General features: G+C 53.8%; 6 protein-coding genes and 2 long non-coding RNA genes across 21 annotated transcripts; 1 reads left to right on the top strand and 7 right to left on the bottom strand.

Moving 5' to 3' along the window:
• Positions 1 to 41,444: 41,444 nt before the first annotated feature.
• Positions 41,445 to 136,251, bottom strand: LOC127475287 (uncharacterized). The gene is made up of 3 exons (XR_007906162.1): positions 136,110 to 136,251; positions 52,476 to 52,636; positions 41,445 to 41,513 (listed from the first exon to the last, which is right to left on the bottom strand). It is a non-coding gene; the product is annotated as an uncharacterized LOC127475287 (long non-coding RNA).
• On the bottom strand, positions 108,221 to 124,944 carry KIF23 (kinesin family member 23). 2 transcript variants are annotated; one of them, XM_051796869.1, is made up of 24 exons: positions 124,844 to 124,933; positions 124,471 to 124,531; positions 124,216 to 124,344; positions 123,027 to 123,132; positions 122,140 to 122,276; positions 121,355 to 121,464; positions 120,493 to 120,663; positions 119,555 to 119,596; positions 119,031 to 119,143; positions 118,442 to 118,563; positions 117,833 to 117,935; positions 117,424 to 117,503; positions 117,215 to 117,334; positions 116,598 to 116,757; positions 115,520 to 115,687; positions 115,135 to 115,292; positions 114,695 to 114,868; positions 113,721 to 113,897; positions 113,112 to 113,405; positions 111,173 to 111,403; positions 110,676 to 110,758; positions 110,318 to 110,399; positions 109,980 to 110,050; positions 108,221 to 108,952 (listed from the first exon to the last, which is right to left on the bottom strand). In XM_051796869.1, exons 1-24 carry the CDS (start codon positions 124,852 to 124,854, stop codon positions 108,937 to 108,939), a joined length of 2,919 nt encoding a protein of 972 aa, XP_051652829.1. In that variant the 5' UTR covers positions 124,855 to 124,933; the 3' UTR covers positions 108,221 to 108,936. The 2 variants fall into 2 exon arrangements, with proteins under 2 accessions (XP_051652829.1, XP_051652828.1); XM_051796868.1 differs by lacking the exon at positions 119,555 to 119,596 and having other exon boundaries at positions 124,471 to 124,534; positions 124,844 to 124,944.
• PAQR5 (progestin and adipoQ receptor family member 5) lies at positions 126,338 to 137,136 on the bottom strand. Of its 5 annotated transcripts, none has more exons than XM_051796893.1 (9): positions 136,974 to 137,135; positions 135,126 to 135,178; positions 134,524 to 134,721; positions 134,185 to 134,312; positions 133,480 to 133,679; positions 132,718 to 132,844; positions 130,373 to 130,469; positions 129,567 to 129,708; positions 126,338 to 128,396 (listed from the first exon to the last, which is right to left on the bottom strand). In XM_051796893.1, the coding sequence occupies exons 3-9, from the start codon at positions 134,572 to 134,574 to the stop codon at positions 128,167 to 128,169; spliced, it is 975 nt and encodes a 324-aa protein (XP_051652853.1). In that variant the 5' UTR covers positions 134,575 to 134,721; positions 135,126 to 135,178; positions 136,974 to 137,135; the 3' UTR covers positions 126,338 to 128,166. The 5 variants fall into 5 exon arrangements, with proteins under 5 accessions (XP_051652853.1, XP_051652854.1, XP_051652852.1 ...); XM_051796894.1 differs by lacking the exon at positions 136,974 to 137,135 and adding an exon at positions 136,719 to 136,866; XM_051796890.1 differs by lacking the exon at positions 136,974 to 137,135 and adding an exon at positions 135,583 to 135,907 and having other exon boundaries at positions 126,371 to 128,396.
• Positions 137,137 to 141,456: 4,320 nt separating this feature from the next.
• On the bottom strand, positions 141,457 to 175,266 carry GLCE (glucuronic acid epimerase). Of its 4 annotated transcripts, XM_051796887.1 has the most exons (6): positions 175,115 to 175,266; positions 163,713 to 163,813; positions 163,449 to 163,555; positions 152,598 to 153,139; positions 148,148 to 148,390; positions 141,457 to 145,184 (listed from the first exon to the last, which is right to left on the bottom strand). In XM_051796887.1, exons 4-6 carry the CDS (start codon positions 153,124 to 153,126, stop codon positions 144,160 to 144,162), a joined length of 1,797 nt encoding a protein of 598 aa, XP_051652847.1. In that variant the 5' UTR covers positions 153,127 to 153,139; positions 163,449 to 163,555; positions 163,713 to 163,813; positions 175,115 to 175,266; the 3' UTR covers positions 141,457 to 144,159. The 4 variants fall into 4 exon arrangements, with proteins under 4 accessions (XP_051652847.1, XP_051652845.1, XP_051652846.1 ...); XM_051796885.1 differs by lacking the exon at positions 163,449 to 163,555; XM_051796886.1 differs by lacking the exons at positions 163,449 to 163,555; positions 175,115 to 175,266 and adding an exon at positions 174,028 to 174,917.
• Positions 175,267 to 176,844: 1,578 nt separating this feature from the next.
• NOX5 (NADPH oxidase 5) lies at positions 176,845 to 188,757 on the bottom strand. The gene is made up of 17 exons (XM_051797065.1): positions 188,740 to 188,757; positions 186,487 to 186,616; positions 185,816 to 185,966; positions 185,088 to 185,298; positions 184,214 to 184,445; positions 183,426 to 183,579; positions 182,238 to 182,413; positions 181,499 to 181,681; positions 180,900 to 181,032; positions 180,531 to 180,655; positions 180,212 to 180,298; positions 179,339 to 179,383; positions 178,793 to 178,917; positions 178,202 to 178,286; positions 177,909 to 178,008; positions 177,641 to 177,807; positions 176,845 to 177,079 (listed from the first exon to the last, which is right to left on the bottom strand). The coding sequence occupies exons 2-17, from the start codon at positions 186,604 to 186,606 to the stop codon at positions 176,948 to 176,950; spliced, it is 2,226 nt and encodes a 741-aa protein (XP_051653025.1). The 5' UTR covers positions 186,607 to 186,616; positions 188,740 to 188,757; the 3' UTR covers positions 176,845 to 176,947.
• Positions 188,758 to 199,407: 10,650 nt separating this feature from the next.
• Positions 199,408 to 207,197, bottom strand: LOC127475284 (uncharacterized). 3 transcript variants are annotated; one of them, XR_007906157.1, is made up of 5 exons: positions 205,179 to 205,359; positions 204,265 to 204,407; positions 203,943 to 204,064; positions 201,816 to 203,667; positions 199,408 to 199,422 (listed from the first exon to the last, which is right to left on the bottom strand). It is a non-coding gene; the product is annotated as an uncharacterized LOC127475284 (long non-coding RNA). The 3 variants fall into 3 exon arrangements; XR_007906158.1 differs by lacking the exons at positions 199,408 to 199,422; positions 205,179 to 205,359 and adding exons at positions 205,901 to 206,262; positions 206,918 to 207,197 and having other exon boundaries at positions 203,251 to 203,667; XR_007906159.1 differs by lacking the exon at positions 199,408 to 199,422 and having other exon boundaries at positions 203,251 to 203,667; positions 203,943 to 204,059; positions 205,179 to 205,345.
• Positions 205,530 to 224,544, top strand: ANP32A (acidic nuclear phosphoprotein 32 family member A). 3 transcript variants are annotated; one of them, XM_051796921.1, is made up of 8 exons: positions 205,530 to 205,713; positions 218,947 to 219,096; positions 219,233 to 219,355; positions 220,979 to 221,177; positions 221,392 to 221,478; positions 223,010 to 223,107; positions 224,058 to 224,118; positions 224,268 to 224,544. In XM_051796921.1, the coding sequence occupies exons 1-8, from the start codon at positions 205,660 to 205,662 to the stop codon at positions 224,327 to 224,329; spliced, it is 834 nt and encodes a 277-aa protein (XP_051652881.1). In that variant the 5' UTR covers positions 205,530 to 205,659; the 3' UTR covers positions 224,330 to 224,544. The 3 variants fall into 3 exon arrangements, with proteins under 3 accessions (XP_051652881.1, XP_051652880.1, XP_051652882.1); XM_051796920.1 differs by having other exon boundaries at positions 205,545 to 205,713; positions 221,380 to 221,478; XM_051796922.1 differs by lacking the exon at positions 221,392 to 221,478 and having other exon boundaries at positions 205,545 to 205,713.
• Positions 224,545 to 228,148: 3,604 nt separating this feature from the next.
• CORO2B (coronin 2B) lies at positions 228,149 to 267,632 on the bottom strand. Of its 2 annotated transcripts, XM_051796897.1 has the most exons (14): positions 267,409 to 267,632; positions 260,710 to 260,798; positions 256,026 to 256,093; positions 248,630 to 248,830; positions 238,035 to 238,151; positions 234,835 to 234,984; positions 234,135 to 234,299; positions 233,503 to 233,619; positions 233,095 to 233,199; positions 232,620 to 232,716; positions 231,979 to 232,091; positions 231,349 to 231,439; positions 231,113 to 231,252; positions 228,149 to 230,409 (listed from the first exon to the last, which is right to left on the bottom strand). In XM_051796897.1, exons 3-14 carry the CDS (start codon positions 256,074 to 256,076, stop codon positions 230,278 to 230,280), a joined length of 1,479 nt encoding a protein of 492 aa, XP_051652857.1. In that variant the 5' UTR covers positions 256,077 to 256,093; positions 260,710 to 260,798; positions 267,409 to 267,632; the 3' UTR covers positions 228,149 to 230,277. The 2 variants fall into 2 exon arrangements, with proteins under 2 accessions (XP_051652857.1, XP_051652856.1); XM_051796896.1 differs by lacking the exons at positions 256,026 to 256,093; positions 260,710 to 260,798; positions 267,409 to 267,632 and adding an exon at positions 252,239 to 252,260.
• Between the last annotated feature and the right edge of the window lie 12,447 nt (positions 267,633 to 280,079).

Below are 280,079 nucleotides of genomic sequence, written 5' to 3'. Positions count from 1 at the left end.
TGAGGGTGCTGCCAGGGAGGGAAGGTGCTGGAAAGGTGGGAGCAGGCAAGAGGATGATGGCATGGCAAGAGGATGCTGCCACGGTGGGAGGAGGCTCCTGGGGTGGGAGGGTGTTGTGGTTGGTGCTGGGGGGTGTTGCCATGGCAGGAGGATGTGGTGGTGGCGGGAGGGTGATGTCACAGCAGCAGGATGATGTCACGGTGGGAGGACGTTGCCATGGCAGGAGGATGCTGCCGTGGTGGGGAGGGGGTTGTGACAGGAGCATCCTCTCGAGGTGGGAGGATGCTGCTTCCACCATGGAAGGATCCTGCCGTGGCAGGAGGATGCTGCTGAGGCAGGAGGATGGAAGGCTGTTGTGGCTGGAGGATGTTTTTATGGCAAGAGGATGTTGCCGTGGTAGGAGGATGATGTCACAGTGGGAGGATGCCGTGGCAGGAGGATGCTGCAGCCTCCAGGAAGCCTCGTGTCTCTCTGTAATTTACCCCACCAGGCCGGGAAGATGATGCCATAACGTTTGCTTTTAACAGGGAGCAGAAGTGCCCCCGAGTGATTACCCAGAAGAGTTAATTAGCCTGTCGTTAAGAGGAGAGGTGCTAAAGGGCCTCGGCAATGGGCTCTTGGAGGGGAGGGCACTGGGTACTTCTCAGGGGAGGGCACCGGGTGCTTCCCGGCGGGATGGTGACTCAAACCTCCATCCTGGAGGGGTGGAGGATGCCAAGACGCTCCTCTGCCTGTGCAGGGAAGAGCTGGCAGAGCCTGTGTGGGAAGCTCCATCCCCAGGATTCAAACCAGAGAAGGATCAATAGATTTATCTGAGCGGAGGAACTCGGTCTGTCAGAGCAGCTGAATTATTTATGGACCTGGAGGGGCCTTTCCCGGGAGGCTGCAGAGCATCCACCTTCACAGCCACAATTACAGCTCTCTTTACAAAACCAACACCTCTTCCCTGTCTCTTTTTTTTTTTTTTTTAATATAAAACCCCAACTGTTTCATCCCTGGGTTACAAAAGGAGCAACAAACCCTGAGCCTGCCACCCTCTGAGATGAAGGAGATGAATGGGCAGTGCTCTGCAGCCCTGTGTTCCTGCAATCCCACTGAGCACAGGGAAGCTCCCGGGCTGGAGGGGGGTTCCCACACTCGGGGTGCACGTTCAACACAGGCTTGGGCCTGTCCCCAAACCCCGTGTGGTCACCTGTCCCCTCACACCTCCCAAAACCTCCCCCTCCCTCACTGTTCTCTGCAGCCCGAGGGGGGTGAAACGTGTGCCCCTTCTTTCCAATTTGAGACCACCCTCTCACGCTGGGGGATCTCAGCCCTGCTGGAGTGGGATGGTGTGTCAGTCTGGATGTGATCCCGGTGCCTGCCATCAGTGCCACCACAGTGCCATCAGTGCCACCACAGTGCCACCAGTGCCACCAAAGTGCTGCCGCAGTGCCCTGCCCGCAGCAGGCAGCCTTGCCAAGGAGTTTAGGGGAGGTTTTTGGGGATTAGAGGGCCCAGCCATAGGGCAAATCAGCCACAGACCCAAACCCTCTGCCAGGGACCCAAACCCAGCCCCTTCCTGGCACAGCCCGGCCCGGGGGTGCCACCCAGGGACACCCCTCTGAGGGGCAGAATGAGGCCATGCCTGGGAAAGAAGAGGTTAATCAGCCTGCACAGGGCCTTGCCTGGGTTTCCTTCAATGACTGGAGCCTAAAATCCAGCGGCAGCAGTGCACAAAGGGGCTCTGCAACCCATTGTGCCCTGGAGACCACCCAGGGGAGGGCGGCAGTGAATGATGCAGCACCGCCCCAGACAGCCCCTACTCCTTCCCTCCCTGTGCCCTCCCAGCCTCCCTCCTTCCCTCCCTGTGCCCTGCCAGCCTCCCTCCTTCCCTCCAAACACCAAACTCTCTTGCAAAACTGAAGCCAAGGTCCTGCCCCACTCCCTGGGGCAGAGAAGGGCCAGGGGGTGATGCTCTTGTGACCCCCCACCCCACCAGTGGGGTTCCACAGCCTCTGGGCCTCTCAGCCGTGGCTCAGGTTGTCCTTTCGCTCTGAAAGGCACCTGTGACCATCCCAAATACCATCTGACTCCTGTGACCATCCCAAATACCATCTGACTCCAGCAGTGGGACCTCTGGGACCTGCCAAGCCTTGCTGGAGCAGCCCAGGGATGCTTCCCAAAGCACCAGAGGCAGGTGGGTGCCTGATCTACCTCCCAGAGCATCCCACGTGCATCCTGGATCCAGATCTGCATCCCAGAGCATCCCACGTGCATCCTAGATCCAGATCTGCATCCCAGAGCATCCCACATGCATCCTGGATCCAGATCTGCCTCCCAGAGCATCCCATGTGCATCCTGGATCCAGCAGCGATGCCTGGATGCCGTCTGTGACGTGTCCATGGCCACACTGCTTCCAGCCCCGTGCCTGGTGGGAGGAAGCCAAGAGCTGCATCCCTCCTTGAGGACATCCCTGCAGGTCCTGCTGACACCCCCTGCCTTTGGAGAGAGATAGGGAATGGCTGGGCCTGTATCCCCACCATGGAGTCCTGGAATCTGCAATGGTTTGGGTTGGAAAGGACATTAAAGGCCATCTTGTTCCAACCCCCTGCCATGGGCAGGGACACCGTCCAGCCCCCAGCCAGAGCATCCACCAGAGATCCTGGAGCACCTGGTCCAAACACCCCCTGGAATTCCTGGTCAAAACATCCCCCAGAGATCCTGGAGCACCTGGTCAAAACACCCCCTGGAATTCCTGGTCAAAACATCCCCTGGATACCTGACCAGATCATCCCCTGGAGCTACTGGATTCCCTGGCCAAAGCATCCCCTGTATTTCCTGGAGACCCTGGCCAGGGCATCATCTGGAGTTCCTGGAGCTCCTGGATCACCTCCCCAGAGGATCCCCTGGAGCTTCTGGAGCCTCTGCACAGAGGATCCCCTGGAATTCCTGGAGCCCCACCCAGAACATCCCCTGGAGTTCCTGGAGCCCCATCCAGAGCATCCCCTGGAGCTGCCCAGCCCCTGGTCACCCGCAGCTGGACGAGCAGGGCAGGAGCCCTGTCTGGAGCTCTCCAGGCAAAGGCAAAGGGGAAGAAGCAGCGGCAGAGGAACCCAGCCCCTCTCCCACAATCCCCGGGCTCCCTTCGGCAGATGGCGAGCCGAGGGACGGCCCCGCCCGGGGCTGGGTTTGATGAGCTGTGCACATGTGAAACCCGAACATCTGCAGCGCCATGTGGTGCCAGGAGCGCCCCCCGCACCCCGACCCAGCTAAACACCATCAATTATTCATGACCGAGTTATTTGTGGTGCAAAGGGTCCATCAGCGACTTTGATTAAAAACCCGATGAGTAATGAATATGCAAAAGGCAGCGACTGCTCCGAGGAACAGATTTGTCAAATTGTCCATACTTCATCCACGGCGAGGAGAACCTCCAGAGGTCCCGGGATTGAAAAACCTCCCCCCAGGTCCCGGCACTGTGGGAAGGATGAAGTCCCTCTGCCACACCAACGCGTCCCCTGCATCCGAACGGGAAAATGTTTGCGTGTGGAAGCCGAAGTGAGGGCAGTGAGGAGAGGGGCACGCACACGAGAGGAAATGTGATTTTAATTCACATTGTGACTCCGCAGCCATTTAATTATTTTAATTAGGCTTAATTAGTGGTAAATTTACAATGATATGCTTGATACCTGGCATTAAATCTTTCATGCATAAATGTTTTGTTAAAATGAGAAAATAGGCACGTGGCATCCTGCCAGCAATTAGTGCTGAATGCGCTAATGAAAGATTACGGCTCTGCCGTGATTCCTGGTGACAGGAGCCGGGGGGGGCCCACCGGGAACAATCACCCGGCACCTGCAGCTCTGCCACTGCCTCCAGCCCGGCAAAAAGGCATCCCCGGGGAACTGCTGGTGGCCCCACAGGTGGCCCAGGAGGGTGTGGCCACCGGCTCCCACCCCAGGGCAGGAGAGAGATCACCCAGCACATCCCCCTTCTTCCCGACCCCTGCAGACTGGTCCCTCTCTGCACCTCCATCTCCATCCCAGAGTCTCTGCTGTCCCCCTCTCCCAGCCTCTCCAGGGTCTTGGGAAGGAATTCCTGGCTGGGAGGGTGGGCAGGCCCTGGCACAGGTTGCCCAGAGAAGCTGTGGCTGCCCCTGGATCCCTGGAAGTGTCCAAGGCCAGGTTGGACGGGGCTTGGACAATCTGGGCCAGTGGAAGGTGTCCCTGCCCATGGCAGGGGGTGGAACAAGATGTTCATTAAGGTCCCTTCCCACCCAAACCATTCCAGGATTTTCTGATGGTTCTATGACTGCTCAAAATTCCTCAGGGGTGGGTGTGTGCATCCGAATTTCCTAGGAAAGCCTTACATTTGGACTGTACTCCACAAACACCCCAACCCCACAGTGTGGAACAAAGGAGCTGCTCAGGCCCTTCAGGAGAAGAGTTTATTGGCATCTCCCCCCCCAGATCAGGGTCTCCTGAATTTCCAAAGCTCCAGGGAAGGGCAGCTGGGCAACCAGGAGGCTGCTCTGAGCCCCAGGACCAGGTGAGGAGAGGGATTAGGAAGGGAATTAAGTCTCTGCACAGAATCAGCTCACAGAGCAGTCCCAGATACGGTTGCCCAATGTTTCAGTTACAAATGTGCTAAAAATCCCAGGAAGATGAATTCCAGTGTTTCCCAACTACAGTTAAGTGCACCGGGAGGGTATTAACTCCCTCCCATCCCTATTGATCTTCCTGTCTCCCGCTACTACTGGAAACAATTAGAGGTCAATAAGCAACATGAGCTGAAATCCACAGCTGCCAGATAAACCATTTGGAAATATTTCCTTGCCCTTCTCCACCGGTGGGTCTGTCAATACCGCCATCAAACATTTTTTATGGGAAAGGACGGCTCTTAGAAAATCTATCTGTGCTGTCTCAGGGCCCGGGAGCAGAGCAGACGAATCCAGAGGCTGCTCCCAGCCCTCGGAGCGAAACCCGGAGTACAAATGGCAGCGAGACTCTGCTCCAACAGCCCCATCCGTCCTGGAGCCGCGCTAACGCAGTTACCCTCGCCGTGACCCCGCTGCAACGGGAGAAATCCTTCTCCCGGGGCAGCCAAGGAGGAAATCAGGGCACGGGAAGGTGGGAGGCAGGTTGGGAATGGCAGATGGGCAGCGAGCCCCTGCCTGCGGACGGGGAGGGGGGAACGCGGAACCGCAGCGCCACAGCAGGGGCTGGGGGGATGTGGGTTTGGGGGCTGGGATGTCCCTGTGTGCTGCTGGGGGCATGGGGGGGCTCCAGGTGGGGTGCAGGTGTTGGACTCCGTGCTGGAAGCTGTGTGGGATGCAGGTGTTGGACACACAGGTTGGATGCGTGCGTTGGATCCATGTATTGGGTACATGCATGGGATGCACATGTTGGATCCATGCACAGGGAACATGCACTGGATGCACACGGATAAACATTGGACATGTGTTGGATGTATCCATTGGGAACCTGCATTGATGCACATATTGCACACATGAATTGAGTGCACGTATGGGAGACGCAGTGGGAACATGGATTGGATCCGTGTGTGGGATGCACATGTTGGATACATGCACTGGGAACATGCACTGGATTACATGGATGCACATGTTGGACATGTTGGATGCATCCACTGGGTTCATGCACTGAACACACATGTTGGATGCCAACCCCAGATCCGTGTTGGGTGCACAGGGACACCCCAGGAGCGGGGGTGCAGGAACACCACAGACCCAGCACAACGCTCCGGGATCTAATTCGTCTCCTGCAGAGCTATCCAACCCGAGGAGATGCAGTTCCTGCATTAAAGCCCCGGGAAGGCTCCCAGACGTGACGGATTTACTGACGCAGGAGTCACCGCGGAGCCATCGAGCACGTTCGGCTCAATCCCGTCAGGAATCATTCATGGTACATTTAGTGGCTCTGGGATGAATGGGCTGGAGCATCCAGCTGCCATTTATCTCCTGCTTTCCCTGCTTGTTAACTCCTCCTCCCTGAGCTCGGCTGTCACCACATTCCCACCCCGATCCCCCCGGCAGCCGTGTGGGATGGGAGAGCCGTGCCGATGGAGCTGGGGCTGCAGGGGAGGGCAGGGCTGGGGACAGGCAGCCCCCCACCATTCCCACTGCCAGAGGGACATCTCCGGACACGCAGGACCCTCCGGCTGCCAGCTGAGCCTGCACGTGGGCAGGTCCTGGGAGGGGTGTCCCAGTGATCCCTCCTCCACTCCCACACCTCCATCTGCATCCTTGGAGCCACCCCGGAGCCATCCCTGACCTCCCACCCCAGCGCTTCTCCTTCCCAAGGGCTTTGGGGCTGGTTCCTCAGGGTGCTGGCTGGTGGGACACCACCCCCTCCTGCCATCTCTCCAGGGCTCAGGAATGGCTGGTGGTCCATTTGGAATCACAGGATCATGGGATGGTTTGGGCTGGGAGGGACCTTACAGACCATCTTGTTCCATGCCCTGCCACGGGCAGGGACACCTTCCCCTATCCCAGCTTGCTCCAAGCCCCGTCCAACCTGGCCTTGGACACTTCCAGGGAAGGAGCAAGTTTGTCCCCATTTCCCTGCAGAGGGCTGAGCCAGACCTTTAAACACTGACTCCAGGAGCCTCTGTTGAATCAGCCCCTTGAGCCTTTTCCCGGCCAGATTCCCTTCTGAATATCCCCCAAATCCCCTCTGCACTCCATCCCCCTGCACTCCATCCCCTCTGCTCCTGCCTGACCCCCAGGCCCACTGGCTCCACACACTGTGGGATCTCTGACACTTCCCACCCCAGCCCTGCAGTGCTGTGGGGTAGCCCACAGGTGAGCAGCATTCCAGAGTGACAGAATCAAAGGAAACCTCTTCCTAAATCGCCCTTTTCCCCCCAGAGCTGGGTTTGGTGCTTCCATAACTGCAGCCACATCCTCCCCATCCCGTGCCTTGCTGCTGCTGGTGCATCTCCACAGTCTGAGCACGTCCCCCACAGCCCCTCTGTGCAGGCAGTGGCTCATTATGGGTTTTCTGTTCCCAGTCAACCCCTGGGCTCGGCTCCATCGATCCCTCACCCTCCCAATACCTGGAATTTGGGCAGGGAGGGAGCTGTGCATCTGCGCCCGCGTGCCACTGGGAGCAATTTTGTCAACAGCACTTTAACATCCAAGTGATTCTCATCACAGCTGGTGCCAGGGGCGCTGGGAGCGGCAATAAAAAGGGGTTTATAAAATAAATTACCTCGAATTTGCATACAGTGTGGATAACAGCACACACTGACACGGACACCGGAGACTCCTCCATCCAGGGCTGCTCTGACAGCAACAAGGACAACAGTAAACACTGGAAAAGCTCTTCCCCTGCTTATACCCAATGGCAAACAAGGGCTGGAGCAGAAAACTGAGCAGTTCTTCATTAAACACTGATTTCAGAGTCCAGCCAGGTCCAGGTCAGGGAGCAGAACAGCATCTGCCTCTTGGAGGTGAGGACACGGGGAGGGAGGACATGGCAGCCCCCTTGCTCCATGTCTGCTCCATGTTTTCTCCATGATTTCTCCATGTCTGCTCCCTGTCTGCTCCATGCTCACTCCACACACTCCACCAGTGGTCCCCAAACCCCCGTCAGCACCTCACCCCACCTCCATTATTCACCAGTGAACCCACAGGCACCTTCTGGAGAACAGAAGGCTCCAGGGAGACCTGAGAGCCCCTTCCAGTGCCTAAACAGTGACCTGGCAAGGTTGGAAAAGCTTCCTGGCAGGTTTCTTTGCCAAACAAGCACCCTCAAACCTCAGGGCCAGAGCATCCCTCGTGCCCCAGACTGCAGAGCTCCAAGGGAACCTGCTCTTCCAGACCACCAAAATAATTTTCTTTCCCAAACTCCCGATCTATTGGAGTAGGACCAGCCTGCCGGAGGCTCATCCATCAGCTGCTGTTTCATTATTAAAGCCTGGGTGGGTATTTTGGAGGATTGGCTATGGAAAAACCATGGCACGTGTTCTGCCTCCAGCCTTTGGGATGCTTGGAGTGACTTTGCCACGTGAGGTGAAAACAAACACAAAATATTCCTACCTGGATGCTTTGGTTTGACACACTCCAATTGTCCTACTTCTGTTCCTCCTAAAGAAATCCTTGGCAAAGAGAAAAGTACACCTTGGAATTGTCCACATCCACAGCTTTCCTGGATTTAAACAGGAAGGAGAAAAGACAATTCAGGGACTGGTTATTCTGGGGAACAACAGCCCCAGGAAGGGCTGGGGACATCACCAGCCTGGAGATAAACCTGGGAAAACCCCACCTAACCCACCCCACAGCCCAAGGCTGGGACACCTCAAACGGTGCAGGAGCCCCTGGAGTGTTTCTGTGGGAAAAAAAGGAGGATGTTTTTGGACACACACACTCAGACCCAAAGCTGGACATCTTAAAATGCCAGAGCTCCCAGTGGCAGCCTGGAGCAGGATCCCATGGAGCTGAGCTGGGCCCTGTGGGACACAGAGAGTCCTTCAGAGCTCCCAGAGCAAATGTCACCGTTCGGGGGGAAGAGTCTGTTTGCCCAACAGCACAGCCGGAGCTCACAGCAGCTCTGCAATCCCAAAAACAAACTCACAGCCAGGGTTCACTGTTTGACTAAGGGAGGGCTCCCAGGGAGGGGATGGCCCTGCAGAATCCTGGGAATTTGCAGAGTGACCAGGGCAGAGGGATGGTGAGTGCAGGCCGGGAGTGTTGGCAGCGGCTGGGGGGGCTCGATGGCAAAGACTCGGAATTGGGAGAAATTCCCTCTCCCCAGAGCAGCCCCTCTGCAAACACCAGGATGGTGCTTCGAGGAATGGGATGAGGAAGCTCTGCCAAATTCAGACACAATTTTGAAAGCATGGAATTGTAGAGCCATGGAATCCCAGAAAGGTTTGGGTTGGAAGGGACCTTAAAGCTCATCCCATTCCACTCCCTGCCATGGGCAGGGACACCTTCCATTAGCCCAGGTTGCTCCAAGCCCTGTCCAACCTGGCCTTGGACACTTCCAGGGATGTGTTCTTCCTGGGAAGGGTGTTCAGGAGCCCCTGGCCTCACTGAGGGGAGGACCTCAGCCCTGAGTATCCCCCCAGCTCTATGTATCCCTCCCAGCCTCCTCCATCCCCTCCTCCCCGTGCATCCCCCATCCCTGTGCATCCCTCCAACCCCTTGCACCTCCTGGCTCCCTGTATCCCCTCATCCCTGTGTATCCCCCCAATCCCTGTGAATCCCCCCAATCCAGTCCATACCCCAACTCCACCTCCAATCCAGCAGGCAAGCTGGGAGTGTTGATCTGCCCCCATGCCCCCAAACCCCCCAGTCCTGCCTCCCAGCTGAGAGCAACCAGCCCCTCTCAGGAACAGCCCCTCTGGAAAGCTCGGGGTTAAACCCATCCCATTCAAAAGGCTCCTTATGGAAAAAACAACATTATTTACAGCTTCTCCCTCCTCCAGGGGGAATTTGCATCCACATCATTAAGCACAGAGAAAAGCCTTTAACCAGGCTGGGCTGGGGCATTCACAGCTGGGGGGGACATGAGGCTGGGGGTCCCCATCAATGGGTTTTGGTTAAAAAGGGGAGAATCCCAGAGAGGCCCCATCCTCGGGAGCCACACGGGGCTGAGTGACCCCGACAGCGCCGGGACACGGAGCCGATTTCCCGCCTGGCTGGAGGACACCCGGGAGCTCAAAGGGAGGCACACCCAGAAAAACCAACAGACCTCCCCCCGGGCCCTCCAGCCCCACATCCTTCTGCTCTCCCTGCTGTCCATCCTCAACACCAGGAAGACGTGGAGCTGCTGGAGAGAGTCCAGGAGGCCACGGAGATGGTCCCAGCACGGGAGCCAGGCTGGGACAGCTGGGGGGGTTCACCTGGAGAAGAGAAGGATCCAGGGAGACCTGAGAGCCCCTTCCAGGGCCAAAGGGGGCTCCAGGAGAGCTGGAGAGGGACTGGGGACAAGGGATGGAGGGACAGGACACAGGGAATGGCTTCCCCCATTAATAAATGGGAGACTGGGAAGGAATTCCTGGCTGTGAGGGTGGGCAGGCCCTGGCACAGGTTGCCCAGAGAAGCTGTGGCTGCCCCTGGATCAATGGAAGTGTCCAAGGCCAAGATGGTCCCAGCTTCTTCTGAGGGGAGTTTCTCCTTCCTGCCAGCATTAGTTGAGGACAACATCCCAGGTGGAATAAACTGGTGGTTTCTTTAGAGGTGACAAAAACAGGCTCTCCTTCCAGCGGCAGGGCTGGAGCACCGTGGGCTCCTTTTGGATGGAAGGGTGGTGGAAGGAGAGATTAAATCCATCCTCCCAGGGCACTCCTGAGAGCTGGTGGTTTACATCACACAGCCAAGAGCTGCTGCAACCCCCTGCAAAACGCTGTGCTGCTGGACCCCATTAATTCCCGTGCTCCCCCTCCGGAGCTGATGTGGTTGGGATCCGTCCCCACACGGATCCAAGAACCGCCCCAGGATCCGATCCTCGGAGCTGGGGGTGTCATGGAGCCCATGAAACGAGATTAATGGGGGCTGAGGAAGGAAAGTGGGAGATCAGAGCCCGGCTGGGGAGGGCGAGGGGGCGGAGGAGGTGCCGTGGAACGCCGGCAGCTCTCATCGGAACGGCTCCAAACACGGAGAGATCCACCACTCCCACCCCGAGGGCAGCATGAGAGCCTGGACAGGGCCCCAGGGACAGCCCACAGGTCAGGCACTTCTCCTGAAAATGGTTGGAATGGTTCCATTCTGTGCCAGCCCGGGGTGCAGAGCTGCTCTGCCGGGGGGAGCGATGCGGCTCCTGCCCCGTCAATGGGCCACAGAGCCTTGATTAACTGTGTTAATTAGGGCAGCAGGGGAAGCTCAGGAGTGAGAAACGCTATAAATCTCCTCCTGCAGAGGAGAAAATAATTCTTGATTGATTTTTGGTGGCTGGGGAGCAATCTGGGGGCCAAAGGGCTCTGGGAGCAGGAGTTCTTCCTTCCAGGTAACCAAACAGCACCGACCGGTCCGTGCCTGGGGGAGAGGAGCAGGTGATGCCCCACATGTGCTTCTCCAGCTCCATCACCACTGGCTAAAGCAATCACACAGCTGTTTTCCACATCTCTTTCTCCAAGCTTTGGTGATTCCCTGGAGATCAGAAGGATCCTGCTCCGGGTCACAAAGTGCAGACAACAGAAAGGTGTGTTGCTGTGGGTAAAATGAGGATACTGGGATTCAAACGAGCTGCCCTGAGCTGGGACCCAGCCAGCCCTTCTCCCGGGGATTCCCCCCAGCACTGACACATGTCACTACTCCCAAAATAATTTCCAGGGCACCTGAGCACTCCTGAGCTGCACCAAGACACGCTCTGGAATGTGCCCTGATCCCGGAGGCAGCACTAAATCACCCTGTCACTCGTGTTGTGTATCAGAGGTGGAACAGAGCCACAGCACTTGGATGTGGATTTGGACAGTCCCTGATTTAGGAGAGGGTTGGGTTTCGTTCAAATCCCATCAGACACACGGGCACTGGGGGGTTGGTTTTCCAGGAGCTGGGAAAAAATAGAAAGCAGCTCAAAAGGAAGGAGAAGAACTTTCTTCTCAGGCCTCCTTAACGTGGCTCTGAAGGCAGAAATCACTCCAGAGATCCTTTAGACATGCTTAGCTGATAATTTAAGCTTATAATTAAAAAATGATTTATTGACATAAGCTTTAGTGGAAAATGATGTTAGAGTTTCATGTTAAATCCATAAAACTCCTCATTCAGATCCTTTAGACTCAAGGATTATTTATAACGAGCCCTTTATACCTCCGAGGGGTGGGGTGGGAGGGAAAGCTCTGTACCTGCTCCATTTCCCCCAGGGGGATAAATCCTTCTCCATTAATCCTCGGGCGGGATGGGACTGAAGGAACCACTTGAGCTTCACACTCCATCCCACGTGCCCTTCTTCCCTGCACCAGGATTCCCACTGCTCCTCAGAGGAGGCAAATCCGAGAGCCTGAGCTCCCTGCAGGGTGCTGGCTGTGGCATCCCAGCTCGGGGCAGGATGAGAGCAGCCCCTGCAATCAGGACAAACAGGGGAGGCACAAATAATTAAGTGTTAAAGGTGACAAACAGGCCAAGGGAAGTGATTTTCCCCCTCTGCCCTGCTCTGGTGGGACCCCCCTGCAGAGCTGCCTCCAGCCCTGGGGAACAACATCCAAAGGACGTGGAGCTGCTGGAGAGAGTCCAGAGGAGGCCACGGAGATGCTGCCAGGGCTGGAGCCCCTCTGCTCTGGAGCCAGGCTGGGAGGGCTGGGGGGGTTCACCTGGAGAAGAGAAGGATCCAGGGAGACCTGAGAGCCCCTTGCAGGGCCTAAAGGGGCTCCAGGAGAGCTGGAGAGGGACTGGGGACAAGGGATGGAGGGACAGGACACAGGGAATGGCTTCCCACTGCCAGAGGGCAGGGTTAAGTGGGAGACTGGGAAGGAATTCTTGGCTGTGAGGGTGGGGAGGCCCTGGCCCAGGTTGCCCAGAGAAGCTGTGGCTGCCCCTGGATCCCTGGAAGTGCCCAAAGCCAGGTTGGACGGGGCTTGGAGCAACCTCGGCTAGTGGGAGGTGTCCCTGCCCATGGCAGGGTGTTGGATGGAGATGGGCTTTAAGGCACTTCCAGTCCAAACCATTCCAGGTTTCCAGCTCTCCATGATTCTCCAACAGGTGCCAGCAGGAGGACTCCCCATCCTTCCGAGGACACAGCTCACAGCCCACTGAGCTTACAGCACCTCCAAGAACAGAGTTTCCCTCCCCAGTGACACCCCCTGGGCCTCAGGAAGGTGACAATTAGAGCCAACATCCCTCACAAGGTAAGGAAAACGTTTTCCTGCAGAGCTCACACCTCTCGGCGAGGCGGGAAGAAACCCCGGGAGAGGCGGCGATGGCAGCGGAGTTACTCCTGTTTCCTTTCTATCAGTTGTTTTAGGTCAAAGTCTTCCCTCTCCACGCTCTGTCAACAGAGGGATGCAGGGGGGAGGCTCACACGTGACTCTTTGCCGAGCAGCTGCGTGTGACTCGACTTTCCTCGGCGTTTACTCTGCGTGGTGCCCACAAATCCACCTGAAGGGAGAAGGTAAATATTTCCCGAGCTGCCGCTCTCCCCGAGGAATGCTTGCACATCACTCAGCTCGGCTGGAAATGAATCACCTCTCAAATATTTGCTTTATCTCACCTTACCGTGTAATTACCACCTCCACTCCCCCAGCAGCTGGAGCATTAAATAGTTGGCTCGAAACCCACGCGGAGCCAGAGGAGCCTGAAAGTGCTGGAGCAGGATTGTGTGGGAAGGAAGAGCCCGGACTACAACTTCCATCATGCACTTTTTCCCCCCCCCCCCCGGGACCTGCAGCCTATCCCTGATCCCAGCCTTGCTCCGAGCCCCAAACCTGCCCGAAATCAAGATAAACCCCCCAAATTCCCAATCCGGGGGATTCCCTGCTCAACCCCCTGCAGCAACACCAACCTTCCTCATCCTCATTGTTGGAAAAGTTGTCTCCCAGCAGCCTCTAAAGCGAATTATGTAGCTTTAATTAGTATTTAATTTAGATCAGAGAAGATAACGATTACATGTTTACTAAATATCAATTAGTTATTGAAGATCTGTTTGTCGCAGCTCCCGACGACGCCAGAGATGTGTATCAGGCCTCCCTTAAACCTCCATAAATCTGTGGATTCTTAACAAACAATCAGCTGTTAAAAGACAACGGCTCTTCCAAGAGATGAAGTGAGATTACCCGGGGCCAGGGCGGGATTGGGATGCTGGATGAGGGAGAGGAGCGGCGGAGGGGCCGGGAAGTGCCATCCCACCTCCTGCTTCTCCAGCAGGACCCGCGCCCAGCGCCGGGTGGTCCGGGCTGTCCTGAGCATCCTCCTCCTCCAGGAGCTCTCCTGGGCCTTAAAGGCACTCGAGTGTGAGGCTGGGGATGAAACCGATGCTCCATCAGCAGGACGGGGACGAGAGGGGACTGTCACAAACAATGACTTTCTTTATCCCTCTGCGTTTTGTTCCCATGGCACGAAGGTCAGGAGGAAAGCAGATTTATTAAAGCATAAACAAACTGCATAAATGCTTATGGTAATTCCACTTCCGTTAAAAATAGCGGTTATTTTTAAAGCTACTTTAAATTATCTCCTTTCTAATGAAAACTCACATGTAATCTGTTAGTGAGGGATGTCTGTTGAACCATGAATTATTCAAAGAAGTCTCTGTTCTGTTATCTGGAGCCTCTGGAGATTATTCCCACCATTGTCCGTTGTGATGGGTCATTATGCACTCTGTGAATTTAATCTTTTAGGCTATCCAGCAGCACAGAAAAAATGTATGAATAACAATTTTCCTGTAATAACCTTCAACTAACCTTTCAACCAGAGTGAGTAATTCCAATCCTATTTTCACATCAATAGAAGAGTCAAAGCCAGGCAATTATCTCTTATCTGTTCCATAACCCTCCCCCTTTAATTTTTAAAAAGGATGTTAAAGCACTTACTGGAGGCAAGAAGAAGAAAGGAGGTTGGGATGAAGTGCGGGCAAATTTTGATGAGCAGTGATAGGGGTGCGGTTCAGATAATTATTAATTTCTCTCCTCCCCCCCCTCCCATTTTGCCGCATTCCTCCGTTCCCAGTGACACACCAGTTGCCTCACCCTCATCCCTGCCGGGACAGGCAAAGGAACATCCCCCCAACTCCGTGGCTCCCCACTTTTTGTCCTTGAGCTGCCTGGGAGACGCCTCCGAGTGTCACCGACAGCTCAGGGGGCTCTGATGTGCTCCTGGGTGACAAGTGGCCCTTCCGAGGGGCGACACCGCCAAAACCCGCTCAGCAGCATCCCCAGAACCCCAACCCTGCTCCCTGGGATCGCAACACAGAGGAGAATCACCCCTCTCACCCCCCGAGGGGCGGCCCGTGGGCTGCGGCCACCGCGGGACCAGCGCCCAGCAAGTGTCACCCGGGGACTCTGGTGTCCCCAAGGGGGGGACAGGAACCTGCAGGGAGTTTTGGGGCAGGAATCGGGCTGTGCTGCCGATTCCCAGCTGTTTGGATGGCGGGGTGCTCGGCCGGGCAGCGCACCGGCCGTGTCTGAAGGTCAGAGGTTTGGGATGATAAGCCAGGAATGAGTAAACATCGCCCGGCGCTCCGGTGGGAATTTATATCGCCTGAACGCAGGGAAAACACTCTCCGAGCTCAGGAAGGGACTTTTTATCAGCGAGGGAGGCTCAGCTGGGGGTAGGAGCCGTGTTTGGGGAGCAGGACTTCCCCGTTCCGTCCCTGACCCCCGAGCAGCGCCCGCATCTCCCTGTTCCCGACCCGCTCCAAGCACCTTTCTCACCTGGTGGGACGTGGGCAGGAAGGGGAGGAAGGGATAACCCCCGGCAGCATTCCTGGAGTTGCAGAGCCCAGAGGTGCTGCTGTCCTGCCGTGTCTGCGTTATCCACCCCAGAAGGTCTCTCAGGATGAAGCCCCTCCCTCAGCTCTGGCAGGAGCTGGTCCCACCACCCCCGGCTCACACCGGGCCCCCTCCTCCCGGAAAACCAGCCCTGCAAGATCCCACGGACACAGAACTGCAGAACCATGGAATGCTTTAGGTTGGAAAAGGCCTCTGAGATCATCGAGTCCAACCAATAACCCAGCACTGCCCAGGCCACCCCTGACCCACGTCCCCAAGTGCCACATCCACAGGGCTTTTAAATCTCCCCAGGGATGGGGATTCCACCGCTGCCCTGGGCAGCTGTTCCAGGGCTGGACAATGCTTTCAGTGATAAATTTCCCCTGAAATTCAATTTAAACCTCCCCCGGTGCAACTTGAGGCCCTTTCCTCTTGTCCCATCCCTCACCTGGCTCCACCCTCCCGTCAGGGAGTTGAGCAGAGTAAAGAAGTCTCTCCTCAAGTTGTACCGGGGGAGATTTAGGTTGGATATTGGGAAAATTTCTTCCCCAAAAGGGTTGTGCAGCCCTGGCACAGCTGCCCAGGGCAGGGGTGGAGTCCCCATCCCTGGGGGGATTTAAAAGCCCCGTGGATGTGGCACCTGGGGACGTGGGTCAGTGGTGGCCTGGGCAGTGCTGGGGGAAGGGATGAACTCGATGATCTCGGAGGGGTTTTCCAATCCGAGTGATTCAGTGATTCCATGACTCTGTTTTCGGGCACAACGATCCTTTCTCCATCTCCAGCTGCCCAGTTTGGAGTGAAAGCCCCGCTGGAAGAACCATCCCATAATTCTATGATTATATATAAATATAATGTAAAGAGGGCAGGAGTTGCCGCCGCCTTTGCCGTGTGATCCGTGTGTGCCCTGGCCCAGCTGCCGCCGCCGCGACACAACAACCCCCATGAATGCAAATCCCCTCCCCTGGAAGTGTATAAATTGCCCTATTTGCACTCGCTATTGCCTTCAGGAGCAGGAATATCGCCGGAGCGATCTGGGCCGGGCTGCACAACGCTCGCATTTGAAAGTCTAATGACGGGCAGATTCCTCCTAATCAGAGCAGTAATTTCATGGGCAAAACAGCCCATTGTGTGGCGGAGAATGGCAACCAGGAAACAAGAATGCCGCGCTAAACATTAATTGTATCAGTGCCCAGGCATTTAAGAGAGCAGGGACTTGTCGGAGCAACCCACCCCCCGGTTTTGGGGCCGGGTGTCTTTAAGGGCCCTGGAAGGGGATGAGAAGCTGAGCTGCCGCCAGCTGGCAGGATGGGAGCTCCGGATAAATCCCGGCTATTGTTCGGGGCTTCGCAGCACCAGCGGGATCAGAGGGAAGGGGGAAATAAAAGAAATTAAAATAAAAAATCGGTTGGCACCTCAGAGGTGAGGGAAGGAGAAGGGATGGGCAGGGCAGGGACAGGGATGCTCACGGGGACACAGGTGCTCAAGGCAGGATCAGGAATGGGCAGGGCAGGGACAGGGATACTCAGGGCAGACCAGGGATGCTCAGGACAGGAGGACAGGGATGCTCAGGGCAGGATCAGGGATGTTCAGGGCAGGAGGACAGGGATGCTCGGGGCAGGATCAGGGTTGCTCAGTGCACAGGACTGGCCAGCACCTCTGCCCAGCACGGGGGTGCCCAGGGTGTCCCCCACCACCCAGGGAGGTGCTGGGTGCCAACTCACCCCTCGCATCCCTCAGTGGGGATGTTGTTGGGGTTGTCCTGTGTAAGGCCAGGATTTGTACTCAATGGTCCTTGTATATCCTTTCCAACTCAGGATCTTCTACATTCCTGTGCTCCCACAATCCCACTGGCCGTGCTTCCAAGGCCTCATCCTGCCCGGCTCGGAGCTGTGTCCAGCACCTCTCGCCAGCAGGGACCCCAGCAGGGAGCTGGCTCTGCTCCAGACCCAGAGCACACCATCTACCCTGGCTGTAAATCAGGATGGGCAATCACTGCCTGGCTCACCCCTCGACTGGAAAGGTTCACAACCAGACCTTGTTATGGGGGAAATTCCTGTCCCATGACCCTCCCCAGCAGCTCATCCGTGCCCAGCCATGCCCCTGGCCCTGCTGGGATGGCAGGGAGCATCCCTGGGCCCAGCACTGCCCAGTTCCCACCAGCTGGAGCCCGTGGGGGATCGGGAGGTGCTGCTCCAATGCCCTCTCCACGCGTGTCCCGGCGCGTCTGTCTGGGCAGCAGAACTGGGGGAGCAGCGCTGGCCAAGTGTCTATAAATTACTTCTTACTCACCCAGACTGAGATCTGCGTCCCACAGCTCCCAAATAGCTGTAGGCTGAGAACAGTCTCTAAAAGCAATTAAAAAGACCCAGAAAATAAACAGAGCTGGGGGAAAACTGAGAAGCCGCCGAAGCCGGAGCTCGGCTGGGTCTGCTCAGAAATACTGGGGGATTTTCTGTGGAGGGGGTTGGAAGTAAATCAGGCACTTGGGAAGAGCTCAGCCAGGTGCATTGTTATTGCCTGTGTTGGCTGTTCCTGGGCTATCCAGAGGAGAGGCAGGAATGCCTCCATCCCTGCCAGGGCAGGTGTGGGCAGTGCCAGCCCTTGCAGTGGCGATACCTGGAGAAGGAGATTTCGTTCAGCCCTTTGCTCCTTTCATTTGTTTAGTCCTCAATCAAAAGTTTCAGGAGGGAAAGCAGTGTGGGGGCCTGAGGATGATTCCAGGGGCTTGGGGACACTTCTGTCCCCAGGGTGTCCCCAGCTCTGCAAACCCACCAGCCTCAACAGAGACCTCACCAGCAGTTACCCCCCACTCTCACAGGACCCACCAGCTGATGATCCAAAGGAGGAAGCATCACTTCCCGAACACCCAAGGAGCATCTGGGCTCCCAGGGATGTTGGGAGCAAGCCCACACACCAACAGCTGTGCCACATCTCTGTTGTCCCCACAGGTGGGCACTGAGCTGTCCCCACAGCCCCCAGCTCCTTCCAAGGCTTCCTCTGCAAATTCAGTGAGTCAGGGAGCCCTTACTCGTGGAATTGTCCCTCAGGATCCTTTGCTTTTGTTTGATGACTCTCATAAGGGGAAATCAAGCCCTGGCACAGCTGCCCAGGGCAGTGGTGGAGTCCCCATTCCTGGAGGGGTTTAAAAGCCGTGTGGGTGTGGCACTTGGGGACATGGATGAGTGGCCTTGGCAGTGCTGGGGGACATTTGGACTCAATGATCTTAGAGGGCTTTTCCAACTTGAATTATTCCAGAATTCCATGCAAAGTCTCTCACCAGTTGCTATTTCAGGACTCCACAAACTCACACAAACCTGAGGTTGGATCACGACCCAACACTGGAGCTGTAAAACTCTGCCCTCCCAAGGGCCCGGCTCTCTCCAGAGGAGGATTTAATGACTCCACTTGGCTTCAAAGCCTGAAACACAATTGTGCTGCCCGTGGCCAAATTTCCACTCAGACAAGTCTTAAAAGTGCAGCTGCACGTCTGGGTGTCTGGATGCTCGTCCTCCAAGTCCCCTTGGGAGCCAACAGCCTCGAGAGCTCCACACGTCTGTGCTGCCCTGCTCAGCCCCAGGAGGTGGGGAAAAATGGGAATTGGGGGGTGGGAATCAGGAGGTGGGGATCAGGGGTCAGACCCTTCCGTTGGGACAGGGCAGTGGGTTTGGGGGATCACTTGAGAGGTCCCAGCCCTCCTCACAAGTAATAAGTGACAGGACATGAGCAACAGGCCTTAACTTGCAGCAGGGAAGGTTTAAGCTGGTTATTAGGGAAAATTCCTTCCTGTAAAGGGCTGTCCAGCCCTGGCACAGCTGCCCAGGGGGACGTGGGTTAGTGCCGGCCTTGGCAGTGCCTGGTTAATGCTTGGACTCAGTCTCAGAGAGCTTTTCCAGCCTCGGTGATTCCATGATTCTATCCCATGATTCTGTGGACTGGTGCCCACCACGGAGCCCCCCTGCCAGTGTCCCCATCGTGCCCAGCCCTGCTCTGCCCTGGTTTGCAGTTGTGGCAATCAGAGGCAGAGCCAACACCCCCTTCCCCATTCCCCAACACCCCCTTCCCCATTCCCCCCTCCAGTGAACTGCAGAGCAAAACGCCCCAAACTTCATTCCCGAGTGGAGCAGAGGAGAGCAGGAGCTCATTTGCCACCTTCACTCCTCAGCACAGCTCCATCCCAGTTCCATCCCTGCTCCATCCCAGCTCCATCCCTGCTCCATCCGTGCTCCATCCCAGCTCCATCCCAGTTCCATCCCAGTTCCATCCCTGCTCCATCCCAGCTCCATCCCTGCTCCATCCCTGCTCCATCCGTGCTCCATCCCAGCTCCATCCCAGTTCCATCCCAGCTCCATCCCAGTTCCATCCCAGTTCCATCCCAGCTCCATCCCAGTTCCATCCCAGCTCCATCCCTGCTCCATCCCAGCTCCATCCCAGTTCCATCCCAGCTCCATCCCAGCTCCATCCCAGTTCCATCCCAGTTCCATCCCAGCTCCATCCCAGCTCCATCCCAGTTCCATCCCAGTTTCATCCCAGCTCCATCCCAGTTCCATCCCAGTTCCATCCCAGCTCCATCCCCTCCGCTCCGGCACAGCAAACGCTAACGAGGCAGCAAAGACAAACATTTTGTCAGCGCTGACAAAGGTGAACTTTTATTAAAGGGAGAGGAAAGAAAAAAAACAAAGAGAAAATAGAAAAAACCCCATTAATTGGGCCATCTTGCAGAGGAGCCCCGGCGCTGGCAGCAGCAGCCAGCGGGGAGCCAGGTGTACTCCCACCAACGAGAGCCATCCAGGGCTGGCTGCGAGCAGGTAATTGGAGAGACAATGATTTAGAGCGAAGCACAGAGAGGATTTCGGAAACCATGGTACCAGGTCCCCACGGTGCTCATTAAGGTTGTACAGATTGCATTTCCCATCTCCCCGCCAGCCCTCCAAAGTGCCTGTTATTAATTCATAAAAACATTGCAAGAGTGATTGAATCCAATGATTACTGGAGCAGGCAAACACAAGAGATGGTAAAATATTCTGTCTCTCTCTATCAAGGCTCTCTGAGCAGCAAAAAAAAAAAAAAAAAAAAAAAAAAAAAAAGAAGAGGGGAAAAAAAAAAAGGAAAAGTGTTGTGAAATATTAATCAGAGCTGTTTGCCCCCGGGCAGCGAGAGGGGCCCTGCAATCAATGCAGCACAAACCTCGCCGGTGACATCTATTTGAGAAGCTGATTACTGTGGGTAAACATCACTAAATATTCGGGATCCTTGGATTTCACCTCGAGTGTCGCCGGGAAAATCCGATTCCCTTATCGGCCCTCTGCAGGCGCGGCCCCGGGGGGATCCGGCAGCGCGGGGCCGGGGCTGATCCCCCGCTCCAATGGCATTAGGGACGGGATGAGCCCTGGATGATGCCGCAGGAGCCCTCGGCAGAGCAGAGGGTTTATTGCCTGCCCCGATCCCTGCAAGTGTAACTAATGGATTGAAGACACACGGGGAGTGCAAACAATTAATGGGAAACGAGGGAAAGAGGAGCAGCAGCGCCATGACAGGCGGGTCTGGAAGTGCCATCCCGAGGGGCCACAGGGATGCTCCGATGTCCCCCGGCCATCCCGACACCTCCACCAGCCCGGCCCCTCCCGGAGCTCTCACCACTCGGGTTGTTAATTAGCACGGAGTCTAATCTAATTGTTTCAGCTGTAATTGAATGTAACAGACCCGTCCGTGCCGTTGTTCCTCCGTGGCTGCTGGACATGGAGGAGCTCCCAGCACTGATGGACACTGAGGGTGATGCCACAGGGTGGCACCTGAGTGCAGGCAGAGCAGGAGGGCACTGCCCACGGCCCACGCTGTGACATCTTGCCTTGCCCTTGTGCCAACAGTCCCTTTCCATTTATGTTCTATTTTCCCCTGGGCTTGTCCATCATTTACAGAATCCCAGGATCACTGAGGTTGGAAAAGCCCTCCCAGCCCATGGATCCCCCCTGTGCCCAATCCCCACTTTGTCCCCCAGCCCAGAGCACTGAGTGCCACGGCCAGGCCTTCCTGGGACACCTCCAGGGCTGGGCACTCCAAACCTCCCTGGGCAGCCCCTGCCAAGGCCTCACCACCCTTTTCAGGAAGAAATTCCTCCTGATTGATGTCCAACCTGACCCTCCCCTGGGGCAGCTTGAGGCTGTGTCCTCTCATCCTGTCACCAGTTACCCATGTCCTTCTCCCAAAAATCAGAAAGCTCTGGGCTGAGAAGGGATTTTTCCAACAACTGAAAAGATCATAACATCAATTTTTAAGAAAACCTCCCAAACTCTCAACAGAAGACAGAACTGAAGAGAAATCATTTTCTCAGAAAGCCATTTTTCTTTGGAAATAAAACCTTCCAAATGGTTCTAGCTCTCAGGAAGCCATTAATTACCTGTCGTGCACTTCTGAAACAACTCTCCCTCCCGCAGCCTCCGCAGATCCCTGGCCCAGCCCGGCTCCGCTGGAAAAGGCTCGGCACAGCCAAAGCAAATGGCTCTGGGAGCACAACACGCATCTCTCCCAGATGTTCAGCACTAAAACAAGCATTAGGAAACGTGTGTGAGAGTGGTGAGAGGCTCCCCTCATTGTCAGCCCTTCCTGGCTTGGCAGCGGCTCCGGGGCTGGCGCGGCTCCGAGGCCGCGGAGCCGGAGGACGTTGATGGAGCCGCGCGGGAGCTCCGGCCCCTTCCAGGAACGCTCCTGCTCCACGTGCTGCTGGGCTGCCTTCAGCCAAGGAGGGCTTTCCCAGGGCTGGGAGGTGCTGCAAGAGCAGCAGGCAGGGCTGCAGCCCCACATCCCTGTGCTGGCAGTGCCTCCGGGGAATCTTCTCCAGGCTCATGTCATGGTGACCTTCCTCTGATCGTGGAATCGTGGAATCCTGGAACGTCTGGGGTTGGAAGGGACCTTAAAGCCCATCCTGTTCCACTCCCCTGCCATGGGCAGGGAGGCCTTCCACTAGACTAGGTTGCTCCAAGCCCCATCCAACCTGGCCTGGAACGTTCCAGGGATGGAAGAGTTTTCCTGACCCTCCTACTTTCCCTGTACATACAGGTAAACTTTTCCTGTGGGGTAGAAAATCCCTCCATCCCCAAAAGATGCAGTGGAGGGACCAAGCCGAGGCCTGCAGAGCCCGTTTAGTCATCCATGGTAGGTTGAAAACAAGCCTGGACATCTTTATCAGAATATATATAAATACATCTACATAAAATATATATAAAAAAATAAAAATTTCTACTGCTTAAGTCCCATGAGAAAACAACTCCAAAATGTGAAAAGCAGCACTATCCTTTCCTAACAGTGAAATTAAAAATTTGGAGCAGGAACTGGAGATGGGCTGGAGATTAAGCCCAGTTCAACTGAGCTCCTGGATGATCTAAACCACTTGTGTGTACAAACCAGGGCAGGGAATCCCAGGGGAACCCCTGTGAAAACTTTCGCCTGTCCTGAATTTCAGTGGACTTTTCCTGTGGTGGTTCAGTGTCTTTCCTGCCAGGTCCCTGAAGAAAACAGGAAATGAGGAGTCAGATGAGAAGTCAGATGAGAAGAAGTCAGGAACATTTCTGACCTAATAAAAAGGTCCTATTCAAGGGCCAAGCAAAGTGATCTGGAGTTTGTATTATGCTGCCTGTTCCTGGTTGTACAGATCCTGGAATGGTTTGGGTTGGAAGGGACCTTGAAGCCCATCCAGTTCCACCCCCTGCCATGGGCAGGGACACCATCCACCAGCCCAGGTTGCTCCAAGCCCTGTCCAACCTGGCCTTGGACACTTCCAGGGATCCAGGGGCAGCCACAGCTCCTCGGGGCTCTCTGGAGTCGGTGCATCCCCACTCAGTGCATGGCCTGGGAGGTCTGTGAAGCTCCATCCAAGCCCCTGCCCTCTCATACACCTCCCATACACCTGGATTTCCTCCCAGTCTGGAAAACCTGTCCCCAGGCAGTGATGCCAGGCTGGCAGCAGCCTCACCCCTGCTCAGAAGGGGGTGCCCGGGCAGCTCCTCTGCCCCGCTGCTGAGGACTTGCAGGCCCTGGAGTTGGGAGGATGCTGTGATCCCACGGGATGCCAAACTGGGAGAGCAGAGAGGAGCCTCTGGAGCGATGGATGTGGTCTGTAAGCTCCAGGACACCCCCAGCAGGCGTGGGGGGTGTCCCAACCACGGCAGCTCCAGTGCTCCCTCCCTCTGCCCAGCTCCTCGGGACCCTCCCAGCAAGGCTCCCTCTCCAAAGAACAACGGGGAGAAATACCTTCCTAAACAAACCAGGCCCACTGTGGGGTGTTCCCCAGAGCAGCTTCCCGGAGAGGCTCCGGTGTGTGCAGGAACAGGGACTGCAGAGGCAGCAGCTGGTGGAGGCCACGCACAGGGACAGGGATGGATTTAACATCCCGCCGGATGATCCGGGACGGGCGAGACCAAACCCCCTCCATCGCTTGATGCCTGCTTGTGAGTGCTGAAAAGTCACTGTTGGTGCTGCTCAGGGGAGAACAGCCCCGCTCTCGGTGACCCGGCCGGGCTGCACGAGACGGGACCCGCAGGAACCACGGAGCTGGGATGCGGCAGGAGAGCTAAAATTAACCCAGTGCTCATTAGCGAGGCGAAGGAACATCCAATAAAATGACATTTCCCTCTTAACACATTGCACTTGGAGGGCTTTCTGTCCCTGGCAATGGATTTGCTGCTTGTAGGTACTTTCCCTTCTGCTCAGTCACCAAGGCCAGTCTCATTATTGAATTTTTAATTAGGGTTTTTTTTTTTCTCCCCTCTTGCAGTGAGACTGGAACTGAAGTTTCCATGTAAGCCGTGATTTGTAGCTATTCCCATTAACAAACACATTTTAGCCACAGGGCCACTGCCTCAGCTTGTCTCCAGCAAGGGCTGTTGGCTGATCCGTTCAAACCCGGTGAATCCCAAAAGGTCTGTGAAATTCGGCCCGTCTGGATCCTCTCTTAAGGAGACAGGTTAGTCATTATTTAGCCCTCCCCCTGAAAAGGGCCCAGCCGGCCAACCCATGAGTAAAACCAGCACAAGGCTGCACCAAAGCCCAGCCAAGTGAATTCCCAGACTACAGTAAAACTCATTCATCCCGAAGGATGACGGCAGGGAGAGGAATCCTGGTGGCTTCACCAGTGACTTTCAGAGTAAACAAGGGACTAAAGCCATTAGATAACAGATTGGCAATTAATGCTCTGACCTGCCCCAGGCCCAGTGGAAAGGAGGAGAAAGGGGAGCTGGGAAAAGCTCCCTCCTTTTCACTGGGGTCCCAACACAGGTTTTAATTGACAAATTAACTCCTGGTATTGTCACCAACCCAGGAAGGAAAACCACCTGCAGCTCTGATGATCCAGAAGTGGTGGAAGGGGAGAGGGATGACACAATGAAGGGAAGAAAGGACATGATGAAGAAGGGAGGAATGTCATGAGGGAGGACAGAAAAGTGTCACAGCAGAGAGAAGAGGGATGAGATAATGAAGAGGAAAAGAATGTGATGATGAAGGGGAGAGGAATGTCATGATGAAGGGAAGAGGGAAGAGATGATGAAGAGGAAAGGAATGTCATGATGAAGGGAAGAGAGATGACATGACTTCACAGCCATGCCAGTCCCAGCCAGGGTTCACTCATTATTCTCCTTTTTTTCCCCAAAAGACGGCAAAGTTGAAGCAACTGGAGCACAGTCCCCCCAAAGTAAAGCACTAAATGGTCAATTGAATTTTGCCAGAACAGTCAACATAAGCAGGTGCTCACCTTGCAAGTGTGGTCCCTCCTGGGGGAACCAGCTCTCCTGGGAATCAGGAGAGGGGCAGAGCCAAGCCAGGCTGCAAATTCAGCAAGAAATGGGCAAAAGCCCTGCCAAGGCTTTGGTCCAACCCTATTCCAGCACCATCCCGAACATCTGGGGCTTGCTCAGATAAATGGTTCCACTTTTGGGTTGCGATAAATAAATAAATATGTTTTGAAGCTGATAAAGTCTTTTAAAAATTCATTAAAGAGAAAGAGCCTGGCAGAGATTGCAGCCTGAAAGCCTTTTCCATCACGAGTTCCTGCTCTGATTTCCCTGGAAGAGAATGCTGAGCTCTCTCCCTGCAAACCCCGTTGGGCAGCACCAATCCCTGCCACGCAGGCCAGAGAAAATTTCAAGGGCTGTAATTAATAAGAATTAATTAACCTCATGAAACAGGGCTTGTTGCTGGTGGCCCAACGTGTTTATTGACCGATTCCCATCCGAGGCAGTTCCCTCCATCTCCCTCCTTCCCTCACGCCCGGTTGCGGATCAGGGAGCGGAGGCAGCTCCAGCACTTTAAGGAGACGTGGGGACACAGAGGGGATAAACCAGACAAGGCACTTCACATGGTCCACTACACCTTTAATGTACAGAAAGTAATTAAAATGGGAGACAAATTCATCAGCAGTCAGTTCAGTTCACGGTGCAGCCGGGCTGGATCTTCCTTATGCATGGGTGGCGTGATGTGCAGATCCGTCATAAAACCTGCATTAAAAATTAGTCAAAGCTGTTAGTACATCACAGCAGACCAGATGGTTTATGCTCTGAAGTGTTTCAGGAACCTCATTTTATTATACATGAATGCCTCGTGTCGGGGGCCCGGGCTGATATTTTCATTAAACACACTCCACGAAGCATTACAGCTCTGTTGTCATCTCACTCAGCACGGATGAGTTCCTGCGGCCCGGCCCCGCGCCCGGGGCTACGGCTGCTCCAGAGGCACGGCATGGAATGGGCTGGGGAGGGCACGGAATGGGCTGGGGAGGGCACGGAATGGGCTGGGGGGGCATGGAATGGACTGGGGAGGGCATGGAATGGGCTGGGGAGGGCATGGAATGGGCTGGGGAGGGCATGGAACGGGCTGGGGAGGGCATGGAACGGGCTGGGGAGGGCATGGAATGGCTTAGGGAGGGCAAGGAATGGAATGAGGGGACATGGAACAGGCTGGGGAGGGCACGGAATGGGCTGGGGGGGCATGGAATGGCTTAGGGAGGGCATGGAATGGGCTGGGGAGGGCACGGAATGGGCTGGGGGGGCATGGAATGGGCTGGGGAGGGCATGGAACAGGCTGGGGAGGGCATGGAATGGGCTGGGGAGGGCACAGAATGGGCTGAGGGGGCATGGAATGGGCTGGGGAGGGCACGGAATGGGCTGGGGAGGGCATGGAATGGGCTGGGGGGGCATGGAATGGGCTGGGGAGGGCATGGAACAGGCTGGGGAGGGCACGGAATGGGCTGGGGAGGGCACAGAATGGGCGGGGGGGGCATGGAATGGGCTGGGGAGGGCATGGAACGGGCTGGGGGGGCATGGAACGGGCTGGGGAGGGCATGGAAAGGACTGGGGAGGGCACGGAATGGGTTGGGGGGGCATGGAATGGACTGGGGAGGGCACAACATGGAATGGCTTGAGGCAGGCACAGCATGGAGGATTTCTTCCCAATATTCCATCCACCCCTGCCCTCTGGCAGTGGGAAGCCATTCCCCCTTGTCCTGTCCCTCCATCCCTTGTCCCCAGTCCCTCTCCAGCTCTCCTGGAGCCCCTTTAGGCCCTGCAAGGGGCTCTCAGGTCTCCCAGAGCATTCTCCTCTCCAGGCTGAACAATCCCAGTAGGTTTAGGTGGGATATTGGGAAGGAATTCTTGGCTGTGAGGGTGGTTTTCCAGAGAAGCTGTGGCTGCCCCATCCCTGGAAGTGCCCAAGGCCAGGTTGGACAGGGCTTGGAGCAATAAATGTGCTTTCAGTCACTAGGCCCCAGGGATGCATTTGGTGAAGTTTTCAGCTTCCTCTTGGGTTGAGGGTCTCGTTCACTTCACTGCAACCACTTTCTCTACCAACTCTCCCTGCTTGTGTCCTCGCAGCCATTTGGGGTAAAGGCAATTCAACATTTTAGATTAAGTTGAAATTGGCTCAGGTCATGTGTGTTATAATTTAAAATTTGTTATCTGAGCTCAATAGTCCATTAAAGAAAATACCTCACTGCTGAGAACAATTCTGAGTGATCACATTGGCTAAAACGAGCCCTGGGATGGAGAAAGAGGGAAGGAAATAACATTTTAGACTCATGGCACAGTGATCCCTCCAGGACAGAGCTGGTGCAGTGTCGGAGCTGGGATAACACAATAGAGAGTCCTAATGATTTGGGGGTTATTTTTTCCCCCTTAATTTCCTCTCTGCAGCAAAGATAAACTACTTGAATTAGATGGGGGTCACCGAGAGGAGCATTTGTGCTGCCCCAAGGCTGCTGGCAGAGAGGCCCCGTGGGGAGGGCTTGGGGGGATCCCCTTGGTGATGCCCCCCGACCCCACAGCCAGCAAACAAGGACATTTCTGTCTGTCCCCCAAAAAAGGAACTCTGCAGCCTCCCTGCCATCCCCACAACCATGGGGGGACAGCTCTGCTCTGGACAGGCTTCCCTTGGGCATCAAAGCCATGGCCACACCGTGCAGCCTTCTCCTGGTGTCTTGGGCCACTCATTTCACCCCATCCCAACTGGGAAGGCCTTTCCTCGGGCTGAGTCACACCCACGGATGGACAGGAGGAAGGAAGGGTGGGATCCAATGCCAGTGACCACCAGAGAGCCCAGGCAGAAGGTGAGGGGCTCATTTGGTGCTGGGCTGCAGCACCCAAACCTCTGCTGGGGGGCTCAGCCATGGGCTCTGGGAAGGAGGAGCTTCCATAAGCTGCTCTTCCCTTTTCCACCTGGAGGAAAAGAACGTGTGGTGAAGCAGTGGGGAGAGGGAAAACTCAGGGCAGGAGCAGCAGGAGACAAGGAAACAGCCCATCTGCTCCTTTTCACATTCCCACACCGTGATGTCAGGAGATCAATCCCTCCGAGGAAACAAGCCAGACCCCTTCCCCCATCCATGGCCACCTGGAGACATTTGTTATTGGCCAAGCTTCCAAAATCTGAGATAAACATCTGCACAGTCCCACAGCTGCCAGGTCACACGTCCCGCCCCGTGTGCCCACATGGAAAGATGTGCAGGGCAGACACTCCCACCTTCCCATAGCCAGGGGTGGCATCAGCCTGCTGGGGGGATTCCCAGGAGGAGCCAAGAACTCCAGCGGCTCCTGCTCTCCAGGCTGACCAACAGAGGACTCTTTCCTAAGAGGAGGCATATTCACATCATCAATCAGCCCATCAAAATGTATCCTTTTAACGCCATACCCACCCTGTTTGCTTGGCCTGCACTGGAGCCACGTTTTCCCCAGGGAACAGGCCCCTGGATAACCATGGGCAGAGACTGTTACCTGCTCACCCCACCATCACCACGTGTGCTGGATCCCCTGCCCTGCTCAGCATCCCAGCTCCTGCCTCCTCCCCCTCCCAGGGACATCCTCCAGCTGCTTCCCGGGAGTCACCAGCTCCTCTGGAGCCAGAGCAGTTGTGAAACCTCCCGTGCAAGGGCAGAGCAGGGCGGTCTGTCAGCGCTCCCCCCGTCCCTGTGCACAGCTGTGTCAGGGCCCGGCAGGGATTGAAATGGCTCCTGGCAATTTCCAAGGCCATCTCCATCCATCAGGAGCCTAACGAGTCCATTACTGTCAGCTGACAGCTCTCAACACGCTTCCCTGCTCCCCCAACACCCGCGCCGATGGAGCTGGAATGGTTTGTGACATCCCCCCCTCCGGCAGCTCCGGCCTCGCCTCCAACACCCACCCTGGAGGGTCCCAACGAGGGGCAGCACTGACCCCCAGCCCTGGGGGTGCCCAGCTGGGCTGTGGGTACATCCCCTCCCTCACCCAGCCCCTCTGCGGGGGACAGGAATAGGAACAGGGATGGAAATGTCGGGGAAAATGAGTAATTGGGAAAATTCAAAGAAATTAGCCCAGAGAAGCTGTGGCTGCCCCATCCCTGGAAGTGTCCAAGGCCAGGCTGGACGGGGCTTGGAGCAACCTGGGCTAGGGGAAGGTGTCCCTGCCCAGGGCAGATGAGTGTACCTGGATGGGTTTTAAGATCCCTTCCAACCCAAACCATTCATGGATTCTGCGATTCCATGAGAAGAGGTGACATGAAACCCTGCTGGGGGTCACCTCCTCCTTATCAGATTTGATATGTACGTAATAATGGGGAAAAAAAATAGATCTCCATAGCAATTCCATGCCCATATCCCTCCATATCCCAACAGTGCCATGATTCATGGCTGGCCACGAGTCCCTGGGAGTGGAGCAGACACACTGACACAACAGCACCAGCTTTGTTTCCTCATTTTCCTACAGCTTCTTGTGACCTTTCAAAGAAACCTCACACGAGTTCTGTGCCATTTCCCCTCTCCCTTTCATCCTGCTGCACGGCTACGGATCAGCCCCTGGACAAAGCCAGGTCTCAGCACCACCAGCCCCTATTTATCATTTATCATCAGCTAAAGTGTGTTTGCGACGGAGAATAAATTTGATTTTTTTTTTTTTATTATTATTTCAAGGAGGATCTTCAACTTCTGCCAACAGCATTAACAATCTGTAAAGTAATGAGGTGCTGTTGATGGTCTCAGGCAGGTCTAGACACAAACATAATTGCCTTCTGTGCTGTTGGAGTTCATTAAGGCAGACGTGTCGCAGACCAAACCCCCACGTCACAAAGCACAGCTCAGTCCCAAATATTGACAGCCCAGGAAAGGACAGACCCCTGACCCCTCCTGATGTCCCCCCAAACAGAGCCGGGGGGGTTCATGGGGCAGTTCCACGGCTCTGTCCCACAGGCAGCCCTGGTACCAGAGGGCATTGGTAGTGCCAATTAACACCAATTATTCCTCCGGGAGCCCTCATGGAGTAGCAGGATGGGCCAGGTACACAGAGCCACGCGGGCTCCTCTCTCTGAGCTGCTCCTCCCAAGCACAGAAGGGCTGGGCTGGGTTTCAGGGATCCTCTCTCAGCCCTTTTGACCCCAGGAACTGCCCCTTTTTAACATGCCACAAACCATAATGTCACCCCAACATACTCACTCATATTCCCAGCTGGATCTGCAGCTCCTGGTGTTGTCAACACTGGGAAGTGGAGCACTGGGAATCACAGAATCAAAGAATCATGGAATGGTTTGGGTGGGAAGGGACCTTAAAGCTCATCTCCTTCCACCCCTGCCCTGGGCAGGACACGTCCCACTAGACCAGGTTGGTCCAAGCCCCATCCAAGCTGGCCTGGAACATTCCAGGGGTGAGGCATCTGAAGAGGATTTAAACTGGACACCTGCTCTCCTCAGGAAGCCCCACTCCCTATCCCAGCCCCCTGTTCCCCACTCTGCTGGATCAGAGCAGAGCCCCCCACCAAGGGTGCACCCCCCAACCCCAGGCTGCTCCTCTCTGCCCCAAAACCACACTGGGGGCTCACCTGAGACCCTCCAGAGACCTTCCAAACCACCCCAAGGCACACACTGGGATAAAGCAGCTTTTGGGGCCGGGGAGGGGATTTGGGGTGTGAGCCCCCCGAGCTGCAGGTGTCGGGGTGGGAGCTCCGAGGGGTTTAACCAGGCTCTGTCTGTGGTGACAAAAGCTCCCCCTAATCAGCACAATAAGTTACCGCGGTGCCCTCTCTGGGCTGCAGCCCCATGCAAATTGAGCCGAGCACTCCATCGTTATCCCGGCGCTCTAATTAGGCTTCCCAGCACTGAGAGCGGGGTGGAGCCCGTGCGGGGCCATTCCTTACTCCTTAATGATGTTCTCCCTTCCCGGGAACAGCTCCGGGGGACGCTGTGTGCGCAGACAGAAAGGGCAGCTCGTTTTGTTAAACGCATCCCTTGATCCTTTGGGGAAAAAAAAAAAAAAAGGAAAAGCCTGGGATCAGCATCACATGGGGGAATTGCTGTCATCACGCTGCATCTCCTCCAGGAGTGGTTTAATCCCTCCTGGAGCTGGAACCCTCCCAGGCTCTTGCAGCAAAGGAGCTTTTAAGCCATCCAAGGGAAGCAGGGAGTGATGGACTTCCCCGGGACCAGAGTGGAGGAAAAACAGCCCATTTTTCAGGAGACAAACGCAAACACTTTGCTTCCTGCTAGTGCTGCACGACCTGGAGCTGAAAGGTTTCTGTGATAGAGCTTTGGCTGTAATGAAAAACCCACAACCACTCACCTAATGGTTTGAATCCCTGGATCTCTCCCCACATCCATCGGCGTGGTTCTGGCAGCCGCTTTGCATTGCAGATCCCAGGCCCTGCTGTGGCTTCTTCCCAGGTCCAGCCCCCCCAATTTGGATTCATCACGAGTCTCAGAAGGGTTTGGGTTGGAATGGACCTTAAATGATATCCAGTCCCACCCCCTGCCATGGGCAGGGACACCTTCCCCTATCCCAGGCTGCTCCAAGCCCCGTCCAGCCTGGCCTTGGACACTTCCAGGAATGGGGCAGCCACACATATTTGTATCTCAGGAGAGCCTGGCTGCTTTTCCCTCTCACAGCTTCCCATCCAAGCTCCAAAAGTCAATCAGCAAAAGAAAAGGTTATAAAACCTTAACTGCATCACCGGCCACAGACACAATTCCTGCAGAGCCTGGCAGGACCAGCAGCAGGGACACGGCTGTGTGTGCAGCGAGGAATTTGGGTGCAAACAGGAGAAGAGATGGAGCAGTGGCCATACCCCCACCCCACCCCACAGGTACCCACTACCCACAGCAGTGCCAGCCCTCCCCCGGCAGAACCCCACTAGGAAACAGGACACGAGGGAAAAAACCAGGCATAAATGATGCATGTGCCAAGCCTTTGGGTAATTAACGTCCCCCTGAGCTGGCTGGGGAAGCTGCACCTCAGCCCTGCCCGGTGTTGTGCTAATTAAAGGCCGATTTTGTTACGGGGAGCCCTTTGTGTGAGAGGTTCACACAATCCAGCCTGAATTTTATGACCTGTGGGCTCCGTGCAGTGGGTAAACTGATGATCCTGGATTGTGCAATGCTCATTAAACCTTAATGCCGAGTGTGCTTCCTGCAAGGCCACTAATCATCTCCAGAATAATGGGACAAAACTCTGCTCCCCCCAGTCCTTCCCTGGAATCAGGAGCCACCACGGCACTGCCCATCCCGCCTGAGGAGAGGCTGGAAACTTCCTTCACTTCTTCAGTATCCTGCCAGTGAGGAGTTCCAGGGATTAGGAGATGGTTCCTGCACTGAGCAGGCCTGCAGGAACCAGGATTACAGGAATAATCATGGAATCATCGAATAGTTTGGGCTGGAAGGGACATTAAAACTCATCCAGTGCCACCCCCTGCCATGGGCAGGGACACCTTCCACCGTCCCAGGTTGCTCCAAGCCCTGTCCAACCCAGCCTTGGACACTTCCAGGGATCCAGGGGCAGCCACATCTTCTCTGTGCAACCTGTGCCAGGGCCTGCCCACCCTCCCAGGGAACGATTCCTTCCCCACATCCCACCTAACCCTGCCCTCTGGCAGTTTGAAGTTATAAATTCCATCACGAGGTGATGCCAGTGAGGACCATCCCAACACCTTTCCAAGGACTGTCCCCTGTCCCTGTGTCCATCCCAGCCTCCGGTGCTTCGGCTCCGCGTCTGCCGCCGCTTTTTCCGAGAGCACTCTGCGCCTCTGTGGGATTTTATTAAAGTGTGCCAAACAATTCTAATTTATTCCTGCCAGCTCAAACGATAATTTCTCTCCACTCCTGTTTTCCTAAATTGCTACCTTTATTTTTGCAATGTGTATATAATTACCAAATGTTACTCGATTCCACCCAAAATTCCTCTCCTTGGAATAGCGGCGATGTCTACTCACTGCTGTCAATTTTTTTTTAAATGTTATGATTGATAAAATTAAACTGTGAAGCAAGGCATGAAATCTGTCTCATAGACACCATTTTTTTTTTTTTTTTTTTTTTGCTTGGCAAGAGGAGAAAACAATGCCAGGCAGAGAGGAATCCACAAAATGATTCACTGGAGAATGGGGGGAAACTTGTGGTTTTTTGCTTGAAGAACTTAATAAGACATCCAGAGCCACTCTGAGCTGGATTGTTATATTCAATTACTTATGAGGCCCCAAGTTTCTCCACTTTAATTGCTCGAAGCAGGGAAGCTTTAGTCACAGTGTAATGTACCCAGGCATGTACGGGGTTTAATGAATCATCCTAACTCTGCACTCCAAGCAATTAGGTAAATCTGGCTGTTAGTTAGTGAGGCATAAAATAAATTTAATCTCTCTTCTAAAAAATCAATTATAGTGCTGTAATGTATAATTCAATTTGGGTCATGCTACATAAATTTTCTGGTTTTAGTATGTTTTTCAGGCGGTTGTTATTAGGTTTGCAGGCTGCATGTGTGTGAGTGTGGGGAGGGGATGCTTTGGGAAACATCCCCAAAGTTCCATCAGGAAATGGAGGGATAAGACAAGGAGTTAGGGGTTTAAACTGAGAGAGGGGAAATTGAGCTCAGATACAGGGAAGCGATTCTTCCTTGGGAGGGTGGTGAGGCCCTGGCACAGGCTGTCCAGCCTGGAGAAGAGAAGACTCCAGGGAGACCTTGGAGCCCTTTCCAGTGCCTAAAAGGCTCCAAGAAGGCTGGAGAGGGACTTGGGATAAGGTCTGTAGTGACAGGATGAAAGGGAATGGCTTCCCACTGCCAGAGGGCAGGGTTGGATGGGATGTTGGGAAGGAATTCCTGGCTGGGAGGTTTTAGAGTCATGGGATCCTGGGATGGTTTGGGCTGGAAGGGACCTTAAAGCCATCCCACCCCCTGCCATGGGCAGGGACACCTTCCACCAGCCCAGGTTGCTCCAAGCCCGTCCAACCTGGCCTTGGACACTTCCAGGGATCCAGGGGCAGCCACAGCTTCTCTGGGCAACCTGTGCCAGGGCCTGCCCACCCTCCCAGGGAACAATTCCTTCTGACCATCAAAACTAAATTATTGAGATCCCTGAATTCATCAAGTCCAACCAAAGCCAAGGATCAGCAGAGAGTCCCTGAGGACACTGGAACATGGAAACCCAGCGGGGAGCCCAAGCACAGGCTCTGCTTCCAGAGGGTTTCCCCTTTCCCGGCCCGATTCCCGCTCCCCCGGGCACGTGGCAGTGCCAGCCCTGCGCTCTGGCAGGACACGGGGGCCGCTGGAGGGGCTGGGGCCAGGCTTTGGTGGGCACAGCCGTGTTCTGCATCCCGGGGAAGCCAAGGGAGCGCATTCCCAGCGCCTCCAGCGCCGCTCCCGGCACACGGAGCCTGCGCACAGCGCCCGGAGCGGCTTAATCTCCTAATTAAGCTTTGCTTCTCAGTGGGTGATCAGGGCTTCGCAGTTTATTAAAGCCTTTCCTCTTTTGATAATCTTTTCCTCTGCTTCCATTTCTTTTGGAGGAGGATTCTATCTAAAGCTCCCTCCAGCTGCCCAGTCTCTGACAAAACAAATTACCCCGACCAGTTTTATACTGATTGGGAATTTTTCCACCCCCACATCTCCTTTCTGAAGTAAAAACCCAATAGATATTTATATTTATTCACATCGAATGTACTTCCCGATCCCTGAAAACCCTAATGAGTTTTCACGCTGCTTCCAAGGCTCTGGCTCGTATTTATTTAATTCCTTTATTGATTGGGAACACTCTAAAAACCTTTGTTTGCAATCTGCATCTGCTTTGGGGCTTCAGGGCTGACTAACAAACACCCAAAATAGGAGGTGGGAATAATGACAGGGAAGCCATTCCACACACGGCCGCGTTACGTCCCGTCTGGCTCCATCCATGAGATAAGTGTTATTTAAAATCCACCAGCCAAGTGCAGATTTTATTGCAGCACAACCTCCCAACTGCAAAAAAAAAAAAAAACAACCCTCCTCAACCCTCTGTCAAAATAAGCTCTCGCTATTGTTAGGCCAGCCCAACGTGTTGCTGAGCATTCCTTCCTCCTCACCAGCTCAGTGGAGTTTATTCCCTGGATTTTGAGCTCCAGGCATGGGGAGCTGGGGGCTCCCCCCAGGGTGAAGTCACAGGGAAGTGATGCTGGGTCCAGGCTCCTTATGGACCAGGCTGGACTCCGACCCCACAAGTGCAAACAAGGCATATTTCCAGGATTTTATGCAAGTCAAAGGATGCTCCTGCTCCAGGGCTCACCTCCAGAGAGGTGGGAATAACCCCAGTTCCAGCACAGCCTGGCCTGAAATGGCTCTGGGCAGTGGGATGTGTTCCTGTGGCATTGTCCCTCCCAGAGATGTCCCCTCAGGCTGCTCAGAGCCCAGACACACCCCAATTTTGGGAGGCAGGGCACATCCATCCGCTCTCCATCCCAGAGTGGGATCTGCAGGAAGCGCTTCCCTGACACCCTCAGTTTGGTACCACAGAGGGGATTTCAAATTAAAGCTCCCAAATTAAAATGCTTGGCCTTAATCACACCATGGCTGGAGGTGTCCTGGGGCAGACAGGAACTCATCACTCCAGGAGCTGGGCTTGGCCTCTTTCATCCCTGTCACTGCAACCTAATAATGATCCCAGATGGAACCATCGCTCCCAGTCCCACACGTCGGTCTGGAAGTTGTGTCAGCATTTCATACAATCCTGGAATGGTTTGGGATGGAAGGGACATTAAAGCTCATCCAGTTCCTCCCCCTGCCATGGGCAGGGACACCTTCCACTAGCCCAGGTTGCTCCAAGCCCCGTCCAACCTGGCCTTGGACACTTCCAGGGATGGAGCAGCCACAGTTTCTCTGGGCAACCTGTGCCAGGGCCTCATTCCCCTCACAGGGGAGAATTTATTCCAGATCTAATCACTAATTCCATGATCAATGTGCTCAGTGGGCTTTCAGGAATGGCCCCATCCCCATGCTCCTGCCATGCTGAAATTCCCCCAAACCAGGTTTTAAGGGAACCTGTTCCCTCCACCCCAGCTCCCAGCCAGGGGGGTTAATCAGGCCAATAACCAACGCTAAATTAGGGGTGAATTAGTGCAAAATAATCGTTAAGCCCTCCGAGTTCCTAAACTCCAGCAGACCTTTCCCATCCTTTGATGTGCCTGGGTTTTAATAAGCCCTGGAGAGGTTCCAGGACCACAGGGGACGTGGGAGAAATCGTCCATATAAATATATCCCCGCCATGTGTCCGAGCGCCCGCGGGGACGGACACACACGGGGGCCCTGTGGCACATCCCGATGGACACAGAGCCCTCCTGCTCCCGGGATCCTATTTTCACACTCGTAGCAGAGCTGACCTTTGGCTGGGGCTGCCAGCTGCTTATAATTTTGACAGATGCAAGCACATTTCTGGGAAGCCGTATCCCGTCGGTGGCTAAAGATCAACAGGCTCTGCTCAGGCGTTAGGAAGATTGATTGGCTCAGGAGAATCCCATTTGCAGCCCCAACTGAGAATAGGTTTACCACGGAGAGGCGTTAATGACTTTGATATCAACGATCTAAATATGTCAACCTGCGACTCGTGTTGGTATTAAGGCACACTATATTTATACAAAACAGCCATTAGCAGAATGCTAATTAATGTGATTCACTTTCCAAGTAAATCCCAGCCCTTCCAAGTGGTGTAATGCAAGACTTTAATCTGCCTGGAACTGCTGCTGCGCCCGGTCATTCCTCGGGATTAGCCAGATTTATTTTTGCTGATGTTTCACATGGCACCCCCAGGCTGGGTTGTTGTACCAGGGCTGGTGCCCCTGGGTGCTTCCCAAAGGCTCCTGAGAGACAACTCAATCTGGACAGTCCCAGTCCCACGACCTGCCTGAGCAGGTACAGGAACCAGCTCAGGTCCACAGAGCCCAGATCACAGGGTTTGGGTGGGAGGGACCTTAAAGACATTAAAGACCTTAAAGACATTCCTGTTCCACCCCCTGCCATGGGCAGGGACACCTTCCACTATCTCAGGTGGTTCCAAGCCCCGTCCAACCTGGCCTTGGACACTTCCAGGGATCCAGGGGCAGCCACAGCTTCTCTGGGAAACTTGTGCCAGGGCCTCCCCACCCTCTCAGCCAGGAATTCCTTCCCAATCTCCCATCTATCCCTGCCCTCTGGCAGTGGGAAGCCATTTCCCCTTGTCCAGTCCCTCCAGTCCTTGTCCCAAGTCCCTCCCCAGCCCTCTTGGAGCCCTTTAGGTACCAGAAGGTGCTCTGAGGTCTCTCTGGACACCTACCCTGAAATGGGATGAGCTGGGAATGCCAGCACTGTTCTCCATCTGCAGGAGATCATTAATGCTCTGGGATTTTCTCCTGCACACGTATGGGCTGATCCTGGGACAGATGGAACCCTGGAGAAGGTGAGGTGTGGACTGGTTGCTCCACAGAGCCCCTGCTCCATCACCCTGCAGGGTGGGAACAGCAGCTCCATCAGCCTGGAGAAAGCCTTGGAGCTCCCCCAGGCTCTCCAAGCCAGCCCTGGCTGCCCAGTGAGCCCTGGGAGGGTGTGCCAGTCTCTCCTGGAGGACGTGTCACCCCCTCTGGCCTCTGTGCCAGGCCCAGGTTGGGAACAGCCTCGCTGGCGATGGAAGCTGCGCCTCGGCAGGTGCTGCTCCATATAGGGGGTAATTAAATGAGGGAGCTAAGGAGTTTTATCCCAACTGCCCAGGCTCCAGGAGCATCTGGATCAGTCTGGACCAATCCCTGCCACGCTCCCGGGCCAGCAGAGCACAGCACTCCCATCACCCCGGCCATGAGCTGCATTCAGGCACCAAAGCCTGAATCTATGGATTACATCCAGTTTTGCTGCCTAAAGCTTGCAAGGGGGAAGAGGCTGGCAATCCTGGCCTGAAAGGTGCCACGAGAGGAGCCAAATCAAGCCAATCTTAATTGCCACCGACTCCCTCTTGGCTGTGCCCTGGAGCAGGCAGAGCTGCAGAGCCAAGGCACGGCGGTTCCACAGCCAGGCACCGGGAAGCTGCTGCCACCGGGAAGATTAATGGAGCAGAGGCACAAAAATAGGAAAGAAAATGAAAAGCGAGTAAACACAGAGCTGCTAAAACGCTCTGCTGCTCCCCAAACACCCCGGTCACTGGAGGGTCCCCTCCCCCCCACTGACAGGCCGTGACACCAATCCCATTAACAGCCCATTAGCAGACATGCAAGATATTTTTTTCTCCTTAAAAAATGTGAACAAGTGCCTTGGGAGAGGCGGGAAGGGTTTATCCAGGAGCAAAACAAAGCTGCCTCTCTCCACAAGCTGCTCTGACTGGTGAAACTGGGTGAATTTACTCCCAAAGCCTTTGCCATGTGGCTCCTTTGCCCTGAATTTGGTGATGGTTTTAAACATTGTGCTCATGGAAGATGCTGTGGGATGGCAAGAACCCCCCTTGCCAGATCAGTGCATCACTTGTTCTGCTGAAATCTCGATGGGCAGGGACACCTTCCACTATCCCAGGTTGCTCCAAGCCTCATCTAACTTGGCCTTGGACACTTCCAGGGATCGAGGGGCAGCCACAGCTTCTCTGGGCAACCTGGGCCAGGGCCTGCCCAACCTCACAGCCAAAAATTCCTTCCCAATATCCCATCTAACCCTGCCCTCAGGCAGTGGGAAGCCGTTCCCTGTGTCTTGTCTCTCCAGGCCCTTGTCCCAAGTCCCTCTCCAGAGACATCCCTTCTGGAAATGATCAGCAAAATAAAAACCTGCTTTTTTTCCTACTGAGCCAGAAAAACCCCAGAAAGTGCTGAGGCCCTTTAACAACAAGGAGCATTGGGGCAGCTCCAGGGCTTCTCCTCGCAGCCAAAAAGTCTTTTTCTAAAAAATAATAATAAAAAAAAGCGTGCTGTGTGTCCAAGGCCACAGGCGAGGGGCCGGGCAGCTGCTCCCGGGCTCTGCTGCGCCGGGACACGGCGAGATTCCAGGGATGCAGCCGGCAGGGATGAAAGGCGGTGGCTGTGGCTGCTGCCTGCGGGGGTGAGCGGGGTCTGACGGCTCCGTGTGGGCAGCCGGGAGGTCCCTCCTTGGGTGACACGCCGAGGGCAGATCCCGGCTGCTGCCGGAGCCGGGGCCAGAGCCTTGGCTGACGCCCAGCGCGCCCCGGCCAGCGCCAGCAGCGCACATTTTGGCTCATTACGCCGCATTTTCACCCAAGGCGGTGCCAAGTAACACCTCTGAGACGGGAAACTCGGAGCCCGTGCGGGCTGGGGGGGCCCGGCCCGGCCCGGGGGGTCACTGGGGCCAGGGTGACACCAGCTAGGTCGGTGACATTTGTCGTCGCTGCCACCGCCCACGGGGGTGCTGCCGGTGCGGGCGCTTCCCACCGGAGCTGGGACAGGGGAAGAGCCCAACTATCCCCCTCCTGCCTCTGCTGAGAGCGTGACCCGGACCAAAACCCTCTGGGACGGGCGCTCGGGGTAAGTGGAAAATCCCCTGGGGGGAACTAATGGTGCAGGACCCTCGTGGGATCCCGGGATGGGATGCTGGGAGGGAGGCAGGCTGTGCACCTGGAGGAGGGGAGCCTCCTGCTCCAGCCTGGATGCCATGGGCAGTGGGAATCACAGAATCGATTAGGTTGGAAAATACCTCTGAGGTCATCGAGTCCAACCTTTGACTGACAGAAGGAAAAGGCTCTGGCAGAGCAGCATCAAGCAGCATCAAGCACCCAGCTTCCTGGGAAAAGGACCCCTTTATTCTCCTCTCCAGGGGAATTTCTCCAGCATTTTCCCATTCTGCAGCTCCTCTGATTCTTGGGATCCCCCCCCCTCAGTCCCTCCCACAGCCCAGGGCTAAGCCCAGGCTTAAGGCAGCACCCTCAGGGACCCACACATCCCTGTTATCACCTCCTTCCCAGCAGCACATCCCGGCAGCACATCCCAGCCTCCGACACATTCCAGCTGGAAGGCTCGGCCATAAATCTTGTGGGGGCTGCAGGATCTCCCCCTGACCGATGTGTGTCGGCTCCCTCCTACCCCGGCACGGCCGCGGCCGCTCCCGAGCCGCTGACAGGCCAGGCGGGGGAACATCTGGCTCTGCTCAGAGCCCCGCCACGGCCAGGGGAGGGAGGGATACAGTGTGCAGATCCCATATACAGTGTGCACTTCCCATATACAGTGTGCACTTCCCATATACAGTGTGCAATTCCCATATACAGTGTGCAGTTCCCACATACAGTGTGCAATTCCCCTATACAACATGCAATTCCCATACACAGTATGCAATTCCCATACACAGTGTGCAATTCCCATATACAACATGCAATTCCCATATACAACATGCAATTCCCATATACAATGTGCAATTCCCATATACAACATGCAATTCCCATATACAACATGCAATTCCCATATACAACGTGCAATTCCCATATACAATGTACAATTTCCATATACAATATGCAATTCCCATATACAGTATGCAATTCCCATATACAGTGTGCACTTCCCATATGCAGTGTGCAATTCCCATATACAACATGCAATTCCCATATACAGTGTGCAATTCCCATGTACAATATGCAATTCCCATATACAGTGTGCAGTTCCCATATACAGTGTGCAATTCCCATATACAGTGTGCAGTTCCCATATACAGTGTGCAATTCCCATATACAACATGCAATTCCCATATACAATGTGCAATTCCCATATACAGTGTGCAATTCCCATATACAGTGTGCAATTCCCACCCCAGCCGTGCTCTAACACTCCTGTGCCCGGTGCCCTCTGGAAAATCAAAGGAATGAGGTGTTCCAATGACAGCCCAGCCCGGGAAGTGCAGCCAGAGCAGCGTGCGGGGCACAGGGGGAGCAGGACCTGCAGGAACAGGGATTAGGAGCATAATCCCGCTCTCCCAGCGGGTTTGTGCCTGGGGTTGTATCAGTTTTCCACAGCTCAGGGAAGGTTCTCCCCAGCCCTGGGCTGCTGAGGAGGTCGGTGGGTTCATCGTGATGTGCCCGAGGCAAAGCATCAGCAAAGACTCCCCCCTTCAGGAGAGGGACCCCCAGGGCAGCTCCATGGCTTTGCCTGGCTCGGCCCTTCCCGGGATTCTCCGCCGAGCTTCACACCCAGGGAAAATGGGTTCCAGAAAGTTGACATCTGGGATACGTCTCTGGGATAAAAATAGTTTAAAATGGGGCAACGTGGAGGGGTGGATGGATCACAGGCCACAAGGAACTCACCAGAAAAGACCTTTTTCAAGGGAAACCATCCTAAAATTCAGCAAATTAGGAGAAACATGGACCTGTTGGAGCAATTCCAGAGGAGGCCACAGAGCTGCTCCCAGGGCTGGAGCCCCTCTGCTCTGGAGCCAGGCTGGGAGAGCTGGGGGGGTTCACCTGGAGAAGAGAAGGCTCCAGGGAGAGCTGAGAGCCCCTTCCAGGGCCTAAAGGGGCTCCAGGAGAGCTGGAGAGGGACTGGGGACAGGGGATGGAGGGACAGGACACAGGGAATGGCTTCCCACTGCCAGAGGGCAGGGATAGATGGATACTGGGAAGGAATTCCTGTCTGTGAGGATGGTGAGGCCCTGGCACAGGTTTCCCAGAGAAGCTGTGGCTGCCCCTGGATCCCTGAAGCGTCCAAGGCCAGGCTGGACAGGGCTTGGAGCCACCACAAACCACTGAGTGATGCCCATGGGGCACCTCCCCCTTTCCATGCCAGGGATCACCCACATCCTGCCCTGAAACCCCCCTGAGCTCGCACTGAATCCAGGAGCAAAGGAAACCACACATGAACACTCATCCCATCCATCCATCCACCTGAATGTTCCTGGCTCTGAGTTCTCCTGGCGCCGGGGCTGCCCCTTCCCACATCCCCAACCACGCGCCGGGGGATGATCGGGCGGATTTGCAGCATGTTTGTTTCCTTAATTGTCTCCCTGCTCTGTTTTCTAATTGGAGATGTCTTAACACAAATAATTATAGCCAAGTAACTGATTAATCATTCAAATGAAATTAAAACCGAGCGAGTGATTTAATATATTTAGATAACGCACATGTGCGGGGGGGAAAAAGCGACACTTATCTCCAATTGTCACTCCAAAAGGATGAGCTCCAATTAGGGATGTGGGGAGAAAACAGAGGTGTAAAGTTCAGAATCCAAATTATTGTGTAAACTGTTGACACATTCTGAACACTGTTATTTAAATGCCATTAAATAGATATTTAAATGAGAATGAGTAATTGCATCAATAATTCATTTGCAGCTTAAATAGAAACTTCCATGCAATGTTTTCTGTAGGAACAGGACAGCTTGGCTTTGATGCTTTGAAATGTTGGAATGGAGGAAGAGCCTCTGAAACACGTTTAAAAGCAGCCCCAAGGCTGAGGTCTGATCCCAAACCAGCTGGGAGGTAAAGAAAAACACAAGAATTCCCATTTCTTGTCTTCCCATCGAGGATGGGAGGCTGCAGAGGTGGCCAGCTGTGTTGAGACCTGCAGGTCTCCATGTCTGGGAATCCATTACTCAACGGAGACGTGGGATTGGAACCGGCAGACAATGTTTTCCCAATTATTTCATAATAATGGGAGCCCCTCCCCTGCCCCCGGACAGCAAACACCACGTGGGGACTCTGGAACTGGGGGTGAGTTGGGTTTGCTGCCTGTGCAGGCAGGGCCGGGATTTGGGCCCTTCAGAGTGAGCCCTCTTGCTCCCCACTGTGAGACTGGTGTCTCACAGGGCTGTGCTGGCACAGAATGATGGAGTCATGGAATTGGGTGGGAAGGGACCTTGGAGTCACCCAGTTCCACCCCCTGCCATGGGCAGGGACACCTTCCACTAGCCCAGCCTGGCCTTGGACACTTCCAGGGATCCAGGGGCAGCCACAGCTTCTCTGGGCAACCTGTGCCAGGGCCTCCCCACCCTCAGAGGGAAAAATTTATCCCCACTATCCCATCCATCCCTGCCCTCTGGCAGTGGGAAGCCATTCCCTGTGTCCTGTCCCTCCCTGCCTTGTCCCCAGTCCCTCTCCAGCTCTCCTGGAGCCCCTTTAGGCCCTGCAAGGGGCTCTCAGGTCTCCCTGGAGCCTTCTCTTCTCCAGGTGAACCCCCCCAGCTCTCCCAGCCTGGCTCCAGAGCAGAGGGGCTCCAGCCCTGGGAGCAGCTCCGGGGCCTCCTCTGGACTCTCTCCAGCAGCTCCACATCCTTTGGATGTTGTTCCCAGGGCTGGAGGCAGCTCTGCAGGGGGGTCTCACCTGAGTGGGGCAGAGGGGCAGAATCCAGATCCATGCTGGGAATGAGCCCAGGATGTGATTGCTCAAGGAGACCTTCCTGTCCATGAGGAGCTGGGATCTGGGAGGTGCAGGGATGTGGTGGGGATGGCTCAGCTTTATCCCAGATCCTGGGGAGGCTCCAAGAACACTGACCCCCCTCTTGTCCCCGCTCCCAGCACAAGGTGTATATATATATATATATATAAATATATATTACTTAGCGCTGCTGCGTTAAAAATATGATTGTCAGCCTCTGTAATTTTCCAGTGACAGCTCGAAAAGAAACAGCTGAGCCACAGAGCTCCAGCTCCACATGCCATCTATTTCTCCTGTCAGCTCCAGAGAGATCTTAATTATAATGGCTTTTGGTGCTCATTCCTTCCTAATGCTGTAACAGGGAGATGATTGCAGCCGTAAATGAGCGATCAGTCTATTCCCTGCTGGGAAGTAAAACTGGTTGTCAGGCTGGGGAGGGCCAGCTCTGCCAGAAACGGCTCCCCAGCTCCAGCTCCCGTTGCAGGCTGGAGATAAAATTGAATTTGGCTTAGTCAGAGCTGCGAGTTACAGGGCACAAGGTGGTAATTGGGCCAGGAATGGAGAGGAGAGAGAGGTTTCAGTGGCTGCAGAGCCAGTGAGGGTCGAGTCTGTGTTGGCTGCAATAGGGATCCCAGAACCACAGGACCACAGGATCTGCTGAGCTGGGAGGGATCCACAAGCATCATCCAGTCCAACTCTCAGCCCTGCACAGGCCCATCCCCAAGATGTGCCCCAGAGGATCATCCAAACCCTCCTGGAGCTCTGGCAGCCTTGGGGCCGTGCCCACTGCCCTGGGAGCCTGGTCAGTGCCCAACCAGCCTCTGGGGGAAGAACCTTGTCCTGAGATCCAACCAGACCCTGCCCTGGCACAACTCCAGCCATTCCCTGGGTGCTGTCCCTGGTCATACAGAGCAGAGCTCAGGATGAGCCTGGCCCTGGTCTCTGGCTTGGCTGGCACTGGCTCAGGGCTGCTGTGTCCCTGTCACCCCTCCTGCACCTCAGGAGCTGCTGCACCCACTCAGCTTTGCCCAAGTGAAGGCAAATTCCAGCCAGGGAAAGGTTGGGATTTCTCTGACCCAAGGCAGAAGCAAAGCCCAGGGGACTCATGGGATCATGTCCCCTTGCTCCAGCAGGTAAAGGAGCCTCACATGGGAAAACACAGGGAAAACCCCACTGAAAGGCATTCCTGAATACATTCAGCCTCTTTTCCCATGGAACAAGGGACAGGAGGAGAGGGAATGGCCTCAAGCTGCACCAGAGGAGGCTCAGGTTTGACATGAGGAGGAATTTCTCCCTGGAAAGGGTGGTCAGGCCTTGGCAGGGGCTGCCCAGGGAGGTTTGGAGTGCCCATCCCTGGAGGTGTCCCAGGAAGGCCTGGCCGTGGCACTCAGTGCTCTGGGCTGGGGGACAAGGTGGGGATGGGGCACAGGGGGGATCCATGGGCTGGGAGGGCTTTTCCAGCCTCAGGGATTTTGGCATTCTGTAAATGATTGGATGTTCCTGGAAAATATGCCCAGAGGCAGGGATAGCTCACGTGTGTTTTATACACTCACAGGGAAAGCCAGTGGTTATTAAGGACACTTTCAAACCAGAAGGTCATTTCCCAGAGATCTTCCATTTTCCCTGAGCTGCTCTCTCCCATCTCCCTGGACAACTTGGCATCACCCCCAACGCCACCATGAGGCATCCAGCACCCATTTTTCAGCCCACCCCAGGCTCCCAATTTGCCTCGTTTTCCTAATTTTAATTAGCAGGGAGTAAAGCCCCTTAAACCAGCACAGATATATTTTATCTATAGTTTCACAAGAGGAATCAGCTTGGAGAACTGGGAAACAAAATACAATGTATGTATATATATAAATATATGTGTGTGTGTATATATATATATATATAAAACAAAAAACAATATATATTAAAATGTATCCAATCAGCCAAACCTGGTTTTGTCTAAATAATTCTGAAGGTTTATAAGTCTCTTAACCTGCTGGTCAGCTCCAAATTAACCCCCTCACCCATCCCCATCAGATAAATTCATGTTTTTCCTTCTCTCTTCAGCAGTGTCTTCTGGGAGACCAGTATTTACCGAGTCTTGCCCAGGCCTCCCAGAAAACCCAAACACTCTGGATTTAAAGAGGAAAATAGGTGCAGGGAGTGGGGCTTTGCTCCATTTCCCCTGGGTTTGGAACAACTCCTCACCCCACACTCATCCCCTCCCCTGACACAGTGCCAGGGCTGCTCCCTGCACGGCCAGGCTGCCACCTAAGCAATAAAATGATTTGCAAAGTCTTCAGAAGCTTATAAAAGTGATTGATAAGCTCATCTGCCGGGCCCTTCCTGCCTCGGAAAGTCTGGCTGGTAATTGCAGCATCTCAAAAAAAAAAAAACAAACCAGAAAAAATGGAAGTGTTGAAGCATTTTCAGGGCTCTGTTTGCAGCGGGCAAAGCCTGAACAGCCTCCCAAGGCAGGCAGAGCCCCCCAGATTAACCAAAATTAGCCCTCCCCTTCATCCCCAGCCCCACCACCCCCCCCAGCCCCAGCTGGGCGTGTCCCCTCCCGCTCTCCCGGCCCCAAGGAATTGGGCTTGGAAGCCTTCCCTGTTCCCCTTGCTCCGATCCCACATTGCCCAGGTGCCCCCCCGAGGGCCAGGGCGCTGCTTTAGCTCCTTTCCCAGCCGGTCACAGCTGACTGAAGCAATTTTCCAGCTGAAAAGGAAGCTGTGAAGGCCTCTCACGGGTCATGGGCCGCTGCTATTTCTGCTTCGGGGCTGCCACAGATTTATATATTGTTTAAAAAGGGAGAAATAAAAAAAAAACCGAGCGAGGCAGAGCTCTGTGTCCCCTCCCAAGTTCCAAAGTCAGGAGATCGCTGACTCAAGCGCTCCTTGAGTCCCCAAACAGCAGAGTTGGCCTCACCCCCAGCCAACCAGCAGGCCCCCTTATTGCCCTGCTCCGCTGGGCTATTTAAAGTGCAAAGACAGGGAATTATGCAGGGAAGAGTTATGCTCACCCTCAGCAAGGTAACGGCCACCAGAGAGAAATAAAGTGGATGCACAGAGCTCCTGTGCCCGACCCCGGTGACTTTGTTGGGTTTGCATGGAAAATGTATAGAAAATAGACAGAAAATACAGAGAAAATATAGAGAAAATGTAGAGAAAATATAGAGAAAGTATATGGAAAATAGAGGGAAAATATAGAGAAAATATGGAGAGAATATATAGAAAATATACAGAAAATATATAGAAAATATATGGAAAATATGCAGAAAATATATAGAAAATATATAGAAAATATATGGAAAATATATAGAAAATATATGGAAAATATATAGAAAATATATGGAAAATATAGAGGAAGTATATAGAAAATATAGGGAAAATATAGAGAAAATATGGAGAGAATATATAGAAAATATACAGAGAATATGTAGAAAATATACAGAAAATATAGAGAAAATATAGAGAAAATATAGAGAAAATACAGAGAAAATATGTAGAAAATATAGAGAAAATATGCAGAAAATATTTAGAAAAGATTTAGAAAATACGTAGAAAATATATAGAAAAATACATATAAAATATGTAGAAAATACAGAGAAAATATAGAGCAAACATTTAGAAAATCTGTAGCAAATGTGGCCTGGAGGGGCCCTGCCAAGGTGCCCTGGCCAGGGTGCCGCAGGCTCCGCAGGGAATGCGACAGGCCCGGAGGGCTCTGGCCGGGACATCAGGACACACCGAGCAGGAATCTTGTCCCCTGAGGGCTCTGCCACCAGAAATCGCCCTGTCCCTGTGAGCAATCCTGTCCCTGCAGCCCAGAGTCCAAAGGGAAGGGACGGGGATGGCAGGTGCCACCCACGATGTGTCACCTCCGTGGCTCCATTGTCACCCTGGAATATGTTTCTCTCCAAAATCCCTTCATCCAGCCCCAGGCAGATTTTGTCCAAACCCCCAGCAGGCACCGGGCATGGAGGGCACAGCTCCTGGGCAGCACAAAGGTGAGAAAGTATCCCATTTTTCAATGGGATGGGATCTCAGAGGCTCACAGGATGGTTTGGGTGGGAAGGGACCTTAAAGATGATCCCATCCCACCCCCTGCCATGGGCAGGGACACCTTCCACTAGCCCAGGTTGCTCCAAGCCCCATCCAAGCTGGCCTTGGACACTTCCAGGGATCCAGGGGCATCAAAACTGCTGCACTGCCACATTTCCAGCAGCTCTGAGATGCTCCCAGCCAGGGCTGGGGCTTTGCTGCACAAAAAGACCATTCACATCCCCGCTTTTCCTTTTTTTATTGGCCCTCCAGTATTTTCTGGTTCCTCATTGGTTTCCTCATCTTCCCATAATTCACCCAAACGGCCGAGGCTGTGCTTGGCTTCACCTCAAGGTCAGTAAATCAAGGTCATTAATTAAAGGCAGCAATTTACCAGCTCGCAGCCCAATTCCTGAGGAACTCACGCATCATTTGAGCGGGATTTTCATATCCTTCACTTGGAAGAAGAACAGACACGACTTTAGCAGAACAAAATGCACTTTTTTGGCAGCTCACAAAACCACTTCTGCTCTGTGGCAGGCACGTTCCTGCCTCTCATCTCCTGCCTGGGGGTATCCAATACATCCTGGGGAAAGATGTGGAAATGCTTCCCTGAGGGCGTGGGCAGGCCCTGGCACAGGTTGCCCAGAGAAGCTGTGGCTGCCCCTGGATCCCTGGAAGTGTCCAAGGCCGGGTTGGACGGGGCTTGGAGCAACCTGGGCTGGTGGAAGGTGTCCCTGCCCATGGCAGGGGGTGGCACCGGATGATTTGAAGGTCCTTCCAACCCAAACCATCCTGGAATTCTATGAACCCGCCCAGCACCTCACCTTCCAGCAGGAAGCTCCTGGATTTGCAGATGGCAAATCTTGGTCGGCTTCACCGGCCACGACCACAAAACGTCCTAAAAAATTAAAAAAGTTCCAAATAAAATTTACAACTCGCTTAAAAAACCCGACTCGGATACTTAGGAAAAAAACCAAACAAACTTTTTTTCTTTAAAAAGGTGGTTTTAATATATATTATTATTATCATTATCATCATTATTATTTTCCTGAGGGAGCTGTGGCAGCGTGTCCTGCGCTCGCGTCCCAACCCCCGGAGCTGGATCGGCCCCCCCTTCAACCAGCCCCCAAATTTCCCTCTCCAGCAGCATTTCAAAGCAGAGATCTGAGCAGCAACCCAAACACAACACATGCAACCACTTAGAGGGCAATTAATAGCGGCGGAAGGGCCCTTGTTGGAGGCAGCAGAAGGAACGAGGTTACATTTCCGGAATAATGGCTGAAATTTGCCATTGTGTGTCATCGGGAATCACTTAGAGCAGTTTTGATCTCGGTTCTTGCTGTCAGGGCTCTAATGAATTAACAGATGACAGGCTGGCGTAACGAGGCTCTGCTTTAAAGACGAGGCGACGTTGTTTTCTTGCTGTACTACTCGGATAATTTGGGATGTTTAAAAATAATTATGGCAGATGATTAATACCTTACACGTTCTCAGACGTCTCTCACGCGCAGCACAGGGCCCAGCCTGCCTTTGGAGGCGGTTTAGGGACCTGTAGAGCCCCAAATCCATCATTATACACCCCCAAAAAAACTTCATTGCGTGCAGAACCGCCTTCATTGCACCCCAAAATGACACCATTAAACACACAAGGAATCATTACACCCCTAAAAGGTCATTGTACCCCCAAAAAATCATTACAGCCCCAAAAAAATCATTATAGTCTAAAAAACCAACATTACACCCTAAAACACATCGATACACTCAAAAAAATCATTAGACTCCAAAAAAATCAGCATTACACCCCAAAACATCATTATTACACCCTAAAAAGCATCATTACATGCAAACCCCATAATTACAACCCAAAATAACATCATTACACCCTAAACCCCCTCATTATACCCTAAACCTCATCCTTACACCCTCAGAAACATCATTACACCCTAAAAATCATCGTTATACCCTAAAACCCCAACATTACACCCCAGAAAACAGTCTTATACCTCGAAAACATCATTGCACTCAAAAATCCACATTAGATCCAAAAAAATCATCAATACACTCCCAAAAAATCATCAATGCACTCCCAAAAGTCATCATTACAGTCAAAACAACACCATTAGACCCCCCAAAAAATCATCATTAAAGGCCCCGAAAAAAATCATCATTGTGCCCCAGAAAAACATCATTCCACCCCAAAAGACATCATTCCATCCCAAAAAACATCATTCCACCCCAAAAAACATCATTCCACCCCAAAAGACATCATTCCACCCCAAAAGACATCATTCCACCCCAAAAGACATCATTGCACCCCAAAAACATCATTCCACCCTGAACACTGCAATCCGGGCTTGTGAAGAGATAAAACCCCACAATCTCTGTCCAGCGCTCCCAGGGGGGAATGTTTTCACCCCAAACCTCTCAGGGCCTTTGGGATGAGCTCCGTGGGCCTGGTGTGGGGCCGTGGGGTTCAGGGCACTCAATCCAGGGGGCTGGCCAGGGCAAAATCCAAGGAAAAAGGCCCTTCGTGGCCGGGCAGGTTCCCCGCCCTCGTTAAGGGGGCTGCGGGATCCCGTTCCTCTGCCGTGCAGAGGGACCACAAAGGCATATTCTCCCCAATGTTAAGTAAACAAACTTTTGCAAACTGCCTTTTATTGATTCCATACGGCCATCTGGTTCGAGGGAAAACGGCTCCCCTCCCCTCTCCCCCCCCCCTTCCCTGTGAAAATATCCCAAGGTTAGGGGCTGGCAGAGGCTCAGCGTGGCTGAAAACCACCTCGTTTCCTCTGCGGTTCCCAACACAGGAAAGCGTTGAACTCGCCGAGAAATGTTGGAGGCTTAGTTGGTTTCCCCATCTGGTAGCCAGGCTGTGCCGCGAAAATTAAAGATATACATATGCAAATATCCCCCAGCCCGCTTCCAAGATCTAAAGAATTTTTATGATGTAACCACAAAAAGAGGTTATTTAATGTTGACAATATGTAGCGGAGCAAAAGCGCTCTCATGCTGCATATGGTAATGGAACTTATGGAAATGAAGCCGCGCTGCCCTGGCGGAGTAATGAAAAGCAGATTTCACCTTGAAGATTGTTTGAGCTGTTTAGCTTGTAATGACTTGGGGGGGGGGAAAAAAACCACCAAAGAAACCCGAAAAACATCGGTGTGAAAGTACAACCGGCGGCACCGTCCAAGGGCCTCGGCCCCAAGCCAGGGGTGTGGCACCGACCCACCAGGGCCGTGCCCCTGTCCCACTGGGAATGTCACAGTGCAGGCAGGGCATGGAGAAACCCCCCCAGGGGTGCTGGTGCAGCTTCCAGCATCTCCAGCAGCCACAGGGACAATGTGTCCCTCTGCCACGGGGGCACAAGAGCAGCTGAGGGATTCTGGATCAAGGGCACCCCACAGACCCTGGGGTGGGCAGGGCACCCACAGCAGTCCCCTTCCATCCACGTGCATCCATCCTGCTGGTGGCTGCCCACAGGATGGTGCCAGGCTTTCCAGTGGTGCCCAGTGCCAGGATGAGGAGAGATGGCCATAAAGCAAACACAAGTTCCACCTCAACACGAGGGAGAGCTTTCCATGGAGGTGGCAGAGCCCTGGAACGGCTGCCCAGGGAGGGTGTGGAGTCTCCCCCTCTGGAGACATCCCAAACCCACCTGTTCCTGTGTCACCTGCTCCAGGTGACCCTGCCTGGGCAGGGGGTTGGCCTGGGTGATCTCCAGAGGGCCCTCCCAATCCCAGCTATTCCGGGATTCTGGGACTCCTCGTGTCTCTGTGCCCTCCCCAGAACCAGGTACCACTCAGCTGAGAGGCTCCAACCCGGGGGACACTCCATGACCCCAAAGCCTCTGCATGGTGGGCACACAGCAGTCAGACACTGGTGCCCCCTGAACTGGGAGGGATGGCAGTGCCACATCCCCAGAGCACTGTCCCACCTTCATCCAGGGACGTGGTGGGGGTGTGTGGAGCGACCTCCACCACCCCAACACCCCGATCCCACAGCATCAGCTGCACCCAACCCATGAGCTCCCCAAAACCCATGAGCTCCCCAGTCAGTCAGAAACAGCACCCAAGCCACAGAGACGACTCCAAGCCCTGCATTCCCAAAGCCACGTTTCACGGAGCGGTGACTTATTGCTGCTGCTCAAATTAATGATGTTCTGCCCCTGTAACGAGCACCTTTGTATATTATGTGAGTGCTTTGCCTGTCATCGACAGCCTCAGAGAAGGATGTTTGAATTAACAAAATATTACTGTGATCTTCTCCCTGACAGGATGGAAGCAATAATATTTAGTGAGTAACTGAGCTCCCATCAATAATTCAGGAGACTGCAAAAATCTTGATCATCCAGCTGACTCTGAGAACAAAATAGTCGAGCTTTGTGCATCCTGAGCTGAGATAACCACCAGCAGAAGGAAGAAGGTTAAAATTACATGGAAAAAAAGCTAATTAAAAAGGCAGCCCGCATGTAAGAAGGAGGGCAGGGAAAATGCTCTTTAAAGCAAGAGAAGCCACAGGTTCCCCAGTCTCCCTGTTCCTTCTGTGGGATCAGAGCCGAGGGGTGTCAGGGAGCTGCTCCCCCCCTCCCAGTTCTCCGTGGTACAATGGAAGGAGAAGGTGGAGGCACCTTGATGCAGGACCCCAGACTGTCTGTGCCCAGGAGATGTGTCTGAGGCAGCACCCTGGGGCATTTGGTGGCATCTGAGGGGACACCAGAGCTGCACTGAGCTCGGTCCTGCTCCTCTGTCCCTGCCTGGCTTCCTGAAGGCCCCTGAGGGGCCTCCAACAGCACTGACCCCAAAGTGTTTCCTGGGCTGATCCCAGAGTGTGGGTAGAGTGAGGGGGAGTTGTCCCCTTGTGCCCCCTCAGGTGAGACCCCCCTGCAGAGCTGCCTCCAGCCCTGGGGAACTGCAGCACAAGGATGTGGAGCTGCTGGAGAGAGTCCAGAGGAGGCCACGGAGATGCTCCAGGGCTGGAGCCCCTCTGCTCTGGAGCCAGGCTGGGAGAGCTGGGGGGTTCAAATGGAGAAGAGAAGGCTCCAGGGAGACCTGAGAGCCCCTTGCAGGGCCTAAAGGGGCTCCAGGAGAGCTGGAGAGGGACTGGGGACAAGGGATGGAGGGACAGGACACAGGGAATGGCTTCCCACTGCCAGAGGGCAGGGATAGATGGGATAGTGGGAAGGAATTCCTGGCTGGGAGGGTGGGGAGGCCTTGGCACAGGTTTCCCAGAGAAGCTGTGGCTGCCCCTGGATCCCTGGAAGTGTCCAAGGCCAGGTTGGATGGGGCTTGGAGCAGCCTGAGCTAGTGGAAGGTGTCCCTGCCCATGGCAGGGGGTGGGATGGGATGGGATGAGCTGTAAGGCCCCTTCCAAGGCAAACCATTCCAGGATTCTGTGACTCCACAAGCACCACCAGACAGGTTCATTTTTGTTGTTGCTGTTGTCATTAACAGCCTGGGCTTCTCCTGGGAGCCTCCACTCATTGAGGCAAATAATTTGACAGGATGCCTTTTTGAGCATCACTGTTGGAAGCTACAGATATTCCCAGCTCAGGGCTGGGGATGTGCAGGGGCTCCTGATCTCCACCACGGAGAAGGAACTGTCAGGAAGCCTGGTGGAGGGAAGTTGGGAAGAAACAGGAAAACAAAGAAACCTCAGCTTCCCTGACAGGGCCAGAACTATTAAAGGAGCGTTTTAGGCCTCTGTAACACAGAAATGCATCAAAGGGGGAAAGCAGATGAGAACAGATTCATCTGCCTTGGAGAAATCCCGGCTCTGATCCGCAGGAAAGTTTCCATGAGGATTGAGATGCCCTCGGGCAGCAGAGCTGTTTTGTCTAAGACTTGTGTTTGCAGAGGGTGTTTTAGGGAGCAGCTTTTCCAGAGGAGATCCACCTCCCCCTGCTCCCTCCCCGCTCACTGGAATGCAGAGACAACCCCCCCGAATCCACGGTGATGGAAATGTGAGTCCTTTTTAGATTAAACCGTTGTATCCACGACAAAAAGATGAACCAAGGCTGCATCAATGAGAGCATCAAAGGCCTCAGGATCAGGCTTTAAACCTGCTGATGGTCCCTGACGGGCTGGGCAACTGCTGGGCACCTTCCAGGGCCTGAAGGGGCTCCAGGAGAGCTGGAGAGGGACTTGGGACAAGGCATGGAGGGACAGGACACAGGGAATGGCTTCCCAGTGCCAGAGGGCAGGGTTAGATGGGATATTGGGAAGGAATTCCTGGCTGGGAGGGTGGTAAGACCCTGGCACAGGTTTCCCAGAGAAGCTGTGGCTGCCCCTGGATCCCTGGAAGTGTCCAAGGCCAGGCTGGACGGGGCTTGGAGCCGCCTGGGCTGGTGGAAGGTGTCCCTGCCCAAACCATTCCAGGATTTTCTGATTCCACGAGTCTGGGCTCGTACCGGGATGCGCCGGCAGGGGGCGCCCGAGAGCGCCGAGCCGAACCCGGCCGAGCGGAGCCGAACTGAGCCGAGCCCAGCAGAGCCCGGCCTAGCCCTAACCCTAACCCTAACCCTAACCCGGCCTAGCCCGGCCTAGCCCCAACCCTAACCCTAACCCTAACCCGGCCTAGCCCGGCCTAGCCCCAACCCTAACCCGGCCTAGCCCGGCCTAGCCCCAACCCTAACCCGGCCTAACCCGGCCTAGCCCGGCCTAACCCAGCCTAACTCAGCCTGACATACCTCACAAAGCCGAACTCAGCTGAGCAGGGCTGGACATCCCCGCTCCATCCCTCATCCCCCTGCAGTCCGTGACCCCCTGCAGAGGAGATGCTGCATCATTCCAGCACCTCATTCCCACTGGGATGGCTTTGTTTTTCCGTGGCCAGTCCCCCGTTGGGGCCCAAAATGCCCAATAAGCCCATGTGATGGGGTGCAGGGATGAGACGTGTGAGAGGAGGTGGGAATGTGGGATGCAGCATCATGTGGGGCTCATGTGTGTGTCCTGGTGTGCAGGCAGGAGACACATGGAGGGATAGAGGGATGGAGGGATAGAGGGATGGAGGGATGAGGGATGGAGAGATAGAGAGTTGGAGGGTTGGGGGGATGTAAGGCTGGAGGTTTGGAGGACCAGAGGGATGGAAGGGTGGAGGCATGGAGGGATGAAGGGATGGAGGACTGGAGGGATGAAAGGTTGGAGGGATGAAGGGTTGGAAGGATGGAAGGTTGGGGGGATGGAGGAATGGAGTGGTGCCAGGGGAAATCTGGCTGCACTTCCCACCCCTGGCATTTATTCCCACACTGTGTGACCTTGGTGGGTGTGGTTGGTGCCAGACCTCAGGGCTGCCCATTCCGGACCATGGCAATGCCAAAATCCCATGGAGAGCACGGAGCAACGCCAGTGTGCCCCACAACATCCCCACGGACCAAATCAGGGTGAGCAGAGGGTTCCTGGGGCGCCCACAGCCCATCCCTGTGCCGGGAGCTCCCGCGGCCCCGGAGCCGCCGCGGCAGCTTCATTTTTAATATTTAATGAGATAAAAGGTTGGAATTGCTTTTAAGCCTTAAATTGCCTTCGCCCTTTTCATCTTTAAAGAAACACAATGAGTAGTTTTTGGAGGCTGGGTGGGTTTCTTTAAGGGTTGTTCTAACGATCCCTGGTTGCCATTACGGTGCAAATCAGGCGCTTTCAAAGGCGGTGGGGACACATTAAATGTTTCATTCCTCACTCCCCGTTCCTTTGTTTTTGATCTCCATTCCTATTGATTAAAGACACTGACTGCTCAATTTTGATTAAATCCTAAATCATAACTGGCTCACAAAACAACTGTGAGAGCTGACGTTTATGGAGTTCAGTAAACTAGTTGTAGGAACAGGAGTGCGAGATGGAAAAAAATAATAAAATCCCTCTCCAAACAAACATCAGTTGACAGCAAACAGATGGTTTAGAGGCTCTTACTTGCAAACTGGAAAAATTAAGATTTGGCAGGTTCTGTGAAAGAAAAAAAAATAGTTACAAAACATCTTAAAGTTTTCCCCTTCATATCCTGGTGTTGCTCTGGGCATCGGTTCAATATTTTCATAGGCTACTGCACGGAAAAGGCTCTGGATACATGAAAGCAGCTGGCATAAAAGGGCTTAGAAATACTGGTTAAGATTTATGGGAAGCAAGGCTGCCAGCATCCCAAAGATGCCGGATTTAAACCCGGCTCCTCAGCCCACCAATAAATCACCGCGACTTAGCGGCACAGCTGGAGCTTCGTCTCCAAAGGTGCAAGAAAAGTGGGGAAAATGGGCAGATTTTTGCAGATTTGTTGACTTACCCTGTGATAATGTTCAGGCAATGTTTTTGGGCAAAGTGCAGCAGAGTAAAACTAAACCTCTCGCTCACACAGGTGCCCCCGGGGGGGAACACAGCCCAGGCCAGCTCTGTGCAGACAGAACCCCTCCTGCTCGGGGCTGCGGGGGAAAGGGTGAGGAAAACAGGGGGGGAATGTCCTGAATCCCACAGGGATGCAGCGTGGGGAGTGGTCGTGCCAAGACTGTTCAGCAGCATGGCCCAAGCCTGCTTGGGACTTTGGCCATCACCATGTCCTGTGGCAGTGTGTGACCCTTGGAATGTCCTGTGGCAGTGTGTGGCCATCACATATCCCATGGCAGTGTGTGGCCACTGGAATGTCCTGTGGCAGTGTGTGGCCACTGTGATGTCACATGGCACCACATGGCCATCCCCATGTTCCATGGAAGTGTGTGGCCCTCACAGTGCCCCAGGACAGTGTGTGGCCCTTGCAGTGTCCTGTGGCAGAGCGTGGTCCTGGTGATGTCCCATGGCAGCGCTGTTGGTGATGGCCCTGGGCACAAACCTGGGGCTTTGCTGGGGGCCAGACCCCCCCTTAGACCAGCCCCCACGGCCACGCTCAGCCCACACCCAGGGAAATGTACTCAGGGGCTGGGAGCAATTGGAATTCTGAGATCAAAGGGAGTCGCAGGAAGGAGGGAGAGACACATCCAGGAGAGAGCCTGGAATGTCCCGGAATGTCCAACCTTGTCCAGCAGCTGCAGCCCCGCAGCAGCTGAGCAGCCCTTGGAGTGCTGGCAATGCCATCCAGGGAATCACAGAGTCATGGGATCCTCTAGGCTGGAAAAGTCCTCTAAGACCACCAAGTCCAACCATTCCCCAGCACTGCCAAGGCCACCCATGTCCCCAAGTGCCACATCCACATGGCTTTTAAATCCCTCCAGGGGTGGGGACTCCACCACCTCCCTGGACAGCCTGTTCCATGCCTGACCACCCTTCCCATGAAGACACTTTCCCTCATAAACAACCTAAACGTCCCCTGGCACAGCTCGAGGCTGATTCCTCTTGTCACAGGATCACAGGAGCTGCAGGTGATGCTGGACCCTCCAGACCCTGCTGAGGAGGCTGAGGCTGTTAATCCAGGATGTCTTTGAAATATCCTGTGGGTGTGAGAGCCCAGAGCTGCCCTGGACCTGGGGCAGCAGCTTGGCAGCTCTGGGGCTGGTTCTCCAGGCTGCCTGCAGAGCACAGGGAGCACAGTCACCCCAAATCCATGCCAGAAATCACCCTCTGGCACAACTTACCTCTGCTTGCTGAGCCTGGGGACAGGTGCCAGTCATCCAAGGGTGTATGACATCTCCTGGGAAGTGGGATGCCCGTGTGAAGCTTCTTCCAGAGCAATTGTCACATTTCTTCTTCTCTGTAAGAACAAAGATCCCTGGAGAGCTGAGGCTCCGTTGCCTCCTTCCTTCCCAGGCAGGGCTCGCTGTGGAGAGACACAGAAACGTGTTAGAGAGAGAGAAAAACACACCAGCAAACATTTCTGAACTGACAGCACCGCTCTGATCCTCGTTTCATCTCTGGGTCAAGCCTTCTTTCTGCAGAACCTGATTTATCATTCCTGCCTCTAAATCCCTGGAAAAGAAACCTCCATGTCATGAGACGCTGAAAACTCTGCTCGACAGAGTGCTAAAAATAACCCCCTCAGGGAGAAGCCCTGCTCTGCCCTGGAGGGAACAGACAGATGAGTTAATGGGTCTCTTCCATCTCTGGTTCCTGCAGTTCTGCAAACAAACCCCCAAGGATGAGTCTGCTGTTTGTTTTTTGGAATGTGCAGAACTCCTCAGGTCTCCAGCCCACCCTTCCCCACAGAAGCCCCGAATCCTTGTTGTCGTCCAGCCCTGGAAGTGCCTCTGATTGCTCGGATTTTTCAAGCTCTCCCTGCTGTATTTTTTTCCCTTTCTCCCTCTGCTCTGAGGAATGAAAGCACAGACAAACACTTGGCTGTTTCCAAGGGACTGTCTCCAGCTTTTCTTCCCGGGAAGAACGCTGGTCTGTGTGTGGGAGCAGGGATAATAAATCAGGTGAGCGGGAACACGCCGTCCCCGGGGCCAGCCCCGCCACCAGCCCTGATGGCTCCGAGGGGAAGGAGTCTGGGAGGTTTTTTAGGGTTTTTTGCAGCTGTCTGGCTGTGCTGGAGATGCATCTCCAGTGGGAGATGGGAGGGACATGAGTTACTATTCCTTAAAAAAACCCCAACAGCAAACTCAACAAGCCTCCAGGGTGTTTATAGGAGTGTTTCTGTCACCGCTGGCTCAGGGAGATGAAGGGTTTTCCTTGGAGCCAAGGCCACCAGCTTGGCCAGGGCTGCCCTGCTGGGAGTTTTGGGGTGTCCTGTGCAGGGCCTGGAGTTGGACTTGATGATCCTTGTGGGTCCCTTCCAATCAGGAAATTCTGTGGTTCTGTGATGTGGTTCTGGCATCAGATCCATCCAACTTGGCTTTGGACACTTCCAGGGATGCAGGGGCAGCCACAGCTTCTCTGAGCAACCTGTGCCAGGGCCTGCCCACCCTCACAGCCAAGAATTCCTTCCCCATATCCCATCTAACCCTGCCCTCTGGCACTGGGAAGCCATTCCCTGTGTCCCATCCCTCCATCCCTTGTCCCCAGTCCCTCTCCAGCTCTCCTGGAGCCCCTTTAGGCCCTGGAAGGGGCTCTCAGGTCTCCCTGGAGCCTTCTCTTCTCCAGGCTGAACAATCCCCTGGTTTTCCCCTGCTGCAGGTAATCCAAAATGCCACCATTATCCAATGTTTACTCAATCATTGGGAAAGCAAAGCAAACTGAGTTGCCCTGAGGGATCAAATCATGGATATTAAAAGGGCACCAAAGAAGCCCTACATCTCTTTAAGGGATGCTTTAAATATGGGATCAAGTCCAGAGTAGGAAAAATGAGGTTCCTGCCTGGTGAGTGACACCACAAGAGTGTCTGTGAGATTCTGGTGGGGCAGCTGGGGGGTAACTGGGGCTGCTGGTGGCAGAGTGCTCACTTCCCATCAGGAATGGGCACGGGGGGGCTCTGCTCCTGCCTGAGAGCCTTTGGAGCCCGGCTGTGAGCACCTCTGAGTTCTCAGGCAGGGAACCAAAGCCAAGCCCTGAACCCACCCTGCAGAGAATCCCGTGATCCATCCGGGAGCAGCCAACGCCGGCTGGTTTCGCAGGGATTTCCTGCAGGAGCACCACTCCAAACGCCCTTATCTGGGGAGCCGTAACCCAACACCGGCCCCCGGAGCTGCAGCAGCTGGAAGGGAGGGATAAAAACCTCCTCGTGTGCGAGGGCTCAACAGCCGGGAGCTGAGTGCTCCTGCAATCCATCCTGGAGAGGGAAGGGAGGGAAGGGAGGCAGCTCCGGCCGAGCCCGGGAGCCGCTGGGAGTCAGCCTTATCCACCACATCCCGCCGCTGCCGAGCGCCCGGGCAAAAATCCCTCCGGCTCTGCGCGAATTGCAGCTCCGTGCGCGTCCCTGGCGCTGGAATGATTTGCAGCTCCGCGACTGGGATGCTGGAGGGGAGACTGGGAACAGCTGTAGAGCAGCGGAGAGGATGTAATGACAGAGGATGCTGCGGGGAGGAGGGAGGCAGAAAGGAAGCGAGGCACGGGGAGGGAGCTTTGTACTCTGGATTCCTCTGATGGAACAGGGACCGGGCTGAAGGGAAGCAGAACAAAGGAGCCGAGCCGTGTAAGGGCTGAGCAGGAAGGAGGGACTCCAGTATTGAAGGGGTTCTAAAGGAGGCGGTTGAGAAGGGAGCTGCCTGTCCTTCAGATCCCCACATCACACGGGGAGGATCGGCACAGGCAGAGGGAACAAAGGGAATTTTGAATAAGGAAGCAGGAGCGTGGTGTGAGGGAGAGGCACGGGACTGGTGTGATGGCTCTGCCACAGCCCCTGTGTCACACCCCGGAGTCACAACTCCCTGCACAGCTTCCAGGGGATAAACAGGCAGGCTGTGCCAGGACCCAGGGAATGGCTTCCCACTGCCAGAGGGCAGGGACAGGTGGGACAGTGGGAAGGAATTCCTGGCTGGGAGGGTGGGCAGGCCCTGGCACAGGTTGCCCAGAGAAGCTGTGGCTGCCCCATCCCTGGAACATTCCAGGCCAGGTTGGATGAACTCGGAGCAACCTGGGCTGGTGGAAGGTGTCCCTGCAGGGTGTGGAACAGGACGGTCCCTTCCAATCCAAACCAAACCATCCCAGGATTCTGGGATTCTATGAAAACTGCAGCAGTGTGCTGGGAAAAAATTCCCACGGAACAGCCCTGGCTGAGAGCTGAGGAGAACATCCTGTGCCTCGTTACCTGCCGACAGACAGCTGAGGGGTGCTGGGGAATATTTACAAAGCCAAACTATTTAGAGCTCTCTGCCTTTTCCTTGCCAGCGGGAAGCCAGGGAGGCCTTTAGAAAGCAGCCTGGATGATGTGAATGATTTATGGAGCAGCAATTCTGTGAATAGGGTTCAAACTCTTCATGATTTATTTGTTTTCCAGCGCTGAGTTGTCCTGGTGGGACACAATGTATAGACTGTGTAGGTTAACGATGCCAGTTATAGCTGAGATAAATTGGGCAGTGGGCACTGCCCCAGCTTAGTGTGATACCAATGTTCTCTAGGAGATTTTTATAGAATCCTAAAATGGTTTGGGTTGGAAGGGACTATAAAGACCTCACCATGCTCTCAGGGAGGAATTCCTTCCCAATATCCCATCTATCCCTGCCCTCTGGCAGTGGGAGGCCATTCCCTGTGTCCTGTCCCTCCATCCCTTGTCCCCAGTCCCTCTCCAGCTCTCCTGGAACCCCTTTAGGCCCTGGAAGGGGCTTTCAGGTCTCCCTGGAGCCTTCTCTTCTCCAGGTGAACCCCCCCAGCTCTCCCAGCCTGGCTCCAGAGCAGAGGGGCTCCAGCCCTGGGGCATCTCTGTGGCCTCCTCTGGACTCGCTCCAGCAGCTCCACATCCTTGTGCTGTTGTTCCCAGGGCTGGAGCTCTGCAGGGGGGGTCTCATTTGAGGGGGCAGAGGGGCAGAATCCCCCCCTCACTCTGCCCACGCTGGGGGATGAGCCCAGAGGTGCCACCCATCACCTCTGGAGGGCTCGGGAAGGCTTCCCATCATCTGGGATGGGAGCCCTCCCCCTGGCAGGGCAGGAGGGACCTGGAGCATCCAGCAGGATGCTCTGGAGCTGCCCCTGATGTGCCTCTCTCTGCTCAGGCAGCACCGAGCTCCTTGCTGGCCCCTCTCCCCCAGCACAGGGTTATTTGTCAGGTTTTAGTTTCTCTCAGCTTTCCTTTTAAAATAATGGAAGTGTCAACTCCGGTTCACGGGCTGGTCAACGATTTAATTCCACCCCGACTTTCTAAGGCAATTTCATGAATTATACAGTGTGGAAACAGAAGGAGCTAAATAAAGATGCAGCCCTGGCTGTGTTTGATAAATACACCCTCGCTCTCCCTGCGAGTTATTTGCAAGTCAGAAATGTGGCACACGACCACGGCGCTGGCCATGGCGGAGCCCTGAGATTCCTGCCGGGTCAGCACTATTGGAGGTTAAATCCCAGCCACTAAAAATAAAAGGAGGAGGAGTGGAAGGCAGGGGCAGCCTCACCGTGCTGAGGACCTCCCGAGGTGACACCACCGTGAGCAGAGGAACTCCTGCTCCTTCCCTGACAGGCACCGAGTCATCCCCGGGGGATTCGACCAGCCTGGAGGTGACAGCAGCAGGAATTAATAATACAGGTGACCCTCAGCTAGGGGCTGCTCCTGGGAGGAGCTGAGCAGCTGCTGGAGCAGGAGCAGGAGGAGCAGGAGCAGGAGCAGGAGCAGGAGCAGGAGAAGGAGAAGGAGAAGGAGAAGGAGAAGGAGAAGGAGAAGGAGAAGGAGAAGGAGAAGGAGAAGGAGAAGGAGAAGGAGAAGGAGAAGGAGAAGGAGAAGGAGAAGGAGAAGGAGAAGGAGAAGGAGGAGGAGGAGGAGGAAGAGGAGGAAAAGGAAAAGGAGGAGGAGAAGGAAAAGGAGGAGAAGGAGAAGGAGAAAGAAGGAGAAGATGGTCTGGGATCTGCTGCTGACACCCCAGCAGGGGGAACACCCTGGCAGAGGTGGGGGCTGCTCTCCCCACTTCCAGCTGCTCTTGATGGAGCAGGAGAGGTTTTGGAGGAGCAGATCCAGTGGCGTGGGAGAGCAGGGAGCTGAGTGCCAGTGGCTGCATCGCTGAGCCTCTGCAGGATAAGGAGCAGCTGCTGCTTTGCCCTGCCTGCCCTGCACACCTCTGATGGACTGGGAAGGGGAAGGCACAGGTGAGGATTGCCCCCTGGATGTTTGCAAGTAGCTTGGAAAACAGGGAATTGTGCACTAGGAGCAACCTGGTCTGGTGGAAGGTGTCCCTGCCCGTGGCAGGGGTTGGAACAAAGTGAACTTTAAGGTCCCTTCCAACCCAAACCATTCCAAGGCTCTGTGGTCCCTCCCAAGCCCAGGGGATCCTGAGGGTGAGGAAACCTCAGCAGGGAGGATATTTTGGAGAGCAAATGCTGTTCACCTCCATCAGCTGCGTTTCAGAGCACACTCCCATCCTTAGGAGGCACCATCCCATGGCAGCAGCATCCAGCTGGGATGGAAACACTCGGCTTTCCCACTGGGAAAGGAAACACTCGGCTTTCCCGCTTTGCTCCTCGGGAGGGAATCCCAGTGTCCTCCTGGGAATGCCATGTTTGACAGCACTGTGCCCTCTGAGCCAGTGTTCCCCTCCAGCTCCTGCTCAGGATAAAACCAGTTTCCTCCCTCACACCAGAGGCTGTGTCTGCCTTGGCTCATGAATATTTCATGGGCACCTGGAGAGCTCCCCGCAGGAAATGATGGGATCTGGGGCTGTGTTTTCCTGGGACATGGGCTGGGAACAGCCTGGAAGCTCCCTGTCAGGGCTTGGGGTGCATGGCTTGTAGTGGGATGCCCATCCCAGCCATCCTTGTCACACAGGATCCCTAAAACCTGGAGCAAGCCCCTCCATCTCCCCCCTTGCCTCACCCTGTCCTGGAAGAGAAGGAAAAATCCCTGTCAGAAAGCAGAGGCTTGTGTCCATGAATAACCTCAGCATGAGGAGAGGGTTTCCTACCCAAAAAAATAAGGGAAGAAAGACAAAATTCTGATCTTTTTATGAAAAAAAAATCAATTTTTTTTCTCTCATTGGTGTCCAGAAGAGAAAAGCCTTGACCTCAACACCAGCTCCATGGGGCAGCCTGGAGCATCCAGATCCAGCTCTCAGATCCAGGCTTTTGGAGTGAACCTGCCTCTCCTCCAACCCCAAAGCCTTTCCCTGTGGAAATGTCATCCCAGAAGAGGCATTTCCCTGCTCAGACCCTCCACATGCAGACAAAAACCAGATTTCCCTGGCAGTGCGTGCTCTGCGGCTTCAAAAATTAAATAAATAAACATCAAACCCAAATTAAATCCTCGCACTGGCACACAACTCGACACGAAAGCCTAAATTCAAAACATGCCCATCTCTGGAAAAAATTTGGGAGACCTCAGGCAATGGGTCCTCCAGGGCCTGTCCCGGGGTCTGCCCGTGGGTCCTTTCCCTGCTGAGACCTGGCAGAGAGCAAAGGGCTCCCCACTTCAAAGGGGTTCTTTTCAAGATGGAAAATAGCAGGAATTAGGCAGGGAATGGTAAATCCTGGGTTTAGGAGTGGCAGGGTGCTGGGCAGAAGTGCTCAGCCCCAGCTTAAAATTTATAATTATTTCCCGAGCCGGTTTGCCAGCAGCAAAATCATGGAATCACAGAACCCTTTAGGCTGGAAAAGCCCTGTGAGGTCATCCAGTCCAGCCATCCCCCAGCTCTGCCAAGGCCACCACTGACCCACGTCCCCAAGTGCCACATCCCCAGGGCTTTTAAATCCCTGCAGGGATGGGGACTCCACCCCTGCCCCGGGCAGCTGTGCCAGGGCTGGACAACCCTTTCCATGAAGAAATTTTCCCCATGTCCAATGTAAACTTCCCCTGGCATGACCTGAGGATTCAAGGTGCAGGAGGACTCTGGGTGTGGCCTCAGCACAGGGAGACAGTCCCTGCCCTGCTCCTGCTCCAAGCCAGGATGCCCACGGCTCTCCTTCCCCCCTGGACACCCCTCTAGCTCACGTTTCACCCTTCTCAGGAGTCAGTGCTGCAGGCAAAGCAGCGAGTCCTGCATTGATTTCCACTCGGCCTCCTAGAATCAGAGAATCACAGAATCAACTGGGTTGGAAGGGACCTTTGAGATCATCAAGTCCAACCCTTGATCCAACCCCGCCGTGGTTCCCAGCCCATGGCACTGATGCCACATCCAGTCTCATCTTAAAAACCTCCAGGGACGGAGAATCCACCCCTTCCCTGGGCAGCCCATTCCAATGGCTGAGCACCCTCTCTGCAAAGAAGTTCTTTTTGATGTCCAATCTAAACCTCCCCTGGCACAGCTTAAGACCCAGCCCTCTTGTCTCACTGATCGTCGCCTCCAGGTCTTTCCTGAGGGAATGTGCGTCCACAGCTTCTCAGAGAGGGCTCACCTGGAAACCCGGCGTTACAAACTCATTTCTGTGTTAACGCCTCTGTCTGGGGAGAGGGCAGAGCTCTGCCACTCACTCACAGCCCGTCCAGGAGCCGCTCCAGCCCTGGCTGTAAATCCCGGCTGCCGGGCTGCCCTGGCCAAGGCAGGGTGTTAACATCCCGTCCCCGCTGCCCTCCGCTCCTCTCCGCCCCGCCGCTCCTGGCACTCCCGGCCCGCGGTAAGTGGTGTTTTGGCAGCTGACGCCGCGTAACCGAAGCGGGGCTGTCAGGGAAATTTGTAGCTCTTTGCTTGCCGGGGTGTCTCGGCTCACTCAGCAGCTGTCAGCCCGCGCTGCCGTTATTGATGAGAGGCGCTAATCATGCACCAGATTCCCCACATAAATCAAGAGGCAGGAGAAAATAAAGTTTCTTCACACTGAGGTCATTTGCCCCCCTCCCAAGTGCCACGGAGAAGAAAAATACAAACTCTGCCTCGTGCTATTAATAACCTGCCTCCCGCCGGCCCCGGCCGAGGGGGTCGGTGTCAGATGGGAAATTACAGCTTTTCTTACATCCACCGAGCTGGGTGTTTATAAAGCTAATTACTGGCTTAGTTCTGCGTGTTCTGGGCTTGATTTGTGGACTGTCACGTGTTCCCATCCCTAGAAAGTGCCTTTTGCTTCCCTTTCCATCCCCCCTCCCTGGGCACCCGGCGGAGGTCGAGCGGTGGATGTGGCACGTTGTCAGTGACAGCTCCAAGTGCCTCAAGGGTGCTAATCCAACGGGAAACTTTTTTTCCATCGTATCTTTATTGCGCCGGGAATGGAAGGCACTTCTCTCTCCTCGTGGCTGTCACTGAGCCCGGGTGTAAACGGGACAAATTTAGCCCTGGTTCAATGTCAGATGGAACGAACCCAACCTCGGCTCCGGGCCAGCGTCACCCCCGGGACTGATGTGGTGACAAGGGGCGGCTCCTGGTCCTCCAGCAAGGAGGGATTGGGATCCATGTGGGGCTGGGCTCATTTTGGGTCTGAAGGTTTAGACTTTACGTCCCTCCTCCCACAGCAGGGAGGAAGATTTTTACAAAGAGGGTGGGCAGGCCCTGGCACAGGTTGCCCAGAGAAGCTGTGGCTGCCCCTGGAAGTGTCCAAGGCCAGGTTGGACGGGGCTTGGAGCAACCTGGGCTGGTGGGAGGTGTCCCTGCCCATGGTGGGGGTGGGAATGGGTGATCTTCAAGGTCTCTTCCATCCCAAACCATTGCAGGATTCTGGGATATCTTCAAGGTCCCTTGCATCCCAAACCATTCCAGGATTCTGGGATTCTGGGATATCTTCAAGGTCCCTTCCATCCCAAGTCATTCCAGGATTCTGGGATTCTGTGACCTCTTCCCACTCATTATCTCTGCTGGCCTGGAGCAAATGAAGGCAGGATGGTGTTACTGGATGTCAAGGAGACAGCCAACCCCGTTATTGATGTCAAGAAAACACCTACTCCTATTATTATTGTTATCACCACCATCATCATCATCATTATTACAACTCAATCCCTCGTACCCCAGCCCCAGCCTCCACAGATCCCAGTGAGCCCCCAGAACGAGCCTTTGTTACCAAAAGGGTTCATTCTCCTCGGGTGTCTGGTACAAAAGAGGAGCCAGGCTTTGAAGGGGAAGCTTTTATCCTTTTCAAACACGTCCTCAAGTTATCAACTTCAACACAACATCAAGGCCTGCTTTTGTTGGAATAATTTAACACTAATAGTTCTCGAGTGCTGCCACCGCTCCGTCGTGGAGCTGTCACCAGACAGTTGGTTCAGAGGCAGTGCCAGCACCCGGCTCACTGGGGCTGAGCTTTGGAAAAAAAACCATTTTCCCACTTTTTTGAAAGGCAGTTTGGAGCTCTGGCTGCCTGGTTTGGGGGTGAGGCCATGGCCGGTGGGAGACGCTGGAGCTGAGGGACGGTCACTGCTTTGGGTGGAAAAGTGGCAATTCCGTGGATGTGGTTAATGCAGTGCTGGACATTCCATCCCTGGAAGTGTCCAAGGCCGGGTTGGACGGGGCTTGGAGCAACCTGGAACAGTGGAAGGTGTCCCTGCCCATGGCAGGGGGTGGCACTGGATCGTCTTGAACATCCCTTCCAACCCCAACCAGTGCAGGATTCCAGAATTCTATGATCCACCTGCCAAAAATCCCAGCACTTCCCTGGGTTCCCCTCCCCATCTCTCTAACCTTGTGGGTCCCCAAGGCTGCCCCACACCAGCCACTCCCAGCTGGCCCAGTTCCAGGAAGGGAGCTGGACTGACGGGCTCCCCCCAGGCACAGGGATATTCAAGGAGGAAGGTCAGTGTTGGTGCCCTGAGCCTGCCTGGATTCCCTGCATATTCTGCATTTTACCATGTCCCCAAGAGCAGCAGCTCCCTGACCTCCTGGGAACTCTCCAGCTTGGCAGGACCCCCTAATCCAGCTCCCAGACTCAGTTTCCCTGAGGTGGGACACAGCCCGGATTTCCCAACCCCGAGGGACTGTTCCCCCCATCTCACCCCCCCCCCACGTGGCTGTTGGGTTTGGCACTCGCCTGGCTGAGCCCCAGCTATTCCCTGGTGAGCACTTCAATAATTCACAGACGTTCGATTTCAGAATTTAATTATTTTATCATTTATTTATTGGACTGAAGGAGCTCTCGGGCACTCAGGTTATAAATCCCTGTTTCCTCCGGCCTCCCCTGCCTTTCCTCACTTGGCTCTCCCGTTTCCTGCTCCTGTGCATTATCAAGGGTGACATAAAGCCATGTGATTTTTTCCCCTTTGTTTCCTCCTTTCCTTTTCCCTCAGGGATTGGGGAATAAAAAGGCAGGAAAGACCCAGCACCCCAAAGCCTAGAGATGCTGACACCAAGGGCACCGTTGGCAACGCTGAGCATCCTTGTTGTGCAGTTTTGCCCCTGTGTGTGTGTGTGTGTGTCAGCAGGAGCAAAGTTGCACAGATAAATTCCTTTGCTTTGTGTCTCCTCAAAAAAAAAAAAAAAAAAAAGAGAAACTAATAATAAAAAAAAGAGCAAAACTTTAATTAAAAAAAAAAGAGCAAAACTTTAATTAAAAAAAAAAAGAGCAAAACTTTAATTAAAAAAAAAAAAAAAGAGCAAAACTTCAATGCTCCTCATCCAGCCCTCAACGATGTCACCCGGTTATGGCCTCAGGGTGTCACCACGTTGTCCTCAGAGAAGAAATGGTCACACCCACACCATCCCTTTCAGGTCAAACCAGTGATTTAGCTTTTGGAAAGGAAAAAACAAAACAAAACAAAACAAAACAAAAAAAACCAACGCACCACACCACCAAATGTGGAGAGAGGGAAGAATCACGTCGAGCAAGAAACCGCCGAAAAAATGTGCAACCCCGAACGAAAACGACACTTGAGCTCGAACATCACATCATTAGCGAGCCGTTTTATCATGCAACTCATCTGCCTCCCTACCTGCCTCCCGAACCGCCGCGCTCCCCTCCGCGCTCCGCTCCTCTCTCTCTCTCTCCCTCTCTCTCTCTCTCGCCCGAACCATAAATTACACGCTGACAGCTCTAATTTGTGCAAAGTATGCCTGGTTGCTTCTGGCACGAGCAGCCGGCTGCTATAATAAGGTCAATATATATTCATTGTCGCAGCGCTTGATGTGCCAGGGAACACAGGGCGGGGGCGGCCGGGGGGGCGGCGGGAGGAGGGGATGGGGAGAGGGGCCGCGGCGGCTCGGGGAGGGGAGGGGGGGACAGCGCGGGCGGGGTTGGCTCATCACTTATGCATGGCATGAGCAATGTTATGATTTAACTAATCATCATCAGTTATTCATCCCATTGCTGTCAGGGGACCGCGCAACACTTTCGTTCCTTGCCAGTTGTGGGTAATTTATGTTCCCCCGCTCGCCCCGTTGGTTGGTTGGTTGGTTTTTTGCTTCCTTGGGGTTTGTGTGGTTTGTTGGTTTTTGGTTTTTTTTTTTTTTTTATTGATTGTTTTTGGGGCTTGTGGTCGACTGTTAGCAGGTGAATTGCTGCTCAGAGGAGGCTCTGGGGAGGTCTTGGGGCACCTTCCAGAGCTCAGAGGGGTTCCAGGAAAGATGGAGAGGGACTGGGGACAAGGGATGGAGGGACAGCACACAGGGAATGGCTTCCCACTGCCAGAGGGCGGGGACAAATGGGGTATTGGGAAGGAATTCCTGGCTGTGAGGATGGGGAGGCCCTGGCACAGGTTGCCCAGAGAAGCTGTGGCTGCCCCTGGAAGTGTCCAAGGCCAGGTTGGACAGGGCTTGGAGCAACCTGGGCTGGTGGAAGGTGTCCCTGGGAGTGGAACTGGATGGGCTTTGAGGTCCCTTCCCACCCAAACCATTCCATGATCCTGCAATCTCTGCCACGAATATTTACAGAGCTCAGTAACCCCCAACACCCCCAACCCATGGGAAGCATGAGGGAAACCAGTGCCAGGGCAGGGAATGAGCAGCAGTGCCAGGGCAGGGAATGAGCACCAGTGCCAGGGCAGGGAATGAGCACCACTGCCCCTGGACCTCGAGAGCAGGGAGGAAAACCCCAGGATGCACATGGGGAGAAACCCAAGGGTTGCTCCTGTGGCAACACAAGCAAGTTCCAGGTTCCCAATACAGGGAATGGAGCTGGAGCAGCACCTCCTGTGGGGAGGGAAGAGAGGCAGGGATTGGGTGGAATTCTCAGGAATTTCCCAGCCTTTAAATCAGGAAACAATTACTGGATGACCTGCTCCAGCAGCAGCAACACCTTCCCCTTGGTCTGAGGGCACATCTTGCTTTTCTGGGCTCGGAAGAGCTGGAGTTTAGAAATTCAGTTCCCAGCCCAGGAGGGAGTGGATTTGAACCCTCCTCCCTGGTGGGACAGCAAAAGGCACCGGGGAGGTTTGGCCTCAGAGGTGGCACCAGCCCAGCAGTGCTGGGGGTGAGGAGGGGCCACCACGGGGCCCCGGGGTGGGGTTGGGCACCCCAGAACCTCCTCAACACCCTGGGGCTCCACACCTGTAACTCCACACACAAACACAGGGGCTGCTTCACGTCCCCAGACATTTCCCTGGAATATGTGTTGAAGGAGGCCCATCAGTCGGCTTTACCCCAAAATCACAAGTGTTTAAGAAGCAATAAGACTTTAATGCCTGTTTTTCTTACTCCGGAAGGTGCTTGGGGATGATAAACGATAGGCAATTTCATGGCTGGAATTTCAATTTCCCAAAATATTAGTGCTGTTCTCCACTTCCAAGGGCTCCCTCTTGGCAGTCTCCTGCACTGCTTCCTTCTTCTCTGTTTCTGACATTATTTTTGGGTCAGATATCCATTTTTTTGGGGTCTGGCAAGGTCTGGGGGAGCTGGTCAGCGACGCTCAGCCCCATCCACATCCCGTCAGCAGAGAGTTTGGAAGGCTGGAAGTTTTTATTTTGGCATTTTTTTAACTGGAACAACTCTTCTCTTGGTTTGAAATACGTTTTGATGCAGCCAAAGTAATTTGAAAAGGAAAAAGAAATAAAAAAGCTCCAATATTGTGAAATGTTGCTGTTTCAGAGAGATTAAATGTGCCCTTTGCAGCAAAGGAGTTTCAGCCGAGATTTGTTTTTTATGAGCATTTTCACAGGAAAAAAAAATCACATTTTGTTGAAGTGAAGAGGAGGAAAAAATGAGGCATGATTTTAGGTTGGGACAAATGATTCCTTGAGCCCTAAATCAAGAAAAATCAATGACTAATAAGCCTAAAATGAGAAAATATTGAAAATATTTAGTGTGATCAGGTGTCCCACTGACGAGCAGTTCTGTGACACCTCGGCTGAAATTTCCAGAATTCCTTGTTATTTTTCCTACTCACCTGTGCTGCCTCATTTCCTCCTTCCACCCAGGGAGCTGCAGAGGGGTTACAGGATGTTCCAGCCACAGAGAGACACAAATTAAGCGATTTTTTATCTGCCAGCAGACTCGCTGCCAACACCCTCTGCCAGCTCCAGCGTGTCCTCGAGAGGCCCCTTTGGAAACACCCCCTGTTTCCTGGAGCAGAGGATGAATCCTGAAGTTCAGTGCTGTGCTGGGAAGGTGGGGTCAGGGCCACTGGGCCACCACATGGCCTGGCCCAAAGCCACTGCTGGGGAGCCCCCGAGTGCTGGATGCTCCAAAAGCAAAGGAAAGAGAATTTTGGCACCTGGAAAAGCTGGTCCCTGGAAATCTGGCAGCCAGGAAACCCAGTATCCTGGAAATCTGGCATGCAGGGAAAAAAAAATCCTGAAACCTTGAAAATCTGGGACCCTGAAAAATCTGGCACCCAAGAGAATCAGGTGCCTTGAAAACCTGGCACCCTGGAAATCTGGCACCGAGAAAATTCGACACCAAGGAAATCTTGTGTGCGGGGAAATTTGGCACTTAGAAAACCTGGTGCCCTGAAAATCAGGTGCCCTGAAAGCTTAGCAGCCAGAAAGGCTGATATCCTGAAAACCTGGCGCCCAGGAAATCCGGTACCTTGAAAAATCTGGCACCCAAAAAAAAAAAATCTGGCGTCCAGAAAATGTGGTACCCAGGAGATCTGGAAGATCTGGTGCCCAAAAAAATCTGGAACCCAAGAAATACGTTGCCCTGAAAATTTGGTGCCCAGAAAATTTGGTGCCCTGAGAATCCGGTATCCAGAAAACCTGGCACCCCAAAAAATCTGGCATCTTGAAAATCTGCTACCCTGACAACCTGGCATGCAGAAAAATTGGTTTCTTCTCATTACCTTTTTCCTGAACCTTTAGGCTCCTGTATTTGGGGGCTCAGGTGAAGTTTTCCCCCTTCTCCAGGTTATGGGCTCTTCCTGCACCCCCCAGAATCACAGTGATTTTTTTCCTCCCCTATCCCTCACCCCCTGCACATCCCTGCCATTCCAGCTTGCCCAGTCTGACCAGTCCCCTGTGCCCACACTGGGGCTGCTCTGACCCCACAGAGAAGCTCCAGCCCTCCCCAATCCCCTCCACAGGCACCAAACACCCACCAGAGCTCAGGGAGGTGACAAACCCAGCCAGGAGAGATCCTGACCCCCCATCCCAGCAGGTCATGCCAGGATTTATTTTTCCTGGGATTCTGCAGCTGAGAAAATGGCATTAAAAGGGAAAAGCAGCATTTCCCCCTCCTCAAACATGGGGATGCTGAGCCCCAGGACTGAGGACTCAGCCCGAGGACCCTTGTTGTGGGTGCAGAGCTGCCCTGGGAATGGTCCAGCCCAGTGTGGAGAAACTGGTGGAAGTGACACCAAGGGAGGTGTGACCCCCCTGCACCTCCAGCAGCCCTGGGGAGGGGCTGAAATGGGGAAAGAGCATCTCTTATCCCTAAAATTTCTTAGGTCAGGAGCTGGTGAGGGAAAAGGCAGAGGAAGCCTTTCCTTTTCCACCTGAGAAGTGGAGTGCCCTCAGCTGCAAGGTAGGTGGGGTGGAGAGAAGAGGGGGGAGCCACCCACGGTGCCTGTGGGAACCAGGAGCTTTTCCAATCTGCCCAAACCTGCAGTGAGGAGCCCACAGGAATGCTGGACACCTGCCATCCCACTTCACACCTCTGGAAACCACAGCAGGCAGCAGCTGGCACCGAGGGGGGACTTCTGGGAGCCTGAGCCTTCAACTGAGCCACATGGACCTGCAGGGACATCCCACTCAGCTTGTCCAGCATCCCTGCTCCCTTCCCAGGGGGGAGCCTCTGCCTTTGGTCTTCCAGCAGCCATGGAAAGCCTGTGCCTTGCTGAGGGCCTTTCCTCAAGAGCAGCAGGTCCCTGGTGGTGCTGGGACAGAAAATAACAAATAAATCAGGATAAACTGCACAGGTTTTAACCTGCCCGTGGCAGCAGAGTTCAAGTGATGTGATAGCCCAGAGTTACTCAAGAGTGAGTTCAAAGGTTGGTGGTGAATGAAAAGGAAAGCCTTTGGTGCTGGTGCCTCACTCGCAGGAGGTCCCTGTGCCCGCTGGGGGGGTGGTGCCCATCCCTGTGCCTGTGCCAGGGAAAGCAGCAGGATCCCACCTGTGCCATCACACCAAGGGCTCCTCATCTGGATCAGCTGCACCCAGACGGGTCACCCCAGGGCTGGGAGCTGCTGGAATGCCTGTGGGATGTGCTGTGCTGCTCCAAGAGGGAGTGAGTTCCCCTAAGGGATGAGGCCTTTCCCAGAGGACACCTGTGACACATCCCAGGTGCTCTCAGGGCTCCTGGTGTCCATGAAATGCTGCTCCAGCCCTGGTGCTGCCAGTGCCAGGGGTGTTTGTCCTTCCAGGGGCTCAGGGGACAGATGGACTTGTCTCCTCTGGCTCTGTGGCATCACTCCATCCCTGCCTGTGTCCATCCTGGGCAGGGAGAGGGACAAGCCAAGCCCTTGGGATCCACCAGGAGCATCCCCACAGTGCCAGCTCCGTGTCCCCTCCATGGTAACCCCCCACCACCCCCGAGCAGAGGCAACACCTCCAGCCTGGTTCCTTGGCTCAGGATAATGCTGATTGTGAACCCAGCTCTTTGTGCTCTGCGTGGGCAGAGCAGCCCCAGCTCCCTCCCCCAGCCCCTGGCTGTTTATTTTAGTGTATCTTTGGGAAAAGGGCCATCGGTGGCAGGCGGGGATGTTTAATCAGGCCCGTGTTTACTTTCGGAGCCACTGTACAAACAACGCAGTGTGGGGAAATTAAACAAACACCGGCTCTGAAGTCGACATAATCAGCTTAAACTCCAAGGATAATTACACGAGTCCAAATCTCCAGTATCCCAAAGCCAGGCAGCCGAGGGCTGGCTCCAGCACCTGACAGAAATATGAGTTACTTTGAAAGATAACCTTGTGAGCTGCAATTAACTCCAGGCTTTGACAGTTACCGAGCCCGGGCTGAAAATAGCCCAAGGAAAACAAAGCCGAGCTTTGGCTCTGCCCCCGCAGCAATCCCAACCTAAACACGGCAATTAAAAGCACCTCGAGAGCAGGGGGGGATTTCATCACACAGCGTCTCCCGCTCGCTGGAAAGGAACTGATGCCCAATAAAGCCCTTTTCTGTCCGCGCAGGCTGTGGGAAAACCCGCGGAGTGGCTCTGGAAATGCAGCCTTTCCATGGAGAGGGGGGGTGTTTGGGGTGTTCTCTGCAAAAAGTCTGCAGGGAAACGGTTCATTGGAGAGACTGGTGACAAAAATGGAGAGGAGGTGTGTGTGTGTGGGGGGGTAGCCTGGCCTTGGCAACCCCTTACGGCCCAATAACGACCTTAATGAGCAGGGAGAAATCCAGGGATATTCGTAGTCCCGAGGAGAGCCGGGTATTGCGGGAGGATGGTCAGGGAGGGGACACACAGACCCCCCCGGTGCCCCTGGCCCGGGGACCGGGCACAGAGGGGGAGAAGAGAGGTGATGCCACTCACAGGCAGGCGATGCCGCACCCGGGTGGGTGATGCCGGCGGTGCCACACCCGGACAGGTGACGCTGTGCCCGGACAGGGGATGCCCCCCCAGCACGGCACGGCCCTGCTGTCCTGCAGCAGCGCCTTCTCAGCCGTTCCTTTCCATCCTCGCAGCTCTCAGACACCTCCCCGGGAGAAACATTTTGGCCCAAACATTTTGGCAGCGCTTTCGCCGCTTCCTCTCTTCCCCCATTCCCAGATGGTTGCGGCTCAAAATACAAACACATCCACAACGCGGGAGGGGGGAAACTTCCCCGTCCTGGCTCCGCCTGCCCCCCTTGGCTGCCCGCCCGGCCGGCCCGGTGTGTTGTCACCGTCTGTCACCCCCCTGATGGCCGGGATGGAGCGAACCCTCTCCCGCTCCTCCCGCCCATCCGCGGCCAACCGGGATGCTGGCTGGGATCGGCCCCAGCCGGGAGAGGGAAGGAAACAACCTGCCACATTCCCGCTTCCACCGAATCCTCGGGGAGCGGCCGCCTGCCCTCGGAGCGGGGCAAACAAATGCCTTTTAAGAGCAAAACCGCCCCCGGCGCTGCCTCTCCCGTAAATCCCCGCGGATCCCGCGCTGGGAGCCCAAAGGCGAGAGGGAACCTCGGGATAAACTCAGTTGGGGTCCCTGCCGGCTTGCAAAGCTGCTCCCAGGGGGGTCACGGCCGTGCTCGGGCCTGACGCCGTTTTCTCTCCCCACAACTATTCTGGGGCGGATTTTCTTGCCCTTCGCTTCCCCAGGACCCTTCCAGGCGCGGCTGGTGACATCCTGATTAGCATAATGAGGGCAGGCGGATCCATCCCGCATCCTCCTGCCTTCCCTGGCTCAGCTCGTGAGCGAGGAAAGGTGTCAAGAGCTGCCGGCAAGTTTTGCAAATATTAAGGTAATGAAACAACTCGGCGCTGTTGAATTATTAAAGGCTTTTTTTTCCCTCCCTGCGTTTCTGATATTTTATTCCTTTTATTAAATGTGTAAGTGAGGTATCAGGGAGATGGGCTGCTTTCCTTCTTCCTGCCTTCCCAAAAGTGGCAGAAAGGAGGGAAAGGCAGATCCAGGCTGGAGCAGCTGCTGCAGGTGGGATTGGATGGATGAGCCTGAGCATCCCATGGCAAAGCAGGGGCATTTCCCAGTGTTTGGAGGTGATGGAGGGACACTCAGCTGCCTTTTCCTACGGTAAAAACATAAATATTCTGCATTAAGCACCCCAAAAGAGGAGTAATATTCCAATCACGGAATCCTGGAATGGTTTGGGTGGGAAAGGGCTTAAAGCCCATCCACTTCCACGGGCAGGAACACCTTCCACCAGAGCAGGTTGCTCCAACCTGGCCTGGAACACTTCCAGGGATGGGCCATATGATATTCCAAGCTTAATTATCATTTGAACATAATAGGCATGTGATATTTGCAGCCCGTGAGCGGTGCCAATCAGGCAGCCCTGAGCACGGCGCTCCCAAACAAATCCTTATTAACTCCAAGAGATTGGAGGCAGGGAGCGAGCTGGAGCCAATCTTAAGTGAAAATTAATGGCAAATTCTTGTAACCACATTAAGAACCATCTCAGTTCATTTGAAAGCAGTTAAACATGAAAACAATATGAAAGCCATCTTGTGTGCCTGGAATATAAATATTTGTCCTTCTCCTTGCCAGAGCAGCAAGAAAAATGAGGAGCCGTTGGCATGTGAGCTTTGTATAAACACCCTCACAAAAGGCCGACGGTTGATGGATTAAACTATTTGTCAATTTTTCCATTTCCTTCGTCAAAAAGTAATTAAACATTAAGCAGATGTCAGGGTCTAATTGGTTCTGGGGACTAGTGTACAATGGGATTTATGGCAATTGGGAAGTTGTAGGAACACGCCTGCAAACAGGCAGGGTTTGTGCCAGGAAGGGTGAGGGCACAGCTCAGCCTCTTCTGGGGTTAAAACAGCCTGGCTTTGGAATCAGGGCTGCCCTGGGAATCTGGGGGGTGGCTCCCTGCCAGTTGGGATGCTCTCAGCATCCCAGGAGCACTGAGGGGGACTGGAGTGGGCGGGGATGGGGATTGTGATCCTGCTGTTCCTCCCAGGCACCTTACACAGAAATTCAAGTATTTCCTTTCCTTTGAACCCTTTTTCTCCCTTTTCCTCCGTGGCCGAATGGGAGAGGGGAAAACAAATACCCTCCAGGCTGCCTTTGTTTCGATTTTTTTATTTTCCTTCTTTTTAAACTGAAGGGAAACCCCAGCACAAAAGAAGGAAAGACCCATATTGGAATATATTTTGTGAAATTTATGGTCAAAACTGCATTTTCCTTTGTGTTTTGTGCCTCAATTCCCTGGCTGCTCAAAGCAGAGGGTCCAGCATCCCTGTGGTTCCCATTATCCAGGGGAGCACTGGTGCCAGGGGATGGAATCCAGGGGCACGAGGGGGAGGCACTGGCTCTTAAACAAGAATTCCCATTACATTGGTTATCTCTACTGGAAACCTTACAGCTGAAAACTGGGAATATGGGCCCATTTAGGCATCAGGAGCATGGAGCCTCTGGCTCCAGGGACCAGTCCCCAAAACACCCTCAACTGTGGGATCGGGACACACGGGACTTGGGAGAAGGACCTGGAGGGACAGGACACAGGGAATGGCTTCCCAGTGCCAGAGGGCAGGGATAGATGGGATATTGGGAAGGAATTCTTCCCTGTGAGGGTGGGGAGGCCCTGGAACAGGTTGCCCAGAGAAGCTGTGGCTGCCCCTGGATCCCTGGAAGTGTCCAAGGCCAGGTTGGACAGGGCTTGGAGCAACCTGGGCTGGTGGAAGGTGTCCCTGCCCATGCAGGGGGTGGGACTGGATAATATTTAAGGTCCCTTCCCACCCAAACCATTCCAGATTCCCTCATCCCATGCTGCTGCTGCTGCTGCTGAGTCCAGCAGTCCCCAGGCACATTTCCCTGGGAGCAGGGAAGCTCAGCCCAGAGCTGTTATTCCCTGGCCATTCCCCTCCCTTATTTAAGCAGAGAAATCAAACAGTTGCCTCAATGTCTGTGCAAAGAAACCCCCCCAGGCCCTCAGAGCCCCGGGCAGTGTTTGTGGCCCAGCCTGATGTCACACACACTGTGTGCTCCTGTCCCTCTCCCACTCCTGCCCCTTTTCCACACCAAACTGTTCATCCAGCAGGGAAGAAATACAGGATCAATAGGGCAGGGCCTGTGCTGAGCTCGGAGCAGGAGAGGAGCAGGTTGGGCTTCCCTGCTCATCCCTGCTCATCCCAGCTCATCCCAGCTCATCCCAGCCCCTCCAGCCCCTTCCCCAGGGGCTGCTGGAGGCAGAGTTTGCTAAAAATTCCCGTTCTAATTTACAATAAAGACATGGGAACAGTGACATTTACTGCAGCCCTTGTGCTCATTAAAACAGTCTCATTGCCTCATTAATTCCATTTTTCAGAAATTATGTTCATTTTTATGCACTGCATTGGCTCCTCATGCATTTCACATGCTGCTATTCCACATTTAAGGAATATGTCTCGGAGAGGTTTCCAAATCAGCAATCCCAGCGCCCTAGAAGTGAAATAATTACTTTTTCCATTGCTAGTTCCTGTTAACCCACTCAAGATAAATAAAATTAATGCGACTACATTTGTCATGTGAATTTAATTATTGCAAACAGCATTAGCCTGGGCTGTAATTGCAGAGCAAATGTGCTCCATGATATCCAGACCCAGCCAGTGGAATTTAGTAGCGGATGTTTTCATGTGTCCCAAACCCCCAGGAAGCAAAGCCAGGATGGTGCAGAGGGAAGGGCTGTCCCTGAGCACAGCCATGGCCAAAGGGGTTCCAGGAGAGCTGGAGAGGGACTGGGGACAAGGGATGCAGGGACAGGACACAGGGAATGGCTTCCCAGTGCCAGAGGGATATTGGGAAGGAATTCTCCCCTGTGAGGGTGGGGAGGCCCTGGCACAGGCTGCCCAGAGAAGCTGTGGATGGATCCCTGGAAGTGTCCAAGGCCAGGTTGGAGCAACCTGGGCTAGTGGAAGGTGTCCCTGCCCGTGGCAGGGGTGGAATGGGATGAGCTTTAAGATCCCTCCCCACCCAAACCATTCCAGGGTTCTCTCATTCCAGTTCACCAGGAATGCTCCTCTTCCCCCTCCTTCCCTCTCCACTCCCTAAGGCTCCCAAGTTCTCAGCCATTGGTACCTGCAGGAACATCTTGCACTGCCCCAATGCCCCCTTTATGTCTTCCAGTGTTTTCCACCCTTCCCAGCACCAAACTCTTCTTCCCTGCACTTCCCTGCAAGAGGCAGCTCTTCCCCACCCAACTGTCCACCTTGTTCCAGCTCAGCCAAACCACTGAGATATATATATATAAATATATATATGTTTATATATATTTATTCCCCTGCCTGTGCCTCACAGCTCCTCTCCTTCTCCAGAATCAATTATTTAACCCCCACTGTATTATTTAGGTCTCTGCAGCATCCTGGGCTGGAGATTTCGTGGAAAATGCTCCACAGACTAAACCAGGAATGCAGCACATCCATTCCCAGCTGGGAAAGGGGCCCTGGAAAAGAGGGACTGGCTGCCCCTCACCTGACCTGGCTTGGCATGGATATTTTTAACCATGTTTTCCATGAGGAAAGGGGGCTGGGATGATGCTGGGCTCTGGCCTGACCTCGTTAGGATGCACGTTGGGTGTGTACATTGGGATATCCAATATTCCTGAGGGAATGGGTTGTTGGATTTCCTTCCCAGGGTTTCTCAAAGTGGCACCAGGCCACAGGTTATAAACAGGGGCACGTGTCGCTGAGAAGGTCACACAGTGAACCTTGAGAAGAGCCAGGAACTTAATGAGAACCAGGGAAATGCAGATGAAACCCTGTGGGAAAAGGTGCTCCTACACACAGCCCCTGTCCCAGGGCAGAGGAGCAGCCACAGGCTTGGGGTTGATCATGGAATCCTGGAATGGTTTGGGTTCCAAAGGACCTTAAAGATGATCTAATTCCACCCCCTGCCATGGGCAGGGACACCTCCCACTAGCCCAGGTTGCTCCAAGCTCTGTCCAGCTTGGCCTTGGACACTTCCAGGGATCCATCCACAGCTTCTCTGGCCAAACAACACTCAGGAGGCAGTGGCTTCTCCAGCAGAAGAGCTGCTTTTTCACGGAAAACTTCATGCCATCTCCTGCTTCAGCACTTGGTGGCCCCGCTGGGTCCCCACACCTGCTGGGTTCCCACACTTTTCCTTGTGGATTAAACCTCAGGGCTCCCCCCCTCACCCCACGAGGGCCAGCCCTACCTGTGCCACTCCCGGAGCCACCCGGGCTCCTGAGGAGGCCAAGGTGAGCCTCGAGAACAGCCACTGCTCTCCCCTAAAGAAAAAACCATTTCCTGCCTGGGAGAAAAAACGTCTTTTTTTTTTTTCTTTTTCTTTTTTTTTTTTCCTTTTTTTTTTTTTCTTTGCTTATTATTCTTTCCAAGTGCCCTGTCGAGCAGCAGAGCTCACAAACACCGGGAGCTGCGCAAACAGCAACTCTTTATTCGCCGTGTTTGCTCAGCCAATATTGACTTTGCCGCCCGACACTGCTGCTATTGAGCTCGGCTCCCCCTCCCCGCGTGTGAGCAGCGTTTCAGCAGCGCCCCAGGACAGCGTGTGCCACCCCCGGCCCCGCCGGGGACAGCGCCGGGATGCCGGGAGGGAAGGGGAGGGCAATCCCGGCTGCTCGTTCCGCAGGGTCCCGGCGCTGTCGGAACATCCCAAGGTTGCCGCGGGGTTGTTTGCGGAGCAAACACTCCGGGACGGCGCCGCTGCCCGGAGTCACCTTGGGGGGCACTCCGGGGGGGTGTCCGTGAGTTCTGCCCCGGGGCTTCCCAGGGCCACGCCGGACACGGGAGAGCAGCACCGCGCCAGGGACGGACCCCTCCGCGGTGGGACGAGGGGCAAGGATGGCTGTCAAGGGGATTTTGGCTTATAGGAACACCGGTATGGAATCCTGGGAGGGAAATGGGGGTGCCAGTTCCCCCCTCTGCTGCCCACCCAGCCGTGGCTCGGGTGCTGTGGGTGCCGCTGCCCTTCCCGGGTGGGCACATCACCCTTGGCTTTGCAGATGTGTTTGGTCTGCCCTCCAGCTCCAGAGCCAGCCTGGTGCCCTGGTTACCTCCGGGGGGGCACAGAGAGCAGCTCCCACCCAGCAGGAGCTCCCCGGTCCTCTCCCATCCCAGTAAAGCCCAGACTGGTGCAGCTGGGTGGGCAGAGACGACCCTCGGCGTCCTGTGCCGGGGCTGCACTGCTGGGGGGACACAGAGGGGACAGACCCTCACCTTCCTCATCCTCTGGCCATGAAGGCACAGAGAGTGAGCCCTGGAGAAGCGGCCATGTGAGTAAACAGGAGGAGGGGAATGTTTTGTGCCACAAAGAATTCCGAAAGGAGGAAACAAAGAGGGAATTGTAAACAAAGAGGGAATTATCCTCGCTCCGGTGCTGCCAGGCAGGGCAGGGCAGGGCAGGGCAGGGCCAGGCCGGTTTGCTTTGGCTGCACCAGCCCTGGCAAGAGGCACCTGCACCCAGGGGTTTGAGCACAGAGAGGTCACCCCTCACAGAGAGCAGAGCAGGGGCTCAGGGATCACAGAACCCTGCAATGGTCTGGGCTGGAAGGGACCTTGAAGGTCATCTTGTTCCAGGGGCAGGGACACCTCCCACCAGCCCAGGTTGCTCCAACCTGGCCTCGGACACTTCCAGGGATCCAGGGGCAGCCACAGCTTCTCTGGGCAACCTGTGCCAGGGCCTGCCCACCCTCCCAGCCAGGAATTCCTTCCCAGTCCCTAATTTTCTATACTGTAGAGGCACTGCCTGCTCGGCCACGACAGACCTTGTGGTCCCTCTGCCCCAGGAGCCTGACACAGTGGTCCCTTTGGATTTTGGATAAAATCAGCACTTTTTTTGAGGAACCACCAGGGTTCCAGTGGGGAATCACTAACCAGGAGGGTGACATGTGCCTCCAGCACGTGATGGAGCTGGACATTAAAAGGACCTTCTGCTCCAGATGTCCTCATGTGTCAGGGAAGACAGATGCCTTTTTTGGGGGTAGAAAAGAAAGGAGAAAAAACCAGTTGGGCAGTAAATGACTCACAAACCCCCTCACTGATCAACAAAAGCAGGAGCAGAGCAGGGATCTGGTTTCATGTTTGCAGCTGTCACTGTCCCAGGGAACTTCTGCAGCCACAAGCCCTGAGCAGGACGATGGCAGGGCTTGGAGAGCAATTGGGGGATGATTAGATGATGTTGTTCAAACCCAGTGCCCAGACTGGAGCCCTCTGCTCTCTCTGAGCCTACTCTGGGCATGCCTGGGCCTCGGGGCTGCTCGGTGACAAATAACAGACTGTTATTAATGTCATTATTAGCATTGTCCAGGCCTTGCTGCAGAGCCCATGGCACAGGCTCTCAATTATGCCTTGTGCTTGTGGAGCACCTTCCATTGCAGGTCTCACCCCGCTCCACAAACACTCCACCAGGGCTGGAATTTTTGCCAAAGGCAAAAAAAATAAAACCCAAACCAACAACTCAGGGGGGTTGGGAGGGGAAGAGGAAATCCTGGCCTTGATGCCTCCAGTCCCTGCTGGTCACAAAGGCAGTGATTGTGTGCAGGGAAATGCCCCAATTTGGGGCTTCTCTTGTGGTTTTAATAAACACCTTGGCTGGGGAGAGGGGAAGGTGGGACAGGGGAGGGTTTGGTCCTCGTGGAGTGGCTGGCTGGGAGGAACGATGGGTTTGGGGGCTGGAAACATTTTTGCCCCCATTACATTCCCATTGTAGGTGGTGTTTAAGGTCCCCTCCAACCCAAACCATTCTGTGATGTTATGATTTTATGATTCCATGATTTTATGATTCCATGATTTTATGATTCCATGATTTTATCATCCCACGATTCCCATCATCTCTTGCACCATCACATTTAACAAGAGCCAATTAAACTCTTCCCCTCCCAGCCCTGAGTGTTTTCTCTCTGCACCATCACGGGGGAAACTTCCAGTGTTTTTAATCTCTGTAACTCTGGAATTGCTCCGTGTTCCTTCGGGCTCCATTCCCAACCACCCCTGTCCCCAGGGATCAGCAGGAGCTCTCGCTGCTCCCAGGACCTGTCCCCTGCCCGGAGCGTGGGGACATGGCAGGGACACCGTGTCCCTCCTGGTTATCCAGGTCACAGCCCCGTGCCGTGCTCAGACAATTACAGTTCCTAATTAGCCACAATCCCCCTGCTGTGGTTTGGAACCTCAGCGAGGGTTGGATGCAGGAGAGAGGGTTGGATGCAGGAGAGCCTTGGCAGAGCTCCACGGGAGGCACAGTGTGGCCTCACCTTGGTGGGTTTGCCCTGCCCCACAGGTCCCCCCATCCCTCCCCTCTCCCAGGGAGTGGCTCCAGCACAGCCTGGGTTTGATCTTCCCCTCCTGCTCTGCCCTTTCTACCCCCTCAGTGTTGGCTGGTGGGTGCCAGCCTTGGCCTCCAGCCAGTGCCCAGCACAGCCCCTGGATTGGGGTACATTCCCTGTTTCCAAGGCCAGTCACCCAGAGAAGAGCAATCAGCTCCTGTCATGAACTTCCAGGGGGTTTTCCAGCACCACATCCCCCAGCACATCCTCACCCCCCAGCTCAGCTGCCTTTGCCCTTGGGCCGGGCAAGGACCGGCTCCTGTGGAAAACCCCTGGGATCTGGGTGGGCACTGCCCCCTGGGCAAACAGCAGTGGCTCAGATGGCCCTGCAGGGGCATGGACAGGCTTGGAACCCTCCTGGATGCCTGTGCAGACTTGTAATCCAGGGACACGGGCACGTGCCAGCCCCTGACCTGTGTTCTGGGCACCCTGTGCCACCATCGGCACGGCACAGCCTCAGGAGCTGCTCTGGGCCCTTCCCTCAGCCAGCAGGTTCAGGGGGCAGGAGCTGGGCAGCTGCAGCTGATGATGGTGCATCGTGGCCCTTCCTCCCCTCCTGCCCCCCGTCCTGCCCACGTGGTGCTCTCTGAGCTGACAGTGCTGCTCCCCCTGTTCCCCAGGCCTCCCAGTGAGCTTGGTTACCCAAAATCTGAGCAGAGAGTGAGTGCACAGTCCAGGGATTTGGGGCAGGAGCCGTTCCCAAACCCAGACTGGGCTGGAGGAGCTGCCAGCACCACTCACCCCCATGTACACCATCCTTTCCCCACAGCAGGGACCTCCATCCCCACCACCCACGGTGGGAGCCCCTCTCCTCTGACCTCCCTTTCTACTTCAGCTGCTTTCCCCTCCCGGAGTGTTCCCTGAGTGCCCTTATCCAATATTTAACATCCCTGCACTGAACAAAGCGCCGGGGATGTGATTACACGGCACACCCATTGTTCCTCCCCGCATTCCAAATGCAGAGCCTGTTAGTTGGGGAAAACACCGTTCTCTGCATCTTTGAGGTGTTGTTTGCTCTTGATCAGAGCCCAATTAGGTTCCTTTTCTGCTCTGAGGCAGCGGAGCTGGAGCGTCTCACCTGCAAAGAGAGGCTTTTGGAATAATTGTCACTTATCACAAGGACAGACTTGGTTACCCAAAAGGAAAATGTGCAGAACATTCTCTGTCCCACTTATTCTCCCTCCACAAGTCCATGAATTAAAGATGATCAGGGCTGTCACAACCAGCCTCCCGACCAGAAACAGCCAGAGGAGCCACCTGGGCAGGGGCGTGGTGGCACTTTTTGGGGAAGGATCAGGAACCAACATGGAAATAAAGTCCCTCTCCCTCCTTTTTGTAAGACCCCAGTGCTTAAAGGGGGGTTACAAAAACGGAGGGACAGGGAATTTCGACACAGGCAGACAGTGATGGGACAAGGGGTTTTAAAAGAAAAGAAAAAGGAGATATTTAGGTGGGATATTGGGGAGAAATTCCTCCCTGTGAGGGTGGAGAGGCCCTGGCACAGGTTGCCCAGAGAAGCTGTGGCTGCTCCTGGATCCCTGGAAGTGTCCAAGGCCAGGTTGGACAGGGCTTGGAGCAACCTAGGCTGGTGGGAGGTGTCCCTGCCTATGGCAGGGAGTGGAATCAGATGATCCTTAAGGTCCCTTCCAACCCAACCCATTCCAGGGCTCTCTGAAGGTGTTTCCATCCCCAAACTCGGCAGGGTTCCTCCTTGGATCCCCACCCAGACTGGATCCAGGGCTGGCCCCTGGCCCTGCTCACGTTCAGGGTGTCAGTCCTGGCCTGGCTCCCATTCCTTTGGGCTGCAGATGAAAAGCAGCTCCTGGTTTTCTGGCCCAGCCTGGGTTTCTGGCTGGCCAGCCCTGCCTGGCAGGCTCTGCACAAACACATTTGGCCTCTATTGTTCCTCTCTGTGTTAAGCACCAATCCAGCTTTGCCTGGAGCCCTCCCAGCACGCATTTTTTTTTTCCCCTTTTTTTTGTTTTGCCTCAGGTGTTTTCCACCCCGATAACATCTCCCTGCTCGCTCCAGTCACCTGCCCAAACACAATCCCAGCCCAAGGGGCAAAGTTCAAGAGTTGAACCCTGTGAGGCTCAGCCAAACCCCTCCTTGGTCCCTCCTAATTACCCCCGGCCGTATTACCAGATAATAGCTGTACATTTAAGCAAATTATCTCAAATAAAAAGAGGACAATAATTACACTGTTTGTTTTTGCTCCTTTCATTGCTGGACTCGTGCTCTGTTTGCCCACAGTTACACATTAGCCGGGACCTTTGGGCACCAACGTCTGCTCGGCCGCTTTTTTTACTGTTTAAAACCAGCAAGAGTCAGTAAAAGTTTGGGCAAATATTAGATTTGGCAGAGCTCGCTGTTTGTATCAGGAAACCGATTGGTGTTATTGATTGACAGATGTGACCAAATGTTTAGAGAGTCTGTCCTCGATTGGATTCTGGAAGGTGTTTCAGCAAACAGCCCTAATACAAGGCAAACACGGCGATTGGGAGAAGTACCGGGCTGTGTTAGCACAGCAAACTGAGGGCTCTGCAAACAGCTTAAAAGAATCTGGCCACCTTCATCTAACCTTTGATGGAGGTATTGATCCCCGGGAAGGTGGCCCGGAGTTTGCACAGGGAGCAGATTGAGTGGGATCAGCTGGATATAAACACCGGCAGAATGTAAATGTTAGCGTTAAGCTACACTGTCGGCTCCGGAATGGATGGCTCCTTGGAATTTATCTTCTGCCAAAGCCCTAAAGCCAGGAGGCAATAAAAATGAATAATAACTTTGGGATAGACTGGCTCCGAAGGCAACGGCCCCTCCCGGGAAGGAGGGCACAGGGAGCAGGAGCTGCTGTGGGATGGCACAGGGATGCACTGAGAGGGTGGAACGTGGATGTGCTCATGAATCCCAGGATCACTGAGCTTGGAAAAGCCCTCCCAGCCCATGGAGTTCACCCTATGCTCGATGCCCCACCTTGTCCCCAGCCCAGAGCACTGAGTGCCACAGCCAGGCCTTCCTGGGACACCTCCAGGGCTGGGCACTCCAAACCTCCCTGGGCAGCCCCTGCCAAGGCCTGACCACCCTTTCCATGGAGAAATTCCTCCTCATGTCAAACCTGAGCCTCCCCTGGCACAGCTTGAGGCTGTGTCCTCTCCTCCTGTCCCTTGTTCCCTGGGAGCAGAGCCCGACCCCCCCGGCTCCCCCCTCCTGTCAGGGAGTTGTTGAGGTGAAAACATGGATGAGGTGGCACATGGATGCACTAATGGGATGGCACAGGGATGCACTAACGAGGGAACACACTAATGGAGTGCCACGTGGGTGTGTTCAGGAGGTGGCACATGGATGCACTGATGGGATAACACATGGCTGCACTGACAGGGTGGCACAGGGATGCCCTGGGAGGGTGGTGTGTGGCTGCACTAGTGGGGTGGCACATGGGTACACCCATGGGATGGCACATGGATACACTCACCTTCCAAGGGACAGCCTTGGAAAAGGGGTTTGAGGGTGGATTTGTCATATGGAAAAGGGCAGACAGGGTGACCCCTCCATCACCAGGGAGGGCACAGTTGGCAGCACCACCCCAGCACCCACCTGCTCCTGGCTGACTGTGGCATTCCCAGGACACCCTGCAGCCTCCCCCCTCTCTCCAAGGCATTTCCCAAAATTCCTGGGGTGTCCTGTGCAGTGCCAGGAGCTGGATTCCCATGATCCTCACGGGTCCCTTCCAACTCAGGACATCCTGTAATTCCGTGAAAACACCCAAAACCCCCGCCCTGCCCACGGCATTCCCTGCTCCATTCCCTGCTCCGGGGCTGAGCCCGCTCTGCACAGCTCGGGATCCTCGGGAAGCACGGGATGCACGGGATACACCTTCATTTGCATGTGCAGTCCCCCGGTGTGGGCCAGCAGAGGTTCTGCATGCACAAGTGACCGTTCATGCATCCAAACACCATCTGTGGTGCCAATTACCACGAGCACACACACGGAATCAAGGTAATTACCACGCAAATTGGCCGTGTGATTGCATGGGCATCTCTAGGATATTCCAGGCTTGGGGTTTGCTTTGGTTGGGGTTTTTTTTGTTGGTTTTTTTTTTTTTTTTTTTTTTTAAAGTCAGGCTTCTAGAAACTCAAATAGATTCGAAGTTCTGGTTTGAATTATCTGCCCATCTGGCCGGGCTCGCAAATAACGACTGTTTATGGTGAGAGAGATTAACCAGGCGCTGTTGATCGATGGGTTAATCATTGCAGGGAGGGGAAGGGGGTGGCTCCTGCCCCTGTGCTGACCCACGGGACACAGGGACTGAGGATGGCTTTGAGAGGAGCAGGGAACCAGCAGCTTTCTGCTGCAGAAGCATCTCCTCATCAAACCCACCCCGTGCACAGGGCGGGATGGAGCCGGTGGATCATCCCTGCAGAGCCCTGGAGCTCGGCTTAAATAAAGCCTGGCTTAATGATTAAACCCTGGGAGCCTGTGCTTCCAATGGCACAGAACCTGGGAAGAGCTGCTGGAGTTCACAGCGTGCCAAGGCCTCGTGTTTTCAGGGGGTTTCCATGCCCAGGGTCAGATGGGATGTTGGGAAGGAATTCCTGGTTGGGAGGGTGGGCAGGCCCTGGCACAGGTTGCCCAGAGAAGCTGTGGCTGCCCCTGGATCCCTGGAAGTGTCCAAGGCCAGGTTGGATGGGGCTTGGAGCCACCTGGGCTGGTGGAAGGTGTCCCTGCCCATGGCAGGGGTGGAACTGGATGGGCTTTAAGCTCCCTTCCCACCCAAACCATTGCAGGGTTCTAAGATCTGATGGCTGTATGAATTTAAGGAGTGGTCCCAGGTGCTGCCATCCCACATTCCCTCTGCTCCTGCCCCAGCCCAGCCTGACTCCAGGCTCTCAGCAGAAACCCTCACTTTTGGAGGCACCAAAAGGGCAGAAAGAAGAGAAAAAACTTATCCAGGTGTTGAAGATGGTGTTGGACACAACACCTGGAGCTGCTGACCACTGTCTTTCCCCCAGGGAATGGCACATTCCCATCCCACACAGCATCTGGGAGTCCCCAGACAAGATGCTCAATCCTGAAGTTTCCTTTTTGTAACAAAGCCCAGAATGAATAAAAATGGGAGGGGCTGTAGGAACCAATTTACCTTGGAAGAGCCTGGAAAATAAAGCAAACTGGCAGAAAAGTCATTTAATCCTTTCTATATATATTCTGCACTTGCTGCTCGTGGCTGCCTTCCCAAAGGGGGCTGGTAATTATCCTGTTTTATCATATAACAACAACTTATTACTGGAATAATGAGGGACAAGGAGCAGCAGGAACGTGCTGTGGATCCACGTCACGTTGTGCCACCTCGGCAGGTTGAACCTCCGGCTCCGACTCGGAATAGGAGGAGAATTTATTCCTGCGGGTGCTTTATGTTCCTGAAACATCAGCCCTGCACTGATTCCCTCCCCTCTCGTCTGGGAGGGAAATAAATCTTCTCAACCTTCATTTTGCAGGAAAAGTGGAGAGAGAGAGGGAGGGAAACGACGTTCTGGGGCAGCAAAAGGCACGGAAAGGCCCATCCTCAGGAATTTCTGAGGGATGGAGGGACAGGACACAGGGAATGGCTTCCCACTGCCAGAGGGCAGGGACAGATGGGATATTGGGAAAGAATTCTTCCCTGGGAGGGTGGGGAGGCCCTGGAATAGAATTCCCAGAGAAGCTGTGGCTGCCCCTGGATCCCTGGAAGTGTCCAAGGCCAGGTTGGACGGGGTTTGGAGCAACCTGGGCTGGTGGGAGGTGTCCCTGCCCATGGCAGGGGGTGGGATGGGTGAGTTTTAGGATCCCTTCCAACCCAAAGTTGGGAGCAAACAATGGGGTCATCAGACTCATCACTGGGATGGGATGGGATGGGATGGGATGGGATGGGATGGGATGGGATGGGATGGGATGGGATGGGATGGGATGGGATGGGATGGGATGGGGACAGGGACAGGTGAAACCCCCCAGTGATGCCCCAGAGCCGACGTTCCCGGTGCTGCCGACAGAAACCAGAGCCCAGCAACCCCTGCTGTCAATCCACAGGTGATTCCCAGAGCGGATCCATCCAGCACAGCTCAGGAGGGCCCCTGGAGCGGTGCAGGTTCCACCCCTTCCAGCACCATCCCCTCAGGGTCTCAGCTCCGGGACTCCCCACTTCCAGCCCCTGGGATGCTCAGACACACCATGGACAGGGAAGTGCCAGGCTGGGCTTTTTAAGGCAAATCTCTTCACTTTTGTTCCTTCCCTTGTTTGATTTCTTGTCAGAAATTCAAACACTTCACGCCCTTTTTGTGCCTCGTTAGTGGCAGAGTGTTTTTTTCAGGATTATCCAATAATGCATATTTATGAGCCGAGCTGGGGCTCCAGAACAAGGATATTTAAAAGATGCAATTATCTCTAAAAAGTTTGGCTTTATTTTCAGCCTAATGAATACAGTGTTTTAAAGCCAACTAATTGGCTTGCCCGTCTTTGGTGCCGTGTCCTCCTCGTTACAGCTCCTGGATTCCCTGATTTGAAATTTAAAAGCCCTCTGTTCCTCTAGCTTGAAGTATTGGGTCTCCAAGGAATTCAGGAGGGTTTTTTATGTGGTTTTTTTTTTTATTTATTCCATACAATAAAAATAATGCTTCCTAAACATTAGTGGCATCCTCGCTGGATGAAGCATCCTTTTGTTTGGATGGGAAAATCCGGAATGTGAGATTAGGACTAAAAAGGGGAGGAAAGCAGGGAAAGGCTTTGATGGAAGCTGCTGCCACAGGAGATAACAGGGGCTGAAACACAGGCTGGGTAATTAATATTGGGAATTCAGGCACGAACTGGACTATTCCTGAGATAAATCCCACTGGACTGGGGGCAGCAGCTCCCTGCTGGGACCCTGCACACCCCCAGCCCCACCCCATGGGCAAGGGGGGCTCTGAAGCCCCTGCTTGGCTGCCACATTTGGGAGCAGGGTTGGACTGAGTTTTGTCAGTGCAGAGTGGATTCTTTGAGAGATTCCCTTCCCGTGGAGTAATTATGTTCTGCAAAATTAGTTTTCATTAAGCGATGGAGCCTCGATGACAGGAACAAATACATTTGTAATTTTAAACCCCGCTGGTTCTTTAATTCCATCTGCAGTATCAGGAAAGGGGGTTGTGCTGGGAAAGCAAGCAGGGCTGGGTGGAGGTTTGGCTCAGAGGCCCCCATGGGGTGATGGGAGCTGGAGCTCCCATGGGTGGGTGACATCAAGACCCCCAAGTGTCCCCATCATGGGATGCATTGAGGGACCCAAGTCTGGCGTTTGCTGACACTGGAGCTGGGTCAGCGGATCTTTCCTGTCCCAAACTGGGATATTGGGGAGGAATCCTTCCCTGGGAGGGTGGGCAGGCCCTGGCACAGGTTGCCCAGAGAAGCTGTGGCTGCCCCTGGATCCCTGGAAGTGTCCAAGGCCAGGCTGGATGAGGCTTGGAGCAACCTGGGCTGGTGGGAGGTGTCCCTGCCCAGGGCAGGGGGTGGCACTGGATAATGTTTAAGGTCCCTTCCCACCCAAACCATTCTCTCTGGAAGCAGAGAAGCCCAAACCATCGCTGATCTTTGCTTGGGAATATGATTTTCCCATCCCTTGAAGCCTTTCCACCCCCTCTGGCTGCCTCCAGCCGTGGTCCCCTCCCGAGCCTGGAGGGAGGAAGGTGCAGGTACCCAGAGGGACCCTGAGAGCACCTCAGTGGTCAGGTTGGAATCATTATCCCTCAGGATTCCCATCAGCTGAGCCCTCAAAGCCTCTCCCACTCCCTGCTCCCTCCCTGGGAGGGTTCCAGAACCCTCCATGCCCAGATCCCTCAATCCCACGGAGCCAGGAGGATGCTCCCTGAGGTGTTGATGCCCTTGGACGGGGTCAACGCTGCCCTGAACAATCAATGAGCCCTCAGGACAATAAAAGGAGGCCCTCAGATCAGGAGGTTTCCTGCTGGCAAGGGTTGAGCTGGGAAGGATCAGGATTTCCCAAGGGTGCAGCTGTTTTTCCTGTATATTTAAATCCAGGCAAATTCTGCCCATCCATGGACATCCACCACCCGTGGGGTACCCCAAACCCACCCTCTGGCCATCACATCCCTGGTAAAACCCCCTTTCAAACACCCCCCCCCTCCAAATCAAGACCCTCCAGTTACACATTAATTTGATTTTCCAGGAGGTTACTGGGAAATGTTTTCAATCAGGAATAAATTCAGATCGTAATAAAACATTACACAAATATTTACATCAGCCCTGGCTCTGCTTTAAAAGGAGGGAGATTTTTTCCCCTCCTGCACACAGGCTGCCAAAGTACTTAATGGCAAGGCCATGAAAAAACAAGGGCTGGGAGTCACTTTTTCCCCGGGCAGATCCATCCCCGAGCCATCAGGAGGTTGATTTTCCCCCCCCAAGATTCCATCATTTCCCTTCCTAAAGCATTCCATGTGTCTCCTGCCCAGGTAAGGCAGCGACATGAGCTCTTTATACAAATGAGCCGAGCAGAGGGGGGAGGAGGGAAGGGGAGGGAAAAAAACGTCTTCAAAGCTGCAGCACATTAAAAGGAATTTATGAGATGTGTTGTGTGGGCAGGACGCCAAGTAAATTTAATATGGATCTATATACAAAGAAACTGTCTGGTTACACAGAATGAATATTTAATCATGCGTGGATCAAGCAATTTCACAGAAGTAATTAAAAGCAGGCTTTGTTTATTGCTCAAAATTATAGCTCCCCTATTGACCTGGTGCTGGGGCTCTTTTGCCATATTGAACATGTTACCTGCTGATATTCTCTTATTAAATGGGGATTAAGCTGATTTTTTTTCCCCTTTGCAGATAAGAGCTCCTAAGCTGTCTTGTCTGTTTGTGCACAGGGAGAGTGGGGGGAAAAAACCCCCCCGGTGGAAAAAAACGAGTCTGGATGAATGGGAAGGGTTAGGAAAACACTCCTACCTGGAGCGGGAGGAGGGAAAGGAGGAATCAATTAAATCCTGCCTGGATTAACGGGGGCCTGGGGGAGCAGCATCCCCGGGGGTGAGCAGGGTCATGGGCAGGCACGGGGGGCTCACCTGGGAATCCATGGCAGAGGAATGGTGGGAAAACTGGCACAGGGTGCCCAGGGAAGCTGTGGCTGCCCCTGGATCCCTGGAATGTTCCAGGCCAGGCTGGACAGGGCTTGGAGCAACCTGGGCTGGTGGGAGGTGTCCCTGCCCATGGGGTGGAACAAGATGACCTTTAAGGTCCCTTCCAGCCCAAATCATTCCAGGACTGTCTGAAATATCCTGAATTTTGGAATGAGGGGTTGTATCCCAGCCCCAAGGAGGGGGTGTGGGTGTTGCTGGGGCTCCTCATGGCTGGTGGGATGTTCAATCCCTCTTCCAGGCACTGGTGGCTCTGCAGGTCAGGGACACACCATGGGCTGGCTGGGAAGCAAAGTGACATCTGGGAATTCACTGTGTGGCCTGAGAGGCTCTGGAGTGTCAGGAATGGACATTCCCAGGGCTCGCTGCCCTCGGAATCCGGGTCACTCCAGCCTTGGGATCAACCAGAGGAGCCCAAATCCTCCTCTGACTCTGCTGAACGCCCGTGGGAGCAGGGCAGGACCCAAATTTAGGAATAAAAATCAGGATCCCAGGGTTTATAAGTAAAAATTTAGAAGTCTGGGGGTCAGGAGCAAAAATTTATGAGGCCGGGTCTTGGGAGCAGAAATTATGAGTCCAGTGTTTAGGAGTGAAAATTAGGAGCCCAAGATTTAGGAAGAAAAATTAGGAAGTCAAGATTTAGGGGAAAAAAAAATTAGGAGGAAAAATTATGAGCTCAGATTTAGGAACAAGAATTAGGAGGCCAAGATTTAGGAGCAAAAAAATAGAAGGAAAAATTAGGAGCCCAGGGTTTGGGAGTAAAAATTAGGAAGCCAAGATACAGGAGAAAAAAAATTAGGAGTAAAAATGAGGAGCCCAAGATTTAGGAAGAAAAATTAGGAGGCCAAGATTTAGGAGCAAAAATTAGGAGCCCAAGATTTAGGGGAAAAAAATAGGAGTAAAAATTAGAAGCCCAGAGTTTAGGAGTAAAAATTAGGAGCCCATGATTTAGGAGCAAAAAATAGGAGTCCAAGATTTAGGAAGAAAAATTAGGAGTCCAAAATTTAGGAGTAAAAATCAGGAGCCCATGATTTAGGAAGAAAAATTAGAAATACAAAATTTAGGAGCAAAAATTAGGAGGCCAAGATTTGGGAACAAAAAAATAGGAGCCCAGGTTTAGGAGCAAAAATTAGGAGCCCGTGATTTAGGAACAAAAAAATAGGGGTCCAATATTTAGGAGCAAAAATCAGGAGCCCAAGATTTAGGGGGAAAAAAAATAGGAGTAAAAATTAGGAGGCCAAGATTTAGGAAGAAAATTTAGGAGGCCAAGATTTAGGAAGAAAAATTAGGAGGCCAAGATTTAGGAGCAAAAAGTAGAAGCAAAAATTAGGTGCCCAGGGTTTAGGAGGAAAAATTAGTAGTCCAAGATTTAGGAAGAAAAATTAGAAGTCCAAAATTTAGGAGCAGAAGTTAGGACTCCAAGATTTAGGAGCAAAAATTAGGAGGTCAAGATTTAGGAGCAAAAAAAATAGAAGCAAAAATTAGGAGCCCAGGGTTTAGGAACAAAAAATAGGAGCCCAAGATTTAGGGGAAAAAAATAGGAGTAAAAATTAGAAGCCCAGAGTTTAGGAGAAAAAATGAGGAGTCCAAGATTTAGGAGCAAAAAATAGGAGTCCAAGATTTAGGAAGAAAAATGAGGAGTCCAAAATTTAGGAGAAAAAATGAGGAGTCCAAGATTTAGGAGCAAAAATTAGGAGGCCAAGATTTAGGAGCAAAAAATAGAAGCAAAAAATTAGAAGCCCATGATTTAGGAAGAAAAATTCGGAGTCCAAGATTTAGGAGCAAAAATTAGGAGCCCGTGATTTAGCAGGAAAAAAAATAGGAGTAAAAATCAGGAGCCCATGATTTAGGAAGAAAAATTAGAAATACAAAATTTAGGAGCAAAAATTAGGAGGCCAAGATTTGGGAACAAAAAAATAGGAGCCCAGGTTTAGGAGCAAAAATTAGGAGCCCGTGATTTAGGAACAAAAAAATAGGAGTCCAATATTTAGGAGCAAAAATCAGGAGCCCAAGATTTAGGGGAAAAAAAATAGGAGTAAAAATTAGGACCCCATGATTAGGAAGAAAAATGAGGAGGCCAAGATTTAGGAAGAAAAATTAGGAGGCCAAGATTTAGGAACAAAAAGTAGAAGTCCAAGATTTAGGAGCAGAAATCAGGAGCCCAAGATTTAGCAGAAAAAAAATAGGAGTAAAAATTAGGAGCCCGGGGTTTAGGAAGAAAAATTAGGAGTCCAAGATTTAGGAAGAAAAATTAGGAATACAAAATTTAGGAGCAAAAATTAGGAGCCCTTGGTTTAGGAACAAAAAATAGGAGCCCAGATTTAGGAAACGAAAATAGGAATCCAAGATTTAGGAGCAAAACTGAGGAGCCCGAGGTTTAGGAGTTAAAATTGGGATTCCAGAGAGCAAAGGGCCGGGAAAACAAGCGGAAGAGGCTGTGGAACACCAGGAGCAAGCGGAGAAAGGTTTGACAGCAGCGAGCTGCCCGAGCCCCCGGTGCCATCCCGCGGGAATTTCCAGGCTCCGCATCCCGCGGGAACTTCCAGGCTCCGCATCCCGCGGGAATTCCCAGGCTCCGCATCCCGGGCTCCGCTCCCGCCCCACCAGCGGCTGGTGAGCGATTCCCGGCGCAGGGTGCTCCTGCTCTCCCTGCCTTCGCTTAACTCCCAGCGACAGAGCAAACGGGCCCGTGTGAGCGCGGGGGGCTGACGGATGGGAGCCGACAGCGTCTCTTCCCATCAGGATTATTCACGGGGCATTAGCACCGGGAAGGCTCCGGCAGCAGCTTCCCGGGCCCCGCAGCTCCCGACCCGCCCGGCGGCTCCTTGGAACGATCCCCCGCCGCCTGCCGAGCCTGCCAGAGTTCGTGGAACGGAATAAAAGCCAGGGGTGATGACATTTATGAGCACTAAGATCTTAAAGGCAGAAAAAACACTGCCGTGGATGGAGGCTTTGGGGCGGATTTTAATAAAAAGGTGGAATTCTGGCCAAGGGCTGCTTGGTTGGAATATTAAAAAAATTCCCGCTCTTGACTTGCTCCGTGCTGGCTCTGGGACACTGAGGGACCTCCAGTGGCACCTCTGCACGTGCACGGGTACGGAGTTGGGAATGGCATGGGATGGGGGGGTGGGAGGGACCTTCAAGTCATCCCATCCCACCCCTGCCATGGGCAGGGACACCTCCCACTAGCCCAGGTTGCTCCAACCTGGCCTTGGACACTTCCAGGGATCCAGGGGCAACCACAGCTTCTCTGGGCAACCTGGGCCAGGGCCTGCCCACCCTCCCAGCCAGGAATTCCTTCCCAATATCCCATCTCTCCCTGCCCTCTGGCAGTGGGAAGCCATTCCCTGTGTCCTGTCCCTCCATCCCTTGTCCCCAGTCCCTCTCCAGCTCTCCTGGAGCCCCTTTAGGCCCTGCAAGGGGCTCTCAAATCTCTTCTCTTCTCCATTTGAACCCCCCCCGCTCTCCCAGCCTGGCTCCAAAGCAGAGGGGCTCCAGCCCTGGGAGCATCTCCGTGGCCTCCTCTGGACTCTCTCCAGCAGCTCCACATCCCTCTGATGTTGGAGCTCAGAGCTGGACACTGGAATCCTCTCCCAAGGTCCCTTCCAGCCCACCCCACTCCCGGATTCCCTGTTTCCCTGGGAGCAGCAGCACTGCCCAGCTCCAGGCTCCCTCCTGGGCTGCCCCCCAGGTTGTTCCCTTGTCTGTCCCCCGTGTTTAACATCCCTTCTCTTCCTCTGCTCCTGCCACAGGGAGCTCAAATCACAGGGAATAATTAAGATGTGAATTCTGCTGTGTAGGAAGAGGTGTGGGGGGGAGGAGAACGTGGCCTCTGAAGGTCACAAAGCAAACCCAGCCAGGAGCGTTCCCACAGCTGATTGCACCCTCTGCATGTGGGGTGGGATGGGATCTCATCCATTTTTGTCATGCACAGGCTGGTGTGAGCCCCCTGCCCCCCTCACTGATCCCCCTGTCACATCCCCAAAGCTGCCTGTGGGAACAGAGCCCCCAGACACCCCTGTGAGGGTCAGAGCTGCAGAGAAACCTCCTCAGGAGCCTGGGGGGCACAAAGGGGGGGTCCCCTGGGGGGCACAAAGGGGGGCACAAAGAGGGACATCCCCGGGAGGCAGCGACCTCATCTGCACCAATTTGCCTAATTAGGAGCAAACAATATTTTTCTCTAGATCAGGTGGCTGCTGGGGCTCACTCCCAGCTGCCAAGGAAGGGGCTTTGCCCTTCTCCCCGTGCCAAGAAGGCAGAGGAATGTTGTATTTACCCAGGAAGGATCCCCGAGCCCCCAGTTAAGGAGGATGAGAGACAAATTATCCCTTCATCTGAATGGTTGATGAGCCTCTCCCGGGCCTCTCAGGTCTTCCTTCCCGAAGACATAAAGCCGTGATTTGTCCCAGGTAGATTTTTCATCAGGCCCATAAAAACTTCCAGCTGATGTTAATGGGGGAGAGTTTATCTCCAATGGGTCCCAGACAGGCTCCTTCCCAGGATGTGCCAAGTACCCATTAAACAATAAGACATAACAGGGCGTGTGTTGGAGCACGGGAAAGGCAGGGAAAGGCAGGGAGTCAGTCAGGGGGAGGATGGTGCTGCTGGGAACAGCTCCTACCAGGCAGCTCTGCCCTGAGGGTGGATTTGGGGAGGGGGTCGGTTGGGTAAATCCTGGGAGGAGCAGCTGAGGGAGTGGGGGGGCTCCTGGCATGGGCAGGGACACCTTCCACTGACCCAGGGTGCTCCCACCTGGCCTTGGACACTTCCAGGGATCCAGGGGCAGCCACAGCTGCTCTGGGCAACATGAGCCTGTGCTGTGCAATTCCCACTGGACACGGACAACGTGGATCTCATGGACAACAACATGGATCCCCTGGACAACATGGATCCCCTGGACAACATGGATCACGGGCACTTCAGGGACCGGCTGCTCCGACAGCCACGATCTCGGAGGTCATCACGTCCAGCCGTTAGTCCAACACTGCCAGGTCCAACTCTGAACCACGTCCCAGGGGCCACAGCCACGGGTGTTGGGAACGTTTCCAGGGGTGGTGACTCCGACAGTGCCAACAGGGGCAGCCTGTGCCAACAGCACAGGGAGGAGATCATCCAAAGGACCATCAGGGAGAACACCGGGGTGACCATCGGGGTGACCCTCACGGGCACCACCGGGGAGGCCACCAGAGAGGTCATGGAAAAATCCCGGAGAAGACCATGGAGAGCATCACAGCAGCTCTGCAGGAGGGCCAGGGCCGGGATGAGCAGGAGGAGCTCACGCTGGGCTCTACTTACCAGCTCATTCCCACACCAGGAACCAAACCTTGATCCCAAAAAACTTCCTGTGCCAACCAGCACAAGGCATCCCCGAGCTGAACAACCCCCTACTGTTCTGGAGCCGTGGTCTTGTGGGGTTGTTCCTCATGTTCCATGGCCTGTTCCGTGTTCCTGACCGGTTTTCCCATTTTCTGTCCCCCTGGTTTCTCCCTAAAAACTCCCATTCCTTCCTCTGGGCCCACCCACAGCTCAGGTCAGGGAGCACCTGGGGTCACCTCCAGCTCTCCCCACACCCTGGCTCTGCAGGGAGAATGTCCCATCAGGGATATCCAGGGAAAACACTGCCCAGATATCCACATTTCCCCACATTAATGGAGTCCTGCCTTACCCCCTCGTGGATCACTAAATCAGGGGGTGACCAGAAGCACCACGACAGGGGGTGGCCTTTTCCTGCTCCCCATTTTGGTGACTTCTGGTGCATTAAAATTACCCCAAAATATTGATACAGCACCACCTTTTCCTGCTTATTGTTTCTGACAGAACGAAGGAAAGAGCATTCCAAGTGGGATATTTGGGGATGTGAGAGAAGCCCAGTGGGGTCAGGAGGATGAGAGTGTGGAACACAGAGGCTGGAGGAGCCACATGGGCTGGTCAGACCCCCCTCACCCCAACTGCAACTGCAGAGCCTTCCCGTGGCACGGGATCGGCACATCCAGCCCTCCCTCCATCCCTGAGGAAGGAATGCTGCGAGCTGGGAACCAGCTGGAGTTGGGGGTGGGCCGGAGGGTGGCTCTCGGTGGGTTCCTCGCCCGGTGACAAACGCGGCTCGAACTCCTGTGTCACACTGACATCTCCTGGAAAAAGCTTTCCTTGCAACTGCGGGGCTGGAAAGGCACTTCAGGGGCAGCTTTTGGGTTTTGATGCCCACCTCGTCCTGATAGAAGTGGGTTTGTACCAAATCGATATTTCTCTGCAATTAAAGGATATATAAGGTGAGACCATGGGATGTTTGGCCCAACCTGGAGGGGATTTGTAGCTGCAGATTTGACACTTCACGTCCAACCTCACTTGTTTCTGATGGTTTTACGTAAAAATAAAAAGAATCTCAGTGCACTGAGCTCTCCAGCCACATACAGGTTAATTTGATGGAAATTAATGAAGGAAACGAGGGAATTTGGGGTGACTGGGCACAAGGACAACGTGCAGATGGACCTGGCACTGGGGCACTTCATCCTCCACTCCCTGAAAAGCAGGATGTGTGGGAACAGCATCACAGGCACAGGGGGAGCTGAACTCCAGCGTGCCTGTCCCAGTTCATAGCCAGGATTTTGCAGGGGTGCAGGAATAACCTCCCTGGAAGTTGTTGGGAAGCTCATCTGAACCTCTTTGGTGGAGTTCAAACATCACCACTGACAGAAAACGGGGATAATTCACAAAATTGCTTAAAATGACCATCACAGAGAGCAGGCACCCAGCTCCCAGGGGAACCAAGGATGTGTCACCCTCCAGGGAAACCTTCCTGGCCAATTCCAGCCTGGCATTCCCAAGTTTTAATGCCTTTTGCCTCGAGGGCTTGGCACCCAGGAGCCCTCCCTTGGCACACCCTCCTCCCAACAACACCTTCCTGAGCCATAAGAGGTTTTGTTTCCAATGGGGGTGGTAAAACACTGGCCCAGGTTTCCCAGAGAAGCTGTGGCTGCCCCTGGATCCCTGGAAGTGTCCAAGGCCAGGTTGGAACAACCTGGGATAGTGGGAGGTGTCCCTGGTCGGGGCAGGGGGTGGAATGGGATGGGCTTTAAGGCACTTCCAGTCCAAACCATTCAGTGACTCTGTGATTCTACAACAAAAGCTTTGCTAAAATCCTTGAGCAGCTCCAGCACGAAACATTAAATAATATTATTTATTATTATCCACAATAAATACATGAGTATTATGGTGTAACTACTCGAGGCAACGCAGCCCCAAAGAGCACTGAGTTCCCTCCTTGGGGAGGGGATTTTAGGTGCTGATCCCACCCCAGAGGGTCCCTCCGAGCTCCCTACGGGGTTTTTTTGGGATGTGGCCACACTTCCCAGCTCACAGTTCATAGGAGCTGGTGCTCCTTCAACGTCCTCCAAAGCACTTGCCTCTGATTAGGAAAGGGAGACTTGAAATCAAAATTAAAAGTCAAACAAAACCAGTGTCTCCACTTAAAAGCCCTTTAAAGGCTGGGAGATGATTAATGTGTTTAAACTATAAACTGTAGCTGTTTTAAGAGGAGATAAATACAAGCTCGAGACTTGTGGCTACACAAACAGTGTGAAGGGGTGAGTAAACAGCCGGGACAAGCTCGGCCTCTCCTGGAGCCGGCTCCGGGAGCTGCGGGGATTTAAAGGGGAAGCGTCGGCACACCCCAAACCCAGACACCTTAAATGGGGGGTTCTTCCCCTTCTGCCCCTGCAGGGTCAGGGCAGCTCATCCAGGAGGGCAGAGCTGCTGGAGAGGGTGTCAGAGAACCAAGGGATGGTTTGGGTGGGGAGGGACCTTGAACATCATCCCATCCCACCCCCTGCCATGGGCAGGGACACCTTCCACCAGCCCAGGTTGCTCCAAGTTCATCCAGCCTGGCCTTGGACACTTCCAGGGATCCAGGGGCAGCCACAGCTTCTCTGGGAATTCTATTCCAGGGCCTGCCCACCCTCCCAGCCAGGAATTCCTTCCCAACATCCCATCTAAATCTCTCTTCTTTTAATTTAAAATCATCTCCCCGTGTCCTGTCCCTCCATCCCTTGTCCCCAGTCCCTCTCCAGCTCTCCTGGAGCCCCTTCAGGCCCTGCAAGGGGCTCTCAGCTCTCCCTGGATCCTTCTCTTCTCCAGGTGAACCCCCCCAGCTCTCTCTTCCGTACAACCCAACACCCCCCAGCAGGAAGGTTTTTGGAAAGCAGAGGACTTGCCCCCACACACACCTGGCTGCAGAACTGATGCCATTCCCTGTTCAGGGATAATCCCAGGAGCAGGACGTGGCCCTTCCTCAGTGGGTGTGAAGGAGAAGGAAGCAAACCCTCGGACACTCCTGCTGAAAGATTCCTGGTGGGATCACTGGGCCATTTAGCAGGTAACTGTCCCTTCAAACAGCCCGGGATTATCGGGATGGGAGCCGGGAACGCCGCTCGTAATCCTGCCCGTGTTCAAACACTCCGAGCCTGGATAAATAGACTGTTTAATTAAACCAACAAGTCATCGTTTATTTTCACATCACAATAGGTTAAATGACTTTTTATTCCCATTTTCCATATCAACAGAGCAGACTTTTTGGTAATAAAAGCTCAACTCTAATTAGCAGCTGGTGTGGTTGTACTTGGCAGCGTCGTGGGTAATTCAGCACAAAGCAAACACATTTACCAGAAATGGCTTCTGATTGCAGGGCCGAGGAAATGGAGGGGGGGGGAGTGGGGCCAGGCACCTCCCGGGGTTGGTACAGAGGAGGTGAGAGCAGGAATTGTCCTGCCCAGGAAGGTGGAAGTGGGAAAACATCTAAATAGTTGATAATTCATGAATAATTCCTTCTAGTGGAAGGAGTTACCTGCTCTGGAGCCAGGCTGGGAGAGCTGGGGGTGTTCACCTGGAGAAGGGAAGGTGTGTTTGGGGGTGTTCTGGCAGGGCTTTGACCCCCTGTCTGAGGTGTGGAGGAGGGATGGATGTTCCCCAGGGAACCACAGGGGAGCTGTGACAGGGTTTGGGTCCCCTCTGGAGCGATCCTGCCCCACTCGGGCTGGGAATTCTGGGGATGGAATTCCTGCAGTGCCAGGGAGGCAGTGCTGGGGTTTGGAGAAGCAGCTGCCTCGTGTGCAGGGAGCTCTGGGGTGGGATTGGGAACCTTTCCATGGAAAAAGGCAAAGGAGGCAAAACAAGCAAGTCTGAAACCATCACTGTACATCCAATTCCTGCCTTGGGAAGAGCAGGAACTGTGGCAGCCTGGTCCTGCTGCTCCATTGGGATAAACCCACACAGCTTTCTTGGGGTTAGTTTGGGCTGTGGCTGATATTTGAGGGGAGAACTGGGACCATTTCCCTGCCCAGGATAATTTGGGATGTTGGGAGCCCTGGGACCAACTGGTGGGTGCAGGAGGAACAACCTCCCTTTGCCATCCCCCAAAATCCGGGATACAGGAGCACAGCCTGATCCGAGAAAATGAGGAACAAATTTTCCCAAAGCCTTGTGAGCTGTAAAAGCAGACCAAATGTTACTGGATCCCAACATCCCAGGTCCCAGGGCCGAGGCGGGAGCAGCTGGAGCAGCACAGCCCACACGGATCCGGGAGCCTGGCTGGGGGAGAAGGGCTGGGAGGGTGCAGGGAGAGCCAGCCCTGCTCCAGCTGCACCTGCCAGGGCTGGGAGAGCCAGGAATGCCGTGGGATGGGCCACACTCGGCAGCGGGGTGGGAGCAACGCGTGGGAGAGACGTCGCTTTGGGAAACACCTCCCCAGCCCGGGAATGTCCAAGGCCAGGTTGGACAGGGCTTGGAGCAGCCTGGGATAGTGGAGGGTGTCCCTGCCCATGGAATAGGATGAGCTTTAAGCTCCCTTCCAAGCCAAAGCAGTCTGGGATTCCCAGAAGAGTCGGGGATGTGGGAAGGGCAGCAGGAAAAGCAACGCCCGGGGATGGGGAAGGGACAAGAGCCCACTCGGCTTCTCCTGCTTCCCCTTCCAGCCTCCCAGACAACTGATCCCAGTCCTGCCAAGCCTGGACTCTGTGCAAAGCAGGAACATCACTTTGTGTGCATTCCCTGCTTCCTGCTGAAGGAGCTCCTGCCTCCCTTGTCACCTCAGCCGCTTCCAGGCGCTGATCCCAAACCCCGGGAGCCCTCGGGACACGGCAGGTTTGTTTTCCCGGGACACGGCAGGTTTGTTTGTTTTCCCAGCCCTCGGGAGCCGTCCTGGGAAGGAGGAGAACAAAGTGTAGGTGTTCTAAAGTCAATATTGGCACAAGGAGGCTCGTGACAAAGGGCCACTGAGCTGCAGCTCCCTGGGATTGCTTATCCGGGTTTATCCAGCCCGGAGAAGTTTCTGGGATTCCCCCTGGATTCCTTCTCCAGGTGTGTGAGGAAAGGTTAGACTCACAGACCCAGGGGTAATTTCCACTGATGACATTGATGGTTTGGGATTGGGGGGGTTTCCCCCCAGTCTTCATTAAAAGATGGATTTTGGGTTGAATTAAAAGTGTGTTTTCAGGTGGTTTCACAACCCCCAGAGCTCTCTCTCCTCCTCCCATCCCATTTTTTCCCCATCAAAATCATCCTTTAAATTGAAATTTATCTGGTTTGTGGTTGCCACAAATGCCATTGGCACCTTCTTGAATGGCAGGGGGTGGAATAAATGATCCCTGGGATCCCTTCCAACCCCAGCCACTGTGGGATTCGATGAGAAATCGAAACCCCCAGAAAAATTTAAAAGATCCATTTTTATTTCACCTGAATCATCAGACCTAAAGCTTGTAACTGCCCTGCTGGCCAGCCCTGGGCAGCCACCATGCCAAGAAAATGGGGATTTTCCAGTAGGAAAACAATTCCTGACGAAATCATGATCCACTGCCATGGAAAAGGGATTTTCTTTCCATGCAGGACATTAAACACTTGTGTTTTTCCCATTTTCTTTTTTTAAAGGAACTTCCCAGTTTGCAAATTTTCCTGGTTTTGGGGGGCTTGGCCTCCACTCAGAGCCACGTTTTCTAATCCATCATTTCTTTTTTCTCTTTCTAAAACTGGAGGTGTCAATCCCAGAGCTTGGGAAGAAGGTGGAAATCTAGGCTGGAATCCTCTTCTCCCGTGTTTTCCACCTCTGGAAACACCCTCAGCTAAACCTGCTTTAATATTTAAGCACCATTTAAAGCTGGAATTATCTCAAAGCTTCACCTGGAATAGCACAGAGGGGTTTGTGGATATCTGGGGGCAGGTGGAGTTATCCCAGCCCAGAATCCTTTGGCTGTTCCCCTTGGAACAGCAACAAACAACAAACCACAGGCCCCCCAAAATGGATAATTTGTCCTTGTTTAGGTTTTCCTGCGTTTTCCAACCCACTGGATCCCCCCCAGCTCTGCAAAGAGCAGCTCTGCCTTGTTTGGAGAGGCACTGTTGACATTTGGTTGGAAAGGGGAATGTCAATTCGATAAAGTTAATTACTTATTATTTGGAATCTCATTTGCATGGAAGGGTGGGCTCATTAACCAGCAGGATTTGTGCTCAGGGAGGAGGTGGGAGCAGGGAGGGGGAGCAGGGAGCAGCTCCAGCCCCCCTGTCAGAGGGTTTATTAACACCACAGCTGAAAGTGTGAATGTTCCAGAGCAAAGAATTCCCACTGCAATAACGCCTTGGATTGTCCAAGCTCCAGTAAATATTTACTTTGTCTTATTTTCCGACCGAATTTCTCCAAGCAGCTGAGAAATTGCATTTTGCAGCTCTGCCCTGGGTCTAAACCCACAGCAAACCACCCTCCCTGCTCAGCCTTGTTTTAATCTCGGGATTAGGTTCAAAATATTCCTCTTATTGCAATTTTGGGGGCTTTGGGTCATTCCAAGAGCACTTGTAAACCTTGGGAAGCCAAACCCCTGCAGGGGGCACATCCTCGATTTTCAGCCACCTCCCATCCCATCCATCCATCCAATATTCCAACCACTCCGGTTTTGGGATATCAATGGCGAAAGGAAAACCCCAGGAAGAACCAGAAATGGATGGAAAGACCCAGAGCCAAAGTCCCTCACATTCCCCTTCCTCCATCCAAACCCAAACCCAGGGAATTTTCCACCACCCAAACAATTTTCCAGCAACACATTTTCCTCCCAGCCCCTCTGTTCTCACTCCAGTACCATTCCTGGAGTCCTCAGTGCATCCATCTCTCCTTACTGACCATCTGGGAATAATTTGGGGAATCCCACCTGGAAGACACAACCAAAGCAGAGCAGCCAAGCCCCAATCCCCACGGAACAGACCCCCCCAGACCTCTCCAGGCATCCTGCAGGACCCATTCCCTGAATTCCAGCCCCTCCCAGATCCAAGGGAGAGCTGGAAGCTGCTCCCCCCGAGCACAGAGACCCTTCCCCTGGCAGGTTTAGGCTGGGCTTTGCTGGACCTGCCCCTGAGCTGGGCCTGGGGAGGTGCAGCTGAGCCAGGGGGATGTTCCACAGCCTTTGGAGCCTGGCCAGGGCTCCAGGGGGGAGGATGTTCAGCCAGGGAGCCTCCAACTGCTTTTCCCTTCCCTGTCCCTCTCCCTGTTCCCAAGGAAGGTCAGACTCGGTGGGTGCTCTCCCCCACCTGCATCCCAGGGAATTCCCATGTGGAGGGGAAGGAAGCACAGCCTGGAATGTCCCTGTGTGCCAGGAGGAGGCAGGTGCTCCCTGCAGGCATCTGCCAAGGTTTTCCCAGCTGTCCCCCAGAGGCTGAGCCCCCTGGATGCAGGGCTGGAGCCGTCCCAGGGAGCAGGTGGGAAATGTTTCCCAGCCTTTGGAGCCTGGGCAGGGCCCGAGGGAGGGGGATGCTCAGAGCTGGTGGCAACATGCCCAGGGACCATCTGTCCTCATGGGTGGGGACAATCCCAGAATTATGGAATACTGTGAGTTGGAAGGGACCTGTAAGGATCAAAGTCCAGCTCCTGGCCCTGAGGACACCCCAAAATCCCACCCTGTCCCTCAGAGCGTTGTCCAAACTCTCCCTGTGCTGTGACTAAACCCTGGGTAGCCTGTTCCGTGCCCAAACCCCCTCTGGATAAGGAGCCTTTCCCTGCTGTCCATCCCAGCCCCCCTGACCCAGCTCCAGCTGTTCCCTCAGCTCCCAGAACCCAAGTCCAGACACCACAAACGCTCCCAACCCGTTCCCAGCCCAGCAGGAGGAGGATTTCCCTTGGAAGCGCCGTCGGATCCGAAACTTCCTGGGCCAAGCTGCAGTTCCTGCCCTCTGGAAAGGTTAAAGCTCCACAAGCCAACAGGATTTGTGCCTTTGCTGGGACCTCCTGCTCCACACACTCCCTGCATGGAATTGCTCTGGGTTTTGTCTCCAAAACACCTTCTGCCCCTTTCAACAGCCCCGAGCTGGAGCCCAAGGCCAATATTTATGCCTCAGATCTCCTTGATGATGCAATCCAGCAACAAATCACTCCTTAAATAATCCAGCCATTTAATCATCCAGAAATGTGTAGAAATAAGAGGATTAGCCTCTATCCTGGGGAATTGTGTTTTACAGGCTCCAGGGGTTTACTCCTAATAAAACAAGAGCAGCTCGTGGTATTTTCAGAATAAATCCAAGTGTCCCAAGCTCCAGGAGGAGAAGGGAGCTGGTGGGGCAGGAGGAGGAATCACCACCCAAAAGGCCCAGCTCAGTGATTGGGTCTTGCCTAAATCACAGGTTAAAAGGTGAATAAATAACGATGAATAAATGATTGATCAAATGATGAATTGAAGTCTCTCCTGTCCACTCTCATGCATAGAATATGGCAGGGGGAAACTGAGGACCAGCTCCTGCCTTTCCCTGGGGGATCCACCTGTGCCAGGGCTATCCCTGCCTCTGGAAGTGTCCCTGGCAAGGGCAAAGGACAAACTCCTTTCCCTCAGAGCACAACTGTTGTTCCCCAACACCCTTTTACTCCTCTTTTTATAGCCCCCTGGTTCCCAACGAGACAATATAATTTTAGCAGGGCTGGATTATTTTTAACAGTGGCTGAGCTGCACATAAATCAAGGCAGACACAGAGACAAACGATTTCTGGGAATTAGGGAGCAGCTCCTTGGAAAGGCTCGTTGGTTATGTGTCACTGCCCCAAGGAGGACAGACAGCAGCACTGCCAGGGGTGGCTGAGCTCGGGATCTGTCCTGGTTTTTAGGGATAAAGCCCAGCCTTTGGACATGGATGTTGCTGGGCTGCCACACACCAGCTGTTTTCGTGGAATCCTGGAATGCTTTGGGTTGGAAGGACCTTAAAACCATCTCCTTCCAGTGTAAAGGTTATTGCTGAAAACTCCTTCAGCTCACGCCCAGCCCAGAGGTCCCACTTGCAGGGAGTCCCCTGGATGGGGCTGGGAGGGGTTGGAGGTTATTCCAGCTTGGAGAACCCCAGGGCAGGAGGTGCTGCCACACCCTGGAGCCAGAGCTCAGGCTCTGGAATAACCAGGATTGGGCATAAAGGAGGAGACCACAAAAATGACTGGAAAACAAAAAAGGTTCACTGGGAGAAAGTGTAAAGGGGGAAATACTGATGAAAAGGTGGGTGTATAGCACACATCCAGCAGTGGCTGTTCTCTCATTCCAGTCCATGTCTTAGGGGGCTCAATTCCTGCAAGGTGGAGTCACTGAGGATGGAAAAGCCCTCCAAGGTCACTGAGTCCCCCCTGTGCCCCATCCCCACCCTGTCCCCCAGCCCAGAGCACTGAGTGCCACGGCCAGTGGCTCCCAGGGAGCACAGAGGTTCCCAATCCCGAGGCCAGGCTGGAACAGCCGGAGCTGTGGGGTCGGAGCACAAGGGAGTGAAGCCCCCCCAGGGCCCAGAGCAAACAGGCTCCTGGGAATCAGCATTTTCCTGCCCCCCTGGAGCTCTCCTGGGGTCAGCAGCTCTCCCAGCCCCTTTTTATCCACACAGCACTTGGCAGGACGAGCTCAGCTAACCCAGCAGGCTGCTGGGCTTCCATCCTCAGAATGTGGAAGACCTGGGAGAAGATTGGGATGCCCTGGACTCTCATGCCTTGTCTCCCCCCTTTTCCACAGCAGGCCCTGGAGCAGCCCCAGTTGAGCTCCAGCTCTGCCCCAGCTCACCCTGTCTGTCATTCCAGGGCCATTCCTGCTCCTTATTCTCCTGCTGTTTGTTGCTCAGCAGAGCTGCAGCCCATTAATGCCAAGAACATCCAAGCAGCCCAGGGAACACAATCCAGAGCCATCCCCTCGTGCCAGCAGGAAACTCTGACGGAGCAGAGCTGGCAGGAGGATCCCACTGCACATCCAGCCTGGGGGGAGGAATTTGTTACCTCAAAAGGTAAACGTGGAGTCAGCTCTGGGCTCCTGCCTTGCCAAGGAGCCGAAGGATGAGGAAGAACAGCGAGATCCTTCCCTGGCTCCAGGCATCCACTGCCCCTCTGCTCTTCCAGTGGGGGATCCCCAGCCCTGGAGGTGCCCAGGGAAGGACAGGACGTGGCACTCAGTGCTCTGGGCTGGGGGACAAGGTGGGCATTGGTTTTAATGTCCCTCCCAGCCCAACCCATTCCAGGATTCCATGAAGAAGGGACAGACTCCAGCCCAGCCCTGACCACACTGCCACCTCCTCCCAGGGCTGGCAAGGATGAATCCTCCTCTCCAAGGTCTGTTTGCACTTGGGATTAACCTTTCTGAGGGGACAAAGTGGCTGCAGGAGGTGTTTGCTTTGGGCTCAAATCCTTTCGCCTCCACAAGCAGAAATTCCAGAGCAAAGCTCTTGGAAACACAGAGTGTGAAACCAAAACATGGAGCTGGGAAAGGGCTGGGAAAGAAACGCTTTGGCCTCCCAGCAGGGATAGAAAAAGGAGCATTTTGAGGGCAAATTCAGCAGCTCACCTTGCTACATTCTGAGGGTAAATCTTTTCCATGCAAAGTTCTGAGCATCAGTTCCTTGTGTCTCCCAGGTTTCCTCTGGAACACTTCCAATATGACTGACAGGATGATGGAATCCAAATCAAAGAGATAATGTTTGCTTGTCATTAATGGATCCATTATTTAATCAATTTGAATGCCAGAAATAAGAGCCTTGTTTAAGTTCATTATTTCTATTGGTTATCCCTATCTCTGTCCCTGTCCTCCCAGCAGGGAGGCAGCAGCAAAAGGCAGGAAGGTGGGTGGCAGCAGGAAAACACTGCCCAGGTTCGGGGGATCCCAAGGAAAGGAGTCATTCCCTGGCCCAGCCCCGGGGCAAAGCCTCTCCCTGCGGGCAGAGAGGGATCCAGTCCAGCCGGGATGGTTATCCCACACCATCTAGTGGCACTCGGCAGAGCTGCTTCCCTGCCATCCAGAGCCTGTGGAGCTCATGGAATCACTTAGACCTTGGATAAGACTCTACCTGCAGAGCTGCCTCCAGCCCTGGGAACAACAGCACAAGGACATGGAGCTGCTGGAGAGAGTCCAGAGGAGGCCACGGAGCTGCTCCCAGGGCTGAAGCCCCTCTGCTCTGGAGCCAGGCTGGGAGAGCTGGGGGGGTTCACCTGGAGAAGAGAAGGATCCAGGGAGACCTGAGAGCCCCTGGCAGGGCCTAAAGGGGCTCCAGGAGAGCTGGAGAGGGACTGGGGACAAGGGATGGAGGGCCAGGACACAGGGAATGGCTTCCCACTGCCAGAGGGCAGGGACAGATGGGATATTGGGAAGGAATTCCTGGCTGGGAGGGTGGGCAGGCCCTGGAATAGAATTCCCAGAGAAACTGTGACTGCCCCTGGATCCCTGGAAGTGTCCAAGGCCAGGCTGGACGGGGCTTGGAGCCACCTGGGCTGGTGGAAGGTGTCCCTGCCCATGGCAGGGGGTGGGACTGGATGGGCTTTAAGGTCCCTTTCCATCCCAAACCATTCTGGGACTCTAAAATTACCTTATAACAAGGCAACCACTCCAGTTGGACCCAACTGCCCCAAAAGCAGTTTGCAGAGCTGCAAACAAAGTTGGCCAAACAACACCTGGGGATCCAAGCACATTCCACCATTTCAGCTCCAGAATCATCCCCCAGAGTGCATCCCTTTGCACAGGACACAGGCAGGGGCTGTGGGGCTCCCTCAGCCACTGCCCTCAACAACCACAACAGGGTCTGGGAGAGCATTTGGAATAAAAGGATTTATTTGAACACGTTTGCAGGGACACACAGAGAAAGGTCTGAGCACAGATGTGAGGAAACCCCCCTGTCCCTCCCCTCCAGGGAGTTCCTCACTGGCACAATGGGGGGGCTGATGCCAAGTCCCCACTGCTCACCTCAGGATTCCTGTTCCTGTCAACACTGACACGTTTCAAGGGGCTGGTTTACACATTAAATACTCAGAGGTCATTCTTTCAAGGAGAAATTCATATTCCCAAGCTGTTGCTGGTTAGGATAAAACAGGGAATGGCCTAAAAACACCCTTAAAGTGCAGCACTGCAGCTAAATCCATAGCAGCCTTTGGGCCTCCTCAGAAGAGAGGCCCTGAAGGGAGGGAGAGTGACCAGGAGAGATGGATCTGGGAGTGTGGAATGGAAAAGCTGGGAAAATCTGCAAGGCAGAAGCCTTGTGGCACAAGGCTGTAAAGATACAGCTCCATACATGAGGCAGAAGGTGTTTGGAATTCCAGAGGCACGTTGGCAGAGCGGCCCTAAATCTATGGAAAATACACACATCCCTCTGGAGTTTCTTTGGGATCACAGGTATCACCCATGGAACCATTTCCCAGCACAGGCCACCCTAAAAACACCAGCCTGGAGTGAGGACAAAGCAGGGTCTGTGACATGGGACACTGGTAGCAGAGAATTCATCGGCCTGGGAAAATCCAGGAAAACTTCCAGCAGAAATTCAGGGCTTTCTTCGCCTAAAACGGGAAAGGAAAGAGCCACAAACAACTCTGAGAGTCCCCCCACAGCAGCTTTAGGAGCAGCCACCACCCAATTTCCCTGTTTTCGACACCTTTGGGCCTCACATCCCTCCTGTGCTACCAAATGCAACGTTTAACCGGAGAAAGCTCCAGAAACACCTGTATTTTACTTTTTTGGGGAACGTAAAGCAAAGCCTTGTTTCAATTATTTACAAGTTACAAGCCCAAGCTCCAAGCCCAATGCCCAGGAGAACTGGAGGGGTTACTACACCGTGCCAAGGCTGCAGCAAAGGCTCCCAGCAGCACGTCCTGCACAGTGGGGTGGCCCTGAGTTGGGCAGGGCACTCCCAGGGCACTGCCAGCACCACCTGCAAGAGGCCACAGCCCTTGTTGAGCCCATGCTGAGCCCATGCAAGCCCTGGGTTAACTAAACTGCCTTCACTTTAGGCAGGGAAGGGTTGGGTTACATGTGGGGCTCAAATGTTGGCCCCAGCCTTGGGGACTGGGGGATTATTTGGATTTGTGCAGGAAATGTGGTAACCCTGCAGTGACATGTGTGACTGCCACTGATGCCACCACGCCCCAGAACAGCCTGAGCTCTCCAGGGCTGTTCCATTCTCTAACAATTTGGAAAAGAGGGAAGTTCCCCCCAGCATGATTAGAGCCCGTGGTTCCTTAGCTGGGGGCCTCAGGAATCACACAGCTGGAATTTTTTTAGCCATGGTCAGGAACACCACTGGGAATGGTCCCCTCAGTTCCCTGCTCTCCAGGCCACACTGAACTGGAAACTTGGTAAATTGAAATGTCTCTAAAGATAAAACGAGTATTCTTTGCTGTATCAGTTTCTGCTAAAGGCTGCAGGGACAGGAGAGGGAATGCAGGGAGTTCTCCCTGCCATCCCTAACCCTATTCCAGTTGGGAATCCAAGCCTGAAGTGGGAAGGGCAGCGAGGTCAGGGAGAAAGAAAAGTTCCCTAATTTTAGGAGCTATCAGGAAAGGGAATGAGCCTCCCAGGAGCACTTACTTGGGCTGAGCATGGTGCTGATATCCAGGTCCAAGTGCTGATCCCGCCCTCATCTCCACTGCCACGGAACACTGGGAACACACACCAGTCAGGCTCTGCTGCTCCCACCACCCCCAGCTCAGCATCAGCCCAAATTCTCATCCAGGCTGTGGACTCCCCATCCCTGGAATGTTCCAGGCCAGGCTGGATAGGGCTTGTAGCAACCTGGGCTAGTGGAAGGTGTCCCAGCCCATGGACACCATCCCAGGGGGAACAGGATGAGCTTTAAGGTCCCTTCCAACCCAACCCATTCCAAATCCCATGACCACGAGATGTTCCCCTTTTCCCTTTTGTCTTACTCTGGTTTCCACATCAGTCCATTCCGAGTCTGCAGCCTCTCCAAGGGGGTCAGGCTGGGAAGGGGACGAGCGTCGCTTCCGCCTGGAACAGGAACGTGTGGGAAGAGCACAAAGACCTGTGACTGGGCAGATCCTGGTGCACAGGAGAGCACATTTCATACTGCCAAAATAAATCCTTGCCCTCAGCAGCAAACCAGCCTTAAAAGCACCTTCAGCATCCAGAGCCTCTAAGTTACATTCGTATGATTTCAGGCTGGAAGCAACGACTTCCCATTGGATGGCTGGGACCAGAAGTGGTTCCATGTGCAACTCCTGGAGTTCCACACCCCCAGAACCCAAAATGAAAGGCCCAACTCACCCCGTGGGAGATTCCTGCTTCAGGGTCTCGATGTCAGTGAACTGCACAGCCTGGCCACCACCCCTGGTTTTGAAAACATCCCCCTGGAACCCAGAGCAGAGACAAGGAACTGTCAGGTCAGCAGGGCAAGATTCACCTCATCCCCCAGCCCAGAGCCCTGAGTGCCATGGTCAGGCCTTCCTTGGACACCTCCAGGGATGGGGACTCCTCCACCTCCAACGCCTGACAGGAAGAAATCCTTCCTGAAATGCCCTTTCCAGGAAGGAAATCCTTCCTGAACTTCTGAAGGAAAATGGTGAGATCAACAAGCCTATCGTGGTTTATAGGAAGCAACAACAAAGCTCAAGGAGAGGACTTTCAGCCCCCTCAAATCCCAGTGTAAAGGAGTTCCAAACCAACTCTTAGTGGGTGGAGTCCAACATTCCCTTCCCCAGGCCTGCAGGACAAGCTGCCAGGAGGAGGTTTGGGCCGAGCTGCCGAGGAAGGAGCCGCCTCACCTTGATGAGTTTGGTCTCGATCTCGCCGTCGGAGGCCAGCTCCTGGTGTGTCAGCATGTACTTGTCGCACTTGGCCAGGGCCTTCTCGCTGGCCGTGGCCACGGTGATGGCGTGGGGCACGTGGGGCTGCAGCACCGTCTCCGTGGGCACGTTGGAGGGGGGTTTGTGGTCCACCCAGCGCTCCCCGGCCGAGCGCGAGCGGCGGTGCCGGAGCCGCACGGGAGGCGCGTTCTGGAGAGAGGCAGGAAAAGTCATCACAGGGGGAACCCGCAGCTCTGTGCCCAAAGTGCCCTCGGGTTGTACCCTGGAAGGCTCCAAGAGCCTGGCAGGAAGTTATAATGGAATGTTCTGTGCAATTCCTATTTCTTAGGAATTTTAGCGTTGTCGCATCCCACATTTATTAAAGTTTCCTCGAGGAGGAAATCTATGTTTGGCAATCTCCTCCCAAATTTCCATCACCAGCTGGTCAAAGGAGGGCCTTGTCCCACTCTGTCCACACTGGGACAGCTCCCCAGGGAAGTGGGCACAGCTCCAAACCTGCCAGAGCTCCAGGAGCGTTTGGATTACACTCCCAGGCACAGGGTGGGATTGTTGGGATCCTATGCCGGGCCTGGAGTTGGACTGGATGATCCTGATGGATCCCCTCCAACTCAGGATATTCTAGGATTTATGAATATCTTAACCAACCAGAAAAGAGGAATTTGTGTCTCCATGGATTCATTCATGATCTCAAATGTAATTTGGAGGTAGCAAAGCAAGCAAATCCATCCTCACTATGGATTCCCAACACCTCTGAAGGATGCAAGGGGATGGATTTCCAACACCTCTGAAGGATGCAAGGGGATGGATTTCCAACACCTCTGAAGGATGCAAGGGGATGGATTCCCAACACCTCTGAAGGATGCAAGAGGATGGATTCCCAACACCTCTGAAGGATGCAAGGCCTCCCAGCACTTCTGGGTACACGGAGCACAGGAAACATTCCCTGTGCTACTGCTCTGAACTGAGCTGTTGGAAATCCATGGGAATGGCAGAAGCTCATCTACTGCATTTCAGGAACATGAGAATTGTTGGCAGATGCTCGGGAAAATCAGAACAAGATCTTGGAATGGCCTTTTGAAAGAGGATTTGCAGAGTCTGTTCCATTTACACGGTAATTTTGGAGGCCTCCCAATCCTTACACAACCATGGATGCAAATCCCACCTGCTGTATTTTCAGATGAGCAACCACCACACAGTCTTTGACTGTGCCCCACACAGATAAACCTCTTACAGGTCTAAAGCACCTCTTAAAACTTAAACATATACAGGGAAATGTGGCTTTCAGCAAAAATCTTCCATTAAAACAAATACAAATAAATGAAGAATTGGAATAATTTGGGAGAAGTTTGGGAACGCTCTCAGAAATGAATGATGCCATGATAAACTTGTACAGCTCTCTCAGATTTACCTGAGCCACAGTGACAGTGCCATGAGCTGCCACCACTGATAAGCATTGCCAGGCAGCAGTTTGGGGGAAATCCCTGTAATCAGAGCCCCCCCATGGAAATGAGGGAAGAGTCTTGTAAGAGAGTCCAACTGGAGTCACAGGTGGGATGTTTATCCAAGCACTATTTCCAGACCACCTTAAACTGCCCAGACAGGCCTTGGCAAATGCAGGAGGATGGACTGGAGGAGACAGACACAAGGGAAAGCACAGGGACACTCAGAGCTCGAGGCAGGGCCTGGCCAGGCCAGACTAAACACACCTTCAAGTTCTGAGGAGGATCTAAACCCCAAGAGGTCCGAGTGAGCAGCCAGGCTCAGTCTGGGAACAGCCCATCCCGGGAGAAACACAGCCAGGGCAAAGCTCTACTCTACGTTAGGAATGCTCAAGGGAGGAGAACTTTAAGCCAGACTAAGCCACTCTAGGTTGAGCTTTGGAAGGAGCAGCACTAACCCTGCAGCAGTGATCCTCTTCTATCTCTAGCTCCTCTCTATGCCTGGGCACCTCAAGGACTCCAGTCCAGCACATCCCTCGCCTTCTGTGGGAGCTGTTACAGCCTCTACTCGGCTCTGGCTCTTGTTTAGTCCTGGCATAAGAAGTGCTCTGCTTGTGTGAAGGGGTTTTCTGCTCCCACTCCAGGACACAGGAGGCCACAGAAATGCTGCTACAGGAGTTAGAACGTCTGGGCCCCTGCGGGGGGCTGGCGAGGCGCTGGCTGTGCCCCCCCTGAGCAAAGGGACTAGAGCTCTGCAGAGAAGGGGAGAGGAGTTAGTGAACACAAACACACACAGTGGAACTCATACAGCAATGAACAGGGAATCCTGACAATGTGCAGAGGGAAAACTCAGCTGGATGAGTGCAGTGTTGCAGTGACAGCAGACTCAGGTGTTCTCTCAGTGGAGCAGCAGTAGGAGGTGGGAGCACAAGTGAACAAGGGACACAAGGAATGCAAAGGCAGTTTCAGCTACTCACAATTCTGTGCCTGGGAACTACTTTTTAACCTGCACTTCATCCTTAAAATATGCTTTTCCCTACATCAGTCAGTGTCTGGAGGTGACTTACAGGCACTGGGGGAGGAGACAGTGACCTCTGCACAGCCTTCTCTCGGTCCCTCTCCCTCGAGGGCCTCTCTGGCTTCTCCTTGGGCTCAGTGACAATGGCCTTCAGCTGCTTCAGCTTCTCATCCTTCACCCAGAGCTTGTTCTGCATCTCCAGCTGCTTTGCTGCCACACGACGCTCCTGCAAGGACAAGGCAGGGAAAGCATCAAGTACCTCACAGGAAAACATGGAATCACTGGGGTTGGAAAAGACCTCCAAGGCCATCGAGTCCAACCTGTGACTGATCCCCACCAGTCCAGTTGTTCCTTGGACACCTCCAGGGGTGGGGACTCCACCACCTCCCTGGGCAGCCCCTTCCAGTGCCTGACAGCCCTTTCCAGGAAGAAATTCCTCCTGATGTCCAACCTGAGCCTCCCCTGGCACAGCTTGAGGCCTCTTGTCCTCTCCTCCTGTCCCTTGTTCCCTGGGAGCAGAGCCTGACTCCCCCTGGCTCCCCCCTCCTGTCAGGAGGTTGCAGAGCCAGAAGGTCCCCCCTTAAAAGTTCCCCCAGGTTAAACTGTGCTGGGATTTTGCAGGGAATTCTCTATGGAATGAATATCTTCCCCACTGAGACACAAGCTATTGGAAATAACGCCTTGTCAGTGTAAAGACAGACTTTCCAGATTATAAAGCAACACCACATTTAACACCATAATTATCTGCTTTCCTAAATTACAGCAGATGGGAACACGCCCAATTAGAGTTCCATCAATGATCCTCAAGTAGCAAAAGTTAATTCCTCAGCTTTCCTTTCCTTATTGCTTGTCCAGAGCAGAGCTGAGCAAGAGAACTTCCACAAGGAAAAAGGGGAAATTCTGACACTTCTACAAGAGAACCACTCCCTAAGAGTGGCCCAAGCCCAAAGGAAGAGGTTCCAGCTACTGGAATGTGCACACACTACATCTCTAGAAGTGAAGTGGATGCAGCAGAGCACTTACACACTCCTTCTCCCATTTCATGGTGGTCTCTGCCACCATCCCCTGCAGCCTGGCCTCCAACCTCCTCTTGTCCGACGCCTGACGCTGCAGCTTCTGGCTCTTGCTTTCCAGTTCCTGCTGAAGATTCCTCTTGTCCTCCTCATAAATTGTGGCAGTTTTCTCCAAAATGTCAATCTGCAGGAAGACAGGAAGGATTTCAATACACTTCTTAGGAACACAACCATCTAAGCCCTGAATTGCCAGTTATATGACCGTAAATATACATTTTAAATTACACATTGCCCATCTTCACATACTAAAAAGGGCAAAAAAGTGTTCAGTGAAGTTCCCCACAAAATCCTTTTTATCTTGTTTCCAATATCCAGCAACTTCTGATGTCACAGGACTTGCCAAGGGGTACATAAAAAATGTGGTTTGTGCTTGAAAATGCCCAACCTGACCTTGTATTCCAAGGTTTTAATCTTCTTCTCCAGACGTTCCAGCTCCGTTCTCTGCCCTGCTATTATTTTCTCCTTCTCAGACAGTTTTCCTTGGATATAGTGTTCCTTGGATACGACACTGGAGTCAAACTCCTGCAGCATTGTTTTAAAGGCAAGCACTGGAAGAGAATGGAGACATTTCCCCTTCTCACCTGATCTCCACAACACCCAAAGCACTTCTGCTTTTCTCCTGCCAACTTAAAGCCACCAGCTCTTTAATGACCTCAAAAAAAGGGGGAAATGATCAATCCAGACAAGATAATTATTTTCTGTTGGTGTAGAAGGGAGCCTGGAGGAGTAACAAGGGCACCAAAAATCAAGCTCTGCCTGATGTTCAAACTCTTACCATTTTTGGCAAACTCCTCTGACAGCATCTGCCTCATTTTCTGGCGCTGCTCCAGGGCCTCGATGAGCTTGGGAAGGGTTTGATCATCGTTGATGTCCAAGAGCTCACACGAGGGCAACGGGGGGAAGCTCTGCAAAAGCATTTCTGCCACGGATTGCTCTTCTGTTTCTGCAGCATTTAAAGGCAAGAAAGAAAGTCTGTCAGCAAGTTACAGGACAGGAAGATTCCAATGGATAACACACGCACAGAGCATTCACTCCACAGGATCATGGGAACAATTAAGGAGAGCTATAGGTTTTCAGAAGAGCTGACAGTGCTGAGTGAAGATTTAATGTGTCATTCTCAATTCATTGCTTTACAAAACCTCCAGGCAACTCTGGATTTCTAAAGCAGGCCCTAAACATGTAGAAACATCAAAGTATCATCCTCAGCACAATTTGCTTCCAGGAGCTTCAATACTGGGACCATGGAGTCATCCCCAATAACAAAGGATTCGTTCAGACTCACACAGGGACTGTGTTTGGACTGCAGGCAGTGAGGAAGGAGCAGCTCCCACTGCACAGAGAGCTCCCAGCCAACAGGTCACTGAAGCTCCTTTTGCACTTTCCAGGCTCAAATAATTTGTTTTAAAACAGCTTGTAACTCCTAACACAAAACTGTGCTGTAACCATGGAATCATGGAATGGTTTGGGTTGGAAGGGATCTTAAAGATGACCCAGTCCCACCCCCTGTCATGGGCAGGGACACCTTCCACTAGCCCAGGTTGCTCCAAGCCCCGTCCAGCCTGGCCTTGGACACTTCCAGGGATCCAGGGGCAGCCACAGCTTCTCTGGGTAACCTGTGCCAGGGCCTCAACCACCCTCACAGGGAAGGATTTCTCCCCAATATCCCATCTAACCCTGTCCTGTGTCTGTGGGAAGCCATTCCCTGTTGTCCTGCCTCTCCATCCCTTGTTCCCAGTCCCTCTCCAGCTCTCCTGGAGCCCCTTTAGGCCCTGGAAGGGGCTCTCAGCTCTCCCTGGAGCCTTCTCTCCTCCAGGTGAACCCCTCCCAGCCTGCCCCCTCTCTGCAGTACTCACCCCCCCCGAGGGGGCCGCCCCTCATCTCCAGTTTCCTGGCCAGCTCCTCGCGGAAGGCCTGGTTGCGGAAGCGCCGGCCGGGGGTGAGCCCGCACAGGGGTCTGTCCACGGGCCTGGCCACCTCCACCTCCTGGGTCATCTCTGCAAAGCGCATCACCTGCTGCAGGGACGGGAGAGAGCCACACAACACCTCAGAGGGGCACTCAAAGGGGGGTCAGGCAATGAAATACGAGAGGACACGACCCAGCTCTAATCTCGAGTGGTTCCCCACTTGGGATTCTGATGTGGAGCACCCCAAAGCCTTCCCAGGAACACCCCCAGAGCTCCAGTCCCGAGGAACCATGAACCCTTGGGCAGACAGCTCAGATTCCTCTAAGTGCTGCCATAGCAGGGATTAAGCACCTAAATATGGCTCTCTGGAATTCTCTAAATAAGTAAAACCTTTCCTTCTTCACAAGCATGTAGCAGTTGTAATTTTAAGAGGAAAAATAAGATTTTACCCTACAAAACTATAACAAAAAAATATAATTCCTTTTATCTATTCAAGCACAAGAATTGAGTGGGAAATGTGAAGAAAGGAGCAGGAGGGACTGCAGTAAGTTGTGCAGGGGGGTTACCAGGCTCTCCTCATAGTCCTCAGCTTTGGGGTTGACACACACGATCATCCGGACCTTCCCTTCTCCATCAAAATAGTTCTTGAAGAGATGAGTCAGTTTGGAATCTCTGTATGGAACCATCTGAAAATCAAGCACAGGAAGGATTTAGCAAGTTTTCAGCACTCCAGGTCTTCCTCAAAGGACAGGATGATGGGATGAGGGTTCCACACCTTGTTTGTCCCGTACAACTGGTTTTCCCGCAGAACTTCGATGCAGGTTCTCAACGTCATCAGTGACTGGTTGATGTTACCTTAAAAAAAACCCAAAGGCAGAGCAAAAAACTCCATAAGCAGCCACTTGGATCAGGTTCCCAAATTATTTAACAGTTTCTTGAAGGATAAATTGCCTGCCTTCCGTTCTGTTTGTTCCAGATAACTGCTCCAATTAACTGAAGGAGCAGAAGAAGTGCTACTGAAAACCTGTGGTTTCCAAACCAGAGGGTTTCAGGTCATCAAATCAGATAATTGATCATCATAACAGAGCACTTCAGTTCTCCCTGGGATGTCTCTACCAGGAGACAAGACTAATGGCAGCATAATTAGCAGAGTAATCACCAGGGTGCCTAAAGGTGGTTCCCACCTGCTTCTCGCAGCCTGTTCCCCTCGGCTTTTGTCCTGTTGGTTCTCTCACTTCCAGCCAGATCCACCAAGGACAGCTGGCTCAGAGTGATCTGTTCCTTCTCCTGCCACAGGAAACAAAGGATAATCACCTCCATATTCCTTCTGAAGGGGTGGGGGGAACACCCCACCCCCCAAAACAGCATGAACACTTCAAAATAATACACGTTGAGCCCTTAAATAAGGTCAGGGGGTGTTTTTACAGCCCAAGGCCTGGGCACCACCAGCTTTGCTTGGGAAGTTTAGCAGCTCCCTTGTGTCCTGGCCCACAGGATGGGTATAACAACTGCCCTCATCCAAATCCTCCACATTTTACATTCCTAACAAAGGAAAAGGTGAAACCCAAAGGAATCAGCAGCTCCACCCTCCATGTGCGAGTTGGACTCACTGATCCTCGTGGGTCCTTCCCAACTCAGCAGAGCCTGTGATTTTAAGGCCTTATTTTCAGCACAAAAAGGAGATTAATTCTGTCCCCTGGAAATTCAAGACACAGGAACCATTTCCAAGGTTCAGCACCTTTCCCAAGCTCCCCCCCCCCGAGTTCTCCTGGGCTCAGCTGCTCCGAGCTCACCTGCAGGACGTTGTCTCCGTCGGCATCCAGCGGGGCCTGAGCCAGTTTGATGATGAAGACGCTGTGGGAGCGGCTGGACTCGCGGTTCAGCTGCGTGTTGGCAATGCGCCGCTTCTTCTGACCTGCAGGGCAGCACACAGCCCACAGAACAGGGGGTTGGGAAACACAGTTCCCACCTGGCAAAGCCAGCTCTGCTCTCAGCACCACAGCGGGAAGGACTTCTCAGCTGCCAAAGGAACGGCCTTAGGGGGAAGGAGGGAAGGGTTCCGTGGGATATTGGGAAGGAATTCTTTACTGGAAGGGTGGTGGGGTACAGGTGCCCAGGTGAGGCACAGGTGCCCAGGGAGCTTGTGGGTTCCACATTCTTGGGAGTGCTCAAAGCCAGGGTGGACAGGGCTTGGAGCAACCCGGTCTAGTTGGGAGGTTGTGGACTCCACATTCCCAGAAGTGTCCAAGGCCAGGCTGGATGGGACTTAGAGCAGCCTGGTCTAGTGGAAGGTGTCCAGCTGGAACTGGACAATATTTAAGCTCCTTCCAACCCAAACCATTCCAGGATTCTGTGACCTGCACCCAATTCTGGAAGATTTACCTCTCCAAAACACCTCAAAAGCTTCCTCTGTGGACTTCACCTCCACCTCCGTGCAGCCCGTGACGTACATGTTGTGGTTCTGGTCCTCCCGAAGCATTTTGGACTGGGGAGGTCTTTGGGACAAGGAGGAAATAAAACAAACAGACAAAAAAAAAAAAAAATTAGAACAGTTTTCTGTACATCATTGGCATGCAAGTTGTGTTCAAGTGCAAAATTCAGAGTGACTACGTGGATTATCTGCACAGAGGATGGAAGAGGAAACACAAGGACACACACCCAGCCCAGATTAGTGACACTTCAGCTACTGCTTTAATTGAGCAGCTACATTTAATTGCAATTTCTGCTGGGAATCATTGCTTTGGTGGCAGCTACTGCTTTTCTACATGCACACAGAAGCAAGGGGGCTTTGACAGCACTCAGTATTTGCTAGTAAAGCAAGAAGAGACAGGGAATCAGTCTATTTTCTGCTTCTACTGAAGGAAAGTGGCACTTTTTGAGATGGCAATAATAGGCTGTGCACATACATAAAGTCTCCATTTCGCACAGGGGTGTTGCAATTGTTCCACCTACCGAAAAAACAGGGGTAAAAACATTAAGTCATTCAAGTTTGTGCCTAAAATCTCTCCACATATAACACACTGCAGCTTCCAGAAAGAGAAACAAGCCAAGAGTCTTCCTAGGCTGGTTTTTGGGCAGAAGCACAACACTAAACCAATGTCATTGTTTCCAAAGCCTTCACAGACATTCAAATCCTTTTCAGCCCAGTGCCCTGGAGACAGCTCTTGATGTCTGAGAGACACAGCCTGCTTTGCTCGAGCTGGTCTTTGTAAATCAGCCAACTCTTTAATTAACACATGTGCTGATGGGCTACTTGAATGGCTTTAGAATTTAAATAAATGTATTCAAAGGCCAATTTGCAGATATTTTTTTCCTGCTGGTGTCAAGATTTACCAATTTTAGACGTCAGCCAAGTCTGCACACCTTTGCAGAAATATCCATCATTTCAATTAGGAGACAATTCACTGCTGGTTTTTGGGAATTACTGCCATCAGGTGAAATCTTATGCAAATGTGAATTAACTACGGAGCAACAAAGCAGCATTTCTCACCCAAGACACTGTTTCCAGGGGAAAAAAGGTCAGCTGTGGAATGCCTTGCTCCAAGCTGCAGTCACCTGCTAGAATTGTGCTCAGAAGACAGGACTAGATTTGGGATCTCAGTGGGACACCAAATTAAATATTTAAATATCCATCTCCCACTGTAACAGGGAAGGGAGCACCAAGTCACAACAAGCATCAGTACTTGGCACACTGAAATATTCCTGTCTGGACTCCTTTGCCATCACCTTTCCACGGGATTTTCTAAGGATTCTTGTGACTTGAGCCAGACTCACCAAGACTAAAACCACAAAGAGCTGGTGGAGCTCCTGCAAAAGCCAGGAATAGCAGGATTCCCAAACTCACTTGGGTTTGATGGGCTCGAAGGGAGCCTCCTCCAGGAGGTCGTAGATGTAGTTGTTGTAGATCTCGATGTAGGACACAAAGACACTGTAGACATTGTCCTCATCCACCTCCTCCACCTTGCAGTGCTCCTGCACGTTGATCATGTCGGCAAACTCGGGGTCCAGGTGGCGCCTGTGGACACAGGGAGTGAGGTGGGAGCCCCTGGAGCTGGGCAGGCACATCTGAGCACTGGGGCATGGAAATGCTCCAGAGCTGCCAAAATACTGGGATTCCTGGGCTGGCCTGGGCAGGCCCAGCAGCTGGACTGTGGTGAGCCTTGGGAGGGCCCCTTCCAGCTCAGGATATTGGGTGATTCTAGGAAAACATCTCCAAGTTGAACTTCACAGTGTTCCTGCTCAAAGTCACAGCATTGAGCTCATGAAAATAAACTTCTCTTGCCTGATTCTGTCTTCTAATCTAAATAATTATGTAATTGCTTCAATGAAATACACTCACTTCCCATTAATATTTTATTAATCAATAGGAATATTATTAGGAATATATTATTTAATATATTAAATTAATACTTAGGAATACATTAATAATATCATTAACATTATTACTGTTATGAATCAATAAATAATTACTAATTAAATAATGATATTAATAATTAATATTATTAATTAATAGGAATATTAAGCAATAGGAGTTGGAACATGATGATCTTTAAGATCCCTTCCAACCCAAACCATCCCAGGGTTCTAGGATTTTTCTTTCCTTTCTCCAAGGGAAGGATAAAAACCTCCAGACAAGTTAAAACCAGACTAAAGGAATAACATTTATAGTAACTAAATTCCCTCTGAGTGTTCCAACAGTCACTTACTTCCCAGATGGAGTTTTTGGGACAGGCAGGGCATCTCTCCTCTGCCGCTCTAACAGAGCATCAACCTCACTCTGAACATCCACCCCGTTCTTGTCATCCAGCTTAAAAACCTGCCAGGAAGGTTGGACAATTAAAAAAAAAATAATTAAGGTGTTGACCAACAAAACTAATTATTTGATCAAGCTGGCAACTGATGAGTTTGAATTAATTCCATGCCCCTCACTAGCACTCAGCCTGCCAAGTGGATCTGGCAGAAAACAGGTATTTCCAAAATAACAAGATTGCATAAATGCTCCCAAGGAAGAGGCTTCCAGGAGTCTTTAAGTACATTTAGATACTAAAAATCCACAGAAGTTTGCCCACGAGAAAAGCCTCACATCTCTGTGAATTGGTCTGTGCTCTGGTCTAGCTGACAAAGGTGTTCAGTCCAAGGCTGGACTCCTGATCTTGGAGGTCTTTTCCATCCTCAATGATTCTGTGATTATGGATAAGGTTTCCTGAGGCTTTTGGATCTCGTGGCTAAATCTCACTCCATAACTCAGAAAGCTTCCTCTTTTTTCTTGTTTTTAAATCAAGGAATGAAGAGCAGTTGAAGGACAGGCAGACCACACATCTTCACCAGATGTCCATCCCAGCCCCCTCCCTGGCCCTGCTGCTCAAACCTCGAGGGGGTGGGTTGGTTTGGGTTGGTTTCTCAGTCACAGACCTATTCTGCAGACAGCCCTTTTCTGGGGCTTTGGGGCTGTCACACAGCAGGGGGGAGGATTCAGGGTGAAGCCACTCACGAATCTCTTGGCCTGGAAGGGCCCGATGCTGTTGAAGATCATGTCCAGGCAGCGAGGGAGGAGCCCTCCATCCCCAGGAGATCCCGTCATGGTGTGGGTCTTCCCACTGCCTGTCACTCCATAGGTGAAGAGGAGACCTGGGAAAGGTGTGGAATCAAATGGATTTGGGGAAAAAAAAAACAATGTCTCTCTTTGGAGAGTCAGGGATTCCAGCCCCCCAGCAGTGTTTGCAGCTCTCCCTGATCAGCACAGCTGGAATTATCCACTGTCCTCTCTGGGACAGGGCACTTGGAAGCCAAAAATGGGGCATTACTGAGGAGTCTGACACACAGCAGGCACTGTGGTATCTCTGTGAGGGTGGGCAGGCCCTGGCACAGGTTGCCCAGAGAAGCTGTGGCTGCCCCTGGATCCCTGGAAGTGTCCAAGGCCAGGTTGGATGGGGCTTGGAGCCACCTGGGCTAGTGGGAGGTGTCCCTGCCCGTGGCAGGGGTGGGACTGGATGGGTTTTGAGGTCCCTTCCAACCCAAATCATTCCAGGATTCTGTGCCCACACCAAACCCAGGAGATCAAACCCCACAAACCCCACAAACTGATTTCTGCAGTCACTCCTTAGGTGGACAATCCATCCCTTCCCACAGAGAAAAAAAGCTTCTCCTGTTCATCTTGCACTAAAATCTTAGACCTTGACACACCTAACATGCAAATCATCACAAAAATAAATAGGTTTAGACATGAGAGCTTCCAAGGATGTTGTGTGAGGAGCTGAGCCACAATTCCAAAGCAGACAAGATGTACCTTTTTACCTTGAGAAGACAAGAAACCTCGAGAGCCACGAAACCATGGCCAGGAGGGTGGCAGAGGAGTGGCACAGGCCAGCAGTTGCTCACCATTTTTGCCCCGGATCAGATCTTCCACCAGAGGTTTGGCCACCACGTCAAAGAGCTCCTTCTGAACCCCAAGGGTGCCAAACACTTCCTTAAAGGAATACTGGGTCTGCCAAGAGAGGAGACACGGCCTGAACCTTCAGCTTCCGTGGCCAGGAGTCCATTGCTTCCCAACATCCAGGGGTTACACCTTAGGACATCCCCACAGCTCAGCAGAACGATTAAACTCGGCTTTAGGACCAAGCCAGGGTTTGAACATGGGTCGCTCATTTTTCCATCAAAACACTTTCTCAGGTAAATATCTGAATTTTAAGTTTTTGAGCAAAGGTTTATCAAACTTTTAATTAACCTTTGCCTCCTTCATTTAAGCCTTAAGAGATCACTTTATACCTTTCTTATAAGAACTTGCCAGGCTACTCTACATCCCACCCAACATTCCTGCCCAGAGAAGCTGTGTATTCTCCATCCCTGGAAGTGTCCAAGGCCAGGTTGGATGGGATTTGGAACAACCTGGGCTAGTGGAAGGTGTCCCTGCCCATGGCAGGGGGTGGCACTGGCTGAGCTTTAAGATCCCTTCCCACCCAAACCATTCCAGAATGCCACAAAAATTCTATTATTTTTTCTTTTCTTAAAAACTCCATGGCTTTGTCTCATTTGGTATTCCAGCACTGTTTTGGGATACTCCAGTTAATCCTTTCACTACCACAACACCTTCAGTCCTACAGTGCTCTGGCTCCTCATTCTGTACCATCTGTACAGAGCACAGACTATATATAAGTATATATAATATCTATTATATGCTTATAAATATAATTGTGTGTGGTTGAGTTTAGAGCTGCTTTCTTTCAATTAGTCCTGCATGAAAAAAAATCCTTTAAGCAGCACAAGCATTCCTCAGGTTGGCTTTAGTTCCTTGCACCCTGCAGAAGCCTCTTCCTCGGTGGAGAATATATTTTATGGCTAAGGAAGTGGTGCAGTTTTGCTCTGGATGGGTTTGAAAAAGGGGGAAAAAAAAAATTCCGATTTTGCCCTCTGCAAGAGCCCCACAAGCCAGGGGGAAATCCTGGGTGGGACACCTTCCACTGTGGCAGGTTGCTCCCAGCCCAGCCCGGCCTTGGACACTCGCAGGGGTGGGGCCGGCAGTTTGTCCGGGCACATTCCCGGCTGGAATGCGGTCCCCCCGCGTGGTTACCTCTCGGTACTCGCCGTTGCGGAACACCCGGTACCCCTCGGGCGGGTGGATCTGCACCGTGGTCTCGTTGATCACCTCGATACAACACTCCTGGTCCGCGCGGCTCAGCGGCCGCACCCGGCAGTAAACCTGGGCAGAGGGAGGGAGGGAGGGGAGAGGGAGGAGGAGAGGGAGGGAGGGAGGAGGGAGGGATGGTCAGCGGGGCCAAGCCGAGTCCCGTCCCACAGCCCTACACCCCCACCGCCACACACTCACCCCCACCGGGTCCTTCAGCGTCGGGTTCGTGGGCTTCTTCGGCCGCCGAGGCGTCTTGGCCCTACTGAGGGAGAGGGAGGGGACGGGAACGGTGAGGGGGGAGAACCGGGACAGGGGGGAGAGAACCGGGAACGGGGGGGAAACCGGGAGAATGGAGGAGAACGGGGTGCAGGGAAACCGGGACGAGGGGAAAGAACCGGGAGGGAGGGAGAGAACCGGGGGTGGGGAAGGACCCGGGACGGGAACGGGGGGGACCCTGAGGGGAATGGAGGGATCCCGAGTGGCGGCCACACCCCGAGGGGACCCATCCCGTGGCAGCCCCACCCCGCCCCGCGCCCCCGGCGCGCCGGCAAGGGGCTGTGGAGGGCCTTACGCCGCCTTCATGTTGCGGTGTCTCCGCCGATGTCGCGACAGGGCCCGGGGGTCGCGATCGGGGCCGCGCCGGGTCCGAGCCGCGGCCGCGCGCCCGCCGCGTTCAAATCCAGCCAATCAGCGCGCACGGCCGCGTCCTACGTCATCGCGCACCGCGTTGCCATGGCGGCGCCGAGGGGCGCGGCCCTGAGCGCGGGCGCCCCCTGCTGGTCACGAAGAGAGGGAGGGGAGGGCCGCGGGTTCGAGTCCCGGCCCCGCCGGATCGCGGGGCTGTGTCCGGCCTTGGATTTATTTGTCTCCTTTTTTATCTCCTTAGTTCTCAGGAAAAGGGGTGTCATCCAGTCAGTTCGTAGTGCCAGGGCTCCCCTGTGGCCACGCCTGGAGGTGAATCAGTCAATCAGTGAATTCCTGAGTGAAACCAATGAGTGAATTCCCAAATTAAATCAGTCAATCAGTTCATTCCCGAATTAAATCAGTAAATCAGTTCATTCCCGAATTAAATCAGTAAATCGGTTCATTCCTGAATTAAATCAGTAAATCAGTTAATTCCTGAATTAAATCAGTCAATCAATTAATTCCCGAATTAAATCAGTCACTCAGTTAATTCCCAAATTAAATCAGTCACTCAGTTAATTCCCCACCTGAAATGATCCACAGGGGGGAAATGAAGGTTCCAATGTGCTGTTGTGACGTGTAAAAAACACGGTGGAACAAGCTTATGAAAGCCCAAACTTCCTGACGGGGAACTGTGGAAATTGGGGTGGAGGATGAAGTAACTCGGGGTTAAACCCTCAGCAAAGGCTTCCAGGGGGTTGAACTCGATTTTTTATAAACCACAGACTCACAGCTTTAGTGCAAATTAAATATAACAAGTGAGTTTATCCTCATGAGCGAAAAAGCCCAAAGAAATTCCAACCCTCTGCCTTCTGTGACCATTCTCAGTGTCCAGGGCCAACCTTCCCTTCTTAAGCTGGTTTAAAACACAAGGAAACAGGCAAATTTCGTCATGTTTTTATAATACAAATCGAGGATATTTTAAAAAGGACAAAATTGCCCTGATTTCCCCAGGAGCAGAATCAGAGCCCCCATCCCAGGGGTGCAGTCCCACCTTCACCAGCCGAAACAGGCCCTGCCCTACAGCCTAAAACTTGTAGGACAGGGCCTAAAAACACCCTAAAAACCAACTGGAATTCCCAACTCCTGGGAACACGTGGATAACAGCACCTGGAACTGCATTTACCCCTTTTTCTGTCCCTCTACCCCTTGTCCCCAGTCCCTCTCCAGCTCCCCTGGAGCCCCTTTAGGCACCAGAAGGAGCTCTCAGCTCTCCCTGGATCCTTCTCTTCTCCAGGGGAACATTTCCAGCTCTCCCAGCCTGTCCAAACCCACGTGGCTGAGGAGCAGCTGAGGGATATTCCCTGGATTTGGTCCTGCAGTTCAGATCCTTGCTGGGATTTGCTGTGGGTCGGGAACACACACACAACAAAACACACTCCAACAAATAAATATCCTCGTTTATTGACTCATAACAATTTGCTACAGAGTTTTTAATTCTTCTGTGAGGAGAATTTCACACATTAAATCGATTTTCCGAGGCCTCTGTCCAGCTGAGGAGGAAATTTGGCTGCTCTGTGCTGCTTCAGGATCAAACATCACCCCCTCCCCGTACACAGACACAGGATCCAGTGGGATCATGGCATTCCATAACCCAGGGTTAGATTTTTAGTGCAGTTTTCCTACAACTTTCCTTCCAGCTGAAGAGGAGCAGAACCCCTCAGTTCAAAAGTTAAATGACCCGAAAAAGCCGTGCAATGATTCCCGTGGGTTTTCCAGGCTCTTCAGTCGTGTCCTGCAGGCAGAGCTGGATTCCTCCCCACTCCCACCACGGTAAATAAACTCTGCAATTATCAGCCATTATCTCCAAAGTGATTCATTCCCCCAGCCATATTCTTATCAAACAGTAAAAACCAGATTATGATCAGTGATTTATATTAGTTTTCTCTTTCAATGCAATAAAACTTCTGAATAAACAATTACATTCCAGTGCTTATAAATATTCCCACAAATCTTGGTCAGCTTTCAAAGGATTTAGTTATTCCATGTTTAACCACATGACCCCATATTTAATGAGCTGTTGGGTTGTCACTCCAAAGTGCATCAGTTCTACCTTGGCAGAGGCAATTAAAACATTAATTAAACACCCGTATGATTGATAATATTCCCTAGAAGTGTCGCTCATTCCTGTAGGAAAATCCAATGGGATTTTCCCTGGATTCCTGGAGCCACCAGCTGAGCTCTCCCTCTCCTGGATCAGGCTGAGACCTCCAGGCTCTGAGCCTGGAAAATCCAGGAGCAGCAGGAAAGGGAAGCAAGGAGCAACAGCAGGAGCAGAGGGATAACTCTGGGAAAGCTTTAAAATCCCAGGGTTTGATCCCTCGGGTATCTAATCCCAAATCCTGCCTTTCTCCCAACTCCACACTGCCCAGATCCCACTCCCTGCTCTGCTGGTGGTTCATCCTCCTGGACACCCCCATCCCAACCCCTCATCCAACAGAACATTCCAAGCATTGTCCCACGTGAGTGACCCCAAAACCCAGAGGGGTTCGGGGGTTTGGCTCTCCCGTGTCAGCCCCTCCATCCAAGGGCCCATCCAGCCTCCAGAAACACCCAGGAAAGGATGGACTTGCTCTGCCAACATGAGAGCTCAGCTTTCCCACAGGAATTACTTCCCTTTGTGCCAGAATTAGACCCCAAACCAGCTATTCTGGAGGAACACCCCATGGAAGCTCTTCCTGGATCACTTTTTCCAGGTGTTGATCAAAACCAGCTGATTTTAAACCAGTCCCTCAATCCCACATCTGTCAGGCACTGGGGTTGGGTTTAAGGCTGTGAAAGGTGGACATTTAAGGCTTCAGATTCCAAAATGATGCCCCCTGGAAGGTGAGAACAGGGGTCAGGGAGCCCTCGTGCCTCCCCAGGGGTCGTGGCCATCGCTCCAAACCGGTGCCCTCGGTGTCACCACGTTCCCTGTGACCCCTCCCTAAGGCACACCTGGTGAATCCCCATTGCTTTGGGAAGTGGCAGCACTTCTGTCCCTTTTTCCGGATAAAATTCAGGATATTTTACATCTTTCCTGGGATAACAACTGGATTTAAAGCGTCTCCGAACCCGTTTGCAGCGTTAAAGCTCAGTGGATAAACCAGTGCAGCTCCTCGAGCCCTTGAGAAGATCATCAATAAATACTGGGAGCAAACAAACTCCTCGTCCACACCAACACTCTGCTGGGTGCTGGTGGAGCAGCAGGAATGCCACCAGTCCCCAATCCTAGTGGGATTTGTCCCTGTGCGGAGGCTCCGGGATGAGGGGCAGGGCCACGGAGCTGATCCCGATGACGAGCAGGCTCCCGGTGACACAGACCCCCATGGAGCACAGGGTCTGCAGGGAGGAGGGCAGCAGGACCTGGCTGTGCCTCTCAGCCATGTCCCTCAGGATGGCCTCCATCTGGAAGTGCGTCCCGAGGATCCCACACACGTGGAACACTTGGTGGCTGTGCCCTGCAAGGGACGGCGGGATGGGGTGACGGGAGCCCACGGGCCAAGGGGCAGCCGCAGGCCAGAGACACCCCAACGTGCAGGGGCAACCCAAAACACAGAGAAACCCAAAATGTGAAGACCCAAAAACACAGAGAAACCCGAAAATGCAAAGAACCCAAAATACAAAAAGAAACCAAAATACAAAAGGAACCCAAAATACAAAGACAACTCAAAACACGAAGATACAAAGAACACAAAATGCAGAGAAACCCAAAAATACGAGAAACCCAAAATACAAAGACAACCCAAAAGAGAAAGAAACCTCAAAAAACAAAGGCCCCAAAGTACAGAGATGTCCTAAAACAGAAGGAAGGGATAAAACACTCAGGGAACTCCTTGGGAGTTCAGCTTCTCCAGAGAAGCTGTGGCTGCCACAGCTCTGGAATGTTCCAGGCCAGGTTGGACGGGGTTTGGAGCAACCTGGGCTAGTGGGAGGTGTCCCTGCCCAGGGCAGGGGTGGGATGGGATGAGCTTTAAGGTCCCTTCCCACCCAGACCATTCCAGGATTCCGTGATTCACTCAGACACTCTCCACACGCTCTGCCCTCCCTCCATCTCCTTTAAATATTTACTCTACTAATTCCTGTGGCTTTTATCATCCTGCACAGAGCTCTTCCTTCCCAGATGGAATGGGAATGAGGGATGTGTTTGTGCTGCAGTCCTGGCACAGGGATGTGCCCAGAGCTCTGTTTGTCCATGGTGTGGCCAAACAGGGGAAACCCCAAGGTGTCCATCCCATCCCATTCCATCCCATCCCATCCCATCCCATCCCATCCCATCCCATCCCATCCCATCCCATCCCATCCCATCCTAGCTCCTTGGTGGCTGCTCCTGCCACGGCACCACTGTGCCCCAGGTGAGGAGTTTTCCACGAGAAATGAGCGTTTTGTGGGCGTGAAACCCCCCATGGAAGATTTTGGAAGCAAAACATTCCACGCGAAATTTTCCGCGCGAAATATTCCCCCCAAAACATTCCACAAAAATATCCCACAAAACATCCCAAATACATGTAAGATACTGCTGTGCCTTGTCTGTAAAACCCCCTCCCGCATTTCCAGCAGGGAACACGTGACCTCCTCCGGGAGCCCCTCCTGCTCCAGGTGCTTTATTCCCGGGATTGCCGGGGACTCACCGATGTAGTCGAAGGTGCCCGGTGCCAGGCGCTCGGGCAGGTGGGTGGCGAAGATGAAGCAGGTGAGGAGGGCACAGCCCGTGTGTTTGTAGTGCAGCAGGATGGAGCCCTCGGAGCAGCCCTCCAGGGCACACAGGTACAGCTGCAGCCGGGGAAAAGCGGGAGAAATCATTCCCAGAGCGGGCACGGCCGTTCCCGAACCCACAGCTCCCCTGGCTGCCCACCGGGCTGCAGGACCCCACACTCAATCCCACACTCAGTCCCACACCCATCACCTGCATCCACACAAATCCCAGCCCTGCATCCCTGGCCCTGCACCCCTCCGCAGCCAAATTCCCACCCTGCTCCAGCTGAGCCTGGAAAAGGCACTCCGTGCTTCCAAAGGCAGTGATTTCCCATGAAAATCCCAGCCCTGCATCCCTCTCCTTGTAGCCCACTGCAGCCAGATTCCCACCCTTCCAGTTCAGCTACTGGAAAAGGCCCTTTTTTTGCTTCCAAAGGCAGGAATTTTCCATGCAAATCCCTGTCCTTACACCCCACCACAGTCAAATTCCCACCCTGCTCCAGCTTAGCCACTTTGCTTCCAAAGGCAGGAATTTTCCAGCCTGGGGCCCTTTGAAGTCAAGGAATCTGCCTGTCAGTGGGGGCAGGAAAAAATACCCGAGTCCCTTTTCCTGCCAGAGTTTGTTTGCCTTTAGAAAAGAAAAGCTTGGCCTGTTTTCCCAAATATTTTCGGAGTAAGATGAGGCAGCTGATATTCCCAAGGCTGCAGCAGGCCGGGCTAGGGGATCCCGTGGGATACACACCCTGTAGAAGAGGGGGATGCTGTCAAACAGGTAGGGGTACACGAAGGCCAGGGTGCGCCAGGCCTTGCTGAGCCGGGGACTTTCCACCTCCAGGAACCTGTGGAACAGACAGGGAATTCCATAGGGAACAGCAGGATGCACTGCAGGATACACAGGGGGGGTGTTGGTGCCCACAGATCTGCCCATGGATGTGGACATCTAGAATCCTGGAATGGTTTGGGTGGGAAGGGACATTAAATATTATCCAGTGCCACCCCCTGGATGGGCAGGGACACCTCCCACCATCCCAGGCTGCTCCAAGCCCCGTCCAGCCTGGCCTTGGACACTTTCAGGGATCCATCCACAGCTTCTCTGGGCAACCTGTGCCAGGGGCTCCCCACCCTCACAGTCAGGAATTCCTTCCCAGTGTCCCATCTAAATTTCCCCTCTTCTTTCCCCTCTATTTGTTCCCCATGGAGTCACCAGCTGATCATTGAGGTCCCTCCCAACCCCAACCATTCCATGATTCCCGCTGTGTTTCCCTCCCATGGCACCCCCTTCCCAGAGCTCCCTGTCCCACTCACCTTTCCCACACATCTCCCCACCCCACATTCTCACCCAACCCGACCTCCTGTTGCCAAAACAGAGCCACCAGCTCGCCCTGGGCACAGGGTCAGGTCACCTGGGGGCAGGGACTCCTCCTGGGCAGCCTGTTCCAATGCCAGACAACCTTTTCCAGGAAGGAATTTTCCCTAATACCCAACTAAAGCTCCCCTGAGGCCGTTTCCTCTTGTCCTGTTGCTGGTTCTGTGAAGGACAAACACATTCCAGTCCATCTCCACCTTTCCCTGTTTGGCAACTCAATGTTCCTGGGCCATAGGAGGCAAAAAAACCCAACCAACCAACCCCTTCCTGTTGCCTCACCAACCAGCCACGGAGGATTGGAACATTTTCCTGAGAAGTTGCTAAATTTGGTGCAGCAGTTCAGCAAATGCCTTTCTTGAGATGTCCCACAGCAGTTCCAGCCCTTCCTCACATCCCACACCTTCCTCTGCACAAACCCAAACTCCTGTTGGCCTGTGGCCTGCTCAGAGAGCCTCAGGATGGTCATGGAATCCTGGAATGGTTTGGGTGGAAGGGACCTTAAAGCCCATCCCACCCCCTGCCATGGGCAGGGACACCTCCCACCATCCCAGGGTGCTCCAAGCACCTTGGCTGGTCACAGCAGCTTCTCCAAGGTGGGCTTGGGTGGGAGTGGAGCCAAAACTGAGCTGTGCAATGGGAGGTGGTGCCATGGAGACAGGAGGGGTCTGCCTGGGCACTGCTGCTCCTGCTCCAACTCCTGCTCCCGCTCCAATTCCTGCTCCTGCTCCTGTTCCTGTTCCTGTTCCTGCTCCAACTCCTGCTCCTGTTCTTGCTCCTGCTCCACCTCCTGCTCCAATTCCCGCTCCAATCCCTGCTCCAATTCCTGCTGCTGTTCCTGCTCCAATTCCTGCTCCTGCTCCAACTCCTGCTCCTGTTCCTGCTCCTGTTCTTGCTCCTGCTCCACCTCCTGCTCCAATTCCTGCTCCAATCCCTGCTCCAATTCCTGCTGCTGTTCCTGTTCCAATTCCTGTTCCTGCTCCAATTCCTACTCCTGCTCAAACTCCTGCTCCAATTCCTGTTTCTGCTCCTGTTCCTGCTCCAATTCCTACTCCTGCTCCAATTCCTACTCCTGCTCCCACTCAAACTCCTGCTCCAATTCCTGTTCCTGCCCCTGCCCAGCCCAGCAATGCTGTCAGAGCAGCTCCAAACCCACACCCTGGGCAGGGCTTGGGTTGAGCTTCTGCACCCAGAAAATAAAGCAGAACAGAGCAGAGGCACCTTCACCATCCTCAGGGGCTTTGAACTGCCAGAGGGCTGGGTTAGATGGGATATTGGGAAGGAATTCCTGGCTGGGAGAGTGGGGAGGCCCTGGCACAGGTTGCCCAGAGAAGCTGTGGCTGCCCCTGGATCCCTGGAAGTGTCCAAGGCCAGGTTGGAGCCACCTGGGCTGGTGGGAGGTGTCCCTGCCCATGGCAGGGGGTGGCACTGGATGGCCTGTAAGTTCTCTCCCAATCCAAACCGGTCTGTGATTCCATTAACTACCTTTTGAACTTCCAAAAATTAAAGCTCCTTCACTTATCCTGCATTTTGGATCATCCAACACTCCTGGTGCCAACACACACCACGTCTCCCCAGCCCAAAAATCCCCTCCTTCCTCTTCCTGAACTTCAGGCTCCTACAACCTCTCATTGATCCCCTTTATTAGTAATAGTAATGATTAATGATGATGATTAGTAATGATTAATACTGATGTACCACTAACCCCAGCCTCAGGAGCTCACCTGGAGTAGCAGGAGAGGCTGGTGCTGACCACGGTGTTGAACACGGCCACGGGCACGTAGCAGTGGTGGAAGGTGGAGCCCACCCATTCAAGGGGGAACACGTAGGCTGAGTAGGCCAGAGCAGACCCTGGGATGGAGCACGGGAGGAGCAGGGTTAGTTCCAGCCCTGCTGGACCCTCCCTGTCCTCCTGGGCACAGCTGGAACCTCCCAGCTGGCACTGGGCACTGGGAACTCTGCAAGCAGGAGAAGGGGTGGAGGAGGGAGAGGGGAGCAGAGGCAGACACGGCTCCTGCAGGCAGTATTCCAGAGGGATGGAGGTGTGTGGAGCCACGGGAAGCCCCTGGATGGTGCTGCTGCTCCCCCAGCGAGGCACCACCGGCCTCACTGACACCATTTGTCTTAAATGTGGGGTTTTTCCTTATCCTATCTCCCCCGGAGCCCCCCGGGTGTCACACGGCCAGGTCCGTGTCCCCAGACCATTCCCTGGGGTGGGGAAGCACCAGGGATGCTCCATGGTCCCTCTGGAGCAGAGGAGGAGGAGGAGGAGGAGGAGGAGCCCCTCTCCAGCCCGGCTGTGCCCTCGGGGTGTGCTTTGGGCTCAGTTCGGTGCTGCTGGGGGGGTTTGGGCTCCATGACCTGGCAGGGCTGTTCCAGCCTTGCTCCCTGCCTATGCCCAGGGCTAGGGGTTCCCCTGGGTGCCCGAGGTGCCCCGGCTGTGCCCCTCCCCTGGGTGCCCGAGGTGCCCTGGCTGTGCCCCTCACCCAGGCTGTAGGTGCTGAGGGCGGCGTAGTCGCAGAAGTAGCAGAGGTGGCGGGCACGGCAGGACATGGTGCTGAAGGTGTGGGCACAGCTGGAGGCCAGTGGGTAGATGCAGCAGGTCACCAGGTAGGCCAGGAGGGGCCAGGTCTGGGGGTCCTCCCAGCCCCCCTGCAGCCGCCCCAGCAGCGTCCACACGAAGTACCTGTGGGGTGGAGGGAGGTGGGATCACCCTGGGGGACACCCTTACCACCCTGGGGGACACCCTCACCACCCTGTGGGACACCCTCACCACCCTGGGGGACACCCCCACTACCCTGGGGGACACCCTCACCACCCTGGGGGATACCTCCACTACCCTTTGGGACACCCACCACTCTGTGGGACACCCACGACCCTGTGGGACAGCCACCACCCCCTTTTGGGACACTCTCCACCCTTTGGGACACCCCCCCCAATGCTGTGGGACACCCTCACCACCCTGTGGGACACCCATCACCCTTTGGGACACCCACCACCCTGTGGGACAGCCACCATCCTATGGGACACCCCCACTACCCTTTGGAACACCCACCACCCTGTGGGACACCCCCACCACCCTTTGGGACACTCTCCACCCTTTGGGACACTCTCCACCCTGTGGGACACCCATCACCCCCTCTGGGACCCCCACCCCACCCCTGGGCGCTGCAGCCCCCGGCAGGACCCACCAGGCAGGCAGGAAGTGTGTCCAGATGTTGAGGGTCTCGTTGGTCATCTGGAAGACGCTGAGCAGGCAGTCGGTGGCCGAGCTGCGGGGGGGGCGGTACCCGAACAGGATTCCCTGCTCCCGGTATCCCTGGGGGAAGGATCGGCCCCGGGAGCGGTGAGAGGGACGAGCCGGAGGGGCAGGAAGGACACAAGGCTGTCCCGCAGCCAGGAGGGTGCCCGTCATGCGGGATCCAGCACCCAGCCGTGACCCCCCCGTCCCCGGGGTGACCACCCTGGAATGCTGCCCCTCCCGAGCCCCTCCGAGCCTCAGTTTTCGGGAAGAGGCAGCCCGGGCTGACCTTTGGCACCTGGTGGATGCTGAGCAGCCGCGGCAGTTTGAGGCTCAGCATGGCTCGGCTCGGCTCGCTCCGGCTCCAGGGGGACCTCTCGGATCCGCCTCCCCGGGGATGAGCCTTCACATCCCTCCTGGGCACAGCTCCCAGCCCGCGGGCACCGGGGATGGCCAAAGGGATGCTCCCGGCGTCAGGATGGGCGGCCTGGGGGGGGGACAAGCATTCCTGGAGAGGTGCACGGTGTTCCCAGCAGGAAACAGGACTCCCATGGGATGGGGAGGGAAGGGGAGGGGGCATCCATCCCTTCAGGGGGTGCTGGGATCCCTCCTACCCTCTGTGCCCAAAAGGAGTGCAGGGACAAGGTCGGCACATCCCAGAGCCCACTTCCCACCGGGACAGAAACTCCCTGTTATCCCGACAGAGCCAGGGGGTGGGAACAGCACCCACATCCCACAGGGAGCTCTGGGCAGGGGCTGGGGGAGCAGGCAGGGAAGGGGCTGGGGGTGCAGGAGGGGAGGGGGCAGAGGGTCCCAGGCAGCTCCAGGGCGGGGTCACCTTTCCCACTCCCCAGGGAACATCCCGGCACATGGAGCAGCTCCAGCTCTTACCCGCTGCTGGCTTTGGCAGTGCCACCTCTCCTGCCTCTGCCTCCACCTCCAGTCTGTGAAATAAAGGTCAAACCCAGAAATTTGTCCTTGTTCCTCCTGCCAGGGAGTGCCTGGAGCGAGGGAAGGGGGTGGGAAGGGAGCCCACGGGTCAGGTTGGTCCCACAGGGATTCCAGGGATCTCAGATAATCCAACTCTCTGCTCCCCCAGGATTCTGAGACGTGTCAGAGCCCTCCAGCCCACGGAGCCACAAGGAAGAATCTCCCAAAATCTGCTCCTGGGCTGGAATTCCAGCCACCTCAGCCATCCAGAACTCCACAGTGGGACACGCTGGGATCCAGCCTTTGGCACATGGCGTGTGCTGCAGAGCCAGCCCCAAACAACCCCCTTTGCTGTCCTTTCCCAGCCCCTGGCACTTCCCTTTGCTCCCCCTGCCCTCCCTCCCCTCCCATACTCTACCTCTCCCCTGGGCTGAGCAGCTCCAGTGAGAACCAGCACCAGGAAAAGGCCGGGGGGCCCCCAGGAAGGGCCAGGAGAGGGAAGGGGCAGGAGGTGGTGAAGGGAGGGAAAAAATTAACGAGGCAAGAGAGCGATAAACAGACATAAAATAAAACTGGCAATGCCTCTGGTTAAAGATTAGACTTAAATCAGGAGCTTTGTCGGGGTTGTTGAACTCCAAACGTGCTGCCTCAAAGCTCCACAGAATCTGAATCCCCCTGGGATCCCACTGGGAACAGGACCTGCATCCTGCAGCAGCTCCAGAGCCCATCACAGGCCAAGGGAGCTCAGTCTGGAGAAGAGAAGGCTCCAGGGAGACCTTGGAGTTCCTTCCAGGGCCTAAAGAGGCTCCAGGAGAGCTGGAGAGGGACTGGGGACAAGGGATGGAGGGACAGGACACAGGGAATGGCTTCTCACTGCCAGAGGGCAGGGAGAGATGGGATAGTGGGAAGGAATTCCTGGCTGGGAGGGTGGGGAGGCCCTGGCACAGGTTGCCCAGAGAAGCTGTGGCTGCCCCTGGATCCCTGGAAGTGTCCAAGGCCAGGTTGGAGCAACCTGGGCTAGTGGAAGGTGTCCCTGCCCATGGCAGGGGGTGGAATGGGATGAGCTTTAAGGTCCCTTCCAACCCAAACTGTTCTGGAATTCTGGGACTCCGTGACCCAGCTGGAACCAGGGGGGAGGGCTGCCCTTGGATACTTTGGATATTTGCATCTCCAGCCCCCCAGGGCAGCCCAGCCCAGGCTCTGGCCGTGCCCACCAGGTCTGACACCCACACAATCGAGGGCGACGATGGGACGGAACGACAATAATGCCAATAATGCCCCTTATCTCGGGGAAGCCACACAGAGCCCTTCCCAGGGCCACGAGCTCTCCCAGAAACATGAGCTCTCCCAGAGGCACGAGTTCTCCCAGAGGCACATCCCGGGGTGCAGGAGCCCGGTCTGCAAACAGCCCTTGGATGGGAGCCCTGAGCTGGGAGCCCCCGGTTTCCCCCCAGCCAAACCCCCTCCCCAGCAGGGATCCAGCTCCGTGCCCATCCCGCTCCGGCTGCTCCGGGAAGCCCCGGGAAGCCGCGGGAGGCTCCGGCCCAGCCTTACCGAAGAATTCGTGTTTTTAAAGCAAAATGAGTCACCGGAGCCGCGGGCGCAGCAGCACCGGGCACACCCTGCAGGGCCGCCTTTCCCTCCTCCTTCGGCTCGTTTTTCCTCCTCCTCCTCTGACTCCCTGTTCCCACCGGGAGCCGGGACTGGGATGAGGGACGGGGACACGGCGGGGCCGGGCCCTCCACGAGTCACCTCCTTGCCAAGGGCGGGGGACAAACGCTGCGGGCTCGCCCAGCTGGTGCCACACACCTCTTCTTCCTCCTTCTCCTTCTCTTCCTCCTCCTCCCTGTTGTTCCCCCACAGCCCCACACGAAGCCCCGAGGGGATGTCCCGGCGCTGCAGCTGCAGGTCCAGCCCAGGAGCCTTTGGTTGTTCCAGGTTCACCTGGGGAATGTTCCCACCTGGCACCGCTTCCACCCTCTCCGCTGAGAGGAGCCCTGGCATGTCCCTGTGTCCCTGTCACCGTCCCTTTGCCTGGTGCCCAGAGTCTGGAGCGTGGGTGGGGCAGCTCTGCTTCCAATGGCACAGCTTTCCATGGCACATCCCTCCCTATGGCACAGCTCTCCCCATGGCACATCCCATCCCATGGCACATCCCCGACGGCACAATTCTCCTGGCAAATCCCTCCTCACGGCACATCCCTGCCCACGGAACACCCCTGCCCATGGCACACCCCTGCCCGCCGGCCCCGGCCGGTGCCTGCGGACGGAGGGAATATTTGAGCAGTTAATAATTAGCAGCTCCCACTTTCCGCCGGCCCCGAAGGAGGGCGAGAGGAGCTGAACTGGAACCGCCCGGCCGCGCTCTGGGCCCCGGCGTCAGCAGCGCGGGACATGCCAAGACCTTTCCTAGCAGCACAACAGAGGCTTTGTAGGAGGTTGTTTTCGCCGGGATCCGCCGGGACGAGCCGCAGCTCCAGCCTTTCCAAAGCCCGCACGCGCTCCAGCCTTTCCAAAGCCCTCGCACGCTCCCGCACTTTGCCAGGGCAAAAATTCCCCCCGTCCTCCTGGGGAGGGGGGGGGGATGGACGTGTCCCAGCGCCCCATCCCGCTCCTAAAGCGCTGCCGAGCGAAACTTCCCTGGATTCCGCTGGAGCCGCGGGAGGGCAGGGAAAGCTCGGCGCGTTCCGGCCCCACCGCCCCGCCAGCTCCTGCCCGCACCTTTCCACGGGGCCGGGACACATTCCCGGCCTCCCAACACGGAGCCGGGGGCCAGTTCCTGCCGTGCAAAGCCTGGGCATCCAGCGGGCAAAGCGGGCAGCGGGAATGCGGCAGGGGAAGCGGCGCGGCCGGTACTTACGGCCGGTACTTACGGCCGGTCCCGGCGGCGCGGGGCGGGCGGCGCTGGCTCCGCACCCGCGGGCGCTCATGTGAGTGCAAAGCCGGCACACATGGCCCGGCCGGGGCGGCACCGCCGCTCCACGGGCTCTGCCACGGGCGGGATCCAGCGGGAAGCGCGGGGAGGCGGCGGCACCCGCCGGGATGATCCCGCGCCCCGACCCGGCTCGGGCAGACCCCGCTCCCGGCTTAGGGAGCGAATTAATTCTGGCTCGTCTTGGAGTGGAACAGGAAAAAGGCAACAAAATAAAACCGGAAATAACTGTGGCCAAACGCTCCCGATGGCTCGGGATTAGTTCGGCCGAGCTGCGAGGAAGTGGAATAAGGGCAGGAAAAAATATTAACTCCCAGCCCTCCCGGTGCATCCCAAGCTCCCAGGGCCGCCGGAAAATCCCAAAACTCGCTGAACTGTCCCCAAGGAGACGGGCGAGTTCCAACCCTCCCAGGGATGAAGAGGGAGATGCTCATTCCCAGATTATTCCCAGCTGGATGGAGGACCCCAGCCAGCCAGAGCAGGAGCCTCCAGCTCTCCCCACACCGGTAGAAAACCTGGGACGTTTCTCCCTTTCTGCTCCCAAAATCCACTGTTTCTGCTGCAGCCTTTGGAAACGTTTCAGAATGTTTGAGGAGCAGGAGGCTGTGGAGGATGGAGAGGGATCCTGGGCATGGATCCTCAATTATTAAGGAGCTGGAAGAAGAGGAATAATGAACTGCTGGAGGGTCATTCCAGCAGGGCTGGTGGATGCCCAGCACTATCCTGTGCTTTAATCCCACTCTTCCATTCATTTCTGAGGTTATCCCTCCCCTGCCGGCACTGGGGCACAGATTCCCCTCGGACACACCTTCCCAGGGCTCTGGGATTCCCATTCCCACCATGGGGGATGCTCCAGAGCCAAGTTCCTGCCCAATTCCCAATGCCAGAGCTCACCCACCATCATCGGGAGGCAGCTACGGGGTGGAGACAGGGATTGGACCAATGGATCAGGAATGGATTTGGATCCCACCAGCAAACCCCAAATCCCATGGACTCAAACTCCCACAAAACTCACCCCTGGCAGCAAACACGGGGTGCTCTGACCACAGCAGGGATGAGCCAGGGATACAGGGATGAGCCAGGGATGCAGGATGGGTGGAGGATGCAGGGATGGGCCAGGGATGCAGGGATGGGTTGGGGATGCAGGGATGGGCCGGGGATGCAGGGATGGGTGGAGGATGCAGAGATGGACCAGGGATGCAGGGATGGGCCGGGGATGCAGGGATGGGCCAGGGATGCAGGGATGAGCTGGGGATGCAGGATGGGCCGGGGATGCAGGGATGGGTGGAGGATGTAGGGATGAGCCAGGGATGCAGGATGGGCCAGGGATGAGCCAGGGATGCAGGGATAGGTGGAGGATGCAGGGATGGGCTGGGGATGAGCCAGGGATGCAGGGATGGGTGGATGGTGCGGGAGAAGCAGATGTTTCCTGCTGGGATGAGGAAAGCCAGGCTGTCCCAGGCACCACAAGGAGCACAATTCCATCACGGTTCCTCCTTGGAGCTGCATCCTGGATAACCAGGTGCCTCTGGATCACCCCCAGCTCCCGCAGTGTTGGCAGCCTGGCACAAAAGGAGGATTTGCTGTGCTGTGCTGTCCATTCCCATTCCCAGGGGGATTGTCACTGACTGATCCCCCCACGGTCCCCAACCCACAGGATTTCAGGAAGAGCAGGGAGAAAACACTCCCTCTGTGCCCACCCCACACTTTTGGCACCAAGTGTGTGTTTTGAACCCTCTCCAGGCTCTTCTCCCTCCAAAGCAGAGCCCGGGATGTGGATTGACTCCAGGAGCCCCCTCACCTGCCTGGGTTTCTGGGATGCATCAGAGCTGGAAAGGCTGGAATTCTGCTGCTGGGATGGCAGAGAGCCAGGAAAAGCTTTGAAATTACTCTGGATTGTTTGATATGATCACGGACACAATCCCAGCAATAATCCCTGTGCCCAGGAGCAGCTCTGCCAGAGCCACGGGGAGAGGGACTATCCCGAGTCCTTCGACCTCCTGCCTGAGGCAGGACCTTCCTCCCAGCCCTGGGAAACCTCCTGATTCCCAAACCAGCGCTTGGAAAGGCTGTGCCAGCCCCTGGTGCCTCCCAGGGAATCACAAAATCACTGAAGTGGGAAAAGCCCTTAAAGATCATCAAATCCAACCATCTCCCAGCACTGCCAAGGCCACCCCTGGACCGTGTCCCCAAGTGCCACATCCACACATCCTTTAAAACACTTTGTGCAATGAGTGACAGCCCAGTTTCAAACCAGTGGAAACTTCCCAGTACCAAGGGGTTGAAGCCCAGTGGAAAATCCTCTTTTTTGCAGGAAAACGGGACTGGAGTTGCAGCCCAGCCCCGGGAGCAGGATGTCCTGGGGGCTGGACACAACAGACCGGCCAAGAACTCCTGCTGGGATTTGTCCCCGGGGCCAAAGCCCTTGGATGGGGAAGCTCTGCCAGCCTGGGAGAGCCTGAGGAAGAGATTAAGGAGAGAAGCAGCTATTTAACATTCCAGAAGCACAAGGCATCCATGGGATGATCAGTCACTCCAGGTAGATGGGAAATGTGGCTCCTTCCACCACAAACTGAGCAGCAAACACCCAAATCCATCACCAGGCAACAGAGTTAAATCCACTTCTATTTTCAATCCCTGCGTTTTAACGAACTGCTAAGGAATGGAAATCAATATTCTCACCGAGGAGTGGGAGAATCCTGGAGTGGTTTCTTTTGGATCTTAAAGTTGATCTTGATCCCATCTCACCCCCTGCCATGGGCAGGGACACCTTCCACCAGCCCAGGTTGCTCCAAGCCCTGTCGAACCTGGCCTTGGACACTTCCAGGGATCCAGGGGCAGCCACAGCTTCTCTGGGCAACCTGTGCCAGGGCCTCCCCACCCTCCCAGCCAGGAATTCCTTCCCAATATCCCATTTGTCCCTGCCCTCTGGCAGTGGGAAGCCATTCCCTGTGTCCTGTCCCTCCATCCCTTGTCCCCAGTCCCTCTCCAGCTCTCCTGGAGCCCCTTCAGGCCCTGGAAGGGGCTCTCAGGTCTCCCTAGAGATTTAAGAGCCCTGAATTTCTTACTTTACCAACCATTTTTGTTCAGGTGTTTTTAGTGACCAGTCAATTAAAATTATGATTTAACAAACCCCATGAAACTCAAACCAAAGCAGATTCAGCAGAAATCACTCCCACCAGGAACCCACCTCGTGACCTTCACCCCAGCAGACAGAGAACATCGATTTGTGCTTCTTACCTCAAACCAGCAAATCGGTGAAAAAATGAGTTATTTTCCACCTTCCTCAGAATCCAAACCTCCCCAAAGCCACCACAGGGCAGGGGGGGGGCTGAGAAGAAGAAGACACCCCATGCTTGCCTTAAGATAAAAAAATTTATTTTACAGTCTTATAAAGCAGCTTTTACACGAAGCACAAACGCTGACCCATTTTCACGTCGTATAGAAACATAGAGGAACCTCTTCCTGCTGCAAAAAACTCAGGTTTGGCTGAATAGAAAACTAACTGTGCACATTGTGCTTGAACTGCAAAGGCTGTACAGCTTTACAAAGGACCACCCTGCCCAGAGCATCCTGTAAACAAGTTATTGCATATTTACCACACGGGGAGAGCCCGCCCGGCCACGGCGGCGCAGCGAGAACCCGGCAAACCAAAGCCCCACGAGGAGGGGGGTGGGAAGAGCAGCTTCCAGGGAATGGCAGCTTCCAGGGAATGGCACCTGCCCGCTGGGAGGGTTGTGCTTGTGTCACTGGTCGGGGGGATCCGCGAGCGCGACGCCTCCGACGGCGCCCGGGGACGGCAAATCCCGCGGGAGGATTCGCTGGATCCGGGGCTCCGAGAGCTCGGATCGGAGCCTGGAGTCTGAGGGCTCAGTGCCAAAGATCTGTGTGTCGGTTTGGAGAGTGAAAATCAACAAAAAAACCCAAAAAAAGTCAAAATGGACTTGGTGGAGGTTTGGGCACCGCTGGCGTTGGCGCCGTGTCCGATGATCCCCTGCCACCACACAACTCAACTGAGGGAATGCCAGGAGAAACTCCACATGGATTCTCCACGGTTCTACCACCTCTGCTGGGGCATCCTTGGAGTTCCACCTGTGCTAAGGCCAAGAAAATGCAATGGGATGTTAAGGATCAGGTGGTGGGACAAGACCGATGGTGTTGGCACGGCCAGCTTGCGCTTCCGAGCCGGATCAGCCACACTCCAATCCTGGAATTGGATGTAATTAGGGAAAAAAAAACAACAAAAATTGGAAATTGTGGCCTCCATAAGGCACCAAAACCATCTCTCGAGCAGCACCCAAAGGGTGTCTCCAGACTCCCCAACTCCCAAACGGGGACAGGGTGGAGGGAAGAAGCAGGAGGGAGATGTCGCAGGAAGGACCAGTTTTTTGGGGGGGAAGCACATTTTTAGGGTGGTTTTGTGTGCGCACAGATATGTAACAAAAATCACCTCTGCTACCTTTGGTATTGAAATTCCTCCTCCACCCCCACGTCCCACACGGATCTGTGTGGTGGGAGCGTGGGCTGGAACATCAAGTAATTCAAAAGTTGCTTCAAATCTCTGCCAGAAACCCCAAAAAGCATCAAAAAAATCAAAGCAATGCTCAAATGCAGATGGATGTTGTCCTTGTGCCCGGCCTCCCTGGGGTTTGGGTGAACACCTGAAGCCCCGCCTCCATGGACAGCATGGAATGGGAGCAGTGGGAGCCCCACAGTCAATCCGTGTCCTCTGTGGGAGTTTGGGGTCAGAGCAAACCTCAGCCATGGGCTGGTTTGACTCCTCTGGATCACCCCAGACACCTCAGAGTAATGTGAGTGTAAAGAACTAGGAAACAGGGGAAGAATCCACCTGGTTTCTTCTCCATCCCAGTGTGTGGGTTGGGATGTGTGGGTTGGGATGTGCACAGGGACCACTGGCAGAGCCATGAAGGCAAATCACACCCAAGAACTGCTGGAGGTGTAATGACCCCTTACACTGTAAGACAGTGAATCATGGAATCCTGGAATGGTTTGGGATGGAAAGACCTTAAAGCTCATCCAGTTCCAACCCAGCGACACCTTCCACTAGCCCAGGTTGCTCCAAGCCCTGTCCAACCTGGCCTTGGACACTTCCAGGAGGATGGGGCAGCCACAACCTCTCAGGAATTAAAGCCCAGGCAGAGCTGCAGAGCCCTCTGAGGTAACTTCAATTTCTAAAATGCTTGATGGATCGAGCAGGTTAAAAATTAAAATCACCTCAGGAAAACCTTAATGAACCCCGACTGAATTTCCTGAGCGACTCGGGACGAGCTCCACGTCCCGCTCAGCAACTCGCCACGAGTGTCCCCAAAAAGAAGCGGCCAAAGCTCGGAGAAACCTCTCAGAGGGAATCACAAAACCCAAGACAGGACATCAGGCTCCAGAGGAGGGATCCAAGCTCCGAGGTGACACCAGTGAGGGGTGATGGTGAACCTGGGGGTGATGAGGCTCAGGCTCCGGGGGCCCCGCGAGCCCCACCGAGTTGTGCTTACGTGGCGCCGGCCGCGCGTCCTCCGCCCACACGTCTGGGGAGAAACCCTCCAGCTAAAGGGTCTCCAGCCAGAGGACTGGGGAAAAACTTAAAAAGGTGTATTTGTCACCCCGAGAAAAGAATTCCTATTAAAAAACACCCCCGCCTTTAAAAGATACGCTGTGCACTACCCAGGCTACGAGTGAAGTCACATCGACGGCGTCACACCACAGGAGCTGTTCCCACAGAGACACATAAGACTCAGTTTAAGAGGCCACGGATTAACTCTCCAGGCGAGGCCTGCGGGACTTTCCAGACCTCTATGGCTTCTGCAAACATTTTCCTGCAAAAAGGAAAACTAAAACCCGACAAAACCCAGCCTCAGACTCAGGAGCACGGGGGGGTTTCGCTTCGCGGAGTGCAGGGGACGGGTGACGCTCCCCGGCCCCACCCCTCGGACCCAAAGGTTCCCACCCTGGAATGCAGTGATTTCAGGAGAGCAGTTCTAAGGATCACTTCTTTGAACGGGCCGTAGAGAAGCGGGGCCGTCACCCGGCCGGCGGCTTTGGTGGCAGCTCAGTTGTGCTTGGCCCGCCCGCCCCGCAGGTAACTCTTCCACCTCTTGACGAACTCCTTGAAGATGGGCGAGTCGTCGATGGTGCTGAGGAGCTGCAGCTGGTTGATGTGGGTGGTGTGGTAGTCCCAGCGGGCCAGGTTGGGCGCCGTGCCCAGCATGAAGTGGCGCAGGTCGTAGATGGTGCCCGAGCCGGTGTCGTAGAGCGGCAGCATGGCCTTGAGGGACTCCATGCCGCGCTCGTAGAGCAGCCGCGCCTCCCGGCCCAGCTTCTCGCCCGCCGTCTCCTTCAGGTCGTAGAGCCCGATGAGGGAGTACATGAAGCCGTTGAGCACGAAGGAGCTGGGGGACGTGGGGTACTCCTCGTACCAGTCGTGCCGGTTCATGAAGACGGCCTTGACCCCGCGCTGCTCCGCCGGCAGCTTGTAGGGCGCGGTGGCCCTGAGGGCCGCGCCCAGGAAGGCCGCGTCCCGCGTCAGCAGGTAGGCCCGCACCAGCGTGGACATGGCCTGGCCCTGCGCCATGGCCGAGTACCACCCCGGCTCCAGGGATTTGAAGCCCTCCCCCAGCTTCCTGGTCACCATGATGGGCCACCCGCCCCGCTCGTCCTGGTTCCTCACCAGCCAGTCGCTGGCGGCGAAGAAGGCGGCCATGTGCGCCGTGGCCGAGATGGTGACGTTGTCCAGGAAGCCCCTGCCCTTGGCCACCAGCCGGACCACCCGCTTGGGCATGATCTTGGTCTGCTTCACGGCCTTGGTGTTGGAGAGCCCCACGCCCTTGCGCAGGTCGGTGAGCAGGTCCCTGGTCAGGGTGCTCCAGCTGGTGCGCGCCCCGATGCCGTAGTAGATGTCCCTGTCGCGGAAGGCGATGAGCTGCGTGTTGGACACGTAGTGCACCGTGAACAGCTGGTTCTTCTCCGTCGTCTCCAGCACCACCGAAATGCTGCCGTTGGTCACGAACTTGAGGTCGAAGGAGATGATGAAGTCCCGGGTGTTCCCCAGCTGCAGGGACACCCCCTCGCTGGTGTCTGCGAACAAACCCGACAGCTCAGCGCCCCGCAGCCCGGCAGCTGGGCAGGGCAGCTCCCCCGGGGAACCCCCCTCCCCAGGCAGGAGCCCAAAGCTTTCAGGGCAGCCCATCAATAATTCAGTCGTTTCTGGGCTGTTGCACATTATTTAATTAAGCATAAAAGTAAATCTGGGAGCGAAGGGGAGAACCTGTTTGTGCCTCCCATTAAAGGGCTGCGGCAGTGCCAGGGGCTCCATCCAGCGTTTTATGGGATGTATCTGGCACCTCATGGATGGAGGGGAGCCATGACCCAGCAGCACCCAGGGTTGGGGACAGGCCACCAGCCTGGCAGGGCACAGGGCCCCTCCTGGAATGGGGTGGGCTGGAAGGGACCCTAAAGCTCGTCTCATCCCACCCTGCCACGGGCCGGAACACCTTCCCCTAGAGTAGCACCTTTCCTCCAGGATGGGGCACAGCAAGAACTGAGATGCTCCCTGATTTTCCTCTGCTGTAACTCAATAATAAACCAACAACCACCCTTTTGTTCCCAAATTAAAACCTCCCTTGGCACGACCGCTGCTGCAGCTTCACATTCCTGAATAAAGCTCTGCTTTCAGCAAAGGGAAAAAAACCCAGGAATGCCAGAAGCAGGTATTTAGGATCCTCCTGGGACTGTTTCTGGGATTTTTTTCTTTCTCAACCTGACAGACCCAAAACCCGATTAGTTTAATGGGGGGAAAAACCAAGGAATAAAGACGAGTGCGTTAAAATATTTCTTAACCTCTGCATTGGCAAAACTCAGCTTAATTTTAAGCTATAAATTAAATAAAGCTCCCAGGCACTGCCACAGAATAAAATCCAGCGTTCTCTGGATTTGAAAATATCAACTTCTCCCACAAAACCTACAGCGGGAGATCAAAAGGATAATTAATTTGGAAGGCTGAGAGCAAATCCTGGAGGTTTGAATGCACAGAGGGATGATGAACACTTAAAGAGTGTCACATCAAATTAAGGGCTTTCCATGGGATAAAACTCTCCTGGAAAAGGCCATTGTTTCCTTATTTCTGCTCTGGGATGTGGGAAATACCCCGGACACGTTTCTCCGTGCAACCAGCACATCATAGGCAGCTTTTCCTGCCTCCCAAACTAATCCCTGGAATTTTAAAACACCTTCTGTACAGGCTCTGTTGTCCAGTCCCAATTTTTCTGACTGAATGTCACGTTTTCCAAGCTTTTCAAGGAAAAGCTGGGAGTTTTAAGCTCAGCATCTGCTCTGAGAGAAGGAACCGAGCGCTTTGGGCCACCACGTTTTGCTCCTGTGGAAAAAAACCTAATTAACCTCCCTCCTCTCACAGTGCCTGTCAAGTGAGTTTTATGGTTCCTTGTAAATAAATTATAACAAAGAGAATTAGAAAAGAGGGAGGAAAAAGAGTTTGGAGAAGCAAGGAACTAAAGGCTGCTCGTGGCTGCTGTGCCTTAAGCATCCATAAATCCATTACTTAGGGCCTGCTCAGAGGAGTGGATGCATATCCATATCCATGGATTACTCAGCCATCAATAAAGGATGAGGAGAGAACACAGTCCAGACCTTTTATCCTCCCCTCTCCCTGTATTTATCCACTACAAAGACACAAAAGTGTTGGACAACCTTTTCCCGGGAGCCCCAGGGCCGAGGTGCCAACGGAAAATTACTTCATTGTCCTTGGAAGTAATGGACTCATTAATTCCAGTGGGTATTGATTGAGGGAAAATACATTAGGGCCTTATTAATGAGCCTGCCTGGCACAAGGGGAACTCTTGGATTAAATAATGGGTTTCCCTCCTAAATACCAAACAGAACAGGGGGAATCAGGGAGGTGGCAGCAAAACGTGGTGAAGGGAACAACTGGGAGACCCCAAAACACTCTTGTTCTTTCTCTAAGGCAACTTTAGGGTCTGTCAGGGAGGTTTGGGATGGATACTGGGAGCAGGTTCTTCCCCCTGAGGGTGTCTGGGCACTCCACAGGCTCCCCAGGGTGGTGGACACAGCCCCAGGGAGGGTTTGGACAACGCTCTCGGGCACAGGGAGGGATTTGGGGGTGTCCTCAGGGACTTAATTCTTGAGGTGCAATATATTCTGTAATTCTATCCGGGTTTAGGCAGAATTAAGACCCTAAATTTTACAAGCACAGCTGTATCCCAGTGAAGGGAGAGAGCTCCCGGTCCTGCCCGTGCTCCGGGCTGGAAACAGCCCTTCTGTGCCACCTGTCCCATCCCCTGGCACACCCCACACGGCTCCCACCTCCTCCTGCAGCTGCTATTTTGGGACAGGAGCTGGAAGGCTTGGGAAATGTGACTCCTCATCCCCCTCCATGAGCACATCCAGCCTTTGGGTTGGAGTAGAACAGTGCTGGAAGCCAGTGGGGGGGAGAAAAGAGGGAAAACTCCAGAGGGACAGGAATCAGGGCCTTGGATGAGGCCCTGAGGGGTTGAGGGAAGGGGGGTGAGCTCTCAGGTGAGGTGGATGGGGAATGGAGGATGGGGGATGAAGGATGGGGGATGAAAAGGATGGGGGATGAAAAGGATGGGGGATGAAAAGGATGGGGGATGAAGGATAAGGAATGAAGGACAGGAAAAGAAGGATGGGGAATGAAGGATAGGGGATGAAGGATAGGGGATGAAGGATAGGGAATGAAAGATAGGGGATGAAGGATGGGGAATCAAGGATGGGGAATCAAGGATGGGGAATCAAGGATAGGGGATGAAGGACAGGGAATGAAAAGGATGGGGAATGAAAAGGATGGGGAATGAAAAGGATGGGGAATTAAAAGGATGGGGAATCAAAAGGATGGGGAATGAAGGACAGAGAATCAAGGATGGGGAATGAAGGATGGGAATGAAGGGTAAATGAAAACAAACACATGAATCCCAAGAAGTTAAGGTTCCTCTGGTACAGCATGTTCAAATGAACAGGTTACCTGTGACACCTTCAGGACAACCCACCTGGAGCAGAGAACTGTTTGACCCCGGTGAGCTTGGCTTTGTCCCACACTGTGGTCAGGGAGCAGCCCTTGGGCACGGCCCAGTCCCCGGCCCTGCCCCTGTCCTTGTCCTCAGCAGTCTCATAAACCTCCACGTGCGGCGGCTTCTCCGTCAGGTTCTTGCTGTAGTGGCTCAGCCCGTACTGGGCGATCTGGATGGGGTAGAAGTAGCCCTGGGGCCCCCACTGGGTGGAGAGGGGAACTCCTGGGGGAGGAAGGAGAGGGAGCAGTGGTCAACACCTTGCCAAAACCCCAGTGCTGGAGCTCTGCTGAGTCCTCCTGCAGAGCCAGCACCGCTTCCCCTGCACACACGGGGTGTGGAGGGGTCACCATCTCAGTCCTGGTCAGGGACTGAACTGTTCCCTTTGCCACCAAGATCCATAACTAGTTCAAACTCAGCACTTTGGAGTGGCAGAGGAATCCTTATCACGGGCTTCCCTACATTCACAGACTCATGGAATGGTTTGGGCTGGAAGGGACCTTAAAGCTCATCCCATTCCATCCCCTGCCATGGGCAGGGACACCTTCCACCAGCCCAGGTTGCTCCAACCTGGCCTTGGACACTTCCAGGGATCCAGGGGCAGCCACAGCTTCTCTGGGCAACCTGTGCCAGGGCCTCCCCACCCTCCCAGCCAGGAATCCCTTTCCAATATCCCATCTGTCCCTGCCCTCTGGCAGTGGGAAGCCATTCCCTGTGTCCTGTCCCTCCTTCCCTTGTCCCCAGTCCCTCTCCAGCTCTCCTGGAGCCCCTTTAGGCCCTGCAAGGGGCTCTCAGGTCTCCCTGGAGCCTTCTCTTCTCCAGGTGAACCCCCCCAGCTCTCCCAGCCTGGCTCCATCCTCCTTCCATTGTCACTGGAGCCTCCTACTTATCTCAAAACACATTTTCCAAGCCTGAACAGATTTTTCCCCCCTGCTCCCGAGAGCAGTTAATCCCCAAACGCTTTTCCATCCCCGCAATCCCTTTAACGTCAGTAAATCTTTGCAAATTAAGTGCATCTGTTATTGGGAGATTTTTCTAAGAGTTATTTGCTGCTCAGAGAGTGATTTACCCTCAGCCACAAATCCCTCCCATTACCCAGCTCTCCTGGGAGCGTTCCTGCCTGGAGTGGTGCCTGCAGGAGCCAGCAGGCTCTCCAAGAAGGATTTGCCCTAATTCCACCCCGCAAAGCTGTCCCTTGTCTTCATCCCAGCCTTCCCTGGGATTGTCCCAAAAGCCTGTGGCTTCACAAAGGTCTCTCCCTTAGTTTGGGCTTTGGGTGATTTTAGATCTAAAACAACCCCCTGGAGGCACCTCAGAGGAATCAGGCAGGAAAATCACAGAGTTCATAATTTGCATCCTGATTTATGGGGTTTTAATGGGATTTTATGGGTTTTCACAGGGTAGGAGCTCAGTGTCACATAAAACTGCCACCCTCCATCAGGATCCTTGGGATGCACCTGCAGAAATCCCTGCAGAGCTCTACCTGCCCTTCCCAGCTCCCAGGATTTGGGGGGAAAACCCAGGAAGTGGGAACAAGCTGTGTGGGGGAGCCTCATTTGCACATGTTCCTCCCGAAGCAAACACAGGATATTTAAAGTATGGTTAAATCCTGAAGTCCTGAATTTTCTGTGGAACAAATTCCCGACCTCTAAATACAAATCCAAAGAGGGAACAGATCACCAGGTCCTTCCTGCAGCAAACCAAGGACGTTTGGCACTGAAAGGGGAAAATCAAGTTGGCACTTGCACCATTTCCCCCTTGGCAACGTCAGGCTGAGGAACCAATTTGTTCTTCAGGGTGGAACAGTGAAAAGATGACTTAAATTAAATATAAAAAGATGTATTTTCATTGTTTTCATACATTTGTTGGTGCTAATGATTATCACTGATGGGATAAACCATCCCAGGAAGGTTTGAATATTCCATCTTATGTGAGCCCCTGGAGGCTCATTAATGCTGAGCATTTCCAGTTAAAGGGACATTCACTGGGAGTGAAAGATGGAAAAAAAGAAGGAAATTTGCTATAAAAGCTTCACTTGATATTCATCCAACCTGACAGGGTGAAATTCTGCAGGACACAGGATGGAACAACCCCTTGGGACAGAGAGGAGGGAACACAGAACATGAGGGAATGGTTTGAGTTGGAAGGGAATTAAAACCCATCCCATCCCACCCCCTGCCACGGGCAGGGACACCTTCCCCTATCCCAGGCTGCTCCAAGCCCCATCCAGCCTGGCCTGGGACACTTCCAGGGATGGGGCAGCCACAGCCTCTGGAATGCGGATGAAAGTTAAAGGAATAATCTCACAGGACTGTGAGAACTTCCAGGGCTGGGATGGTGCAAAGTAAGAGCCTAAAGGTGTCTGAGAACCTGGTTTAATATTAAAATCCCTTCCCTACAAAGCTGGTAAGAGAATTGGGATTGTTCACCTGGAGAAGGATCCAGGGAGAGCTGAGAGCCCCTTGCAGGGCCTTAAGGGGCTCCAGGAGAGCTGGAGAGGGACTGGGGACAAGGGATGGAGGGACAGGACACAGGGAATGGCTTCCCACTGCCAGAGGGCAGGGAGAGATGGGATGTTGGGAAGGAATTCTTCCCTGGGAAGGTGGGCAGGCCCTGGCACAGGTTGCCCAGAGAAGCTGTGGCTGCCCCTGGATCCCTGGAAGTGTCCAAGGCCAGGTTGGACGGGGCTTGGAGCAACCTGGGCTGGTGGAAGGTGTCCCTGCCCATGGCAGGGGTGGCACTGGATGGGCTTTAAGGTCCCTTCCAACCCAAACCATTCTGGGATTCTGGAATCCTTTCCCACCCTCTTTGCTGCACTCCCAGAGCTCTGTTCCCTTCCCCACCCAGGCTCTGGCACCACATTTAAATCACAGGCTGCAACCCCCCAATATTCCTGGACAACCAACCCCATTATCCAGTGTTAAACTCCCTGGAGCCTCAAGGGCTGAGCAGGGAGCAGCTCCACAGGCCCCTGGTGTTCCCGAGGCTGCTGTTCCCAACCCACCTCTCCATCCCTTCCTTCCCAGGTGTAACGAGGACGAGAGTTAAAAAATAACAATAAAAATGTGAGAATAACCTCAAATTCCCTCCCCAAACTTCCATATCCTACACATCTCCTCATGTGAACCTTCCCAGCCAAGTAACTCCCAGGCCCAGCAGCTCCTGCCGTGCCCGTGTGCCGGGAAGAGCTGGAATCCACACCCTGGGAGCAGCACCAGAGGCAGGAGAATTAATGGGTTTTATTCCTTAAGTGAAAGTTGGTCATTAATTTATGAGGGGTCACGGTGGCACACTCTGTAAGTGCTTCACAAAGTCATTAATTTTTTAATGGGAAGCCAAGAAGAATTTTCTGCCATCAAATCTCCGCCGAGCCGTGGGAGGACCCCGAGGGTTAATTAGTGATGGCTCAAATTGGGAAGGTTTGACTGCATCTCCCTGTTATCCAGGGATAATCCAAGGGCTGGAGAGCTGCTTGACCCTTGGGCTGTTCTCCAAAACCTCCTCCCACGGATTTAACCCCCAAAATTAAGGTGCCTGAGAGCAGCTGGGCTGTTCCAGAGGTGCCAGCAGCGCTCAGCCCATGGATTTATCCGTGTCCACAGGGAAGCAGGAGCCTCCTCAGAAACCAAGGCCAGGCTTGCTGGCCTTCTAAAATGATTTTAAAATTTAATTTTGAATTTAAATTTTAAAATAATTTTTTTACTCTGTAGTTTTATTTTTTCTTTTTTTTTTTTTTAATGTAATATTTTAACGCTTTGTATCATAAAATAATTGTGGCTCCCTGAGAGACTCAAGTGTCAACAGTGATGCCAAACCCTGGCAGTAGCATTACCAGAGCAGTGTCCCAGCACCTCTGGAGCTCACTGCAACTGGGAAAACTAGGAATCATCATGGAATCACTGAATGGGTTGGGCTGGAAGGGGCCTTAAAGCCCATCCAGTGCTACCCCCTGCCATGGGCACGGACACCTTCCCCTAGCCCAGGCTGCTCCAGGTTCATCCAACCTGGCCTTGGACACTTCCAGGGATGGGCTGACACTTCCCTATGGAGCTGGGAAGACTTGGTATGAGGTTGCCCAGAGAAGCTGTGGTTGCCCCTGGATCCCTGGAAGTGTCCAAGGCCAGGCTGGACGGGGCTTGGAGTGACCTGGGATAGGGGAAGGTGTCCCTGCCCATGGCAGGGGGTGGAATGGGATGAGCTTTAAAGCCCCTTCCACCCGAGTCTAGGATTGATTCTCTGATCCTCTCCAACCTTTTTACTGGACATCAATGTTTCCCTCACAGTTTTCCCTTCTCCACCCTCACATTCCCCCCTCACACTTTGCACCAAATCACCCCAGGCTGTTCTCCCCCAACCCAAACCCTGGATGGCCTCGCAGAGCAAATCCCAAGCAGTGTTTCCACACCAGAGGAGAAGAAAACACTCCACCCACCTTCAACCCCGCTGATGCACTTGACCCTGTCCCGGACCTCGACGTTGTAGCCCTCGAAGGACATGAAGACCCCGTCGGGGTGGTAGGGAGCCCGCTGTGTGTATACTTTGGAGTAGCTATGAGAGAATTCAAACCTGTCATAACCATCGTACTGAGCAATTTTCCCATAAACCTCAAAGTATTTCTCTACCCAGCTGAAGGGCAGGAACACCTCGTTGCCCTCCCTCCTGCCCTTCACGGTGTGCTCCTCGTTGATCACACAGTCAATCTCCTCGTACTTGGGCGCGGGGGCCCTGCCTGCCCCGGCCACGGGGGGGGCTTTCTGCTGCTCCTGGGGGGAGGTCTCCTCACTGTGCTGCCTGGGCTCGTCCTCGGCCATCCCGCGGCGCTCCAGCCCCGCCGGGATCCGCGGGAAGGGGCCGGAGGTGTCCGAGGAGCAGCGGTTCCACAGCAGCACCATCACCAGCGTGAACAGGGCACAGATGACGATCAGAGTCTTGTAGTTGACCCGAGCTGCCAAGCAACGCATATTCACACCATACCTGCAACACAGCGGGCACAGCGTGAGGGGGGCACAGGGCAGCTCCTGGGGGAGCCTTTCCAACAGGAACATCACCCCTCGTGCTCCTGGGGGAGCCTTTCCAACAGCAACATCACCCCTCGTGCTCCTGGGGGAGCCTTTCCAACAGGAACATCACCCCTCGTGCTCCTGGGGGAGCCTTTCCAACAGGATCATCACCCCTCGTGCTCCTGGGGGAGCATTTCCACAGGAACATCACCCCTCGTGCTCCTGGGGGAGCCTTTCCAACAGGATCATCACCCCTCGTGCTCCTGGGAGAGCATTTCCACAGGAACATCACCCCTCGTGCTCCTGGTGGAGCCTTTCCAACAGGAACATCACCCCTCGTGCTCCTGGGGGAGCATCTCCAGTGGGAAAAGCACCCCTGGTGCTCCTAGTGGAATATCTCCAGCAGGAACATCACCCCTCATTCTCCTAGTGGAGCATCTCCAGCAGGAAAAGCACCCTTGTGCTCCTGGTGGAACATCTCCAACAGGAACATCACCCCTTGCGCTCCTGGTGGAACATCTCCAACAGGAACATCACCCCTTGTGCTCCTGGTGGAACATCTCCAGCAGGAGCATCACCCCACACACTCCTGGTGGAGCCTTTCCAACAGGAACATCACCCCTTGTGCTCCTGGTGGAGTCTCTCTAATGGGAAAAGCACCCCAGGTGCTCCTGGTGGAGCCTTTCCAATGGGAACATCACCTCCAACACCCTCCTGACAGCAATTCCATGTAATTCCCACAGTTAATTCCCGCATTAATCACGATTTACCTCCCAGGAAGTGCTGGACACACATTCCCTGCAAACCACAGCGTCCACCAGGAGATCCATCAGCAATTCCCTCATTCTCTGCTCCCCTGGAAGCTCCAATCTCTGGGAAGCCCCAACCCCTCCAGTTTTGCCTCACTGATGTTCCCAGTTTATTATTGGCACATCCCATTCCCAACCCTATTCCCAAGGGATGCTTTCATCACCTTTTGCCTTCCCTGTGCAAAGAGCAGAGTTTAAGGGAGTAACAGAGCAGAGAAAGAAATAAAATCCCAATTAAATTTGAAGAACTGGCTAAAAATGCCTCATTTTTCCTGCTTAGAAATCCCTGGCACTTATTTCCCAGGAAGGAACAACCAAAGGCAGTTTCTCCATCACAGAATTTGTATTTTCAGTGGAATTCTGCAGCTTCATCAAGTGATTGTTTCTAAAGAGAATGTCCTGGACGAAGGATTTTGCCAGGGAATCTTGAACCTTGGATGAAATTGCTTCCACAGGGATTTTCACTGAGGAAAAACCACCGAAAATACCACATTTAAATAATATATTTCTATATATTACCAATAAACCAGTAGAGCCTGAACCTCAATGTTGGGAAATGTGAGGGAACAATGGAAAGTTTTCCATATTTTCCATAAATCCTGAAGAGCACAGGGAGGGTGGAGGCCACGGAATGGGCACCTCTGGGAACCTGGGTGTGATCCCACTTTGGGAATATCGCTTTCTAAGGATCGGGATGTTCAATATTCCCACCAGGGGAGGGTGTCCAAGCTGCAGGAATGGGAACAGAGCAGATCCAGGAGCAGCACTGGGGAGACCAAAGGAACCCACAAATCCTGGGTTTATTCAAGTCCAGCCCAAAGGCTGAGCTGGATTTTACACCAGGAACTTAAAACTGGTTTTTAGAACATGGCCAGGAATACACAGAGGCCTGGAATAAAGTCTTTTACCTTTTTTATCCCAATTATTTTACCTTTTACCTTTTTAAACCCAAATTTTTTACCTTTTTTTCTCTCCCAACTTCCAGAGCTGATGCCCAGGAGGAGCAGAACAGAACGAGAAGTGACAGAAAAGCTCCTTGAGGACAAACTGTGAATTATATTTGAATCCCTGACAGTGAATTATTGAAGTCCAGGAGGTGATTAATATTAAATATCGAATAAACAACAGAAAATCACCAGTCCAAGGGCAGAGCAACTGCTGAGCAGGGAAAATGCTGCCAGGGAATTCTCCCCTGGGGTCAGCGAAGAGCAAAGAGGATTCCTGGAAAAAGGTGGAATAATTCTGTGTTCTTACCTCCCAGAGCCTTTGGTTCCCTGCTCCCAACAAACCTGGGATGATTATACACAATAACAACAGACTGGAATGCCCAACACAGAACCTACAAAATCCTCATTGATAAAACAGAATTCGGGGTTGATCCCTCAAAGCAGCTTTTCTTTGGGAGGAACAGAATTCCTGAATATTTCAGTTTCTTCTTCAGGTTCAGGTTAAAAGGCAGGGACGTGGCTGGAGGATCCAGGTGTTCCTTTGGGAAGGCCACGTCCAAGTGGAAGTGTTTTGGAAGTTCTGGAAGTTAAATCCCACAAACTTCATCCCCAAAGCCAGCGGGAAAGCCAGGCAGTGAAATCCTCCTGCGGTGCCAAATTCCTCCTTTTGGTGACATTTTTTACAGTAATCCCTGCTTGAAAAATAAATTCCCGTTTTCCAAGCGTTCTACCCCAAGTTTTTAAGGATCAGGGACCACTCCAGGACTTGGAGGATCCAGAGAGCAGCAGCAGGGACAGATCCACACCATTCCCTGTGTCCCCTCGCAGGTCATTCCACATCCCTACGGACACACTCTCTGCTCCAGGGCTTGGGGATCAAACCCAGTTGGTAAAATCTGACAAATCTGGGGGGTTGTTGATTTTTTGGGTTGTTTTTTTTTCCTTTTTTAAGGGGTATTTCTGTCATTTCCTGGAGCACTTGATCTAATTCCAGCCCTGTCTAACGGAGGTTGAAGTGGTTCATCCTTACTAAGAGTATCCAGGAATCCCCTCCAGGAATTCCTTTTTTTCAAGAGGTAGTAATTGTGTTGAAATAAGCAAAAAAAAAAGTTATTTCTTTGTGCTGCACAATGTTTCAAAACAGTTAATGGAGGGTGGAGGGCACAGTAATGGCTCTTTTCAGTTTGTCCAACAGCTGAAATTTGAAGCTTGAAAGTTCCTTTTACTGTGGCCAAAAAAAAAGTCTGGATCCATCCTGTGACTCTGGGCTTGAAAATTTAGGTTAAATCACAATTATCTTAAAAAAAATAAAAAAAGTCTCCAACTCTCTTCCACAGCAAGTTTCCCTTCTGCAGCTCAACCTCAAGACACGGGAATCCAACCCCGAGGAAGGAAAGAGCCTCAGAAACAAGGGGGGAAAGGTTTTCCTCCACCTGGATATCCTGGAACGTAGGAAATGGAAGTCAGGAGGCGGTTCCCAAAGCTCCACATTTTTCCCACTGGTCCATCTCTGGCCTTCAAACCTCTTCTGCCTCGGCCTTCCGGGCTGGAGATGCCACCAACCTGTTCCTCGGGGATTTTTGGGAGCGTAGGAGTCGGGTCCGGCTGCCTCCTTGGAACTGGGAGAGGGACCACTGCGGTTCTGTGGGATGAGGGGGGTCTGGATGTTGGGCTGCACTCGGGGGGTGATGCTTTCCTGGCAGGAGTGGGTTCCCAGGGCAGGATTCCACACTCCAGCCCACACTCCAGCCCCGATCCCTCGCAGGGATCCGCAGGCACAGCTGCTCCCGGGCTGCAAAGGGAGATGAACCGACTCCAAACCACCTGGAATCACTACAGAGTCAGAAGAAGAGGGTTGTGTAACTTCCATTTGGACAGAGGAGGCCTTGGATAATGTTCCTGTGCAGGAGGGAGCTCTGCCAATGTGCCAAATCCTCAGTTTTTTATGGAAGCTGAGCAGCTTCCCGAGGTTTGCCCAGTCCCTCCCTCCCACCTCCCTGTGGGCAGGAACTCAGCTCCAGCTGAGTCCCAGCAGGAAAACCAGCCCTTAAACCCCACAAACTGCCCCAAACACCCCTGTTCTTCCTATGGCAGAATCCTGGGATGGGTTGGGTTGGAAGGACCTTCCAGCTCATCCCATTCCATGGGCAGGACCTGCCCCTGCTCACTCCAGGCCCCATCCAACACGCTGGCAAGGAATTCCCCAGGATAATCCTCCTCCCTAAAAGCCTGGCACCCCCAGGACTGGGAACCTGGTGCTGAACCTCCTCCTCTGCTTTTTGAAAATCCCATTTCACAGAAAGGTGGATAACGGGGGATACAAACCCCTGGCTCTGCAGCCCCAGCCATTCCCCAGGGAGCAGCTCTCGGGGATGCTCTGCCCTTTTTCCCAGGCATGCAGCAGTTTATTTTAGGCAAATCCATCCAGCAGCACAAACCCTCCAGGAAATCAGCAGAGATTGTTTAATCCTTGACTCTTCAGCTCCATTTGCTGCAGACTTTTCCTTGGCTCCCGACGTACCACGACGGAGCCGTGGCCGTGGAACGGAGCAGCTTCATCCAACTGCAGCTGAAGCATCTTTGCTTCCTGACTTTCCTCTGCTCCATCTCCCAAACCCCCAGTTTTTTTCTCCTTGTCTCTTCTTGCATCTTATTTTCCAGGAATCAACCTGCAGGAATTTCCCTGTGACTTCAGGACACTCTGAGTGCCCCCTTTTAACTCAGCAAAGCGTCCTTGGAAAACAGGGACATTTTCCCAGAAGCTGCACAACATAAATCCACAGAATCCCGAGATTCACCTACTAATTCTCCTGGAATTCCATTGATGAAATGTTAATAGGAACAAGCAGGAGAGAAGTTCCAACATTCAGCTGTTTTCCTGCAAAAAGAGGCCACGATTCCCTCTGTCTTTCCTGGTTTCAGGTAACAGGGAATGATTTGTGGGGGATGTGGGGTCTTTGATCACTGCTGGGAGCCTGAATTTAATGGATTATAAACTGCCAAGCTCTCCCATGTCACTAAATAATGGATAAATATGGAGATGTATTCACACAAACACAGGGATAATGCACTGGGAGAGCGAGGTAGAACCAGCAGGAAAATATCCTTTTCTTTTCCCAAACAAATTGAATTGTTACTAATTTCTCCATCAATTCCTGCTGCCAAAACCCCTCGGGTTTGTGGTTTCCCTGTTTTTCCTCTGCAGGAGCAGGAGTGGATTTTTATACCGAGATAAACATCCCAATTCCAGCGTTGCCTCCTCCTCTCCCCCACAAAGGTGGGAGCAAGGAACGCTTCAAAGGGAGAAGGGATAAACAGGAAGGATGAAATAAGGCAGCTATTTTGGGGAGAAGCAAAGCAAACTTCCAGAAGCATTGTGAATAGCATGAACTTTAAGTAAATCCAATGGAACTCAGAATTCCCTCATTAGGAAGTATCTCCAAATCCTACCTTGCAACCAAAACCAACCCAAGGCAACCCCAAATCCTCTCAGGAGCATTCTGAAAGATGAACCCAATTCCAAGGATCACAGAATCCTGGAATGGCTTGGATTGGAAGGGAACTTAAAGCTGATCCTGCCTCACCCCCTGCCCTGGGCAGGGACACCTTCCACTGTCCCAGGTTGCTCCAAGTTCATCCAGCCTGGTCTTCCTTCCAGAACCTTCCTGGTTCTCCTGCTTCCAGCCCTGCCTGGCTCGTGTTCCCCATGGATCCCCCGGGGCTGTGTGGGCTGACATTCCCTAGGCTCAGTCTCCTCAGACACTGGAGTTTCCCTCTCTGTGCTCAGTGGAGAGGGAAATCAGTCCTGCTGCTTCCAAATCCTCCCTCCTGACCCTCCTGCCTGTGGGAGCAGCTGAGTCAAGAGGCTCCTCAGGGAGCTCCAACAGGGAACCCATCCAGGGAACCTGCATCCAGTTCCTTCAGCCTGTGGACTGCTGGAGGCTTCAATTGGAACATTTAAAGAGTTCATTGCATTTTTGGTAAAAACATCTTCATTTTGGTGAAAGCTCTTCCTCCAGAGAGCCAAAACCACTCAAATCTTACACTGCTTCCAATTTAACCTCTCCAGTGATCTGCAGAATAATGAGGTGGTGATGGGCAAATCCCAGCCCTGGATGAACCTGGAGCAACCTGGGCTAGTGGAAGGAGTTCCTGGGGGTGAAACAAGACCATCCTTAAGCTCCCAACCCAACCCATTCCATGATTCCATGATCTCCCAGCACGTTATTTAACACATATTTAATATCTCCCGTGCCTTTTTTTGCTGCCTCTTACTCATTTTATCCCAATTTATACCCTCAAAGCACTGATAGATGTGGCTCCACGAGCAGAATTCCCTCCCAGGTGGGTTCTTAGGGGGGGATTTTTTTCCTTTCAGCGACTGGCACCGGCCCTGCCAAAAAACCCTTTCCGAGCCCCAGCTGGGAATGAAACCCCGACAATGGATTTGCTGATGATCCCGTTTCCCTGCCCACATTCAGCAGGATCCATTGCCTCGTGCAGGATAAAGCCATTCCTGGCAGTTCTGGGCTGCAGAGCTGCTGAAAAGTGAAAGGAAAGAGGCTTTTCCCAGTCAACATTTTCAGCACAACCATCAGCAGCGTTGGGGGTGGAGTGCCCAGCTCAGCAATTCCAGGCTCTGCATTCCAAGCTCCCACAGATGCAAAGGGGGGGGGGGGGGGTTGACTTCCCGTGGTTTCCAGGGAAAGTGGTACCTGGAAACTTCCTGGAGAATCCCAGAATCCTGGGATGGTTCGGGTGGGAAGGGACCGTAAAGGGCACCTGGTTCCACAGGGGGGGTGAGCTCTTCCCTCCTTGTTTTCAGGGAAGATGGTGCTGGAGCCAAAGACTCACAGAATCCAGGGATGGGTGGGGTGGGAAGGGACCTTAAAGCTCCTCCAGTCCCACCCCCTGGGACACCTCCCACTATCCCAGGTTGCTCCAACTTGACCTTCTTCCAGGGTCCCAACTTCCAGGGATCCAGGGGCAGCCACAGCTTCTCTGGGCATCCTAAGCCAGGGCCTCCCCACCCTCCCAGCCAGGAATTCCTTCCAACATCCCACCTATCCTTGTCCTCTGGCAGTGGGAAGCCATTCCCCCTTTCCCTGTCCCTCCAGGCCCTTGTCCCCAGTCCCTCTTTCCTTACCCAAGTCCTTCCTCACTCCTGCAGCCACCTCTGTGTCAGCAGGCATGGAACACTCTGGAATTCCAGCTTTCCAGGATGCTGTGCATGGAACACCTGCAGAAATCCTGCTTTTGCCACCCAGGAGCTCCAAACCCAGCCAGAGGGAAAGCATCACCTTGGGGAAACTGCTCCCACAGCTCCCACATTCCTCAGGGAGGACATGGAAGCACTTCCAGCCTCCAGCTGGTTCCTGGGCCTCTTCCACAGGGATTTATCCTCAGAGAGGCTCTGCCAAAGTGGGAATGGCGGGAAGAGAAAGGAGGATCTGAAGTGCAGGACACCTGGAGCATGGGGGCAGGAATTCCCAACATCCCTGGCAGCTCCTGAAGCAGGAGGGGGGCACGGAGCAGCCCCTGGGTCACTGCGGGTTTCCCAGAGGGATTTGTTAGTTCAGTTAATTATTAACTGATCCCAAAGCCTTCCTGCCAAGTCCTTTGGGAAAAAAAAATAATAAAAAAATTCAGGAATGTCACCTTCTGGGAAGGACACGGGCAGCAAACCAGGTTTTGGCTGCAGGGGCAGGGCTTTGGTGGTGGCAGGGCAGGGCCAGGGGGCTGGGCCAGCCCATAATATCCCCCCGGGGCAGGAAAAGCCCTGGCATCCAGTGGCACCACGGAGGTTTTAGGGAGAAAGGCTGGATTTCCCAGGAAAAATTCCTCGTGAGGAGAATTTTTCCCAGAGCAAAGAATTCCCCCCCCTCTGTAAAGGCTGAACATTCCCAGCTCCAGGTTAATGTTTGACAGGGAATGGTAGGGCTGGGCTTGCTTAGGTCTGGTTTAGTGGCAGGACCTGCCCAATTCCTCAGGGTTTGGAGCTTGGAATCCAACCTGGAATCCACCAGGAACAGGCTCTGGGTTAATAAACATTAAAGCACATTTAAGGATTTATGGAGGGACTTTTTGAAGGGGTTTAAAGCACATTTAGTGACTTATTGGAGGCCTTATTTAAGGGTTTGAAAGTACATTTGGTGCCTTATTTCCAGAAGGTCCAAAGGAGATATTATTATTATTATTATTAATTATTATTACCATTATATCATTATTATAAATCATTACTATCACAGAGCATCCAAAGGGCTGGAATAGAGACACAAAACACCCTGTTAGGAGATGCTACAATCCTGTTCTACATCAAATAGAGAGAAAATGAAAGATAAAATTATATTTCAAGATATTAATTATATTATATTTTGTATTATATATTATATTAATAATATATTAAATACAGTTTGTTAAACAGATAATTATATCCTATATAAAGATATGTAGATATTGGATACCATATAAAATATATCTATTGTCTATTAGTTTAAATATATAATATAACAATATAAAGTATGTCTAAACAGATATAAAATATATGTAAAAAATATTAAAAATACATTAAGGCTATTTTAAAAAGATAAAAATATATTGAAAATATTAAAAAAATATAAAATTACATAAAATATATAAAAATATATAAAATACATAAAATAAATAAAAATACATAAAATATATAAAAGTATAAAGATATAAAAGTATAGAGAAATATATAAGATTAAATAATAAAAAAAAAAATAAAATAAAGTGTGCAGCCAATGCCAAGAACTCCTGTGCTGCTCTTCCCTCTGGCACATCCCTAATTGCTCCATCCAGAGCTCCTTCCCTATTTTTCCTGCTGCAATGTGATTCCAAACAAATTAAACCCAGCCAAGAACAAGCTCCAGATGTGAGGAATTTGTGAGGAATTCCCAAAGGCCAAAAATTCAGGTTTCCAAAAAAGCTGGGAATTTTTGCCACCATCATCCCTTCCTTCCCAACCTCCCTGGAATTTTCAAACTGAGCCTGAACTCTGGGATAATCAATATCCAATAGTTCCAACGGCAAAATGATCCTGATTTTCTCCTTCAAATCCCTGTCTCAGACCATCCAGCACTTCCAGGGAAAGAGGAGGTTGGGAATAAATCTGCTTTTCCCCCCAGGATTTAATCCAGACTCCTAAACACGCAAAATTCCCACATTAAGGCTTTTTAATTTCCATCATCTTAACTCCACCTGTCCCTCCCAATTCCCAACTCCAGTTGCTTCCATGAGAAGGAAAAACATCCAAATCCCTCCCCTTTAAACACCAAAACTGCCAGGAGCAGGTGGTGGGAATGTTGGACAGGTTATGGATTGAAAACCCGGCAGGAGAACTTTATTCCCTGGGACCAGGAGTGTGGTTGCTGTTCCTAAACCCCACATTCCAGGGGCAGTTCAGCCTGGAAAAGCCTGGGAAGGACGAGGAGTTTGACAAGTCCAACAATTCCAGAGGGGACTTGGAGAGTTAGAGCAAGAGATGGGAGAGGGAATGTTCCAGACCCCTAATCCCACGGGATTCCAGGGGTTTGGTTTCCACTCCAGAGGGTGGACACAAAATGGATGCTTTCCCAGGAAACACCACCTTCATTCCCAAACTATTTCCCCAGCCACTGAAAAATTCATTTCCTGGAGATTTTAATTGTTCCCACAGATGCTCTCGGGGCTCATTCCAAAGGATTTAAAGCGTTCCCTGCACGGAGGGGTTGGGAATGACAGCCCAGCCTCCCAAACCTCAGCCCAGCCTCGGGAATTCTGCCTGAATTCAGTGGGAAAAGCCTGGAAAATACAACTTCCCCAGCCCAGATGGGGCCCACCAGCCTGGATTAATTCCTGGGAAGGAGCCTGGAGTTGTCTTTAATCCCAAAAAAATGCTTTGGAATTACTTGGCTGGTTCAGCAGCTCCTGAAAAGCTTTTGTGTCCCAGCTGAACCCCTGGATTTTCCAGCTTTCTTTGGGCATTTCCCCTTTGGAGTTTGGCTTTTCCCAAAGTTGTGGGATAAACCCCAAGGACCAAAGAAACTGGTGAAGGATAAAAATTATCCCTAAATTTCATATATTTGAAAATTAGAGTCATAGGATCATAAAATCAGGGAATTTGGCTGGAAAGGAGCTTAAAGCTCATCCAGTTCCAACCCCCTCCCCCATGGAAAACCAAGCTCCAGTTTAATCCCTGGATTTTCCAGTATCCCAAAGCCTCCCTGCAAGTACAACAGGTTCAATCCAGCCTTTTCCATGTTTAATCATGGATAATGAGATCCCACAGGCAAAGGAAGGGAACTACCATCTTTCCCACATCAAACAATCCCAGACCTGTTCTCCCGAGCCCGGGATAATTCCCATTGATGCCTCCGAGCCCTCCCACCGGAGTCACTCATGGATACCATGGAAACACAGCTCCAGCTCCCCAAACCGAGGGAATTCCGCACTTCCCACCTCTCCAAGGTGAGCTTTCACCTCCTCCAGCTCATTCCAAGCCCGGAATGCTGCAGGAGTTACTCACGGTCTGAGGAGGGCGAAGGAAAAGCTCTGGAAATCTGGGATTTAGGCTGGAAAGCCCCAACTCCCCCTGAGCCGGAGCAGCTCCCGCTTCCCGTTATCCCGACACTCCTGGAAGCAGAGCCATGTGCAGCCGCAGCTGCGAGTTCTTCCACGGGATCAACATTAACCGTTTAGGGAAAGGCTGGAATCGCAGCCAGGAATTCCAGCTCGCCCCGAACACACGCGGATTAAAGCCGGGAACGGGGAGAAGGGGCTCCTCTCTTACCTTAGGAAAGGGAGGGCTGGGAATTCTAACGCATCTCCGGGTTTTCCAACTTCCAAAATAGATCCCTGGGAGGTTTCAAGCGGGTCTCCAGCTCCGTGTTCCTGCGGGGATGTGGAGAGAGGGAAAAAAACAGGGAAGATTGAAGTGCTTAAGGATCTGGCGGAGCCTCCGGAGCGGGGTGTTCGCCTCCTTTATCCCTCAAATCCTCTTATCCAGGGCTGTGCTTCCCAAGGCAGCCAGGCTGCTGGATTCCAAGGCTCTGCTCCTGCACGGAAGGCTCGGGAGCAGGGATGTCACTTCCTCCAGCAGCACATCCCGCTCCCCCTCCCCAGCCCGCCCCGCTCCGGAGCGAATCCCGAATCCCGGCATCTGCCCGGGCACGGCTCCCGGGAAACGCTCCGGGAAAATTCCAGTGCAAAGCTCCAGCCAAAGGATCCCGGGTTTAGCTCAGCCCTGACGTGGCTGGAGCTGCACGAGGGGGAGAATTCCAAGGGAAAAGGGAATAAAGTGGAGATAGGAAAGAAATTGCAGCTGGAATTACGAACAGAGCTCCAGAGATTTCACTCCCCAAATTCCACGGCTCTGGAATTAACTGAGCTCCAGAGGAGATTTAACTCCCTCAATTCCACAGCTCTGGAATTATTCACTGAGCTCCAGAGGAGATTTAACTCCCTCAATTCCATGGCTCTGGAATTACTCACTGAGCTCCAGAGATTTAACTCCCAAAATTCCACAGCTCTGGAATTACTGAGTTTTAACTCCCCCAGTTCCATGGTTCTGGAATTATTGAGTTTCAGAGGAGATTTAACTCCCCAAATTCCACAGCTCTGGAATTACTGAGTTTTAACTTCCCAAATTCCATGGTTCTGGAATTACAAACTGAGCTCCAGAGACTTAACTCCCCCAGTTCCATGGCTCTGGAATTATTGAGTTTCAGAGGAGATTTAACTCCCCAAATTCCAAATTTATTGATGGTCTGGTCCAGCCCCAAAATACTTCCAGAGGTTTTTCCCAGTTCTTTTATTGCTGTTCCTTTTCCCTGCTCAAATCCAACAGGAACAAACCCTCGGGAGCTTTTCAGATTATTTATTCCCTTTTTTTTTTATGTGGCTGAACATTCCTTAAAAAAGGAACCACCCCCCCTGCCCACACAAGCCCCACCTGGATTTTCCAAGGCATTCCCAGCACATGGAGCAGAAACCCCTTCCCTGGCTCCCTCCAGATGTTCAGTTCTGTTATTCAGGAGCTCATCCCTCTCCCTTGGAGCCCATTTGGAGCTTCCAGAGCAGAAATCCCACTTTTTGAAGCAGGAATCCGGGAATATTTTCCCAGAGAAGCCCTCCAAGGTCACCCACCACCATCCCAAGCAGCCCAGAGCACCGAGTGCCACATCCAGGCATTCCATGGACACCTCCAGGGACTCCACCACCTCCCTGGAGCCCATTCCAACGTCCAATCCCCCTTTCCATGAGGGAATTCCTCCCGAAAATTCATCCCAGCCAGCCCCACCCCCCCAGTGGATGGTGCCACATGTCCCCACACCATGGCTGAAGATTCCCTCTGTTTCTTCCTTTTAATCCCTCCCTTATTTTGGGGAATATTTGGGAGTGAATCTGCTCTTTTCCACACTCCTCAGCTCCTCTCTCCCACTCCACCCTCCTGAGGGCTCCAAACTTTCCCCGGCACCGTTTCCAGCAGCCCCAAAAGCCCTGGGAGCGCTGCTCCAATCCAGCTCCTTCCCAAAAGGAACCTTCTGGAAGGCTCTTCCCACTCCAATCCCTTCCCTTGGATCCACTGCCAACTTTTCCAAGTAACCACCAGCACTTGGGATGTTTGATTCCCACCTGGATTTGCACATTCCTCCTGGTTTTTGGCAGAGAAAGGGGAAATATCCCTGGGTTTTCACAGAGGAGAATTCCTGGCTGAAATATTGGGAAAATTCCAGGTGCTCCCAGTCACCAGGAGCTGGGAAAGGTCCCAGATGGGAAGGACTGTGCTGGTGGCTCCAACAGGTCAGTGGAGAACATCCCTGGGACAGCCTGGACACAGCTGGGAAAGCCAAGGAGCCAAGCCTGGATCCTTCCTGCTCCTGGCTCCTGGAAGGAACAGCTGCAGAGCCTGGAATTGCACCAGGAATGGCCTGGAGGCTGAGCCTGGAGCAGCCAAGGAGCTCAGCAAACAGCTCATCCCGGGAGCTCTGCCAAGGCTGGATCCAACAGCCCAGGAATCCCTGGAGAAACCTCCAGGAGAGGGATGGAGAGCTTGGAGCAGCTCCCCAGGGAATGAGGAGGGAAAGGGCAGGAGAAGAGGTCTCAGGGCAGCTCAGCGGGGGCAGAGCTGCTCTTCCCTACCCAGAGAGCCCAGATCCAGGCTGGAATGCTGCTGCTTCCCCAGGAGGCACCTCGGGAACAACTCAGTGCCTTGCAGGCTGAGGGGAAAATTCCTACCCATTTATCCCGGGATTTTAGGGACAGATCTTTCAAAGAGGGGTTTGGGACACATTTTTCCTCTCAAGCCCCACCTGCTCCACTCTGACCTTCCCCAAACTTCACTTTGGGTCGATTCTGTTCTAGTTCTGAACTTCCCAAGCCATTTAAATCCCTGTCCTGGGGGATGAGGAGCCTTGGCTGGAATTCCCAGGATGGAATCCACGTGAGCCACAGGCACGTGGGGGGTTCCAAACCCCACAGACAAACAGCCCAGCAGCCAGAACTTACCCAACCTATCCCAAATTCCCCATGGAACATGGAATCCTCTGTCTGGACCCAGGGTCATCCTTTATAAAACCCCCTGGGAATAAAGGATCCCAAAAAACCATTAAAGCACCCAAGGGTTGCAACGAGTTTTCCCTTTTTAAATAAATTTTTGACTCTTAAATTGAATTTTTGATGAAAAAAGGACTCTTTGGGGCTGCCTGGGGAGGCACAGCCTTTCCAGGAGCAGGGCAAGGCTGGAAAAGAGCAGAGTTCCAGGTTAGTCCAAAGTTTTAGGTGCACCCTGCAGAGACACTCCCATAAAAATCCAAGCTTTTCCCATTTTGGATGATGTTTGGGCTGCTGGCAAAGCTCCCAGAGGGGACATTCCCAGCACTGCTTTTCCTGGTGCCTCATTTGCCATCCTGGTTGGAATTATGAGCCCTTCCAAAAAACCAGGGAATAAACCTGCAAAAAATCAGGGAATAAACCTGTAAAAAACCAGGGAATAAACCTGCAAAAAATCAGGGAATAAACCTGCAAAAAACCAGGGAATAAACCTGCAAAAAACCAGGGAATAAACCTGCAAAAAAATCAGGGAATAAACCTGCAAAAAATCAGGGAATAAACCTGCAAAAACCCAGGGAATAAACCTGCAAAAACCCAGGGAATAAACCTGCAAAAAATCAGGGAATAAACCTGCAAAAAACCAGGGAATAAACCTGCAAAAAAGCAGGGAATAAACCTGCAAAAAAGCAGGGAATAAACCTGCAAAAAATCAGGGAATAAACCTGCAAAAAACCAGGGAATAAACCTGCAAAAAAGCAGGGAATAAACCTGCAAAAAAGCAGGGAATAAACCTGCAAAAAAGCAGGGAATAAACCTGCAAAAAAGCAGGGAATATACCTGCAAAAAAGCAGGGAATAAACCTGCAAAAAAGCAGGGAATAAAGGAGCTCCCTGCAGAGCCCGGGGGTGTTTCCAGTTTGGGAAGCTGTTCCAGGGGAATGTGCACAACTGTCAGTCAGAGCAGCTGGAACGAGGGCACACAAGGGCACAGAGTCAGGCCAAGGGCTCCCTTGGAGGTCTTTTAGGCTGCAATATTTTGCCCAGAAAATTAAAAATCTTCTTGGATTTAATCGGAATTCCCTGGGAAAAATCTTGGAGGAGCGGCAGTAAAATTTGGAATTCCCTGCCAAGCTTGTTAGGAATCCTGTGAGTGTTAAAATTCAGTGTATCCCAAGGATAATCAATATTTGCTCCAGTGGAAACCAGTAGGACCAGTTTGAGCTGGATTTAATGAGGGGGAAAAAAGGGATTTTCCGGGTTAATGGTTCTCCTGGAGCACAAAATGTTTCACTGGAATGTTACAAAAGGGCATTTTAAAGTAGCTGTGACAGCAAGGATCAAGTCCAGCATCCATGTCCAAGCAAATCCATGAGCTATGGGTGCACCTTGGACTGGAAAAATCCTGGAGGAGAACCTGGAACTCCACAATCCATGGCAGGGAAAACCCAGCTGTTCCCACACTATGGAAAGGGGGGATTGACAGTTCTATTTCTCATTGAAATCAGTTAAAACCATCTATAAAACAGGTTTTTGGAATTAAACAAGTGGATTTAAGGCCCAAGGAGAATCTGGGATGGGTGGGAGCCTGGAAATCCAAAAATCCTGGGAGTTGTGAGAACATGGGGAGGGAAAACCTGGAAGTTCAGGGCTTGAATATTTAGTTTTCCAGCACTAAATAGATCCAACTGTGGGCTCCTGACACTTCCTTTAAAAACACACGTGGAATTTTTGTGCCAGGGAAATGCACCCTTTAAAAATTCAAACCAATGCTTCTGCAAATGATCCCAAAGTTTCCCTTTTTCCAGCCTTTTTTTTATAGGTTAAAAAAGGTATTTAGGGAAAAGACTCGAGAATCAGATCCTTCAAAAGGTGGGAAGCTGCTAAAGCTCCCTCCTGGAGGAGAGGGAATTGTGAGCCAGCCCAGATCCCTGTCCCAGTTCCACACTGGCAGCAGCCCATTTGCATATTTATTATTCCATAAATTTTACAGGCCGTGAATCCCAAGAAACTCGGGCTGTTCCTGGACACTGATCCAAGAGTCGCCTTTCCAAGAAAGCCCAGGACTGGCAAAGCCTCTGTCTGACCTAAAACATTCCCTGCTGCTTTTCTCTGCCATTCCCAGCCCCACTCAGCTGAAATGTAACAACAAATCCACCTTTTCCAAAGGAACATTCCAAGAAATAAGGCCCTCCCAGTATTTGCCTTTTGCTGCAGTTCAAGGATTAAATGAGGGCTTAAGGACTGGATGTGGATCAGGACCCATTTTTCCCAAGTTACACCAAGAGGGACACAAAAAAGTCCTGTCCAGAGTGGGAATAAACTGCCCCTCTAGGGATAAAAATGTTCCCATCTCATGGCAATAAGATCCAGGACACTCCAGGGAAGCACCTGGCATGTGTTAAATCCAAATTTTGGGAGTTTAAATCCCGAAGCACATCTTGAACTCCCAGCTGTCCATTCCCAGCTCTCAGCAAGGAGCTGATCCCAATCCCATCGACAAGCGTTCCAAGGCTTTTGGGACTGCCTGGCAAAGGTGAGGGAATTCCCTGCCAAACCATGGAATCTTGGAATGTTTGGGTGGGAAGGGACCTTAAAGCCCATCCAGTTCCACCCCCTGCCATGGGCAGGGACACCTTCCACCAGCCCAGGGTGCTCCAACCTGGCCTTGGACACTTCCAGGGATCCAGGGGCAGCCACAGCTTCTCTGGGAAACCTGTGCCAGGGCCTGCCCATCCTCACAGCCAGGAATTCCTTCCCAATATCCCATCTATGCCTGCCCTCTGGCAGTGGGAAGCCATTCCCTGTTGTCCTGTCCCTCCATCCCTTGTCCCCAGTCCCTCTCCAGCTCTCCTGGAGCCCCTTTAGGCCCTGCAAGGGGCTCTCAGGTCTCCCTGGAGCCTTCTCTTCTCCAGGTGAACATTCCCAGCTCTCCCAGCCTGGCTCCAGAGCAGAGGGGCTCCAGCCCTTGGAGCATCTCCATGGGAACCTCTGGATTTGCTCCAGCAGCTCCACGTCCTTCCCCATCCCCCCTCAGTGAACACCAGCCCAGGAGTGACCCTCCTTTCCCCCCCCATTATTTTCCATATAATCCAAAGAAATTCTCCAAGTGTTATTCTTGTCATTTTCCCCAAAGAAGAAAGTGTTATCTTTCCCTCATTCCTCCCTTTTCCTGATGAGACTGTTCCTTTAAACCTCCAGTTCTGGGAAGGCTTCATGTGAACATTCCCGAGTGCTGCTCATCCTCAAAACCAGGCTTCAAACAGCTCCAACACTTGGTGTTTGGAAACAAATTCCCCATCTGCCAAGGCTTTGGAATCGTTACATTCCAGGCAGGATTTGCTCTTCTAAACCCATTTCATGTTCAAGGGGAAAAAAAAAACCAACATTTCACGTTCAAGGAAAAGCTCCAGAAGGGCTTAAAAATAATCCTTTCCCTCCTTCCCAGCTCCTCTTCTTTTCCCGGGAAGCATCACTTTGCTGTGGCAGGAGGAGGAGCACTGGGATCCACCTGGATCTCCATCTCCTCCAGGAAAAAAATGGCATTTATAAATTAATCACAGCATTCCCAAAGAACTGACCTACTTAGCTCGGCCGCCAAGGACTCGCTGCATCCGAGCTCTGGAATAACCCCCCGTGCCCATGGAAGTGGGAAGGCACGGCACAGCCTGGGATTTCATGGAAAATTGTTGCTCAGCTGCCTCCAAACTCCTCAGGGAGAGCTCCACAACCCCCCAGAAGGAAGGTCCAGGTGTCTCCAGAGCTTTCCTCAAGGAGAATTCCTCCAATCCCGCCGATTCCAGCACATTTGGACACCTTAAAAGTACTGGAAGTTCAGTTCCAGAGCAGGGACTTGCCCTGAGCCCCATTCCTGGAGCTCGGGGACACTCCCAAGGTCCCTCAGAGACACAGCCTGGGCTGAACCCACAAAAACCACAGAGAACCCTACAGAACGCATGGAAAACCCCACAGGACGCATGGAAAACCCTACAGACAGCATGGAAAACCCCACAGGACGCATGGAAAACCCTACAGACAGCATGGAAAACCCCACAGGACGCATGGAAAACCCTACAGACAGCATGGAAAACCCCACAGGACACATGGAAAACCCTACAGACAGCATGGAAAACCCCACAGAATGCATGGAAAACCCCACAGAATGCATGGAAAACCCTACAGAACGCATGGAAAACCCTACAGAACGCATGGAAAACCCTACAGACAGCATGGAAAACCCTACAGACAGCATGGAAAACCCCACAGAACGCATGGAAAACCCCACAGAACGCATGGAAAACCCTACAGAATGCATGGAAAACCCTACAGACAGCATGGAAAACCCCACAGAATGCATGGAAAACCCCACAGAACGCATGGAAAACCCCACAGAACGCATGGAAAACCCCACAGAATGCATGGAAGAGATTTTGCTTTCCATGGCAAGACAAGGACTGAGCCTGACTGGAGCCACTTCCAAAGGCAAGGGACAAGGACCTTCCTTGTCCCACCACAGAAGGTCCAGAGCTCTCCCACCAACTCAGGGTCATTCCATGCTCCCTCCCCTCCCCTCTGCTCCTTCCCTGGTGTTTGGGAGACTCTGCATGAGCCCCAAATCCCAGGAAACACAGGGAACCACCCCCCCTGAACCAGAGCCCAGCCCCTTCTCCAGGGACATCCCAAATGGAATCATTGGATCCTACCAGGCATGGAAACCCTGGGATCAGGTGAGCCTCATCCAACACTTTGCTTCTTGATCCAATCCCTCAATCCCAATCCAAACATCCCATCCCTGGAAGTGTTCCAGGCCACGCTGGACAGGGCTTGGAGCAACCTGGGATAGTGGAAGGTTGGAACAAGATGAGCTTTAAGGTCCCTTCCAACCCAAACCATTCCAGGATTCCAGGATTCTATGAAACCACGTCCACAATTCCTGATTTTTAAAACTCTTCCCTGCCATATTCCACCTTCTCAACCCAAAATTTCCCAAATCAGCTGAAGTTTAACTCCAAAACCACAAACGATACGAACGAGGGAGGAAGAAAAGGTGCCAGACTGGGGAGGAGACACCAGGGAAAAGCTCCTTTCCTTTGGAATTAGCAGGGAGTTTTCTTTCCAAGGACCTCATTTCCATGCATTTTATCCCCTCCAATATTCCCATCTCGACATTCCCATTTCAAACCCAGCTTCCTGTGGTCTGGGAGGAAATTCTGCGGGATCACTGCTAAATTTTCCGGGTTTGCTCGTTGCTTTAATTCCCAAATTTTACTCGGGAGCGTCGGAAAAATCCCAAAATGGCAACAGTGGGAAAGGGGAACATCCCCTGCCACCTCAGGGCTGCTCACAAAGCTCAGGGATGAGTCAACTCCCTTTGAATCCGGCAGGAACCGGCTCGGGAAGTTCCGACTGCGGCTCCGACGGGAAAATTCCATCATTAAACCCCAAAGAACCCGTTAAATTAACTCCATGAGAAGATTCCTTTTCATCTTCCAGCTCAATTAAAAGTCCAGAGAAACAGAGCCAATTTATTGGAACCTCAGAGTAATCCAGCTCATTATTCCCTTTCCGAAGGAACCGAGATCCGGAACAGCAAAAACCAGGAGAAATCCACCAAAAATGAGGAAAAAAGCCCCAAAGCAGCACTTTGAGGATCCCCTGCTCCTGCTCCAGTGGGATCACAGCCCTAAGATGGTGTTTGGGGGTATTTTTCCCACATTTTCCCTATTTTCCTTTAGGAAAATCTAATTTCCTGCAGGACGTGCACCAGCCACGACTTGTTTTCCTGCTGGAAAACTGGGGATTCAGGACCAAAAATGGGAGAGGAATTACCTGGGGACATCTGTCCTACAGAGAATTCCTGCCAGCTCCAGCTTCCCCTTTTCCTGGGCCTCCAGTCATTCCAGGGCCGTGTGACACCAGTGGAGCAGCCCCAGCCAGGATTTCTGGGATACTTTTAAAAACCATTCCAAAGGGAGGCAGTGGGAGGTGTCCCTGCCCATCCAACTGGATCATCTTTAAGGTCCTTCCAACCCGAAGCATTCCAGGATTCCATGACCCCCTGCTCCTTCTCCAGGGGGATCACAGCCCAAAAATGGCATTTTGGGGTTTCTTTCCCAATATTTTCCCTGTTTTCCTGAAGGAAACCCTCTTGTTTCCAGTGGAAATCTCCCTGCCCATGGAACTGGATCATCTTCGAGGTCCTTCCAGCCCAAAACATTCCAGGATTCCATGATTAACCCATGGAAAGTTAAAGGAGGCATCACCCGAAGGGCCACGTGCCAGGAACAGGGAAAAACTGGAGAAATCCACCAAAAATGAGGGAAAAGCCCCCAAAGCAGCACTTTGAGGATCCCCTGCTCCTGCTCCCGTGGGATCACAGCCCTAAGATGGTACTTGGGGGTATTTTCCCCACATTTTTCCCTGTTTTCCTGAAGCTGCCACCCAAAAATGCTTTCAATTATTCCCTACGAAATCAAGTCTCCCTTCCCTGGGAGAGCACAGAGCCACTCCAGGAGCTGGGAAGCCAAAATAATCATGGAAGTTTGTGGAAAAGGTCCAAAAAACACCTGGATCAGCAAAATTCCTCTGACCTTGACTTTATTTATCGATTCCCAACCGTATTCCAAGGGTCACTGGAGGGAAAAATAAAGCCTTTTAACCCACAAAGGGCAGGATTCCAGCCCCACTTCCCAGCTTTTCCAAAGAAAACCCCAGCAGGACGTGGATCCATGAAATATTGCTCAGTCTTTTCCCATCTGGCCGAGTTGGGAAGCACAAAATGGCCTTAAAATCCCTTTTTTTTTTTAATCCCTGGAGAGTTTTATCCAGGAGAACTCAGAACCACTGGCAGCTCCTGTGGCTGCTGGAAAAGCCAAAGGGCTCCAATTCCCGATGGGAAAATAATAAAATCCATGGAAAAATCCCACATTTTTGGGCTGCACTTCCCTGATTCCAACAGGCAGAGCTGGAATGGCACATTCCTGGGTGGAAAATGAGCCTCTTCCCCTGCCTGGGAATGTGCAAGAGGAAGATTTTTAGCCAAAAACTGGAATGATAATCCCACTATCCTGGATCCTCCTGAGCTTTTTTGGGATGGGCAGCACTTGGAAGCCCAAATCCCTCAGGAATTGCAGCATAAACTCGTCCTATTTGTGTCTTCCTGACTTCCTGGGACAAGAAAGGGTCAAAAATCCCACTAATTATGGGATTTCTCCCTGTTATCCACAGGTCTGTGCCCTGGAAGGAGCTGAGTCCATCCAATCCTGGAACGTTCTTTGCCTCCCAGCCCTCACTCAGCTCTTCCCAGAATTGGGATTATCTGGATTCTCCCCTTCCCTGGTAGGAAAAATTGATATTACTGGAATTTTCCCCCTCCCTGGCAGGAGGATCATCAGGTTTTCTCCTCCTCCTGCTGTTCCAGAGGGAGTGAATTCCAAAAAAACCCACATACAGGCCACACCTTGGAATTAAATCCCATTCAGGACTCACTGATCCCGCACAAAATTCCCAGAGCTCCCAAACAAATCAATCCACCTGTCCCGGCAGCCACAACCTCACCTGGATCCTTCCCACAAACAGGGGGAATCACTCTGCACATTCCAGAGGCACCTGGAAAACTCCTGTTCTCCCAGATGGAAGTTCCAAGGCTTGGTCGGACAGCCCTGGAGCTCCCAGTGGGGAATTAAGGACCAGGACAACATTCCAAGGAACATCCTGGGCCTGGGAGAGCCTCCAGGTGGGATCTGTGATCCCTGAGGCCTCAGTGAGACACAAATCCATGGAAAACACCGGGATGGAGCACAGGCACCCCAGAGCTGAGCAGGGGCAGCCCCTCCAAACTCTTCCATAGGGATACGCAGGGATTGGAGCAGCCTGGGAATAGGGAAGGTGTCCCTGCCCACGGCACTGGATGGGCTTTGAGGTCCCTTCCCACTCAAACCATTCCAGGATTATCCCAGTAACACAACCCATGTCCCAGTAACACCCCTGTTCCAGGGCTGAGGCCACAGAACCCCCTGGAATAGCACACACCGGGATTTTCCAGGACTGGGAGCCCTCAGTGATCCCCGTTTACTCCCCCTGGAGTTTGGATCCCCCTGGATTGGGGGTTTTCCAGGCAGGACTCAGGCTGGAAGGGTCCTGGGAGTTCCTCAGCACCACAGCCCGGATTCCCACATCCCAGGGCCCATATTCCCACATCCAAAGGATCATACTCCTGCACTCCACACCCCATATTCCCACCGCCCGTATTCCCGCATCCCCCAGCCCGTATTTTCCCAGTCCATATTCCCGTACCCTACAGGCTGCATTCCCACATTTCACAGTTTATATTCCCATATCTCACAGCCCGTATTCCCACTTTCCATGGTCCATGTTCCCACATCCCCCAGCCCCATGGACCGTATTTTCCCAGTCCCCATTCCCGCACCGCATATCCCCCGTTCCCCCATTCCAGGGCCGGCATTCCCAGCCCCTATTCCCCCATGCCCGGCTCTCACACCAGCCCAGCCCAGCCCAGCCCCGCCGGCGCGGGCTGAGCCCGCTCACCCCTCCCTGCCGTCCCCAGCCCGCTGGCCGCGGGGCCTGTCCCGTTCTGTCCCGGTTTATCCCGGTTTATCCCGGTCTCTCCCGCCCCGTTCGGTACCTGCGCCGGGCCCTGTCGTGCGGCGGAACCCCCGCGCGGGGCAGCGGGGGCGCACGGAGGGGCCGCGCCGGGCCCCGCCCGGGCGGGCCGCGGCCAATGGGAGCGCGCGGTGGGCGGCGCGCGTGCGGGACGGCGGCCAATGAGAGCGCGCGGCGCGGCGGCGCCGCTACCGCCACAGCGGCGCCGGGCGGGGCCGGGCCGGGCCGGGCCGAGGCACCGCCACCGGGACACAACGGGGATACCGGGGCCGCTCCCGCAGCCGCCGCCTCCCTCCCCACCCCGGGGCTGTGTCCCTGCTCTGCGCCTCCCGCCGGATCCGCCGGGGCGGGGGCGGGGGGGATGGGTGGGGCGCGGCGCGCGCGGCCCCGGCGGCGGCCAATGGGGAGCGCGAGTTGAGGGGGCGGGGCTTCGGGGAGGGGCGGGCTCCGATTGGCTGCGCGCGGCTCCGCCCATGTGGTGGTCACGTGGGCGGCGCGGAGGAGCCGCGTGACCCGGCCGGGTCCGCTCCGGGGTTAATTAACGATAATTAGCGGGGCTCGGGAATGAAAGCGCAGCGGGAGGGGCTCGGCGGCACCCCAAAGGTGGAGGCTGTGCCGCGGGGAGAGGGGTGTGCCCGGCGAGGAGCCGCCCCCGAGGGCGGGGCGGGGCCAGGGGAGCGTCAAGGGGAATATCGGGAAATTCCCTGATGGAAAAGGGGGTTGGAATAACCTGCCCGGGGCAAGGGGGGATCCCCAGCCCTGGAGGGGTTTAACAGCCCTGTGGATGTGGCACCTGGGGACGCGGTCGGGGTGAGGGTTGGACTCGGTGATCCCGGAGGGCTTTTCCAGCCCCAACCATTCCATGAGTCCAGAGGGCTCCCAAAGGACGCGAGCGATGAAACAACCTCCCAGTTAACACCGAGTGCCCGATTTCCTCCCTGGTTTTACTCGGGACAAGGGATGGAGGGACAGGACACAGGGAATGTCTATCACTGCCAGAGGGCAGGGAAAGATGGGATAGTGGGAAGGAATTCCTGGCTGGGAGGGTGGGGAGGGGCTGGGGTGGAATTCCCAGAGAAGCTGTGGCTGCCCCTGGATCCCTGAAGTGTCCAAGGCCAGGTTGGACGGGGCTTGGAGCAACCTGGGCTAGTGGGAGGTGTCCCTGGGTGGAACTGGAGGGGCTTTAAGGTCCTTCCAACTTCAACCATTCCAGGATTCCCTAATTATTGTCTTGTTCCTGGTTGTCCCCGGTGACATGAGGTGGGATGGGGTGGGGAGGGATGGGATGGAGGAGCTGCCAAATTATTTGTCTTTGCAGAACAACGTTCGGTGCCTCCCAGGAAGGAGCAGCCGGAGCTGCCCCGGGATCAGGGATGGGGTCGGGGGGGTCCCAGAGGACCTTGGGGGTCCAGCATGGATCCGGGGGTCCCGAGAGCGCAGCCCCATTCCCGAGGGGCCGCCTGGAGCTGTTCCCGGGGCTGCAGTGCCCTCCTGTGGGGGGAATCCCAAACCATCCCAAATCCTTGCCAGGTGACACAGGACCCGTCCCAGCCATCCCAAATCCCTACCAGGTGACACAGGACCCGTCCCAGCCATCCCAAATCCCTGCCAGGTGACACAGGACCCATCCCTGCCATCCCAAATCCCTGGGACCCTGGTTCTCCCCCTCCAACCCACCGTGGCTGCTCCAGGACCCCCATCTCTACATCCCACTCGGCTCCAGGATCCCACCCCTCCATCCCACATCCCCCTGGCCCATCCCACCGTGCATCCCCCCTCTTCCCAGCCCCGATGGAGCAGCTCCAAGCCCCGGTGCCATCCCTGGGCAGGCCTGGCAGGGCGGGAAGGCCCCGGCTCAGAAGTTTTCCCTGGAGAAGCGGAAGCCGAAGCGCTCGCAGTGCCCCCGGATGACCTTGGCCAGGGCTGGGGAGCCACAGAAGAACACCTGGACCTTCCCAACCTGCTCCTGGGCCACCTTCCCAAACACCTGGAGCACAGGGGGAAGGGGGAGAAGGAGTGCTGGCTGGATCCAGGGGATTGGGGGCCGGATTAGGGGGTCCCTCCCAGACCAACCCATTCCGTGGCTTATGATCCCTGGGCCTGATTAGGGCTTGGAACAAGGTGATCTTTAAGGTCCTTTCCAACCCATTCCATGATTTATGATCCCTGGGGTGGATTAGGGGGTCGGAATGAGATGATCCTTAATGCTCCTCCCACCCCAACCCATTCCATGGTTTATGACCCTGGGATGGGTCAGGGGGTTGGAATGGGATGATCTTTAAGGTCCTTTCCAGCCCATTCCATGGTTCTGTGATCCCTGGGCTGGATTAGGGGGTTGGAACCTTTAAGGATCTTACGGATCTTTACGGTCCTTTCCACCCCAACCCATTCCCTGATTTCTGCTCCCTGCCTGCCTGGGCACAGCTCAGGCTCCCTGTGCCCCCCTGGCATTCCCTGTCCTGGATCTGGATGTCCCAGCGCACCCAGAGGGGTCCATCCCTGGTTCCCTCTCCCCCGGGACAGTTCTGGGACGTGTCCCGGTGCCCACCTTGCCCCAGTCGGGCCGGCCGGGCTGTGTCCGCGTGCGCAGCCCGGTGATGGAATCCCGCTTTTCCTTGGCCGCCAGCAGATCCAGCGCCACCTGCAGCCCCAGGGCCTTCACGTCGCTCCTCGCCAGGGCCGAGGTCATGTACAGGTGGAGCTCCAGGAACCGCCCTGGGGGTGCCAGGGGAGCCCGGCTGGCACCGCGGACCCGCACCCCGGCACCGGGATGGATGGGGGATGTCCCGGGAATGCTGGCCCTGCCTCCCGCTCACCTCCCGGCTCCAGCTCCGCCTGCTCCCTTTCCAGCTTGCTCAGGAGGCTGAGGAACCACTCGAAGTGCTTCTGATCCCGGTTTATCCAGATGAAATCCACCTGGAAGGGCAGGGCAGCCTCTGCTCCGGAGGTGGAAGCAGCACAGGGACCAAATCCGGCCACCAAACCCGGCCATGCCCTGCCCAAACCTCCCGCATGGGAGGGATGCCCGTGGGCTCTGCACCCTCCTGCCCCACCCCAGGGCACACCTGGATCCCACATCCCCTCCACGTGCTCCTGCTCCCATTCCTACCTTCCTGAGGGTCATGTCCTGGTCCCGCAGCTCCTCACACCAGGAATGGTGGCACCTGGGGCAGCTCTGCCTCCGCCGGCGGTACCTGCGCACGAGCATACAGCCCTTCCTGCCCCTTCCTGCCCTTTCCTGCTCCTTCCTGCCCCTTCCTGCCCTTCCCTACTCCTTCCAGCATCAGCCTTCCCTTTCCTGCCCCTTCCTGCCCCTTCCTGCCCTTTCCTGCCCCTCTCTGTCCCTTCCTGTCCCTTTTTGCCCCTGCCTGTCCACTCCTGCACCTTCCTGCCCCTGCCTTCCCTTTCCTGCCCCTTCCTGCTCTTTCCTGTGCTTCCTGCCCCTCTCTGTCCCTTTTCTGCCCCAGGATGTCCCTTCCTGTCCCTTCCTGCCGCCACAGGGAAAATCCTGGCACCGAGGGAGGAACCCCCTGGGGGTCTGGGAACCGAGTGCCGAGGTGGGAAGCGAGCAGGACCCCGAAGGGTGTCGAAGGACAGGTCTTTCTGGCTGAACATCACCTGGTGCTTCCCAAACCCAGCCAGGGCCATTCTGGGAAGCTCCCAGGTCTCCAGGGGCACCCTGAGCTGCAGGGACACCCACCTGTACATGATGCTCTGCAGGATGGAGGCGAAGGGGGTGATCCCGATCCCGGCCCCGATGAGCACGGCGTGTTCCGACAGGAAGATCCGCCGCGTGGGGGTCCCGTAGGGACCGTCCAGGAAGCACTGGGAGAGAGAGCACAGGGATCACAGGGGGCTGGAACGACTCCCAGCCTGAGGGGAAGAGCAGGGATAGAGCACAAAGGGCATTGCAGGTGGAATTTGGGGGCTCTGGGGGAGTTTTGTGGGAGCAAAGGAAAAAGAGGAGGGGTGGGGAGGAGCAGGAAGGCTCCGGCAGGGCAGGGTTGGGATCAGCCCCACATGGGACCATCCATACATGGGGACAAATGGATGGGATGGCTGGGAACAGGGATGGGGCTGTCAGGAACAGGGATGGGGTGGTCAGGAACAGGGATGGGGTGGTCAGGAACAGGGATGGGATGGCTGGGAACAAGGATGGGGCAGTCAGGAGCAGGGATGGGGTGCTCAGGCCCACAGGTGGGTCCCCCCAGGAATGCTGAGCCCAGGGAAGGTCCCGGCCCCTCACCTTGACGCTGCAGAGCCGCCGGGTCTCCCCTGGGCTGGTGGAGCCCTGTGAGGTGCAGAGAGCAGGGACATCCCCTCCCTGAACAGAGCAGGGACATCCCCTCCCTGCAGAGCAGGGACATCCCCTCCCTGAACAGAGCAGGGACATCCCCTCCCTGAACAGAGCAGGGACATCCCCTCCCTGCAGAGCAGTGACAGCCCCTCCCTGCAGAGAGCAGGGACATCCCCTCCCTGCCCAGCCCCTCCTGACCCTGCCTGTTCCCAGGATCAGGGGTTTTCCCGCTGGGTTATCCAGCTGCACACACACTTCCAGCCCCATCCCTCAGTCAGAGCTGGGGGGAATGAGGGGTTTGCAGTGACTGTGGTGGCTCAGGCAGTGGGAGCAGCCACGGGGCACCTCTGCTCATCCAGGGACGGACAGGAGCAGATCTGTTATCATGGAATCATGGAATACTTTGGGCTGGAAGGGAGATTAAAGTCCATCTCATTCCACCCCCTGCCACAGGCAGGGACACCTTCCACTAGCCCAGGTTGCTCCAACCTGGCCTTGGACACTTCCAGGGATCCAGGGGCAGCCACAGCTTCTCTGGGCAACCTGTGCCAGGGCCTCCCCACCCTCACAGCCAAGAATTCCTTCCTGATCTCCAGTATCCAATCTAACCCTCTCTGTGGCTGCTCCTCCAGCCTGGAGGGATCAATATCCTGATAAAGCCACCAGTGGAGGCTCTTGGTGTCCTGGCAGGGCCCTGGGCACACCCAGGGGGTTCCATTTGAAGGATCCCTCAAAGAAGCTCTGGGCTGGTTCCTCCAGGTCGCTCCTGGCTGTGGATGGGGCAGAGCCCCCTCCCTGCCCTGGGCTGGGCTCGGTGCTCACCCCCCTCTCCAGGTCCTGTCCCGGGGCAGTGGCTCTGAATGCTGTCAGCTGGACAGATCCATCCCTGCCAGAGGCCACCGAGCCTTCCTGGAAAACAAAGGGCAGGAATCACTGCTGGGATGCTCCCAGGGGCTGTGTCCCTCCAGCAGGGTCAGCAGGGCGGTGGGACACCAAATCCCCCAGGGCTGGGCAAGCACTGTGCAGGGAATGTGCATCCTGAGGGATAACCCAGCACCCAGGGGATCCACTCCACATCCAGCCCAGATCTGGCTGTGCTGCTTTGCTGGGTTTGCCCAGAGCTGATCCCAGTCCCACCGACCTGTGCCCAGCTCCGGCTCCTCCTGGCCGGATTCGGCTCCGGGCTGGGCGATTCCAGCTGCTGGAAGTACTCGTACAGCCTGTTGGTCCACTGGCCCAGAGACCTGATGTGCAGCCAGAGGGTCTCTGTGGGATCAAACAGAGAAGAGGGTGCTGAAAATCTTGCAATGCTTTGGCTTGGAAGGGACCTTAAAGCCCATCCAGTGCCACCTGCTGCCACGCGGGCAGGGACACCTCCCACGGGACCAGGCTGCTCCCAGCTGGCAAAACATCACCCTGGTGATGCAAAACATCAGCCCAGGGATGCAAAACATCATTCTAGTGATGCAAAGCACCCCGGGATGGGAAATTGGGAAGGCTGTGCTCCCACCTGGCTGCTCAGGGGCGCTGCTGATGGAGAAGGGGTGCCACTCGTAGGAGGCGATGGCCGGGACGTTCAGGTACACGTAGTCCCCGGGTTTGAAGTGGAAGGACGGAGGTCTCTGGATCACCAGGTGAGTTACCTGGAGGAGGAGGGGAGCAGGAAAGCTGGAGCAGCCAGAGGACACTGGCTGGTGTGCCCAGGGGGTCCCTGTGCAGCTGAACCCCCGGGCTGTGTCTCCCAGTCTAAGCAGTGGCTGACACAAGACGGGCTCCCAGGTTGGACCTAAAAGGGGGTTTATTCCCCTGTTCTCTGCCCACTTTGTGTTGAACAACAGTCCTAATTTGGGCTGGACTCAAACAGGTTTTTTGTCAAAATTAAGAATCTGGGCAGTTTTCATTTTGGCTCCAGTTGTTCCACGACTTTGGGTGGTTTTTAACTTGAAAAATTGGCAAAAATTCTCAATTAAATAAACAACGGTTCAAAAATGAAGAAATTGCTTTCACCTCTCCCTGCAAACATAAACCACCCAACCCCCCAGTTTTCCATGGAAACTCTTGGTTTACTGGGTTATTCCTGCTCTCCCCAGAGGAGCTCTGGGTGCACACCTTGGAGGGGAGCAGGTTGACCTCCACGATGTGCAGCCCCCCCGCCCGGCGCCAGGCCCAGCCCAGAACCTTCTCCAGCACAAACAGGGAGCCAGGAACCAAGAACCACTTCCAGAAGTGGGGGCCATGGAGGATGAGGAGGGTCCAGACGGAGATGTAGGAGAGGTGGGTCCAGTAGAAAACCTGTGGGCAGGGAATGGGGGCACAGGGAACGTGGTGGAGCCAAACTGTGCCTGGTGGTGAGGCTGTGCCAGGGCATCCCGGGGGGAAAAGGCAAATGAATCATGGAATGTTCTGTGTGGGAAGGGAGTTTAAACATTATCCAGGTCCTGGTTGGGCAGGGACACCATCCACTAGCCCAGGTTGCTCCAACCTGGCCTTGGACACTTCCAGGGATCCAGGGGCAGCCACAGCTTCTCTGGGCAACCTGTGCCAGGGCCTCCCCACCCTCACTGCTGAGAATTCCTTCCCAATATCCCATCCAACCCTGCCTTCTGCCAGTGTGAAGCCATTCCTATTGTCCCACCTTCCCTCTTATCCCATCTGGGGAGAAAAGCCCAGAAACCCCAAACCTGCAAATCTGGGGAGTGTCCAGGGGGTGTTGGGGGCACTGCACCAGCCCAGCTCCCCCTCCTCGCGGGGCAGCCCCTGGATGGGCACCCACCCATCCACCCACCCACCCACGGGACCCTCCCCCTGGTGCCCCCACCCCACCCACCGGGGTTTTCCCCTTTCCCACCTCGAAGTGGCCGCGGCGCCGGACGCAGGGGCTGGAGAAGGTGCCCATGGCGAGCAGCAGGGCCAGCAGGGCCAGCCCGGTCTGGGGGGCTGTGCCCCCAACGCCGCCCCCCCCGGGCCGTGCCCACAGCAGCGACTCGAGCAGGGCAGGGCCCCCGTCCCGCTGTGCCAGCCGGGCTGGGGGCACACACAGGGACACTGGTTTCACCCGGACACCGTGGGAATGCCCTGTCCCCCCTCCCCTGACCCCCTTCCCGGGCTCGGTGTCGTGTCCCGGGGGCACCGGGGCATCCTGTGCCGGGGGATCGTGCGGGAGGGTGGGCAGGGGGGGCAGAGCTGCTCCCCTGAGGTGGGGGGCAGCCCTGGCACCCACCGAGGGCTGGGGAGGCTGGGGAGTGACGGGATGGGGGGTGCAGGGCAATGGGGGGCTTGGGAATGCAGGACTGGAGGGTGCTGGGGGTGCAGGGCTGAGGGGTGCAGGGCTGGGCGGGGGGTTACAAGGCTGTGGGGTGCAGGGGTTTGGGGTGCAGGGCTGTGGGGGGGTTGCAGGGCTGAAGGGTGCAGGGTTTTGGGGTGCAGGGGGGTGTAGGGTTTTGAGGTGCAGGGCTATGGGGTGCTGGGGGGTGTAGGTTTTGGGGTGCGGGGCTGTGGGTGCCAGACGCCACCCGGGAGCAGCGCGGGGGGAGCGGGAGCCCTTTGGCTGCCGGGCTGGAAACCACTAGAGGGGGATCACAGACTGTGCGGCACCGCCGCGCCCGCCGCTGCTGCTCCTGCCCACACCCTGCCTGTGCCCTGCCCACACCCTGCCCGCGTCCTGTTTGTACCCTCGCAGCCCCCCTCGGCATGGGCACCCCCTCTCCTGGGCTTACATCCCCCTCCTGGGACATGTGCACCCCCCGGGACACGAGCATCCCTTCCCTGGGGTATCCACCCCCCTCCAGGACAGGAGCATCCCCTCCGAACATCAGCTCCCTTCCCCGAGACATCTGCATCCCTCTGGGATACGGGCATCCCCCTCAACACGAGCATCCCCCAGGACACGTATCCCCGGGATACCTCCATCCCCCCGGGATACCTCCATCCCCCCGGGATATCTCCATCCCCCGGGACGGGAGCACCCTCTCCCCGCGCCCTCTGCCCCGCTCCCCCGCCGTGGCCGAGGTCCCCCCTCCGCAGCGCCGGCACTCACCGAGGTGGGCGATGTGGGCCCCGCTGTGAGCGGCCCCCAGGGCCAGCACCACGTACCCCACGAGCTGGTGGCACTGCACGGGCTGGTCCAGGGGCAGCGCCTCGGCCGCGGCCGTGGAGCGGAGCCAGGTCAGGCACCGCCGCAGCATCGGCACCTCGGGGCGGGGGGACAGAGGGAGGGGTGTTGGGGGCACGTGAAGATACCGGGGGGGCAATGAGAAATAGCAGGGGGGCAACGGGAGGTGCTGGGGAGAAATGGGAGATGCCAGGGGCAAGTGGAGTTGTTGGGAGCAATGAGAGATGTTGGGTGTAACTGGAGATGCCAGGGGGCAATGGGAGATTTTGGGGATGATTGGAGGTGCTGGAAGCAATTAGAGCTGTTGGGGGCAATGCGAGAGGCTGGGGAGCAATGGGAGATGTTTGGGGTAATTGGAGGTGCCGGGGGGTAATGGGAGATATTTGGGGTAATTAGAGATGCCAGGGGGTAACGGGAGATCTTTGGGGTAATTGGAGGTGCCAGGGGCAGTTGGAGGTGATGGAAGCAATGGGAAATATTGGGGAGCGATGGGAGATACCAGGGGACAGTGGGAGACGTTGGGGGTAGTAGGAGATGCCAGGGGGCAAGGAGAGGGGCTGGGAGCACTGGGAGATACCAGGGGCATGTGGAGATGCTGGGGGGCAACTGGAAATGCTGGGGGCAACATCCCTCCTGGACTCCCAGCAGACCCTCATCCCTCCCGGGCCCCCCCCAGTCCTAAACCCCTCCCCGTGCCCGTGCCCCGCACTCACAGCCAGGAGGGCACAGTCGAGGTTGAGCCCCTGCCCGCAGCCCCGGGCCAGCATGATCGCGGGGCCGAGCCCGCGGTGCCGCAGGGCCGCCAGGGTGAAGAGCAGCAGGTTGAGGGCGGCGAAGCCCCCCAGGCAGCCCAGCTGGCCCCGGTGGTTGTACCAGTAGCCCCGGGACAGGCAGCGCGGGCGGGGCCGCTCCGGGGGCTCCGGGGGCTTCAGCCAACTGGCGGCACTGGGAGAAAGGAGCGGAGCTGCCTTCCCGGGAAGGGGGAGCTGGGGAGGGCGTGTGCCGGGCTGGCACCAGCATGGGGGCACCCCTGCACCACCCCAGCGCCTATCCCTGCATCCCAGCCCAGCAGCCAGTGTGGCATCAGCCCTACATCCATCCCAAATCCATCCCTGCATCCATCCCAGCACCATCCCTGCATCCATCCCAGCAGCCAGTGTGGCATCAGCCCTACATCCATCCCAAATTCTTCCCTGCATCCACCCCAGCACCATTCCTGCACCCAGACCTGTGGCATCATCCCTGCACTCACCCCTGTATCCAAGTCCCACGCCCATCCCATCACAATCCCAAACCCCAACACCAACCCCTCACCCACCCCTGAATCCAAGACCAGCACCTGGCTTGGCATTATCCCTGCACCCATCCCAACACCATCCCAGCACCCATCCCAACATCCAAACCCCCATCCCAACACCATCCCTGCATCCAAGCCCAAGGCTCCCAAGTTGCTCCCAGTGCCAGCCAAGCCCTGCCCAGTTTGCCCCCCCCCAAGAGCCTCGACAGGAGCAGAAACCCCTCAGTTTTCCTCCAGACAGGAAGAAAAATGTGCTCCCCGGGGGGGGACTCCCAGCCGGAGGGTCCCACCTGATGGTCAGGTTCTCCATGAGCTCTGGGAAGGCCTCCAGCTGCTCCTGGAGCTCCGGGAAGGTGATGGAGCCGCTGTGGTCCCTGTCAGCCGCCTCCAGGAGGGCCCTGGTGAGGTCCCCCAGGCGCTCCTCGGGCAGGGACACGGAGCTCTCCCGGAGGCACCAGCGCAGCACCAACTGCAGCTCCTCCGCCTCGATGGAGCCGCTGCCTGGGGGGGCACGTTGGACACTGGGCAAAATTCCTTCGTGGAAAGGGTGGTCGGGCAGTGGAACAACCTGCCCAGGGCAGGGGTGGGGTCCCCACCCCCTGGAGGGGCTTAAAAGCCCTGTGGATGTGGCACTTGGGCATATGGTTAGTGGTGGCCTTGGCAGTGCTGGGGGAGCTTGGGCTCAATCTCAAAGGGCTTTTCCAACCAAAATGATCCTCCAGGTCCATGAAACCGGGATGGGGAGTTGGTGTTTGAGCAGAGCAGAGCCCACTCCTCTCCATGGCCGAGGGTGAAAGCACTCCATGGGAATTCCTGACATGTGGCCAATTTAATTGCTGCCTTTCAGACGGATTTTTGATGTTCTCACCATGGAATGATGATCCCAGACAGACACAAAGCTCCAGCAGTGCAGACCCCCCGCCAGCCCTTGGCTCTGCTCAGAGCAGAGCCCTCCCACCTTCCAAATCCCAACTTTATCCCAAAGAAACACGGCTCAGTGTGTTTTCCCTCGTCTCACCATCCACGTCGTAGACCTGGAAGAGGAAGCTGAGCTTGTCCCGCTGGTCCCCGTGCACGAGCAGCCTCAGGGCCCTCAGCAGCTCCTCCAGGCTGATGGTGCCGCTGCCGTCGGCGTCGAACAGGGCGAAGAACCTCTCAGCAAAGAAGGACTGTGGGAGCACCACGGGAGCTGGGATGATCCCAAGTCATGGGATCCTGGAATGCCTGGCTTGGAAGGACCGTAAAGCTCATCCTGTTCCACCCCCTCCCGTGGGCAGGGACACCTTCCACCACAGTAGGTTGCCCCAGCCTGGCCTTGGACGCTTCCAGGGATCCAGGGGCAGCCACAGCTTCCCTTGGAATCTCATTCCAGTCCTTCACCACCCTCCCAGGGAAGAATTCCTTCCCAATATCCCACCTAGCCCTTCCCTCTGGCACCTCGTTCCAACCCCCTGCCATGGGCAGAGACACCTTTCCCTGGAGCAGGTTTTGTGACCACCCTGCACGGGGTATAACGAGGAGAGACCTTCAGGGTCCTTCCTTCCCAAACCACCCCAGGATCCTCTAACCCCATGAACACCACACAGTCCCCTTTTTAAGCTGGATTTTCCCTCAGTCCCCTCCTGGGGCAGAGCTGGGTGCTGTCCTGGGGCAGGACCCCCACGGCCCATCCCCGGGGGGACCCCTCACCTCCTTCACTTGCAGGGCCCTTTTGAACTCTTCCAGGCTGATTTCCTTGTCCTTCCCGGCGATGTTCCCGAACTGCTTTGTCACCCAGCGCAGCCACTCGGCGTCTCCCGCCGTGCCCATGGCGCTGCACCTGCGGGAGGCGACATTCCAAGCCCTGCATCCCTCCAAATCCATGCTCCTGCCGCGCCTCCAGCCCCTCCAGCCTCGTGCTGCTGAGCAGAGCAGGGGCTGCTCCCTGGGAACGGGTCACTCTGGGAAGCTGGGCTCTCAAAATTAGGGAAATCTGGGCCTGGAGAGCCCAATTTCCCAGACTGACCCATTCCCAGAGTCCTTCAGCTCCCAGGGACAGGGAGGTGCTGCTCCTCTGCCGAGCTGGGCTGGAAGGAGGGTGATGGCAGTAAGATTTTGGGGGTTGAGGCTTCCTTTTGCCAGCAAAGCCAGAGCAGGGAGATGGGGATCTTTGCTCTCCATAGGCGCTCATCCCTCCCTCCCCTTCCCTCTCCTCCCTGGATTGTCCTCAACTCCCTCCTCCTGCTCCCTCCTTGCCTTCCCACCCCCTGTCCCCCTCTGTCTCCTTTTCCAGACCTCCACAATTCCTCAAATCCCCCATGCTCACATCAGATCCTGCAGCAGCCCCCCAACAGTCCCAAATTACTGTAGGACCTCGTTATCTTGGGAAACCAAAGGAAAATCCACATGGAGCTGCCACATTCAACGAGCCTTTTTCCAGCCCCAAAGGTGTGACCCAACCCCTTCTGTTCACCCCAAATGGCTCCTGGGGACACCAAAGGGGTCCTGGCAGAGGGATATGGTGTTCCCAAGGAGGACAGGCAGGGATGGATCAGATTTGGGATGTACAGCTGGGACAAGGCACAAGCTCCTGCCCACACTGGTCACTCCCAACCCTCTCCCACCTCATTCCCGTTGTCCCTCCTGTCCTACAGCCACACACCAGGTCCCTGCTGCATCCTGGCTCTTCCAGCTGATCCCAGCTCTTGGATGTTCCTCCTGCAGTGTCCTTGATTTCACATTCCTTGCCCCACTGAGCCCCCTGCCCTTGGGAAGCGTGTCCTGCCAAACCCACACGGCCTCGGATCCGGCGGCGCTTCCGTCGCCATTCACGGCCCGTCAGGAACACACGGGGAAGTGTCTTTTCCATACTGCCACCTTTATTCCTTCCTGAACAGATCCTGCTTGTGCAGCTCTAAACTGGGACTCCTCTGGGGGAGGAGGTTGCCATGGGAATGTCAGGACCAGAAACCAGGTAGTAAAACATTCCCGCTCCGCCGCCGCTGTCACGGAGCGCCGGGCAGGGAAGGCAGGAGAGGGTTGTGCAGAGGCAGAGCTGGAGCTGAGGCAGCTGATCCCGGCTGGAAAACTCCCTCCCTCTCCCTGCCTGCTTGTTTCTTGGGAAGTTGGCTGAGCTTTGGAGCAAATTCCCCCCCTGGCTGCACGGGAAGGGCAGGGATGGCTCAGCTCCCCCATGGACACACTGCCCAGGGAGCAGGGCCTGTGCTGCTCTGACCTGATCCCAGAGAATCCTGGAGTGGTTTGGGCTGGGAGGGACCTTAAACATTATCCAGATCCTGGATGGGCAGGGACACCTTCCCCTAGCCCAGGTTGCTCCAAGCCCCATCCAACCTGGCCTCAGACACTTCCAGGGATCCAGGGGCAGCCACAGCTTCTCTGGGAATTCTATTCCAGGGCCTCCCCACCCTCCCAGCCAGGAATTCCTTCCCAATATCCCATCTATCCCTGCCCTCTGGCAGTGGGAAGCCATTCCCTGTGTCCTGTCCCTCCATCCCTTGTCCCCAGTCCCTCTCCAGCTCTCCTGGAGCCCCTTTAGGCCCTGGAAGGGGCTCTCAGGTCCCCCTGGATCCTTCTCTTCTCCAGGGGAACATTGCCAGCTCTCCCAGCCTGGCTCCAGCGGGGCTCCAGCTCTTGAAGTATCTCCATGACCTCCTCTGGATGTGCTCCAGCAGCTCCACATCCTTTGGATGTTGTTCCCAGGGCTGGAGCAGCTCTGCAGGGGGGTCCCCCTGAGGGGCACAGGGGGACAATCCCCCTTTCCTGCTGCTCCCCCATTCCCCAGGATCTCTGTGTTCCTTCTCCACCTTTTCCTCCTGGGATCCATCCCACAAATCCTGACTGGAGCCAAAGCTGCTCATTCACCACCCGCATAAATTCATTTTTAAACAATCCAAGGTCATGGAATTATTTACTTGGGAAAGGGGAGAGCAGAAGATGAAAAACCTTGGAGTATGTGCTGGATCTGATGGACACGATTCCTTTTGTCCTCAGGGTGTTCCCACTACACTGGGGATCTAAAATAAAACAGAAATAAAGAAATAAAATAGAAACCAATAAGTAAAATAGAAACAAATAAAATAGAAATCAATAAGTAAAATAGAAATAAAGAAATAAAAATAGAAATCAATAAGTAAAATAGAAATAAAGAAATAAAATAGAAATCAATAAGTAAAATAGAAATAAAGAAATAAAATAGAAATCAATCAGTAAAATAGAAATCAATTGCTAATATGGCTTAAAATCTAAATAATCTCAGAATTGTCTAAATAATTCTTCCCCAGGACAATTTAGTGTCTCTCTCACGTTAAAAACACCCCCAAACCCATCAGGATTTGAGGGCTCTGCTCCATCTCTTCCCTTAAAATAAACCAAAAATGATCACTTTTTAATCCCACAAACTGCAGTCAGCCATAATTGAATTGTGGTTTAATATTCAAATTATACAGGAAGTGGCAAAACCATCTTTAGGATGAAATTATATGAAAAATTGGCAAAAAATCTGTTTTTTGATGGATAATTTACTGCAACATTCTTAATATTTAAACTCACCTTAAATCAGGTGTTTGATACTTTTCATTCCCATTTATTCCAGGAGCTGCTGCTCCTCCTTTGGCCTTGGATCTCAATGAAAGGATTTTTCCCAAAATGAGGTGCCAGGGACACGAAGCCCCTTTTAAAGGTTTCAGTTGTTCCCATTAAAGCTTTTCATGTCAAACAACAACAACAAAAAAAGGGATTTCTCAGATCCATCGAGCAGCACCTGGATGTGACACTTCTGTAATTCCCTGATTCTGGTACAAAAAGTGGCTTAGAAAGATATTTTTTTTCATTAAACATTCGATTTAAATTTCCTATTAATTAAATAAATATTAAATATTAAATTTAAATTATTTTCTTTACTTGATACTAAAATGCCAAGACTTTGCACCTTGTGCTTTTGCTGAACATAATCATGAAATTATTCTAATGATTCCTCGTGAAATTAACTGATCATTAAGTGATTATAATTATATTTCATGGAAATATATTTAATTATTCGGTGGAAATATTAATTGGGATATTTACCATTCCCTTTTTTTTTTTTTTTAAGGACATTCCTCAAAGATCTCCCCCTAAATCTGTTAATTCCCTGATGGAGAACCTCGTTTTCCTCTTTGGAGCAGCACTTTGGGGTGGCCAGACTGGTTCCCCACAAACATCTGGGACACTTTGGAGTGTCAGGGATGGTGAGGGTGGAGAAGGAGGAGATTTTTGGAGCACTGGGATGTTTTCCATGCTTGCAGGATTTTTTTGGGGGGATGTTTTGAAGCAGAGGAGCATCGATGGGACCGTGAGGGGGAGGAAGGGCAGGAGGGTCCTTCCCCAGCTGCTCCCACAGGGAGGGTTTGGAGGGGCTGAAAATGAGGATTTAGAGAGGTTTTTAAGTTGTGAGTCCATGGAATTGTCAGAGGAGCAGGGGATGCACTCACCTGGATCATTGGAGAATCCCAGATGGGTGGGAAGGGACCTTGAAGATGATTAATTTTAATCTCTGCCATGGGCAGGGACACCTCCCACTAGCCCAGGTCCTGTCCAACCCTGCCTTGGACACTTCCAGGGATCCAGGGGCAGCCACAGCTTCTCTGGGAATTCCATTCCAGCATCTCCCCACCCTCCCAGCCAAGAATCCCTTCCCAATCTCCCATCCAACCCTGCCCTCTGGCAGTGGGAAGCCATTCCCTGTGTCCTGTCCCTCCATCCCTTGTCCCCAGTCCCTCTCCAGCTCTCCTGGAGCCCCTTTAGGCCCTGGAAGGGGCTCTCAGCTCTCCCTGGATCCTTCTCTTCTCCAGGTGAACATTCCCAGCTCTCCCAGCCTGGCTCCAGAGGGGCTCCAGCCCTTGGATCACCTTCCTGGAATCTTTTATCATCTCCATATTTGCAGACAATGCATTAGTTTTGTTTCTGTAGAGGATAACCCTGAATTCCTGAATGGATGAATAATGCAGGAATGTGCAAGGGATGCCTTCCTTCACATCCTGCTGGTTTGGAGAAGGTCCTGTTGCTCAGGGTGTGGGTTGTTGGTGTGCCAGGGAAAGTTCTTCCCATGGGATCCAGCAGGAATCTCCGGAGGGGAGGAAGGAGATCACTTTTTAATCCCACAAACTGCAGTCAACCATAACTGAATTGTGTTTTAATATTTAAATTATATGGGAAGTGGCAAAACCATCTTTAGGTTGAAATTATACGAAAAGTTGGCAAAAAAATCTATTTTTGATGGATAATTTACTCCAACATTCTTAATATTTAAACTCACCTTAAATCAGGTGTTTGATACTTTTCATTCCCATTTATTCCAGGAGCTGCTGCTCCTCCTTTGGCCTTGGATCTCAATGAAAGGATTTTTCCCAAAATCATCTGCCAAACACAAACCCCAACTCCAACCACATCAGGCCTTGCAGCTCCTGGGAACAAGGAGATTCATCATCATCACGTGGAATTTGGGAGGCTCAAATTTAGGCAAACTCCTAAAAAAAAACCCTGGGGTGGAAGGAGGGAAATTTGTCAAAGCATTTTGCTTGGAAGGCCTGGAAAATCCCAAGTCAAAGCTCCTATTTTGAGTAAAGAGGCAACAGAACCAGTCCAAGGAAAGAATCCCAGTAGGAAGAAGTGTCCAAAGCCAGGTTGGACAGGGCTGGGAGCAACCTGGGATAGTGGAAATGTCCCTGCCCATGCAAGGAGGTGGAATGAGATGAATTTTAAGGCCCCCTTCCCACCCAAACCATTCCAGCATCCCATGATTTGTGAATATATTCTTTACAATACTCACAACTCATAAATTTCCTGCTCCACGAGCACCATGTGGGGGAGAAAATGGGCTTTTTCGAGCTGAAAAACATCAAAATCCAACTTGCAAGTGAACGTTTTTGACAGAATATTTCATTTACACTTTGCCTTCCCACCTTTTCCTCGTGGGGAAAAAAAATGAGAGCAGGTACATTTGAAATCTCTCCTCGGTCTGCAAGCTGGAATGCAAGGAATATGTGTCCAAAATTCCATATTTTGGAATAGGAATGAATGTGCCTTCAGGCCTAAAAGCCTCATAGGTGGCCCTACATGATGTTCTTTTATCAGTGGATAAACAGGAATAAAGAAGTGTCTTTATTAAATGTTCCACTGGCAAGTTTTTCAATGGAATTCATCCAAGTCTTTCCATACTGGGAATCTCTTGGGAACCTCCCACAGCTGGTCCCTCATCCCAGGAATTAATGGAGCCAGAGCTGGTCACCCCATGATTTCCTTTTCTCTTCCCTCCAAGTCTGTTAAAGGATCCAAAGCTTTTTCCCATCATTATCCTGCCTTTTAAAGGGATTGTCCTGCTCAACTTTTCCTTTAGGAAATAAAAGGCTGGATTAGAGGTGGCTGCAGCCTGGACCCACCTGAGGGTGATTTGAGGCAGCAATTCCAGCTTTGGCTCCTCATCCAGGGGCCTCTGGCTGAGCAGGATCCTGGAGGAACCTCCTGCTGGGAAGTGGATTCTCCCAGTTAAAGAAGAGATCCCACCAGGAATGGTTAAATGGATGCTGGGAGTGAAATGGTTACGTGAGATAACGGGTCTGAAACACTGGGAATGAGTTCCCTGGTGTTTAAACACGACCTGGGACAGTTTTCTTTACAGAGCACAGACTCCCAGGATCACGTTTGGATGCTCCGGGAAAAACATCCCCCCTTTCCCCGGGGCCTCTTCCCACCTCCCAGAGCCTTTTCCATGGGATGGAAACACAAGGAAAAATTCCGTGGAGGGGCAAAAATATGTCACTGTGAAAACCAGCCCCGAAAATGTCCCCTTTGCCGCGGGAGAGGGGCAGCCCAGAGGTGCCCACGGGAGGATTCCTGCCCACCGGGCTCCCGGGATTCATCCCAGGGAGGGAGCACATCCCAGGCTCGGCCGCTCCCGGGGCTCCTGCTGCCTCAGGAAAAACGGCCTGGGAGCGTTTATATTGAAAAGACAGCAGGAAGAAGATCCAGGAGACATTAGGGGGAAAAGCAGGGATAAAAAAAAAAAACCCAAAGCCCAGGCTGCGGGCACGGGGAGGGCTGGAAATCCGCAGCGAATCCCGGCTGTGCAGGCGCGGAGCTGCTCCCACCAGAGCTATTCCTGGCCTTGGGAAGGAATCCTCCAGAGGGAGGCACAAATTTGGTTAAAAGGGCTTTTTTTTTTAAAATCTCCTTTCAGCCCCGTAGCGCCAAAAGACCGAGGGAACCGTTCCACGGAGAAAAATAGGAATGAAAGAGGTCGGAGGGAATATTGGGAGGGAAAAGGAGGAAAGGAAGGTTTGCACGGAGAGGGAAAAGCGCAGTGAAGTGAGCGAGGGGGGAGCTGCTCCCCTGGGAGCCGCGGGGAGAGACAGTGCCACCTGTCAGAGGGATTTTGGGAAAGCCAGGAGGGCTTTGGGGATGAGAGGGAGAGGGAGAGCAGCCAAAGGGAGAAGGGGGTCACCCCACAAGGTCACGGAGCCGTTGGAATCAGCACTTCCCAGTTCCTGCCCAGCCACCAGATACAGAAATACTGTAAATATTTAATTACAGCAGCACCAGCACTGCTTGTGCAGGGAAGGAGGGAAATCTTGGCAGAGGAGGAGGTTATTTTAGGCCCTTTCAAAAGGAAATCCCAGGGGGAAATCGCTTTTTCCCTCCCCCCAAATTATAACCAAATTTGCGATATCCAGAATTTGTTATCCACAATTTGACAGGACATTTTAAATATATTGTTAGAGCTGTGATTTCACGCTCTGTAGCTGGTTATGGATGTGATAGTCCCACAAAAATCAGTGGAAAGGCACGTGTGAAAACGGGATTTCTGTTGCAGGATCTTTCTGGTTTGGTTTTAAAAGCAAAAATCACCGGAATTAGGAGAAAAAGTGTAAAATGAGGTGGGAAAGGCAAACCAGAACAGGCTGTCTTTTCCCCGGGGAAAAAGAAGAAAAGGGAAAGAGAGGAAAGGGGAAAAAAGAAAAAAATTCTCAAGATTTTACCTTTTTTGCCCCTCAAACATATAATTAAAAACAAAACAAAACCCAAACCAAACCAATAAAAAAAACCCAACAACAACAAAAACCCCTCAAACAGATGCTTTGATATGAAATTTTTACCAAAACATTTCTGCCCATTCCAGTTTTGTCCCTAAACTAAATCAGTGAGAGCTCAATCCCAATCCAAATAAGTGAGAACTTGGTTCTAAACCAAATCAGTGAGAATCTGATCCCAGTTCAAATCAGTGAGTTCATTCCAAACAAAATCAGTGAAGAACTCGATCCTAAATTAAGTCACTGATAACTTAGTCCTAAACCAAATCAGTGAGAACTTGGTCTCAATCCCAACCAGTGACAACCCAGTCCCAATCCAAATCAGAGAGAACTGGATCTTAATTCAAATCAGTGAGAAGTCAATATGAAATAAATTAGTGATAACTTGATCCTAAATAAAATCAGTAATAATTTGATCCTAAATAAAATCAGTGATAATTTGCTCCTAGAGGAAATCAGGGATAACTTGGTGCCAAACAAATCAGTGACAACTCAATCCCACCCCAGATCAGTGAGTCCTCAATCCCAAAAAGTTCCTCCCCCAGCAGAGCTCTCGGAGCTGAGGCAGCTCCACCCCAGACAAAAGACTGGAGTTTTTACTGCATTCCCCTCCAACTAAACTCCCTGGATTTGAGAGAATTGGCAGTTTGGGCTCTGAACAACCTCCCAGCCCAGTGCAAGCCCAGCTCAAAGGTGGCTCATCCCTTTAAACCCGGTCCCAGCCAGGGATGGGTCGGGGCTGACACCGTCACGGGGCTGCAGGAGCAGAGCACAATTCCCAAGGGTGCAGGGAGCTGGTGCAGGGTTTTTTGGAATGGGAAAGCAGGAGGAACAGGCTGACTTGGATATTTGATGCTGGGAATGCCAGGTTGTCCTGTTCCCTCTGCATGGGGAGAGCAGGGAGCTCAGGGAATGGACAGGGGGAGTCCTGGAGCCTCTGCCAGGGCTGGAGAGGGACTGGGGACAAGGGATAGAGGGAGAGGACACAGGGAATGGCTTCCCAGTGCCAGAGGGCAGGGAGAGATGGGATATTGAGAAGGAATTCCTGGCTGTGAGGGAGGGGAGGTGCTGGAATAGAATTCCCAGAGAAGCTGTGGCTGCCCCTGGATCTCTGGAAGTGTCCAAGGCCGGGCTGGAGCAACCTGGGCTATGGGAAGGTGTCCCTGTCCATGGCAGGGATGATCTTTAAGGTCCCTCCCAGCCCAAACCACTCCAGGATCCCGGGATTTCTGGAACACATCCCATCTCCAGACGTTATTAGCAAAAGGGTTTCTCCACACACACATCCCGTACCCACACAAACAACCACGGCTGTTTGGAAACAAACAGAGGCAATTCCCAGAGCTGGTGCCTCTCAGGGTAATTATATCAGCACACACTCCCTGCTCCAGTTCCTGAAATCACTTCACTCCCAGGCTGAAAGGAATCCATAATTGTGCCTGAAGCAGCTCCACGTTTGACAAACACATGCCTGACATTTTCCAAGTGCGAGTAAAGAGCGGGTTCAGATGAGCCCCTCGCAGATCTCGGCTCCAAATGGGGAAATCCGAGCTCACAGGAACAGGGAGATGCCATCAAGGCCCAGGGAACGCTTCCAGGGCTCCAAGATTTGCCTGCACTTGGAATTCCCTGCAGCTCTCCCCGGGTTGGGTGCCACCCAGGGATTGGTGCTGATGAACACAGGGATTTGGCAGGAAACGACGGATATTTGGGGGCTCTGGGTTTGTCCGGGACACGGGGAGTTCAGAGGCAGGCAGGAATTCCCCCCCACGGGGGTATCTCCTCCAAAATCCTGGGAATTGTACAAACTGCACTCTTGGAGAGCCTGCTTTGGCCAAAACTGAGGGAAGAAGTGGAAGAATGGAATTAAGGTTCCATGACTGTGACAGGAGAGGGGACAGAGACACCCAGTACCTGGCAGGGCTGCCAAGCCAAGGTTTTCCCGAAGGACACGTTGGTCCCACATTCCCAAAGGATGCTGCAGCCCTGCAGGTGTCCTGGGGGTCATTTCTCCTCAAAAATATCTGGCTTAAAACATTCCCGGAGTTTGGACCCCCCCGGTCACCCCATGGTGGTCGAGGAGGGTGGGAAAAGTGTCGGATAAAACATCCTCTCCTGAAAGGGAGCCTTGGGAGCCACTGTGGGAAGTCAAAACCCGGGTCATGGGATAGTTTGGGTTGGAGGTCATCCCGTCCCATCCCATCCCACCCCCTGCCACGGGCAGGGACACTTTTTATTATCCCAGGTTGCTCCAGCCTGGCCTTGGATACTTCCAGGGATCCAGGGGCAGCCACAGCTTCTCTGGGAATTCCATTCCAGCACCTTCCCACCCTCCCAGCCAAGAATTCCTTCCCAATATCCCATCTTTCCCTGCCCTCTGGCAGTGGGAAGCCATTCCCTGTGTCCTGTCCCTCCATCCCTTGTCCCCAGTCCCTCTCCAGCTCTCCTGCAGCCCCTTTAGGCCCTGCAAGGGACTCCAAGGTCTGTAAACCTTGACAGTCCTGGACAACCCGGCCCTGCTTCAGCAGCAGGGTTGGAATAGTTAATTCCAAGTGATCCAATCCCTTCCAACTGAAATGCTGCTGCCACAAGTCCTGTCTCTGAGTTTTGTGCAATTCCAAAACCCCTGGAAGCCTCTGGACAACACAAGCAGCCCATGGAACCCACACAGAGCCGAAGGGAAAGTCAGGCAGCTCCAAGGAAATATTTCCAAACGGATTCCTTTGGGGCCAGGACTTAAAAAGGGAGGGGTTTGGGGGATTTTTTTTTTTTCCCCAGGTTGTGAATTTTCTTGTCACAGCCATCAGCAGCTACACGTTGGTTAAAAGGAAAAGGCTGTTCCTGCCTGCTGAGCTCTTCCTCTGGCTGCTGAGGGCTCCTCTCCTGGGGGTGCCCCTGCTCAGGATCCGAGAGCAGAACTCCCCGTGCAAAGGAAATTGCTTTGCTACAGGTGGCTCCAAATTATCTGCTTTCTATTTATGTTCATTAATTCAAATACCTGGGGAGAAGAGGGCTGGTGCTTGAGACTTCAGATCCCTGCCTTTTCCAGCCAGGCTTTCCTGAGCTGCCAGCTCTCCCCCTTCCACGGGGGATCCACAGACAAAGAAATAGGAAATAAATCTAAAAAAACCCACAAAATAAATGAGAGATAAAGAGGATTTCTTTTCCATCCCGCTTTTTAGGCATCACTGGGAATATTTTTGAAGGAAATGACATTACAAACCAGCTCTCCCTGCTCTGCTCCGTGCAGGAACAGCAGCTTTTGAGCAATATCCAGAGAAACCATCACTCACGGAGAAATGGGAGCTGGAAAAATAACAAAAACCGGGAAGAAAACGATTTTAGAAGGAACAAAACCATCCCAAAGTTTCTTCCTTGCCCGATTTCAATCCCTCCCCAACCCCCCCAACTCACCCAGCTCCAGGTTATTAAACAGGCAGAGGATCAGCTTCGGCCCCGTGTGGATATCAGAACGTCTGAGGGGAAATTAGGGAAATTATCCCATTTTATTCAGCAGCCCAAGTCGACTTTAACGTTGGAAGGGAACTCCTGCCTTCCAGTCCCACCAGTTCTCCCGGGATCTCCACCCCAGGAACCCGCTGGGCGAGGCATTGAGTGACATCACCTTTTCCCAATGAAAGGGACTGGATCCTCAGCATTCCTGGGCAGCTCCTCCTCAGGGTGTTCCCTGGGGATTCGAGGAGCTCATTAATGCTTCCTCAGGTATTCCATCTACCCTGGTAACCCCTTTTGGGGACACAGAGCTCGGTGCTCCACATAAATCCTTCCAGCCCTCTGCTCCCTTCTGCTCCTGTTTCAGTGCTGTGGATCCTCACTCCTGACATTCCCAAACGTTTTTTGCCTCTGTCCCCAAAGAAAAAGAAGCATCAGGGGCACAGAAAACTTTTGTACAAGGCAATTTTAAATAATTTAACTTTGGGATTTCCTCAGTATCTCAGTACCTTAGTAAATAACAAAACATTAAATAACGGAGATCACAGGGCACTGACACAAAGAAATTTCAATCCCAAAACCCTTAGGAACAGATTTATATAAAATAATGTTCAAGACAGCCAGAAACACCTTTCTTTTATGCAAATCCCACAGAATATAAACCCTTCCTGGTCCAAGCCTGTGTGCAGTAAAACCCGACCTTATTATTTAATCCCAGTGCTTAAAATCAAGTTTAACTAAGCCGAGCTCCCTGCACACAACCAACCAAATCCAGCCTGCTCCGGGCTGGGTGTTTACTAAATGCACCAAAGATTAACAGGGAAATCCAGGGATGCAGAATTCCAGAGCCAGGAACACCCGACAAGACCCTGGAAAGTGCAGTGGATGGGGCCAGAAAAGCGTGGCTGCTGCCAAAGTGCTGCTGTGACACATTGTTTTGTTGGGCAACAAGTTAAAAGCACTTGGACACAGCTGATGTTCAGCAGGGCCACGGCACCCACAGCAAGAGCCCGGGCTGCTGCTGCTCTGGGAATGTTTGGAGCTGGAGAGCGGGCACTGGTTTGGGGTCAGTGGAACCAGGAATAAAAGGGGAGGTGAGGAATGCTGTGGCAGTTCAGGTGAGATGATGTCCAGGGATCAGGGAATCCTGGAATGGGTTGGGTTGGGAGGGACCTTAAGGATGATATAATTCCATAATTCCACCCCCTGCCATAGGCAGGGACACCTTCCACTAGCCCAGCTTGCTCCAACCTGGCCTTGGACACTCCCAGGGGTAGGGCAGTCACAGCTTCTCTGGGAATTCTGTTCCAGGGCCTCCCCACCCTCCCAGCCAGGAATTCCTTCCCAATATCCCATCTCACCCTGCCCTCTGGCAGAGGGAAGCCATTTCCCCTTGTCCTGTCTCTCCAGGCCCTTGTCCAAAATCCCTGTTCCTCCCTCCTTATCCAAGTCCTCCCTCACTCCTGCAGCCACCTCTGTTAGCAGACATGGAACATTCTGGAATCACACCTTTGGAATTACACCTGCAAAACTCCTGCTTTTGCCACCCAGCAGCTCCAAACCCACCTGGGAGGGAAAACACCCTGTTGACACCACAGGAGGAGCAGCATTCCCTGGTTATTTCCAGGAGATTTATTTAATTACATGGGAATTAAATGCCACATCTCAGGGCTGATGTTTCCCAGCAGCTTCTGCTCAAACTTCCTGGTTCCTCTTTGCTCCCAGAGCAGAAGTGGAGCTGAAAGAACCCATGGAAACAGCACCATTAATTCTGCTTTCAAATTAACTGGGGTTTGATCAAAACCTCTGTGCCACACAACCTCCTTCCTTCTCCCTTCGTTCTGTCTCTGATCAAGCACCCACATATTTTACCTTCAATTCGCAATTTATTTTGCCTTTTATTCCTCCATGTCTTGAAAAAAGCCACGTTTCATTTTACAGTTGGGCTGCAAACTGGCAGAAGACCCCACACACCTGCAGACCGAGTGTCCAAGGAGCACCAAATCCCTCAGGGGGAGCAGGAAAGGCAACTCTGCCGTCAGGAATTCCAAGCCCTGGCCAGTCCAGGTGTCCCACGTGGTGAATTCATCACTCACCTCAACCTTCTCACCTAAAATGGGCACAAACCCTCCCCCAGTTCTGCATCTCACAGACTTTACCCAACGTTCTGAATGATCCCACCAACATTCCCATCACCAATCCGTTGCCAAAATCCTCTCTCAGGGTGCTGGATATAACAGGAATTTCGTATCCCGTTGTTTGTGCATTCAGGAAAAAAAATACTGGATGTTCAACACCCCGGACCTTCATGTTAAGCAGGAAAATGAAGCCACAAAGAAACTAAAGGATTATTAAACTCTATTTATTAACCTACTTTGGAGATTGTGAGGACCCAGTTGTTGAGGAAAAACACTCTGGCATGAAATGAGCTTTTTTAAACCTGCTTCATTTTAGAACTATTTTTTAATTGACTTAAAAAAATTATTTAAAATTTTTAAAATAATCAGTTTTCACCCTGCTTTCCTCTAGTAAAGTTAATCCTGTAGTAGGGTTGGTGTAGGACTTTTTGCCTGAATTTCAGTGGGTAGGAATCCACTGCAGCCAACGAGAGGTGGAATTTGCACTCTGAGTGCTAAAAAAGTGAGGTTTGATGGCACATTAGTGAGAGAAAACAATATTCTGGGGTTAGTATTTCACAAGCCCCCAGTTCCCAGTAAAAGATTTAAACTAGAAATGTATATTAAAAGGAAGCAGAATATTCCTTATCCCTTTTCCCTCCAAATTTTTAAAGAGCTCTTCACTCATTTTGGATCAAATCTAAAATGCTCCGTTCAACATAATTGGAAATAAATATCAACAGATGAAAATTGTGACCTAAAATTAAGGAATATCAAAGTATTATCAGAGAGGTTGAAAAGTCCTATTTATTATAGGACTGAAAGAAAGGATTCCTGAAACAAAACCTTGTGGAATGAGGTGCACAAATAAAAGGTGTTTGTGTTGCAGGGCTGGGTTGTTGTTGGAATTCTGTGGGATTTATCCCAGTAACTCAGTCCCTTTACATCCCTGCCATTCACTGGTGTTTACAGAGGACACAAACCCACCTGGCATTCCAAGATTCTCCCAGCCTGGCCAGCTGAGGGGATCCTGGGAGCAGGATCTGTGCCTGTGCCCGGGGTGGAGCTGGCAGTGCCCGGAGGTGATTCCTGTTCCTCCCACCTTTCCCCTGACGCTCCTCTGGCCACCAGGGACTTTTTTAGTCCTGGCAGAGGTTCCCACAGCAGCTGCAGCCCTAATTACCCCAGGAGCTATCCCATGAATCACATTCCTCTGGAAATCCCTGCCCAAGAACTGTCCTCACTTTCATCTCCTCCGCTCCGACTGGCCCACTTGGAAGCTCCCGCATCCGGTGCCGCACGCGCCGGGCAAGGAGCAATTCCCGCTGCTCCGGGGGGTCCCAGAGCTCGGAATTCCTCCTGCTGCATCCCAACCTGCAAAGGGGAAAACCCACAACCAAACCCTGTTTGGTTTTCCCTGGCAAAGAGCACAGGTGGGTACAGATTCCTCAAAGGAAACCCCGCCGTCGTGTTCCGGTCGCTTCGCGTTGCTCGGGGAAACTGCCGTGAAAACCAGCTGAACACCTCTGGGTCTATCCCAACGGCACAGAATCCCCAAATTTCCTGGTTTAATTCATCTTCCAAGTGTCTCTTGTCCTCTTCAGGAACAGCTGCTCAGCCAGCCCTGCGAACTTCCTGCAATAAACTTCACTTTCCACACCTGAGTTTTGGCACCGCTCCTGTATCCGCCTGTTCTCCCCCTCAGTCACAAACACACCAACACACGGCTGCAGCTTTTCATTTGTCTGTAACTGTCTGATTCTGCCCTAAAAACTGACTTTTTTCATTCCTACCTCTGATTCCGGGCTTTATTCTGCTGAGCTTACCCTCTTTTTTCAGGAACTTTACCAGGATCTCCTAAGTTCTTTTCCTCCTTCCGTGTTGACACACTCGCAGATTTATGACGGGCCTAAAAAACCCCCAAAAACCTGATTTTCCACCCTCTCACAGGTCTAACAAGTTCTTTCCTTTTGATTCCCTACAAACCAGTCAGTAAAGCTGCATCAGCTGCTCACTTCACTCCCAAGTTGTGCTATTTTTTTCTTCTCTTTCATGTTTTACACACAATTTTCCCCAAATTATCCTGAAGATTTATCCAGCAGTTGAGCTAATCCCTTAATTTTTTTTGCCTTTAATGAGATTTTATCAAAGTGTTTAAGTTGATCACAGGCAGGACAAGCAGCAGCAGTAAAAAAATGCTGAATGTTGTTACAAAACAAGTAATATTCAAACCTCATCTTAACAAGTCTTGGAAGGAAACATAAAATATATTTAACAGAGGGTGAAAAAAAAAAGGGATTTAACACCTGTACTCCATTTTGAGGGAAAAAAGGTAGTTTTTGAGACATCCCAGAATTATTTCTCTCTTTTTCTCCCCGTTTTCTACCTTCAAGCAGCTCCTTCCCCTTGCACACGTGGCTTTAAATCCCATTTTCTTCATTTCTTGTCCGAATTTCCCGGTTGAGCATCAACTTCCCACCTGAAATGCTGCTCAAAACAGATTTTAAGGATCTCAAAGCACAAACTGGTGTTGTAAAAAAATTGTGTTGTTTCCCAGTGCTCATTTTTGCCCCTTTGCCCCAGAATGCCTGGATCCCAGTGATTAACACTGGTCTGAATTCTCCTCACTGACCATCTTCCAGCTCTGCTGAGGGAAGGGAGAAGAGGGAAGGCTCAAGAAGGGAGTTTTCCCTGTGCCATTCCCAGATTTGCATACAAAGCAGGGAATGAGGAAGATGTTGCCCCAAACATGAAGGAATGTATTGTGTGGAGGCAGCAGGGACAAACAGGACCCCACTGAGCCACAAAGGGGTATTATAAGGCACAAAAAAACAACCAGCAGCTCCTTCCAGCAAATGCTCAGCAATCCAGGGGTTTTACACACACAGAATCCAGGAGGATTCCACATGGGATGAGTATCTTAATGTCCAGGAGCCTCCATATGGAACCAGGTCGATGTGGGGCTGCAGGAGTCCTGTGGAAAACAAACAAGGGAAAAAGCCTCCAAGGATTCCTGTCAGCAACAGAAAAAAAAAAAAACCCAAACAATTCCTGTTCAAAACAAACAAGAAATAAAAACGAGAAATAAAACAAACAAGAAATAACTTCCTGTTTAAAAACCGAGAAAAAACAACCAAACAATTCCTGTTAAAAAACAAACAGGGGAAAAAAAAACCCAAACCCAAAAGCAAGTGAGTGATCCACAGCAAAACACAAACTGGGGATGAAATCAACGGATTGCCCAAAATGTTGTTATTTAAACGGTTTTTAAAGCTGGATCAGGAAAGAACTGAGAGATGAAAACACAGCAGCACATGAAAACACATCTCGGGCTCAGCCAGGCCTCAAGAGTTCCTCTAAAGATTGTTTCAATATTTAATTTAATATTAAACCATGCGTAGAACTTCCTTTTCACATAATTAACAACAAATTACTCTGAGCTTGGAGGAACATGTGAACTGTGTCCAAAAATGCAACACCAACTGATTACTCACAACGTTCGTGCCTTTGTACTTCAGCCTTAAAACCCAGAGAGCACAGAGAGAAATGGAGAACATTTTAATCTCCCAGGGATGCCACAGAGCAGCTCCCAGCACAGTAAGCAGGGCTCAGACAGCTTTTCCTGCTCCACTCCTGTAAGGATTCCAGGAGGGATTCCACACCCATTGTGTCAGCACGTGGAGAACAAAAACCTTAAATTTCAGTGATGCAATCACATCCATTTTTAAAGCTGTTTGACTTTCTTTTTTATACCCTAAAAGTATGATCTGCCCAGTGACCAGATTTTTTTTTTGTTAAGAAAAAGCTGTACTCTGCAAAAATGTTATTTAAAATTTATTTCCAGTTTGATAAGATGCTCAAGATATTTATCCTGCAAAACATTTCCATTTATTTTTAGTTCCCAGACTCCCCAGCAACGTGCACATGAAAAGGGCAGAGGGACAACCAACAAGTTTTAAAGACTTAATTTTGACTTTGAACTCCGAATAAATTCCCCCCAAGAGTTCATAGGGGGGCATTTTACACAACTATAAATAATTAGAGCGTTGTTTCCTTCTGAGAAAACAAAGGGAAAAGCCTGTCTGTACTCTCAGAAACTCCTTGTTTGAGTATATACTTATAAACAGTTTGTTTCCTTGACAAAAGTTCTTTTCCAAAGGTCTTCACCCGTTCCACGAAAACAAATTCCAGCCCAAACCTTCCTGCAGCCTCAGCCCAGGGGTCACCTTTGGTCACACCTGGAAAGGAGAATTTAAAACAGAGCTAAAATAAAATTCACCCTCAGCCCCAAGTCCTAAATGTTTTGTAAAGGTTTAAGATGTTAACTGTATGCAGTGAGTTCCCTCATGTTGGAATCAGAGCCACAGAACAATGAATATCTTGCCTGTGGCACACCCAAAACCAAAATTTGATGGTTCCAACAGCTAAATCATAAGAAGGCCCTAAACCATCTCAAAAATATTACCCTGCTGCAGAATACCAGTGGCACTGCACTATAAGTTATAATTTTTACCTGAAGCTGGATCCAGCTGGACCTTTTCCTTTCACTCTCCCAACAGAATTCCTGCTTAGTTGTCACCCACACTCATGGCAGTTTATCCACAGACACAGGTGAAGCTTCATCTCTGTCCTGCACTGCAAAGTATTTTGGTAAGACCGAGTTTTTCACCAATTCTCATCTTTGATACCAAGTATCAAATCTTTCTAACAACTCTCAGGGATTTTTACAGCCCTGTCTTTCTGAGCCAGGGGAGGTGGAGGTGAGTCCCCCCAGGCCCCAGGGACTGCACAAAGGGCCCGGCAGGAATCTCAGCAGGGAATGAAGCCCAGTTTACCTGTGTGCTGCTTCACCTGATGGAAGCAGTGCCCTGGGTGTGATGAAACCGGTCACAAGTCCATGGAGAGGAGCAGGTGTGGAGGTTGGCACCTGACAGAGAGCCCTGCCAGGGCACAGCTGGCACCTCATCCCTGCAGCTGCCTGGGAAAGGATACAGGATCATGGAATGGTTTGCGCTGGGACCTTAAAGCTCATCAGTCCCACCCCTGCCATGGGCAGGGACACCTTCCACTGTCCCAGGTTGCTCCAAGTTCATCCAGCCTGGCCTTGGACACTTCCAGGGATCCAGGGGCAGCCACAGCTTCTCTGGGCAACCTGTGCCAGGGCCTGCCCACCCTCCCAGGGAACAATTCCTTCCCGATATTCCAACCAAACCCTGCCCTATTTCAGTCTGAACCCATTCCCCCTTGCCCTGTCACTCCAGACTCTTGTAAAAACTCCCTCTCGGTCCCTCTTCCCTTGAGGAACAGAAGGATTGCCCTCCTCGGCCACGCAGGCCCTGCCCCTTCTCCATCCCACAACTGGACACAACACGAGCCCCTGCGAGGCTCCCGCCGCCCCTCGGCGCACCCACAACACCTCCGGGGCGCTTCCCTGGGGGGAGAACCGACCGTCGGGCATTCCCGGGCACGGCCAGCGCCTACCGCCCCGGTCCCTCCGGAGCCGCTCCCACCCCGGCCCGAGCGGCACCACCCGCGCCCCCCGCCCGAGGGTTCCCCTCCGAGGGCGGCGGGTTCCCCTCTGAGGACGGCCCCGGCCCGCCGAGCGGCCTCTCCACCCCCCCCCCCCCGCTCCCTCAGAGCCGCCGCGGCGGCGCCGCCGCCCCTCCCCGCGCTCCGCCCGCCCCTCGCGCTCCGCCCGCCCCCCGCCGCCGGGGCCCGCGCCATTCCCGCGCCATTCCCCGCTCCGCACCTTTCCCTCCCTCCTGGCTGCGCGCCCCTGCCCGGGCGCGGCTCCGGCTCTAGCGCCGCTCCCGCCCCGCGCCGCCTCCCCCGGCGGCCGCAGCGGGGCGGGCGGAGCGGGCGCAGCGCTTCCCCGCGCGGAGCCGCAGCCACAGCCGCTCCGTCCCCCTCGGCCAGCGGCGCGGAATGAGGCTCGGCGCGGGGCCGGGCTGTCCCCCTGCCCGGCCGACGCCGCTCCCCCATTGGCTTCCGCCGCGCCTGGCGCGCGCCATTGGCCGGGGCGCGGCGGCGGCGCGCGGCGATTGGCGGCGGGCGCCGTCAGTCAGGCCCCGAGCCCCCCGAGCGCCCGCCCCCGCGGTTATCAGGTTAGTGCCCGCCGCGGTGCTGCGCTCGGGCTTCCGAGCGGCGCTGGGCGAGCCCGAGTCCCTCCGCGCCCCGCGACCGGGGGGGTCCGCACAGGGGTCACTGCGCCAGCACCGCCAGCCACGGACATGGACATGAAGAAAAGGATCCACTTAGAGCTGCGGAACAGGACGCCCTCAGATGTAAGCAATGCCAAAAAAAAAAAAAAATTAACGATGGTGATGATGATGAGAATAATAATAATAATAATAATGATGGTGATAATAATAAAAAGGCATCCCGTGGGTTTTTTATTTTTTTTTGGGGGGAGGGGGAGAGAGGGTGTAGCGTTGGTGTTGGCGGGGCCGCTGCTGCCCTTGAGGTGCCTACCTGTGTGTGTGTAGGGGGCCGTGCAGCCCGGTTTGGGGGTGCCCGGGGTGCTTTGGGGGGACCCGCGGCCGCTCCTGCCCGTGCCGGGCTGCGATGCCTCGGAGGGGGGCTCGCCGTGCGTTAAATAAAAAATAAGTTGCTCGCTCCTCTCTCTCTCGGCGTGTTTAGTTCGCAAATATTTGTGCAGGGTGCTGGGCAGGGAGAGGCAGACAAGGACTGCGAGTGAGTTGCGAATGGTTTAGTTTAAAGTGCGTCTTCATTTCTTTGCAGTGATCAGGCAAGAGAGACTGGGGAGCCATATTTGTAACTTTGTAGTCCTCATGAACGCGCCCTTTCTCTCTCTCTCTCCCTCTCTCCAGATGCTGAGAAGATAAAAGGAAAGAATTTTAAACCAATGCTTGGCGTTGGTTGGGTTTTGCCTTTTTTTTTTCCCCCCCCTTTTTTTTTTTTTTTTTTAAACGGGGCGATGGGGGCATCGCCGCCCCGGTAGCGCGAGCGTTGAATAATAATAATAATAATTATAATTAAAAAAAAATATTGGAAGAAATCAACGCACTCTCCACCCCCTCCATCCCCACACACGCACAAAAAGGCTGGATGTGTGTGCGTGTTTTTCCTTTTCTCCCCCCTTTTCCCCCCCTTTTCCTTCCCCCCGGGGCCGGACTTCAGGTTGTTGTTCCGCGTCTGGCGGAATAAACGGGGGAAGAGAGAAAAACTTTGGCAGGACAGAAAAAAAAAAAAAAAAAAGGAAAGAAAATAAGGGGGGGGGAAAGGACGAGGCGTGGGGAGAAAACCCCCCAAAAAACCAGGGAAACCACCCCAGAAGAGTGGGCGGGGGGTGCCCGCTCGGGGGCAGGCGGGGCGCGAACCCGCGCCGGGGAAGCCCCTTCCCCGCGTCCCCCCCAACCCCGGCGGGCCCCTCACGGTGCCGGGGAGGGCTCCGGAGCCGCGGCCCCGCAGCCCCTCGGAGGGTCGCGGGCAGGGGGAGAGCGGGGGGCGAACGGGAGCCGAACGTACCTCAGCGGGCAGCGCCCGGGGCAGGGCGGCGGGACGCGCCCGGTCGCTGTCCGGGGGACAAAGGCGGGCGCGGGGCGGCGGAACGTGCGCTTTAAAGTTTAAAAAACTCCCCGTGTGCGAGCAGGAGGGAGGAGGAGGAGGCGGCCGGGGAAAGCGGGGGAGGGAGGAGGGCTCGGCGCGGCCGCGGCTCCCGCCGCCATCCCCGGCGCGGCGCGGGGGGCGCGGGGGCTCCGTGAGGCGGCGGGGGTAGCGCCGCAAGTAGGACGCGGCGCCATGTTCTGGGCTCCCCCCGCCTTCCCTCGCCTCCTCCTCCTCCTCCTCCTCCGTGAGGGGCCGTGAGGGAGCCCCGCTCCCCGCTCCGCCGCCGCTCGGCCCGCGGGGGTTTGTGAGGCGATGTGGCGGCGCTGCGGCGGGGCCGCCCCGCGCCCTCCGACATGACGGGCAGCGCCGCCGCTGCCATTTTGTCGCCGGGCGCGGGGCCGGGAGGAGGCTCGGGACGGCCGCGCCGGGGTAAAAAAAGCTTTCGAAACCAGGGGTTTTGTCGAATATTCGGGGCACCGGGAGGGCGGCGGGAGCGGGGTCGGTGCCGGGTGTGGGGCGGGGGGAGCCCGGCGGAGCCCCCCCCGGGCAGGGAGCCGGGAATCCGCCTTCTTCCTGGGCAGGGCCCTGCGGGGAGGTAGGTCTGTGTGGCTTCAGGGGTCCTCTGCTATTTTTAACCGTATTTTTTAACGATTTTTTTTTAAATTATTTTTAAAAAATTTAAAATAGTTTTTTTATTATTTTTGACATTTTAAAGCGATTTTTTAATAATTTCTCGCCCTTTTCGCCCTATCCCGGTCCACCCCCTCCCTTACTCCTGGGGGCTTATTCACCATCTTAAACACAGACTTTTAACGCTTTAAAAAAAAAAAGCGAGGCGAAGCTCCTCAGGTATAAACTCGATTTTTTTATTTTTCCTCCCCCCACCTCCACACTTGGATTTTTGTTCGCTTTCTGCTCAGTTTGTTTTTTTGCCTTCCTGCCAAAGAAAGTTCCGAGAGAGCTCCGAGTCGAGCGCTCGGGGATGGGCAGGAGGCAGCTGGAAAATCGGCATTATTCAACCTGTCGCTGCTGCTTTTTGTTTTTTGTTTTTTTTTTTAACCTGCCGGCCTTGAATTTTAGCAGCGAGTTTGGCGTATCCCACCTTCCAGCCCAAATCCTTCCTGTTTTTTTTTAGGAATGGGGATGAAGGTGCCACTCGGGGATGTTGTTCCGTGTTGTTCCAGATGTGTTTATTGTGGCTGCCTGCACGTGCTTTTTGGGGAGAATCGAGCGTGTGTGGTTGGAACTCTGCTGCTCTAAAATTACCTGTTAAAATCAAACTCGGCCGAATCCAGCCGCTGGAACTGGGCTTTAGGATTGATCCCGGTGCCAGAGTCGTTTATTTATGGATTTTAGTCAGTCTTTGGGCACGAGCAGGATGGTTCTGGGAATTTTTTCCTCAATCTTTCACTGTCAGTATTTCTGCTTTTTTCTGTGGGGGTCATTATTTCCCAGCTTTCACATGTAAAGTAAATAAATCTTGGTGAAAATACCCCCGAAAATACTTATTTTGGAGCTTGTACCCAATGTGTGCTTTGGTTCTGTGATGTATCTTTTATTTAATATATCCTGTAATTAAAAAGGATATATTTGTAAATCAGAGGTAAATAATAGGATGTTGATGGGGTGTTGTGTTTCTTTCTGAGCCTGTATTTAATATTTTATGGGTTGATCTGCCTGAAACAACTTTTATATGGAATTCTGTGTGTTCCTGTGCAGCTGAGCTTGTTACGTGGGGCTGTTAAGTCATATAATCCCATAAAGTTCCATCTTGACTAATAAAACCTACTATAAATGTCCTGAAGTGGATGATATGGGAGATATTTCTTCCTTAGTCTCGTCTTCAGTTGTTTATTTTTTAAATTCTCCCTCCATTTTTCCCATGAATTCAGTGTTGGTGAAAGGTGTGGGGTTTGGGGGTTGAGATGTGGATTTTCTGGGTGTTGTACAGCCAGAATTGAGTTTGTTCATCTCCTTTCTGCCTGGATATTTCCATTTTTATCACATTATTAGTCACAGTAGTGCAGTTGGTGTAGAATTGGCACTGGGTTTATCTTATCAATATCATTTTCTATCATAATTAACCACCTGCAGAAACGGTTTGAGTTATTTTACCTGACTTTCCTCCCCAACCATCACCTGGCAGTGCTCACCTGGGCATATTTTTGGACATTCCTGTTCATTCCCATCATCAAATCACCACTCAAATACCAGTATTGCCCAGCAGAGTCAGTTTTAAGGCTCTTGGCTGCGGGACACAGAGGTGGGGCTTAAAATTAGGCACAAAATTCAGCTTTTCTGCTTTACAACTGAGCCTTTAGTGTGAGGATTTGGTCCTTTATCAGCTCAGGACTGGGGCAGTGATAGAACACTGACTGGGACTCGGAGTATTTCTCACAGTTCTGACTCTGTTGTGCTTTAAAACTTCCCTGACACTCTGATTTCTCTTTTTTGGTGTGGGGGATGAATATTAACTCTGGATGCAAACATCTTTACAAAGTGCTTTTAAGTGAAAAATACATTTAAAAAAGGCTTTTTTTCCTCAAGCTGGTTCCTTGCTGTGACACTTAAAAGAGCACTGAAGAGTTTAAAGTGACACACGACCATTTAAATGATATTTAGGCCTTGCCTGTGGCTGCAGAGAAGTTCTTTGGGACTCTTCCCGTTTCCCCATTTTTCTGGGATGGTGAATTTACTTCACAACTTGTGAGAATTCCCTGTTGACCAACATTTTGGGAAGTGCAGCCACAGTTACAGATTCTCCCTCTGCTTCAGGTGTGTCTCCAAATTCTTGCTTGGAAAAAACACATTAAGGGCTTTAGCTGATGGAATTCTGCTGTTTTCCATCGGGAAATGCATTTCCTGAAGAAACAAGTTCTTGTCCTGCCCAAAAATTGGTGGAAAAAGGAGGGGGAAAAGCCTTCTTCCAAGCCCTCCTTGCAGCAGGAATTGTGTGTTATATCTCCATAAATAAATACACATTCCTGCTGTTCTGCTCCAAGTGTGCCCCAAAACCACTTAGGGTTTTTAAAGGGATTTAGGGCTTTCAAAATACTTTCTGTTTTGCTGTATTTAAAAGATCATTTTATCTTCATTGATGACACATCTTTAAATGTCCGTGGAATGGTGGCAGAGGCATCCCTGGCTGCTTCCTTAAATATTTACATCCCATAAGGCCGGTGTTGAGTGATTCCTGGTAAATATTTACATCCAGGGAAGCTGGCGTTGATCGATCAGTCCCATTTCATTCATTCTGGGCATTATTCCCTCCTCTTGCCGGGCAGATGTTGGAGAAGCTGGAAATTAAGGATTTGGGTGTCTGGAACACGCATGGTGTGGAGTTTGAATGAGTTAAAATAAGGGAAGGTGCTTTGGGCACCGGAATTCCCAGCGTTTCTGGGATCCTGGTGCTGTGCCTGGAACGGAGCAGGACTTTCCTGGGATGCCAGGAAGGGAGGGAGAAGAGTCTGGGTTGACAAACAGCTCCAGTCACTGAACCAAACCCTCTGTGTCCACCACAAGTGCAGATCCCAGGTGGGAACAGAGAGCAGGAATGTTGTGCTCTGGAATGATGGACACTTCCCAGCTATTTCTGGGACACTGCTCCACTTGTTCTGGACAGAACCCTTCCCTGTCTGCTCTTGCTCCGCTGTCCTTCCGACAAAATAACCCATAAATACGGAGTCTGGGCGTTTTATGGGGTTGCTCAAATGAGTCCTGGAGCTCATGGAAGCACAATTCTAAAAGAATTCCAAAAAGAAGGAAAAAACCATGGTTTGCCTTTACACCCCAGTGTAAACGTTGTGTTCTGGTGGAGGCCATGGACTTGGTTGAGCACTTTCCCTTCAAAGCCATAAAAAAGCCAGGAAAAGCTCCTCTTGTCCAAGTAAGACTTGTCAACGTGTCCTAATTAGTCCTTAAAATTACCCTTCGTTAAAATGCGGTTTGGTTTGGATGTGTCTCCATATCAGCCCTTGCCAAAGGCTCCAAATCCCAACCTGGAGAGCTGGGAAGTGGAAAGGGCAAAGCAACCTTGGCTTTTCCTTCTGTTTGATTTCCTACAAAACTGGCAGTGGAGGAAAAGCGCTTTGGAAGTGGCAAAACTGAGACCTGGAGCTGGAGCGATCCGTGGAGTCCCCCACTCCAGCCAGGAGCAGAGCAGAGGGATCCCAGCTGGAGAGCAAGAATGGGAATATTGAGAAGCATTTAATGCAACGATCCAGCTGTTTATTGGCATCTTTGAACCGGTCTGTCTAAAATATTTGGAGTTTGACGGAGTAAAATGAGTTGGAGCATCCCTTTGTCTCGCTCTCGGGGTTTAGAGCTGTGTGATGTAAAATATTGGAGGGTAAAAACCTTTATTTATTGAGCCAGAGTTTTTTCCAGAGCTCGCTCTGAACGTGGAGCAACTTGGAGTTTAAAAAAAATAAGGAAAACAAGGCACAAAACAACAAGCAAGTAAAGAAAACACCAGAAGTTTCCTGTGTCTCTCCCCTGCTCCTTTCCCTTGGGACGGGGTGATGTGGGATCCTCCAGGAACAGGACACCAATCCTTGTGGGATGAGCCTAAACAGAGCCCAGCCGGAGTGAGGGGAGTTTGAAAGGTGGCATCAGCAGGAATTTCTTCCTAGGAAGGGTGGTGAGGCCTTGGCAGGGGCTGCCCAGGGAGGTTTGGAGTGCCCAGCCCTGGAGGTGTCCAGGGAAGGCCTGGCCGTGGCACTCAGTGCTCTGGGCTGGGGGACAGGGTGGAATCAATGATCCTGGAGGGCTTTTCCACCCTCAGGGATCCTGGGATGCTGAATTGCCACTTTTGGGGGTGTTTAAAAGTGCTGGAGTTTCCAAGGAGAGAGAGAGACATTCCAAGGGGAAAGCCTGAGGTTGCATCCCTTTGACAAACCCCGGGGGATGTGGAGCTCCAGCAGTGCCTTCACGTGACCTTGGTACAAGAATTGGGCACCCGAGGCCGTGGTTTGGTGATGAGCATGGGTTGGGGTTGGGGTTGGGGTTGAGTGGTGTTATGTGGCCATTTTTGCAGCGTTTCTCCCTGTCCTGGGATTTCCCAGAATCCCAGAATGTTACAAGTTGGAATGGCCCCCCAGGGCTCATGGAGTCCAGTTTGCAGGGGCTGTGCCAGGGAGGTGGCCGTGGCTCACTGCTTGAGTTATACAAGTGACTTCAATCAGTTTATCCCATCTCAGATACTCCCAGTAGAGCCTGGAAGGGGTCAATCCAAATCCATGGGGTGGTTTGGATAAGGAAGGACCACGCCCTGGTTGGTGCCTTGTTCTGGGATCTTGGAGGAGGAAGAGGAGGTCAAACCACTGGAATTGCCCCTTCCCTGTCGGGTCTGGTTGTGTTTGTGGGCAGGTCCTGATCCCCAGGCACCCTGGGAAGGAGCAGCTGAGGATTCCCAGTGGAAGGGGAATCCCGGTGGCCGCGGGCCAGCGGTCGGAGCGGTGGCACCTGCCCGGCTCCCTCGTGCCCGGGGGCAGCACGCCAGGGCTGGAGGGGGCCCTGCCCACGTGGGCAGAGCTCTGGCAGGGCCACACAGCTCCTGAGGTGTGTCCTGGGCACATCCAGGAGCAGCTGCTCCAGCTGGGGCTGGGGACACTCCAGGTTCTCTTTCCTGGCAGTTTTCCACCAGGAGCTGAGCTCGGCGTGGCCTGAGGCTGCTCTGGGGTGGGACTGTGGGAGGCTCTCCCTGAAGGTCTGTCCTGAGTGCAGGTGGCAAGTGGCACATGGGAGGTTTATCTTTATTTATTTATTCTTTGTAAATTTGGTTGTTGAAGTTGGTTACATTTTGGTGGTCCCTGGATCATCTTGGAGCAGACCTTGAGTCATGTCTTTGAGTGTCCAGAGCAGCTCTCAGCCCAAGGCTTTCACAGGCCCTTCACCTGAGCATTTGCTGGCCTGGTCACATTCCAGATGGGATCTGAATCGGGAATTCACGCAACATTCCATTGGAATTCAGTTGGAATAACGTCCAGTAGGAATTTTGGGGGAAGCTTCCAACAGGAGCGTGGAGAACATCGTCTCCTCACCATCGCTGTGGAGCAGAGCAGGAAGGGTGGCTCCTGCAGGACTGGGGTGTTGCCATGGAATCATGGAATGACTTTGGCTGGAAGGGACATTAAAGCCCATCCAGTCCCACCCCCTGCCATGGGCAGGGACACCTTCCACTAGCCCAGCTTGCTCCAACCTGGCCTTGGACACTTCCAGGATTGGGGCAGCCACAGCTTCTCGGGGAATTCCATTGCAGTGCCTCCCCACCCTCACAGGGAAGAATTCCTTCCTAAATCCTGAGCCTTGCCAAACCCATGCCAAAACCCAAGGACACTGTGACTGTGGAGGGTTGGCTCCTCTTAACCCTGCTGCACAAATCCCATGGATTAGAAGCCTGAGGAGACCCATTTCTGCTCCAGATCCCAGTCTGGGTGAGAACAGACCTGGAATATCATCCAAGACCCAGCAGCACACAGCTCTTGGAGCCTGGTGACAGCAGCCAGTGATGGTCATTCCATCCTGGGGGGACACACAGGGCTCTGTGTGGACTGGCCAGGATTGGGAGACCAACAACATCCCAAAGACACAACCCCTGGGGTCTGAAGAAGTGTTTGTGTGAGAGAAGAAAACTGACTCTGCTTTTAGAAATCCTTTGGGCTTCGCTTCCCTTCTTTCCACAGCTCTTCCCACTTCCAAAGAAGGTTTCCCTTGGGTTAAGAGGTGTGAAGGACTCTCCCAGTGCCCCCCTGGATCGTTTGGTTGGTCTTCACCTGCCTTTTTTTGATAAAAATACCCCAAAGTGGGATGTTCTGTCCTGGGGTACCACGTGCAAGGGACACTTGAGAGCATCTGCTCCATTGTGATGGAAATGAGCTCTTGGAGCCTTTGCTCTTCCCGGTGGTTTGTACTTGTAAATTCGCCTTTTATCTTGGAAAATTGTATTCCCAACTGTGTCCTTCTGTCACCTTGTTAAGCCTTTAACCACAGACCGGGTTTTGGGACTTGGGACTAATTCTGGGATCTCCTGCCCATGGGTTGTGGGTTTCCTGAAGTGGAGACTTTGCCCTTTGGCCTCTTTTATCCTGGAGCAAAGGAGGCTCAGGGGGGACCTTCTCACTCCACAACCCCCTGATAGGAGGGAGGAGCCAGGAGGGGAGAGGGAACGGCCTCCAGCTGTGCCAGGGGAGGGTCAGGTGGGACATCAGAAGGAATTTCCTCATGGAAAGGGTGGTCAGGCCTTGGCAGGGGCTGCCCAGGGAGGGTTGGAGTGCCCAGCCCTGGAGGTGTCCCAGGAAGGCCTGGCCGTGGCACTCAGTGCTCTGGGCTGGGGGACAGGGTGGGGATGGGGCCCAGGGGGGATCCATGGGCTGGGAGGGCTTTTCCAACCATAGTAATTCCATGATTGTGTCTGTGTGGATGAGGGAGAGAGGGGTGGTCTGTCTGCCAGGTCCCAGGTGTCAGCTGGGAGGAATTCCATGGGATGCAGTCCCTGCTCCCCCCTGGCTGTCCAGCTCACCTGGGAGCAGGGGGAGGCTCTCAGGAGCCGGGAAGGATCCGGGGCTGGGAAGGATCCAGGCTGTGCCTTTGGGACCCAGCAGAGTGCAGGGAGATCAGAGCCCTGGTTACCAGCCAGGCAGGGGGATGGCAGGGGAGTCCTGAGGAGCTCAGGGATGCTGGCATCCACCAGACCCAGTGGCATGTGCTGGAAGCACCTGGGACTGTCAGGAATAGAGTCTGGGATGGCCACTGTGGGGCCTGGGGAGGTGGGGGGAGAAGCAGGAATCTCCTCACTTGCGGGAAAGCCAAGGGCTGATCCTGGGAGAACACAGAGCAGAAGGGAGGGAGCCCCCAGGAAGTGCCTGCTGGAGCAGGGGGCACCTGCTGAGGGACAGGGACAGGACAGGGACAACCCTGAGCCAGGACAGGACAGGGGCAGCCTAGAGGACAAGGCAGGCCAGGCTGGGTGAGGGACACTGGGCATTTGAAGCTACACCACGTGTGACATCCCAACCCAAACACTGCTGGTCCTTTCTCACAGATCCAGTCAGGGCTGGGGATGTCTTGGGATGTCCTGTGTGGCTTTTGTGCCACCCTCTCACCTCTGGGTGCCTCCCAGGCTGTCCCAGTAGGTGCTGTGGTGGCACTGGTGGTTGGGTGCCTGTGGGCTGTTGCTTTCCCACTGTTTCCCACGTGTAGCAGTTTTTTGGGATGATGAGTGCAGGTCCTGTGGTTTGTATTCTGTTAGTGCTGACTCCAGGCCCTGCTCTGTGGTGCAGGGATGGAGTTAAGGATACACAACCTCGGCAGGTTGGGTTTGCTTGTCTTTGGTGCAGCTGAACACAAATTTCCTGAGGACACTCAATCCCAGATGGGTTCAAATCATCCCCCCAGAGCCTCATCCCCAGCATTGCAGGGATGTCAGTGGGATCCCCCTCCCCTCATCCACATGTTCTCCAGGACTCGGAGGAGCTGCTCAGTCGTGTCCCATTTATCCTGTGAGGAAGGAGATGTGACAGTTGTAGCCTTGCTGTGTGTTCTCAGGGAAGTGCAGATATTTGGAGAGTGATTCAGGAGCTGGAATTTTCCTTAACATCACAAAGGCCTCAGAAACACAAACAAGGAGTAGATTGCAGAGTTTCTGTTGTGTTCAGGGAGCTGGTTTAGCTGGAATGTGGCTTCCCTGAGGTCACCTTTCCCTTCCCTTCCTCACACCGATGGCTGGAGTGAGCCTGGATGAGGCCCAGCATCCCAGCCGGGGGGCTCAGGGTTGGGAAGGGATCTCTGGGCAGCAGCCAAAGCCTTGGAGAAGTGCCCTGGTAGTCCTGGAGCTTCCTGGGGCACCTCCACTGGAACAGGGACCAGAGAGTTCCTAAGGACATGGGGAGGAGAGTGGGATGAGGGGAATGTAACACTTCCAAGAGCTGTATGGGAGCTCCTACTGCTTGTACTGGATGAAGGGAATGGGGTCCTGTGGGACAGGGAGGGTGCCCATGGCAGGGAAGTCGGGAAAAGCCCCCCGAGCCCAGTTCATCCTCCTGAGTCTTCTACAGGGTTCATAAATCTCTTAGAGCATAAAACCATCCTAGTTTTGACTGGAATTTTGGCTGGAATCCTGTTGTTCCAGTGGTGATTCCATGTGTTGTTAATGCACCTCTGGCCTCAAAAGCACTGATGTGGTGTTGCTGTGGTTTCTCCTGGGGAGGATCAGGAGCTCCTGCTCTGCTCTTCCCTAAATAAATCTCCAGCTCCACCAAGCTGCTTCCAGCCCTGGCCACTTGGATTCCGAGATGGAGTTGTTTGCCTGTGCCATTGCCCAGGATCTCTGGGAAGAAGAGAATGTGAAACTTGTGGATCAAAGTTTTTTGAAAAGCAGAGAGGAAACAGCCTTGCCCTAAAACCCCCACGGTGGGGGTGGAATGAGATGATCTCGAAGGTCCCTCCCAACCCAAACCATTCCAGGATCCTAAAAGGAGCAAAGGAAAAGCAGAGGTTGGCTCATCTCCTGTCATATTTAAGGGTTTCCTGCTGCATCCGTGGCTACTTCCACCTCTGCCTCAAATTTCCTCTGTGCTCCTGAGGAAACTTTGTCCAGTTCCCTGTTTGCCTCTTCTCCATCCTTGGGGAGGATGGATGGACAGATGGACGGATGGAGGGATGGACAGAGGGATGGATGGAGGGATGGATGGATGGACAGATGGACGGATGGATGGATGGATGGCTCCTCCCTCGATGAGGGCAGGTGCTGTTTCTGTCTCCCAGGGAGGTTTGGGTGCTCTTTGCCCCCTTTTGCCTTTCCCCTCCATCCTTCCCTCATCCTCCCGCATTCCCACAAACTTCCTTGCAAAGAGGATGAGGCAAAACCCCCCTCGTGCAGGAGCTTCCCGGGCTGGAGAACAGCTCCCAAAGGTGTCCCTGGGTGCTGGCTGAGCCTCCTCCCTGGCCAGGGGAGATAAAGGAGCAGGCAGGACCCTCCTGCTGCCGAGCAGGGACCCAGATAGGGGCAAATGCAGCTTTATTTGACTTTTTTCCCTTCTTTTTTGGCGGGAACTCGGGGTGTGTGTGGAGCAGATGAGCGAGAGGACTCTGTCTGTCCCCAAACTGATCTCGCTGGAGGCTCCTGATACTCAAATACTGTTGAGTAAAAAGATGCTGTTGAGTGAAAAGATAAAAAGTTGCCTTGCAAGTGGCTTTAAAATTTCAAACCAGGGAGTGCTTTGGATTTTGTAGCTTATTTGGGGAGTTTTGGGGCTCTTTTTTTTTTTTTTTCCATAGTCACATGTGGGATCAGGAGCATGGACTTGATCTTGGGTTTCTTCTCCCCACCCTCACATTCTTCTGGAGGGCTTTGGTGGAGCCATTCCCTGTCAGAATTCCTCTAGGAAAACCGTGGAGCCTTGGAAAAAAGCCTTTCCTGTCTCGCACTGCTCCTCCTCCTCTCAATGAATCACTTGTGCTCTGTGTTGCTCTGGGCTCCCTTCCCTGTTGACTTCAGTGCCTGGGATTTAATTAGAAATCTAGGGATGTTATTTGGAGCTGGAAAACTCCATCAGATTCTTCCCTGGGCAGGGGGATTGCAGGAATAAAAATGGAGGAATTGCAGTATTTGCATGTTAACTGTCCTTGGGGTGAGCTCAGCAGTGGCCTCCTGTCTCTGCACGTGGTCCTTTTTATCCCATTCCCAGTGGGAAGCGGCACCTCTTCCCTTTCCCACCTGGAAACAAACCGAGCACAAGGATGGGCTTTTCCAGGGAAATCTGCTGGGAGTTATTTCTCCCCTCTGAATGCTCTGGGAGGTGTGGAAAAGGCTGTTCCTCAAATGGGAGGGGGGTCCTTCCTGTGGAGCCACAGGAATCGTGCAGAGCCCAGGAAAGCTCAAGTTGGTTGGGGAGGGATGTGAATCCTGGGAGCTTTGGGGTAAAAAGGAGCAGTTTAAGTAAAAAAGGAGCAGTTTAGTAAAACAATGAGCAGTTTAAGTGAAAAAGGAGCAGTTTTAGCTGGGCTGGGCTGTGTTTGGGGTCTCATTTCCATCAGTGCTGTTGGGTCAGTGGATGGTAACAGCAGAAAAAAACCTGTTTATAAACAACCCCCAAACCCTGGGCTGTAACATCCCGTGGGCTTGTTGGGCAGGTCTGCAGCTCCCAGACCCTTGGGGACATTCTCCCCACCCTTGGGGACATTATCTCCACCTCCCCCTGCTGCAGCAGGGTGGGGGAGATAAGGGGACAGTGACACTCACGGAGCCTCCCCTTCCCGCACCACCAAACACGTCCCTTTGTTCCCCAACAAAGGAGTTCCCTCCATGGAGATCTTCCCTAAAATACCACATCCCTCCCTGGAGATCTTCCCTAAAATACCCCATCAAGCTGCCCTGGAGAGGAGGATCAAACATGACCTGGTTTAGGATCTCCAGGTCCTGCTCTCGGGGGTGTCTGAGCACACCCGGCTTGGGAAGATCCAAAAATTCTTCCTTGCAGGAAGAAGTTATTTTAACAGCCAGTAATATATTGTAGCAACCCATGAATTGTGTGGAGAGGCAGAGTTGTTAGTTTAAAAATTGATAGTTTGGTTTCATATTTTTAGGATGCTTTTCACTCGGTTTCGTGGTTTTTTAGGATTCTTTTTACTCGTGTTTATTAAAGATGATGCTGCTTCTCACAAGCAGAAGGGTTAAGCCAGCATTAATCTATAATATAATTTAATAATATTATTTAAATGAGTAATTTATTCTATATTTATATAGAGAATCAGTTACTTAAATTATTATTGAATTAAGAAAGAACATGTTTTGAACTGTTGATGTCGTTTGCAAAAAAAAGGCAGCAAATCCAAATCCCGGTGTTTGTGAAACGCTGCTGCCCAGACCAGCAAAAGGAGGGATCAGACACTGAAAATACCCAGAATCCCTTGAATTTTTTCCTGATTTGTGCCCTCTCTTCCCTCCCCAGGTTAAAGAACTCGTTCTGGACAACTGCAGGTCGTACGAAGGCAAAATCGAGGGCCTCACGGATGAGTTTGAGGAGCTGGAATTCTTAAGTACAATCAACGTAGGCTTAACCTCAGTTGCAAACTTACCAAAGTTAAACAAACTTAAGAAGGTAAATAAAAAACCTCCCAGGCCAACCCCTCCCTTTCCCCCCCACCGTGTGTCCAGTTGGGTAAAAACAACTGGATCCCCTTTGCTCCGGGCTCTGTGTTTGCACCCCAAGCTCGAGCTCTTTCTGTGCCTTTCAGCTCGAGCTGAGCGACAACAGAATCTCAGGAGGCCTGGAAGTGTTGGCAGAAAAGTGTCCAAACCTCACACATCTAAATCTAAGCGGCAACAAAATTAAAGATCTCGGTACAATAGAACCTCTGGTGAGTCGGGGCCGGGGGGGTGACCCCGCTGGGGGATGAGGGAATCCTGGTGTGCTTTGGTGGGAAGGGGCAGGGACACCTTCCACAGAGCAGGTGACTCCAGCCTGGCCTTGGACACTCCCAGGGATGGGGCAGCCACAGCTTCTCTGGGCTGATTCCAGCCAGAAAACTCCCTCCCTCTCCCTGCCTGCTTGTTTCTTGGGAGGTTGGCTGAGCTTTGGAGCAAATTCCCCCCCTGGCTGCACGGCAAGGGCAGGGATGGCTCAGCTCCCCCATGGACACACTGCCCAGGGAGCAGGGCCTGTGCTGCTCTGACCTGATCCCAGAGAATCCTGGAGTGGTTTGGGCTGGGAGGGACCTTAAGCAGGTCCTGGATGGGCAGGGACACCTTCCACCAGCCCAGGTTGCTCCAACCTGGCCTCGGACACTGCCAGGGATGGGACAGCCACAGCTTCTCTGGGAATTCCATTCCAGTCCCTCACCACTCCCCAGGGAAGAATTGCTTCCCAGTATCCCTTCCCAGTATCCCATGTAACGCTGCCCTCTGGCAGTGGGAAGCCATCCCCTGTCCCGGCTCCAGGCCCTTATCCCGGTCCCTGTCCCTGTTCCCGGTGAGCCGCTGGGTCCCTCTAGTGGCTGCGGGGCTGGGCCGGGCTCCCCCACCCTGCGGGAATCCCGGGAATCCCGCAGCTCCCAGGACTCCACGGGCTGTGGATCTGCCCTCCAGACACAGCACTGCCTTACAACGTCTCCAGGAGCAGTTCCATCGTGGATCTCCTTCCCCTCAGCAGAAGGGAAGGGCAGAGCTGTTAAACTCCAAGGGCTGGAAGTGCTCCCAGTTGTCCCAATTCTCCCAGTTTCAGGCTCCTTGTTTCCTCGGTGTCACTGTTGCTCCACACACTGAACTGCAGAAGGGAGATGTGTCATAAGCCTTGATAGAAATACTTAATAAGGGTGGATCCAAACCCTCAACTCCTGTGCTTTTATTATTAACATGATAAAGTGCTGTGGGCAGTGCAGATCCCCTCCAAAAAAAACCCCAACCAAAAACCCCAGGAATCAATTCCTATTCCATTTCTACACCTTTTTCATTTTCCAGAGACTGAGGTAAAAATCATTCAAGTATTTCAAACGTCTCTTAGCAAAGTTCTTGTGTCCAAATACCCTGTTCCTACTTCCATCTGAAATAGTTTCAATACACTGAACCAGCTCTGGAGCCTTTGGGAGAACTGACTGGATATTATTTATTCTCACCATGGTCTCTCACAGCACCATCACCTCTTCCCAAACTTTCAGTACACCTGACTGGCTCTGGAGCCTTTGGAATTACTGACTGGATATTATTTATTCCCAGCGTGGTCCCTCACAGCACCATCACCTCTTCCCAAACTTTTGTGAGCTGCTGAACTCCAGGGAGGTCCTTCACCCCTCCCAGATCCCACAGCAGACCCTGCAGATCTCTCTCCACCCCAGTCTAGAAGAGAAGTGTCCAAATGCCCCAAATATAACCCAAATAACCCCCCAGAACGCCCCTGTGCCCACGGGAATCCCTCGGGCGCCTTCCCTCCAGCTCCCGTTGCTTTGTAGGGGATGAGAGCCGAGAGATGTCCCTGTTTTTTGCAGAAAAAGTTAGAAAACCTGAAGAGCTTAGACCTGTTCAACTGCGAGGTCACCAACCTGAACGACTACAGAGAAAACGTGTTCAAGCTCCTGCCCCAGCTCACGTACCTCGATGGCTACGACCGGGACGACAAGGAGGCGCCGGACTCGGACGCCGAGGGCTACGTGGAGGGCCTGGATGACGAGGAGGAGGATGAGGATGGTACGTGCAGGGCGCTGCCGGGGGGCCCCGGGGTCACAGACCCACACGCCGCCTCTCGGTGCCTTTTGCTTCCAGCTCTGACTTGGTGGCAAGAGAAGGGTGTTCTCGGCAGCTCCTTCCTGGCTGATGTAAAGGAGAAGTGTCTCAGTGTCCTCAAAGGAACGAGGGGAATGGGCAGGGCCTGAAAGAGCAACTTTCTCAGTCTTATCTCTAGTGAAAGATCGGGACGACAAAGAAGCGCCGGACTCGGACGCCGAGGGCTACGTGGAGGGGCTGGACGACGAGGAGGAGGATGAGGATGGTAGGTGGGGGTGGAGGGGGTGCCTGAGGGGTGCAGGGGCTGCCTGAGATGGTTGGCTTCCAGCTCTTGGGGTTCTCAGCAGCTCCTGCAGCTCAGTGTCCTCAAAGGAATGAGGGGAGAGAGATGGACGGGGCCTAAAGAGCCACGTCCTCAAAGGGCAGGAACTGAGCTCTGTGGGACTAGGGACAGGCACTGAGCTCTGTGGGACCAGGGATAGAGCTCTGTGGGACCAGGGACAGGCACTGAGCTCTGTGGGACCAGGGACAGGACCCAGGGAATGGCTGGAGCTGTGCCAGGGCAGGGTCTGGTTGGATCTCAGGGAAAGGTTCTTCCCCCAGAGGCTGGTTGGGCACTGCCCAGGCTCCCCAGGGCAGTGGGCACAGCCCCAAGGCTGCCAGAGCTCCAGGAGGGTTTGGATGATCCTCTGGGGCACAGGGTGTGACTCTTGGGGATGGGCCTGTGTAGGGATAAGGGTTGGACTGGATGATCCTTGTGGATCCCTCCCAGCTCAGCATATTCTGTGGTTCTGTGGATTTTATCCCTAGTGAAGGGTGGGAGAAGGAAGGCACCAGGGGGAATGCACTGAGAGGGTTCAGGGAACAGAGCAGCCAGGGGTGAGGGTGTTGGGCAGAAATGGGTGAGAAGGATGATGTGCAGAGGGAGAAGGGCAGGGTGAGAACCTGGAAAACAGCAGGAATTAAGGAGCTGAGGCTGATCCATGAGGACAAAACGAGATCAGCCAGAAGAGAGGAGTGAGTGAGTGTGTGTTGAAGCAATGAAGGAACAACCAACCTTTAGAGGCAGGGAAATGAGGGGGGTCCCAAACAAACCTGTAATGGCAGGGAAATGAGGGGGTCCCAGAACTGGAGGTGCCACCTGCCCCCAACACCCGGCACGGCCGGAGGAGCCCCCGGAGCCGGGGAATGTGCTGGATCCCAAACCCAGCTCTCACAGCAAAAGCAGAACAGCTGCACTTGCACTTTTCCCTCAGTGCTGAGTGGGAGCTCTGAGAGGGCCTGGCAGTGCCTGCTTCCACACAAATGCATGGAAAAGCTCCCAAAGGCCATTCCTGCAGCAGGGAAAACGCTCCGGGTCGGAGCACGTGGGGTGGTTGTGTTTGATCCCTTTCCCCTTGGAAAGGGGCTGTGACCCCCTAAATGGACGGGGGGTGACACTGGGGGGATGTTAAGGCAGGGGGGGGTCCCTGGGAGGGTTCCCAACTCCTGGGGGGGACGTTCTGCTCTCTCCTGGTGGGAGCAGCTGGACACTGGGAGAGCTGGACACGTCCCCCGGGCTCCAAAATGCATATTCATGGGAAGGGGAGCAGCTGGAGCTGCACCAGTCCTGAGGCTCCACGAGTGGCTGAGCAGCCCCAGAGCAGGGGTGCAGCTGCACAGCTCCCTAAAATCCTCTGCTGGCCCCAGGGAAGGCTCCCTGTGGGCTCCTGGTGTCCCTGGGAGGGCAGAGCTGGGGCAGCAACATCCTAAAAAATCAGCTGGAAATGTCTGAGTGGTTCATTGTGTTTGTGCAGAAGAGGAGTACGATGATGATGCTCAGGTAGTAGAAGATGAAGAAGATGAGGAGGAAGAGGAGGAAGGAGAAGAGGAGGATGTGAGTGGAGAGGAGGAGGTGAGGATTGAACTTGCTCCAGCTGGGAGCAGCTGGGCAAGAAATGCCCCAAATACTGACAGTTTTGAGGACTTTAAGTCCCCCACCCTGTTCAAGGCTCTTCCCAGGAATGTTCCTTGGTGCTGGGACAGGCCTTTGCTGTCAGCAGAAATCTGGGATGGGGCTCAAGTGGGATTATGGGAGGTTCTTCCCTGTCTTCCAGCCTTAGATCCTCCCCTGACACTCCTGAATTGTTCCTCAGCCTCCTGAAACCAGCTCCTCAGGCTCTGGGCACGTCCAGGATTTAACTCTGCCCCTGGAGCACCTTCTGACCAGTCAAGTTTTACTAAACCCAGGACATGGGAACAAAATTTGCAGCTCCATACCTGTGATTTTGTGATTCCTTGGGATTTTCTGCACTGAAACTGTGCCAGAATCCAGTTACTCCCTCCCCAACCCCAGTTATTCCATCCCAACCCCCAGTTATTCCCTCCCCAACCCCAGTTATTCCATCCCAAGCCCCATTTATCCCATCCCAACCCCAGTTATTCCATCCCAACCCCCAGGTAATTCCATCCCAAATCCTAGTTATTCCATCCCAACCCCAGTTGTTCTGTAGCAAACCCCATTTATTCCATCCCAAACCCCATTTATTCCATCCCAAACCCCATTTATTCAATCCCAGACCCCAATTACTCCATCCCAAACCCAAGTTATTCCATCCCAAATTCTAGTTATTCCATCCCAAGCCCCAACTACTCCATCCCAACCCCCAGTTATTCCATCCCCAGCTCCAGTTGTTCCTTTATACCTGTGTGGGAAGTGGTTCCTTTTTAAGACGTTTCTCCCTTGTAAAATCCCGTTGGAATTTTATGCTCAAACTGTGAAATTTAACAGTTGTTAAATTGTCAAACTGTTAAAATTCCTGCCCTGGCCCCACTTGCTGACCTTCCCCTGTGCCTGAATTCCAGGAGGACGAGGAAGGCTACAACGACGGCGAGGTGGACGACGACGAGGATGAGGAGGAGCCCGGTACGGCCCCGCCCCTTTTCCCAGGCAGAAACCCGGGATATTGGGCTTGGAAAGTGGGGAATTTTGCAGGAAGCAGGGCTGTGTCCATGCCCTGCTCCTGCCTGAGCTGGGGGAGCACTGGGCTAACCGAGGCTGCTTTGCTTTTGCAGAGGAAGAACAGGGACAGAAGAGGAAACGAGAGCCTGACGACGAAGGGGACGAGGACGACTAAACTGAAGAACCTATTTTGAAATTTTCCTATTGTGATTTGACTGTTTTTACCCTGTATTTCCCCTCCCCTGCACCCCCAACCCCTTTTTTTTTTTTTCTTTTTCTTTTATTTTGTTTTTTTTCTGATTGTAATGTTGCTGTGGGAACGAGAGGGAGAAGCAGAGACTGGGTGGGCAAGGGAATAAAATACTATTTTTACTGCCACTCCTCCTCCTATTCATTGGAAATTTCTTTTCTTTTTTAAATCCCCTTCCTTTAGTCCCTGTAACTGCAATAGTTTGAGTATAAACCAAGTGGTAATTTGTTTCTTATTCTTGGAGTGGATAACTTTGCCATCCGGAAGGAAAATAAGGATGCAAACCAAAAGCTGGGGCCCGGCGGCTCACCCCCCAAATCCCACACTTGGAGACGGTGGCAGAGGTTGGGGTTTTCCCACTCGTTAAATAAACACCCAACAAGCATTTTTTTGGGGGGGACTGCTGCTGGAATTCGAGGCAGGGCACCATCCCTCCACAGCAACAGGGTGAGAATGGCATCTTGCTCCGTGCTTTTCCTTTCCCCCCGGGAATGACTGCCATTTTCAGCCACTTTTCCCTGCTTTTTGGAGCTCCCTTGGCTTTTTGGGTTTTTTTTTGGTTTTTTGCTCTTTGTAAATAGTGACCAAATGTTTTCCTTGGGCTTGTTTTTCTTTTTGGGGTGTTCCTTTGGATCTGCTTTGGGGGGTGAATTTGCAATCCCTGCCCTGTGTGTTGTGTGTTTTTTTTCCTTTTTCCATTTGTTTTTAATTTTTTTTGGAGGGGAGGGAAGGGGAGTTTTGTTTTTGTTTTGTTTGGGGTTTTTTGTTGGTTTTTTTTTTTTGGCTGAGGTGCAGCCAAGACACTGAAAATGGCAGGCATTTAAATATATATATAAATATATATAAAAAGTGTTCCTAATTCCTGAGTTACTAGTGAGATGAATTTGACAATTGTAATAAAAAAAATGTTCCAACCCTTTTAAATAAGGTGTGTACTATTTTGGTCTGTAATATATAACACCAATAGAGTCGATTTTAAGTGATGAGAAACTACTTCCACTTGTGCTCTATACTTGGAAAAAAGACTTTTTACACCCCTAAATCCAGGAGGCAGTTCAGCATGTAGGGTAGGAGGTTTCTTTTCATACACTCAAGCACGAGATACTAATTAAAATTGTATTTTCTTACCTAGTGGAAGTCAGTAAAATGACTGAAAATGCCTAGTGAATGTACAGTTTTACTTTCATATCCCTCTTTAAAAATAGCTTTAGAAGTGACTTGTATTTCCTAGTCAATATTTCATCTGTATAAATACATTTGCAACAGGTTTTGGTTTTTTGGTTTTTTTTTTTTTTTTTTGGTTTTTGGTTTGTTTCGTTTGGTTTTTTTGTTTTTGTTTTTGTTTTTTTTTCCCAGAAGAGCCAAACTTTGAGTTTTATGTCTGTTTGTCATTGATGAATTTCAATAAATCTTTTTATACAATTTTTTCTGTGGCTTATTTGAGTCCGATGGGCCACTGGGAAGAAGGAATTGCAGCCCTTTCCGAGAGCCAGGCTGGGAAATTCCCGGAGATTTTTAGGAGCTGGATGGGACCTTTTGCTCCATAAAAAAGCTGGGGTTGGATGAACCCGAGGGAGAAGTCGTGGCTTTAATGCAGCTCCTGAAATGCCATTTTCCCTCTGGAGTGTGGGTTCCTGGTGGTGTGATCCTTTGTGCTGTTTAATCCTCTCCCTGTTTATCCAGGCCTGGAAGAAAGAATTCCTGGTTCCTTCAGCCCAGGGGAAGCTGCTCTGGGAGTGTCCAGGGAAGGGCTCCCTGTGCCAGGAGTCTCCGTGTCTTCCTGTCTCTGGAGCCAGTTGGGTCTGAAAGGTGAATTATGGAACAAGCAGCACGTTCTGGATGCTCCCAGTCCCATTTCTGTGCCCTGCAGGAGCTGGAGAAGCTCTGGAAAATCCCATATTGCTTCTTAGTTGGATCTTTTTGGGAAAAAAAAAAGAGCCTTTTTGTTGGAGGTGGGAAGTGACAGATCCCAGCTATCCCTGTGACTGTGGGAAGCTGTTCCCACTTTTCCTGGCACTCCAGGTCCTTTTCCCAATCCCTCTCCAGCTCTCTGGGAGCTCCAGGATTCCCAGAGAAGGATCCATCCACAGCACAAATCCTGGGGGAGCTTCAGCTCCGCTCGAGCACCAAATTCCCCTTTGAGTGTTGAAAAGCCTCTGGGAAGGAATGGAAAAGCTGGATTCTGGGGGTGGAAAAGGCCCTTTCTGGGGATAGGAGGGTTGGATTTTGGGGATCTCACTTGGGGTCAAAAGGCAGCCGTGCAAAATTCCTAAAAATACACCAAATTTATAAAAATTCCCAGTAATTCCTTGCTGTGAAGGAATTGTGCTCCCACAATGGAGAGTCAATGACCTGAACCCCACAGGGGCCAATTCCTGTCAGGACAAAGGCACCCCTTGATTTTAGGGATATCAGGAAAAGGGGGGGACCAGCTGCATCCTCATAAAATTCCCGGGAAACTCCCAATTAATTCAACTCCACGGCATTTGCTTAATTCCTGATTTCCAAACCCGGACCTTGGACCTTCATCGTCTGTAAATTCGGGGGGATTTTGGTTTTAATGTGAGTTTTCATTTTTTAGTTCGTCGTTTCAACGGGGCCTCTGAGGACGTCGGAAAACGGGGAATTAACAATAATCCTGCAGCTGAGGAGCCTCAGACAAAGCCAAACCTCCAGGAAGCAGAAAGTAGGTCAGGATGATAAGGATGAGCAGGGAGGGATGGCATTACCAGGGAAGGGAAAAACAGTGGGAAAGGCATCACCCCACGGCCCTTTTGGGAAGGGAAGGGACAGCTGAGGGCTCTGAGCCTTTTTCCTTCAATCCTGTTATGCCTGGGGATGGCAGAGGGGTGAGGGAGCAGCGGGATGGGAAGGGGGAGAGCTCAGCCTGGGATGGGGCCAGCTTGGGAAATGCTGCAGTAAATGGGGGGTGTGGGGATTAGGGGGCTGGATAAAATCCTGGAGGGGTCTGGGAATGCACAGGATCAGGGAGCACTGCGGGAGCATGGAGAGGTCAGAATGGGATACAGGAGAAAAGCTGGGAGGTTATGGATTCCTGGGTCTGATTTAGACCCTGGAAAACCCTGCAAAGTACCCAAAAACAGCTAAAAAATCCACATGTATCCCATCTCTCCCTGCCCTCTGGCAGTGGGAAGCCATTCCCTGTGTCCTGTCCCTCCATGCCTTGTCCCCAGTCCCTCTCCAGCTCTCCTGGAGCCCCTTTAGGCCCTGGAAGGGGCTCTCAGGTCTCCCTGGATCCTTCTCTTCTCCAGGGGAACCCCCCCAGCTCTCCACCCCTTCCCTGCAGTGAGTGACACAGCTCAGTGTCATCCCTAAACCGGGAATTCCTGCTTTAATCAGCCCAGCTGGTGCCGAGGGAAAAGCTGGAGCTGACCCCACAGGGGGAGGTGCAGGAGGAGCAGCCCGATCCCGATCCTGATCCCAGCTGAGGGTTTTTCCCGGGAATTGGGCAGCCACGGCTCCGGCTGGAGATTTTTGGCGCATCCCAAACATTTTGGGAGCCCCCTGAGCCCCCTTTGCAAAGGGATCCACAGCCCAGAGCCCACCCAGAGCCACCCCACGGGGTCACATCCTGCACCAGCCTCCTGAGGAGGCCCCGGCTGGGTTTGTGCTGAAGTTTGCAGATATGTTAATTAGCTCGTTAATCATCCCCACCCGCAGCTGTAATTGGGCTCATTCTGCAGGAATCCAAGGAAAAACACTGGCTCTTCCCTTCCCAGGGATGATTTAAAGCAGTGGGTCCCCTCAGAGGCCGCGGGACGTGAACAACCTCACACGGAACAGCCAAGACCCAAAGAGGGGGGTTTCCTTCCAGTTCTGGGGCAGGATAAACCCAGCAACTCCAGTCCTGGCACCCAATGGCAACACAGCCCTCGAGAGCAGGAAAAATGGGAAATAAAGCTTAAAAACTCCGTTTCCATCCCAATTGCCCTCACAGCACCCTCTGGCTCACACACAGGGATAGAGGCATTTTTCCCTGGAAATCTGAGCTCAGTCACCACACGGGAGGTTTGTAATGGATGGAATTTTAGCAGGATCTGTAGTAATAGGATGGGGGGAATGGTTTGAAGCTGGAAGAGGAGGGTTAGCTGGGATATTGGGAAGGAATTGTTCCCTGGGAGGGTGGGGAGGCCCTGGCACAGGTTGCCCAGAGAAGCTGTGGCTGCCCCTGGATCCCTGGAAGTGTCCAAGGCCAGGTTGGATGAACTTGGAGCCACCTGGGCTAGTGGGAGGTGTCCCTGCCCAGGGCAGGGGGTGGCACTGGATGATTTTTAAGGTCCCTTCCAACCCAAACCATTCCAGGATTCACCTTTGGCCGTTTCCCCCCTCCTGCCCCACCACACCCCTTTGTGCACCCCCAGAAGTGCCCCTGGGGGTACCCCCCCCCCCTCAGGGGGGCCCAACGCTCCCACACAACCCCTGGGGGAGGAAGGACAGGAGTGACCAGGGCTGTGGTGTCCTGAAAAGGTTTTATTCCAGCACTATTCCGTGGTAGCATAAATAACAACGGGCACTGACAGCACGTGGAACGCGACGGGGGCAGCGGGACACGCCGGGGGCACGGGGACAGCCCTGCCCGGGGGTGCCAGGCAGCTCAGCAGCTTGGAGCCAGGGAAAATAGGGATGTATAAGGAAATCCAGCAGTGTTTGGTGTCCTTCCCTGTGCTACAGATCAAATCCATCCAACCTGGGATTGTACAACGTGCTGAACCCACTGACACCCACGGGGTCCATCCCACAGGGACCACCCCTTGGGATCCATCCCTTGGGTCCATCCCACAGGGTCCATCCTTGGGATGCATCCCACAGAATCCATGCCTGGGGTCCATCCCACAGAATCCATCCCTTGGGTCCATCCTTGGGATCCATCCCACAGAATCCATCCCTTGGGTCCATCCCTGGGGCAGACCATGACATCCATCCCAGGGACATCCTTCCCCCTCCCCGTGGCCCTGGCAGTGTCCCAGCAGACAGGAGGAGGGAAAATCCCTCTTGACAGAGGTGGAAGGAGCAAAAATCCCTCCCCAGGTAGGAACCCCAGCCTGGCTTTTTGTTATTTTGAAGGATATTGGGGCACGTGGAGCTGCTCCCTTCCCGGGCTGCAGCCCTGGGACACTCACAGGCTGCTCCTACCAAATCCTGGCTGTGCCAGAGCCTGCCCGGCCGTGCCATGGCCACAGTGGGAAGAGTCCCGGGATCCCACAGTTGGAAGGACCCTGTGCTTCCACCATGGGAAAGAGTCCCTGGCTCCCACAGTGGGATGGATCCTGGATTCCCACCATGGGAAGGATCACAGGCTCTCGCCATGGGAAGAGTCCTGAGCTCCCACCATGGGAAAGGGCCCTGGGCTCCCACTGTGGGATGTGGGATGGATCCCGGGCTCCCACCATCAGACGGATCTCGGGCTTCTGCCATGGGAAGAATCACAGGCTCCCACCGTGGGATGGATCCTGGGCTCCCACCATGGAAAGGCTCCCAGTTTCCCACCATGGGAATGCTCCCAGTCTCCCCCCACACCCCCCCCAGCTTTGGTGATCCAGCCCTTCCCACCCCTTCCAGTTCTGCCCCCGCCGTCACAATTTTTTTGCATAGGAAAAAGAAATTAATAGCAAGGAAGCGTCAGCTTTCCCGGGAATCCGGCCCGTCCCGAGGGGGGGGCACAGGGCTCCTACTCACGGGGAGCCCCCGGCCCCTCGGAGGCAGCGGTTAGAGCGGGATCAGGGCCGGGCACACGCGGATCCAGCGGCGCGGGATCTCGGCGGGGTCCTGGCTCCCGGCTGGGTCAGTGGGGACAATAAAGTTAAAGAGCGAGTAGAAACAACGAGAGTTTATTTAGAAAACGTCCCTGGGAGTTAATTGTTCTTCGGGCTGTTCCGTAAGTTCTTTAGTTCCAGCTGGAGCTGCCGGATCCGAATGTCCTTCTGAGACAGCTCGTCCTTCAGCCGCCGGATCTCGTCCTGCTGCCGGAAAAACACCCGGAGGAGCTGCAAGGGAAGGAGGGAGAGGGAGGGATGGAGCTGGAGGGGCCACAGCGTCCACTTCTCCCCCCTCCCAGCCCCGGGGCTGTGCTGGGACTGGGCCCTGATCCGGCTGATTTTGGGGACAAGGTTTTTAGCAGGATCTGTGGTGACGGGAAAAGGGGATGGATTTAAACTGAAGGATGGGAGATTTAGGTGGAATATTGGGAAGAAATTTTTTATCATGAGGGTGGGGAGGCCCTGGCACAGGTTGCCCAGAGAAGCTGTGGCTGCCCCTGGATCCCTGGAAGTGCCCAAGACCAGGTTGGACAGGGCTTGGAGCAACCTGGGATAGTGGGAGGTGTCCCTGCCCAGGGCAGGGGGTGGGACTGGATGGGCTTTAAGGTCCCTTCCAACCTAAGCTTTTCCAGGATTTCCATGATTCTAAACCAAATTCCTTCCAGAACCAAGTGCTGCTGTATCCCCATCCATATCTTGTCCCCAGACAAGGCTTTTAATTACAGCCAAAACCAACTGAGGAGCTTCACTCCGCCCCTTTCGGGTGCTCCAGGGTTGAGGTGGATGCTCCAAGGGGCAGGGGAACACCCAGTGCCTCAGTCTGGGAACACAGAGACCTGCAGAGGGGTGGCTTTCCAGGTTCATCCCAATGATGTCCCCCCCATCCAGCCTGTCCCCCCCTCCCGTGTCCCACCCGGCCGGGCTGTCCCACCTCGTTCTCGGTGCGGGGCGGGACGTTCTCCAGCAGGTCGATGCCATTGACCACCACGCTCTTCTTCTCCCTCGCCGGGGCCTTGAACACAATTTTGGATGTCCTCTTGTAGCCCTCCTTCAGCGACATCAGGATGGGATCTGAGGGGGCAGAGGGGGGACGGGCTCAGGGGGGGCTGCCCGGCCAGCACCCAGCCGGTGTGGCACCAGTGCCACCAGTGCCACCAGTAGTGTTACCTCTGTTCATCCCACTCAGCCACTCGTCCGGGGTCAGGGCGGGCTCCGTGCCCGGTGTCATGGGGTAAATGTCCTCCTGGTACGTCTCAGACTGGAAACACAGGGAAAGAGCAGCCACTCCATGAACCCACCCCGTGGGCAACGGAGAGACCCGCAGGGAGGGGAGGAACCGAGGGGTGACCTCCTGGGTGGGAGACTTGGGGCACAGGGAGCAGATTTGGGAAGTGCTGGCCAGCACTGGGAGAGGAGGGAGGAGGATGAGCAGCTGCTGAGCTGCCTCAGAACCTGGGACGGGCCCTCCACACAGCCCCGGGTTTGCTTCCCAACACCAAACCCTGATCCGAGATCTGTTTTCCCAAAACACCCCCAAACCTCAGGTGAGACAAGCCCCTTGTTCCCCAGCACTGCAGACCAAGCTGATTTTGTACAACACATATGCCAGGAGAAATGTAGAGATGCATTTCCAAAAAAACATTCCCATTAAACCTCAGGCAACCCCCCCCAGGAATCCCTGGGATGTGCAGCGACGGAGAGGTCTGAGCCTGGTGCAAAGAGACCCAACCACAGGACTGGGCAAAGTGTGGCATGTCCATCCCCCTGGGCCCTTCCCAGACCCCCCCATGGACTCACCCTCCTGGGCACGATCATGGAGATGGGCTCGATGAGCCCCTTGAGGGTGATGAGTTTGTAGAACCGAAAGACCTCACAGGCCGACACGTCCAGGCCGTGCTTCGGCATCACCCCTGCGGAGCAGCACCGCCTGTCAGCCCGGCACAGACACCCAGAACAGCCCCACCAGCACACCCAGGAGCAACCCCTTCCCTGGATCAACCCTTGGCATCGCCCCGAGGACCCGGAGCACAAGCTGGGCCACACCAGGTGTGCAGGGATGCTGGGAAAGGGATGAGCAGCCTTTATTTGGGACAATCACTGGTGTCCCCTGCTGAAGCCACGTGTGACAGCGGGAAGGGTGTCCTTGGACATGCACCAACCCCAGCAGGGCTGAATCACCTGGGAAGGGCAGCACAGGGATGGGAATGTCACCCTGCAAGAGCTGCAGCCGATGCTCTGGAGCCGGAACAGCACCCACCAAACCTATCCCAAACCCATCCCGAACCCATCCCTGACCCATCCCAAACCCATCCCAAACCCATCCCAAACCCAAACCAAACCTGAGCCAAACCCATTTGCCTGTGACATTTCATTAAGCACCTTCCATGATCCAGCCTTTCCCTGCTCCCAGCAGAGCAGCAGCAGCCCGGGATCCTTACCCAGTCCTTTCTGCGGGGCGGGGGAGCGGAATTCCATGAGGTAACTCAGGTAGGGCTTCTCGGAGCCGATCTCGTAGTAGCGGATGTTGCCGTCGCCCTGCAGCAGCAACGGGAATGGGGACAGGTTATTCCTCTGGGAAGTGTGAGGGGGAATAAGGACCATCATAAAGACCAGTTAGAGGGTAGGGATAGGTGGGATTTTGGGAAGAAATTCCTCCCTGTGAGGGTGGGGAGGCCCTGGCACAGGTTGCCCAGAGAAGCTGTGGCTGCCCCATCCCTGGAAGTGTCCAAGGCCAGGTTGGAACAACCTGGGATAGTGGGAGGTGTCCCTGCCCATCCAGGACCTGGATGATGTTTAAGGTCCCTTCCAACCCAACCCATTCTCTGATGACAAGCCCCCAGCACCACATCCCCGGGCAGTGCCGGGGGGACACGGGCTGGGAATGCCCAGGGAGCTGCTCCACACATCCCATACCTTCCCAGCCAGGTACAGCATGTGGGTGTCGGCGTCATAGAACGGGAAGAGGAGCCCCGAGAGCCCATCGATCTCCTCCTCGATCAGGGGCATGGACAGGTCTTCCTGAAAAACAGGGACAGGGCCTGAGCCACTGGGATGGCCCAGTGCTGGTGCTGAGCAGGGTCCAGCAGGGCTGGAATGGGGATCCCAGGAGGGATGGAACAGGAGTCCCAGCAGGGCTGGAATGGGGGTCCCAGCAGAGATGGAATGGGGTCCCAGAAGGGATGGAGTGGAATGGAGGTCCCAGCAGGGATGAAAGGGGTCCCAGCAGGGATGGAATGGAGGGGTCTCAGAAGGGACGGAATGGGGGTCCCAGTAGGGGTAGAATGGGGATCCCAGCAGGGCTGGAGGGGTCCCAGCACCCACCTGGTCCCACAGGGCGATCTGCCGCGTGTTCCAGCGGGACACGCCCGTGGTGAGCAGCCTCTTGGTGCTGCCCAGGAACACCACCCTGTTGACACGGTGGTTCTTGCAGCTGGCCTCCTGCAGGGCAGGGGGAGCTCTGTCAGCACCACTGACACCCCAGGAAAGCCCCTTCCTTGCCCCCTCTCCTCTCCCACCTCATCCCTGTGACATGCCAGCTCTGTCCCCAGCAGTGTGGGGACACTGTGACTCCGGACCTGTCCCCTGTGCAAGCCAAAAACACCCATTTCCATGAATATCAGAGAGATATTCACCTTTACTGAGAACCCACCACCTGCCTCCAAACTGTGACCTCTGCACCTCCCTCTTTAATTTCCACTATTTTCCACAAATCCTTAATTAACAGAGGAATAAATCCCTCCAACCTGGCGGGGGGATGAGGCTTGGGATGAGGCCGAGCCCTCCCCATCACCTCCACCTGAAAAAAGAACCCTCCCCAGGCAGAGAATGGCCTGCAGCCCCTGCCCTGTGCCCCTGCCTCACCACCAGCACGTGCAGCACCTCAGGGATGTTTTGGGACATTCCAGCGGGATTCCTCCCCAAGATCTTATTCCCAACCCCTGGTCCCGTGGCACCTGCAGGACCCGCCCGGAGCGCGGCTCCACCACGCGCAGCTTCTTGTCCTTGCAGGTGGTGGCCAGGAGGCTGCCGTCCGTGTTGAAGGACATGCACAGGATCACGTCCGTGTGACAGTCGATCATCTTCACCGGCTCCCCGATGTCCAGGTTCCAGATCAGGACCTGCGGGAAGGCGCCTTGGAGCGACTCGGCCCCGGCGGAAGGGGGATCCTTCCGGGTCCCTCCCGACTCAAACCATTCCGTGATCACACCCTGGTGACCCCCACCCGTGCCACCAGCAGGGAAAGAATCACAGAATCAGAGAATCACAGAATCAGCTGGGTTGGAAGGGACCTCCCAGATCATCCAGTCCAACCCTTGATCCAACCCCGCCGTGGTTCCCAGCCCATGGCACTGATGCCACATCCAGTCTGTCCTTAAACACCTCCAGGGACAGAGAATCCACCACTTCCCTGGGCAGCCCATTCCAATGGCTGAGCACCCTCTCTGGAAAGAAATTCTTTCTGATGCCTAACCTAAACCTCCCCTGGCACAGCTTCAGACCCAGCCCTCTTGTCTTACTGATCTCTGCCTGGGAGAAAAGACCAACCCCCAGCTGGCTCCCCCCTCCTGTCAGGGAGTTGCAGAGAGTGAGGAGGTCTCCCCTGAGCCTCCTCTTCTCCAGGCCTTCCCAAGGGCATTCCCAGGCAGGACTCACCTTGTAGTCATAGCCAGCACTGAAGAGGATGTTGTTGGTGGTCGGGTGCCACTCGACCAGCCCCACGCGCCGGCTGTGCCCGTAGAGCTCCAGCACGGCCTCCGTCATGTTCCTCTTCAGCCCCCCCTCGGGAATCTCCCAGATCCGCACCTGTGGGATGGGGCGGGCGCTGGGATGGGTTTGGAAGCCCCAGGACACCCCAACACCCTCCTGGGGGCTCTGAGCTGCCGAATCCCTGGGGTGCCTCCATATCAGCCTCACCCTGTACCCTCATGCCACAATGTCCTTGTCCCAGATCCCTGCCCTCTGGCACTGGGAAGCCATTCCCTGTATCCTGTCCCTCCATCCCTTATCCAAAGTCCCTCTCCAGCTCTCCTGGAGCCCCTTTAGGCCCTGGAAGGGGCTCTCAGGTCTCCCTGGAGCCTTCTCTTCTCCAGGTGACCCCCCCAGCTCTCCCAGTCTGCCAAAGGCTGATCCTGCCACCCCTTCAGCCGCTCCTCCCTCTCTTCCCCCGCACCCCAAGGGTTGTCCCATCCATCTGGGAAGGGGGTCCACAAAAATTAGTTCCCAATTATTGCAGGGAAAAACCTGCAGGAGGATTTCCTGCCTGTTTCGAGCAGGGAGACCCTGCTCTTGGGGTGCAGAGGGAGGGGAGCTGTGAGGCAGGCACGGCTCCGAGGCTGCTGTGGCTCCGAGGGACAATTCCAAGAGCATCAGAGGATTTCAGACATGGCACAAGCCAAGGACAAGCCACACAAGCCAAGGACAAGCCACACGAGCCGAGGACAAGCCACACGAGCCGAGGACAAGCCACACGAGCTGAGGACAAGCCACACGAGCCTGGTTGTTGGGTGTTGGAGGAGCTGGTTATGAAAGCAGTGGGTTATGAAACAACTGTTACCAAACCTCCTGCTCAGAGAGAGCTCCACACTCCGGAGAGGCTCCTGCAGCACCAGCCCAGGAGGACACAGGGAAAGCTCCACGTGGTGTCACCTCAGCTCTGCAGGGCAGGCAGCCCAGGGATGGGAATAACACATCCTGCATCCCTGCCCAGCTGGGAATCACGGCCAGGGCTCTGCAGCAGCGTCACCTCTGCGGCCTGTCCCGGTTACATCATCCCTTGTGTTTGCCAAAAACCAGGGGGAGTGCCAGGGACAGGCTATTTTGGGCAGGTTTCCCCACGGCCACGGTCACCCTGACCTGGAAATGGATGTGTCGGGATGGGCACAGCACTAACACTGCCCTCTTGGCAGGACAGGCACAGCTGGAGCTCACCCAAAATTCAGCCCAGCCTGCCATGGAAACGGTGCCTTGGGAAAAGGCTCATTAAAAGGCTGTGGCCCCAGAGGAACAGCCACAGCAGCAATTCCAGCACACGGGGAGAGCAGGAGGGGTGGGACACAGAGGTTTCCTCTCCCAACCCATCCTAAGAAACCTCCTCGATAAAATTGTTCCTGAAACACCACTTTCCACAAGGAAATGGATCCTGCAAACAGGTCACTGTGCTGCAAACCCCCCCGGAGCTCTGCACAGCTCAGTGTGCACAGAGAGCTCCAACACGTGGGAAACAAGGAGCTGAAACATTTCTGGAGTCTGGAGAATTCCCCTGTTCCCCTTCCTGCTTGGTTTGTCCTGCCCTTAAAAGCTCCTTCCCAAAAAAAGCCCTCACAGCATTTCAGGAATTCCAGGGCCAGCCCTGCTGCTGATTGTGCAGTGAGGACAAATTATGAATCCCTTGGAGAGCATCTGGGGAGGGCAGGGGCTGTTATCCAAGTGGGAACAGAGAGATGGATCAGGTACAGATGGATCAGGTACAGATGGATCCAGGTTTGACAGCAATGGGTAAATCCAGGAGGGATTCCCAGCACAGGGATAACCTTGTGGCCTGTGACAGTGATCCCTGTCCAGTCCTGGGCCTGGGGGAAAAGTTATTTTCCTGAACCTCATTGAACTTCCTGGGAGTGAACAGAGAGACCCCAAAGGTGCAGGACCACCTTTGGGGTGTCATCAGGAGCCCACCCAGTGCAGGGCTCCCCTCCAACTCATCCCCACGGTGGGGAACCCCCACACTGACATCCTCATCCCCATTTCCCAGTTTAACCAGGCTCCTGGAGTGCTCCCACTGCCCCCCATCCCTCCCAGCTCCTCCCCTCCCTGGTGCCTGTGTAGGAAAGGTTCTCCTGGTGGGACACAGCTCCCGTGACTCATGGCTGGGCACAATTTGGCTGTTGCTTGGCATCAATCTCTGACCCCCTCTCCATTCCCAAGATGGATGATGTATAAATAGATATCAATATCTATTTAAACATATATTTATATTTACTTATGTAATTTATGTAGTATAAATTATGTATAAACATATATATGCATAAATCTATGTATATATTTAATATGTGTATTTATATGTATAAATATATACATAAATATATATTTTATATATAAATATATATGCATAAATTTCTGTATATATTTAATGTGTGCATGTTTATATGTATAAATATATATAAATATATATTTTTATAAATAAATATATATTTATGTGTATATATATAAAAATATATATTTATGTGTATGCCTATATAAATGTAGAAATATATATTCATATAAAAATAAATAATAAAATATAAAAATATAGAAATATGTGTTTATATATTTACATGTATATATAAATATATATATATATTTATATAGAAATAAATAATAAAATACAAATATAGAAATATAGAAATGTATGTTTATATATTTGTATGTATATATATTTGTATGTTTATATATATATTTGTATGTTTATATATTTGTATGTATATATATTGTATGTATATATAAATATAGATATATGTATTTATATATAGATAAATAATAAAATATAAATTCATATAAATATAGAAATATATAAATATATACATAAACATGTATGTATTTAATATACTTAATAATTTATCAATTATGACTTTATAAATTACATTAAAATTAAATTAACTATAAATATTGTCATAAAATATTACAAAACATTACATAACTATAAAATGTATAATAATTAAAAATTAATTAAAATCATCATAAATATAAATAAATAAATCAAAATTAATTATGCACCTAGTAATTTTATATTTTTATACGTGCCCTATATTTATATATTTTAGTAGAAGTGTATCTCGTATATCAAGTGCAGGAACGAAGGGCAGGAGGTGCCCACTCACCGTGGTGTCCTCGGAGCAGGAGGCGATGATGTTCTCAATGAAGGGGTTCCATTTGATGTCCAGGACATTGCCCTGGTGCCCACAGACCTTGGGGTAGTTGGGTTCGATCCGGCCTGTCTGTGGTGGGGAAGGGAGCCACAAATTAGCAAACCCGTTACATTTATGGATAAACTGGGCTTTAAATCAGGCTTTTGGAGGCTGGGAACTCGTCAGAGGGGTGGGAGCCATGGCCCAGCCTGGGATGGGCTTTAGGGCTGCAGGAGACCCCCAGCCAAGCCTGGGGTTGGTTTTGTTCCATCAGAATGGAACAAAATGGAGAGCAACGAGACTGGGGAAGGGACTGGAGCACAAGTGCTGTGAGGAGAGGCTGAGGGAGCTGGGGGGGCTCAGCCTGGAGAAGAGGAGGCTCAGGGGAGACCTCCTCACTCTCTGCAACTCCCTGACAGGAGGGGGGAGCCAGGGGGGGGTTGGTCTCTTTTCCCAGGCAACCATCAGCAAGACAAGAGGGCTGGGTCTGCAGCTGTGCCAGGGGAGGTTTAGGTTGGATATTAGAAAGAATTTCTTTGCAGAGAGGGTGCTCAGCCATTGGAATGGGCTGCCCAGGGAGGGGGTGAATTCTCCGTCCCTGGAGGTTTTTAAGGACAGACTGGATGTGGCATCAGTGCCATGGGCTGGGAACCACGGCGGGGTTGGATCAAGGGTTGGACTGGATGATCTGGGAGGTCCCTTCCAACCCAGCTGACTGTGATTTTCTGATTCTATGAAAGCACCCAGGTGAGATTCCCACCACGGATGGGTCCCAGGAGCCCCTTCCCAAGACCCTGGCCGGGAGTCTCCGTGTCCCACCCCATCCCACCGCCCTTCCTTTCCCGTGCCGGCTCCTTCCCGCAGCTCCGGGCGCTGTGCTGGGAGCGTGCAGACAAAGTAGGTCAGCACCACACACCACTAAATATTTCATGGTCCTCCCAGCACTGCCCTCTCCCAGATGAGCTCCCGGCTCCGTTTAACGGGAACAAAGGAACGCGCCGCGTTTGTGCCACGGGAAGCTCCGGGAAACCGGGAGAGAGCTCTGGGCAGGCCCAGGGTGAGCCCCTGCACTGGGGCTGCTGAGGGGGATGTTCGAATTGAGGTTTATTTGGATTACTTTGCTCTCAAGGTGACAGAGATGCCAAGTGCCAGGTGGCCCCGGTGCCGCAGCTCCGGTGGATTCCAGCCCGGAGCAGGGCAGGATCATGGGAAGGTGCTCCAAGGGATGGAGCAGCTCTGCCCCAGAGCCAGGTTGGGAGAGCTGGGAATGTTCCTCTGGAGGTTCTCCTCTCCAGGGAGAGCTGAGAGCCCCTTGCAGGGCCTAAAGGGGCTCCAGGAGAGCTGGAGAGGGACTGGGGACAAGGGAAGGAGGGACAGGACACAGGGAATGGTTTCCCACTGCCAGAGGGCAGGGAGAGATGGGAGATTGGGAAGGAATTCCTGGCTGGGAGGGTGGGGAGGCCCTGGCCCAGGTTGCCCAGAGAAGCTGTGGCTGCCCCTGGAACCCTGGAAGTGTCCAAGGCCAGGTTGGACGGGGCTTGGAGCAACCTGGGCTGGTGGAAGGTGTCCCTGCCCAGGGCAGGGGGTGGGATGGGATGAGCTTTAGGTTCACTTCCAACCAAACTATTTTGGGATTCTGTGATTTTAGGACTCATGGAATCATTCAGGTTGGAAAAGCCCTTCTAAGACCATCAAGTCCAACCCTTAACCCACCACCAAACCATTCCCTCAGGGAATCTTGGCCTTCCTGGGCTCCACTGGGGGTGGAGCTGCAGGAAACCATCCCACGAGGCACCAGGAAACACAGACAACCCTCACCCTCTGCCAGACCCCTCAGCAACTTTAAAACCCTTCCTCAACTTTAAAATCCTGTCTAATTTTAAAATTCTTTCTCAGTTTTAAAACCCTTTCTCAACTTTAAAACCCTCTTTCAACTTTCAAATATTTTCTCACTTTTAAAACCCTTTATCAACTTTAAAATCCTTCTCGATTTTCTAATTCTTTCTCAGTTTTAAAACCCTTTATCAACTTTAAAATCCTTTCTCAGTTTTAAAACCCTTTATCAACTTTAAAATCCTCTCTCAAGTTTGAACTCCTTTCTCAGTTTTAAAACCCTTTATCCACTTTAAAATTGTCTCAACTTTAAAACCCTCTCTCAACTTTCAAATACTTTCTCAATTTCAAAATCCTTAATAATTTTAAAATCCTTCCTCAATTTTAAAACCCTTTCTCAACTTTAAAACACTTCATCAATTTTAAAATCCCTTTATCAATCAAACAATATTTTTCCAGGCCCTGCAGAGCCGGTTCCTGCCCAAATTCCTGCCTGAATTCCCGCCGGAGCTCCGAGCCCTCCCTGGGGCAGAGCCGTGTCCTGATCCGGCCCCGCAGCCTCGGGATGTGGTTTGTGGGTCACTCTGGGGATTGAGGTGAAGGACAGAAATAGATTCCTGCTCTCTGGGCCTGCAAGAACAAACAGCTCCAGCCCCTGATCAGGGTCACCGGTGTCCTCCCTCTGCCCTGGATTGGGGTCATTGCTGTCCTCCCTCTGCCCTGGGTTGGGGTCACTGGTCTGGATCAGGGTCACTGCTGTCCTCCCTCTGCCCTTCCCACAGTCCAGGACAAACCCTCATTAATTCCCAATGGATTCCCAGGCCTGGTTCCCAGCTCAGGAGCCCCTGGTAATGAGGGCACGGTCGGCAAATTCCCCCCCGTGTTCCCCTGGCCTGGATCCTGCCTGGGGGATGTCACCTCCAGCGGGGACAATTCCAGGGGTGGAAGGGCAGGAAGAGCCAGGATGGGGCAACTGAATCCACCTCCTCCTTGGGCTGCCAATGGCATCCCTTTGGCTTGTCAGGGAGCCCAAACTTTGGGAATTCTGCCCATCGGCAACCCCGTGGCTCAGACCTGAGCTGCCACATCCCCCCTGCAGCCTGAAGTGCCTCCTGGCCCCCACTGAGGAGCTTTTTGCTGCATTTCTCTGGAGCTTCACTTGGGATAAAACAACTGACACACAGATCCCTGACATTCCCAAACAGCACAAAGGGAGTTTTCCTGGGAACACCCCAGACTGGGGGGTTTAGTGCTGTTAGAAACCAGTTCAGCTTTTTAGGGATAAACCCAAGCAAAGTGACTTTCTGAGAGTTTTCCCAGGGGGACCCAAACCTCTGGATGATGCCACAGCCCAAGGGACGGTGCCCTGAAGCCCCAACCCTTCCTCATCCCCCCTCCTGCCTCCCTTCCCTAAATCCCAAACCCTGGAGCCCTGCCTTAAGCCAAGGTGAATCCTAATCCCTGGATCCTGAGCCCGGGCTGGGGGGAGCTCAGTGACCCAGATCTGTCCCTGCAGGCCCGGGGTGATGAGCCAGGAGTGGCTCCCCAGGCTCTGGCAGCTCCAAGGTTTTCCATGGAATGGGCTGGAAGGAGCAAATCTTCCACAGCTCCAACCCCTCCCTGTGCTGGAGCAGCTGGGGAAGAGGGGAATGGTTTGGGTTTCATCTGGGGGAGAAAGGACAAGGATTTTGGTTTAATTCAGTGATTTCAGGGCTTGGGGATGGAGAAGGAAACATTCCCTGGGAACAGCTGGAACAGCAGCAAGGGTAGAAGGAGCAGCAGCTCACGGGAATTTCCCTGTCAAGGACCCTCTCTGGGACCCTCCTGAGCATCTTCAGACTCCAGGGATGGGAATTGTCACCACTTCAGCCCCTGGAAGCAGCACAGCCTGATCTCCCCGAGGCAGGAATCCACATTCCCTCTCCACCAACCAGCAGGAAACTCAGACAAATCCTTTCAATACATATATATATATTTCCCAAAACCTGCCCTTCACCAGCTTCCCTGGAAATACAAACCCAGGGCACTTCCCAAGCCTCACATTTCCAACAAGGCTCTACAAATTTGGGGGGAAAAAAAACCCCAACCAATCCCTTTATTCAGCTCTGCCCTTCGATCCCATTCGGAAAACCTCCCGGCATGCGGATGCCAACACCTCCACAGCCATTCCCAGGGAGAATTCCCCCCCCCTCCAAGGAAGGAACCCCCACCTCCAGCCCCAGGGCCACCCTTCCCAGCCAGCAGCTCCCCCCAGCTGCTCCCTGATCCCTGATTAGCTGTTGGAGCGGGATCAGGGAAGCGCTGCCGGAGCCGAAGGGGATTTACAGGGTTTCCCAGGAAATCCTTGAGTACACACGAGTCTCCAGTGGCTGAGATTAAGAGTAAATACATTTACTGCTGGCTTTTTAAAGGAGGGCTCTCCTCCTTGAGAGCCAAAAGGAGGGAATTACAGGGATTTCCCTGCTCTGGGGCGGATCCCGGGATGGGCTGGGGGCAGGGGAAGGTCACCACAGGTTCATGGAGCTGCAGCAGCAGCCAAGTCCAACAGAACCAGCACAGGGAAGGGAGAAATTGGGCAAACCCTTGGCAGGGACCCCGAAAATCCCCAAAATCCCAGTGCCCATGGAAGGGGGAGGCGAGAGGCAGGATCTGGGAATGGCTGGGAATCACATCTGCAAGGTGGGATATGGAAGGAAAGAGAGGGGACAAGGGACAAGGTGGTGGAGCTGCTGCATCAGCAGGCAAAGAATTCCCCAAGGAAATTCCCAGGATGCTGCTGCTGGGAATGGCTCTCCCTCCAACAAAGGAATAAATGTGAATAAAGGGGTATAAAGAGGGGAAAAGGCTTCCCACTGCCAGAGGGCAGGGATAGATGGGATTTTGGGAAGGAATTCCTCCCTGTGAGAGTGGGAAGGGGCTGGGATAGAATTCCCAGAGAAGCTGTGGCTGCTCCTGGATCCCTGGAAGTGTCCAAGGCCAGGTTGGAGCAACCTGGGCTAGTGGAAGGTGTCCCTGCCCGTGGCAGGGGGTGGCACTGGGTGATTTTAAGGTCTCTTCCAACCCAAACCATCCCAGGAATCATTCTGTGATTACAACAAAGATCTTTCCCCACCTTTCCTGCTTTTCCCTCCCCAGGACACTCCTCCAGCCTCCAGCAACCAGACAAAAGCAATTCCATAGCTCCAGTTCGGCCAGAGCCAGCTCAGATGGGACAACCACATGAATTCCCAGCAGGATCACCCCCTGGGAGCGATGGGGCATCCACTGACCTGGCTGGAAGCTGCTCCTGAGAATTTTTAGTGATATAAAGCCACAGGAAAAGAAAATCCCAACACTAAGGAAATCCATCCATGCAGTGAACAATGTTTTTTACTGAAACATCACATTCCAGGCACTAGGAATGTCTGGTCCTGTCAGGAGCCTGATTCCAGGCTTCCAGCCTGCTCCCAGGAAGGAGGAAAACCCTGAGCCAAGAGCCAGTTTTCCAGCAAACAAACCCCAAAGCTCAACTCATGTTCTGGCCCCTCCAACTGCAGCAGCTCCTGAGCCAGACCTGCATCCCTGGGAAAACACCCCCAGGAGCCACAGCAGCTGCTCCTCATCCCTGAGACACCTGGGAAAGGCAAACAGGGAGGGAAATGTGCCCTGGGAATCCTCCACACCTGCTGGAACAGGGTTTGTGTCCCCACTGCCAGTTTAAAGGACAAAAACCCCACAAGCCATAAAATCAGTGTCACTCAACACCATTTTTCCCAGGATGGAGGTTTAAACACCAGCTACTCCTCTGGTGTGGACAGAAATGCTGTTAAATTAAACAGAAATACCCTTAAATTAAACAGAAATACCCTTAAATTAAACAGAAACACTCTTAAATTAAATATAAACATTCTTAAATTAAATATAAATACTGTCAAGGGCTGTGAGCATCATCTACCCAGGCAGGCACTTGGAATTCCCACTTGGAATAACTATCACAGGAGCTTTTCCAGCCACACTGGACCCACAGACCCTGCATCCCTGTATCCCTAAAACCCCCAAACCAACACACACAGCAGCTTGTGACAAACAATTTGCACAGATTAAAGCCCCGGGGGGATTTCTCTGCACCATAAGAGCAATAGCCAGGCTCGAGCTTGTTAATTAAAAAGACAAAAAGCCCCTCTAATGTCCCCGTTAAATTGGATTATGGACATTAAAAATAAATCCGTGGTCGTTGGTAACAAAAAGCCATTTTTTCCCCCGTGTGGACGAGGTTCCTGCGGATTTTTAGCCGGCAGAGGGGGCAGGAAGGGCTGCACTGAGAGCCCAGCAAAGCCCAGGCTCAACCTCAGGCTTTGCTGCAAACCCAGCTATAAAATCCCAATTTCCCCTCCCACGCTGCTGTTGGCCCAAGAACCCTCATTTTATCCTTGTTCCCTCCTCTGTTCCAAACCAACATTAAAATTTTACCCTGATTTTTTTTTTTTTTTAACTAATCCAAGTGTTAAAACCAGCCAGATCCCGGGGCTGGGCTTCCCACAAGGAGCTGCTCTCCTTAGTAAATTCAGGGACACCAGGTGGGAACAGCAATGCTGAAGAATCAGCTTTTTTTATTTTTTTTAAGCTTCAGGTTTATTCTTTTTTTTCCCCTGACCAGCTCTAAGTTAAAAAAAAGTCTCCTGCAGCCTCAAATCAGGCAGAGAAAAAAATCAGAGCAAATGAGTTCTGAGCGAGGGAGTCTCCTGTGTCCTGAGTCTGGAGGTAGGAAAGCTCCAAGGACGTGAGAACTGGTTCAGGGGACAGGGGAACCAGGAGGATTCTGGATGTTTTTTCCTGCAGAAAACTCCTGGTGCTTCAAAACAGCAGCTCTGGGAAGGGAGGGGAGCGGGGGTGTGATGAGTTTGCCCGTTCTCTGCCCAGCCCTGGCAAGGGGGGTGGTCATGGGGGGGTCCCTTGGGATCAGAAATGGAGCAGATGCCACCAGGAGCTGGAGCAGGGACAAGGAGCCAGGGCAGCATTCCCGGTGCTCCTGCTTGCCAGCTGCCATCCCAGGGCATCCAGAGGGTGTCCCTGATCCCAGGGATGCTGGCACTGCTCCCTGGGACACCGGGAATGTCCCCTCCCTGTGCTGGGGGGTGAGGGGACAGGTGAGACCCGGGAGTGTTCCCTGCAGCACGACCCAAAGCCTTCTGTGATTCCAGGATTCCAACCTGCATTTCCCTTCCCATCACAACCACAGCATTTCCCTGAGGGACACCTGCTCCTTCCTCCTCCCTCTCTACTTTTATCCTCCTCCAGCTCCATTCCAGGGACCTTCTGCACCTTCTCAGGTGCAGAGGGACACCTGAGCCCCCAGGACCCCCCTGTCACACTCCATGGGCACATCCATCCATCAGCAGGAGCAAAGCAGCCCTGGACACAGTGGGATGAGGAATCTGTGCCCCATCCAGCTCCTGTCCTGCCCCACCCCCGGAGCAGCCCCAGCCACAACAGGTTTGGATTTCAGCTTCCTCCGTGTAAACAGTGACTCCCCCTTCCTGCTCCTGCTTCCTCCGGGCAGATAACATTGTCTGCCTCTGGAAAACAAGTTATCCTTGTCCCCCGTGGGAACAGGGATCCCTCTGGCACGGTGGCAGTGATGCCACCACCCTCCCCTGCAAAGGGGACCTGAGGGACCCCATGGCCACCCCAGCAAGGTGTGTCACAACCCCCTTGTCCCCAGTCCCTCTCCAGCTCTCCTGGAGCCCCTTCAGGCCCTGGAAGGGGCTCTCAGGTCTCCCTGGATCCTTCTCTTCTCCAGGTGAACCCCCCCAGCTCTCCCAGCCTGGCTCCAGAGCAGAGGGGCTCCAGCTCCAGAAGGATGGTCTGTAAGGACACAAGCAGGGATTGATGTCCCTGAGTTCCTTTCCTGTGGAATAGCACCATCCAAGCAAGGCTGCATTTTGTTCATGGTGATGGGGCTCGAGCCATTCCTGCTGAGCAGAATAAATGGACATTTTCCATGTGTTCTCCTCTCCTCTCCTTGGACTGAATCCTGAAGGCCAGCTTGGAGCAACCTGGGATAGTTGAAGGTGTCCCTGCCCATGGCAGGGGGTGGAATGAAATGAGCTTTAAGGTCCCTTCCAACCCAAACCATTCCAGGACTCCCTGATTCTCCCGTTGCCATGGTTTGGGGAGCGAATCCTCCCCTTCCCGAGGCTCAGCCGGAGCCTCCGCGCTCTCCTTCGCCCACTCCCCGGGGATATTTCTGGCACAAACCCCTCGTGGTGCCAGGGAGACGCCGCTTCCCAGGGGCTGAGGAGCCAGGATTTGGGATCCAGGCAGCGCAGGGTGGGAGGACAGGCTTGGAGAGGACGGAGGAACAAAACACAGCCGAGCTCCGTCTTCCCAACCCACACATCCCCTTCTCGGCTCCACGGATCCCTGAGGAACCGGGATTTCTGCTGCACGGGGAGGGACATATGGGATGCAGTGTCACAGATTCTGGGGAGCTCTGCTGAGCACAACAGAGGGCAAAAAGCAGGAAAAGACTCCAAAAGTGTGGTAGCAAACCCGAGCGCGAGCGGCTCCGCGGTATCTGGGTTACCTTCATTATGCTCAGCTAAATCCGGCTGCCAATTAATTAGAGGGCTGCTGATTTCCAAGGAAAATTAGTTTATTCTTAATGAGCTAATCAGCCCCTATTTAAAAAAAAATAATGAAATTATTAGCTGCTACAAAGGCTCGTGCTGCCACTCGACACGGAGAGCCCAGGTCTGCTCCAGAGGGTGGATTTTACCAGGATTTCCCTTCGGAACAGGTTGCAAACGGCACCTCTGCTTTTGTCCCAAGTTTGCCAGGAAAAAAAGGGTAATTTGCTGGCAATATTGGGTTGTTCCTGAGGATTTAGGATCGGGAGCAAGCGGAGTGAGGATGGGCATCCCCCCAGCTGGGGCCGGGGGAGCAGGGATGGGGCGGGAGCGCTCCGGGGGCTCACACAAAGCTCCTGCTTCCCCGAATATTAATGAGCCTCAAGCTGTGCTGAGCAATTAAAGCCCTGATTATAATTTCTTCCATCTGTAGCTGAGTCGACTCCAGAAATTAAAGAGGAATTCAGGAGAGGTGGGAATGTTATGCAGGGAAAGTGTCTGAGAGGAATGACGGGGTGTGGAGGGGCTGGGAGGGATGTGCTCCTCCACCCCTCTGGCTCTGCCAGCTCCCCCTCCCAGCTGGCATTCCTGTGGATTTGGCACTGGATTGTGCTGTCCAGGAGCCTGAAGGACACCCAGCTGCTCCCACGTGTGCTGTGGCCAAGGGATGTGGGGAAGGTGCATCTCTAAGGGGAGGGAGTGCAGCTCATCCGTGCCAAAAATGCTCCTGAGGAGGAATGTCTGGGAGCACCCACGGCCCCTCCTGCAGCCCAGGAGCCCAGGGGTGGGATGTGGGGTCCAGCTTGGAGCTGCAGGTCCACAGGCTGGAGCAGCATCGGGAAGCAGCAGCATCAGAGTGACCTTGGTACCCCCAGAGCAGTGCCAAGGGTCAAAGAATCCTGGAATCCTGGAATAGTTTGGGTTGGAATGACCTTAAAGATTGTTCAGTTCCAATCCCCTGTCATGGGCACCTTCCCATTATCTCAGTTTACTCCAGCCTGGCCTTGGACACTTCCAGAGATGGGGCAGCCACAGTTTCTCTGGGAAATCCTTTCCAAGGCCTCCCCACCCTCCCAGGGAAAAATCTCCCTTTTATCTAATTTAATAAACTCTCTTTCAGTTCAAAGCCATCCCTTCTATCCAAGGTAACACTAATTCCGTGTTCAAGGTCCCTCTCCCTCCTGGAGCTTCTGGGATGAGCTCTGGGGCAAGAACACCGAGCGTGTCCCGCTGGAGCATCAGCTGGATTTATGGGAGTGGAAAATTGCACGAGGAAGAGAAGTGTGGATCCCGTGGGATCACGGGAAGGGCTGGGGGGAGTCTTGGCTGGAGAAGGAAAAGCACAACAAAAGGAGGAGAAGGATGTGCTGGAGGCAGGATTAGGGCTCCACAGGGACTTTCTGGGATCTGTGTGGGTGAAACACCAGGATCACAAACCCAGCTGGCACCTGGCATTGCCACGGGACAGGGCAGAGACGTTCCCAGGGCCAAACGCCCCGAGAGATGCCAAAAGCACTTCAACAGGTGTCTCATCTCTTCCTCAAGAAAACCCCAAATTCACTGAGGCAGCGGGAAATCCTCCCATCCCACCCAGGAAAACCCCAGGAGAGAGCAGCAGAGACTTTGAGGAGGGATAGAGATGGGGATGGAGAAGGGGATGGAGATGATGGAGATGGGGGTGGAGATGGAGAAGGCAATGGAGATGGGGATGTGGGGATGGGGATGGAGATAGGGATGGGGATAGAGATGGATGGGGATGGACATGGGGATGGGAATGGGAATGGAGATAGAGATGGGGATGGACATGGGGATGGAAATGGAGATGGGGATAGGGATGGAGAAGGAGATGGAGATGGAGATGGAGATGGAGACAGAGATGGGGAGAGAGACAGAGATGGGGATGGAGATGGGGATCAGGATAGGGATGGACATGGAGATGGAGAGGGAAATGGGAACGGGGATGGAGAGATGGAGATGGAGATGGAGATGGGGACGGAAATGGAGATGGGGATGGGGATGGGGATGGAGATGGAGATGGGGATGGGGATGGGGATGGGGATGGGGATGGGGATAGGGATGGGGACAGAGCAGCTGCAGGTGGGAGTGCCCCGCAGGGCCCGTGCTGACCTGCTCGAGGGGGATGACGAGGAAGGAGCCGCCGCCGGCGCTCTCGGTGACGATGGCGAGGAACCGGGCGTTGACGGCGCAGAAGTGGTTGTCGTGCACGTTCTTGGTGATGGGCACGCCGTCGAAGCAGTGCTCCCGGCTCGCCACCTTCCCGTACACGTTCCGGAACTTGGAGCTGCGGTACTGCGGGCGCCATGACATCTGGGGGAACACGGCGGGATCAGCATTCCCAAAATCCCTCCCCCGGCTCCGATCCCGCTCGTTTTCCCACTCCCGAGCCGTGCCGCCGTGGGGGGGTTACCTGGCGAGGTTTGGCCGACGTGGCACCCCCGGAAAATCTCAAATGTCCCCCCCCGGTGCCAGGGAGGGCTCACAAAAGGCATGGAAAGCCCCTGTGCTGCTGCAGAATTCCAGCTGCTCTCCTCTGGAGCGGGCTCTGCCCGGCTGGGACGCGGCGCTGCCGCTCCGTGTGCACACGACAAAGGAATTACGGCTCCTAAGGCGATGGCTCGGAAATGGATTGGCCTGGAACCACGTGGGAGCGGGAATGGGGGCAGGATGGGAGCACTCAGGCAGGAGGGAGCCTCAGGGAGCCGGGATGTGCCACGTTCAGCTGCCTCAGCTTGTTTGGAACAGGGCTGCCCATGGGGGCTGACCTGGAAAACCAGGGATCCACCAGGGATCCCAAGAGCCTGATCCTGGCAGAGCAGGGATCCTAAGGACACACCAACTGATCCCGGTGGACCAAGAATCCCAAGAAGCCACCAGCTGATCCGGGTGGATCAGGGATCCCAAGGATCAATCAGCTGATTCAGATGGGTCAGGGATCCCAAGGGTCAATCAGCTGGTTCAGATGGGTCAGGGATCCTAAGGATCAACCAGCTGATCCAGGTAAATCAGGGATTCCAAGAATCCACCAGATCATCCTGTCAAACCAGGGATCCTAAGGGCACACCAGCTAATCCTGGTAGATGAGGGATCCCAAGGATCCACCAGCTGATCGTGATGGACCAAGAATCCCAAGAAGCCACGAGCTGGTCCCGTCAAAGCAGGGATCCCAAGGACACACCAGCTGACCCTGGTGGAGCAGGGACCTCCTGGCTGTGGGGCAAAAGGGACAGTGAGGAGCAGCAGAAGGTCTCAGGGTCTGGGCTGGGAGAGACCTCAAAACTCATCCCAATCCAACACCTTCCACCAGCCCCGGCTGCTCCAAGCCCCGTCCAACCCAGCCTTGAAATCCTTGAGGATTTAACCCAAAAAGGAGAGCAGAGAGACTGGTTTGGGCTGGAGACCTTTCTGCTCTGAAAAAATGCAGCCCGAGGTCCAAGCAAGCACTGGGAATCTTTTCCAAACTGATCCCAGCAGTCGGAGCCAGGCAGGGCCAGGAAAACCCCCCGACCATGGCCTGGGGACAGGCAGGAGCTTCACTAAACCTGACACTTCCCTCTGACTGATGAGTTTTCAAATTGAAACTGGGCTTTTTTATAACATTCCAAAAGCACAAAAACATGTTTTTGTATGTTTGAAGCTCTTGATTTTCTCCCCTATCCCGGGATTTTAATTTTACTCTTATTTCTCCCACCTCTGCTTCCAACCTTTGGCAAAACCAGCCTCAAATTCCACCAAAAAGCCCATTTGCTCAATCCTTTCCTCCCCAAAATTTCCAGGTGCCTCACAGAACATCCCCCAGGCACCTCCATGGAAACCCTCCTGCCATGAGGGGGTTTTGGGAACCATCCCTCCTGTTCACACCTCCAGGTGCTGCTGGGATCTGTCCACCCCGGGCTGCCCAAATCCCTCTCCCTCTGGAGCCCCCTGGGCTGCAGGAGGCATTTCCTACAAATAAACACCTCGAAGGATATTCTGGTTGGGAAGCAAATCCCCATTTTCTCACTGCAATATCCCATGTGAGTGTTTCCATGGGTGATGCTTCCGTTCTGGATGGATGAAAACTTCGAGTTCCCAAGCAGATTCCAGCTTTATTTTTCCTTTCATTTTATTCTTTATTCCACTTATTTTTTTTCCTCTGTATCCACCAAAACCTTCCCTCCAAAGAGAGCAGACAGACACATCTCATGGTGCTTCCAAGGATCCAGGGGATGGGGGAAGCAGCAGGATCCCTTTGGTTTCTGCTGGCAGCCCATGGCTCTGACATGGAAAGATCTTCCCGTCATCCAGCTGCTCCCAAAGGACGTGGAAAGGCCACCAGGTGACCTCAGGGCTGCCAGGAAGAAGAAAGCCAACAAAAATCCAACGGGCCAAAGGTGATGCTCCAACCTTGTGCTGCAAACTTGGCTGCTGACGGGCTGCACTTGGGAATTCTTCCCAGCAAAATCCATGGATTCACAGGCAACGCCACCTTGCACTGGTGCAGGTTGCTCAGAAAAGCTGCTCCATCCCTGGAATGTTCCAGGCCAGGTTGGAAAGGACTTGGAGGAAGCTGGGCTAGTGGAAGGTGTCCCTGCCTGTGGCAGGAGGTTGAACAAGAAGAGCTTTAATGTCCCTCCCAAGCCAAACCATTCCAGGATTCCATGATTTACGATGGAAAATCATTGAAAATCAGCCCAATTTTCTATCCAGGAGGATGAAATCTCTCATCCTGAATCCTCTACCATCCAGGGGATAGTCCCAAATGGGACATGGTTTGTTATTCCCTTATTTATTTTCCCCCCACGTGCTGCTCCTCCGCATCCCTCACTCCCTGGGGTTTCCTGGCTCGGAGTGGGTGCGCTGGAATTCCGGGCTGGACAAACATCCTATTTCCTGGCCCGGCCAGGGAAGGCTTTTGAAGGCAAGGAGGGGCTGGAGAGGAGGGGGGCTGTGGGATCTTTGGACATTGTCAGGACACGGCCCCACATTCCCGCCCGGATCCGAGCACGACCCAGGTGGTGCCAGGAAGGAAAAGAGCCCCTTCCCCAAAGGAATGAGACAAAGAGGGAGAGGAAAGGCTGGAAACAGTGATCCCACACTGGCCCCACTGCCTGGTGCTTCCTCCAAGGGGACCTTTGGATGTGGAGCCCAAACCTCCTCCTGCTGGGAGAGGTGGCCATGACCCACCGTGGTGACAATGACACGGCCAAGGACACATAAAAACCTTGAACACCCCCAAAACCTCAAGAGAAACGTTGCATTTCCTGCCTTCCCCTGGGATTTAAACCCTGAGCAGCAGCTGAGCAGCACTTCCAGCTCCTGGGATGTTTTTCCCAGATTTCTTTGCCTTTTTCTCCTCACTTACGAATCGTTTGACCTGAATTTTGTTGGGTCAGAACCTCTTGTTTTCATTGCAAGTTATTTCCCCTCCCTGAACATCCTTGATACTGTTCTGGAAATGGATAAAAGAAAACGGTGGGGGGAATTCAGGGATTCTTTGAGCCCCCACCCACCACCAGGAGGAAATTTGGGAAGATGGAAGATTCTGGAAGACAAAAAAAGTCCTGCTAGATTCAATCCTGGGTGCTGCACCTTCCACGGAGCCACAGACACCCCTGGAGTCCAGGCTTGGATGAAAATCCCAGCTCCCATCCCTGTTCTGCCTGCCCCATCCAGCACTTCTGGAAGCACATCCCAAGCATTTGCACTCCCACAACATCCAATTTTTATGAATCTCACTTTTTGAGTCATTCCCTGCGTTCTGCTGACGTTAATGGGGCGTTTTTGTTCCTCCATCCCCTCGCTCCCAGTGACTCAGAGGCATTAAAAAAAAAAAAAAAAAAGAAAAAGGATTATTGATTTCTCGGAGTCATTTCCATCCATCTCCAGGATCAGCCACCGTTTCCAAGGTTCCTTCAAGCTCGGCATTATTCTTGGACTTGGCTGTTTCCTCTCGTTGCAAAACTCCTCCCTCGTTCTGGGCCGAGCAGAACTCGCAGGGAAAATGAGAATATTACAAAGGCCTTGAAGGGAGGCAGGAAAATCAATCACATCCCCAGCCAGGACGTTCCCCATCGGCACCAAACTCATGGAACGAGGAGCAACCGAGGAATTTTCTGGGGTTTTAAGGCTCATTGCAATGTTTCAGTTGTTTAAGTGCTTGAGGGGGAGAATGTGCCCAAAAATCCCGGGTTGGAAGGTGGAAAACTCTTTGGGAACAGGAGTTTGAGCAGCAAACAGACAGACTGGGAAGCCCTGAGTAGGAATATAGGGCAGAGCAGAGCATCCCTTCCCTGTTCCCTCCTTTCCCTGCCGCTCCAGCATCCCTGGGGAGGGGCAGAGGGAGCCCGGGGAGGGGAGGGCAGGGCCAGGCAGCGCTGCCATCCCTCTGCAAACAAAGGAACAAAGCAGCTCTTTGAGGTTTCATAATCGGGGAGAGGAGATCTGTGCCCAGGCCAGGGCACATCCATCCTTCCTGGAGCAAAAATCCGGCGTGGAAGGAGAAAGGTGGAGCACCAGGGATGGTTCCTGGGCTGTTCCTCATGGCCCTGCAGGGGGGAAAAGCCCCCGTGTGCCAGGCAAGGAGCACCCCCAGCCCCTCTGCAGAATTCCTGCAGAATTCCTTCCATATCTGACTCTGTCCCTGCTCCACTGGGAAAGCAGAGGTGGGAGAGGATGGCCAGCAGCGATGGAGGGTGGTTATCCAGGGATTTCCCACATGGAAAAGGCAGTGACACCGAGGAGCAGCCACAGCTTGGACCAGGGAAAGGCTCTTTTCCCCATCTATCCCAGGAGCTGCAAGATTCCATCACACCCCACAGGAGCAAGAAGTGGAGGTGTCAGCAGGGGAGGATGAGGAGCAGAACATCCCTGAGGCTGCAGGGAGGGCAGAGCTGCTCCTGCTGCTGGCAGGGGGGGAATAAAGTCTTCAAGAGGGGGGTCAGGCCTGGTTTTACAGCTGGAGGAGAAATTTCATTAAAAATACAATCAAAACCCTTCTGATCCTGCAGGTTTTTCTCCAGGATGAGGGACTGGAACCCACCCCCAGCCCCACAGGGGCCACAGTGATCTGAGCCCAGCACACACACAGATCCCCCAGGGAGAGCTCTGCCCTCGTCCCTTGGGAACAGCACTTCCATTTGCCTGGAAAAAAACAGAAAAGCAGCCCGGCAGCAAACACTCAGCCCCTCTTTGGAGGCTTTTGGAGCTGTTGGCAGCTCCAGCTTTGCTGACCAGCAGCAGCAGGGCTCGGCTCTTGTCTCAATGTGTTCCGTTTTTAAAAGCATCTTTTCAAGCCTCGGGAGCCTTGGCAACAGCAGGAGGGGGGGGAGAGCCCGTGCAGGGAGCTCTGGGCACAGAGGAACGGGCAGTGCCCCAGCCCAGCAGGCTGTAATCCCCCCAAAATCTGGACAGCCTCTATATATAGCCCCGATTAATCTGCCTCGATCGCCAGAGCTTTCAGAGAAATTAATTTCTGCTTTCACCTGCATTTCGGGGGGTGAAAATCGCCCCCCCTCCCCAGCCCTTTCTCCTCGGCACTGTGTCCCCCCCTCCCAGCAGCGTGGCAGGGGGGTGGCACCTCCAGCAGCTCTTTCGGGGTCGCCACGATGGCACATCCCAACATCCCGTGGCCCGGGAGAGGTTTTTAATGGGAACCCGGAGCTCCTGCACCGTGACTGTCTGACTCCCTGCTCTGCCCGTGGTTATGGTTGACTAGCAAAAAAAAAAAAAAAAAAAAAGAAAAAAAGAAAAAAAAAAAAAAGAAAAAAGAAAGAAAGGTATTTGCATGAAAAAAAATGCGTTGGGAAAAGGAAATCCAACACTCATTATTTTGCCTCGAAAATCTGGGCCTTTCAGGAGGCGCTCCAGGAGACAGAGCCTTTCCAAAATCACATTATTCCCTTTTTTTTCCTTGCCTCCCTCCTGGCACGGACCGAGGTTCTGACAAACATTCCCCATCTGGGGCTTTGCAGAGAAACTCAAGGCACGGTTTTGTACGAAGAAAACCAAAAAGGACCGAAAGCCACCCCCTTCCTGCCCCTGTGCCCCCTGTGCCCCCCGCGCACGGGGCTGTTTTCCCTCTCTCCGGAGCCCCTGCGCATCCCTGGCAGCCGCTGGGCAGAAGTTATTTTCCATCAGAAAGGTCAGGAGTGCTCCAGTTTGACATTTCAAGTATCAATTGGTCATTAAAGGCAACGAAGTGTTTAACAACTGGGCGAAAACAAGCGCTGTTTTTCCGGAGATGGATTCGCTGGGAGGGAGCAGGGGGTGCCCGAGCCCTGTGCCCTTGCCCGGGGACACCCTCAGCTCCCTCATGCAGAGAGCAGGGGAGAAAACGTTAAAATAGCTCATCGGGGCTTATTTTAGAGGAAAAACTCACCCCCAGACTCGCTGCTGTGCCCCAACCCTGAACACGCTCCACATTCCAGGGCAGGGCCACCATGCCAAGGTCCCTGCGAGGTGGGCACAGCCCTGCCCCGATCCCCTGCTCCCGGGGGGCATCAGCTCGGGGGGCTTTAGGAGCCTCACGGATTAAACCCTTTCCCAAAGGACGTGGTAAATATTGGCCATGGATTTTTTTGGGCGAGCCCGGGTCCCACAAGAACCAGAGGCTGAGCCTGGGCTGGGACGAGCAGGGCTGTGCCCGGAGCGCTGGCAAAGAGCAAAAGGCTGTCCCCGCAATCAGGGAGCCCCTGCAAAGCCACATCCCAGCCACAAAGCCAAGATTTATATTTTTTTTCCCCTCTGAGGGGGGAAAAGCAGGAGCTGGAGCTGGCAGAGCCTGAGGCAGGACAGAGCGGCATCACCTCCAAACGGCATCACCCAAAAACGGCATCACCCGAAAACGGCATCACCCCTAAACAGCGCCACCCGAAACAGCATCACCCCAAACTGCATCACCCCAGAACAGCCTCAGCCCGGACACGTCCTGCCCGGGCTGCCCTGGACACACGGGCTGTGCTCGGCGATGCCCGGGTAGCAAAGCAGGGATGTGGGATTCCTGCCGCTGGAATCCAGCCCCTAAAGCCAAGCTCGGAACGAACCAGCTATATTTTGATAAGAGAGAGCCAGCGCTGCCAAAAATTAGTCATCAAATGCTTATTGTTCCATGCACGTTAGATTAGAGCCAAACAAACGCCGATTTTAATCTCCCCGGCCCCTCTAATGCTCTGATGCTTCTCAATTCAACCTTGAAAACGCCTTTTGTTCCCATTAATGGCTTTCACACTAACGAGGCGCTCCCGAAGATCGAACCTTCGGGCCCATCAGGTCCTTCATTCCCATGCCAAGAGAGCGGCACACGCGGGGCTCCCCTAAACCGGGTTTAAAGCCCGACCCAGCCTTGCCGCGGGGCCGGGGCTTCATCCTACGGACCGAGCCTGAGCGGGGGGAATTAAAAGTGGTTCCTCTCGGTGCCAAGGGACTCTGAGAGCAGGGCTGGCCCCTGCTCTCAGAGTCCCTTGGCACCGAGAGGAACCACTCTGGCTCGCCCTGCTGTCTGTCCCAGCCTTATTAAGACACTCACCAGGCTGCCGTGTTTGCTCCCCAGCACGTTTGACTTGTGCAGGTCCCTCATTTGACTCGACAAGAGCTCTGTGCAGAGAGGGGGGAAAGCAAAAACATTCAATTCACCGCTCCCCCCTCCCCCGGCAGGCCGAGAGAAAACACACCAACACCCTCCAGAGGTGGGGAGGGAAAGAAAGGAGTCGAATCCCACCGGGATTTTCCCTGCAGGAGCCGAGCAGGAGGCTGAGTCCCCACCCCGAGAACAAAGTAATCCACACAAATAACGCCTTCCAATTACCAGGGTGGGATATTGGGAAGGAATTTTGGGCTGGGAGGGCCTGGCACAGGTTGCCCACCAGAGGAGATGTGGCTGCTCCTGCATCCCCTGGAAGTGTCCAAGGCCAGGTTGGATGAACTTGGAGCCCACCCGGGACAAGTCGAAGGTGTCCTTGCCCGTGGCAGGGGGTTGGAACTGGATAATATTTAAGGTCCCTTTCACCCAAACCACTCTGGAATCCCAGGAGGTCATTTCTGCTCCGGAGAGCATCGATGATGGAAGTATTTACCTCCAAGGCCCATTACCTGACTCTCACACAATTAACTGCTCGTTAACCTGCCGGGCAGGTGTAAAACAACATCTCTCCTTCTGGGAGCAGCCCGGGGTGTAAAACAACCTCCCTCCCTCTCTCAGGTTTGCCGTGAGTCAGCTCCTCTGGGCGCTGCCATGGAGAAAACTCCTCAGCTGGAGCGTTTGCAGAGGTTTCTGTTCTGGAATTTGTGCTTCTCCGCAAGAAGCCTCGGCTTGACCTTTGAGGAACGGGTGGTTTGTGTGAAATCCGGCACGGGCTGATGGACAGGGACTGTTCAGGTGTTCCCGGGAGCAGGCAGGGATGGCAGGCAGAGCCCTGGGCTGGCAACGTGCTGCTGCACCTCAGGGACGGGGATCAGAGCCCCAAAACCGTGTCCTGGTGGCCTGAGAAGGTCACAGGGACTGGGGGAACAAGGATTTTCGTAGTTGCACAAGGTCAGTTCAGGGTTAGACACTGACCACTAAAAATATGATTATTTATGAGCCAAAACTTGCCCATCCCACTGCAGATGACTTGGACAATGAGGGATAAAGCTCCCCATTAGGGCTCCCTGCAAGCATTGTGGTTTGGATGGCTCTGAGTTATGGCTCTGAGATAACATCAGTGGTGTTGGGACCTCCTCCAGCTCCCAGAGCTCCTCCAGCTCCCAGAGCTCCTCCAGCTCCCAAAGCTCCTCCAGCTCCCAGACCTGCTCCAGCTCCCAGAACTCCTCCAGCTCCCAGACCTCCTCCAGCTCCCAGACCTCCTCCAGCTCTCAGATTTCACCCATTTCCCAGACCGCCTCCAGCTACCAAAGCTCCTCGAGCTCCCAGACCTCCTCCATTTCCCAGACTCCTCCATCTCCCAGAGCTCCTCCAGCTCCCAGAGCTCCTCCAGTTCCCAAAGCTCCTCCAGCTCCCAGAGCTCCTCCAGCTCCCAGAGCCCCTCGATCTCCCAGAGCTCCTCCATTTCCCACCACCACCGGAGCACAGAGGCTCCGAGGATGGAGATGGAGCCAGCTCTGCTTCCCCCCAGAACAAAGAGTCTTCTCCTTGGGAAGAAGCTTCTTTTCCTGGTCCTGGCCCAGGTTTGACCTCCAGACCCTCAGAGCTGCCGAGCAATTGCATCATTTTGGCTTTATTGGCCCCGGGGCACCGTGCCCGTGACCGTCCCTGCCGGATGATGCCACATCCCTGTGGCAGGATAAGGTGCCAGCAGCCCCCTGTTCCCTTGGGGAGGGGAGAGGTGGCTCAGCCATGCAGGGAGAGGGTTTTCCTGCTCCCATCTCACCCCACTCCAGCTCCCTTTTCCCACGGGCGTGGTGCTGGAGCGCCTGTCCCGGGGCTCGTGCGTGTTCCCACCGCTGATGTCACACCACAGACCCCATTCCCACCATCCCCACATGTCCCCACAGCCCTCAGAGCAGGGAAGGGTCACTCTGGAGACCCAAATCCCACGGGAAGCAGCAAAACTCCTCGTTTCCTCCTTATGGATGCATCTGGCTGATGGCACAAACAGCTGGAGCAGCAGAGGGAAGCTGAGGGAGCGGCTCCAGCTCTGCACCCACCACAGGAAACACCTTCAGGCTCCAATAAACACCGGAATAAAGGCACTGAGAGGGGCCTCAAGGAAAGAGACCGTTCCTACAAAACACTGTCACATTCCCAGCCCCTCCATCCAGGCACAGCTGGGCTTCCCAGCAGTGATCCCACAGCACAGGGAGCCCCAAGGTGGGATTTTGAGGTGGGATTTTTGGCAAACACCTTCACTTCGGGAAAGCCACTTGTCCCTCAGTGCACAGACAAGGAGAAGATGCAGAGGCAGTTTGGGAAGAGCAGTTGGCTTTCCAAATATTCCGGATTAATCCCATTAGCACGGTCAGAACAAAGGACAAAAGACAGATGAATGTTTCCGAAGCGATTTCTGCCAGCTGAGTTTGTTCCAGCCTGGAAGAAAGCGACTGGGATTTCCCTGGAGTTCAACTTTTCAAGGATTTCTTCTTCCTAGAGACTCCTGACAGCCTGGGAAGGGCCTCTCCTCTTCCCAAGCCAGTGGGAAAAAGGCACCAAGCAAGGCCAGATGTCTCCTCCCCATCCCTTCTCGACCACGGGGCTGCTTCCCAGGCACTTCCCATGTCCCACAGACACCATGGACTGCCTGGAATGGCACAAAACCAGTCCTGGCACTCACAGAGCCCCATTTTGGACCATTTTTCCCTCCAGGAAACCTTCTGGGAGAGGCAAATCAAACCTCTCCTGGGTCTGTGTGCTGAGAAGAAACTCAAATCTCATTCTCATCAATGAACCCTGTAAACAAGCACAGTTTTCCTCCCACTCTCTTTCCCAGCTCCTTCCCAGCCTGGGAAGCCAGAGGAAACATCCTGATGGAGCACAAAGCGTTTCTGGCCCCTGGAGCTGCCCTGGGTCACTGGCCACAGGATTTCACCCTCCTCCAGCTTCTTGGAATAACGTTTCCTTGAGGGGAAAAAAACCCCCTACATACTTTTTCTCAACTTGAAGGGGGTTTTAGGGAAGTCTGAGAGGGGGAAAAGTCTCTTTTCCCATCTTGAAACAAACGTGTGACCGAGCCAGAGGCTCATCCATGAGAGTTATTTCATATCCCATCACACGTCGTTGGCTCCACTGTGTTTTTCCAGCCAGGATCCGGCAGTTTGAAGTAGAATAAATGGGACTGTTTGTATTCCAAGAGAACACCTCCAGTGGGAGAATGCCATCAACCCAACCCCTCTGGAAGTCACCTGCTCTTTAGCTGGGAAGAGGGGAAAAGCCTCAGGTGGGGTAAGAAAGGGCTGGAGAAAGGGAGGAATAAATTCCTTGGGGAGATGCTGGGTGGGTGAGGGTAAAAAAATTGGGAAAAAAAGCCTGCTGGGAGCACTCTCATTGCTCCTTTTGGGATAGCCTGAAAAAAACCCCTTCCAAGCCCCAGCTTTGCGTGGGACATGATCCACAGAACCTTATTTATCCTGGCAAACAAGATAGCAAGCAGGGAATAGTCCTTGAGGGAACAGCACTCCCTCACTCGCTGTTTTCCACCCAAAACACTCAAAATGTTCCTGGGAATGAGCACCCTGGGGTGCTCCAGAGAGCATGGGAGGGCATCCCACAGGAGGTTCCTTTCCCATCCCAGCCTGTCGTTCCCGGACAGCTTCACAAACCCACCGGGGGGTTTTGGAAGCTCATCCCAGCTGGGGGGCAAAAGTTTTCCAAGAGAGATGAAGCGAAGAGAAAGAACAAAAAGAAATAAACAGCAGAAGAAGCAAAACAAACATTATCCAGTAAATATTCCAGGCTCCAGGACCCCGTTTCCTGGCCAGAGTGAGGAAGTGCCAGAGCTGGGGTGGGTGGAGGTCACAGGGCGGGCGGGTCGGGATGAGGGAGGCACTGACCCCCCTGTGCCAGCCCACCCCATGCCCTCCAGGGAGCTGGAGCCAGGACAAGCCCTGCCTTGTGCTCCAGCTCCTGGGATAAGGGAAACATCCACAGAAACCAAATGGAGCCTTGTTATTCCAGCACAAAGAGCTCCGGGAGCCGGCGGAGGAGCGGCCGCGATGTCCCCCCCTGCCCCGGGATGTGCCTCAAATCCAGCCTTTTCCCTGTTTTTCCTTGTGTTTTAGCTCTGGAATTGGGGTTTTTCTCACTTTATATGAGAGCAGCACGGGCAGCTCTCTTTGCCAGAGGTTGGAGTGATCCCAGCCAGAGCTGTGACTCCTTGGGAAGGGCCAGAGCGTCCCACAGGCTGAGCCCGTACGGGATGCTCGGCCGTGGTCAACCTTCCTGCAGAGGATCCCTGCAGAGGATTCCTGCTTTTTGCTCATTTGCTCAAAGGAGTCAGCATTTCCACAAGGACTGAGTATTCCATGGATCTGATGAACAGAGGTTTTTTGGGGATACAAGGTCAAATTTTGGGAGGAGCAGAGCTGTGGCAGCTGCTGCACCGCTCCCGATAACAAGTGCTCTCCTGGCTGTGGTGCCAGAGGAATCCGGGATTTTTGGGAGGGGGATTTTTGGGAGGGGGGCTGTGGATGGCAGACCCCCACCTTGGGCAGGGCACCCCATCCCTGGGCCATTGCCATCCCTCTCCAGCCCCCTGGGATCCCTCGGGGTGGGGTCTCACCTGCCCTGCTCTGCTCCGCGGGCTGGGCGGGTGCTCCGGACACCCCGGGATGGACGTGGAGCTCAGGGAATCGTGGGCACTCCTGGAGCCTGGAACAAAAGGGAGACCCTCTGTTTACAGCAGCACCTCTGCCACCTGCCCCAAGCCCCAACAGGGACAAACCCTGCTCCTCGGGGTCACCAATGTGGTGTGCAGCCACCAGTGCCAGGGATAACGATCCCGGTGGGATTAGGATTAGCTCCTGCCCCCCACTGTCATTCCCAGCCTCCAGAGGCTCTGGGAGCTGGCAGCAGGCACAGGGGTGACCCCAGCACAGCCATGGGATCCCAAGCAGCACAGCCACATTCCTGGTGCTGCTGGCATGGAGGGGGCAGGATTATGGCCCCATCCCTCTGGAGCTTCCCTGGGCACACGGCACAGAGGCCCTTGTTCTCTGGGAATTTAGAGCAGCCATTGTCCTGTGGGACAGCAGGGATGCTCCAGGGAGAAGGGCTGGGCTGGCCATGGCTGCACAGGGACCCTCATCCAGGAATCACAAATGGATCAGGCTTTGCCAACAGCTCCAGCACCCAACATCCCAGGAATCCCAGAATCCCAGAATGGTTTGGGTTGGAAAGGACCTTAAAGCCCATCCATGTCCATGGGCAGGGACACCTTCCACTATCCCAGGTTGCTCCAAGCCCTGTCCAGCCTGGCATTGGACACTTCCAGGGCCATCAGCCCTTTACATCATTCCCATTCCCAAAACAGCAGGAACTCTGTGACAATGATCCACGTTTCTGGCACCTCCCTGTCCCAAACACACCCATGGGCACGTCCCCATCACGGCCCCACAGCTCCCCTGGCTGCACCACAGGGATTTTGGGCTGGAGCACAGCTATTCCCAACCCTCCCGTGCAGGAGGTGGGAGAGGATTTTTCCATAAGGCCCAACAGCTTGTTGGAGGGATTTGCACAGCAGGTGGAAGAAACCACCACTCTGGGAGGGGAAAATCCAGGTCTGAATCCCGTTGGGATGACGGGGGATGAGGTTGGCACCCAGCCAGGGAGGGCAGTGCCTTGCACACAGACCTGAGCTTCCTGGTCTTGTATCCATGCTTTCCTTGAGCATGGAACAGGTTGGGAATTCCCTGGTTTTGGTGCAGGGAGGTGGTTGTAATCCTTCCCTGCTCCAGGATTCCATGTTTCCCATCCCACGGGATCCCTGCTGTGCTGCACACCACAGCAGGACCCCGGGTTGAGCTCAGATCCGGGGGGTTTATCCCGATTTCTCTGCTCTCTGCAGCTCCAACCACACCTTGGCAGCTCTGGCACAGCCTCTCCCAGGGCAGTTTTGCTCCCAGAGCTTTTCCAGAGACACTGGAGCTCCACAGCCCGACCCTGGCTCTGCCAACAGCTCTGCCAGGAACAAAGGAGAGCGGGATTTCTGGGAGCTGAGCTTGGCACCGCTCCCCTCCCGGCCAGGGGACGCTGGGATTCCCAGATTTTGGGGGGGACAGAGCAGCTGGCTCCATCCTGCCACGTTTGGGTAATTGCCACTGACTCAGAGATAGGAATCCGGGATTGGGAGCCGGGAATGAATTGGACTATTCATCATCGGATAAAATTGCCATGAAAAGGAGCAGGGGGGGCGGGGGTGACCCCTCCTTGCAGGGGATGAATTACAGGCCCTGCTGGCCACAGCCAGGCCCCATTAACACACCCCATTAATGCTGCTTTGAATCCCAATTAAAACTCATTAAAGAGCCCCCGGCCAGACAAGTTGCCTTTGAGGAGGAATATTCCTTGAAAACAGGGAGCTGCCATTTTTAGACTCAAAGCAGCCCCTTATCCTCGTCCCAACCCCCAGCAATCCCCCCAAAGCTGCAGCACTACCCTGCTGGAGACAAGGGGGCTTGTTCTCCATGAACAACCCACCACTGACTGCCTTGTTCCATCCTCATCCAGCTGGGAGGCAACACGACCTCCTTGGCTCTTCCCAGCTGTGGCACCAGCACAGCTCCAGGACTTGCAGCCAGCACAGGGGCTGCAAAGCAGCTCCTCCAGAGCAGCCCCCAGCCCTGCTCACACCCCCCAGCCCACCTTGGGGGCACAGCCACTGCATTTTACACCATCACTTGATTTTACACCATCACTTGATTTTACACCATCACTTGATTTTACACCATCACTTGATTTTACACATTCACTTAATTTTACACGATCACTTCCATTTTGCACCATCACTTCTGTTTTACACCATTATTTCTCTATGATCAGTCTCTGCCTGGGCAGCCCAAACGAGTGGGGCTTTTCCAACTGCCACGTCACTGAGTCCCAACTAAAAATATATGGATTTCAAGGCCTAACGAGGCAGAAAACTTCTCCCTCTCCCACTGGGAAGAGCACCTGCCCATGGTCACACAAGGCCACTGTCCCAGGTTGCTCCAAGCCCCATCCAACCTGGCCTTGGACACTTCCAGGGATCCAGGGGCAGCCACAGCTTCTCTGGGCAACCTGTGCCAGGGCCTCCCCACCCTCACAACCAGGAATTCCTTCCCAATATCCCATCTAGCCCTGCTCCCTGGCAATGGGAAGCCATTCCCTACCTCTGTCCCTCCATCCCTTGTCCCCAGTCCCTCTCCAGCTCTCCTGGAGCCCCTTTAGGCCCTGTAGGTGTTTGGAGTTGGCTCTCAAATATCAGAGCACACACAGTGCTCCATGAAATTCACTTTTTAGAAGACTGGACCCATTATTTCCCTGGAAATCCGGCCAATCCATGTTGTCCAATCCAATTTCTGCAAAGCCCTTTTCCCTGATAACACAGCCCAGTGCCTTCAGTCAATACCTGATCGATTGAACCACTATCAGCTTTTCCATGGATCAGCATTTCCCTCAGACAGTCTGAATCTGCCCTTCCCAAGGTGCCAGAGGACACTGTGACTTCCCACCAGGAATGTGGGACAGGAACTTCCCAGCTGAGGGTAATTTCATTTATTTACTGTGATCACGACAGGCAATCTTTACAATTCCCTCTCTGGATCCTGGGTTTGGCTTCATGTCCTTGCTGCATTCCCAGGATGAGCCATTCCTTGGGCTCCATGGCCAATGCCAGTGAAAACATGGCAAAGCCAGAGGAGACCTTGGGCTCACCCAGGGACCTCCCAGATGGCATCTCCTTTAAATGGCTTCTTTTGAGAAAATCTCCAGCTGTTCAAAAACTCTCTTCCCAAAATTAACCCCCCCTGGCCCCTATTAATTTGTCTTGTGGTTAATTATATTTAGGGCTTTGGAAGCAGCCTCTGGCAATGGGTGGGAGCTGGGAGCACCTGCCTGGCCAAAACACCCCCTGATCCAAGGCTAAATTCCTCCAGCCCTTCCCTGACCACAGGATTCCCACTTGGGCCTCCCCAACCATCCCGTTACCACTTTGCTGCCAGATGAATGCCTTCCCTCCTCCTGCTGCTGTTCTCCATCCCAGGACTCACATCCCTGTTCCTGCTCAGCCTGGCTCCGTGCTCCTCCTGCTCCCTGGAGCACAGCAGAGTTTTCTGGGATGAGGAATTCCCCAGTGACCCCCAGCCATGGAGGAACTCCTGGAACCGGGCTGGGCTTCTGTTTCCAAGGCACAGAGACCAAACCTGAGCCCACGCTCTTGCAGGAGCAGGGATGAAGTTGTCCCTGATTCCAACGGCACCTTCCCAGCTGAAGGCCTTGCTGGACAAAGCCCTGCCAGGCAGAGCTGGAGTGGCCATGCCATGGCACCCGTGCCATGCCAGGGGGGCAGAATTTGGGCAGCTCCCCGAGCTCTCCCTGCGTTTCAGCTGCTCCACCTCCAGCCCATTTATAACCTCCCGAAACTCTCCCGGGTTCCAAACTCCCCCAAAAGCTGGGACCTGGGATGTGCTGCGGCTGCTTGTGCTCCTTCCCGTGGGAGGGAAGGGGGTGGCTTGGGACAGGGATGGAACCAGCCCGTTCCACAGGCTGACAGCAGATATTCCAGCCCCCTCCTTGCCTTTCCACGTCCCCCCACATCCCGGGAAAAGCTCGTTTGGCCCCCGATGCCTCGGGAAAGCTCTGCCTGGCTTTAGGCCCCTGCACCTGATTGTCAAATGGATTTTCCTCTAAGGATGACTTAGGAATATTTACAAAGTTTGGAAAAGCCTGCCCAGGGCTCCTGTTTCCAGCACTGCCTGGGAAGCAGCTGCAATGTGGGAGTTGCTGCAGGAACACTCCCAATAGTCCTTGACAGCACTGGGAGCTCTGGGCTTTACTGGTTTTAGTCAGACTGGGCAGGATGGAGACTCCCTGGGAACACCCAGGCAATTCCCAGGGCCCAAACCCCACCATTCCCCCCAGTTTTGGATCACCAGACCTTCCCTGAATCCCCACCTCGCACTGAGTCCTGACAGCCCAAAACCCCCAGGAAAAGCATCTCCTCTCCCTCACGTGCTTGTGCCACTTTGTTTTTCCCTCTCCACGCCAGCCTGGGCCACAGGGAAGGACCAGTGAGTGAAGGACATGTTCCCCACCTCTGTGCTGGGGTTTGTGCCCCAGTTTGGCTGGAAAGATCCTGGCACTGATCCTGGCAAGTCAAGAATCTACTCCAGGGTTTTCTTTTTCAACCCACATTGCAGGAGATAAAATCCATAGGGTGTATTAGAGATTTACATTGATTTAATGAAAGCAAGTCAGGTGCAGATGACAGAACTGCCTATTTTTGCACCTCCATTCCTCGAAAATTCCCAGCAGGGCCCTTCCCCATCCTCCTGCTTGGGCTTCCCTGACAGCCCTGCAGCCTTTTCCCAGCGTAGCCCTGAATAAATCTCTTCACACCCAGAACAAACCTGTTAATGAGCTCTACAAATTCACCAGCCTGGCTTCAAACTGTGACCCTGCACCGGGGACTTTGAGGCTCTTTCATCCCAGTTGTAGTTGGTTTTTAACCCAGTTTGAGCTCTGCCCATCAACCCCTCTCTCAGCACCCAGAATTGCTGGAAACACACTTTTCCTGGAGCAAGGATGTTGGGATGGCACAGCACAGGACAAGGCACATGGTAATACCCAACCACAAAGGGCACCTCTGGTGAGAGCCCAGAAAGAGCTGAGGGGGCAAAACACGAGTTATTTGCCAAGGAAAAAGATGGGAAAGAGGGATTTTCCCCCATTTTCACCGGGGAGCCACCAGCGTGGCTCTGGAGCTGCCCCAGGGTGTTTGGACATTCCCAACATTCCCTGCTGTGTGTCCCCTCCTGCCAGGAGAGCAGCGATTTTGGGGGGCAAGGCAGCAGGCAGAGCACAGCTCCCACTGCCCCCCTGGAACATGGAACACTTCAGGGCTTGGAGAAGGACCAGGGCAGCTTCAGCTCTGTTTGCTCCCACTCTGGGAGCACCAAACCAGTTAATCCAGTGCCCTGCCCGACGCCCCCCAGTGCCAGTCCCTGCCGTGGCCCCACAAGCCCTGTCACCACCCAGAGCAGCACTGGGGCTCCCAGCACCCTCAGGGAGCACCAGTCCCACTCCCAAGATGGGGATCAGAGCCCACCCAGACCCTTCCAGCCACAGCCAGGACCCCCCCTTTGCCTTGGGGGCTGCCCGAGGCCGGGGGGCTGCAGTGTCCCCCCGAGTGTCTGAGCCCCCAGACCATCATTGTCAGGGACACAGAGCAGGGATGTGGGGGTGGGACCCGCAGGTCCAGCTCTGCTCCCGCAGTCCCACGGCTCCCACAGGATGGAGGGAGGGAGCTCCCCTCTCCTCCGGACTCTGCCGTGTCACCCCCAATCCAACAGGATTTTGGGTGCTCTGGGCCGCCCCCATCCAGTGTCCCTCTGGCACAGCCCGGACCTGCTGCTGGATGGGGAGTGGGAGGGGATGAACTCAGGGATGGGGGAGTGGGAGGGGATGAACTCGGCTCCCGTGGGGATGGGGACGAACGGGCACCGATCCTCAGCGGGCACAGCCTTCCCTGCGCCGCCGGAACCCGGGAGAGCCGCGGGGCTGAGCCCGCAGGGCGGGTCTGGGGGGCTCCGCACCCCGCACCCCCTCTGCTCTGCTCGGGGTGAGCCCGCTCAGCCGCCACCGACCCTCTGCCACCTCGAACCCCCCCGTCTCGCTCCTTAATCCCCCCCAGCCCCATTCCCGAGGTTTCCCCCCCCTCTCCCAGCCAAGCCGGCAGCCACCTGTAGAGGTCTGGGCAGCATCTGCCGAGCGGAAAGCGGCTTAGAGAGGGGTCCCCCGGGGGATGCTCGGCCCGGGGGGGCGGTGCTCCACCTCCGGGGGGATGCTCGACCCTCGGGGGATGCCCGGGCAGGGGGTGGATGCTCGGTTTGGGGGGATGTCCGGCTCGCGGGGGATGCTCGTCCCGGGGGTTGCTCAGTCGGGGGGGAACGCTCAGTTTGGGGGGGATGCTCAGCCCGGGGAGAATGCTCAGTCAGGGGGGGATGCTCGGTCTGGGGGGGATGCTCAGCCCCCGGGGGGGTGCTCGGCCCGGCCGCACTCTCCAAGGGTTAAAACTGCAGCAGAGCTGCGGGGCTGGAGCGGCCGCTGGAGCGGGAGGGGCGAGGGGACAATAAAATCCATTAAAGCAGAGAAATAAAAAGCAGGACGCTCGGGCCGGGGAGGGGGGGAAGGGGAAGGGGTCGGGCGGGCCCCGCTCGCTCCGCAGCCCCCGGTCGGCACCTTGCGGGGCGCGGGGGGGGGGTGGGCAGGTCCCGGTCCTTACCTTGGTGACAGTCATGCGGGTGGCGCGGAGGGGCGAGCGCTCCGCGGGCGCGGGGGAAGGGGGGGCGCGGGATGCGCGGAGCGGGGAAAAATAACAACCAGGGGAGGAGAGGGATGAGGAGGAGGAGGAGGAGGAGGAGGGCGAGCAGGAGGAGGAGGAGGCCGGGCCGGGCTGTTCCCCGCACGGAGCGCGGAGCGCAGCGCAGTCCGCGCCCGGCCGGTGTCGGCGCGGCGGGGCGGTGATGTCACCGGAGCCGCCTCCCGCGGGGGGGGGACGGCCCACGAAGGGGGGGTCCGAGGGGGGGGGAACGGCCGCTTTAACCCTTTGCCGGCCCCCAATCCCCCGGCCCGGAACGGGGATGCGCGCAGGGCAGAGCGGCCCGGGCGCGGCGCATCCCGGAGCGCCCCGGGAGGGGAGAGCGCTCCCGGCTCCAGAGCCAGGGGAGAAATGCGGGGTTCTGGGCGCCGGGCTGCGGCACGGCTCTGCAGGGGCATCGGGACACGGCACGAGGGCTTTTTGGGAGCCGGGGATGCGCCGCAGGGCCCGCGCCTCGCTGGCCGGTCCCCCCCACCACGGCCGGGCGTGCCGGTGGGGCTGGAAATCATGGAATGGCTCGGGTGGGAAGGGACATTAAAGCTCATCTCGTTCCCGCTCCATGCCGTGGGGACAGGGACACCTTCTGCTACCCCAGATAGCTCCAACCTGGCCTTGGGCACTTCCAGGGATGGGGAATATATGTTCCACATATATTTATATATTCCACATATGTTTATCTATGCCATGTATATTTACTATGCCATGTATATTTATCTATTCCATGTTTATTTGTCTATTCCATGTATCTTTATCTATTCCATGTATATTTGTATATTCCATGTATATTTGTATATTCCATGTATATTTGTATATTCCATGTATATTTTTATATTAAATGTATGTTTGTATATTCCACGTGTATTCCAGGGTCCTGCAGCATCCAGAACCATCCACCCACGTGCTCGTTTCCCTTCACGTATAAAATTATTTCTTTTTCCCCTCCTGTTATAGATGGTGACAAGTGACAACCCCAGAGCCTCGTGCTGTGTCCCAGAGCTGTCAGCTCCATTTTCCAGGCCAGTGCAGGGTGGCCCAGACTGGAGGTGGCACTCAGGGTTACTCAGGGCTCCAATGTCCCCCCATGTGCTCAGGTACCTCCACAGACCAGGCCTGAACAGCTGCCACAAAGTCACTGCTGAGAGAAAAAAAAATCTGTATATTTTTATCCCACTTCCTCTTCCACCTCTGAGAAAAATCACCCTCCTGATGGCCCCGACTCAAAATAAATTCGGGAACGTAATTTAATAAATTGAGGAGTGCAGGGCACCGGGAGGCACCGAAGCATCCCTGGCCTGTATCACTTTGCACATCCTTGCACCAGCTACAGACCAGGAATTTTCTCACATATGTAAAGATCCTCATCGTGGGAGATGAGAGAATAAATACTTAGAAAAAAAAATAGCACTTTAGCTCCTTGTCTCCTGGTTACCTGGCAATGAAAGCAGCAGGATACAGCCCAGGCCCGGAATTATCCAGCCATTAGATTGGATGTTGCACCAACTGAATTTATTGTTGCTGAATTAAAAAGGCTCGAGGTCAATACCAAATGCATTTCCAATTCCCCTTAAAGAAAAGCCCTGCCAATAAACAAAGGATTTCCTTTTTTATAAGGAGATTATTCAGCCAAGAATCTGATGATGAAAGATTAGTTTTATTCCAGTGCTGAGCCTCCCTGTAAAACCACAGTGGGTCTGACAACGAGTGAACGCCGAGAGCTGTAAAAAACCCTTTGCTCCCTGATATTCTCCTAAAAATCAACTATTTTTAAAGCTAAACCATGTGAGCTGGGCTGGAGACTGACTGTGAGAAAGGTTAATGCAATTAATGGAGGGCTAATGACATCAGCCAGCCAGAGAAGCCACCTCTAAATCCCAAACCACCCAGCAATGACCTTTTCCCAACAAAACCCCATTTCCTGGGAGCTGGTGGCGGGAGCAGAAGGACCAGTGTGGGCAGAGATGGTGCTTAAAATGAAACAGAGCTCAGGAGGTGACTGAGACAGGGGACACTGAGGCCCAGCTGAGCCAGAGGAGCAGAAGCCAGGTTGTTCCAAAGCCTTGGAGGAGCCGCCGTGTCCCGGCTGCCGTCGCTCGTGGGGTGGAAGAGGCAGTGCCTGGATCCCACTGAGCCTCCTGCACTGTCTGGAGCTGCTGGAATTAATTAGCACCAATTAACTGGTGGAAACAACTCGCTTGGAGCTGTGAACTGGGACAGCTGGAGGAGGTAGGGTGGGAAGGGAAAGGCTGGGAGGCTCCTGGGGGCTGATCCTGAGGATGGAGGGGTCCGGATTTTCCGTGTTGTGGTAAATCCCAGCACCCCCCAAACCCCCAGTGCTGCTGAGGGGAAATCAGAAATGTGGGGAAAGGGGCTGGGATCCCCTCTGGGGAGCAGGGAAAGCAATGGGAGCCAGTGCAGCCCCTCAACCGAGCCCTTACCAGACAGAGGTAAGATCCTGGGGGAATCTGGTGGGATTTTGGAATGGTGGGGAAGCTGCAGCAGTGGCCCTGCCAAGCATGGGGCAATTCCCTGCCCTGAGGGAATTCTTGTGCCATGGCCAGGATAACAGCTCACCTTGTTCCCCCAGTACAGCACAGCAACTCCAAATCACCCAGTTTGGGGCAGACTGATTATAATTTGGATCCAAATTAAGGCAGTGACAGATCTTGGGGTTTTGGTGACTGGGGTTTGGCTCTGAAGGTTTATTGGGACCCCAGACTGGACTTGCCCTCCAGGGGGGCTCGGATGGGGCTTTACTGGGGTTGTGCTCCCATGATCCTCCTGCAGCTCCCAGGAAAGGGAGATGCTCCTGGAAAAGGGAGATGTTCAGCACCTGCAAAGGGTGAAAGGAGTAAAAATCTGCTGGCACAGTGCAGGATCCATGTCCTGTGTCCTGGCCTCTTCCAGCTGGAGCTGCCTCTCCATCAGCACCAGAGATCCCTGCAAACCCACCAGCACCAGAGATCCTGCACCCCCATCAACACCAGATATTCCTACTTCTTCATCAACATCAGATATTCCTGCTTCTCCATCAACATCAGATATTCCTGCTTCTCCATCAACACCAGATATTCCTGCTTCTCCATCAACAACAGATATTCCTACTTCTCCATCAACATCAGCTATTCCTGCACCTCTGTCAGCTCCATCAGCAGCATTCCTGCAGCCTGCATCCATGGAGAGGATGGAGTGGTCCCCAAGCTCCCTGGAATATGTCTCCCAGGGCCCAGGAGGATGCCTATGGGATGGCTGCCGGGAATACTCCAGAGGGACTGGATCCGTGCGGCCCCATTCCCTGCACGGAGCTGCGGAGCAGGGCCCTGGCTGGAGGGAGCCAGGATTTCCCACTGGAAGAAGTGTCCCGGGGGACGGTGAGAGCGGATCCCGGTGGGATTGCGCCTCGTGGAGCGGAGCATCCATGGTGGGCGTGGGGCTCGGCGGGCGCCAGGAGCGCGCTGGGGGTGGCTCGGGCTCCCTCTCCTGGCTCTGCCGGGATAAAAGTGCGCGTAAATCCTTGGGAATGGGAAGTTGGTAAGCCCGCGAGCTCCCGCCGGCTGCAGGGGATGGCGCGGGGACAGGAGGGAGGACAGTGGGGACACACGTGGCAGCGTGGATCCCTTGGGATGAGCCCAACTCCTGCGGAACACGGGCGGGAGGATGCGCAGGAATCTGAGCCGGGTTTAAGAACCAAAACCCTTCCAAACCCGGGCTGGGAGGGGGGTCCCCTGTGCCCCCTCACCTCCCACCTCGCAGCACCCGGAGCCCACGCGTGGACAAGGGCTGTGTTTCCCACATCCCTCATCCCACCCCTCTGTTGTCCGTGTCCCATTTCCTGGCGCTGCCGAGCGGGAGGAAGGAGCTGCTGCCTGGGTGGACCCGAGGAATTAAAGCAAGTCATGGGGAATGCTGGATCCTGCCGGGCTGGCAGGGGCTGTGGGAAGAGCAGAGCTCGTGGGGTCCGTGTCCAGGAGATCTGGGACACGGGGAGCTGCAGACACACGGCTCCAGCACAAGGAATGCTCCTGGGAGAGAGATTGCCCAACCCATCCCGAACCCAAGCTGGAGAGACTTCATATGGCCCAACCCATCCCAAATCTGAGCTGCAGAGGCTTCATCACCCCCTTACTCACCACTTGGCTCCCTGAGCTCCGAGGCTGAGCTGGTTACACCAGTTTAACCCTTCACTTGATGCAGCTCTTGGGAAGACACATTTTACTGCCCCTGGCTGGGCTCCTGGAGAACAATATTGTGGAGAGCAACAACGAGGCCCTGCTGAGGCCCAGAGAACCCTGGGCTGGGATGGTTCATCAACAGTGCTGGCCAAGGCACTTGCTCCAAGGCCATGATGGTTTGCTCTGGGGATGCAGCTCAGGCCCCAAATCTCCTGCTCCTGGACAGCTGGGAGGTGGGAATGCTCCGTGCCTGGGGCTGGCTGGGCTGTGTCAGCACCACAGGGCTGCAGGGACCGGCCATGGCCACAGTGCCACCAGCTGAGGTGGTCCCAGTGCTGCCAGGGGGATGGTCCCACTGCTGCCTTCAGGTGTGGTGATCCCAGTGATGCCACTGGATGTGGTTATCCCAATGTTTCCTTCAGATGTGGTTAGCCATTGGACATGGTGGTCCCAGTGATTCCATTGGATCTGGTGGCCCCAATTCTGCCAGTGTGGACATGGTGGTCCCAGTGATTCCATTGGATTTGGTGGTCCCAGTGCTGCCACTGGATTTGGTGGCCCCAATTCTGCCAGTGTGGACAGGGTGGCCCCAGTGCTGCCATGCCAGGTGGTGATCCTGAGGCTGCCCCCAGAGGCAGGAGGAACAGCTCCTCGTGTCCTCCAGGCCCTGCTCTCCCTCAGTGCCACCCTTCCCTCTGAAATTAGGGATCTGTGCTCCTCCCTCGGCAGAACTTGATTCCCAAGGACAGATCCCCTGAGCTGCTCCCTGGGCCCATCCAGGCTGGTCCCCCCTTGGACACTCCTGTCCCTGCCCTGCTGCAGTGGGGTGGCCAGAGCCGAGCATGGGGTTTGCTCTGGCCAAAATTCCAGAGCCATAAATCCAGTGTGGATCCTCTTCCCGGCCTGGGCACGGCAGAGAGTCCTGGATTATCCCAGAGTAACTCCAGCTGTGAATTATACAGAGGTTCATGTTTGGATTTCATGGCAGATAATTTATAGGGAAGTCCAGGGACAGACTTTCATCCCCTTTGATGAAGGTTCATCTGGAACAACAATACGTGGTAGGACCTGGCTCTGGACCTCGCTGACAACCCAAACCCTGCGACTGGAGAGCAAGATGTTTCCACTTCAGAACAGTGTCAGCAAGAAACGTCTCCCTCTCCCTCTCCCTCTCCCTGCCTCTCCTGCTCGTCCCTCTGCCATCATCTGGTTCCCATTAGCCCTGGACCAGGTCCCGTTCTGCTCAGGGAAATAGGAGGGGACTTGGAGCCACTTCTACTCACTCCAAGTATGAATTGAATGCGGTGCACAGACGAAAATGCAACGAGATCCAACGTGTGGAGGGAACCGGAGCCACGGCAGCTCCTGCCGGTGGAAAATCACTTCCAAGGGCACGGGACACGGAGGGTGGGAGCTGAGATTCCCACCTCCCAGCGGTGCCCAAGCCCCAGGTGACCAGCAGGACTGGCAGCAGTGACCCCTGCTGAGGGGGGAGTGTGGGTTTGGGGGACAAGCCCAGCTTGGTTAGGCTGGCTCAGTGCCAGCCTGGGGCTCCTCCACACTCACTGGGACCCAAATTTCTCTCCTGGCATCCATCATCCCCTCCCTCCAGCAGGAAGCTGCTGTTTTCTCCAGCAAGGAGCAGGGAGAGCCTTCCTCCCTCACCTCCCCACAGAGGGTGCCAGCAGCTCCACGAGCCAGCCGGGAGCAGAGCCCTCCTCCCACGAGTGGGAAAAGCTATTCCCAAGAAAAACCAAGCAAGAGGGAGCCTCTCAGCACCAGCCACTCCAATCCAGCCCCTTCTTGTGGCTTGTTGTTTACACAGCTCCTGTTTGGAGCCAGCCCTTGCCGGAGCTGCTAATTTGATAGGATGGGATGGATGGGAATTGCTTGGGAAAGGAGGAGGGAGAGGGAACAGCCACCACGTCACAGGCTGGAGCAAGGCAAGGGAGTCAGCGTGAAGAGATGTTCAGATTTTGGAGCTGATGTGTTTTGGGGAGATAAAGAGATAAATATTGTGGTTTTAAGTGTTCCAGGCCAGGTTGGGCGAGGCTTGGGGCAACCTGGGCTAGTGGGAGGTGCCCCTGCCCATGGAGGGGGGGTGGGATAAGAGGAGCTTTAAGATCCCTTCCAGCCCAAAGCGTCCCTTGATTTCTATGATCTGTGTATAAACACAAATATTTGTATTGTGTCTATTCCAGCTTCCTCATTTTCTGCCCATTCAGATTTTTTCGGTGGGAAAGCAGAGGGAGGAGCATCAGATGGTGTGGGAAGAGAAACCTGGGGTGGCTCTGCTGGGAGAAGAGGAACCTGTGGGATCCCAGGGCAGCTCTGACCCTAAACCCAGGTAGGGGAGGTTTAAATGAGTGATAAGTGGGAGAATCCAAGGTGAATTATAGCAATCCTTTGGAATGCAGCTGGACTGAGGTGAGCAGCCTCCATGTGTGGGTGGCTCTGCTCCGTCCCCGTCCCCCAAAGCCAACGTGTCCCCCCTCATCCTCCATCCCCAGGGTGAGTGGGGCTCCCACCACGGGCTGAGTGTTATGGTAACCCCCTGCATCCTCCTGCAAAATTCCTCTCTGCTTCCAGTGCCAATGGATAAAGCACAAGGGACCAGAGGGACAAACTGGGACAATTTATTGGGTTAAAACCACGTGCCAAGGTGCAGGTTTATGGGGGATGTTCCCAACCTGGCAGTATTTGGGTACTGTGGACCCTACAAGCTGTAGATGCCTCTCAGGAGGTTCCCAGAGCCTTAAATACTGTCCCCTTTGGAGAGAGGTGCTGGATGGTCACAGGGAAGAGCAGCAGAAGGGATGGGGTGGTGCAGTGTGGAGTCTCCTGGCAGGGATCCCAGTTGAGCCCCTGGATCATTTTCCATCCCTACCCAGCCTGGGGCTTCCTGGCTGAGCCACCACTGCCCAGACAGGTGTGGATATGGCTTTCTATTGAAATGGAGTCCAGATTTAAGGCTGCACCACGTCCCATCTGCCGGGGAAAGCACAAACTGAATATGGAAAGCTGGAGGATCCTGTGGCAGGTCGGAAAGTGGCCGGACTGGGGCATGGAAACAGGGCTCTGTTGGAAGCAGAGCATCCTGGCAGGAGTCCTGGGTGCTGGGAAGCCAGCCCAGGGAATTTAAGAAGGGTTTTCCATGGCTGGATCTGTTGTCAGATGGATGTGTTTGGCAGTTGCCTCCCACATGCATTTTAAAGGCAAACCTGACACTTTTGGCCCATTTGCTCTTTTTCCCCTCCCGGCACGAGCAGCCCCAAAACCTCCCCCCGGGCTCAGGGGCACCCCTGGGGTGGGCAGAGTGACCAGGGCCCCTCAGTCTCTCCTGCTGACCCTGAGGATCCATCCCAGCACTTTGGGGGCTGATCCCAGAGCTCACTGCAGCATTTTCTGGGGGCTGATCCCATGATCCACCCGTAATTTTGGGAGGCTGATCCCAGAGCTCATCCCAATATTTTGGGGGCTGATCCCAGAGCTCATCCCAGCATTTTGGGGGCTGATCCCAGAGCTCATCCCAGCATTTTGGGGGCTGATCCCAGAGCTCATCCCAGTATTTTGGGGGCTGATCCCAGAGCTCATCCCAGTATTTTGGGGGCTGATCCCAGAGCTCATCCCAGCATTTTGGGGGCTGATCCCAGAGCTCATCCCAGTATTTTGGGGGCTGATCCCAAGCTCCACCCCAGCATTTTCTGGCATCACACAGAGACCTGCAGGACTGGGGGGCTGCCCAGGGGCCCCAGGGTGGGCTCACTGTCCCCCCCCAGGGTGCCCCCACACTGTCCCCAGCCCCACCAGCCCCAAGGAACATGGAAGCCCCATTCCAAGCCCTCCAGGCTGTGCAGTGCTCTGGGTTTGTTAGCCAGACAACACTTCACACCCCCAAAATAACCATTTCTGAGCACAGCTGCCAACAGCCCTGTTGGTTTTCCAAACATGGGCTGTTCCTGTCCAGGAGGGACAGATTTTGGTCCTCCTTTCTGCAGCTCCACGGCCCAGCCAGGGAATGAGGGACAGGGACCCTTCCAGGACAACACCTGGAGAAGGTCCATGAGCTCCCACCTCTCCTGGCAGATTTTTGAGAGGCTCTTTGACCCTCCCACGGGGCCAGAAGCTCTCCCAGCCCACCCACCCACTCACATTGCACGTGTTTTGTGCAGGTCTGGGTTGATTTTCTGGCAAATATCCTGTTGGAAACGTGGGTTTGGAGCTGGGGATGGACCTGCTTCCAGGGGGTGGCTCAGGCTGGGAGCACAGCAGGCTTGTGAGGCCAAACACTGCTGGAAAAATGCCTCTTGCTGCCACTTTGCTCTGCTTTTGTCCCTGATTCTCCTTCCCTGCCCATTTCCATCACCTCCCACCACAGGGACAAAGCCCACGGGACAGCCCAGACAGGGAGGTTTTGTTGGAATGTCACGAGTTGTGGTGTCCACCTGGGGCTGATCCAGGTTTCCTCTGGAGCCCCAAATCCTGCCCTGTCCCAGGGATGCCCCAGGCAGGGCCCTTCCATCCCTCTGTCCCTGCCCCAGGGGGGCTCTGGGACCATCCCTGGGGCTCCATTTTTGGGGTGGGGTCAGCTGTGAGTGCAAAGGTAAGTGAACTCGTTAGGCTCCAACTGCTAATTAGAATCAGGCTCCAACTGCTGATTAGAATCCTTTGCTTAAAAGGGTTGGTGCTGTAAGGAGTTGGGGTGTCTTACAGCTCTCCTGGAGTTGGAATCTGTCCTGGAGAGACCCCCCCAAAGTTGTTCTGCCCATTTTTCCACCCCAGAGAAGTTTCATCTGTGCCTCTGTGGGAAGGAGGTTCTGCTGGAGGACTCTCCCTGTGCCTGAAGAACCCCTGTGTGCCCTCCTGGGAGGTTTGTCCCTCAAACAAAGGGTGAGTCCTGCTCTCCTGGGCATTTTCTGGGAGGGGGGCCCCAAGGGTTGGGACAGGGAGTGAATTCCATGGAAAAAGATCACTCAATTCTTGGTGTGTAAATGAGCTTTGGCTTTGAAGAGTCAGGTCCCTTCCAGTCCTTAAAAGGAGGTGATAAAACAGGGATAAAACAGTGGATGGTGGTAGGACAAGGAGGAATGGTTGGGAACTGGAAGGTGTGAGATTTAGATGAAAACTTGGGAAAAAAAATCCTTCCCTGTGGGGGTGGGGAGGCCCTGGCACAGGCTGCCCAGAGGGGTTGTGGATTCCCCATCCCTGGAAGTGTCCAAGGCCAAGCTGGATGAACTTGGAGCAGCCTGGGCTGGTGGAAGGTGTCCCTGGGTTGGCACAGGGGGAATTCCCAGGATTTCCTTTCCAGTGAGTCCCCCAGGGAGGAGCAGGCGGGGGGGCAGAACACTCATTTTTTATGTATTACATATTTTCCTGTGGGGAAAAAAAACCAAACCCTTGGGTAAAGCAGCAGCAACGTTGGTTTTATCTGTCTGAGGACGTGCACACATGGAGAAAAGAGGGAGCTGAAGGGGCAAAACATGGGAATTTGGGGGCTGAGGGGGCCTCCCCAGGTGCTTTAGGGGGGGCAGTTGTGCTGATAACTGAGTGTATGGCTGCAGTGGGGGCTGTGTTAGGGGGTCCTGGATTGGGATGTGAATCCTAAATCCTGAACAGCTTCCCAGCAGTGCAGTGGATGTTCAGGGGCTCTGGGGCACGGCCTGCCTGCCCTGCATGGGGAGTTTTGGGGAATGAAAACAGGGATTTAATCCTAATACTGGGCCATCCTTTGCAGGGGGGGTTGGAAAAAGCTGGTTCTCCAAAGCCCTGACTGCTGCCTCCTTCACCCAGCCCTGAGCAAGGAGGGAAATAAAACACCTGGAGAAGGAGAAAATCCACTCCCTTGGGTTCCAGAGCAGCCCCAAAATGCCAGAAATATCTGCAAAACTATTTTTTTTTGAGGTGTCCCAGCTTTTCTTTGTCTCCCCATTTTGGGGAGGTCTGGCTGCCAAACCAGGGGCTGCATCAAAGCCCTTCCCAGTCTCTCCAGACCCACTTAGCACCGGGAAAGGTGATGAAAAGGGGCTGTGGAAAAGGGTGTGAAGTGAAAAAACGCCATAAAATATTCCCCTGCCATAAATCCCTGCAGCTGAAACGGGGGCTGGGACTGGCTGCCAAGGGCCCAAGAGGAGAAACAACTCCAGCAGTGCTGGTTTGGTTATTTTTTTATTTTTTCCAGCAGGGGGATGATTTAGAGCCCCCCTGAATGGTTTTCAGGTGGGAATAGATAGCACAGAAACACCAAAGGAGAGGAATAGGTTTGCTTCCATAAATCCCTTCACAATCCATCGGGCTCCAGAGTCACACAGGCTTGGCCAGGAGGGTTTTTTTACATGATAGGAGAGTGGAAAAGAAGTTGAAATAGCAATTTTTGCAGCCTGTGGTGATGGGTCTAGCAGGGCTTGGGGCTGGAGGGATCCAGGGGGTCCATGGAGGGAGCTGGGGGATAAAACATCCAAGCAAGGGCTGGATGGTGCTTTGATCCCTCTGTTGGGGGGGTGGGATTGGGATTTGGGGGGAAGGCTTCTCAGCCTTTGGCCCAGGAAGCAGCTCTGGTGTTTCTGCTGCAGAAATAACCCACAGGGACCTTCTCCCTGGGGTGGGTCCCATCCAGGCAGGGCTTTATAAAGCCAGGCTTAGCTTGGACCTCCCCCTTGGGGCTGAGGGTGTTTCTTCTAAGCAGGGATTTATAAATCCAAATTTACCTTGGACCTTCTCTCTTTGGTTGGTATCCCACACAAGCAGGGATTTCTAAAGCCAGGCTTAGCTTGGACCTTCTCCCTTGGGTGGGTGTCCCATCTAGGCAGGGATTTATAAAGCCAGGCTTAGCTTGGACCTTCTCTCTTTGGTTGGTATCCCACACAAGCAGGGATTTATAAAGCCAGGCTTAGCCTGCTCCCTGATTCCCTGCAGCCTCCAACCAGCATTTGTGTGACGTTCCCAATGGTGTTGAGGAAAAAAAGCACCTTTTAAAGGACCTGGGAAGTCCCTGGAGCAGGGGGTGAAGTGTCCAGAGGTTTCATGACGTCATTTGAGGGTTTTTTTTTCCCCTTCTCTGACAATAAACAGGGAGATTTGGGCCTGGCTTCCCTTTCCCTGAGCACCTGCACCACTTCCAGCAGGGGAAAAACATGTGTTTTCCCAGCAGTCTGGCCTGGAGGAAAACGGCTGCAAAGTGACGTATTTTTCTAGTTACAGTTTGCAAAACTGTATTTATTTATTTATGATTTTTTTCCCCTCCTAAATTACTAAATGTAACCTCCTGGAGCCAGGAGTGGGATGGTTCCTGCTCCAGGGTGGGATGGAGCAGCTGTGGAGGAGCAGGAGGAAGGGGAAAGTCTGGTTTAATGTGGATTGTGGGTGGGGAAAGTTGTCTTTATTCGGCACCAGCTCAATTAAAGGGAAGCAAAGGGGATTCTTGTGACTTCTCACTTTGAGCTGAGGGTCCCTCCTGGCCCATCCCGCTGGAAAAAAAGCTGTCTGGAAAGCAAAGGGCATGGAAATAATTAAAGCTGCAGGTTTATAGGATGTTTTCAAGCTTTTTAAAATCTCGAATTACCAAAAGATGTCGAGAGCTGTAAAAAAAAACCACAGGGTTGCACCGAGAAGGGAGGGAAAGCTGGGATGGGAGAAAGGACAGATGAGGATGTGGGGTACTGATTCCTTGGGATTTGGGAGCTCTGGCAAACGGGATTTGCTGATCAGAACCTCAAGCTGTTGTTCAGATGAGGCCCCAACCTGGGATGCTCCTCTGGGCTCCACTACGGGTATTCTCCCATCCTGATGCTGGAAAAGGTGTTTTTATCCATCACACTTGACTCCAGCACAAATGTGGGATGCAGATGGCACAGGAACACCCACTGGATTGTCCACTGGAAGATGTGCAAAGTGCTTCCTGGCAGATGGATTTGGGTTGGGAAGGGGCTCGTTTATCACGGGACTCTCAGGAATGTGGAGATTTTCCGAACGAGGAAAGCAAAGTAGGAATCCTGTTTGCATCCCTCTGATTCCCTTCTGATCCACAAATCCCTCTGGGATGGATTTTACCCGTGGTGAGAAGCACTAGGGATGCCCGTGCCCACCCCTAAATCACACTCCCAAATGCCACATCCACTTCTAAATCCCTCCAGGAATGGTGACTCCACCGCTGCCCTGAGCAGCCTCTTCCGATGCTGGACGGCCCTTTCCATGTGGAAACTTTTCCTGATATCCAATCTAAACCTCCCCTGTTGCAACTCGAGGCTGTTTCCTCTTGGTGCTGGGGTTTAGTTTGATTCTAGGGAGGTGGGCAGCCCTGGGATTAATTTATCCCTGCTCTGTTCCTAATCCATCCCAGGCCCTGGGCTGGCTGGGGCAGGGAAACATCTTTATCCTGTTACAAGCCAGGGCAGGTTTCTTGCTGATGCT

Source organism: Manacus candei, unplaced genomic scaffold, assembly GCF_025592945.1.
Source record: "Manacus candei isolate 608988 ecotype Guabito, Panama unplaced genomic scaffold, ASM2559294v1 h1tg000046l, whole genome shotgun sequence".
Taxonomy (NCBI): Eukaryota; Metazoa; Chordata; class Aves; order Passeriformes; family Pipridae; genus Manacus; species Manacus candei.
Note: the sequence above shows the minus strand (reverse complement) of the source record. Positions and strands in the feature narration are given on the sequence as shown.

Coding starts and splice junctions, on each gene's coding strand:
- CORO2B (XM_051796897.1), bottom strand. CDS start 256,076: ATGAGGGACCTGCACAAGTCAAACGTGCTGGGGAGCAAACACGGCAGC. Junction 234,300..234,834: donor GTGCTGGCTATGACTACAAG/GTGAGTCCTGCC, acceptor GCCTTCCCGCAG/GTCCTGATCTGGAACCTGGA. Junction 230,410..231,112: donor CGCCCCGCACCGAGAACGAG/GTGGGACAGCCC, acceptor CTTCCCTTGCAG/CTCCTCCGGGTGTTTTTCCG.
- ANP32A (XM_051796920.1), top strand. CDS start 205,660: ATGGACATGAAGAAAAGGATCCACTTAGAGCTGCGGAACAGGACGCCC. Junction 221,479..223,009: donor CGAGGAGGAGGATGAGGATG/GTAGGTGGGGGT, acceptor GTGTTTGTGCAG/AAGAGGAGTACGATGATGAT. Junction 224,119..224,267: donor CGAGGATGAGGAGGAGCCCG/GTACGGCCCCGC, acceptor TTGCTTTTGCAG/AGGAAGAACAGGGACAGAAG.
- KIF23 (XM_051796869.1), bottom strand. Junction 122,277..123,026: donor TCTGATCCGGGGCAAAAATG/GTGAGCAACTGC, acceptor CACCTTTCCCAG/GTCTCCTCTTCACCTATGGA. Junction 116,758..117,214: donor AGGACTATGAGGAGAGCCTG/GTAACCCCCCTG, acceptor CCGTCCCTGCAG/CAGGTGATGCGCTTTGCAGA.
- NOX5 (XM_051797065.1), bottom strand. CDS start 186,606: ATGGGCACGGCGGGAGACGCCGAGTGGCTGCGCTGGGTGACAAAGCAG. Junction 181,682..182,237: donor GGCGCCGCGGCCACTTCGAG/GTGGGAAAGGGG, acceptor CCCTGCCCACAG/GTTTTCTACTGGACCCACCT. Junction 180,299..180,530: donor GGAGCCGGAGCTGGGCACAG/GTCGGTGGGACT, acceptor TTTGTTTTCCAG/GAAGGCTCGGTGGCCTCTGG.
- PAQR5 (XM_051796890.1), bottom strand. CDS start 135,892: ATGGGCTCTGGAGCTGCTGCAGGATGCAGGTCCTGTTCCCAGTGGGAT. Junction 134,313..134,523: donor GCATCCACCAGGTGCCAAAG/GTCAGCCCGGGC, acceptor TCCTTCCCCCAG/GGATACCGGGAGCAGGGAAT. Junction 130,470..132,717: donor AGCCTCTCCTGCTACTCCAG/GTGAGCTCCTGA, acceptor TCTGTTCCACAG/GTTCCTGGAGGTGGAAAGTC.
- GLCE (XM_051796887.1), bottom strand. CDS start 153,126: ATGCGTTGCTTGGCAGCTCGGGTCAACTACAAGACTCTGATCGTCATC. Junction 148,391..152,597: donor GTGCATCAGCGGGGTTGAAG/GTGGGTGGAGTG, acceptor TTCCTCCCCCAG/GAGTTCCCCTCTCCACCCAG. Junction 145,185..148,147: donor CAAACAGTTCTCTGCTCCAG/GTGGGTTGTCCT, acceptor GTTTGTTCGCAG/ACACCAGCGAGGGGGTGTCC.